At 40.0% G+C, this 259291-nt stretch overlaps 2 protein-coding genes across 2 annotated transcripts; both read right to left on the bottom strand.

The window, feature by feature from the left end:
• Window positions 1-37405: 37405 nt before the first annotated feature.
• On the bottom strand, window positions 37406-204934 carry LOC112441535 (phospholipid-transporting ATPase IG-like). The gene is given in 36 exon segments (XM_059884533.1): window positions 37406-37791; window positions 47176-47231; window positions 47234-47328; window positions 50774-50832; window positions 50834-50878; window positions 53093-53158; window positions 55595-55730; window positions 61255-61382; window positions 70200-70259; window positions 74319-74464; window positions 76236-76338; window positions 80863-81037; window positions 84931-84962; window positions 84964-85029; window positions 85031-85196; window positions 86569-86750; window positions 87218-87301; window positions 87303-87322; window positions 89200-89273; window positions 91373-91444; window positions 92450-92601; window positions 93269-93430; window positions 98178-98375; window positions 98968-99118; window positions 100008-100089; window positions 100438-100502; window positions 101420-101470; window positions 103814-103917; window positions 105712-105840; window positions 118738-118845; window positions 121004-121084; window positions 129676-129700; window positions 203840-204008; window positions 204050-204329; window positions 204424-204587; window positions 204763-204934. Coding segments are annotated over 36 exon segments (3921 nt in total). The 3' UTR covers window positions 37406-37728.
• Window positions 204935-220773: 15839 nt separating this feature from the next.
• LOC286807 (small ubiquitin like modifier 2) lies at window positions 220774-221442 on the bottom strand (the record flags this gene model as incomplete). The annotated part of the gene is given in 1 exon segment (NM_174769.2): window positions 220774-221442. A coding segment is annotated over 1 exon segment (288 nt).
• Window positions 221443-259291: the final 37849 nt, after the last annotated feature.

The following is a 259291-nucleotide window of genomic DNA, read 5'->3' as shown; positions in this document are numbered from 1 at the left end:
TACTTAAACTTATATAGTGCTGCATGGCAATTATATCTCAATAAACTGGAAGAAAAAAAGGATCATCATCATTAAAATAAAAAGATCAATAAACTGACATAAAATTTAAAAACTTCTGTGTAATTAAAACTCATTAAAAAAGTCAAACCACAAATGGGAATCTTTAGTAAAGACATAGTTTCCAAAACAATAAGATTCAAGAGATATAGAATAGCCAAAACAATCTTGAAAAAAATACTGTTGGAGGGACTCCACACTTGCCAGTTTCACAACTTACTACAAAGCTTCAATAATAAAGTGGAAACAATATGAATACCCAACATTAGAAACAGACTTATGAGGTCCAGGTGGAATATAACTGAGAGTCCAGAAACAAACCCTTACACCTAGTGCTAAGTGCTAAGTCGCTTCAGTTGGCTCCAACTCTTTGCGACCCCTTGGGGACTGCAGCCCGAAAGGCTCCTCTGTCCGTGGGATTCTCCAGGAAAGAATACTGGAGTGGGTTGCCATTTCTTCTCCAGGGGATCTTCCAACCCAGAAATCTAACCCAGATCTCCCGCATTGGGGGCAGATTCTTTAGTGGCTGAGCCATGAAGGAAGCCCAAGAATACTGGAGTGGATAGCCTGTACCTTCTCCAGGGGATCTTCCTGACCCAGGAATTGAACTGGGGTCTCCTTGCAGGCAGATTCTTTACCAACTGAGCTACCAGGGAAGCCCAGACCTAGAGTCAATTTGTTTTTGACCATGATGCCAAGACAATTCAATGGAGAAAGAAAAAAATTTTTTTAACAAATGGTACTGGAGACAACTGGATATCTATGAGCAGAAGAATGAATTTGGACCTGTACTTTACATCATATACAAAAAGTATTCAAAGTATATTAATGATCTAAATGTAAAAGCTAAAACTACAAAACTGTTAGAAAATAACAGAGGCATAATCTTTATCACCTTGAATTTGGCAATTGTTTCTTAGATATCACACCAAAAACACAGCAACAAAAAAGCAGAGAAACTAAGTATCATAATTTTTTTTTTTAATCATCATTCAAAAACACTATCAGGGAGACTCCCCTGGGAGTCCAGTTTTTAGAACTCCAGGCTTTCACTGCTGTGGGGTGGGTTCAGACTCTGGTTAGATAACTAAGAATTCTACAAGCCATGTGGTACAGCCAAAAAAAAAAAAAAAAGGAGAGAGAGATACTATCAGGAAAATAAAAAGACAACTCACAGAATGGGAGAAGATATTTGGAAATCATGTATCTGTCAAGAGTCTACTGTCCAGAATATATAAACAATTCCTAGAACTCTAAGATAAAAAGACAAGCCAATTTCAAAGTGGACAAAGGATTTAAATAGACATTTCTCCAAAGAAGATATACAAATAGTCAAGAAAGAGGTGGAAAGATGTTCAACATCATTAGCCATCAGGTAAATCCAAGTCAAAACCCACAATGAGATACCACTTCAAGTCCACTAGAATGATTATATTACAAAAAAGACAGACAATAACAGGCATTGGTAAAACAGTAGAGGAAATGGAACCCTCATTCATTGTTGATGAGAATGTAAAATGGTGCAGCCACTGTGGAAAACAGTCTAGCAGTTCCTCAAAAAAGTTAAATATAGAATTACCATATAACCTCAGCAATCTCACACCCATGAATCTACCCAGGAGGAATGAGAAGTGTTCACACAGAGAGCTGTACATGAATGTTCAGAGCAGCATTATTCATAATAGCCAAAAGGTTGAAACAACTTAAATGTCCATCAATAGATGAATGGATAAACAAAATGTGATATATCCATACACTGGATTATTATTGAGCTTTAAAAAGGAATGAAATTCTTGTACATACTACAATGAGGATGAACCTTGAAAACAAGATGCTTAAGTGAAAGAAGCTAGTCCCAAAAACCACATGTTTTATAATCCCATTTATGTGACATGTCCAGAATAGGCAAATATATAAAGACAGAAATAGAATAATGATTGCCAATGAATGGGAGGATGGAGGGAGTATGGGTAACAACTAAAGGGATTAGAATTCCTTTTTCGGGAGATGAAATATTTCAAAATTCATTGTGCTGTGCAGAAGGATGCTCAAGTATGTGACTATGCTAAAAGCCATTGAACTATTTTTCTTGAGGTATAGTTGATTTACAACATTATATTAGTATTAAGTATACAACATAGTGATTCAAAAATTATATAGATTATATGTCATATATACTTATTATAAATATTGGCTATATTCCCTGTGCTGTGTGTTCCCTATATATACTTGTTGCTTATTTATTTTATACATAATAGCTTGTACCTCTTAATCCCCCACCTATTGTTCCCCTCCCACCTTACCTTTCCCCACACATAACTATAGTTTGTTCTTATATCTGTGAGTTTTATTATATTTTTTGTATATTGTTTTTTTAATTTTTTATATATTGTTTTAGTTTTTTAGGTTTCACATACAGTATTTGTCTTTCTCTGTCTGACATCTCACTAAACATAATACCCTCCAGGTCCGTTCATGTTGTTGCAAATGGCAAAATCTCATTCTTTTTTATGTGAGATGTAGTTCATTGCATATATATATACCACATATTCTTTATCCATTCCTCTGTTGATGGACAGGATTTTAGTTTCCTGATCAGGGAACCACCCTGAAGTGGAAGTGTGAAATCTTAACCACAGGACCACCAGGGAAATCCGAAATGTATAGTTTAAGTGAGCAAAATGTATGGTATTTTAATTTTATTTCAATAAAGGTGTTAAAAATAATATCCTTAACATGTAAAGAGTATTTATAAATTAATAAGAAAAATGCAATGGTCAAAAGATAGGAGATAACTCTAAAAAATTTTTAAACCTAATATATACATAAGCATATATATATATAAATTTTTTATGTTCATATTTGTAAAAATACACCAAAAAAGTCTCAAAATATCATTTTCACTTGCAGAATTGGCAAAGATTTTTACAATACTGAACATCATCAGTTAATGTGGCCTGCCAAGCACTTTCATGTACTACAGGAGTGTAAGTTGACACAAACTTTCTGGAAAGCAGTTTGGCAATCAGTATTGAGACCCTAAAAATGTACATATCCTTTGACTCAGCAAATCTCCCAGGAATTTCCCCTACAGAATTAATCAGAGATTTTGGCAAAGATTTATATACAAAGACATTCTCTATATCATTATTTATTATATTCCCAAATTGGAAGCAACCTACATTTCAAACAATAGCAAGATTAATAAATTATGATACATTCCAAAATCAATTATGCAGTTATCAAAAATGACATTCCCTTGAGATGGAACTGTTCTGTATCTTGATTGTACTAATGTCAATATGCTGGTTGTGATATCATACAATAATGTTACAAGATACTGTCATTAGGGGAAACTGGGTGAAGGGTATATGAGATCTCTCTGCATTATTTCTTATAACTGCTTATAGATCTACAATCATCTTCAAATAAAAATTCTCATTTTTTCAAATTGACATTCTTGAAGAATTTATTTTATTTTTATTTTTGGCTGCACTGGGTTTTTGTTGCTGTGCTCAGGATTTCTCTAGTTGCAGCTTCAATAGCTGTGGTGCATGGGTTTAGTTGCTCCGAGAAATGTGGAATCTTCCTGGACCAGGAAGCGAACCCATGTACCCTGCATGGCTGGCAGATTCTTAAACCCTAGACCACCAGGAAGTGCCTTGAGGAATTTTTCAGACCATGAGAAAACATTCATGATCTGATGGTGATTGGGTTGTCTGTATGCAAAGTGAATATACACTGTAATCTCAACTGCATGCCATCTGTAAGCATTGAGAAAATGTTGGAAGAAACATTGAGGAGGTAGGTAGGTAGGTAGATGGATAGATGATCAGAAGATAAACAGCCAGCCAAGCAAATTGATAAAAGAGAGAGAAGGCTGGGATTACATGAGCTCCTTGTATGTCATCCATACCATGGATTCCACAGTCATTAGAAATGACTACCTCCTTCACATTACCTCCTCTGTAAAGCTTGGCCACAGTTTCTGAGCCACTCCCCTTCTGTCACGATCCTTTGTCCTATCACTGATTCTCATCAGTATGAGGACAGGAAAAAGAGCTTATTAAGCACTGTCTTCCAGGGCCTGGAATATAGGTGACACTTGAAATATCAGTTAATTGAATGGGTGAATAAAGTAATAATGGATGAATAACAGTTTTTTAATTTACTGTAGACCATTACTGGAAAAAACATAATCTCAGGGTTTCTCAAGGCTAAAAGAAGAAAATGTAACAAACTAGTATGTATAAAATAGACAAGCAACAAAAATCTACTGTACAGCACAGAGAATTATGCCCAATATCATATAATAACCTCTAATGGAGTATAATTTGCAAAAATACTGAATCACTATGCTGCACATCTGAAACTAACACAGTATTATAAATCAACTACATTTCAATAAAAAAGAAGAAAATGCATGACTCTATTCTTCAATTTGCAGAACACATTCAGATCCACCTTCGTGCAACTGCTCTTAGGTGCAATTGTTGGGGCCCTTGCTACAGGTCAAACAATAGAATATGATTGGAAATCAGGTCATTTGGTATTTCCTTAATGTCCTTGGATGAAGGCTGAGGATGAACTAGGCTTATAACAAATTCCTCTCTCTAATAACAGTGATGAGATAAGCTTTCATCCCATTTGCCTAAATCCATAAATCTCACCCATTCTAGGTAAAACAGAGGGAATCTGAGTAACACAAATCAGTTCAGTTCAGTCACTCAGTCGTGTCCAACTCTTTGAGACCCCATGGGCTGTAGGACGCCAGGCCTCCCTGTCCATCACCAACTCCTGGAGCTTACTCAAACTCATGTCCATTGAGACAGTGATGCCATCCAACCGTCTCATCCTCTGTTGTCCCCTTCTCCTCCAGCCTTCAATCTTTCCCAGCATCAGGGTCCTTTCAAATGAGTCAGTTCTTCATATCAGGTGGCCAAAGTATTGGAGTTTCAGCTTCAGCATCAGCCCTTCCAATGAATATTCAGGACTGATTTCCTTTAGGATGGACTGGTTGGATCTCCTTGCTGTCCAAGGGACTCTCAAGAGTCTTCTCCAACACCACAGTTCAAAAGCATCAAATCTTTGGCGCTCAGTTTTCTTTACAGTCCAACTCTCACATCCATACATGACTACTGAAAAAAACATAGCTTTGACTACACAGACCTTTGTTAGCAAAATAATGTCTCTGAGTAACAGGAATAGTAAATTAGGCAGAGGCTTTGAGAAACCAGAATCTCTGAAATGCTGAAAGTGGAAGGGGACAAGACATTCAAAGGCGCCCTTAGTTGCTTCTTACTACCTTTGATTTTGAGATGTTCTGTTGACATGTGTGAGGATTACCAAATAAAAACTCATTTGCAGAATAGGAATAATAGCAACCTCACAATCTGTAGAGATTCAGTTCAGTTCAGTGGCTCAGTCATGGCTGATTTTTTTTTTAATTTTTTGGTTGTACCACACAGCCTCTTAGTTACCCAGTTCAGTTCAGTTCAGTCACTCAGTCGTTTCTGACTCTTTGCAACCCCATGAATCGCAGCATGCCAGGCCTCCCTGTCCATCACCAACTCCCAGAGTTTACCCAAACTTATGTCCATTCAGTCAGTGATGCCATCTAGCCATCTCATCCTCTGTCGTCCCCTTCTCCTCCTGCCCCCAATCCCTCCCAGCATCAGGGTCTTTTCCAATGAGTCAACTCTTCACATGAGGTAGCCAAAGTATTGGAGTTTCGGCTTCAGCATCAGTCCTTCCAATGAACACCCAGGACTGGTCTCCTTTAGGATGGACTGGTTGGATCTCCTTGCAGTCCAAGGGACTCTCAAGAGTCTTCTTCCAACACCACAGTTCAAAAGCATCAATTCTTTGGCACTCAGCTTTCTTCATAGTCCAACTCTCACATCCATACATGACTACAGGAAAAACCAAAGCCTTGACTAGAAGGACCTTTGATGGCAAAGTAATGTCTCTGCTTTTTAATATGCTGTCTAGGTTGGTCATAACTTTTGTTCCAAGGAGCAAGCGTCTTTTAATTTCATGGCTGCAGTCACCATCTGCAGTGATTTTGGAGCCCAGAAAAATAAAGGCTGACACTGTTTCCCCATCTATTTGCCACGAAGTTATGGGACCAGATGCCATGATCTTAGTTTTCTGAATGTTGAGCTTTAAGCCAACTTTTTCACTCTCCTCTTTCACTTTCATCAAGAGGCTCTTTAGTTCTTCTTCACTTTCTGCCATAAGGGTGGTGTCATCTGCATATCTGAGGTTATTGATATTTCTCCCAGCAATCTTGATTCCAGCTTGTGCTTCCTTGAGCTCAGCATTTCTCATGATGTACTCTGCATTTAAGTTAAATAAGCAGGGTGACAATATACAGCCTTGACGTACTCCTTTTCCTATTTGGAATCAGTCTGTTGTTCCATGTCCAGTTCTAACTGTTGCTTCCTGACCTGCATACACATTTCTCAAGAGGCAGGTCAGGTGGTCTGCTATTCCCATCTCTTTCAGAATTTTCCACAATTCTTTGTGATCCACACAGTCAAAGGCTTTGGCCTAGTCAATAAAGAAGAAATAGATGTTTTTCTGGAATTCTCTTGCTTTTTTGATGATCCAGTGCATGTTTTCAATTTGATCTCTGGTTCCTCTGCCTTTTCTAAAACCAACTTGAACATCTGGAAGTTCACAGTTCACATATTGTTGAAGCCTGGCTTGGAGAATTTTGAGCATAACTTTACTAACGTGTGAAAGTGAAGTTGCTCAGTTGTGTCCGACTCTTTGCGATCCCTGGTTCCTCCGTCCATGGGATTTTCCAGGCAAGAATACTGGAGTGGGTTGCCATTTCCTTGAGTGCAATTGCGCAGTAGTTTGAGCATTCTTTCACATTGCCTTTCTTTGGGATTGCAATGAAAACTGACCTTTTCCAGTTCCATGGCCACTGCTAAGTTTTCCAAATTTGCTGGCATATTGAGTACAGCACTTTTACAGCATCATCTTTCAGGATTTGAAATAGCTTAACTGGAATTCCATCACCTCCACTAGCTTTGTTCGTAGTGATGCTTTCTAAGGCCCACTTGACTTCACATTCCAGCATGTCTGGCTCTAGGTGAGTGATCACACCATCGTGATTATCTGGGTCATGAAGATCTTTTTTGTACAGTTCTTCTGTGTATTCTTGCCTGTTCTTCTTCATATCTTCTGCTTCTGTTAGGTCTATACCATTTCTGTCCTTTATTGAGCCCATCTTTGCATGAAATGTGCCTTGGTATCGCTAATTTTCTTAATGAGATCTCTAGTCTTTCCAATTCTATTGTTTTCCTCTATTTCTTTGCACTGATCACTGAGGAAGGCTTTCTTATCTCTCCTTGCTATTCTTTGGAACTCTGCATTCAAATGGGTATATCTTTCCTTTTCTCCTTTGCTTTTGGCTTCTCTTCTTTTCACAGCTATTTGTAAGGCCTTCTCAGACAGCCATTTTGCCTTTTTTGCATTTTTCTTGGGGATGGTCTTGATCCCTGTCTCCTGTACAATGTCATGAACCTCTGTCCATAGTGTAGAGATTAGATGTGATTATATTATACAACGGACTGTATCAAGTTGCACACTGTGATAGGTTCTTTTCTTTGTACAATAAGGTGTATCTGCTATTTTTGTCTGCTTAGCACCTGTGTACTTCAGTATTTCTATGCAGAACCATCCCTGTTCCACTCTAAATCTACGTGGTGCACATAAGACTGCCAGTAACCTCATGCCCACCACCCCATTCCAGGGTGGAAAGGTGACCCAGGCCTAGTAGCTCAGTGTATTCTGTTTCCTTGGCCACTTTGATAGGTGTAAACCAGTAAGATAGTATCCCAGGACTTTCTGGAGCCAGTGAAAGGGAGAGTAAATCTTTGCTGGAATTGTCAGTTCTAAGAGTGAGGTAAGTCTGAGAGTCAAAGAGAGCCTGCAGTTGCACAGATAAAGCCATTTTCTTCTGTGCTTAAAACTATTTGCAATTGGATTTCTTTCATTTGCAACCAAACAAACCCAACTAATATGCTAACACATAATCTCATCTAATTCTGGGTTGGCATCAGGGCACCTTCTGTATGTATGCATAAACCCACAAAAGCATGTTGAACATAGAGACATCCCTTTGACACCAGACCTCCAAAATATTATAAACTAACTGATCTGAGCCCAGGCCCTGCTGGACATGACTTAAAATTAATCCCTCCTCAGGAAATTCCACAGAAATCTTTTCATTCATTATCATTTTTAAAGATTTATTTATCTATTTATTTATCTTACTTTTTGGCTATGGTGGGTCTTCATTGTTGACAACAAGGGCTTTCTCTAGTTGCGGCAAGTAGGAGCTATTCTCTACTTGTGGGGCTTGGGCTTCTCACGCAGTGGCTTCTCTTGTTACAGAGCATGGGCTCTAGGGCACGCAGGCTTCAGTGGTTGTGGCACTCAGGCTCATCAGTTTCGGCTCCTGGGCTCTAGAACACAGCCTCAAAAGTTGTGGCTCACAGGCTTAGTTGCTCCGCAGCATGTGGGATCTTCCTATAGCAAGGACTGAACCAGTGTCTCCTGCAATGCTAAGTGGATTCTTTATCACTGAGCCACCAGGGAAGCCCCTCAGAGGGAAATATTTTAATTCCTGTCATTTGTTAAAGGAAGTGAATACTTCAAACTTTGCCCTGGTTAGATGGTCATATGGTTTTGGGTTTTTTTTGGCCATGGTGCCTGTGGGATCTTAGTCTCAAAACCAAGGATCGAATCTGCACCCCCTGCATTGGAAGCAGGGAGTCTTACTCACTGGACCGCCAGGGAAGTCCCATTTTTTTCTTTCTTTTTTTTTCAGCTTTGAGGTATAATTGAATTTAAAAAAAAAACAAACAGTACCTTTAAAATGCTTTCAGAATATTTCCAATGCAGTTATACTTGCAGTGGAGAAAACAACTGCTCCTATAAAGGTTGGCAGTCCTTTTATGAAACGCTTTGGGTACCTACCCAGAGTATGAGAAAATATTGGAAATGTAAATGTTAACTACTTGGGACTAAATTTGCGTCAGAATTAGAAATTTGGAATCATTATTCCCCAACTCGAATTTTTGGCTAGGACCACCTCTTTCCACATTAGCCATGATGAATGAGTTCAGGCTTAAACAATGAAATGGAAATCGATTCTACTGCTGAATTTCTATACTACCCAAACAAGTAGTTATTACGGTGGACTGGAATTCTGAAGAGTGTTCATGTAAATAGCTTAATTTTAAAAAACCACTTTAACCAGAGTGGTTATATAAGTCACAGGAGGATAAAAGAAGTGCAAGTGTTCAATCTAAAAAATAAAAATTAATAAATTTTCAAAAAAAATTAAAACAGAAACAGACTCATAGAGAATAAACTGGTGGTTGCCAGAGGGAGGCAGTGGGGCATAGGTGAAATAGGTGAAGGGAGTTAAGAAGTACAAACTTCCAGTTATAAAATAGTCACTAAAATAAATAAGTCACAGAGGGGTACAATATGGAATATTGTCAATAATATAATCACCTTGAATGACGACAGGTGGTAACCAGACTTATTGTGGTGACCATTTCAAAATGTATATAAATTACTGGGCTTCCCTGGTGGTTCAGATGGTAAAGAAGCTGCCTGTAATGTGGGAGACCCGGATTCAGTCCCTGAGTTGGGAAGATCCCCTGGAGAAGGAAATGGCAACCCACTCCAGTATTCTTGCCTGGAGAATTCCCTGGACAGAGAAGACTGGCGGGCTACAGTCCATGGGGTCGCAAAGAGTCGGACACTACTGAGCAACTAACACTTTCATTTTTCATAAATTATTGAATCTGTGATGTACACTTGAAGATAGTATCATATTCTATGATACAATTATACTTCAATAATAGGTAATAAACCAATGCTAAATCCATAATTATATTTGTCCCCTCATTATTTCTCAAACATATATTCTTTAGTAACAATGAGCAGTGAAATATATAAAACATGCTATTTACTTTATGTAAGGCCAAATTTAAAGATGCAAGTCTTTGTAAGATTAGCAGGTCACAATATAGAGAACAAACTAGTGGTTACCAATGGAGAGAGGAAAGGTGGAGGGGCAAGATAAGGGTAGGGGAGTAAGAGGTACAAACTGTTAGGTATACAGTAAGCTACAATGGGACTTCCCTGGTACTCCAGTGGCTAAGACTTCGGGCTCCCAGTGCAGGGGGCCGGTTCCATCCCTGGGCAGGGAACTGTATCCCATAAGTCACATCTAAGAGCTTGCATGCCGCCATGGTGAAAGGGAGATTCCATGTGCAACAAATCACACTTGGTGCAGCCAAATAAGTACATTAAATAAATAAATATTTTTTAACAAAATAAAATAGATTTTTAAAAAGATCAGCAGGTCACAATCTTCATTTGCTATAAGCCAGGGTTGCTGTTATTACTACTAATAATAAAATTAATGTGTCCCACCCTCATTTTCACAGTTCATTTTCATTCATACTTTAAGTACTTTTTCATCTCTTATCTCCTTTGATCCTCCTAAGAAACCTATAAGGTAGATGCAGTTTATTTATCCCCACTTTCTAGGTGAGGAAACTGAGGTTTTGAGAAACTGAGTTGCCTGAACTCATGCTATTAGTTTGTAGGAAAACTAGAACTAGTCAGTTAACTAATTTTAGCATTTTTGAGGTGAGGAAAATCACACAAATGAATTGTGATTTTCAAATCTGGACCTTGAGTATATTATTCCAAACCAAAATGTTTTTTTAATTTCTCAGACTTCCTCTTTCCTAAAGCAGTCATAGTCCTTACAAAGTGTAGTCTCCCAATCCATGAAGAAATTCACCTATTAACAATTGTAATATCATCGTTTAAGATTCTACTTTTCTAGTACCCATGCTTTTTTTTTTTTGGTAGTAGTTGTATTGAGACAGAATTCATATACCACATTAATTCTTCCATTTAAAGTGTATAATTCAGTGCTCACAGTTGTGCAATGAGCATAATAATTTAATTGTAGAACACTTCATCCCTCCAAAAAGAAATCCATACTCTTTAGCCATCACCTCCCAAGCTCCCCCAGCAACACCAGGCCTAGACAGCTACTAACCTACTTTCTGTCTCTGTGGATTTTCCTATTCTGGACAACTTTATAGAAGTGGAATCATATAACATGTGACCTTCTGTGTCTGATTTCTTTCATGTAGCATACCATTTTCAAGGTTCATCTATGTTGTAGCATGTGTCAGCACTTCATTTCTTTTCACAGTTTAATATTCCACTGTGAGACTCCCCTAGTGCTCCAGTGGCTAAGACTCTGTGCTCTCAAGGCAGGGGGCCTGGTTTTGATCCCGGGTCAGGGAGCTAGATCCCACATGCTGCAACTAAGACCCGACACAGCCAAATAAATAAATAATAAATAAATGTTTTAAATAATATAATATTCCATTGTATAGTTAGACCACATTTTGTTTATCCACTCATCAGTTGGTGAGGGACACTATTGAGACCTTGATACTTTTGAACTAACAAAATATTTTTTCTCCTTAAGCACTGTCATTTAAAAAGTCTAATCTTGAATGTGCACAGTTAAAATTTTAAACCAGAGCTACACTCACTTTCAAAGCTTAGAACCACCCTTTCCTGTGTAAAACCCTTCCAAGGTCACTTACTGTTGGCTAGCTGATTGACTCTGGGTTACTTGTGGGGTTGAGCATCTTTTCCTGTTTCCAAGTCCTTTATCAGTTCTCTTGGAATCTGTACCCTTCGTCTGTTTCCACAGGTCCAGAAGGAGTAAACTTAGAATGAGGTGTGAATGTAAAAAAAAAAAAAAAAAAGATTGGTTGGGGACAGGGAAGCTAAGACAGGGTGATGATGAGAGGGGAAGAATGGGGGCATTAGGCTCAATTCCCAGCTCTCTTCCTTGATCTTGAACACCTCCTTTTCCCTAATTTGGATTTCCTCTTTTCCGCCCCCCTTTTTCATCCCAACCAGATTTCTTTTCTTAGGATCTCATCCTTCTTCCTCTATGATAATTTATTCTACCCAAGATCTTTGTCATCCTATCTGGAGACACTCAAGCCAAGACAGAACAGCCTCATCTGAGCCTCCCCCAGGAGGAACAGTGTGTTACAGAGATAAAGATAAACTTATCTCAGTATTTAATAAAATGCTGATTTTTTTGTGTGACTTGTAACAAATACCCTTGCAGTTGGAGAAGAATTTCACCACCACTACCAGGTCACTGAGCCTGGGCTGTCAATTAAGACCTGGATAGTCTATAGCATTGGACTGGATTTCAGCCACTAGTTGTGCTTCTGTTTCTATTGCAGACCCCTTCTGGGCCACTGTGGTTCTTATGGACATGGATGCAAGGGACACTCCTTTCCCCACCTTCTTCCTGCTACATGGAAAAATGAGCCTGAGTGTTTTGAAGCTGCAGATGAAATTCTATTGATTTATTACTATTGATTTATTCTCTAAGACACCACACTATTTTTGTTTTTAAGTGTATAAATCCACAAAGATGAAGAGAATGGGAAAGGGCCTCTGAAAGAGAAGATTTCACCACAATTTGGAAAGTCAAAACTGGATAAAGGCTGATTAGATATGAGACAGCCAAAGCTGAATAGGGGGAGGCTGGGACTCACAGAAACCGGATGTGGATCAAATGGAGCCAGTTTGCCTGGGAGAACCCTGGAAAGTCTGGGGATTTGGAAATATCAGGTACTCTGAAAGGTGACAGTGAGATGTGAGCCTAAACACAGGAAGATTCATGAAAAGACTTTGTGTGGGCAAAGTCCTTACTGTCCCCCCAGCTTCACCCCTTACACCTTAGACCCCAGCCACACACACCACTCTCACTCCAGTGAAAGAGCAGAGATGTTGCAGCAGAAATGAAAGGCCTTCAAAAAAATCCAAATTCTGCTGCTCAAGGGTCTCCCATCATAGGGCTCTCTTTCTTTCTTTCTTTCTTTTTTAAGATTTCTTTATTTACTTTTGGCTGTGCTGGGCCTTCATTGCTGCACGGGCTTTTCTCTAGTTGCAGAGCACGGTCTACTCTCTAGTTGCAGTGTGCGCGCTTCTGATTGCGATGGCTTCTCTTGTTGCAGAGCACGGGCTCGATAGAATCGTTCAACTTTAGCTTCTTCAGCATTACTGGTTGGGGCATAGACTTGGATTTCTGTGATATTGAATGGTTTGCCTTGGAAACAAACAGAGATCATTCTGTCATTTTTGAGATTGCACCTAACTACTGCATTTTGGACTCTTTTGTTGACTATGAGGGCTACTCCATTTCTTTTAAGGGATTCTTGCCCACAGGAGTAGATTTAATGGTCATCTGAATTAAATTTGCCCATTCCAGTCCATTTTAGTTCACTGATTCCTAAAATGTCGATGTTCACTCTTGCCATCTCCTGCTTGACCACTTCCAATTTTCTTCATTCATGGACCTAACATTCCAGGTTCCTATACAATATTGTTCTTTACAGCATCAGACTTTACTTATATCACCAGTCACATCCACAACTTGGCGTTGTTTTTGCTTTGGCTCCATCTCTTCATTCTTTCTGGAGTAATTTCTCTACTCGTTTCCACACTTCTCCTTGACTGACATAAGGCACCAAATGCAATGACAGACCAAGATAAACAGCAAAAATGATCTGGCCCCGCCTCCTTCCCCACACTCCTAGCACTCTGCTTCCTGGTACACTTTGTTCTGCCCACTTTAGCCTTCTTCCTGTTCCTGCAACAAGCCCATTTTTAGGTCTCTACTCAAATGTTACCTCTGCAGAGACAACTTCCCAGGCGCTCTATTTAAAACAACAGCCCCCCACCAGTCCAGCTATTACATTGTTTCATTCATTTGTAGCAAAGATGATTTCCTTCAATTAGATTATATGTTTTCACATTTCTTAGTGGACTGTACAATTACCTTCATGAGCTTGGAAGCTCCAGGAGAGGTACCTTTTGTGTCTTGTTTATTGTATCATCATCACCTGAAACAGTGCCTAGTCCTTTATTTGACAAGATGATACATGGATGGATGGGTAAGTGAAAAAAATCCATGGCAGTAACAGACATAATTCAGGGAACGGAGACCTTTAAAAACAATGCTAATTGTTTATACACTGGAAGATTTAAGTCACTATTATAAACTATAAACAATAACAGTATACCTTGGAAAAGGAATGGGCTTCCCAGGTGGCATTAGTGGTTAAGAACCTGCCTGCCAATGCAGGAGACATGAGATGCAGGTTCAGTCTCTGGGTAGGGAACACCCCTGGAGGAAGTCATGGCAACCCATCCCAGTATTCCTGCCTGGAGAATTCCATGGACGGACAGAGAAGCCTGGCAGGCTACAGTCCATGGGGTCACAAAGAGTTGAATACAACTAAGTGACTTAGCATGCACGCATGCATGAAAAAGGAATAATCAGAGTCTTAAAAAAAGAGAGAGCTCTTAGAGTGGAAAATGATTGGCAACATTTTTAAAATTCCATTAAAGGGCCAATTTCAGGCTACTATCTCGATGTCACTGAATGTCAAGTTGGGAAAAGAGGCACAGTGTTGGTTGGGACAGGCTGCTCTGAGTCGATTCCTGGGCACCACTGAGGTACAGGGGGGCTGATGCATTAGAAACTGTGATGTGCCATTCAGGTCCCTCTTCTGGAGGTAAGGATTTATTCTTCCATTTGTTGAAAATGCTGCCAGATAAATTGCTTCTGCTGTCAGCACCCCACAGGGATTGTCTAAACTGAAAAGAGCTACCCAAGCCAAGGTCCTGGTCTCTGCCAAGGGCAACCCAATGACTGAAGAGCATGGGGTATCAAGATCTAGCTCCCTTGCTCCAAACAGGAGCCACTCTGACAAATAATCCCATCTCCAGAATTTACTGGAGGGGCTGGATGAGGCTTCTGTTCAGGATGCTTCACCAGTTGACTTCTGCCAAATCCATCTTCCTTCTCTTCCCAACTCCTCCACAGGAATTCATCTCAGTAACACATCTTAACAAGACTCCTGTATCTATTTTCTTTCTGACGTCATGAATTGATGTCAACAGATGATAGTAAGGAGGAAGAGTAGGGGTAGGAATTCCTCTTCCTCCTCCTCACTGTTTTTAGAGTGGAAAACTGGGTTTCTAGGAAAGTATAGTGTGGGTTGCCTGGCAGTGTTGAGTGAGAGAGCAGAGACAGAAAGAATGAATTCAGAAGGCCCAGAATCCCACAGAAGCCCAAGAAAGAAAGAAGAAAGAAAATAGGGAGGAGCATTTCAAAGATATCAGAAAAGAAATAGAACATTTTTTCTAGAACTGAAAAACACAAGTATTTATATTAAAGGGCCCATCAAAAGCAAAATGAGATAATTTTTTAAAAAGAAGTCCACTGAAACACACCCTTATGAATTTTTCAGGATACCAGGGATATGAAAAAGAACTCAAATATTTCCAGAGGGGTAAAAATAAATTGGGATTGAACTTCTCAGTAGCAATACTGGACTCTAGAAACTACTGGAAAAAATACATGACAAATGGAGGGAAAATACTCTTCAACTTAGAATTCTTTATTGAGCCAAAATCCCAAAGAAATATGAAGGTAGACTGAAGATATTTTACAGCCATGCAAAGAATATTATTTAAAAAGTTTGTCACCCATAACCTTTCTTAGGATGTTACTAAAGAATGTATTCCCTCAAAATTAAGAAGTAAATCAATAAAGAGGAAGACAAGGAATCTAGGAGAAAGTGATTCAGTCTACAAGCACAAATAAGGGAAATGCTAGAAAAGTTGATGTGTAGGAATCCTGGAAAACAACCAGCTCAGGAGGGATGAGAACAGAGGGCTCTGAGATGGAGCTGCCTCATCCCTTTGTACCTCCATCTAACCAAGTTCAAGTACGCTTTCACTGGGGCCTTTTCGTCCACCCATGGAAGCTTTAAGAACTCTGCACCTCATGGGGGAATTTCCCTGCTGGTCCAGTGGTTAAGACTCAGGCTTTCACTGCCGAGGAGCAGGTTCAATCCCTAGTCAGGGAACTAAAATCCCACAAGCCGTGTGGTTTTGCCAAAAAAAATTAAAGAAAAAAAAAAAAAAGAACTCTGCAACTCAGAGAAAGAAGAATTGGAGTCTCCAACACTTCACTCTTAGAAGGCCCCCAGGCTCCTTACACAAAGGGGTCCTTCTCCAGAAATTTCCTCCCCTCCAGAAATCAATATTGTAGAGCAAGAATAAGACATCATTTTGCCTCAATAGATACCACTCCACCAAAATGTGAGGAAGAATATCACATTCTTTCACAAAATTGTTCTTCAGACCTTTGATTTCTCTTCGTTCTCCAAGTCTATGCTTCCCAGCCACCTTTTAGGGACCAAAGTGGTTTCCAGGCATTTTGGTCCTGGGAAAATATGTTTAAAATGAACTGGTCACAGGTATGGAAAGGTCTTGTACTGACTGCAAGGGAATAATTTAATGTTCAAATTTATAAGCCAGTCTTCCCTACATTCAGGTAGCATGAGGCACCCTCTCATGTCCTAATCACCATAGGGCTCAGAGTCTGAGACTCTTGGATTCCATAGAGAACCGCCCCACCACCACCACCAACATACAGCTGTCTCATGAAGGTCAAGGACAAAGAGCCAGCAGACCAATCTGGTGCACCAGGAATCCCAGCTTTACACCTGGTGAAATCCCAAACCAGAACTGGCAAATTCATGCCTGTGTTTCCGTGAAGTCCCTAATTATTTTAGGAGACATCTGAAGAGGAGATAAGAACTGGGGGAGAACTCTGAAGTAGGTACCTCAGTCTGCATGTATGAATACACCTCAACAAGAGCTGCAGGGACTTCCCGAGCCGTCCAGTGCTTAAGATTCTGTGTTTCCACTGTAGGGGGCTGGGGTTTGATCCCTGGTCAAGGAGCTAGAGGGCTTCCCTGGTGGCTCAGTCAGTGAAGAATCCGCCTGCAATGCAGGAGACCTGGGTTTGATTCCTGAGTTGGGAAGACCCCCTGGAAGAGGGCATGGCAACCCACCCCAGTATTCATGACTGGAGAATCCCCATGGACAGAGGAGCCTGGTGGGCTACAGTTCATGGGGTTGCAAGGAGTTGGACACGACTGAACGACTAAGCACAGCACACAGGGAGCAAGATCTCACATGGTGCAACTAAGACCCAGCATAGCCATATTAACACAAACAAACAAAAAACAAGAGCTAGCTCTAGAACTGTGGGGTTCTAGGGAAAGGAGTGCAAGGGACTGGCTATGGTGGATGCTCTTTTGATAGTATGATTCCAAGATAGACTTACTCATGCCTAAATTCATTTCTTGTATTAGTCTAAGGCAGAGAAATCCTTACCACAGATATTGGTTCTTAAGACTGTTGATGCTTATTTTCTGTTTCCTCAGCCAAAAGGAACCTTTGCATATCATAGCCTCTCCCTGGCCCTGAGAACAAACTCATGCTTGTTCTTAACTTCAAATTAAACATGAATATTTGGAAGAATGTTTCAAAACCAACCTGTTTTAGCAACTAAAAGTATAGAGAAGCCTTGACTTGGAGTAGAACTCAGAAAACAATTTTATAAGCCATACACTGTATCACAGTGAAGGAGGGGGACCTACAACTATTTTAATTACAAGGACAAGGCTGGGAAAATGGAGCTTCCACTAGAAAGAATTAGCCTGCCAGGTTGTAGGTTATAAGCAAAATAATTGTGTATATGTGTTGATTGGTTGATTTACAATATGTTAGTTTCTGATGTACAGCAAAGTGATTCAGATACAAAACAGATACATATAGATGTATATGCATACATATACATCCTTTCATATTCTTTTGCATTATAGTTTATTACAACATATTGAGTATAGTTCCCTGTGCTATACAGTAAGTCCTTGTTGTTTACCTAATTTGTATATAGTAGTGTATATCTGCCAATCCCAAACTTCTAATTTATCCCCTGCCTCTTTCCACTTTGGTAAACATGTTTGTTTTCTATGTCTATGAGTCTATTTCTGTTTATAAATAAATTCATTTGTATCCTATTTTTTAGATTCCACATATAATATCATATAGTGTTTGCCTTGTCTTACTTCATTTAGCTTGATAATCTCTAGGTCTATCTACATTGCTGCAAATGGCAATATTTCATTATTTTTTATTACTGAGTAGTATTCTGTTGTGTATAGGAGGGTTCCTTTTTGTTCACACTCTCTCCAGCATTTATTATTTGTAGACTTTTTCATGATGGCCATTCTGAGGAAAGTAAGATGATACCTTTGTAGTTTTTATTTGCATTTCTCTGATAATTAGTGACACTGAGCACCTTTCATGTGCTTATTGGCCATCTATATGTCTTCTTGGAGAAGGAAATGGCAACCTACTCCAGTATTCTTGCCTGGAGAATCCCAGGGACAGAGGAGCCTGGTGGGCTGCTGTCTATGGGGTCGCACAGAGTCGGACATGAGTGAAGCGACTTAGCAGCAGTATATGTCTTCTTTGAGGAAATGTTTATTTAGGTTTTCTGCCCAGTTTTTGAATCGGTTGTTTGTTTTTGTTGTTGTTGAGTTGTCTGTATATTTTGGAAATTAATATCATATCAGTTGTATTATTGGCAAATATTTTCTTCCAGTTGTCTACATCATCTCCTCCCTCCCTACACCTCTAATTTCAACTTCTACCACTCTCCCTCCATTTTGGTCCCACCGATCTCTTGGCAGTACCTCCAATATGCCATGTAAATGGATCTGTGCAGTGGGAACAGCCAGGATAACCCTCATATGTTCATCCATATATCCTTTTCTTGCTTATTTCAACTCTCTGCTCAAGTGTCACCATGTCAGACAGAACTTCTTCCACTACTATATCTAAAACAACATTTTCTGAACACTTGCATTGATTGAATGCTCATTAAACTTCCTTTGTAATGTAAAAAATGCCTGACATAAAGGTAATTGGACACAGAGAAAAAAATACTCGCAAAATATGTGACAAAATATACTTTTCCCTAATATACTGATACAAAGGGTTCTTTCAAAAAAGGAAGGAATAAAAATGAGCAACCGAATAGAAAAGTGAGAAAGGAAATGTGAACTGTCAAAAGAAGAAATACATGTTTAAAATATTTGAACTCACAAGAAGCAAAAAAAAAAAAAAAGGCAAATACTACAAAGAATAAAGCACTATTTTTCTTCTAAACTATGGTTGACAAATCTTTTCTGTAAAGATCTTCTAAATAGTAGAAGTTTCCATGTTGTGGGTCACATACAGTCTCTGTCGCATAGTCTTCATCATCTTTTTTTTTTTTTTTTTGGTTGCACTGCACGGCTTGCAGGATCTTAGTTCCTCCACTGGGGATCGAACCTGTGCCCCCTGAAGTAGGGAGCACAGAGTCTTAACCACTGGACCATCAGGGAAGTCCTCACATCAGAATTTTAAATATGCACATTCTTTGCTCCAAGAATTCTCCATCTTTGATTTTATATCAGAAGTTAATCCAGTAAGTGTGCAAATATTTTGGTTGAGAGTGCATTGTCACTCAATTCACAGTAGCAGGCAGGAAGAGGAAAAGGAGAAAGTTACATAGGCATCAAGCAGGCAATAGTAAAATAATCCATGGTTGGCACTAGTGGTAAAGAACCCACCTGCCAATGCAGGAGACATAAGAGATGAAGGTCAATCTTGAGTCGGGAAGATCCGCTGGAGGAGGGTGTGGCAACCCAGTCCAGTATTCTTTGCCTGGAGAATGCAATGGACAGAGGAGCCTGGGGGGCTAGAGCCCATAGGGTCACACAGAGTCAGACATGACTGTGTGACTAAAACACACATGTGTATAGCCATGTTAAGTATATACGCTTGCATATAGTCTGAAGCATATAGTTAACGGGAGTGGAGTAAGATGTTACATGACTTATATTATTAGGTATTGCTTAATTTTGAGAAGGTATCATCATTATAATCAGAAAAAATAAAGCTCTTATTAAATTAGAAACACATCAGGCAAACCAAAATTGATTTTTTCCTGAAATGCAATAATTTTCTTCCAAAATTATTCTTACAATAGGATCATGGTAGATATTTTTCACCATTTGAACAAATAGTTTTACTGGCTTCTTGTGTTTTTTCTTGTACTAAAAGTACAAAGTTACTCGTTAATTTATCATCTTATGAATATTCTTTTAGGAAATCAATCATGCATTTAAATTTTTGCCACTTCTTTTTCTCACTCTGTGTGAACATTCACTGACATTGTAAGATCACCATATTCTCAAACAAGGGCACGGAGAATGGAACTAGAAGAACATCACACACTGACCACTGCTGTACAGAAGCTGGGGTGTGGAAGAGTACAGAGAAGATGGATGGTCAGAGCACTCCAAGTGCATCACTCTGTAATTTGTAGGCAAGTCATCCTCAGTTACTGTATCTTGCAAGTTTGCGTATTTGAAAATGAACATGTTAAAGAACATAAATATCACAGCCTTGTGGTCTACATAGTACTTCACTTATACCATGTTTTACACAAATGAGTAGCTTTTATGGATCAACAATGTATAATTCAGTATTCAAATAGGCCTTACTGACAAAATAGGACTTCAGATGAAAGCTCTTACCTCAGAAATGGGATGCCTTTATTTTTGGAGAATAACTGTTATTTTTTTGTGTTTGCATTTTTTTAATTTGATTGTAAGAGTTGTACATGCTCATTGTGGAAGATTTGCAAACTATGAAGTGTCCGACTCTTTGTGACCCCGTGGACTGTAGCCTACCAGGCTCCTCCGTCCATGGGATTCTCCAGCCAAGAGTGCTGGAGTGGGTTGCCATTTCCTTCCCCAGGAAACTATGCAAACTATGGAAAAGCATTAAAAAAAAAAAAAAAACCTAGCCTTAATTCCATTATCTAGTGGCCACCGTGATTAATATTATGACATTCCCCCCAGTCATTTTGAGATCATACTGTTGATAATTTTGATTTTTTTTCACTAAGAATTAGAGTGTACTCATTTCCCGTAAGTGTGAAAAAACACATCTTGGATTTCAATATCAAACTAGTCACAAAATAAGGGTAATGGGTTACATTTGTACAACGTGTTCTTCCACAGTTATATCATTAAAAATTTCAAATAGACAAAAACGCATTTTAAATACCACAAGGAAAATCAAAATGGAAAAAAACCCACTAAAATTTAAATACTGGAGTAGACAATGTTTTCAATCAAATGGTCAGAAGATTTTTTATAATCCAAAGGAGGGTCAGTGTTACTCACAGCCTTTGATGACACTTTAGTGATGGACAAAAAAGTTAAAATTGCTATTTAAGTTGTATATACAGGCCCACTTTAAGGCATAAAAAGAAAACAAGATAAAAATCTGTCATTCCTTTCTAGTTCCAAAACTATTCAACAGAACAGATAATTTAAATGTCAGAAAAAGGCTTTTCAAAAGCTTCCAGAAATATTGACAAATTATATAAATAATTTTCGCCTAATATTTTTGTCATTTAAGAGGTATTCTTAATAAAAACCACTTTCTGAAGTCTTCACAATTTTACCTGTTAAACAATCGTGCTATTCAATGAAAATTCAAGGCAAATTTATATTTAGATTTCAATAGTACATGTTCATCCTTAAAGGTTATAATTTGTTTTAAATAGCACAACCATCTGTCCTGTGATGGCTCACATGAGTTTAATTATTGGAGAAGTTTGAGTGGAATTTCTCCCATGAATACGCATCCTGCTGAACTGTACTGAAAACAAGAGATTTGACTCTGACATTTTTATCCTACAATAAAATTACAGTCGAGTTCATGATTTTTCAGTGGTGTAGATCACTATTGTCTGCTACCTTATACATTACATTCAGCTCCCGTCTATCATATCATATCATAAAGCAGTTGCTACTCTTAGAATAATTTTCTTTATTCTTATTTCCTTCTTTTCAAGTTTAAGTTGTCATTTCCACTTTTTTTTTCAATTTTACCTTATTTTTATTGTGGTAACAGTGGTTATGTTTCATGTTTACAACTTTATATTTCCACTTCTGTACACTATAGCATGCTCACCTCCAAAAATTTAACCATCCATCCACCATAGAGTTGACTCATTTTACCTGTTTCACTGTCACCCCCCAATCTCCATCCCACTGGTAAACCACTACTCTGCTCTCTAAATCTATATGTTTATTTTTGTTTGGTTTATTTAGTTTCTTGTTGTTGTTTTTTTAATATTCTACATATGAGGGAAATCAAACAGTATTTGCCTTTCTCCCTACAACTTACTTAACATAGTTCCCTCAACGACCATCCATGTTGTTAAAAATGGCAAGATTTCATCTTTTTAATGGAAGAAGAGTATTCCATTATATATACGTATGTATTCCATATATCGGAGAAGGCAATGGCACCCCACTCCAGTACTCTTGCCTGGAAAATTCATGGACGGAGGAGCCTGGAAGGCTGCAGTCCATGGGGTCGCTAAGAGTCGGACACAACTGAGTGACTTCACTTTCACTTTTTACTTTCAAGCATTGGAGAAGGAAAAGGCAATACACTCCATTATTCTTGCCTAGGGGCTGCCGTCTATGGGGTCGCACAGAGTTGGACACGACTGAAGCGACTTAGCAGCAGCAGCAGCATTACATATATATATACGTATATATATATATGTATATATATATGTATATGTATGTATATGTATATATATACATACATATATATGTATATGTATATTCCATTATATATAAATACATATATATGCATATATATATACATATATAATATATATAATATTAAAAAGCAGAGACATTACTTTGCCAACAAAGGTCTGTCTAGTCAAGGCTATGGTTTTTCCTGTAGTCATGTATGGATGTGAGAGTTGGACTAGAAAGAAAGCTGAGTGCTTAAGAATTGATGCTTTTGAATTGTGGTGTTGGAGAAGACTCTTGAGAGTCCCTTGGACTGCAAGGAGATCCAACCAGTCCATCCTAAAGGAAATCAGTCCTGAATGTTGATTGGAAGGACTGATGCTGAAGCTGCAACTCCAATACTTTGGCCTGATGTGAAGAACTGGCTCACTGGAAAAGACCCTGATGCTGGGAAAGATTGAAGGCTGGAGGAGAAGAGGATGACAGAGGATGAGATGGCTGGATGGCATCACTGTCTCGATGGGCATGAGTTTGAGTAAACTCTGGGAGTTGGTGATGGACAGGGAGGCCTGGCATGCTACAGCCCATGGGGTTGCAAAAAGTCAGACACAACTGAGCAACTGAACTGAACTGATAATATACACCACATCTTCTTCATTCATTCATCTGTTGATGGACATTTAGGTTGTTCCATGGCTTGGCTATTGTAAATAGTGCTGCTATGAACATAGAGGTGCATGTATCATTTCAGGTTATAGTTCTTGTCTTTTCTGGATATATGCCCAGGAGTGGGATTGCTGGATCATATGGTAGTTCTATTCTTAATTTTTGCAGGAATCTCTATTCTGTCTTCCACTGTTGCTGTACCAATTTCCATTTCTACCAACAGTGTAGGAGGGTTCCCTTTTCTGTATATCCTATTTAACACTTATTTTTTTATCTTTTAGATAATAGTCATTCTATCTCATTGTGATTTTAAGTGTCCCTGATGATTATTGATGTTGACTATCTTTTTGTGTTTCAATTACTGTTGGCCACCTGAATATATAAGGAAGAATTCTTATAGCATTCTCTGAGTCAATGTGGTCCTGTCAACACCTTGATTTCAGACTTCTAGCCTCCAGAGCTACAACAGAATACAATACTAAGCCATGAAGTCCGTAGTAATTTGTTCTGCCAGTGCCAGGAGAGTAATTCAGGGACACATGGCTTGAAAACAGTATACGTGAAAATATCTGGGCCAAAAGTCAGATGTGACTGATAAAGAATGCAAATGCTGCCCTTGGGCCACAGTAACAGAACCAGGTAATAGAACAAGGAAAGAAATTTTCGACCATATAGCCAGAGTATTGCACTCTGTGCTTAGTACCACATTTCAGGGATGAATGGGAGCCTAGTTAGAGGCAAGTGACCAGGACGGTGATCATTTTGGAAAGCTGTTCATACAAAGGATGATTTGACATCATTAGAGAGGGGTATCCTGTAAAAGGGGTGAATGACATGATAGCAATCCTAAAAGATGTGAAAGGCTTTGTCAAAGACAGAGTCACCTGATTTTGTGTTGCTCCAGGAGGCAAAATTGGGTCCAGCAGGTGGAACATAAAAGCAAGAGAAAAGTTATCTAATGACTGTTGATTGTTGTTCATTGTTTTTGTTCAGTCGCTGAGTCATGTCCAACTCTCTGGATCCCACAGACTGCAGCACGCCAGGCCTCCCTGTCCATCACCAACTCCCAGAGTTGACTCAGACTCATGTCCATTGAGTTGGTTATGCCATCCAACCATCTCATCTTCTGTTGTCCCCTTCTCCTCCTGCCTTCAATCTTTCCCAGCATCAGGGTCTTTTCAAATGAGTCAGCTCTTCACATCAGGCCAAAGTATTGGAGTTGCAGCTTCAGCATCAGTCCTTCCAATCAACATTCAGGACTGATTTCCTTTAGGATGGACTGGTTGGATCTCCTTGCAGTCCAAGGGACTCTCCAGAGTCTTCTCCCAACACCACAGTTCAAAAGTATCAATTCTTCAGTGCTCAGCTTTCTTTATAGTCCACTGTCACATCCATACATGACCACTGGAAAAACCATAGCCTTGACTAGACAGACCTTTGTTGGCAAAGTAATGTCTCTGCTTTTTAATATGCTGTCTAGGTTGGTCATAACGTTCCTTCCAAGGAGTAAGCGTCTTTTAACTTCATGGCTGCAGTCACCATCTGCAGTGATTTTGGAGCCCCCCAAAATAAAGTCTGCCACTGTTTCCCCATCTATTTCCCATGAAGTGATGGGACCAGATGCCATTATCTTAGATTTCTGAATGTTGAGCTTTAAGCCAACTTTTTCACTCTCCTCTTTCACTTTCATCAAGAGGCTCTTTAGTTCTTCTTCACTTTCTGCATAAGGGTGGTGTCATCTGCATATCTGAGGTTATTGATATTTCTCCCGGCAATCTTGATTCCAGCTTGTACTTCATCCAACCAGCGTTTTTCATGATGTACTCTGCATATAAGTTAAATAAGCAGGGTGACAATATACAGCCTTGACATACTCCTTTTCCTATTTGGAACCAGTCTGTTGTTCCACATCCAGTTCTAACTGTGGCTTCCTGACCTGCATACAGATTTCTCAAGGGGGTCAGGTGGTGTGGTATTCCCATCTTTTTCAGAATTTTCCACAGTTTCTTGTGATTCACACAGTCAAAGGCTTTGGCATAGTCAATAAAGCAGAAATAGATGTTTTTCTGGAACTCTCTTGCTTTTTTGATGATCCAGTGGATGTTGGCAATTTGATCTCTGGTTCCTCTGCTTTTTCTAAAACCAGCTTGAACATCTGGAAGTTCACAGTTCACGTACTGTTGAAGCCTGACTTGGAGAATTTTGAGCATTACTTTACTAGCGTGTGAGATGCGTGCAGTTGTGTGGTAGTTTGAGCATTCTTTGGCATTGCCTTTCTTTGGGATTGCAATGAAAACTGACCTTTTCCAGTCCTGTGGCCACTGCTGAGTTTCCAAATTTGCTGGCATGCTGAGTGCAGCACTTTCACAGCATCAACTTCCAGGATTTAAAATAGCTCAACTAGAATTCCATCACCTCCACTAGCTTTGCTCATAGTGATGCTTCCTCAGGCCCACTTGACTTCACATTCCAGGATGTCTGGCTCTAGGTGAGTGATCACACCATCATTATTATCTGGGTCATGAAGATCTTTTTTGTACAGTTCTTCTGTGTATTCTTGCCACCTCCTCTTAATATCTTCTGTTACGTCCATACCATTTCTGTCCTTTATTGAGCCCATCTTTGCATGAAATGTTCCCTTGGTATCTCTAATTTTCTTGAAGAAAAATTCTTACTGGAGAAGGGAATGGCAGACCACTTCAGTATTCTTGCCTTGAGAACCCCATGAACAGTATGAAAAGGCAGGACACTAAAAGAGGAACTCCCCAGGTCGATAGGTGCCCAATATGCTACTGGAGATCAGTGGAGAAATAACTCCAGAAAGAATGACGGGATGGAGCCAAAGCAAAAACAACACCCAGTGTAGAAGTGACTGGTGATGGAAGCAAGGTCCAATGCTGTAAAGAGCAATATTTGCATATTAACCTGGAATGTTATATCCATGAATCAAGGCAAATTGGAAGTGGTCAAACAGGAGATGCAAGAGTGAACATGACATTTTAGGAATCAGTGAACTAAAATGGACTGGAATGGGTGAATTAACTCAGATGATCATTTTATCTACTACTGTGGGCAAGAATCCCTTAGAAGAAATGAAGTAGCCATCATAGTCAACAAGAGTCCAGAATGAAGTACTTGGATGCAGTCTCAAAAACAACATAATGATCTTTGTTCGTTTCCAAGGCAAACCTTTCAATATCACAGTAATCCAAGTCTATGCCCCAACCAGTAATGCTGAAGATGAAGTTGAATGGTTCTATGAAGACCTACAAGACCTTTAAGAATAATACCCCAAAAGATGTCCTTTTCATTAAAGGGGACTGGAATGCAAAAGTAGGAAGCCAAGAAACACCTGGAGTAACAGGCAAATTTGGCCTTGGAGTACAGAATGAAGCAGGGCAAAGGCTAATAGAGTTTTGCAGAGAACGCACTGGTCATAGCAAACACCCTCTTCAACACACAAGAGAAGACTCTACACATGGACATCACCAGATGGTCAACACCGAAATCAGATTGATTATATTCTTTGCAGGCCAAAGATGGAGAAGCTCTATACAAGCAGCAAAAACAAGACCGGGAGCTGACTGTGGCTTCAGATCATGAACTCCTTATTGCCAAATTCAGACTTAAACTGAAGAAAGTTGGGAAAACCACTAGACCCATTCAGGTATGACCTAAATCAAATCCCTTATGATTATACAGTGGAAGTGAGAAATAGATTTAAGGGACTATATCTGATAGACAGAGTGCCTGATGAACTATGGACGAAGGTTCGTGACATTGTAACAGGAGACGGGGATCAAGACCATCCCCATGGAAAATAAATGCAAAAGCAAACTGGCTGTCTGAGGAGGCCTTACAGCAGCTGTGAAAAGAAGAGAAACAAAAGCAAAGGAGAAAAGTAAAGATATACCCATTTGAATCATTTTTCATGCAATATAATTATCTCAAACACACCAAAAATCAGAATGATTCCTGAGACATGCAAATAGTTATGCCAAAGTCTATGCATTTAAAACATCTATAAACATAATTCAGAAAAAAAAAAACAGGGCCTTTTCTCATCATTGCATCTGCAATGCCTGGTCTTCCTCTATGAAGAGAAGGGCCAGCGAGAGGGCTGATTTGTGGCCCCCTGGGAACCTGGGACAGCTGGGGTGGCTGGACTTGGAAGCATGGAAGTGAAAGCAGGAAAGAGTAGCAGCCTCCTGTGGAGGCTTATACAAAAGGGAACACAAATGGGACAGCAAGTTCCAGCTCCTTAGAATTCCACAGAAGAAGGGGCACCACTCAGAAACAGGTTGGAGAAGGCCTGGAGGAGGTCTTGAACCAAGGAGATTTTACATGATTCTGGAGGCCTTGGGATGGTGAGTGGCCCTTGTCTGGAAAGCTCAGTAGAGTTTGAGATCCAGGCATGTCAAGTTCTGACCCACTTATTCATCTGCATTTCTAGTCAGTTACATGTTTGTTGTCACTTAAAAAAGTAATTGGTGGGAGACTTCTCTGTTGGTTCAGTGATTAAGAATCTGCCCGCCAAATAGGAGAAACGGGTTCCAGCCCTGCTCCAGGAAGATCCCACCTGCAGGAGGACAACTAAGCCCATGCGCCACAACTACTGAGCCTGTGCTCTAGAGCCTGGGAGCCACAACTGCTGAAGCCTGCATGCCTAGAGCCTGTGCTCTGCAACAAGAGAAGCCACTGCAAAGGAGAAGCCCACGCACTGCAATGAAGATAGCCCCTGCTCACTGCACCTAGAGAAAAGCCCACGCAGCAATGAAGACCCAGCTCAGCCAAAAATAAATAAGTAAATAAAATCTTAAAAATCGGTGGGGAAAGTTAAGAGGAAGAGAGCAGTTTTAGATCTATACACGTCACAAACTCCAATACTTTGGCCACCTGATGGAAAGAACTGACTCACTGGAAAAGACCCTGATGATGGGAAAGATTTAAGGAAAGAGGAGAAGGGGACAACAGAGGATAAGATGGTTGGATGGCATCACCGACTCAATGGACAGGAGCTTGAGCAAGCTCCAGGAGTTGGTGATGGACAGGGGAGCCTGGAGTGTTGCAGTCATGGGGTACGCAAAGAGTTGGACATGACTGAAGTGACTGAACTGACTGACACATTACAAAAATAGCTGTAGCTGACAGCATGGCACAAATACAGGAACCATCGTGCTTCCAGTACGGCACTGTGCTGGATCTCCATAACGATGACCAGTGCCATCAATGGAAAGTAACGTGGTAGCTGGTGCCTTCTGTATGGATGCAGAGAACAGTGCAGCACACTGGAAAAGACTTCCACTAAAGAAAGTTTGGTGCTTAAATAAGTAAACTGCAGCTATTTAGAAAATCTAACTATGTAGAAATTTGACAGTGCAGGATGAAGGAGAAAATGCTTAAAATAATGTGAAAGGTAGTTGTTAAGGAAATATAGCAAACTCAAGGGGAAGTGCTCAATAAATATATTTTAAAGTCAATTCAATTAAATCTGGTAACCCATGCCTAGTCCCAATCTTACCAGGCTGCATAAATCAATGCTGAGTGAATGAATGAAAACTGTCGCTTCCGTGGGTTCCCGCCTGCCTCAGGGCTGTTCTTAATGTTCTTGGAGCTAATGCTCCAGGTTTTTGGAGACAGACAAGGGTACCTATGGTGGTCCTCACTCATCATCACTTACACTGCAGAGATCCATCATCTGACTCTACATGATGTTCCTACAGCCAGCAACTCACCTGGCTCTTGCCATGTGGAGGCTTGGAATTGGTGCTGCCAAGACATGGCTGGCTGGGATCCTGTCTGCAGAGGCACCTCGGCTGTTGCTGCTTTGCAGGAAAGCATAGTCTTGCCTGCCCTTTGCACTCCAAGACTCCTTTCTCACGTCTCCTCCTCAAGACACTCTATGGCCAAGACTCCCCTTTGCCTCTCTCTGAAACCTCTATATTCTTCTTAAAGATCTGCCTTTGAACACAAGCCAAAACTGTGCAGCTTTTGGTACTATATACTTCTTAAAGTTGTAAACTGGGGTTGGCTATCAGTTTGAATATGGATAAGGCAAAGGGGAAGATGCAAAGAACACTCATCCCCCATCTTGTCATCTCTCTCCCTTGGGAGTTCCAGCCGTTTGAGCAATAGGCTCAGGCATCAGTCAGTCAGGGATAAAACACACTGGTTCATTGTTATGTATTTGTAACCAGGATCCTGGTCCCAGAATTCGCTCTGGGCATTAAGAATACAGAAGTGCCTAAAGCAGACAAAATAGCCATCTATTATTTGCAAAGCTGCATTTAAAACTTGGTTCAGCTTGCGGTGGAAATGACATCCCTGAATTGAATTGATCCATGTAGTCAAGAGACTTCACTGCTGGAAAACTGAAGTCACCCTTCCAATATGGCTTCCTGTCCCCAGTGAGCTTATTGCACAGAAGATCCCAGGAATGGAGAAAGAACAGAGCAACTCAGGCTGGCAGCTATAAAAGAGAAAGGGGCCAGAGCAGACTGAAATACACACACGTGTACACATGTGCACCACAAAATAAACCCCTTCTGCAGGCTCACCAGTTAGCACTTAAGTGGAGTGGAGAGGGGCAGAAACCTTGTTCTACATGCTTCAGAGAGTGAGTTCATATTTTATTTAGGCAGACACATAGAGGGAAAATTATTCCCTTTGTTGATTGCAGCTTTTTATTGAGACCCCTTGTGAATTTTCTTGAATTTGGAATGTGATATAGGTGAATTTATCTAGATATGCTTACTCCTTCATTTAGCTTTAGTATTTATGCTACAGTGTCTTTATTATTACTAATTGAGAAGGCTGTATTATACAAAGGCCTTCTACTCCATTAATTATGTATCCATAAAATCATATGACTCACACAAAATGCTTTACAGAAGTGAGTTCAGATTAGAGGCATTTCTCCAACTTTCTGCTCTGCTGTTCTGTGATAATGGGGAGTGACCCCATCAAGCCGCTTCTCAAGGAACCTATGGCAGGCACCAGCTGGAGGCTGTGGGGCAGGCGGGAGAAGCCAAGGCATTTGTACCTCAGGCTGTGTCTCCAAAGGTGGTTGATGCTTGTGTGGGCCCAGCTGCTCCAGGTAGGTCTACCATCATTCCTGTTTCTGCCAAGTGGACCAGACCCCAGGATCCAGGATCTCCACCTTCTCCTTGTCCCCTCAGCCTGAGTGCTTCTGGCCTCCTGTTGTTGTTCAGTCACCACGTTGTGTCCAACTCTTCACAACCCCATGGACTGTAGCACACCAGGCCTACTCTTTCTAATCTCTGGGCGGCTGCTTTACAAAGAGTCCCAGTTGAGGACTTCCCTGATGGCCTAGTGGTTAAGACTTTGCCTTCCAAGTCAGGGGGTGCAGGTTTGATCCCTGGTCAGGGAGCTAAGATCCCACATGTCTCACGGTCAAAGCCATAAAAAAATCCAAAGAGCCCCAGTTGGATTTGCCCCTCTGCCATCACTTGTGTAATCAATTCCCTTTTTACGTTCCCTCCATTTTAAATACATGGAATGGTCTGATTTCTACTTTGAAGCTTGACTGAGGATTTTGGCTTGAAAACTATCTTCATTTACATCTTTCTCAGATCCTGAAAATGAACTCCGTCAACTGAGTGGGAACGAAAGAGTGTTCCATGGAAAACTGATGTCTGATGATGAATTCCACGTTAGATGGTCTATGCAAAAAGGTTTCCTTGGTCTAGTGTTTGGAGTGGGTTAAGTCAAATGGGTTTAATATTAGAGTTCTTACAGAGTTTTAACTTAGGGCAGTCATACACAGAACTTCCCAAAGTTATTTAACCAGAGAGTGCTCTCTTTTAAGGATTTTCTAATAACATTACCCAGGACTCTAATGCTTCATACAACCCAGTTTGGGAAATAACAATTATTTCAGCCAGACTTTTTGCTAGGAGTGGGGTAGAATCATTTGAGATGGACAGTGCCTTCAATATTCCCACATTCTTTAAGTGATGTACATATTTTAGATACCAGGTGGCTAGCTTGATGTCTCATTATTAAATTGAAAGGGGTTACTTGCATTCTCTAATGGCAGAAAGCGAAGCGGAACTGAAGAGCCTTTTGATGAGGGTGAAAACAGGAAAGTGAAAAAGCTGGCTTAAAACTCAACATCCAAAAAACTAAGATCATGGCATCTGGCCCCTTCACTTCATGGCAAATAGATGAGGAAAAAGCAGAAACAGTGACACTTTATTTTCTTGGGCTCCAAAATCACTGTGGACGGTGACTGCAGCCATGAAATTAAAAAAGACACTTGCTCCTTGGAAGAAAAGCTGTGACAAACCTAGACAGCATATTAAAAAGCAGAGGCATCACTTTGCTGACAAAGGTCCCTATAGTCAAAGCTATGGTTTTTTCAGTAATCATGTACAGATGTGAAAGTTGGACTGTAAGGAAGTTTGAGTGCTGAAGAATTGATGCTTTTGAACTGCAGTGCTGAAGCGAAGGCAATGGCACCCCACTCCAGTACTCTCGCCTGGAAAATCTCATGGACGGAGGAGCCTGGCAGGCTGCAGTCCATGGAGTTGTGAAGAGTCAGACACAGCTGAGCGACTTTACTTTCACTTTTCACTTTCATGCACTGGAGAAGGAAATGGCAACCCACTCCAGTGTTCTTGCCTGAAGAATCCCAGGGACGGCACAGCCTGGTGGGCTGCCGTCTATGGGGTCACAGAGTCAGACACGACTGACGCGACTTAGCAGCAGCAGCTGAAGAAGACTCTTGAGAGTCCCTTGGATTGTAAGGATATCAAACCAGTCAATCCTAAAGGAAATCAGCCCTGAATATTCATTGGAAGGACTGATGTTGAAGCTCTAATACTCTGGCCACCTGAAGTGAAGAGCTGACTCACTGGAAAAGACCCTGATGCTGGGAAAGATTGAGGTCAGAAAGAGAAGGGGGCAACACAGGATGAGATGGTTGGATGGTATCACCGACTCAATGGACCTGAGTTTGAGCACACTCTGGGAGATAGTGAAGGATACAAAGCCTGGCGTGCTGCTGTCCATGGGGTTGCAGAGAGTCAGACATGACTGAGGGACTTAACAACAATTTGTGTTCTCACTCAGATGAGGTGGGGGAAGCTGGGTTAGAAAGATCAAACTTGCCTCAAGAACCACCTGAAAAAGCAGTACTTGAGGGAAACCCAGTACAAAATCAAATTAGATGAAAGAGAAATCCTAGCCTGGGGTATTCTGAGGGCACTTGCCTCAACATTAAGGGCATTGGCATGACTCTTGTTCATGGTCTGATTTGGGTTAGACCATTGCATGCAGATGGGCCCACAGGAAAACTGACTTCAGGAATTTCCTCTTTAATTTTTGTAGACGCCAGCAGATATGCTTGAGAAGTGCTAGACAGACTGCAGGGTAGAGTAGCAGAAAACACATGGATCAGACCTAGGTTCAGTCCTGAGGGCCCAGGGACAAGATAATTAACTTATCTGAGCCTCAGTTTCTTTATCTGTAAGAATACAGAGTCTCATGATTAATCTCTACACAGAGCTGCTGTGAAGATTAAATGAAGTATGTTAAAAACATTCTGTAAAGTGCGATGCAGATATTTGTTAATAAATTATAGTCTTCTAGAGTCAGCTCAATGCCTTCTCCCATTAATATCTGTATGCTTCGTTATGTTCTAGCTTTATTTTTCAAATTATGATTTCGAAATAATCTGCAAAAACAGTGCAAAGAATTCTCATATACATACTCTCCACTCAGATCCCCCCAAATATATACAATCACAGCAAAATTTTAAAAATCAGGAAATTAACATTGATATAACCTATATATCACAAACTTCACCAATTACCCCACCAATGTCCCAATTTCTGGTCCAGGATCTGAGGATCACATGCTGCACTTGTTATCATCTTCCTTTCCTTTATCTGGGCATCCCTGGGTCTTGGTCTTTAATCATGTTAATAATGTTGATGATTACAAGCCAGTTAAAGTGTAGAATAGCCCTCAGTTTGGGTCTGATACTGTCTCATAGCTGATATCAAAAAAGTGTTAATACCTATTTCATAGGGTTGTGGGGATTACTAAAGGAGTGAATATATGTAAAGTCAGTGGAACAGTGCCTGACACATAGTAAATGCTGCTTAAGTGTTAGCTTATATGATGAGCTAGGAATTTAGTGACTTTACTGGTAGGAAATCTGTCTTAACAAATTGATGAAGAGATCAAAGAAGCAGCAGGCATTTTAACTATGAACATCTGTTGCCTTTCCCTACCCAAAGAGCCAAGGCCAAAGACCCATGGCTAGCAGGAATTCTGCTCCACCAAGAGGGGCACTGATCAGCCAGTGGCCTGCCCATAGGATGAGGACTTTTTTGCTCTACACAGCAGTGCTTTTTCACAGTAGGTCCACATACTAGGAACTGAGGTCACATTTCCTTACCCATCCGTTGCTGGAAAAATGTGTCAAATAAAAAATGCTGCGAAATAATTAAGCCCCTCATTTTCCTGACAACTATTCCCAGAACTCAGGCTTTCAAGCTTCGTTAGTATGCACCCAGCACTTCAGTCGCGGACACATTCACTGAATAACCATAGTGATAACCTCAGCCCCTAACCTTTGCATTGCTTCTTACTGAAGGGGCCAAACTACTCAGTCCGTCACAATACTTACTTCACTGGCCAATCCTGGGCAGACTCCACAGTGAGGCAGTGCCTTACCAGGCTGGATGGGGGAAGGGAAGGAAACCTAAACAGACTAACTCCAAGAAGGTAGAAAGAATCTAAGACACATGTATGAAAATTTGGTAAATAACAACTATTGATTACAAGTGTCAAAGCATCAACAAAACCCCTTAATATAAAAATACCAATGCATTTCTCTGGCTAGTAAATGCCATTTTACAAAGCAATTATGATCTTTTACCTCATATGCTGATCTTTTACCTCATTTGCTCTCCCCTCACCCCCAAGACACCACTTTACAGGTGAGAGAAAAGAGGATCGAGGGAAATGGCTCTTAGTGGCAAAGCTGAAACTTGAACTTGTGTCTCACCTCCTCATAGAGCACATTTCCCACTTAACAACAACAAAAGAGGAAATGCATTTTCTCAACGTAGGTCAAAGACTAACAGGATTAAAAGATGATAAAAATACAGAGACGGAAGTGTACAAATGTAATGAAACCAGCTACCCAGGTGACTAGTTTCTTAGGAGTCAAGGAAAGCAGGGTTTTTCAAGGAAAAGGGACACTCACAAGGCAGTAGAGGCAGGCTGAGCAACAACAGAGGGAAGGAAGGGAGGGGGAGGGGTGGGAGGGAGAGAAAGATGTACACACACACACACACACTCTATTGTAAAATCCCTGCATCTTTGGCTACTTAAGAATCAAATGATTTCAGGAACTTCTCTGGTGGTCCAGTGCTAAGACTCCACACTCCCAATGCAGGGGTCTGGGTTCCATCCTGGGTCAGGGAGTCAGATCCTGCATGCCACAACTAAAGATCCAATGTGCTGCAACTAAGACCCAGTGCAGCCAAATAAATAAATCAATATTAAAAAAAAGAAATGATTTCAATGGTATGCAGACGTGGACCATATATCGCACAACGTCCAACAAGTGGATACTGCCTAGCACACAGCAACCTAGCAATACATATTTGCTGATTTAGCTGGACTTTTCTGTATACAGCAACCAGATCCAGCCTTATTCAGAACTCCCAAATATCAGAACGTCCCAAAATTAGTTCTGCCCTCAAATGCCAGTTTGTATGCAGAAATGGTCAATCTTTTGTGAGCTGTACAGGCAAAGCAGAAATTAGAAACTTATTTCCTATCACCAAATTTCTTCCATATTACTTTTATGTTAAACAGACCTTTACAAAAAAGAGACTGAAAATGTCAATTATATCATACCAAAGTTTATTGATTACATCAAACAAAATTTCTTTAATGAAAAAGGCAAGTTGCATTCATAAAAGATGGCATTCACATTCATTATAGAAAGCAATGATGTAAAAAATTGCTGAAGTGAAAAATGTAATATTGCAGTCCAATTTTGTAAGCTGAAAAATGATTTTGTCAACACTTGCATAAAATCTGCATTTATATATACTGCATGTTATTAAAAAATTCTGTCACTAAATTATTATGAATTTTGCAAATTTAGGCTTACATTTTATACTGTTGCTGGTGTAAATGTGGTAGATATGGAATTTATGTTTTCAGTTTAGTACTAACATCCTCAAACAATGGACAACAGTTATGAAAACTATAAGGACAGTTTGTAGTTCAAAATTATTCAAATGATGGGTATATGATCCTATTATTACATTTTATCAGTTTCTCTGGCACAAAATAAGGTGGTTAGATTGTAGTGATAGGAATACTGGATGGCTTACTTCTGCTAACCTCACGCCAACCCTTTTTTTTAGCTCATTAATAAAATATCTATCTTTAAAAAAGTCAAGTCAGGTCCCTTTCAAGAATCTAGGCCATATCACACATCACTGTCATCGTGAATTTGAGCTGCAGTGTAATGTGTACCTTATAAGACAGACTTTACATCCCCCTTACTTATCTTTCTTCCAGGTTGCAAGGAATTTTACATTTCTGCTACCTTAGATATTTTGATTATGTCAAACCTTCAATGGTCTGCATTAAACAAGGCTCTCTAGTTAAGGTGGGCTCTTTGTATTCACAGTCTCTATAATTCTTATGTAAAACAACAATAATAATACAGCAATAATTATAAACACAAGAACAACAACAAAACATCAAAAGCTTTCCTGGCTCTGATTTTTAGCTCTTTGGAATAGGTAGAGAATATACTGACTTGGTTTCCAGCAGACTACTTCAAATACTAGGCTACTAAAACACAGCACACTTAGGAAGGCGTGATGACACCTAACAAATACTCAAAAATAATACTGATAGATGGTAACAAATGAAATAATGAAAAAGGGTCAGTAATGATGGAAGGGCTTCTGATAACTGAAATGTCCTTTCGAGAATTTAAGAAAAATTATACCTAAACATTAACACAAAATGTAAGTGGAAGAATCAAATATGTCATATGGACTTTATAAATACATTGGTATAGACTGAATCTAATACTTTTCCAAATCAGGGTACAATATAAACACTAATAATAGTACAGGCATGCCAGAAAGACAACCAAAAATGGAAACTGGAACAAAAATACCTTTTAAAAGACCATTTCAATCTAGGAGTCAAATGTAGTCATTTATATCCAAAAAAAAGTGTAAGTTTAATTTTAACATTTAATAAAAGACATATCACATTTATTTTTATGTTTTAAGTGAGCTCCTTAGGAGGCTATAACCTCCCCCTAGTCCAGTAAGTGGAGGATTTAACCAAGGTGAATCTTGTGGTTTAGAGTTAGACCATTACCTAGCCGTATTTGCTAAGAGAGACAATATTCATGTTCAGAGTCAATGTTATGGACCCTTCCTCCTTCCCCAAATTGCCAAGTTAAAAAAAAAAAGTGCTGCAATATGTGCACAGATGCAACCACTTTCAAACAGAAACTGTTAAACAGTTTTAAATAAGCTATTCTTCCTTCTTACTCCACAAAAAAAATTATAAGACTGATGTTCAGATGCCATTTTAATGTAACTGTAGTTTTGCCATTTTACCTCTGATCCCAGTAAAGCTAATATTGGAAAAATCTGTTATATCTTTAACTATTTTGAGGGTCACTGAAGTGACTGGAAATGATTTCTTTTCAAATCTAGTATTCTTCCACCCATTAAGTGTAATTCAGAAGAACAAAAATAAATAATTTTTTTTGATTTTTGCAAAAATACCCAGGGTTAACATTCCACCTTTCAATGCACTTTTTGGCAAGGATAATCAGCATGTAGGTAAACAGAAAGGATTACCTACTATCTGATGCATTGATTTAGTTCTTTTATATTTTCAAGTATTCCTTTCATATGTGGAAAAAATTTAAGATCATCATTCAGTAGGAACAAGAAATGTGATCCAAACAGCATATTTCTTTTGCCAGGCAAAAAAGTAAGTTTAGCAAAATCTGTTCATTCCCATTGCATGACTTCTACTTTATTCTATCATATTTAAATCCATTCACAGAGTTCATGGGTTAAAAAAGCACCCATTTGATAGTTATTCTATCTAAAGCCAGAAATTCTATATATTCTTGCTTTCAACTTTCATATAATTCATAACTTAGAGCTTTGGCCATAATGGCTACTTATAATAATTATAAATGCTTAAGAGAGTCATTTGGTATTTTACTGGACATTTATTCTGAACCTCAGACATAAGATAGTGGTTTAGTTAGTTGCATATCAAGTATCCTGAGATGATAACTTTTTGAAGTTGTTTCTTCATGCTTTCTCTTTTATCTGTAACCACTGTCAATATGCTTGTAGGATAATAACATAGGCAGTTCAAGATTCGGATTCTGAAAGATGTAAAATATACGGAGTTAAAACATTAATTTTAATAATAATGTGAAACCATCTGTTTAGCACTTAAAAAAATAAATCATGTAGTAAATTTTGTTATGAGAGTACACCAATTGTCTTTAAAAAGCTGCCAAGTTTTATTCACATGCTTGGGGAAGAAAGTGACACAATAGCCAGTTTTTAATCTTTTCTTCATCTGTCAGCTGAATAGATTCAGACTTGCTTTTTGCTTTTGGATTGCTCCAGGGTTCTCCTAAGAACTGTTACCACTAGGACAGCAGAGGCTTAGCTGACTAGGATCCCTTCTAGCTGTGAGCCCCACCCCCATGAAAACAGGGATGTTTTATTTAACTTTTTGTCTCTAGCACCCAGTCCAGTGTCTGGCACACAGCAAGTGCTCAGGACATGATGAATGAATGAACTGATCACTGGTTTTTGGTTGTTAATTAAGACAAACTCTAATATTCAGTTTTGAAAGATTGTTAAGAAAGCACTTTTACTTAAAGAAACATGTTTCCTCTCTATAATACCTAAGTTAATTTTTTTCGGATAGATCATGTATCTATGAGTCAATTGACTCTTCTGTTTTCCTTATTCATTACCTTTTTAGAAAAGAAACCACAGAAAACACCCTAAGAAATCTAGATTCTTCATCCTCTAAACACTATCACATGCTATCATTAGGATGCAGCATGAGAATTGGTGCCTGTAAATCAGGTATGTGGAGAAGTACAAGTCCTATTGTCAAGGAGGTGAACCTAACCTTGATTCAACACTCAAAAATTCAAATTTTAAAAACTTGAGTAATGGGGGGCCCTTGCCATGTTTGGACTAGAAGTCCTGTAGAATACCTTCCATTTCTTTTGATGTTTCATTTTCTTATACTGGGGGCTTCCCAGGTAGCGCTAGTGGTAAAGAACCTGTTTGCCAATACAGGAGATGTAAGAGACGCAGGTTCGATCCCTGGGCTGGGAAGATCCCCTGGAGAAGCGCATGGCAACCCACTCCAGTATACTTGCTTGGAGAATTCCACGGACAGAGGAGTCTGGTGGGTTATAGTCCATAGGGTCGCAAAGAGTCAGAAATGACTGAAGCAACTTGGCACACACACACATTCTCACATTAGTTCTTCAGGTAGCAGGGGCAAGTTGACGCTAACCAAAATAAGGCTGACATTCACATAAGAACTTATATAGGAGTCAGGCAGTTTCCTTAACAAAACAAGGGACAAACTCGGTGGCTAAACTAATTGCCAGATTTCTTTTCCTTGGAGAATAAATAATGTAATATGAAAAATATATTCTAGAAGAAATAATTACTTTAAAAATAAAACAATCATTTTTGGAAAAAAACAAAACAAAACAAAACCTTACTTAGCTTTAACACTGTAGGAGTTAAGGCCCCTGGAGAGACCCAAAAGCAGTAGCAATGTCTGCTACCCAGCCTAGTCTCCCAAACCACAGACCAAGCTAAGTAAAGCAATCCAGGGGGATAAAAAATTCACTAAAATACACCACACAACTTAGGACACGGCTATCTGGGACAAGATGGTCAAAGACTTGAAGGCTACTGGGAAGCAGATTCATTACTGAGGGAAAATATTTTGGGATGGCATCATCGACTCAATGGACATGAGTGTGAGTAAACTCCGGGAGTTGGTGATGGACAGGAAGGCCTGGCATGGCTGCAGTCCATGGCATTGCAAGAGTCGGACATGACCGAGCGACTGAACTGAGTCACTCCAACTGGGGTAAAAGGAGTAGACTGAGACAAAATGTTGCCTCCCAAAATAACACTGCAGATACAGACTGTGATGAACTGTAGGAGATAGAAGAACCAATGGATTCAATCTTTTAGCTCAATTTTTATCCTTTGCTGAAAGGGTAGGAAGCTGATAGCTGATCAAAAAATGGGCCATGAAGTGGCCTCAACAATTGTTAGCATCAAAGTGAACTGATGTGGCAATGTCATTCATGATGATCATTAATTTTTATGTGTGCATGAAAGATGCCCTGCCCTAAGCTGTGTGGAATTGTTCTAAGCTGACAAATTTGTAAACCTCATTCAAGAAGTACTTTAAACGTCCATGGATGGATAAAACACCTTGAAAGGCCTGGGGTGATAGAGGCCTCTGCAGTGGGAAATAATATACATAGAGGAATCCTCCCATGGCATATCAATTCCTTCCAATTTTTTTTGGGAGGGAGGTAAATGAAAACATGTTATATGATGAATTTACTCACTTTTGGAAAAAATAATTATGATGCATTCTAAATCATTAGGCTAGCATCCCCCTGAATGGCTAGGAAAGCTTTCACCTCCGAAAGTTGAAATACTTAGCTTGAATAAAACTTGACACTACAAAAGTGATTAGAGTGATTGGTTTCATTACCATACACTTGGGGATCAGACATTTACAAAGACATAAATATATACCTGCAAACACAGACATGCATGGAGGTGCAGACACACTGAATTATTTTCCACATAATTCCCAAAGAACATGCAATACTAAAACTGACTTGATATTATACAGATGCAATTTTGGAATATTTATTTTTAATTTTCCAAATGATCTTTTAAAATCCCAATTATATTTCCTGATCAGTGGTAACAAGCATTTCATGTATGCCATGAAAACATGCCCCTTACAAATTAAATTATATTATATTACTCTTCAGCTTGAAAATGCATAAAATTTTTATTTTGGGGGCTTAGCAAATTTAAAATATGTATTTCCCCATATTCCAAGTAATGCATCTTTATATTTTTTCAAAGAATAGTATAAAGTTCACCACACCAACAGCAGAGAAAATTTAGAGAGTGATAATTTTCATTTTTTCTTTATAATGCTGTTAACTGTTTTCTTATAAAGCCAGCCCACTTGTTGTAACACTAGGTACCTGTTAAAAATATATTAGATTCATCTGAGAATGTTCGTAAAAGATAGAGGTCTGACTGAAGGTCTGGTGGATAATGAGTCAGATGCCTTTTACAGCTTAGATTGCTCTGTAATAGTCCAGGTAAGATATTAAAGCATTTAAAGATTGGTAACCTACCTGGTGATAAAAATGTAGGAAGAAAAAAAATCATTTCCTATAAGACTACTCTTCTGGCCCAAAGTACACATGATTATACTATAGCAAATGCATAACATTTAAATGAATACACTTAAAGACCTAAGAAAGTCTCCACCTCACATTGAATTGTTTTCATGGTAGAATACAGACATTAGTAGTACGTGGCAAACTTGAGTTTTTGAAATGACACTGGTAAGTTACGCGGTAGATGAAGGCAATATGGTTTGATTAGTAAACCTTACCATCCTTTTGGTGAACACCTCTGAGAGTTGTTCCGGTACTCTGAGTGTACTGAACAAAGAGAAATTTGTGCAAAACATTCCTATCTTAATGAACAGACTAGCTCTAACACGCTGTGGCTTCTACTGTGTACCAGGAACCAGTGGGACTACAGACCTACAGTCCAGGTTTTTGATTCTCCATTGTGACAATTGAGAAGGTGAACAAATGATTAAAGGAAAATGGCAAAATATTCTTAAGTATCAAATAGAAGATATAAAGATGAGTCATGAGAATTTTTCATAAAGAATCAGAAAATGGTGTCAAGCAAATGAGAATGCAAGCAAGTTGGTACATTAAGAAAGGAAGTCACCTTATTCACTCCAAGAGAAACTGTGATTGCTGGAAGTTTGAGAAAGCATGAAGATAGTAGATGTTCCTGAGGAAGGGAGGCGTTTCGTTACCTTGTTCACAATTGCACAAAAGGTGGAAAATTGCAGTAGAAAAAAGAGAAATGCAGAAACCAAAAAGAAAGAAAAAAGTAAATATTCTCTGAAATGTAAGACATTTAAAAGAAACCTTGAGAATTAGAAGTCGAAATGACGTTAGTTTTAAAGACGTTACTTTCTGAAGTAAAAGCAGAGTTAGAGTTAGGAAGTTTATTGTATGAGCAAACTGCTATTTCTCTGTATATCAATTTAAAAACTTTTGGTTCATGGGAATATTCACTACTTTGAATAAAATAATTTAAAAGTATGTTTCTCACTGAAATAAAGCTCATCTCTTATCATTAATTCACTAATTTACATTGTTTAAAATTCAATGATCAAAGAGCTATGCTCAGGATCCATCACCGACCTATCTTCAAGTAACTATCTCATCTTGTCCAATTGCACACATGTAATACGGACTGACTGTCCTTGGGCATTTCAGGTTAAAAACCTAATCAAAACTAAATAATGGAAAACTGTTGGTGAAACCACACTTTCGTACCATTTACCTCTGAACCAAAGCTTAACTTCCTTTATTCTAACGTAATTTCATTGGTTTCCCCCCTTTTTTTCCTGTAGAGACTCTTTAAAAGCATTGCCTGAAAAGCTATGAATTTTTCCTTTAAAACACTAAGAAAAAGTGAAAATCAATGACTTAAAGTTTAGTTAGAAAACCTAAGAGGTTAGTTTTTCCCCCCTTATTCTGTGCCTGAAGCTGTAGGCTAATTTATAGACTTGGTATGGTATTGCTCTAGCAAAACAGATGAGTGGTAAACTACGGGGATGAGCTTAACAATTCTGCTAATCAAGATTACCCATATTATCTACTTAGCAACTAATAGAAATAGGCTTAACAAAAAGAAACCAGCTAAAGTAACACATATATCTAGCAGAGTCTAATAAACGTTTATACTTCCAAAGGAAAAATTCTGTTTATTCATATATGCTTTAACATAACTACATTTCTCCTGTTCATATTTTACCTTAATAAAGTTGGAGACATGTTGTAACAATGCAAATTACCAATTGATAAAAGCTAGAGAGATTAATATTTAGTTTCAGAGAAAAAATTTTTAATTGTTTGCCTTCTCTTGTAGGCAAAAACCTTTGCAACAAGATTAACATGATACCAATACCTCCCACCCTGTGTTTAAAATACAAGCCCATCTATTTAAGAGTGTAACTTGAAACACATTTCGGTGCGCCTCAGAACCTTGTATCCAACTGTCAGAGATAAAAGTTTTCTATGAAGTAGAAAATTTTAGGGATTATAGGCTACTTTATAAAGGAAAACAGAAATATGAGAGTACAGAAGGCAGTAGAGAACATGAAAAGAGTTAAAGCAATAAAAAATTGATACAGCTAGCAACTGGTGGGGGCGGGTAGCGGGGGTAGAAGCTTGAGAGATAACAAACAACAGTATGAAATTTCCACATTCCTTTGTCAGTCATCTAGGGAGCTTTGACACTGGCTTAATTAGCAGTCTGTCAAAGAGGCCAATGCATAAAGGTCCACCTCCACAGCCACGATGTTAGGATTCAACTTCATTTTTGTCTAATCTAGTTCACAGGGCTGTTACCTTTAGAGCTCATGGTTGTATGAGACACTGTAAGGATTTCAATACTCATCATCAGTCACCATTGTACTAAAGGAGAAACTGTATTCTCTAAAGTGCTTTCTCTGGGAATTTTGCTCAGATACCTGACATTCTTTCCTTCTCCTGGCTGCCGCTCTGAAAGAGCTCCCTATGTAACTGAATGTTTGCTTTTGTTTGTGCAGACGTCACTTGCAAGGTATAGCCATGTTGCTTGCAGTCCTTTCTCATTACATTTATAGTGTTTCCATGTCTACTAGGCAAAATCAAGCCTCCTTTTGATCATGGTGGTTTCCATGGGAAAACTTAACATAAAGATACATGGAAAATTCCTCCGCCTGAAATGGTAACTGGTATTCATTCACTAGTTGGCTAGAGGGTCCAGGTGTATTTCATTGATTAAGAGCCAGCCCAACAAAAGTGCTGAGAAGGGACATGGCTTTTCGAAGTACCTCAAATCGTAAACTTTACATTTCCTTTGAAGTGTTATCTGCTGTACCCACTGTTCAGTGCTCAATGATAATTTCATCATATACTTGTTGGCAGCTTAGAAGCTAAAGAAAAGCCCTATGATCCTTAATGATGGGATTTTAGCTCAAAAATTAACTATACTGCTGAAAATAAGGGTGTGAAAATGTATTTACTTCCTGAGTTAAATGACTGAGGGAATCTACTTTGGAAGATAGCAGAGTTCTTTTATACTGCTAGTATCAAGACAAAACTCAGCTGTGGTGGGGGCTGCCGACTGGCCTTTTTACCGGAGGCTTCTGGAGTTAGTGACTTGGACCCTGAGATGGCTCAGCTGTGTTTACAAGCCATATTATTGACTCTACTATTCTGTTTATACCTGCTTCCAGAAGTGTTCCAAATAAATCCCTTTATAACTCAACTTGAGTGAGAGCTCCCTGTGAGCTGGAATGATCAACCTAGCACAGCAGCTAGCTTATCCTGGACCCTCGGGCAAAGTTGTTCTGAATTGAATGGAATTCAACAGAAGGCTGCTTCTACAACAGGTAAATGTAAATGGCTTAGCTTCCTTCTCAAATGCCATGGAGACATTTTCTCTATCCACTACGGAGTTTGAGTTTTCGGAGTTTCGCTTCTTAAAGCAGCTGCCAAGATTCACAGGCAGATAGCACAGGCAGTCTACTTGCCACAGGCATTTCTGGCTCTCCCTGCAAAGGATCTGACCCTTACTAGTTGAAGTCAGGGGGATCTTCTACTTTTAGCTAGGGACACACACTCTACCCCATTAGGGAGCCTCTCAGGAATGAGGTGGACCCAGTGTAAAAGAATCTTTTGCTGCTCTTTAAATGAGGCCAATGTCTTAGCAAGGGATACTGAATAAGTAGGAAGTCACCCAGAATGCCAGATTGTTGCTCACTTGAAGTGTGAGTTGCTCAGTCGTGTCCAGCTCTTTGCAACCCCATGGACTGTAGCCCACCAGGTTCCTCTGTCCATAGAATTCTCCAGGCAAGAATACTGGCGTGGGTAGCCATTTCCTTCTCCAGGGATCTTACCGATCCAAGGATTGAACCTGGGTCTTCCACAGAGCAGGCAGATTCTTTACCATCTGAGCCACCAGAGAAGCCTTTAAGATACTCTTTCTTTGAAGAAAGATTTTTGAAGTGGCCTCTGCTTCTTTGATGTGGCCAACTAGAGCCTTGTGTAAATAGATATGACTTATCAGAGTAGTCATGGCTGCCATGTTTCAGTTGCCCTTTATGCATTGATATGCACTACTTTGCTCTTGCATTTTCTCACAAGGGGGGAAAAAAGGCAGTGCTGATGAGTGCCCACAATGTTCTGTCTTATCTGCAAGTTTCAAAATCCCATAGGGTCTGAAAAACCATTTAGCCTTTCAGACTTTGGAATGTTAAAGAGAGATGTTCATCAGTAGGTGGTTCAACACATGTTCACTGGTTCAATGATGACAGGAATAAATGAATGAATGAATGAAGGTGATTATGGAAATTCTGGTTGTTCTAGCACATCAGCATGCCAAACTACAGCACAGACACTAGAATTCCTCCTATCATGGACATAATTCATGGCAAACAAAGTTCATGGCTGAACCCTGGAATACTCTATACTGCTAAGTAAAAAGGGCTGCAGGCCCAGAACTCCATGCTTTCTTGCAACAGAAGTCTGGAATCTGTGCATGGAAAGAAAATGTTCTAAGTCTTTATCTGTGACTGCCTTGTATCATCCCTCCATTTAATGGCCATTTATGTAAGTCACATCCAGCCAGTGTCATTTTTTTTAAAGGGCCTATGGAAGAGGATAAAATATTATGTTTGAAGGTTTTGATTTCTGAGATTTTTTGTCTCATCTTTAGAGGATGAAGCTTTGTCAATTTATAAGCTGGCTGTGAGCCATTGTTTAGCATGAGCTCCATTACCCCAAATAGAAAAACATCAAGGAGCTCCTCAGAGTGTATTTCCAAATAAAGAGATCCTATTGTAGACAAATCTCTATTATGGACAAGGCACCAAAATATTTATTACCATGACATTTTTAAAATTTGGTTTCATACAAATTGCCACTTGAGCCATTAGAGAAGTAACCTGTTATACCCCTGTCCAACTGGTATTTACAAATAAATGCACTTTCCCATTCCTAAGACTAAACACCAGGCTGGAGGGAGTCAGTAGCAGGTCTACTGGAAGGATTAGAGAGATTAAGGTGGTTTTAGCTAGGTTAATGTTACTGTGTCCACTTTCAATCCATAAGGCATGCAGAAGCATGGGATTAAGGCCAGTTTCTGACCACCTAACCATATAGTGATTGGCCAGTTTATACCACGAATCAATGTGGCTTGTGCCACTGATAATCTGATTGTTTTTCACTGGGGTTGATACTGACCTTGGCTCATGAAGCTTCTCTTTTACACACCCAATCACTGAAGATTTTTTCCCACTATAGACATTTTAGTTCCCTATTCTATATGATGCCAACCACTGGAATCTTACCAATAGGAAAAAAAATAAAAATCAAGACGAACCAGGTTTTCTGGCTAAACTGGCAAATTTAATCAAATAGATCAGGTAGATATACCTTAGACTACTTCTTGAAAATACTGCCTTGGAGGGGGCTATAAGATCTAATTGGTGTCAGTGTGATTGAAAATAGGGTTTTGTTGGGCAAAATTAGCTAGTGTTGGCAGGAATACGACATATTTACTTAACTTGTAGGTCAAAATTTGCCAGAAGTTTCATTTTTCTAGGCTAATCTAACTTTTTTTCAGTTTAAAGGCTTTTTAAGAAAGGTTCAACAGATATCAAGACAATGCAGGCCCAAGCAATTAGCTGACAGAGGGTAATAACTTCTCATTGCTGCAAAAAATTTACCATATAAGCAGCAAAAAATAAAAACACACTCATAAAACCATCTTAAATTTTCACAAGTGTGTTGAAAGGGAAGGATGTAGAAATCACATCCAGGGAATTCTCTTTGGTTTAAAATATACTCTTGGACAGACAGGGCTAGAAGCAACACAGAGATTAAGCAGCACTATTAATTAAAAGGAAGGGGAAAGGGTTTGAAAGAGGCAAATTGGGATTACCACTGAAAAAAAAGTCTGAAAACAAACCACAGGGAAATTTCTAAGGTTAAAGCCGGGAATGCTTTGTTTAAAAAAAAAAAAAAAAAAAAAAGCTGAAACGTTGGTGTGGAAATTCCCAGCGTGAAAATTCTAGGCTAAATAAAAAAAAAAAATCATTTTTTCTGTTCAAAGTTCCATATGGAGCATATGAGATACTCCATATGGATCACTAAAGGTCACATAGAACACTATTAAGGAATCTAACTTACACCTGCATTGGATAACGAAGTTTTTTATTTACTTTTTATGCAGAGAGGAAATTAAGTGATGAACCTGTAAGGAGGGTTTAACATGCTGTAACTAAGCAATTCTCTAAATAAAGTTTTTAGTTCACGGCAGAGTATTGAAGCCCCTTACAAAAATCAGTTTATAATATAAAAGTTAGTTCTTACCCTGGTACTTCTTCTCTTTACACTCCTTAATACAATCCTGAGCATCTCGGGGAAAGGCTGACAAATATTAGAAGAATTATGGTCAACCATACGGATACAGATGACAGCATTTGAGCAAATACAAAATACATTCTCTGTTGTTTCAAGAATGGCCTAGAGTGGAAAGAGAATACATAATGGAAAAGCAAATCAGTTCCTGTCATATGAAAACAGAAATGTTACTGAAACTAACTGTTGCATTTAAAAGGAATCCTCATTATATTACATTAATAAAAATAATCTTTTATAACGACCAAAAGTAGTAAACAGATTTCATTTACTAAATGTTTGGAAAGAAAAGGGATGATAATCAAAGGGGAAAATGCACTTGACTTGAAAAGTAAATCAGAAGGGATAATAAAATGCACTTGGACTTGGAAAAACAACTAAGTGATCTATTTTAAGGTTGCCAACTGGAAAGTATTTATTTTGCATTAGAAAATGCTGGCACTTCTGACATATTCAGAGAAATGATGATTAACTTTTATGTTAAACATTTTTACTTCCTTGGCTGTTTTATTAATGTAAAGAAAGGATTTGTGCCTCTACATTTGGAAATTTAAAAGACATTTTTTATTACCGCCACCCCACCTCCACAAACCCTATGTAAGCATAATAAGGACTGTAGTTTTTCTCTCTCAAATGTGAAAAATCTACCATTCTCATCTAACAAATATATACGGAGTACCAGAGTGTGCAAAGTAGGTTGCCAAGAAAGACTATTGCTAATCACACATTAAGCCTTGGGGTCCAGAAATCCAGGAGGATGCGACATTCTGCCGGGTTTAGTCATCCACTGAACCATTAGGTGGCTACTCGAGAGGTCCAGCCAGTTGCCCTTCCCTGTCTGAGATGAACACTGAGAGACTCACTACGTTAGCATGAATGTCGTCTGAAAGCTGAGGGGGAGGAAGTGCAAAAGCAGCTGCTTGAGCTCAGGCATGTACCAAAATTATCCTTGGATTAGGAGCCTTAGGTATGTAACTGGCTGGTCCCATTTAGTAGATGACAAATAGTGCTCACTGAAGATAATGGAAAAGCAAATGAGTTCCTATTATATGAAACAGAAGTGTTACTGAAGCTGCCTGTTGCATTTAAAAGGAATCCCTCATTATGCACATTAATAAAAATAATAAGATACACTGGGTTTCTCATTTAAACACTGATGTTTGTGCACTGTCATGCAACATAACATGATCACATCAAGCTCATGGCTCTACACAGATGAGGACTAAGACTGTGGAATACATGTGGACCCACTACCCACTAGATTGTGGGGCTTCCTAGTAGCTCAGTTGGTAAAAGAATTCACCTACGATGCAGGAGACCCCGGTTCGATTCCTGGGTCAGGGAAGATCTGCTGGAGAAGGGATAGGTTACCCACTCCAGTATTCTTGGGCTTCTCTGGTGGCTCCAGTTGGTAAAGAATCCGCCTGCAATGTGGGAGACCTGGGATGGATCCCTGGGTTGGGAAGACCCCCTGGAGAAGGGAACGGCTACCCACTCCAGTATTCTGGCCTGGAGAATTCCATGGACTGTATAGTCCATGGGGTCACAAACAGTTGGACATGACTGAGTGACTTTCACAGGGCACTACATTGCGAGAATAGTAAGGTGGAGAAACTTAAGAGTTTTCTAGGGCTCCTACCATAGAGAAAAGATTTCCACAGCGCTCAAGTCCCACTCTAATGCAGAAGAGCACCCTGACAAACGTTCCAGGCAGCTAAGACACAGTAAGGGTCCAGCAGACAATTCTGACTGCTAGTTACTGGGTATTCCCTTTGCATAGTACTCATAATACTCTGTTTCTAAAAGCCCACAGTTTTCTTTTCTGATTTTGACAGCATCTATGGAGTCTTGCAAGGGAGCAGTAAAAAACAAAAGATATTATTTTTAGAAGGGTTTTGGAGCTCAGAAATCATTCTCACTGCCTATCCTGAAGAGAGGTGAGTCATCATGCCTCAGGGTTGAGCATGTCCGGAGACCTAGCTGTAATCAGCATTCAGCTGAAGTTTTACAATTTCTAGTCACATTTTGCTGGTTGACTTATGATTAATATAATTTTATATTCACGGAGTAGCTCAACTCAGACAGGTCTACTTAAGGACAGCACTAGAGGCAAGAAAGTAAAACAAAGATTTATTCACATTTCATTTTTAGTCAGCATCTCTAATCAATAGAAACAAGTTGACAATATTTTAAAACGTGTCAACGATTTGTTTTTAATCAATAAGGAACAGTCTGGAGAGAGTGAGAAACTGGTTCAGTTTGCTAGAAACATTTCATTCTTGAGGAAATTTTGCACAATTAGTTCAGATGCTGACTACACAGATTCCTAGACAGAATTATGGTCCTGTGGGCAGATCTTACTATTGTATATCACATTTGATTAATCAACTTTGAGGCATTTGTATATTATTAAAAAAAATAGAGACTTCCTTAGTGTCACTGCTTCAAATAATGTGTCAAATAAATGCTGTAAGTATACTTTTCTGGAGTTGCTACTTCTGCAAGTGATTCGGTTTTCCATATTTTTATTACTTGAGGCTTTTATTTTAAAAAGCTTTCCAAAACAGTACGAGTTTCTTCTAATTAAGTCTCAAGGGACATAAACATGGTCCTCTGTGATAATGTGGAATGTTTTGTATGTACGATTTTGCTCAAACTAGTGAAAATATGTATGCCTGGAATTTCAACCAATGGCTTGCTTTAGCCCTGTTCTCTGCTGCTGGTTTCCTTTTCAGGGAAATCACCAATGAATGAAAACAAACTGTGATATTTAAAAATAAAATATAGGCCTTTGGCAGTAAAGGAAAGGAGATGAAACTCTGATTTTAATTTCTAATGACTCTCCCAATCACAGCTTATGTTGCACACCACTGGACTCTCGTCTTTCTTGAGGCAGGGGTATAAGTCTATTCATTGCTGTATCCCATAGAGTGCCTCATGCAAAATGGATTCTGAATAACATCTACTGAACCAAGATGAATGGAATGAACTTTAAATCTAAGCTGCAGAGTCCACCTTTACCTTCCCCAAAACAATGGGATGGTGATTTCAAGATATAACCACCCCTCTGAGTATTCAGTGAATATATATTCCTGTACCTTGAGCACATCTGCAGTAGCAAGAATGAGAGTATATACCATAAAGAGAGAACAGGGTCACATGGATAAGGCTGTATCTACTGCCACTACACTGTGCAGAAAATTTCAGAGGATGAGTATTTCCACTGGAAATCATATGGGAGAGGCCATGCTAGAAATTAGTTTCACTTCACAGAGAGATGGTTTTACATACCTTCAAGCTGAAAGATTTACACAAGGGCTACCAGAAGGAAGGTCAAAAAATCTTTGAGTAATTTGTGCAGTCTATAACTTACATTTAAAATCTCAACTAAAAATTAGCAGCATTACTGGCTAGAAGTAACTTTCAGTCCATTAATATTGAAGACTTGCCATCTTATATAATCAAAACTTTAAAAGTATAATTAATGTTGGCACCATATAATATATTCTTAATATTTACATATCACTCCCACATGTTTTAGGTTGCTTACCATATAATTCCTCCCCAGAAGAATGAGAAAAATACATAAAATGCTAAAGAACCCCAAATCAACAAGGTGGTTGATCCATGTCCAGAAACGAGTATCCAAGGCGAGCTGAAAAGATACAACACAGGAAATTCATGATGTGTACACACTACAACCAGGCAGTTATCTAGTGGCAATTCAATAACTCATACATGATACCTGTGGGAGGATCCCAGCTTGGCCAGGCAACCAAAGCCAAACGGCACTAGAAGAACAGAACCAGACTTCCCAAAGAGCTTCTGCCCGCAAGATATTTAGATGCCAGAGTACAGGCATGGAGGTATGGACAAGGAAAGTACCCACTGTAGATGCCTCACTACTGAAGGAAGGACAAGGAATGAAGTCATGGTAAGATCCTGGACACTGGAGCCCCCATGTCCTTAAGTGGTGGTCGTCAGGAAGCTGATGGCAAAAAGAGAAGCCCTAGCTGGTGGAGGCAGGTATACTGAGGATCAGGAGAAGAGGGAAAGAGTAGCTAGGAAGAAAAGACCAAACTACACAAAGGAGTCATGAGACTCAAACACAACATAAGGGAGGTTACTAAATGAAAAGGCAACTAGCTCTACATATCAGGCATCATGGAACCACAGATTGCGGTCTATGTAACATGCCTTTCAATTGCAAACCCCACAGCTACTCCATTGAATCAATAACCTTTTCAGCTGCCTGAGATTTTAATCCTTTCATGTTTCCTCCAGGACTGATTGTTTCTTCTGACTGTGGCACCTGGGATTTCACATGCAATCTAAAAATTAAAACGTATGGTCCACTCTGCTTTCTTAAAATTTCTGGCCACAATGCCTTACTATACAGGCATTTCATTCTTGAAGAGGAGGTGGTGTCCGTTTTTGTTACTTTGCTGTTCTGACACCCTGCTCCTAGCTCTCTGTTAAATAGTCGCTCATTCATAAAATATGGATATTGATAACATTGTGAATGCCACCAGTCTTGAATCCCCTCCACCCACCCCCCACCAAGCTGCTAGGAAACATGTCACAGTAATACTCATGCAAAGAGGATGGACTGGATGGCTTTTCAGAGACAGATGAAAAATGTTGTAGTAAGGCCAACTTTAACTACAAAGGGTGCTTGAAGGCCCTGGGGCCATATACAAGGCCAGGGGTAAAAAAGGGGTGGAGAGAATCCCCTTTAAGTTCATGATCCTATGAAATATAACAGTAAATAATAATAATTAGTATCTATTGTACCAATCTCGTTCTATGTGCCAGACACTACTTAACTGCTTTATACATATCACTAATTGACTTCTCATAAAAAATCCCAGGGGAGGTAGGTGGTCCTTTTATTTCTATTTCATAGAAGAGGAAATAGAAATGCTGAGAAACAAGTCAACTTGCCCAAGGACACCCAGCTAGTAAGTGGCCTAAACCGAGTTGAATTGTAACATTTTCTAGCAAGCCTAAAATATCACTGAAAAGTACATGAAGAATGCAAACATGTTAGTTCTATTCAGTATGACAGAATGGATCACGTATAAAAATGCAGAGGGGAAATGGTTAGAGGCCCTTTGTCAATTATACTTCTGAATCTAGTTCTGATCAATGGGCAGAATGAAATTCATTTAAAGGTACTCATTCTTGGACTCCATGTGAGGTGTTTATTACTGGAATGATCAAAATAATTCGATTATACCTTCAACTGTAACGGTGGCCCAACTCATGAGTCTTAAGGGCAGTATTCAGCATACAGCATTATTACACGGCTGCATGTTAATGACAACGATTTTGCCAAAACTGCTTTCCTTGAATGTTATCTGCCATATATTCTTATGCATTTCATCACTAATATGGGTAAATTTCAGTGATGAACACATTATATGAAATATCATCACTACCAAGCTCTTTGGCACACATATTTTGCTCACGGACACTTATTTTCAACTTAAGTATCCAAATTCCTTTAAGGACTGGCCTTCTTAAACAGATATATAACTTAAAAAATATTCAAGTATTTAACATGGAAACACACTCACAGTCCATTTATATACCACTTCTCATAACATCTCAAAAACAGCAGGAACAAAGGAAGAGATTTCCAATATAAGTATCGTATATTAAAAAAAAAAGAGGATAGACAATATACTGGAAAAAAATGGATCACAAATAGTATACAAATGTCCAAATCTCTAATACCACACATAATTTTAATAAGCATTCAGACTTGAATAACAGCTCACAGTAAAAATTAAGATATATTAGTATAAGACCAGAAAGTATTAAAAAAAATATGGTGTTAAACATATTTGAATAATAAAAATCTAACCTTCAGAGTTACGGTGAATACCAAGATTGTAAAAATAATGGTTCCAAATGTCCAATTTCCATATACCTGAAAAATATTCAACAATTACATGTACCATGAATACACAAGCCTGCTTAAAACAATAAACAGCCAGTTTAATCTTGTGTGTAACTGACAAGGATTTTTGTATAAATTGTTTAGGGAAATACCTGCTCAAAAGATCAGGCCAATATGTTGGCTTTTACTGTAAGCCTAAATTTTCTTGAAGAGGTACACCACATGTGTGGTTGGTAGGGTTTATTTCATGAATCCATGTAGCATAAAACAAAGAACAGACTAGCATGATACAGACAGGAAAAATTCTGTTCTACCAGTAATGTTCATAAGACAACTCATTTGGATGTCTCCTGTCTCTACAGAGTTTGATATGGGCTTTTCCTGTCATATTGCTCTGAAAGTTAAAAGTCACTAAGTCATGTCTGACTCTGTGACCCCATGGACTATACAGTCCATGGAATTCTCTAGGCCACAATACTGGAGTGGGTAGCCTTTCCCTTCTCCAGGGGATCTTCCCAACCCAGGGATCGAACCCTGGTCTCCAGCATTGCAGGTGGATTCTTTTCCAGCTGAGCCACCAGGGAAGACCAAGAATACTGGAGTCGGTAACCTATTGCTTCTCCAGCAGATCTTCCTGACCCAGGAATCGAACCAGGGTCTCCCGCATTGCAGGCGGATTATTTACCAACTGAGCTATCAGGGAAGCCCAATATAGCTCTAAAGATCTCAAACAAGGACTAATTTGCAGACAAATGAACTTACATTATAAAAATAGAGTATATGGTGATATGGTGACAGGGTAACTAGACTTATTGTGGTGATCAATCAGTACATACAAATATCAAATCATTATACTATACAACTGAGGCATATGTTACATGTCAGTTATATCTTAATAAAAAAACAAAATAATTTTGTGGCTATAAATATTACAGCTGTTAGCATGTGCACATCAAAGAAAAGCAGATACCATGTATAAATCCGAACGATGGCAATGAATGGCACATATGCTTACCAAATGCTGTCAAGATCTGAATGCATAACATTAAAACAGAAAATGAAATGTAAAAGGTTTTTAAAAAATAAAAACAAAAAATTAAGGTTAACAGCAAAAAAAAAAAAGGATTTGATCAAATCATACATGGTGTTATGTTTAACTTCTGATAGTAGTTCTTATCACAATTTTAGCAAACATACAATAACATCTAATTCATTTGGACTTAATGAACTCAAAATGAGAGATGAATTAAACATAGGGTGGGTTGAGGCTCCCCATGCACCACCAGTAGAGTTTGCTGAGCAAATGAACCATATCAACAGAATTGTGGAAGAGTATAGTCAGCTGTCTATAATTTATGTACCAAATAAACATAAAATAAAAAGATAAAGTTACAGAATCAAGTCATAAAGCTGAAGGGATCTGAGAAATCATACAATCTAATTTCTTCTGCTTACCACTGGGCAAAGGTGACTTCGAAAACTGAAGTGATTGGCCTGAGGGTGCACACAGATTCACTAGGGAACTCTCCCTGGCAAATGCTATGTGTACCTACACTAAAGTACTAAATCTGTATTTCATCAACACTTACTCAGTGATTAAACTGATTTCTGTTAGTCCAAATTAGAGAGGTTTTAACTGTAGTACCTAATTTCAGTATATCATTCAAATTCACTGAGCCTATCACTTCTGTAGTAGATGGTGATTGCATGGTTCTAGACATAGTCATTGTACTCAGTAAAGTCTTTTTGAAACTTAGCTTTGCTTCACATGATTATAAACTATGAACGACCAGAAAAGAGGAAGCTGAGAAATAGCAAAGAACCTAGTGGAAGCGGCATGCAAGGTGGGTTCGATTTTCCACTGTGTGGCTGCCAAAGACCTCACCCCATCAGCAATTCTCTCCTAGAGCACAGCCAGGGCAAAGTCACCCCAATGCAGGTGCTGACCTACGGAGTCGCTTGCTGGGAAGACACTGGCAGGATCAGTGTAGCCTTTCTGGAAAACACTATGCACCCATGTGGAAAGGAAGGAGGAAGAGAAGGGAATTCCCTAATTATTGGGCAAATACTACAAACATATGGCAGCTACCTCCTTGCACTCTAAGCACAGACTAAGAACTGAGTGGGGACAGACTTTGCTTTTAAAACAGCAAAACCCTGGCTCACATCAAAGTGTACAGGTTCAAAGCCTGAAGTCCCAAGAATTCTGTTCATCTAGTAAAAATTACAGCCAAGTTAAGCTTCCCGAGGTTTGCACATAAGCTTTCTAGTTAGGTGTGCAAGCAGGAAGTGATTTTTTACTTTGACATTTCAATTGTTCTAAGGATGCTGTGAGAACTAAATACCATACCTTTAAGAAATAATTTGCAAAATGATTACAGCTATAGTATGTGTATGATAGACCCAATGCCTATGGAAAAAAATTAAGCCATGCTTATAACAGCAAAACACGTAATTTTTTTTTACCTTTCCATTTTCATCTAAGGATGTAGTCTGAAAAAGAAAGTAAGTCCCAAAGAAAAACACGGTTCCTTCAAATGCAGCCAGAAATGTCCAGTATAGGAATGGGCCCAACTGTAGCATGGCGTTTCCAGATATTTTCCTATTGAGAAATGGGAAAAAACACAAGTTAATGAATCTCTGTAGGCTGTTTATTTAAAGATACAGTGAAACGCTGAAGGTGCGCATGGGGTTTGACCCTGTTTATAGAATGAAAGTTCCTCATGAGGGATTGGTAGGCTTTCATTAAAAGATCAAACAGAGACACAGATTTGTCTTTGTGTAATCACCTACTGTCTGAGGTGTTGGAGTAAGTTGTTATAGTGCTTCTAAGTTACGATTCTGATCACTGACAATATTAATATCATCAATAATAATAATCAGCTCATTTATTGAGTACTTATTATATGCTTATAAAAATGGGTTAAGAGTTTTATATAGTCCATTTGTGTACACACAAAAACCACGAGATAGGTATTCTTATCACTACCATTTTCAAATAATGAGCCTCAAAAAGGTGTATCATAACGGTTTCCAAACTCTGATCCACACTGGAATCACAAGGGGATCTTTAAAGACATTGATGTTTGGCTCCCACTCTCATTCTGATTTAACTGGCATGAGGTATAACCTGGCTAACCAGGACAATTTTAAAACTTCCCAGGTAGGAGTTCCCTGGTGGTCCAGTGGCTAAAACTCTGTGCTCCCAATGCAGCGGACCCAGGTTCCATTCCTGGGCAGGGAACTAGATCCCACATGCTGCAACTAAACATACTATACACTGCAACTCAAGAGTTCTCTTGCCGCAACATAGATCTTCAATCCCACGTGCCACAACTAAGATTGAGCACAGTCAAATTTTAAAAAAAGTACAAATCCCCAAGTAATTCTAATGTGCAGTAAAGTTTGGGAACCACTACTACAGCTATATGCCAGAGCTGACTTTAAATCACATGCTCTCAACCAAACAAGCTACCATGACTTTGTAACTATAATTATAAAAATACTTCTTTTAATCAAGATTTCTTCCTGGGAATTTAACCTTTCTTAGGTCTTGTGGTGCCCTTTATATTTTTAAAATGAGTCAAATAACATGTCTGAAGCTGTACAGCCAGGCTTTGATAAATGGCGGGTGGACAGATCCAAAGTTTAACATCCATCAAAAATAAGAGTGTTCTGGGTACAAGTCAGGATGTCGAAAAAGGCTACCGATTCTAATGGGACAGAGCTACAGAAAGAAGATAGGTCTGTGCATGGAATTTTTTAGCTTCTATTTCAAATTCCTCTTAATATGTATCAAAAAAATCACTCAAATAGAGTACCTGTTGCCAATATTATGAAGACTGTCATTGAGCTGTAATGAATAAGAAAGACCTTTGTAATGTAAGTGCAACTGATCCCTGTTCTGTTGGTATGGAGTACTATGGGCTTTTCTGAAAAACAGCAATTAAGCAACTTTTACCTACTAAGATGTCCAAGTGCACACAGAAATCAGCAATGGAGCTGCTGCTGCTAACTCACTTCAGTCGTGTCCGACTCTGTGCGACCCTATAGATGGCAGCCTACCAGACTCCTCTGTCCCTGGGATTCTCCAGGCAAGAATACTGGAGTGGGTTGCCATTTCCTTCTCCAATACATGCATGCATGCTAAGTTGCTTCAGTCATGTCTGATTCTGTGCAACCCTATGGACAGCAGCCCACCAGGCTCCTCTGTCCATGGGATTCTCCAGGCAAGAATACTGGAGTGGGTTGCCATTTCCTTCTCCACAGCAATGGCGGTGATGCATAAAGCTATACGCTGCTATTTGCCCTAGAAAGCTGCAGGAGGAAACAGGTAACTGCTTTCCAGAAATGAGCTCTACCCACAGGCAGTAAGTCACGTTCGCAAGGCAACTGGGAGCCACTGGGAAGGCAATTCTCTCAAAGAGCCTTGAAAGGAGCACCCAGCAAATGCCAGCCAATGAGGGTTTTGAGAGTCACTGAGTGAGGTTGAGGCAAGAAGTGGTTCCTCTCTTTCCAGCCAGTCACTGGATTTACATCACGCATTGTGGGAAGAAAGGAAGTAGCATCATGGTGTGTTGGGTTATAGCTGAGGTTTCCCAGCTGAACTCAGGTGAATGACGGACCTGCTGTAACTTAGAATGTGGTAGCTAACGTGAAGAGAACAGGAGGGAATGAAGATGAGGGGTGCTGACCAGCAGCACAGGCCTGAACATTTCCATATAATCGGAGGCAGCAGGTGTACCGAGACCTTTCTTTTGCCTTTTAAAGTGGTAGAAGACTATGCCTCTACCCTCGAAACAAGTACTACAGTTTACTTTTCAAATTTCTCTCAAAAAATATGAAAAGATCCAGTTACATCACATTTCACATCAAAACTTTTGGTAAACGCCTGCATCACTAAGTCCATGAAGGTGACATCTATAATATGTTACATAAGGCTACACGTCACATTAAATGGTATAAATGTGGAGAAAGCCACATATGAAGACTGGAGCTTCCTGTTTACAAAGGAACACTCAGAGCAATGGAGCAATCTCCAACACAGTGACAGGCTGAGAGCAGCGTCTCGTCAGGGCAGGCAGGCAGGAAGCCGCTTTTTGGGCTATGTGATAGGTATGCCCTGGCTTTCATTTCTCCATCAGATGTGGCAACTATACCCTCTATGCAAAATTACTTAAAAATTCATGAGGAGGCTTCCCTGGTGGCTCAGTGGTAAAGAATCCACTGGCCAATGCAGTAGACATGGGTTCGATCCCTGATCCAGGAAGATCCAGGAGCAACTAAGCCCATGAGCCACAACTATTGAGCCTGCGCTCCCTAAGAGAAGCCACCTCAGTGAGAAGCCCATGCATACAACAACTAGAGAGTAGCCCCTGCTTGCCACAACTACTGAAAGTCCCGCATGCATCAACGAACATCTACCACAGCCATAAATAAATAAATAAAAGAATAATTAAAAAATCATGAGCTACACCCATGTGTCGTTACTAAAACTTCATAGAAACCCTTACAAGAATTTGTACTCAATAGGTTGCTTCAAGTTTTCAACATTCTTAATGTGCAAAAGTGCTCAGCATAGCCCTGAAGTTATGTGGAGAAGGGTGTTATTAATAGCACAGTAAGATTATATAGCTCCCATTTACTGAAAATTTTGGCATGGCAACCCATTCCAGTATTCTTGCCTGAAGAATACTCATGGATATAGGAGCCTGGTGGGCTACAGTCCATGGGGTTGCAAAAAGTAGGACAGGACCGAGTGACTAAGCACATCGAAATTTACTATGTGCACTGCTGTGGGCTTCCCCAGTGGCTCAGTGGTAATACATCTGCCTGCAATGCAGTAGACTTGGGTTTGATCCCTGGGCCAGGAAGATCCCCTGGAGTAGGGCATGGCAATCCACTCCAGTATTCTTGCCTGGGAAATCCCATGGACACAGGTGCCTGGTGGATTAGAGTCCATGGGATCACAAAGAGTTGGACATGACTGAGAGACTGAGCATTCATGCGGGCACCCCTGTAAGTTTTTCCATGTAGTCACTCATTTAATCCTCCCCTAAACACTGTGACTAGATCTGTTGTTACTGAAGAGGAAACTAAGGCCCATCTCAGTCAAGTGACTTCAGCAAGGGCAGAGCTGAGATTAGGGCATAGGCAAGGCTACAGCTCTTGGTGGCATTGAACAAGAGGCATTCTGCTCCCTGCCACCCAAATCCCTCTTCCACCAGAGTCACTGCACTACTGGTCTTCACTTTAGTTGTTGTCTGAAGATAGAACACTGCTGCTCAAGATTTGAAAACCACCAGCCTGTGGAAAAGAGCCCAGGTCTGGTCATCAGGAGGAGGGAAATCAGATCTTGCCCTGGCCTCTCATTATAACCTCTATCCTTAGGCAAGTCATTTCTGGGCCTTGAGTCTTCATTTATTTAAACAAGAGGGTATGAGAGCTCATGCTCTGGAAGATTTCTACCAAGGGTGCTATGATTCTTCTGTTGATCAAACTATACCCTTTGCAAGAAATACTAGAGCAGAACACATTAATGCCATGAGGAAGCAATCAGCAAATACCAGATTGGGGGAAACTCTACAAGGTAAATGATTAGGTTTTGTTAACAAATAAATTGTCAAAATAACCTACAGATTAAGAGAGTCTCAGAAGCCTATTAACCAACTGCAGTATATGGGCCTTATATACAGTTTCAAATAAGCATGCTATAAGACATGAGTCAACTGGAAAAATCCTGAGCATTGACTGGATATTTGACGATATAATGGACTTGTTAAATTTTTAGGTATGGTAGTGTACTGAAATAACTATTTTATATAACGATTGATATTTGCTTTAAAATAAGTCCTTGATAGAGAAGACAAGATTATTAATGAAGTAGGATTGGCCATGAATTGATATTCAAGCGGAGTGGTGAGGACAGGGAAGTTCACTATATAAATAATATTGTTGCTACTTCTGTGCATGTTTTAAATTTTTCATAATAAATATCTTTAAAATGAGAACAAATTTTATAACTCTGGTTAAGTCTGCTGCTGCTGCTAAGTCACTTCAGTCGTGTCCGACTCTGTGCGACCCCATGGACGGCAGCCCACCAGGCTCCTCCATCCCTGGGATTCTCCAGGCAAGAATACTGGAGTGGGGTGCCATTGCCTTCTCTGTGGTTAAGTCTAACAATTCCTAATTGTGACTTTTATGAGTCATACACCTTCACTTTGCACAAATTAACCTTACTCAACTCACTCTACTGCAGTTGCTACCCACTATTCAATAATGCTTATAATCTGCAGTAAATTAACATCTTTATCCTTAGCTGTAGGCTTCACTTACAAAAATCCAATTTAATCAAAGGTTAAGCAACTGGGGCTAGTGCCAAATACCCATCCAAGAGAAAAACAACTATTTCCAACTAACACAACATGAATATAAAGGCTTGATGAGTTAATTATTTTCTTCAACAATGCCATTTTAGAATGGGGGCTAACAAGGCAGGGAGGCTATGTTTCAGGGGCAGTTTACAAAAGAAAGCCTAACATAACATCGTCAGTTCAATCTATTATATCTTTGGGTGGCCCTTTTTTGGGTGAGGGGGTTGTTCAGTTGCTAAGTCGTGTCTAACTCTGTGACTGCATGGACTGCAGCATGCTTCCCTGTCCTTCACTATCTCCCAGAGTTTGCCCAAACTTATGTCCATTGAGTCGGTGATGCCATCCAAACATCTCCTCCTCTGTCCTCCCCTTCTCCTCCTGCCCTCAATCTTTCCCAGCATCAGGGTCTTTTCCAATGAGTCAGCTCTTCACATCAGGTGGCAGGTGAGGAGATGGCAGGTAGTTAAAACTAGTCTGTCTTCATCTAAGACTCTAGAACTCTATGACAATGTAGGCAAAGTTTCAGGAACTACTGATTCTGAACTAAATAATTTCACCCATCCAAGTATAAGACATATACCCAGGACAAGTCATTTTCCAGCTGGATGGTTTAGTTTAAGTAGCTAAAAATTCAGAACAGAACCATGTAATCAAACCAGGAGGGAAGTTCTGTGTCTTTCTGACCTGCAGATAAAATGAAACCCACAACTTTGAATGTCTGAGGGGATTTTACCTTACATATGTTCAACTTACATGTACAATCGGGGATCTGAGGTCAATGTGTCAATATTGATGTGCTGTTCCAGTAGACTGTAGGCCAGGATGGGCAAGGATGTGAAGCAGATATTGTACATTGTAAGGTAAGCAGCATCATACAGTGGCTATAATGACAAACCACAAAAGAGAAATAAATGTACTGGAACAATCATCTGCCAGAGGATATTAAACTGTCTAGAAAAATCACAAGCTAAAACAAGACAGTTTCCTTTCATACTTCGTGTGACAGCACAAAAACGTTTTGTAAATAAGGTCACTCTGATGAGTACAGAAAAGAAACTAACATATTGTAATACATCATATTAATATACTCTCCCTTTAAAAATAGGCTCTTATTCAGAATGTTTACATGCTATAAACTCTATTTCTAACAGATACTAAACAAGAACTTTTCAAAAAATTTTCAGTGAATGAAGACCAATTAAGTATAAGAGAGGAACTCCTTAGGAAAACTAAATATAAGCAGTGGACAGCCTGTGTCACAGTTTTTTGGATTAATATTTTACATGCTTTTAAATACCACTATGACCCTCTCCGGACTGTATTTATGATATCGAATGTGGCCATTTACTAAAGATTAAATAAATATATTCACAAAAATCAAAGCTAAATATATTCACATGGTCACGACTCTTTCTTGCCCTGAATTCCGTAGGCTCCAGACCAAACTTCCTGCTGGTTGTCCCATAGGACAACCTGCAATTCACAATGTCTAAAAGCAAACTCATTCCCTTTAAATCCACTTCCACCCATGTTCCCTACTTCAGTAAGTGGCCCCACAATGTTTGCAACCCTAGTATATACCTTGGTGCCTGGTAGTGCTTACTTGCACAAGACATTTTTTTGAATTGAGTGATTCTCTTTCTACCTCATTAGCCATTCCTTCTCAGGCTCCTCTTCTTCCTGAGCCCTCTGTGTTGGCGTGTTCCAGCACTCCATGTGTGGAACTTTATACTCGCTCTCTAGCTGATCTCATACAGTCCTGTGGTTTTAGTACAACCCATTCACTGAAAATTCCTGTATGTAGCCCAGACCTGTTCCATATGACCAACAGCCCACTCAATACCTCCTAAGTGTCTAGTATCTTTCAAACTTATGTCCAGGACTGAATTCCTGACTTGTCTCACCTGAAATCTGCTTCTCTTGAAGTCTTCCTCATCTCTGGAAAGGGCAACTAAATCTTTTTGATCAACCAGAACTGAAATCTTGTATTTATCCTTGACTCTTCTCTTTTTCACAATTCCTATCCAATCTATGAAGAAGTGTTTACTGGCTTCACTTTTAAATACATTCAGAACCACATTACTTCTTAGCCCCTCCACTCTGACCATCATGCAAGCCTTTAGTTGTTCTCCCTGCTTCTTCTCCCTTTGACCCGTAGCCTATTCTCAACAAAACTACCTGAGCAGCTATACTAGAAAATAAGTGAAATCAAATCACTGTTTTGTTCAAACTCTCCAGTGGATTCCTTTATCTCTAAAAGTAAAGAAGTTTCTACAATGGTGGGGCTGTAAAGTCCCCCTTGATCTGGCTTCTCTTTACCTGTCACCTTCTTAGTCAGACCAATCTTGATTTAACTTGCCACGTCCTCTCTCTTGAACACATTTATTCCACCCTGTTTTTCCCCTCTTATAGTACTAATCACCTTTTAATTTACATGATAAATCTATTATGTTTACTGTATCTCTCTTCACACTAGAATTTAAGCTCTGTGTGGGCAGGGATTTTTACTTGTTTTATTGATAGCTGTAGCTTATGAAAAAACAAAGCAGCCCCTGACACCCAAGAGTTGGCCTGGCACTCACAGCTAGGCACTGGTGCTCTGTAGAACACAAATGATTTCACAAAACAGCAACATCAAACAAGGCCACTATGATTGTGATGGATGGAGACAAAAACACTTGACCACTCCATAATCACTTCTGAACACAGACACAAAACATTGTCCAGATCACAATAATGACCAACATCTATGTTCTGGCTAATCCGGGTGACTACTACTTCTTGACCAATGACATGTTAGCTTCTTGGACAAGATTTACTAACATGGCCAGTCATAAAATTAATCCCATTTGCTAACAGCAGCCAGCAAGGCCCTACTATTTCTTAAACCCTTCCCCAAATCACCTAACTCAAGCCCAAATCTTACAAGACTTTTCTAACACTCTCTTTCTAAGAGGCTCCATTGTTCCTCATGGTGTACATTCTTTCTGTTGCATTGACTAATAAACCTACTTTGATGAACTGCAAGTGTTCGCCTGGCTTTGACAATCTTGAATTCCTAGAACAGAACTTGGCTTGCAGGAAGCATTCAACAAAAACTGGATGAATGAATGACTAGACATTGGAAGCTATAATGTATATGTATAGGACTGATCTGACATTATACATATTCCTTTATTGAAAAAATATTAAGGTGTTTATAATGAACCTTGTTTTGATGAAAATATTTACTGAGTTCAGTAATTTCTACACAGTGCTACATGTTGTAATATAACTATTACCTATGACCTGAATAGACAATATCCCATATTCACATGTATCTTTTACACATACAAAATGTTTCTGATTAATAAAATGCATTTAAATTTAAATGTGACACAAATTAACAGAATTATACATTTCTCAATCAACGTCTACTAAAGATACAATATCTATCATAGTGGATGTTGATTCAAAAAGATTGGTAATGACTTGAATAGAGCATCAGTTCATTCATTAGTTGACTTCAAAAACATTTGCTGGGGAAAAAATATTTACGGAGCGTTTACCAAGTGTGAAATACTGAGAACAGAGAAGATTCATGCCCTGTCTGCAAGGAGTTCGAATTCTAGAGGGGGAGGCAATCACTTCTTGGCCTTTCAGCTAAGATCAAGTGTAGAGGGGGAGGCAGCGTGGTGACTGTATAGCAAGCTGGGAGAGCCTAGAGGAGGGGATCACACTTCTTGCCTGCAGCAGACACAAAGCAAGAGATAATGTATGCAACCTTTTCAATGAGCTTAAGAACATGTTCTACATATAAGATGGAGACAAAATGTGGTCCACTGGAGAAGGGAATGGTGAACCACTTCACTATTCTTGCCTTGAGAACCCCATGAACAGTATGAAAAGGCAAAAAGATAGGACACCAAAAGAGGAACTCCCCAGGTCGGTAGGTGCCCAATATGCTACTGGAGATCAGTGGAGAAGTAACTCCAGAAAGAATGGACGGACCGATTCCATGCTTCCTAAGGCCCACTTGACTTCACATTCCAGGATGTCTGGCTGGAGCCAAAGCAAAACCAGTACCCAGTTGTGGATGTGACTGGTGATAGAAGCAAGGTCTGATGCTGTAAAGAACAATATTGCATAGGGACCCGGAATGTTAGGTCCACGAATCAAGGCAGATTGGAAGTGGTCAAACAGGAGGTGGCAAGAGTGAACGTTGACATTTTAGGAATAAGCAAACGAAAACGGACTGGAATGGGTGAATTTAACTCAGATGACCATTATATCTACTACTGTGGGCAGGAATCCCTTAGAAGAAATGGAGTAGCCATTATAGTCAACAAGAGTCCAAAATGCAGTACTTGGATGCAATCTCAAAAATGACAGAGTGATCTCTGTTCGTTTCCAAGGCAAACCATTCAATATCATGGTAATCCAAGTCTATGCCCCAACCAGTAATGCTGAAGAAGCTGAAGTTGAATGGTTCTATGAAGACTTACAAGACCTGTTAGAACTAACACCCCAAAAAGATGTCCTTTTCATTATAGGGGACTGGAATGCAAAAGTAGGGAGTAAGGAAACACCTGGAGTAACAGGTAAATTTGGCCTTGGAGTACAGAATGAAGCAGGGCAAAGACTAATAAAGTTTTGCCAAGAGAAGGCACTGGTCATAGCAAACACCCTCTTCCAACAACACAAGAGAAGACTCTATATATGGACATCACCAGATGGCCAACACCAAAATCAGACTGATTATATTCTTTGCAGCCAAAGATGGAGAAGCTCTATACAGTCAGCGAAAACAAGGCAGGAGCTGACTGTGGCTCAGATCATAAACTCCTTATTGCCAAATTCAGACTTAAACTGAAGAAAGTTGGGAAAACCACTAGACCATTCAGGTATGACCTAAATCAAATCCCTTATGATTATACAGTGGAAGTGAGAAATAGATTTCAGGGATGAGATCTGATAGACAGAATACCTAATGAACTATAGATGGAGGTTCATGACATTGCACAGGAGATAGGGAGGAAGACCATTTTCAAGAAAAAGAAATGCAGAAAAGCAAAATGGCTGTCTGAAGAGGCCTTACAAACAGCTGTGAAAAGAAGAGAAGCCAAAAGCAAAGGAGAAAAGGAAGGATATACCCATTTGAAAGGAGAAGTTCCAAAGACTAGCAAGGAAAGATACGAAAGCCTTCCTCAGTGATCAATGCAAAGAAATAGAGGAAAACAACAGAATGGGAAAGACTAGAGATCTCTTCAAGAAAATTAGAGATACAAGGGAACATTTCATGCAAAGATGGGCTCAATAAAGGACATAAATGATATGGACCTAACAGAAGCAGAAGATATCAAGAAGAGGCAGCAAGAATACACAGAAGAACTGTACAAAGAAGAGCTTCAAGACCCAGATAATCACGATGGTGTGATCACTCACCTAGAGCCAGACATCCTGGAATGTGAAGTCAAGTGGGCCTTAGGAAGCATCACTACAAACAAAGCTAGTGGAGGTGATGGAATTCCAGTTGAGCTTTTTCAAATCCTAAAAGATGATGCTGTGAAAGTACTGTATTCAATATGCCTACAAATTTGGGAAACTCAACAGTAGCCATGGGTCTGGAAAAGGTCAGTTTTCATTGCAATTCCAAAGAAATACAATGTCAAAGAATGCTCAAACTACAGCACAATTGCACTCATCTCACACGCTAGCAAAATAACGCTCAAAATTCTCCAAGCCAGGCTTCAGCAATATGTGAACCATGAAATTCCAGACATTCAAGCTGGTTTTAGAAAAGGCAGAGGAACCAGAGATGAAACTGCCAACATCCGCTGGATCATCGAAAAAGCAAGAAAGTTCCAGAAAAACATCTATTTCTGCTTTATTGACTATGCCAAAGCCTTTGACTATGTGGATCACAATGAACTGTGGAAAATTCTGAAAGAGACAGGAATAGCAGACCACGTGACTTGCCTCTTGAGAAATCTGTATGCAGGTCAGGAAGCAACAGTTAGTACTGGACGTGTCACAACAGACTGGTTCCAAATAGGAAAAGGAGTATGTCAAGGCTGTATATGGTCACCCTGCTTTTTTAACTTATATGCAGAGTACATCATGAGAAATGCTGGGCTGGAGGAAGCACAAGCTGGAATCAAGATTGCCGGGAGAAATATCAATAACCTCAGATATGCAGATGACACCACCCTTATGGCAGAAAGTGAAGAAGAACTAAAGACCCTCTTGAAAGTCAAAGAGGAGAGTGAAAAAGTTGGCTTAAAACTCAACATTCAGAAAACTAAGATCATGGCATCTGGTCCCATCACTTCATGGGAAATAGATGGGGAAACAGTGGCAGACTTTAATTTTTGGGCTTCCAAAATCACTGCAGTTGGTGACTGCAGCCATGAAATTAAAAGACACTTACTCCTTGGAAGGAACGTTATGACCAACCTAGACAGCATACTGAAAAGCAGAGACATTACTTTGGCAACAAAGGTCCATCTAGTCAAGGCTATGGTTTTCCCAGTAGTCATGTATGGATGTGAGAGCTGGACTGTAAAGAAAGCTGAGCGCCAAAGAATTGATGCTTTTGAACTGTGGTGTTGGAGAAGACTCTTGAGAGTCCCTTGGATTGCAAGGAGATCCAACCAGTCCATCCTAAAGGAGATCAGTCCTGGGTGTTCATTGGAAGGACTGATGTTTAAGCTGCAACTCCAATACTTTGGCTACCTGATGCGACAAACTGACTCATTTGAAAAGACCCTGATGCTGGGACAGATTGAGGGCAGGCAGAGAAGGGGACGACAGAGGATGAGATGGTTGGATGGCATTACCAACTCAGTGCATTACCAACTCAATCGACACGAGTTTGGGTAAACTCCAGGAGTTGGTGATGGACAGGGTGGCCTGGCGTGCTGCAGTCCATGGGGTTGCAAAGAGTCAGACACGACTGAGCGACTAAACTGAACTGAACATAGAAGATGGAGATACTTTGCACACACAAAGATTTAAGTTCAGCAAAATATATTACTGAACTAAAAAATACCCCCCAAAGGTGTTAGATTTCTGTTAATTCTCAAGGGAGACGACTAGTCTGTTGGCACACTGCACTACATTCTCATTGAAAACCATCCATTCCATTTTTTGGCTTATGAGAAATTGAAAGAAAAAAAACAAAAAAAAAAAACCCAGATTGACTGTTGTGCAATTTAGTCTTGAATTTTATTCAAACAAAAGAATCATCCATCTATTTTTGTTCCACTATGGTACTTTGAGTGTATATGAGAGATAATTATAATTTTTAGATGCATAATCAGAGGAGACAGAAAAGTCCTCAAAACAAACAACAGGTTTAGTTGACAACACAGTTGTTGTGAAACCTGTAATGAATGGTATCTTTTCATGAAGAAAAAAGACCCGTCTATTCCAGCTTTACTAAACAAAGAGTTGATTTTTGTTTAAATAATCTGCATCCTGGTGCTATTTCTACCTTCTCCATAGCTCATATCTAAGTTCCTGGGTTGCAGAGAACACCTGAAGTAGACCTAAACTGAAAAAGGCTGACTAACCTGTATGTATTCCAGAAGTGAAGTTGCTTAGTCGTGTCTGACTCTTTGCGACCCCATGGGCTGTAGCCTACCAGGCTCCTCCTCCATCCATGGAATTTTCCAGGCAAGAGTACTGGTGTGGGTTGCCATTTCCTTCTCCAGGAAGATATTCCTGACCCAGGGATTGAACCCAGGTCTCCCGCATTGCAGGTACACTTTACCGTCTGAGCCAGGTATTTGCAAATAACGGTCTATGCATTCAGCAGCAGCATAAGGCCACAGTGAAAATGAAAGCTACAAACATCACTACCTCAGATATGTTAGTCACTCGGTCATGTCTGACTCTTTGCGACCCCGTGGACTGTAGCCCACCAGGCTCCTCTGTCCATGGGATTTTCCAGACAAGAATACTGGAATGGGTTGCCATTCCCTTCTCCAGGGGATCTTCCTAACCCAGGGGTTGAACCCGAGTCTCCTGCATTGCAGGTGGATCCTTTACCGTCTGAGCCACCAAGAGACCTTCTTTTTATCTGCTACACTTTTTCTAAGATGTCTGCCTAGGTTCTTCCCTCATTTCCTCCAAATCTCTGCCCAAATGTCACCTCATTAGAGAAAACTTCCCAGATCAGGTTGTCTAAAAAAGCAGCTCTCTTCCACAGTCAATAAATCCCTTATTCACTTATTGTTTTTTTTTTTTTTTCCTTCAGAGGATGTATCAGTACCCAGCGTAATATGTTTGATTGCTGTCTGTCTCTCTGCCTATCACTCACTGTACTGCAAGCCCCATGGGGTAAGAGCTTTGATCACTGTTACATTCCCAATACTTAACAGCACACACAGTAGGCACTCAAGAAGTATTTGTTAAATGAATTCACATACCAGTTGAGCAACTGAGGAAGGCAAACATCAACTCCTATGAGAACCTAAGCAGACCCCTGACAGCCCAGGGTTTCAAAAACCCAGGGTTTCTTTCTTCATACAATTTTTGTTTGGTCAACATGGTTTTAAAAGCAAGCTTCCTTGTATCAGTTTGCTTCAAAATTTCAAAGTGTCTTTAAAACTTGCATTCATCATCCATGAAAGTGAGGAATTAAAAATATTTTGAGCAATACCAATCTGAATGTTCAAGGAAAGTGTAACTATCAGAATTTTAAAAACTGTTACCAATGCTGTTACTTTCTAATACAAGAAGGCTTATGGCACGTCCTACAGCCAGTAGATAACTAATTCATAAAGTGATCAGCTTAGCAGGCATTGTGGGGCTGATGACATGGAACTGATATAAGAGACAGCATACCATATAGCAAAGAGGCAAGTTTAAGAGAAAGACAGCAGTCACTTCCCATTGGAAAGAATACATTCTCTAAAAATACTGCCAAGAAATTAGGAAAAAAATCACTTCCTATCATGAGGAATGTGGCAGGCCTTGAAATATAGAAACTTAGTTTCTAATACCTGTGATGATGTTACCAGAAGCTCAACTTGGTAAAAATCACTGAATTGATCATAGGTAAACTACAAAATTTCTGAGTCATTGAGCATTATAGCTCCCTTAGTTAGCTATACTTCCACTAGAAGCAATGCAAAATGTATTTCAGCTGTTAAAAGAAACCTACAAACGTGCCTGCTCACCCAACCACTTACATATCAAGTCAACATATAGCACATTCTGTATGCAAAAAATGTTCAGAAAACTACAGAGGGCTACAAGTATAGAATTCTTTAACTAATCCAAGGCTTTATCCAGAAATTACTGCTTCTTGGCTAGCTTAAACATCATTTTTTTTTCCTAGAAAATCAACTTGAGAAAATGTAAAGATAAAAAATTTTATTTGATGAAATATAAATATAGTATAACATTTTAAAGTTATTGGAAAACATTATATACACTGACAAAAAGTTTTTTTAAAAGGATCTCAATTCTAATAGGATGTACCAAATAACTTTCAAAAAGAAAATAACAATAAGACCATTACTGAAGCAAAGACATAAAATTTTGCTATTGGTCAAAAACCTGGCCAAGAAGATCAACTGTTGAACCAAGAGGAAAAAAAAATCCTTTTATTTTGGATATACCTCTTTAAGTCTCTACAATCCAGTACACAAAAAGTAATTTATTAACAGCAAGTATAAACTACATTACAACAAATACCTAGGGAAACCAACCTGCTGTGAGAATCCACAGAAGAACTGGTACAAAAACTGTGGCAAAATGAAACAAAGGTTCTGGAAAAAAAAAATGAAGAAAAGGTTTAATATGTTTCACTCCATCAACTTTTTGAAACTAAAACAGGAAACTGTACTCAGTAGTATAGGCAGTCCTAAATGCTTCTAATGTCACAGTGCAATAAACTTCTACTCCTGAGTTGTAAGGAAACAATTCAAAACAATAGATTACATTCATATTGGTATCAACGTCTGCTCTTCCCAGGCAGAAGATAACCTCACTTACTTTATGAGATCCTCTTGGTGTTCTAGAAAAGAAATGAGCTCATATAATATGAACACCTAATGGTACTGCACCTTAAATGCCAAGTGGGTTTGTAAAATCATCACAAAGTAGACTGACATAAAGCTCTAAGTGTATATTTTAAAGTCTGTTAATGCCAATAAATAGTCAGGAAATTATTACAGTATATATTGACACAAACAAGTATCAACTAATGGTTTATTGCCTTTGTTACTGCCTCATTAAACAACCAATTATTATTATCGATCATCTACTACAAGTGAAGATGACACTGTGTGATACAAAAAAACAAAACCTCTCATTTCTAAGCGAGTTATCACTTAACTGGGAGAATATGAAAAACAGATTTAAAAAATACAAGCTGAGAATGCATAAGGCAGTAAAAGCCACCAGGTGAGAGGATAAATACTAAAATTAAATTAACATCTTCAGGCAAAACTACCGGCACTAATGTTTTCAAAAAGTGTGCTGTCCTTCAGTATAGGCTTTGACTGTCTTTGAGCACTGCTGTCACTTGCTCACGTGTCTCTGGATTTCTCTTTGGGCAGCCCCTTCAATAGTCCATTTTTGAGCCACGTCAAAAAACCATCTCTTTCCTTCTGTCACACGTTCTCACTTAGCTAATTTCCCATTCTGGGAGACTTGAGGCTGTTTTTAAAAATCCAGTGGCTCCTCTGCCGCAGCTGAGGATATTTAGGTAAATACATTGCAGGCTGTGGAGGACATTTCTAAAGAAAACTGCTACACGTGTTTTGAATAAGTCCTACAGCACCAGAGTGTCAGAGCTCCCAAGGTCATCCTCTGGAAGGGCAACACTCATTTGCATGGATCAATTCTGGCAGAATGCAAAATACTGTCAGTCTATAGTACTTTATGTATATAAAAGAAGTGCTCTGAAGAAGAGACAGTGCTAGGTGTGGATTATGGGGGTGCTTTGTGGGAAGGGGAGGTCTGACTCTCCCATTAGAGTAACAGTTCCATGAAAATAAGGACTTTGCCTGTCTTATTCCATTATGAATTCTGAAGGGCCTGAAATAACGCTTGGCACATGGTAACACATTCAAGCATATTTGTTGATTGAATGAAAAAAGAAGTTAGACTGTGAACTAGGTGTTAAAGATGAATACGATATGGTGATAGCAGGAACCAAGGCAAGACCATATGTATTTTAAACATATCACGTAGCACAGGGTGGGGTGCCTTAAAAGCCAGACTAATTCTTAGACAAAGGAGAGTGAAGTTTCTGGAGGACAAGTTGAAAAGTGGCATTTTCTAAACATTAACCTGGATGAATTATGTAACTGAGTGGAGAAACAGAAAGGAGGAAGACCCGTCACTGCAGGGCAATAACAACTGGAAGATGCAAAGGCAAGATAAGAGGAAGGAAGGCATCTTAGCTCAGCCAGAGTGGGCAAACATATTAGAGATCATCTTGGGGTGAAAGGCAGCATAATAAAGGAATTATGCTAAGTCAGTAACTAAGGTGACAATGGGCACAGAGATTCTAATGAAGACAGAGGGTTTCTGCATAAATAACCCGCTAAATTGAGAACAGGGATATGTAACTTACTGATCACTGGTAAACATTAGCCATCTTAATACTTGTTTTGTTTTTCTTAACAGAGTGTTCCTTCCATCTGGTGGCAGTTGCTTGAATTGCAGGCCAAACTCTTACAGAGGCAAACAAGCTTCTGGAACAGGGTCAGAATGCCAGGCAGATATGTATGGCCAAAGCTCATGGGCTCCCCTTCAAGGGGGAGGTAAGAGAGAATAACCATCCATCCCCACGTGAGGCTGTTAAGTTACTGAGTCCAAGGCCCCGTAGACTCTATATAAATAACATAACCACACCAAAATGGTGGAAAAGGAGGAAAAAAAAAAGTAACTTTGGAAACAGTACTTTGACTACATACTCTAAGGCTAAAGAGCTAAAGACAGAAGTGCACACACACATATTTCTCAAGTTAGTCAGGCTTGTTTCTCACAGGAATATTTGAGTTAGCAATTCTGGAACTACTTTAAGTATAAACTTGAGGATTTAGCAAATAAATAAATAATGCAAATGAGAACCAGGTTTCTCACTGCTGAAGAAAAGAGTTCAGTTCAGTTGCTCAGTCGTGTCCGACTCTGTGAAGAAAGGAGTTACTAATATGGAAAAGGGAAAGGTTAGATAGAATGAAACTTGTGGTGTTGGCTTTAATCAAAGGTATCCATACAAACTGAGTTCAAGTATTGAGTTTATATGGATACCAATGACAATGAGCACAATGAGCACCAGATCTACATTTCTAAATACCACTTGTTAAAAAAAAGGACCAGAGATCCTTGGAGAAAAGTCTGAATCCAGGACTCAGGAAGGAAAAAATACAAGAGGCGCCTAGAACATCATGTAGTACCAGAAAACAGACAAGACTTAAAAAAAGGTGATGGTCAGGCATGGGTATATCCAATGGGTATAACGTTTTAGTAAGTTCTAGAGATCTGCTATACTTAACAGGACTGTATTCTTCCACCTAATAATCTGTTAAGGAGATAGAGCTCTTATTACATGTCATCACAATAAAATAAAAAGTTAATGATGGGGACATGGTGAAAGGACATGGGCGCCAGGTCTGTGACAATCTGAGTAACAATGAATGATGGTAATGAATTTCAACACAAAATAAAGTATCTGGTTTAATGGGAGAATGCTTTTTTCAAACAAAATTACACAAGCAAAACTGAGGTGTCCTGAGACCCTCAAAACACCATCTGAATCAATGTATCAAAGTTGACATTATCATGAATGGGACATCCTGACAACACATCCTCCTGATATGATGCCCTCAGTAGGTTGCAATAATGCTTCTGTGGTAATTGTGCCCAAACTTGAATCTAATAACAGGCAAATATTAGACAAACCCAAATTGAGGGACATTCAACTAACTCAATGGCCAGCATTCTTCAAACATGTTAAGATCATAAAGACAAAAAAGACAGGAACTATCCCAGGTTAAAGAAGACTAAGGAGATCAGGATCCTTAAATGCAGGCATGAACCTGAAATGGACCACAAAACAAGTATCTGTGGGACCATTAGCAAAATTCCAATACAGTATATAGACTAGTTAATAATGTGCTAATTAATATCAATTTATTGATCTTGGTAACTATGCTCTGTGTTATCTAATGTGCTAACAGTTGGCAAAACTGAGCAGACAGTATACGAGATTTCACTAATTTTGCAACTTTTAAAAAGTATGAAATTATCTCAAAATGAAAACTGAAAAAACTTGAAAAAAAATAAACAGAACAGAATATAGGATAGGAGATCAAGTTCTGGTACACGGTTAAAACAGGTAAACCTAACGTATATGTTGCATAAATTATATCTAAATTTATATATCATTTATATTACTATATATCATATAGTAATGTCAATAGGATAAGTCATTGTTTGGTGCAAGGGTGGAGAAGATTGGAAAAGCACAAGGGAACTTTCTGGGGTGATAGAGATGGTCAATATTTGATTCTGGTGGTAGTTACATGGATGTAAACATTTGTCAAAATCAAGCTATTAACATTTAATGGGTACACTGTACTGTATTTAAACTATACTTTAAGAAAGTTTACTTAAAAATTTTCATCTCAAATCTCTTTCATTAAAAGGAATTTCTGGCTTCTGATTCATTAAATAGACCGCCTCTGTTTTACTGACCACAAATTTCAGGGCTAAGACACTAAAAGAAATATGAAGAAAGAACAAAAAAACCCTATAACCAAGCTAAGTCAATGCTGTGTTAAACTCTCATAAATTACAAATATTTTATCACATACCTTATAGAAGAAATACTGGACAAGGTGTGCAATTCTCACATAATATAGATGTCCATGAGCCAACAGCAGTTTCTTTAAATGTTTAAATTTTGGGACCGCATAATCGCTATTCCTGGATGCTTGGCGACCTTCTTTGCCTTTAATACCTAAAATAAGACAATTTCTATAGGGTATTTTTATAGAGTAAGTAACCACCTCATCTGTTACTTCCATGTTTTTCTTGCTTACAAGTACAGTTCAACTGAATAGTTTAGCACTGTTTTCTTAAGCAAAAAGTGCTTTTATCGGTGAGATTTATCAATAAAAAGTAAAATTGTTTAATTGGCAATTACCTATTTATAACAAAACATAAAACAATTAATGAAATCATTATTTTAATCATGATAAGGCAAAAATTATACTGAGGAAAAAATTTAATCTGAAAAATATCTTGAAAGTACTTGGTAAGTGATTAATTATATATGGCACCAGACTAGGTGCTATACTAAAGCAACTCAGAAACCTGGGGTTTATGGTTTAAGAGTAAATTGAAGAGTTGTAATGAGATGGTTAAGTCCTCATACCAAATGATACTCTGAGCAGTGGTTAGTTAACACTTAGTCCTGTCCAAAATGTCCATAAAGCAGCTGCTGCCGCTGCCGCTGCTGCTGCTAAGTCGTTTCAGTCGTGTCCGACTCTGTGCGACCCCATAGACGGCAGCCCACCAGGCTCCCCCGTCCCTGGGATTCTCCAGGCAAGAACACTGGAATGGGTTGCCATTTCCTTCTCCAAAGCAGCTGGTTCACACCAAAGATCCTTGAAATTTGCTCTTGTCCAAAATGCCCATGAGCATACTTAGTCCACACCAAATAGTTCTGGACAGCACCAAATTTCAAGGGGGCTTCTCAGGTGGCTCTGTGGTAAAGAATCCACCTGCCAATACAGGAGATGCGGGTTCAATCCCTGGAGGGAAGGGGAGTTCGCCTGGAGGAGGGCATGGCAACCCACTCCAGTATTCTTGCCTGGAGAATCTCATGGACAAAGTAGCGGGGCAGGCTACGGTCCATAGTGTCACAAAAGAGTCAGACACGACTTAGCGACTAAACAACAGAATTTCAAGGACCTTTTGGCATGGATAAAATGCACTATGGACATCTTAGACAAGATCAAATGTCCTGCAAGGCTGAGTAGCAGCCCATGCTCAAGCTTGAGCCAATGAGCTCAAGTGGCTTCAGGCCATTTCTAGTCAATAGCCCATGAGTCGAACTAGAGTTCCACAGTAAATAGGGTTACTTCCAAATGGAAAGAATTTGGGAATCCAAACTGCTTTACAATAATCTCCAAAATACTAATAATGCTATTATTTCTCCCCCTCCAAAAAAATTCTGGGGTGTTAGGATTGCTGCCTCCCAGAAACTTAACAGGGGGCAAAATGGTGAAGTCATAGAGAAGCTGCTGTTGCATGCCAACATGTAAATTCACCACTACAGCCCACACAACCACGCACAGATATTGGCATGAGGAAAATCAGCCAGCCAGTTATCATTTCTGAGTTCCAAGCAGTTAAGGACCACAAAAGATACAGTGCAGCAACATAAGCAGGCGATCTGGCCAGTGGTGAAAAATCAATAAAATTTCCTGCATGCTGGCAAAAATGAGAGCTAAATGATCAATCACACAGCCAGGAGGTTTCAGAAATTTGGTTTACTTGGCTAATAAAATAATATCCTCCAGCCTGGTATTGCTACATTCCCACCAGGGGTAGGACTTATGCATGGGCATATTCCATGGTCAGATGAGAACCTTCATTTAATTAACAATGATCATTCCCGAATTCAAATTCAAGATGAACAACCAAAACAATCTCTAGAATAAGACCACTCTACCTAAAAGCAATACTGATACCTTACAGCTGCCATCTCATTAGATGTTTCTTACCTATGCCCACATGGGATTCCAAGATCATGCTAACATCATTGGCACCATCACCTATCGACAGTGTGATTGGGCTGCCTTTTAAATTCTTCACCATTCTTACAATCTAAACGTTAAATACAAGAGAGGTATAGAAAAGGTCAAAGCAGAATGTGAGGTTGTACTCTATGGGGGTATTTGCCTCTTTCACACTTGTAAATGGAAGCTATGCAAACAGAAAGGTGGTCTGTGCATATAATAGTGTCGAATTCTCAGGGAAGAACAACACAGCTTTTCAAAACGTAACACCAAGTGCCCACTTGTTTCTGGTTTTGCTAATGGATGAACTGTCTAATCCATGCCTTCTACCCACATTAGAGAGCAGAATGCATCCCCTCTTGTCACTGCTTCACATATCCTTTCAGATCAGGTAGTGAAGGAGAGAGTGGAGACCAGAGAGCTGATTTAGGGTAATATGCATGGGGCAACCAGGACAAAAGTGGGCAGTGAGAGGATAATGGCTTTGGTCACCCCTGCCTCTCTCCTCCCTGCTGACACTCCAACCACCCCTGGGTACACCCCAACCCTTATTTCCATCTAGCTGCCAACTAAACTTTACCAAATCTTTGAGTGCTCAATATGATTTGATCCCTCATACAGGTAGCTGCATTTTAAAAGGGGGCACCCTAAAGGTGATGGATGACCTTTGCAGAAAGATGCCTGAGATGTGTATAATGCATCATCATTCCCTGAGTGTCTTTTAAAGACACTGTGCCACATGTTGATGGCACAGTGCAGCTCAATGCTGTGTTCACGGTAGGTACTGAATAAAGGAAACCTTCTCCTGGCAGAGTTACTGTGGGAAGAATATTGGGTAAGTGGCTGTCCTCCTACCAATGACTGCTTTATGTGTCAACCCTCAAAACCCCTTGGAATCTAGCAGCTTTTAAACAGCTTATGTAAATCAGTAGTTGAATAATGTCTTGCAAAAATTTTGTACTCTCAAAGGCTTTCACCAGGTAACATAAATAAAATCCATTCCCACATAGATTAAAAATAATTTATATGAGGCAAAACCACCCTGCAGTCTTTTCTTTAAACAAAATTCAGTCAGGTTTTAGTTAAATTGCATACCAAAAAAACCTGACGCCCAATCCATTTGACACAAAAATGATGTTACTAGGAAATGCCAGGTTTTCCCCAATCCTTCACTTCAACTTGGCTCATGTATGGCAAAACCAATACAATATTGCAAAGTAATTAGCCTCCAATTAAAATAAATAAATTTAAATTAAAAAAAATAAAAACTTTATGAGTGCCAGAAATAATCAGTGAGTCAAAGACAAAAGTAAATTTGTTTTTAATAGGCTACATTACTGGTTTAACTAATTGCACTTATTATACTGTATGCAGTAATGACCTAAAAGAAGAAAAATGCAGTCAGAAAAGGTCTAGGGAAGGCAATAAAATTATCAAGGGTGACAGCTTCGGCATGCAAATACAGATTAAAAAGATGAAAGCCAGTCGTTGCAGAAAGATAAAAGGATATATTGCTATGGACCATAAGCCCATGAAAGATCTAGATAGATAAACATCAAATTTTTTTTCACAAGTTCCAGGTCACTGAGATTAAGAAGTCTTCAATCTCTAGATAGCCTCACAAAAAAGAAATCAATTTACCAAAAAGTATTTATTGATCTGCTATAACTATATGCAACACAATGTGCAAAAGTGAAATGCAAATACTCAAAAAGGATATGTGGCTGGGTCACACACCTCAGGAAGCATATAATGGGGAATGGATACAATAATATCAGAGAACCAGATTAACAATAAAAGGTAATAATACTCAATATTTATGCAAGAGAATATATGACAACTTCTAAGTTGTCCACATAAGGCCTATGATGTCAGAGAAGGGAGAGGACACTACAGGCCAGAGTGATGAGAAATGATTTTATAGAAGGAAGGCATGGGTTGATCTAAACCTAAAGGACTGGTAAGATGTGCAGGTGGATGGGGAAAAGGTTGGGGAGTATTCCACGGAAGGGAAGAGCATAATCTAAGGCATACTTGACAGTTAAGTCCAATTTATGCCTCAGAAAATGGGTTCTGATTGACCAGACCAATTGGAGTTTCATAAAGGGGACATGGACAGGTAGATAATATAATATGGGGCCATATATAAAGTGGTACAGGGTGCAGGAGAAAGGAGAAATGAGAAGAAAAGGATAGACGCAGGCTAGAGAGAAGTTAGTCGACCATGGAGTTCAATGGAGCTGTTAAAGTCCTGGACATGGAAGGTAATGGAAAGAGATTGGAAAACCAATGTACTAGGAAATGGGCAGAATTTCATGACTGAGAGCACATGGAAGGGTAAAGCAGAGGAGACCGTTAACATACAGATCTAGAAGTAGAGTGAGCTCAGTAACACTTGTAAAAAAAGACAACGAAAATGACAACTGGACTCTAGAGAAGGTTGAATTGAGGTGATAATGACACACCCAAGAAAACATATTCAGTAAGCAACTGGAGAAATCAAGTGGAACTCCAAAGACTGGGACTGGAGAAGTGATTTGAAAAACACCTATGAGTAGGTGATAGTAGATGGTAGGTGATATTCTGGAAGAGGTGATGATAGTGAGAGAAATAAAAGAGACTAAGGACTGAATGATGGAGGAGGGCGGTGCTCCATGTTCTGGGTGGGAGAAGCAGCATGGTGTTAGGAATTCAGGTAACTGGCCTGGGCAGTGGAGCAGTCAAAAACCCAGGTGACCAATCTGAGCAGCAGACAATGATGTAGGGGAAAATAAATGTAGGGGAAAGAGGTATTGCCTTTGATTAGAGGACAGATTTCTATGGATATTGTTCTGATAGGATCTGCTTCCCCAGCTGGGGCTAACAGAGGCTGTGAAGCTTGAAGAAAAGAAGAGCATAATGGATTGCAGTAGAAACTGAAAGTGAGAAGGTAGGGAGAGAGGATTCCCTCAATTAGGATGGGCTGGGTGCATGCACTGCCTGTGCATGGTAGGGGATGGAGTCTGTAAAGGAGAAGCCAAAGACACAGCACCAGTCCCTGGGTCGTAGAGCAAGCAGTTGAGGGATGGGAAGAAGCAAGACCAACACATAATAAAGAATACAGTGGTACACAGAAGTGAAAAGTTGTGTACCTAACACTCTAAGGTTCCAGAGATGCAGTGAGTACAAGGAGCAAGGTGAAGCAGATCAATGCAGCTGGAGGAGCTGGAAAAGACAGCACATGGTGGTGGCCCTCTGCACTGGGTTTTGTAAGAATACAATTTTTGTTAGGTCAAGAGGAATTCAGAGACAATTCCAGATGAGGAAATGATATGAGGGAAGTCCTGGAAGTTGGCATGAGAATGGCACATGGGAAGGACACAAAAGGGGAACAGCCAATAGGAGTGGAGGATTCACGCTGGATATGGGAGTGATGGTGGACTCAAAGTGTGTACAGACACATGGAAAGGGTCAACAGGGGTGGGCTGCCACACTCGAGTCATCTGCCATTCATCCTAAGGGACTAGGAAACTAATGAAAGGTTCTGAGCGAGAATAATATGATGGGAGACGGACAGTTTTAACAAGATTAATTTGGGAGTATGGGGGAAAGATATGGAAGGGGGAAGGGAGAAAAGCAAGGGGATTAGTAAGATTAAATGAAACACTCTGTGTATAAAGTCCTGAGGGCTTGCTTGCCACTAGGATGAAGATAAAAGGTTTAAGAAGATGGCACCAAAATGAGAGCTATGACAAAAGGTAGGAACAACAGGACATGGTGATTATATGGAGTGAGTGAGAAGCAAAGGTCAAAGGCAGTTTGGAGACTTGGGGAGCAAAAGAATAATGTCACTGGTGACAGGAATAATAAAGAAAAAGGATAACCCAAACTGGCTTGAAGGAGAAAATTATAAATATCTGTCTTGATACTAGAATTTAATGTTACAGAGGGAGTCCACATAGAGCTGTCTAGCAGGCAGCTAGAAATATGTGACTTAACAAAAAGGACAAGTTAGTCAGAGTCATAGAAAAGGATGTGCTTATCCAAAGATAGGATGTAAGTGAAAAGCAAATGAAAGACACAGCCCCAGAAAAACCTGATAATCAGGGAGAAGACCGAGGATGAAACAAAAAACACCATGTTGCCAAGATGCAAAAAAAGAGGACCGTGGACTATCACAGAAACCAAGCTAGGAGAGTTTAAATGGGGACATAATTGCAGTGTCGACTGCAATGGAGAAAGGACGAGAAAATGGAAGACAGTGCAATGGATTCGGCATGGAGTTTGCTGCTCTCGTCCAAGAGATCCTACAGACTAAGATGGGAAGAAAGTATGCACGGAGCAAAATGGAACAGTGGAGCCAGGAGTAGTGGGATGAAGGCAGCAGGCACCAAGCACTCATTAGAGAAGTTTGGAAGGTGAGCAACTGGACAGCCAGCTTGAGGGGACAACAAGGTGAAGCACAGGTTTAATTCAAATTGGTGGGAAGGCTCCTGAGTTGGACCACACAGAGGAAGAGGCCAGGGAAGATATAATAAGGTACTCAGGGCCCTTTGAAGAGAATTAAAAGTGATCATTTGTATGTATGTGTACAGAAGTACCCAGAATGGAACATCAACTAATATCCAGTTACCTGAGCTTTCTGTAACGGGGCCATCCGACAGCAGAGCACTGCTGTGCACTTCATGCAGATCTGTAGGAAAATGCTTTTGTAATTGTTAGAACCAGAGTCTTGACTAGAGTTTAATATAAGAGACAGAGTGGAGCCATCAATGATTAATCCGTATTCCTGATGTTCTGTCCACGCTCTGAAAAAGAAAAATAATGCAAATATATTTGAATCTACTATACATTGCTTTTTAGGAACTTGAAAAAACCACAAAAAGCAGACTTATCATCAATCTGGTTCCTGGACCTGTGAATTCTGAAGAAGCAACCATTTCTATTAATGGCACAATAGAGACTTTCTATCACATCTTTGAGGCTCAAGTTGCCCAGATAGCTGTCACTAAGTTCTAAATATAAAACTAATGAAAATCTAGTAGCCAGTCCCCATATAAGAAACTCAAGATGAATTTTGGAAATTACAGTTCAATCTGTAAAACTTTGATATGAAGACAAATCATTAGTCAATCTGAAAACTGAACGATGCAGGGAAAAGACAAAATGGCTTTGGGGTATACAAATCACAGAAGATATTCTTAACATTTTTGCCTGACTGACAAAACCTATCAATAAATCTGGCTTCTCAAATATGACAGACTACCAAAAAGACAAAGTGTTCATTAAAGAATTCCATACAATGATTTATGTTCTTTAAGTAAGTATCATATTATACTAGATTAGTGATTTTCGACCATAGCTTTCCCATTAGAGTCACTTAGGCAGCTTTTAAAAAAAGCCCATGTTCAAGGTTTATCCACAGACAATTAAATCTGAGTGGTCTTAGACAGAGCTTGGTTAGACTGGGTTGGCCAAAAAGTTCACCTGGGTTTTTCCAGAATAGGTTCATTCATAACATGGAAAAACCCGAATGGACATTTTGGCCAACCCAATATATAGGTGTGTTTTAAAAGGCTCCATAGGTTATTTGCATGCATAGCCAGGACTGAGCAGTATTAGTTGCCAGGAAAGACAAATATAATGGGTGCCAACTATTTAAGAAAACCATAATGGAGGAAAATCTTACAACTGAAAAAATGCTACCAATTAACATTTCATATTTTTGCAATTATGAAAAAACCAGCAATTAATCAATTTCTGCTCAGGCATCTTGGGTGCCATTTGAGAATCGCTGCAGAAGTGTTAAACACAGCAGGGTCTCATCATTACAGATTCATTCGTCTAATGTTATGATTCTCAAAGTTTACTGTTTAAAGAGCTGCTGTTTTACAGACTATAAGTAGTGAGAGCTTAATATGCCTCATCATTCCTTCCTTCCATATTTTGTTTCACACTATTATGAGCATGTTATATTCACTAATTAAAGAGATATCAATCATGCATTCCTTTGCTCCCCTACTCACAGAGCTGACAATGTACAGAAAACAGTGGCTCAATAATCAATCAAGCAATATCTGTAAACATCAACTCTAACTAAGCCATACAGAAAAACAGAAAGAATTATTAACTAAGCTTTTTCTGGAGACTAGAAAATCTCCTTGGGGTGAAAGAGGCAACACATGAAGAGAAGATGCCCCACTAAACATGATAATGGTTAACATCTGAAAAGAATAGATACATACAAAACTGAATCACTTTGCTATACACCTGAAACTAACACAATACTGTTAATCATTGTACTCCAATATAAAATAAAATAATTTTTAAAAAAGTTAATATAAGCCCCAAGCTTGGGGCTGGTGGCACTGGGATGACCCAGAGGGATGGTATGGGGAGGGAGGTGGGAGAGGGGTTCAGGATGGGGAACACGTGTACACCCGTGGCAGATGCATGTTGATGTATGGCAAAACCAATACAATATTCTAAAGTAAAAAAATAAATAAATAAATAAAAGACACATATAATGTGTTATGACTGTAAAAAAAAAAAAAAAAGGTTAATATCCAGTGATTGGGAGAATAAATACACACCAGGAAAGAACAATGGGTTCTTTATGAGGTATGACATCTGAAATGGAACTTGAAAGGACAGAGAGGTGAAGAAAGAGAGAATGTATGTGTGGTGTGTGTGTTAAGTTGCTTTAGTTGTGTCCGACTCTTTGCGACTCCATGGACTGTAGCCCACCAGGCTCCTCTGTCCATGGGATTTCCCAAGGCAAGAATACTGGAGTGGGTTGCCATTTCTCCAGTATGTGTGGTACACTAGGAAAATAAGTTGAAAAGGTCACCTGGGGTCTTTGATATGACCTAATTCTGTGGGTAATGGAGATCCACTAAAGGTTTCTGAGCAGGGTTATGATATGGGCAGTGCTTTACACCTAAGGACCAGTCATTGGGCAGAGGGGCTTAAGTGCTTTGAGGCACAAATTACTAGGAATCTGATAAAGCCCCAGTGGAGAGAACAAGAACATGGGTAGGGCTTGGGGGCGGATTTACAGTGGAAGAGACAGAAGGAGCAGAAGTTGGTGAAAGGGATTCTGTGTCTCATGATTGTGTAACTTGGGGAAAGACTTTACCCAACTGCAGATGAATGAGGAAGAGGAAATGTTTTGAGATGGCAAGTACAATTTTCCATAAGCCCTGGCTTTTACACAAGTGCCCAAGAGCTGCTGAATGGTGCTGTAGATTTAACTGTGTCTCTCATCAAGTCCCATGTTGAACCCTAACCCTCAGGGTGAGGGTATTTGGAAATGAGGCCTTTGTGAGATAGAGAGGTCTAGATGAAGTCATGAGGGTGGGGCCCTCATGATGGGATCAATATCCTTATAAGAAGGGGAAGAGACATCAGAGCTTCCTCTCTCTCAGCTAAGAAAGGATACAGCCCACTTTCTGCAAGCCAGGCAGGGGGAACCTCACCAGAACTCAGCCATGTTGGCACCGTGATCCCAGACTTCTGGCCTTCAGAAATGCAAGAAGTTTCTATTGTTTAAGCCCCCTGCTCTGTGGTATTTTGTTATGATGGCCTGAGCAGATTAAGATAAATGCACAAGTAAAACACATGTAATCTGGACTGCCTTTGTAAGTACCATTTGGCTAAAGGAAGGAACATTTATCACAGACAATTAATAAAAACCTGTTTACTCTCATTCATGTCCAAGTTAACAGAAGAACAACAGCTGTTTTAAAATTGGCCATCGCCTCATGATTGTGGGTTGTTCATTTTTAAAGCCTGTGAAAACCCTAGAGATGAGGACAGAGATACAGCAGAGTTGTTAAAAGCATAGGCTCTGGAATTGGATAGACCTGTTTCTACATCTTATTAGCTGTGTTATCTCGAATAAGTCACTTCATCTCTCTGAGCCTTAGTTTCCCTATTTTTAACATGAAGAAATTAGTTGTTACTGGGTTGTTGTGAAGATTAAATGAGAATAATTTAAAGTGCTTAATGCTGTTCCTGGAACAAAGAGTGTGTTTAAGAAATGTGAAATAGTATTACCTAGGGGGTCTTTGGATTTAGAAGAGGAAATCGATTTGCTTATGGCCAAGGTAAATTCCAGTAATTGGTTTAGAGAAAACCTAAGCCACGGTCAACGTATCTCTGGGTATTGAACTACTGTGGATCAGTGCCTTTCCTTGAGAACCCTAGGTTCTACAAGTTCTTCCTAAGCAGGCTTGTTGAAAGCAGTCAAGTGGCTATGCTATCAAGTGTTTGGTCTCCTTTGAAGCATAAAAATTCACATAGAAAATGGCTCCAGGATCTCAACCTGCACAGAAACTGTTACAGAAACTGACTGTATTACATTCAATTTAAGAGACCATGAAAAGGGATATTTTTTTCTTAACATGGACCAGGCCAGGATATCAATACTAAATACTCAGACCCTAAATATTTAGAAAATGAACCACTTTTCTAAAGCTCAAGAAGTGTAGGTTTTTTTAAAAAACAGAAACAGGTGAAAAGTGTCAAATAATCTCAAATAGGCCATTAGCCAAGTCCTCAGGGAAGGTTCTAACTCACAGGGATAAACCACCTACAACCAACCAATGTTAAATTAGAGAAAACAGAGTCTTCTGCCTAAGTAGCTCTGGTTTACATCTGTACCAAGGTCTAAATATGACAAATTGATGGACTTTCTTACTTTTTAAGGCTTCTAGTACTTTTAGGAAATTCCATGCAGCAGCTTCTTACGATATTCAGTCAACAACTCATGTAATCGATCCTCTTTCCTTTCGCTTTCTTTCAATTGTCTTGGTGGTCAGTTCCAAGAGCTCGGTGTTGGTTTGGAAAAGGCGGCAGGCATAGCAGGTGGATTTTGCAGTCTCCATCTTGTCGCCAGTAAGCACCCAGACTTTCAGACCTGCGGCATGCAGGGCTTCAATGGTCTCAGCGGCTTGATCTTGTAGCCTAGGAACACAAAGGAAACCTTGTTATCTTTGAAAATTCCTGACACAGATTCTGCAAGAAGGCTTGTTAAAGAGAATATTCTTATAATTCATAGCAATTTTGGAATCTTGACATATTTTAATAGTTACTTTTCTTATATATCCTCTACCCTTTCTAAGCGTATTCTTGTTGGCATAATTTTACTTATTAAAGTACATTTCAGACAATGAGGTTTTGAAAGTTCATGACCTCACTTAAGGTTACTGGTATCTAATGACAGAAATAAGAATCATCACTCTTAGCTAAAATGTTCAGAATCTCACCAAATGGTCTTACTCATTGTCACTTTAGCATATTTCATTATGTTGTCTACAAATACTTAATGTGGTTCAAAACTGAAAAGGCCAGACACATCCTAATGAGATACTGAGAGAAGTCAGCAAATTCCCATCCCTGAGGACCTTGAAAGCCAAACATTCTAAAGACAATTTAAGCATAATTTTCAAAGGGAAGGACAGAAGAAGGATACTTTGTATTTCTTCTGGCTAGAGAATAACAATGAAATTGTTGTTTAGTTGGCAAGTTGGTCTGACTCTTTGTGACCCCATGGACTGTAGCCAACCAGGCTCCTCTGTCCATGGGATTTCCCAGGCAAGAATACTTGAGCAGGCTGCCATTTCCTCCTCCAGGGGATCTTCCTGACCCAGGGATTTGAACCTGCATCTCGTGCATTGGCAGGCCGATTCTTTACCACTGAGCCACCAGGGAAGCCCAAATTATACTGTATGAATTCTATTAGAACCTTCCAATATAGCTGAATCTATGTTTATAACTTTGTGTTTGGGTTAAGCCTGATAATTCACATTCATTACTTATAGAAAACTCCAAAATAGAATCTAAAACATATTTTTTCAAGCAGATCAATTTTGGAGCCCTATAATCATGTCTGGTAGAGCCAATTATTTTAAAAAAATGTGCTCTAGTCTGTGTAACCTGTGTAACCAGGTTACAATGAGTTCTCATGTTGCTTGCTCTACTTTGAATTTCCCTTCTGCTCATATGTCTGTCAAAATCATATCCATTCTACCAAACACCACCTAAAATGATACCTCTAGCACAAAACTTCCTACACATAGTAAGACTACTTCATAAATATCTGTACAAATGAAGGGATGGCATAGGAAGTACTCAAAAGACCTTAGAGATGACAGATTCATATTCTTCTAAGTCACAAATACTTAACTCAAAAATTATTTCCACAAACAGTTCAAAATCTGGTGTACAGACAAAGCTAAATCAAAGATTTCAAAGCTTGGAATAAATAACCAATCTGGACAGATACTACTCTAAATGATTGGTCATTAAAATAACAAGAGTATCATTTTCTAGTTACTTGTCTTCCACTGCAGTGGCTCCAATTAAATGCATGTCTGTCTCAATCTCATCGAAAACCTTTTCCATTTTTTCTTCTCTGTCTTGTAAGGCCATTTTTGCCTCTATGAGCTGTCTGTTAACTCTTTCATAATCATCTGGAGCAATTTCTTTGAAGGCTATACAAAGTGTCCGATACCCCTCCTAGAAGCAAAGTAGGAGATCTCTAGTTATCCAAATAACAAAAACAAACAAAATACACTCTTTAAATACTCTTGCTTTATCATACCAAAAAAAAAAAAAAAGAAATTCTGACTAATTTTCTTTTCAGTTAAAAAAGGGAGAAAAAACAGATTGCATTAGGTTAACATTCAATTGGGTTCAGAATAACAAAATAATACCTCTTGGGTTTAAAAAACACAAAAGCAGAACATAAAACAAAGATTCTTGAAAAGTCTTCAAAGGTTGCAAATTCTGAACAGAAACTTGCTCCAGGATGTTTTATATTAAAATAAGGAAAATAATATTACAAAATCCCCCAATACAAAAATAGACCATAAAAATAAAGCTAAAATTCATTTAAATTGTCCTTTATATAGCAATCCACAGGCATAGTCATCTCTAGCATTTCTCTTCTCTCTATTGGAGGGGCGGGGTGCAAGGTCACTCACCATCGCATTATGTTCCACATGGACTTTAATTAAGTCGATTTCATGATTTTGTACCCTGGGGAAAACTGCTGAGTCGGCTCCTTTAACAAAAGAGAAGTATATCTCCTAAAATAAAAGAATCAAGAGTACTTGACTTACTTAGAGTTAGATTGGTATTGGGATTTTCATAACAAGTAACTATTATGGTGGCTTCTCCCTCCCAGCAGCTGTGTATCCTGAGACTGCCTTGGAATGTTCACCCAACTGGAAGCAGACATCTTGACCTTCACTCTGTCAAGACAATATCCATCACCTCTGAGGAACCAATAAGGAGACAACTAATATCCCAGAGTTTACAGTATGCACCTCTGTTTAAAAGATATACCCTGTAAGTGAATCACTTGTGTCAAGGAGCTGCATCTGACTAAATTCACTATGAGGATGCTGTCAACCATGGTCTAAAAAGCCACATGTAGCATTTACAGATGCCAAGGAGCAAACTCAAGCACCAAACAAGAAAAATCATTTTCAAAGCTTATACATGTTAGCTTTTAGCAGTAGCTTGCTGATTTTCACTGGAAACTGGAGAATTGCTCTGTAGAATGCTATTATAAATAGCATTTATACCAGTCTGTGTACCCAGGAACATAGACAGTTGACCTTTAAGAAAGAGATTCCAATCTTATAAGGCAAAGTGCTAAGTTCAAGAAGTTAAAAATGGTAGCTCTGAGGTCAAGGCCCTTGGGAGACACTTCCTCAGACATCTCACCATCTGCAATAGAATGCAGACATGCACAGGTACAGGTAAGAACAGAAGAATTCCACACATTAAGTGTATTTTTTTTTTAATTTCTCTCACAGGGACCTCCCTGGTGATCAAGTGGTTTAGAATCTGTCTTCCAATGCAGGGGATGCAGGTTCAATCCCTGGTCTTGGAAGTAAGAGCCCACATGCTGTGGAGCAACTAAGCCCATACGCCACAATGAAGAGGCCTGCGTGCTGCAACTAAGACCTGATGCAGCCAAATAAATAAATAAATATTAAAAGACACTCCTCTAGCATATCCATGGTGTGTTTAAAAGTCATAGAACAAATTCCACTTCACATATAATGAAACCAACGTTGTAACTTTGCAGTCACACCACAAAGTATGAATAAGGATGGACATATTCCCTCAAGGGTCTGTCTATATCTTCCCATTCTCATATTAAGAAATTTTCAACAGATTTAATCCTAAAAAGTTAATTAATAGGAAATAAATCAAGAATATTTTGAAAAACCACCTAGAGACATACATACAGAGACACACACAGACACACACTTACACAGAGGAATCCGAGCCAACAAATGAAGCAGCAATGCTATCCCATGGGTATTGCTGAATCTGAGCATAAGGCATCACAGCCACCACACCTTCTCCTAAGAACATGGGTGAACCCTGAAAGGATGGCACTGGTTCCCCTGCAAAGGGCAAGCTTCTTTATTGTGTGAAACAAAGAGCCCAGGGTGCTAGAGTAAATCATGTGTCCTTTCCCAGCAGTGGGGCCTTGGTCATCTCTGGCTTACCTGCTCCCAGAAAGTGTAAAGCACTGGGGAGTTAGGATGGTCAGGGAGGGAGAACCAGCAACTCTCTACACTCAAAAACTACTGCTAGTAATCGCAAACCATGCAGTTGTAGTGGGCTGCCACAGGTAGCCACTGGTGGTGATTGGTCAGTACCTGAACTGTAAAAAAAAAAAAGTCACCCTTTCTGTTCCTGTTTGGATATCCAAGACTGAGAAGTGGAGCTCACTTTTCAAGAAAATTCATATATTGTCATACTAGGGGTTCTGCCACTGATAATTTGACAAGCTGAACAGGTGCTTATGTAAATACATTCAGGGATATACAAGAGCTTTAAGTAATCAAACACTACTACATGAAATGTTTTTCTCTCTTGAAGTAGTTGATCAACAAATCTACAAATGGAAAGAAAGAAAAAGTCAAGTCTTAAATATGCATACCTGTTTGAGTCTTCACAATTACACTCATACGACGGCGGACAGCATCAAAGTTTAAGGTGTGAAGAAGTTCATACCTTTAATAGAAAAAAAAAGTGAGAAAAGTGAAATACCAAGACCACACTGGGAAAAAAAGAAAAAAAACACAACAGAAACATTTTACATTAACAGAGATTTCCTCTTGGATTAAGGGTCGCTGCTTGTGTGCACAAGGGTTCTTTCCATTGTGTCTTTGGAATTTCTCTGCACTTGGAACATGCTGTCAGAGGATACCAGCGGTGGTTAAGGGGTTCCTATACCTTCTCATTATATGACTTAAAATAGTAAGGGGAGAGTGACTGCATAGGAATGAGGTACAAAGAGCTGTCCCACCAAGCCATATCTAGAGGCTACCTAGAAATAGTCCCATCCTACCACTTATTTTAATCATCTACGGAATGTCTACTATGTGTTGGGCACAGTGACAGATGCTGGAGAAGACACATGAATCTTCTCTTAAGGGGCTCATCATATGATAAGGATGTGTGTGTGAGTTAGTTGCTCAGTTGTGTTCGACTCTTTGCGACCTTATGGACCGCAGCCCACCAGGCTCCTATGTCTGTGAATTCTCCAGGCACGAATACTGGAGTGAGTTGCCATGCCCTCCGCTAAGGGATATTCCTGACCTAAGGATCAGACCCACGTCTCTTGCATTGCAGGCAGACTCTTTACCATCTGAACTACCAGGAAAGCCCATGATAAGGGAGGCAGAGGTTAATGAAGTGACTACCTCCTAGTCTTCCAAATACTGAAGTAAAGGAACACACAGAGGAGATGTAGGAGCACAGAAGGAAGGCCTCCTGGAGGAGGTTTTGCCTGAGCTGTGTCTTGCAGCAGTGACATGATGGAGAAAGGATATCATGGCACTCTGAGTATAGAGAAGAGCATGTGCAAAGGCAGAGCAACATGAGAGCACATGGCCCATGGCGGGACTGACAGTAGTCCACATAAGGCTGAGATCTAGTTGATAGGGGTGCAGCAAGAGAGGTAGGCAGGGGTTAGGACCTGACAACACTGTGGGCCATTGCAGATACTTGGGATTTCATCCTAAGGGCAATAGTAATCCATTGAAGGGTATAAACAGTGGAATGACATGATCAGCTCTGTGTTGCACTGGCTAAGCTATGCAGTAGATGAAGAAGAAAAATAAGAGTTATTTGAGAAAATGTGTGGAAATAGTTTCTTGAAAATAAATAACTTATATACAACTATCTGATTTAAAAGTATTTACTACCAAGCTTGTCTTTGATGGGAGTGAGCAGGTCACTGGTTTGGGGATATAGGATATGTGTGTAAGACATCTACTTGTAGCATAATGTCTCATTTGCTATTGGCCAGATGGGGGTACTGTTGTGAACCAGCTAGAATCTGTACTTTGACAATAATTCGGCTCCTTCCTGGCAGTCAGGCCAAAGAGTCTTCCTCTGGCTCTTGAACATTCCTTTCCAAAGAGGCATATTCCCTAGCAAATTTACATGCGTTACAGGTTTCTGAGATGGGTCTCAGGAGATGCTAGGAGTCCGAATGAAAGTCAGATAATTATATTTCAAGTTCTTATAAAGGATATAAAATTAATCAGAGGGCCTAATTAAAACCTGTTATTAAGGCAAGGTAGATTTGTTTGTTGGGATCTCTGTAGCAAAAAGAGAAAAAAAGGAAATGTGGAGCTTACTACTGCATCAGAGTACTTGCCCTGGGGCTCACACTCAAGTATCTAGAACAAGAGAAAGTTTCTGACACCAAAGCTATTATGACTGGCAGGGCGTGTAATCCCAGAATGATTCGTCAGGTTCTAGACAGCAGAAGGTTTCATACATGTTCACTGATTTTTCTTGCAGCATGTGCTGGAGACCTGAAATGGCATCTAAAATTCAGAAAAGTCCAGACAGATGCTCATTCAGGCTACTGGATCGATGTGTGAACAAAACTGAAATCATTTACACCTCAAACGCTAATTTCTGCCACTCTACGAAAAATGTCTTCTACTCCAGCTACATTTATATAAAACTCTTACCTGGGAGAGCAGAGTCTTATATTTATAGATGCAATCACTTCCCTTTCCTGCCCTTCCTAAATCCATCTAAAGCTGACTGTGGAGTTAAGAAGTAAGAATCACCAAACATACGGCACTACTTACTCTTCTATTTCTTTTCTTTGGTTCTCTACTCTCATATAGCCATTCTGAACACCTACAAATGTGAATCCATACCTGTGAAACAAAATAAAAAAGACCGCTGTGTATTTTTAAAGAATGATGAATTTCCCTTTGCACTGGGATTATTCATACTTGTTTATTGTTTTCTTCTTTTTCATAAAACCCCAATCTATAGCTGTACTTCCTTTTACTTGCTGAGATATAACACAGACCAAGTCAATGCCCAGTCACAAATCATAACCAAAAAAAGAGGCAATTTGTAATTTCAATTCTGTAGCTAACACATGGGGTGACCTTTTATCCACTTAATCATCTTGGGCCTCACGGATAAAGCAGGACTTTCAATAACCAAATGATATCAAAATTGCTGGGAGTACTTCAGAAATAACATGTATTATATGAAAAGTGACCATTGTTAGAAGATTTCCAAAATATAATGTGAACATTTGGACTTCTGGCTGGAATGCACAAATAGTGATAAAAGTTACAACTATGCATTGCTATTTTCTTTTTGGTCTTAATTGGTTAGGTTTGGGAATTTTTTCCAACTTTCCGATAAAGTAGCTTGGCTTCTTATTAAAGAATAAGGATACCTATAAGACAAGGTTATTGAAACAAATAAGAGAAAAAACAAAATAATACCTGTCCTCCTGTGATTTCACTTTCTTTGGAGAAATAAAAGAAATGTTTGATTTTTTTTTTTACTCTTTGAAAATGCTAATGTATTTTTCTACAACTTATTTTGGGGTTTTAAAATAGCATTACTTACTGAGGTATAACTAATGGAGAACTGCAAATATTTAATATGTGCAACTGGATGACTTTGGAAACATGCGTATGTCTGTGACATCATCATCACAATCAAGGGAAGAGATATTCTGAAATTTCTCAGTTTCTTTGTATCTTTTTGCTTTTTTGTTGATTGGGGTAATAAGAACATTTAACATATGAGATCTACTCTTTTAACAAACTTTGAAGTGACAATACCATATTGTTAACTACAGGGAGAACATTATTATTATCCTGAAATTATTCATCCAGCATAACATATATGCTTACTTTTTAGCTCCTTTGACCAAAGCTATTTCATCTGGTGAAGATGACATATAGGTTAATTCAGATGACTCTGTAACTCCATCAACAGTATCATTTGGTTTAACTTCTACAGTGTGACATAAACACAAGGCACGCAGAAAGAGCTCTTCTCGATTCTGTTGAACAGTGACAGAAAAATGACTATATTATTTTTACTGTGATCACTTGGTAAGTAGTCAATGAACAGAGAAAAGTTATTAATGTGAGAGCATGTTATAACCACCAGCAAATTGAATAGCAGATATTTATGAATTCCTAATACTCAAATGAGCTATATATTCTCCTAATCCCTGCCAACATGCCTGGTCCCCAGCTAACATACCTTAGGGGCTCTATCAACTCATTCTTACTGCAGTGCCACCTAATCCCAAAGCAGTGACATCTCCATGGCCTAAAAGAATGCATTCAGTTCTAATTCACAATCTGGCAATAGCTCAGGTGCATGGAGACTCTGGTTCATTTAATGCCTAGACACTCCTGGGGCTTGAATGATTTCAGTAGACATCATTCTTGGAGTAGCTCATATTTTTAAAGACAAAGCACCAAATACGATCACACAGTGAAAGATTTACCCAAATGCCATTTCTCACAATGTTCTCTTTTTATAAATTCTACTTGTTTACAAATTCCAGAAGTGTCCATAAAATAAGAAAGGTGAAGTTGCAACAGCAAACAAATGGCTATTCAAAAGTCTATGTCACGTGCCCAAATCCTTCATTTCTGTTAACATAGGACTATCTAAATTGATTTCTCAAGGCAAAATGGTAACGCAAATAATGCCACCTTATCAGCTCTGTCCAAATATGGTAAGGGTCCATCAGTTTGAGAGAGTCCATCAGTCTCCTGAGCTACACCTTTATACTTATGCCCATCTATGCAGCATTCAATGAATTCCATGGTGTTTTCAGTAAGTGTTCCAGTCTTATCAGTAAATACATAATCCACCTAAAAACAAGAATACAAACATATGCATTCTTACTTTCTTCAATGTGATTAACTTTTAGTTAGCATGGCTATTTTCATATGCACAGAAATCACCTTTTCCAAAGACTTGTCAAATGTCAGACAATGACAGAAGCAGTATTATCAAATGAATGAGAAATGAATATGTATCTTTTAAGATTCTGAAATAGTATCACATGTCTAAGGTTCTTGTTGTTCATTCACTAAGTCGTGCCTGACTCTTTGGTAGACCTACTCAAATACAGGAGATTAGTAGGAAGGAAAACTGTGGCTATTTTGTCCAAACTAAGACTCCTTCAATTTAACACCTACATGTTTTGATATAAAGAAGTTAACATAACAAAAGTCAATAAAGAAGTTAACATAACAAAAGTCAATTTTCCAAGCAGGAAACATTTTATGGACCACTTATTTCTCTATCTCTCTGACACACACAGAAAATATATTTGATAGGAACTAAATTAATTCGGCCCTGGAGAAGGAAATGGCAACCCACTCCAGTATTCTTGTCTGGGAAATCCCAAAGACAGAGGAGCCTGGTGGGCTATATATAGTCCATGGAGTCGCAAAGAGTGGGACACGACTTAGCAACTGAGCATGCACGCAAGCAAATGGGATGTAACAAAAGTTTTCCTTGAAAAGTAAAATTTTCTATAAATATACTGGATTGAAGTGAAATGCATTGTGTCTTATATGTATGTAACAGTTACAGAATATAGACAGACAGGGGAAATAATAATAACAGTTACTTAATTAGGAGACACAATAAGTCAATAAATGATCAAAAACATAAATGAAATTTCTTCCCCAATACTATGTATATTTTAAGATACTCCTCAAAAAAGTCTCCAAATTAAAAAAAAAAAAAGGAGCAGAGTTTATAATGATAGGTTAAAGTATAAGCATACTTTCATAAATAATGGAAAAAATAGGCTATGAAATAAATTTTCCATGTAAAATAAGCCTTTTTGAGCTTTTCCATTTTATCTCAGTTTTTATCTCTTCTATTTATAACATCTGGCTTTTGGAAACCCACAATTTTATCCTCCTTTTTGGCAATTTATGCTTAAATAGTTAAAATTACGGGCTGACAGGAACAAGCATAAGTACAAGATTAAGGTTTTTATTATGTAAGGGAGAAAGAGATGAACTGCGGCAGTAGCTGCTTTCTAATTATTTTTCAAAGCTTTTCACGGTAGCAGCACTGGCACAAATATAGCATTCCAATCTTCTCTTTTTTCTGTTAGCCAGCCAAGTTTGAATTCTCCCTTTAAATTAATCCAAGTGCTATTATTCCTGTATCATCTAGATTTTTCTAGTTAAAGTGAAATTCTTTGGGGCTTTTTGTGTGATCAAAATTATTAACCTTCATTTTCTTCCAAAAGGTTCTCCTGGGTTGGTGCAGCTCCTACAACTGAGTGAGCATTAACCCATTTTGAAATCTTTTATAGATTACAAAGGTAATAACTTTAACTTTAAAAACATAAAGTGCAATTGTTTGCCTATATATAACAGTTTGTACAGTATGGATCTGTCTACAATGAATCTCAAGGGTATAGGCCAACAAAGTATACCATGATAGAGGGATTATCAAACTGTAGTCTGCAGCACACTCAGTTGGAGGGTGCTTGTTAACTCAGATCACTGGGCTCTATCCCCAGAGTTCCTGACTCAGTAGCTCTTGGGGTGGGACAAGATAATGTGCACTTCTAATCAGTTCCCAGGTGATGCTGATGCTGCTGTTCCTGAGCTCATGCTCTGAGAACCAATGATCTAATATATGCACTATACTAAGGACAAGAGGAGGAGAAGATTGGCTATTATTAAAGAGTATCCTCATAGGAGAGACAGGGCTGATGAGTGAGAGGCTACTGCCTGCCTCTGATTCTCATCAGCCTCTTCCTCTTTAGTGGTAGGTTTGAGCCGGTTGCAGACCTACTCTATCAGCAAGCAAGCTCAAAGTCATCAATTTATGGACAGAAAGCCTAAAGTGAGATAGCTGTTTAAGAATAGAGAGAGCCCTAAGATAAAGGCTGAACACATGAAATCATCTAGTTTACAGGCCAAAATATTTTTTATGGTTTAAACTTAGTGAAGACCTTCTACTGGAGTCATGGTTCCACCACCCAGTAACTTTGTGACCTTGGAAAAACTCCCATCTCTCTGAACATTAAACATTAGCCTTAAATAATCAAAGCTGCTGCACAAAGCTGTAAAGATTACTAAATATGCTTGCAAGCTCTAAGTTGTTACATAGATGTTGACTGTCATTGCTGCTGACCTGATCAAAATCACAGTACTGGACTCTTTCCATCATTTCATAGTTCCTATAATTTTTCTGATTATCATCACATTGCTACAGTTAGGGTACAATAAGTGAATTTCTTCAACTATATGGTGAACAACTCGAGGTTTTCTTGTTTACTTTGTAACAGTAGCTCCCAGTACCAAGAACATATCTTAGATAACACAGAACTTTAGTGCACAACCACTAGATTGAATTACTGGAATCAGAGTATATACTCTGGCATACTGCTGGGCATAGCTGAGAGACTGAGAGGGGATATGAAAGCACAGGCTATCCCCACAATTTTTTAAAGGTTAAAACCATTTGGTTGTCTAAAGGACAGATGTCTAATCATAAAAGACCCCATTCTATTCCAATTGAACTGAGCAGTCTACTTCTTTTTGCTTTTCAAGTCAAAGACAAACAGTGTTCTAAACATATCTTCCTATTTTCTTTTAATACCAATGTGGGTCACTTTGAAAGAGGTTAAGCAAGTGTTTGCAATGGTACTGATGGAAATTGACACTGCTCTTAAGTAAAATAAAAGTCCTATAGATTTTAAACCATGACTCATCAAGGAGGAAACCGGTTACACTTGATTTTGTGTGTACTGGTCCACTAAATGCAAAACGAAATCATTTGAAGACTTCCTTGCATTTTCATTTAGGTTGTTTCTACACATACAAGCTGATGTAAGTTGGTATGATGGTAAGTTGTTTTTATACTGTACAAATATAAGTGGTGGTCTGGTTATTACCTTAGTTGGTTAAATGATGATCATAACCAAAAAAGCAGGTTTTAGTGGGGGAAAGAAGTGGTGGCTAAAATGAAAACTGGTTTGTTTTCACTGATCATATTTATTATTAATAGATCATTATCCAAAGCTCTATTTTACTTTCTGAAGTATGAATAAGTCTAGATGATAGGAACAAAACCACATCCTTGTAGATAAGATGGAATCTGATGAGGTGGAGGTCTGGCCTGGATATCCTGCCTATCTCTCATGAGAATTAGGTGCCACATGTGGAAAGATGGCTGTTCTATTTGCAGCAGCTGGGGACTAGCCATGTTCACCCTTGGGTAGGTTAATCCATGCAGTCAGGCACTGAATCTAGAAGAGGCAGATCAGCTGTCAGGGAAAAGTTCACCAGAGGTGGCTTATAACTCATTTTTTTTTCCCATGCAAAAGAGTTGCAGAGTGATGCCTTTTGCTGGGACTAGAGCAGTTCTACCAGGCTCAGTCCCTGGATGAAAAGTTCTGGTTTACAAAGGCTAAGCTCAGCTGTGGTCACTGAAGTGACCTATAAAAGAAACTTCTGGGAACAATATATAAGGGAAAGGCATTTGCCTGTTCACGGCTTATTCTATCCTCTGTGACTCAGTGTCTCTGTGGGAGGCAGATGCCACCCTCTGGGATCCTGGAGTCCTAGAGTCAGATCTCAACACAACGGTATCTGGAGAATCCTTTCAGCCTTGTGACTAGTTGTCAAGAGGATACTCTAGTTTAGGCAAAGGTTGTGTAAAGAACAGAAATACAGAGTGGGGGTAGTGGGAGACTGAACTCAGGAGCAGAGTTTTGAGGTATACGTGCAAATCAGCACCATTTAAAACAACTGTGAGGCCCTGTTTCAGCCACACAGTTCCATTAACTGATTCTGCATCTCCTAGTCCCAGAAATGACATTTCCACAGCCTTGACATTCTAAATATAAAGAGAAGAAAATGCAAGCCAAAACACTCCCCTCGGCTTGTGAAAATCATTACGTGACATAGTAAATTCAGAACGCAAAAACTAGTCAGAAAAGAACCCAAGAAGTCACCACTTGAAGAATTACAGCTAGGCTTCAGCCTAGCATTTGAAAACAACCTGGGTTAGCAAGAAGTTCAAAGCTTGAACTATACTGGTACATGAAGCAAAAAGCATTTAGTGGAGTACATGCCCTCACATCTTCCCTTCATTTAAATTCTTGCACAGAATAAACAACTCTGCTTTCTAGGTCTATATTCCATCTGATCAGAAATGTCCAAGAAAATGTCCATAGGACAACTCTGGTCAATTTGGTTTATGGAACAAAATGTATTTATAAAATAGCTTTATTTACACTATCCCACATTCTATCCCTAAATGATTATAGATGGTGATGAAGACTACTTGTTTCCTGTTTCAAAGCAATAACCCATAATCAACACCACCAACAGGTTGAGCTTTAAAGAGAATTTCTGTAACATTCAAATTTAATACATAAATCGGGTCTTTCTCAAAAATGCCAGCAAAAACTGACACTATAGTTAAGATAACATCACTTGCCTTCATTACATGCCTGCATAAAGAAATTTTTATTGAGTTACATTTCCAAATGTGAAATGGTCGCAAACACTGGTGATCCAGACTACAATAAAAGCAATTTTCACTATGTTACCTTAAGTAAAAATGACTTCTTACCTGACCAAGTTCTTCATTAAGGTCTGATGTGTTTACCAGGGCTCCTTCATTAATTTCTTCATCATAGAAGTCGTTATCCCATGAAATGAAGAAGGAGCCCAAGAATTTTTGCATTTCTACTGTGACATACATGGAGACAGGAATGATAAAGTTGAACAGAACCATAAATGACAGGAAGTCAGTGAACATTTTTAAAACCTAAAAAAAAAGGGAATAGTTCATGATAATTAAATACACAGTTCCATCAAGCAAGTGTAATATACACTTTCTATCTTTTAATTTCAATGCTGAAAGCACTGCTCTTGCTATAAAAAAGAAACTTCCCAATGACACTATATCATTGGTCAACATTATCATCATAGCATGTGAAAACATGTAAAACATCCTGAATTTTGTCACTTTTGTTTAGTGAATGTACCTTGACTTAATACTTCTTAAACTTCCTTAAGGTCTCTGTTTCTCCCACCCTCAGATATGAATGTAGGATCAAAGTTTTCATGTAGGCATCCATTATGTTTCTATCATGATATATCACAAGCTCGTAACATATTAACATGCCAGACCTTTTGGCCCAGTTGCCTAAAACTCTTAACCTAAGAGTTAAAAACAAGGATATACGCCTAGGGTTAAGAAAAAAATACTAGAATGTCTTAAAGTTAATGGCTTGGGGCTACCATACAACCAAGAGAAATCCCTAATACCAAGGTATCATTATCTAAGCAGTATTTCAATTAAGGGTGCCCCTGTCACAATGTACTAGGGTTACAATTTTCAGCATAAAACAAATTACCTTCCAAGTTTCCCGTTCTTTCTGGGTCTTTTGGTTATACCAAGGTTCATCATTATGTGGGGTACTTTGCCAAACATACTTTAGAGTAGTGCATATTGCAGCTTTGGTCAGTAAGATAAATAAATACACAATCAGGAAAGCATTAATGGATCTGAAAAATAAGATATTATGAATTTAAAAACCATTGAAATACTGAAGATATCAACTAGGTATAGACTAAATTGTTCAGTTTTCTAAAGCTTCTCCTATGTACAACGTGTAACCATAGTGCAGGCCTGTATGGGTGAACCTCGGTCATCACTGCTAAAGCATTACTCTTGACTGGTAAAATGGAAAAGCCAGTCCTAACCATAATCCAAAGGGAAATGGCTGATTAGCTCAACACACCTTTAGTAAGGATCCTATAAAGTGACAGAACACACACACCATTACCTACTCAACCCTTATAAAAGGAGTAGATTGTTTCCAAACCTGAATCCTAAAGGTTTGGAATAGAGGGTAGAGAAGCAAATGTGAAATAGTCAAGCTTAGTGTGGATTCTTTTAATGCAAAAGTAGAGCTATGAAGAAGGTGTTGCTGATATGCTGCATGTCCATGGCAACAGGAGAGTAAGGTTGTGCAAATGGCTTTGAAGGTGTGTCAAGTACCACACAATTATTTGCAAGGAGACCATTATCTGTGTTGTGCCATATAGCAACTAGAGGACCCCAAACCATTAACTGTCAGCAAAAGAGAATAAATTTTACCTAAACTCTGCCCGTGAATAGCTAAGTGAGCTTAGGTAAATCACTTATCATCTCTAAGACTATTTCTCTATCTGTAAAGTGTTCAGACTAACAGGAATTACTCCAAGTTGCTTAAAGGATTAAACCAAATCAGCCATACAAAACAATGAGCACAGTTTCTGGAACAAAAGAAGTGCTTAAAATGGTAATGCTATCACAATTTATGTTGTTTTTTCATACTGTTGATACTTGGAAATATTGAGAAGTAACAATTTCAGTTCAATAACAAGTAAAGAAATTGTGAGGCACACTAACTTTTCAACAGCAGAACGTTTCTGAGATTTCCCTTGGTAGTTCAATGCCATTTTGGTTTCCATTCCAGTGTAAACAGCAACTCCTAAGGAATAACAATACGATGAAAATGAGGTTACAAATGAGACTGTCAACCCAACTCCCCACCCAGCTGGATCTACCAACTTTTTCAATCTATAAAAATAGTAATTCTAAACTCTCTTCTATTTACCAGTTAATAATCATTTACAGTATATTTTTATAATATAATTTTAATCAACATAGTTTGTCATATTTCAAGTTAGTTTACCATCTTATAAATTCCCAACACCTAAAAAGAGACTTAGACTAAATGGAATTAAATGCCATGTTCAATTTTTTTACTGCACTATTTATGAACATTTAGGTATTAAAAGGCCTATTTCTAGTAAGTATATCTTAAAAAAACGTTCACCATATATCTTCTTGGTATTTTTTAGTGTAGCTCCTTTCAACAAGAGATTTTCAGGTCCCAAAGACCTAAACAAAAAATGAACACAACTTATTCAAAGAGTCCAACTAATAGCACCATCAACTTTGGGGACATAGTTTGCTCTTGCACACATCTATTTTCAAAAGATTCAGGATGCATCTGTCTACTTATATGCTTACTAACACAAGATGAGTTGAAAAATCCTCCCCTCTGAAGTTACTTAGGGTATAGCAGATAGAAGCACACAGTACAGGAGATGCCAGCAACACAAAAAGGTAAAGACATGCACAGAGGTAAAAGGACTATGAGTCATGAAAAGCCAAGATAACAGCAGACAGCAAGAAACAGAAAGAAAAAGTGACTGTAAAAGACTGGAAAAGCAAAAGTAAAGGAAGGAGACATGGTGCTGTATTTATAGAGCGCAAACCCGCCTTTGAGGGGGGATCACTGAGCTCCTGGTGTTTAACTTCCTTCTGAGCACTGGCTATAAAGGCCAAGTGGAAAAGTTAAAATAACTGACTGGGTGATCGAAGAGGGGAAAAAACATCCCTTTTTATATGAATTGTTTCATTATCAACTATTAAGCCTTTCATTTTACATAAGTCCAGCTAATTCTTCCAGCATTTTGTCTACCATCTAGTCCCTAAATTATTCTCCCTTAAAACACTGCTTTCCAGATATACTTCCAATATGGTCAGGCACTTCACAACCAAGGACAATTAACAGAGTACATAAAACATATTTGGGAATAATGGTCAAAGAAGTCTGGAGTTCTACAATTTTAGAAACCCTCATCATCACTTCCAACACCACCCTCTCCCAGGACATCAGTGGCTAGTTACTCCAGATTTATTCACTTTCCCCCCATCCCTTTCTATAAAAGAAAGTATTTAGCTATTTTAATGGGCTTAAAAGAGAAACATCCCTCCCCTAAAAGGACAGATTAAAGGAATTATAAACTAACCTGGCAACAGCTTCAATACTATTACTATAGATATTGATTCGGCCAACAAACCTGCAAAAAGAATATAATAGCACATATGTCTTCTATATCTAGATAAAATCTATTTACCCCAAATATGGGAATGAATCAAAATACAAATAATGCAAAAAAAGATAAGACAATAAACTACAAAAGCCTATTGTCTGAATTTTAAAAGAAAAAGCTAAGTTGAACCAATATGGTATATAACATTTTCATCTCATTTTTAAAATATTACAGATTATAAGAATGTAAACAAAGATTCTAAGTTGATTTTCAAGATCTACTTGGCACCACGCATGCACACAATACCCCTCTCATCTATACTTCATATAAATAATTGGCTTCTATTTTACATTTATGTGAAGAAAGGGTTCTGGTGCTAAACCATCTTTCAAAACCATAAGTTCAGTAATTCTTTCACTTGAGCATGCATCAGAATTACTGAAGGGCTTCTTAAACCATAGATTTCTAGGCCCCATCCCCAGGCTTTTGGTTTAGGTAAGAATTTGAATCTGCATTTCCCACAAGTTTCTGGTGATGTGGATGCTGTTGGCCTGAGATCATCCTTTGAGAAACAGCCATTAGGGAACACTTGATTGATTACCATCTTGGAAATTTCCAAGCTGTGTCCTGCAGCTGATCTGAATACTGAGCTTGATCTGATCAAGTGATCAGATATATGGCTATGCACATGGTAATCTACATTTCTGAAAAATATGGTAAAAAGTTATAAATCCTTAGTAAGAATGTTATGAGTATTTTACTATGTACATTATGATTTTTTTTCAGAAAAACTGAATTATTATGAAATATACAAAATATGAACATCTGCATTCATTCAACATGTATTAACTGCACCATACTATGCCTCCTAATAAGCAAGAAAAATGTGTTCCTTGCACCAAATAACATAATCAGGCAATTACAATGTAGGTGATGATTACTAGGGTGGTGGAGGTATTAGGCTGGCCAAAAAATTTGTTTGGGTTTTTCTGTACGATGTTGCAGAAAAACTCCCAATGAACTTTTTGGCCAATCCAATAGAAGGTATTCTGAAGTCACATACCAAGGGTACTCAATCTATTAGAGACATTAGGAATAACCTTCCCTCACTAAAAATCTCCTTCATATTTAAGGTAACTGAAAAATTTAGGAGTTACCCTATAAATATGTAAGGATCTATATTACTCTCTAACTCACAAAATCAGTCACTCCCCTTTCTGTGATTCCATGCTTCCTGAAGGCAGCAAACAGCTATTCTGCTCTGTGATCCTAAGTTCCTACTATCAAGATGGATACAGAAGAAGGGAAAAAATAAGGAATGATACGAAGGAGGGAGGGTATAATTCTTATAGAAGTATGAGAACTTTCTTTTTCCACTACTGGGCATTGTTGTAAGCCACATCCCACTATTTGGTCCCCTTTTACGATCAACAGCATTCATTAACAAGATGAGTACCATGGGAGATGGATGCCATCTGTAATGGCAGAAGAGAATATAATTAATTGGCTCATTTGGCCATAAACCCATTATTCTACCCTCATTAATACCATGCTCTAATCAACCAAACTAATCAGCAGTCTTAAAAATCAAATGCCTTCCTTGGTGATCCAGTGACTAAAACTCTATGCTCCCAATGCAGGGGACCTGGGTTCAATCCTGGGTTGGAGAACTAGATCCCACATGCCGCAACTGAGACTTGGCACAGCCAAATGTGTTGTGCTGTGCTACGCTAGTCACTCGGTCATGTCCGACTCTTTAGCCAAATAAATAAACAGTACAAAAAAAAAATCAAATACCAAATTTTTGACAACCCACAATGACTGTTAATCAGCAACTCTACTCCAGAAAGCCTAGGCGTAGCAAAACAGAGGAAATCACACCATTTCACTGCTCCCTCAACTTAGCCGTTCAATTGGACAAGAAACAGCCTATATACAATACTTAGTTCATCATGATCCTCATAAAAAAGGATAGAGTGCCTACTAATTGCACGGTCCCACATTTCCTTCTCTCTTTACTGTTGGATGACACGTAAAGTGTTTTATTTTTGTTTTAATTAACTCTGTCTAGTGCACAAGTTTGACAGCTCAGGCTTATGGGATTATATAATCTTAAAATGTGATGGACGGCCATGTCTACAAATAAAAATAATAAAAGAAAAACCACAAGTGAGATGCCTGAGCCCACAATAATTTATCTTAGGCTGGTAGTGAACAAGGCTGATTTGATTCATTTGTCTGCCAGAAGGAAGGAACAGCTCATAAAAACACAAATGAAAGGAGGCTGGTAAGTGGTGGGTATTTCAATACTGATGGCAAAGAGAAGCAAAGCCATCAGACAGCAGTAAAATGAAACCAGGTAATTCTTACTTGTAGAGGTCAGGTTGAGGCTGTTCACATTCAATTGCTGCTCTGAGGTTATCAATGGATTCGACTGTACGCAGTTCAATGGTATCACGTACCGCATAATGTGTCTAGATGAAAGCAGAAGAAAAAACAAAAACAGCCCCCCCCAAAAAGAAAAAAATTATAATCATACACCCACCTGATTTCAGGAACACTATGTTTTTAGTAAGAGGCTTTGGCAGAATAATACGAATACATCTCCAACTAGATAAACTTTATGGTATTATTCTTAAAATATATTACAATAATTAAAAAGTGAACTCTGCTGTGAAGGGATTTCAAAGATAATGAGAAAACTAAAAGCTTTTCTTGATACTGACAGCAGAGAAAATTCCATTTGCACCATGCATATAATTAACTGAAAACCCCATGAAAAATTTAAAACACTTTTTTTCCCCTCCTATTTATAGAACTGAGACCTATTATTTTGCTCACCATAGTATATGGTGAAGTTAACATACAAATAAGAATTGAATCACTCTTTTGGTCATAAGAATACTAACATTTTGCTAACAGAAAGAAAAAAAATCATCAATAGTTCCCATTACACAAACAGCAAAATTAATGATCTTGAAAATGCTTCAAGTAGCTACAGTTCATGTGAGGAGCAGAGACATGATGTATCTTGCTTTAGTCAGACAGTTAGAATATTCTACTAGGGTATATTATGTACTTACTTGATTGACCCAGAACTCAGGGCAGGCTCCAATGAATCCTTTTATAAATCATCAAAGAAGGGCTGACACAGACTCAAAGACTACACTACTTACGCTGAAGGAAAGCTGTTGCATGATCTTTGGAGAATATTATGGAATTGCCTGAGCTATATTTTAAACTATCTCCTGACGTTGAAAACCTATGTACTTTTAGCTAATTTGATCAGATTAACTTAAGTGGAAAATGAAACCACTTGAAAGTTAAGTTTTCTTCTTCTACACAACTTTGTCCCTTATTAGGAAATCTTGAGGTAGATTTCTCAATTTTCACCTTGACATTCCCTTAAATATAACTTTGTTTTCGAATAGTTGAAATGGGACTAGTTCATCACCATGCCCCTGAAGCGGTAACAAAATTAGTTATCTAACAGGCATTTAAGTTCCTTTACCACACACTGAATCCTGGTCCTTGAGTTCAGATAGCATAAACAAGTGGAGGAAAGCCCTCAAGAAGATACACGGAGGTGAGCACATGAGTGCTCTTCCTTAAAGGCAGCAGCACATAGAGGATAAATCTTCATGCCCTGTGGAACTCTGGATGATAGACAAGAACTGATTGTGCCAGAAAGTACCAGGGAAGTCAGTTATCCTCCAGTTTGAACAAATTTACTCTCACATATTTTTAATTCTTCCTAGTTGCAATAAAGCAACTAGTTTGCCAAACTATACCCTAAGGTATTTTTTAAAAGTAATCAAGCCAATAGCTTAGATTTTCAAAATGCCAGGAATAAACATTTTAAAAAAGAGGATATTCATCACTTTAAAAAAAAAAAACAGATCAAACTTAGAGTACCTTAGATGAAGGTGAGAGTACCTTCAGATGTAGTTATTTTCATAGCTATGTAGTTTCAGCCTAAAGAGCACTTTCATTTTAAAAGCCTAAATACAATGTGGAATGGGTTAATGTCAATATGAAATGTAAAAAGTGCTATAAAAATGTGGTGGCTTTTATCTAGGGTGTGGACTTCTCACCCAACACCACCCTTTCCCCCAAAGCTGAGTATTTGCTTAGAAGTTTCAAAGACAGTTATATAAACACTGTCTTCAAATACAGAATTTCCACAAATAGGAAAAAATAAGGTAAAAGATTAGGGGCAGTGGGACGGAATATTGCATGATTACCCATCCTTAGCTGAGAATGTTTACCTTGCAATTCGATTCCCCATCAAGACTGGCTGTGGTAACATAACAGGTTCCATCAACTGTGCAGGATGACAGAAGAATAAGATCACAGGGAAAGGTTTCATCTGCCTGTACTTCTACTATATCACCGACCTAGTACAGAGAGAAAAATAAGTATCAATGTTCTTAATTCCAAACAAAGCATTTATTATACCTCCAACTAAAGTCAAAACAGTAGCAAAAGACCTCTCCCCATCTAAGGCTTAGAATGTCTCAGCATCCTATACCACGTGAAAGGTGACGAAACAATAGTACTCAACATTCAGAGTCCTCTTTAAGGTCACAAGGACTTACGATGCTTTCAGATTATCTGAGTATTGAACTTTAATCTCTGATACGTGATTTCATTACCCAGAGACTCTTTTGCTCTCTGATATGTTTGGCATTGGTGTTTGATAAGAGAATGACCATTATCATTTCATGACTGAATCAAGAAAATCTATACATTTTCATTTGAGTACTTCAAGAACACTGGGCAGCTGCACTCCCACTCTGCATCAAGATAAATATTTCTAAATGCTTTGCCTTCCATGTGGTAATAGCTATTAGTGTCGGGTGACAGTTCTCTCTTTAGTGCTCAGAAAATCTCACTTAATTAGAGAGGCATTAGGTCATTTTCCAACAATTCATCTGCTATCAGTTAGTGCCCAAAGCTCAAGTAGAAAAAAAACCTGAGAGAAGAAACCATGAATGATTTCTAGTGCATAATTTAATAATGTATGAAATCAATCATAATGATTAAAACACAGATCTTTACAACTTGATTTTATATCCCAGCTCTGCCACTTAACTATATGACCTTGGGTTAAGTGTCTTTGATGATTACAACTACCTCATAGGATTGGTTTTGAGTATGAAATGAGGATACAAGTAAAGTGGTTCGCAAAGTACCCGGCACAAAGTTACCAACTGATAGTTGTTTATTAAATTATTACTAATATTCTGCAACTACTTTACTTCGAACTTATGAATAGTCATAAAATTTTTTAGAAGGATGTAAGAAATTATCCAGCCCAGTCCATTCCAACATTTTCCATGCCATGGCACACATAGAAAATGATAAATTAACACTTTTTTTAACAGCACTCCCAGATAAAGGGAGGAGGCTGCTAGTGAAAGACGACAACCCACTTTAGGGAGTCAATATCTAGCTTACCAGTTTGGACACACTGGTTATAAAACATGGAACTAATAAATGACACACCTGCCTTCCAATTGCTACATAATTTGGCAGATAAAGATGAGGGTTTCAAGATCTATTCAGAAACGATTTTATTTTCCTTGCCAATTTTAATCAGTAGCCACGAACAACAGCATCAATAATGAAACTAATTTGTAAATAATATTTTATTCTCTTGGATCTTTCCTTCACATCCGTAAATACTTATGTTGCTTAAGCACAATCTATGCTTAAATACACAGAAGCAAAAAAACAAACAAAATCCTAAAGCATCTCAGAAGAAGGAAACACTCATCTAAAGGATGGAAGATGATTCCCAGGCACTGATAAATATAAACCACAATTTCTTCTATAACACTGACAATCACCTCAGATAGGAAAAGGTCTCTGCACCTGGAGTGCAAGTTAAGGCTGGTAAGATGGACTGGGGCCAGACCACCAAAGGTCTGACAGGTCAGGTTCAGGTGTTGAGGCCTCACCCTGAAGCCAAGGGGGGACCGAGAAAGGACTTTTAAAGAAAGGGAACAACATGGTTCAGTTAGACAATCAACTCTAGGGTTGTTTCCACTTAACTTGTACAAAGTCAACAAGAGAACCTCACCATCCATTATGACAAACATTAGAAAAAGTCAGATAATCAAGAGAATTGTAAGTTTTTTGGGTTCATCAAAGAGTTGAGGTTGCAGGGCAACCAAGTTAACTGAATTTCAAAGGGCAAAAAGTCCCTCTGAGGAGAGGCGGGAGAAACTGACTCTTTCACAATTAACAAAGCACAGGAGGAAGAGATGGCTGTCATAAAAGTGCACAGGAAGAAAATAACTAGATTTTCAACCAATTGTAAAAGGCTTGGGAGGGGCCAATGTGACAGTTTCAAATCTCTGCAAGCCTCAGAGAAAAGAGGAGACCATAAGCACACATCAGTTCTTCTCTCTGGGCATCCACTGGGTGCTCACGAGAAAGGTACAGGCATACAGGTTTGACTGAGTGCTGTGGAGAAACAGGCAAAATATGCTCTAACTGTGGACCCTTTCCTCATAGGGTGCAAAAGCCATCTGTGCCTAAGAGCAAGGCAAGAAACCCTCCCTGGCAGGGTCTCAGGGACATGTAACTCCTGCTAGTGGAGAGGTAGAACAAAGCCAACTGCTGCTGGGGATAGACAGGAAACACCCTCATATTGAGGACCTGGTACTAATAAAAGGCAAAGTTCAGCTGCCAAGGGACATTGGGATGGAGATCAGGAAAGAGTGCTGAAAGTTCTACCCTGAGGCAAAGGTGCATAAAGGCTGCCTAATAATGAGAGAGTAGGAGAATCAAGAAACCACTTGGATCCCATCAGGAACCCTGCAAAGAATAACAAGATAGATTAATTTACCATTGGGGGAGGAGAAAGGGCACACAGAGAGGCATCCACTGTGTCTCAGGAATGCAGGACCTGCTGAAAGCAGATAGTGGAACAGGAACACTGAGAAAACCCCTGTGGCAGCCCAGCCGTGCAGGAATTTAGAGTCCACGGAGGTACTGAAAGCATCAACATCTACAGCAAACTCCAAAGCCAGCCAACTCCTGACCAGACTGACTCAATCCCCAACACTGATGGACTGGCTGACAGAAGAGGTATGACCACTGCAGACCAGAAATACAGGTTACCTGCCTCGATCTCTAGCATTCTTTTCCATGCACTGTCCATTAAAAACATGAAATGCACAAAACCCAGAGAAAAATGACCTATCATCAGATTTTAGAATTAAGAAACAGGGATAGAAAATTAGCTATGAGTAAAATACTGATATATTTATTGGAGGGAGTTTCTGGTTGTCCAGTGGTTAAGACTGCATTCCCAGTGCAAGGGGGCATGGGTTCAACCACTGGTTGAGGTACTGAGATCCCTCATGCCTTGACCCCTCCCCAGCAAAAAAGTAAGTATTTACTGGAAAACACAGATAACATATATGTGCAGATGAAGAATTTGGGCCAGCAAGATGGGAACTTAAAAAAAAAAAAAGCAAATAGAAAAGTGAGAAATGACAAGCATGGCATGAGAGATAAATATGTCCTTCAATGGGCTTATCAGCAGACTGGATATGACAAAAGAAATCATCAGTAAAACTGAAGAAACTCTTCCAATATTTCTAATGCCAAAACCCATACCCTTTCCCTTACAAATGACTATGCTTTTCCACTGGAATTCCTCAAGGCCTGCTGCTCTTCTCTATGTTTTACATCAGTTCAGTTCAGTTGCTCAGTCGTGTCTCACTCTTTGTGACCCCATGGACTGCAGCATGCCAGGCTTCCTTGTCCATCACCAACTCCTGGAGTTTACTCAAACTCATGTCCATTGAGTCAGTGATGCCATTCAACCATTTCATCCTCTGTCGTCCCCTTCTCCTCCTGCCTTCAATCTTTCCCAGCATCAGGGTCTTTTCAAATGAGTCAGTTCTTCGCATCAGGTGGCCAAAATATTGGAGTTTCAGCTTCAACATCAGTCCTTCCAATGAACACCCAGGACTGATTTCCTTTAGGATGGACTGGTTGGATTTCCTTGCAGTCCAAGGGACTCTCAAGAGTCTTCTCCAACACCACAGTTCAAAAGCATCAATTCTTTGGTGTTCAGCTTTCTTTATAGTCCAACTCTCACATCCATACATGACTACTGGAAAAACCATAGCTTTGACTAAATGGACCTTTGTTGGCAAAGTAATGTCTCTGCTTTTTAATATGCTATCTAGGTTGGTCATAACTTTCCTTTCAAGGGGCAAGCGTCTTTTAATTTCATGGCTGCAGTCACCATCTGCAGTGATTTTGGAGCCCAGAAACATAAAGTCTGACACTGTTTCCACTGTTTCCCCATCTATTTGCCATGAAGTGATGGGACCAGATGTCATGATCTTAGTTTTCTGAATGTTGAGTTTTAAGCCAACTTTCTCACTCTCCTTTCTTTTATCAAGGGGCTCTTTAGTTCTTGTTTGCTTTCTGCCGTAAGGGTGGTGCCATCTGCCTATCTGAGGTTATTGATATTTCTCCTGGCAATCTTGATTCCAACTTGTGCTTCATCATGTTTTACATGATTCCACCCAAATTTCTATTTCCACCTAAAACATCTCCTCTGAGCTCCAGGCTTGACAATTCCATCTGGCTATCTAATAAGAATCTCAAAATGAACATGGCCCAAACCTATTCTTCTCCCAGTCCTTTCCAACTTATTTAATAGCACCAGCATTTTGTTTAATAGCACTACCTAATACAAGTAGTTGCTCAGGGCAAAATCAAGGAGGCTATCTTTATTCTTTTTTGCTCTTTTTCTCACTCTCTCCATGGAATACATCAGTAAGTCCAGATTTTATCTACAATAAATATCCTGAATAGATCCATTTATCTTGATCACGCAATAGGAGGGACAAAGTTGTGCTTATGAGCATGGACGCCACATCCAGACTTCCTTCAATTCAAATCCCAGCTTTCCCACTTATAAGTTATGGACAAGTTTCTTAACCTCCCTATGCCTCAGTTTCATCATCAGTAAAGAGGGGATAACAAAAGTACCTATTTCATAGGACTGTTGTAAAGTAAGGATTAATGAATTAACAGAATGTAGAAGGGAGTGCCTGGCATATTTATGTTACATACAAATGTTAACAAATATTTCTATTTTTATTGTTATTGTCTTTTCTACTATCACCCTATATAACCTTACATTTTGCTTATACTACAGCAGTAACCACCTAACAGGTTTCCCTCATTCTACTTTTGCTCATGCCTCTACTTTGCTTGGGCTTTCCAGGTGGCACTATGGTAAAGAATCAGCTTACCAATGTAAGAGACATGGGTTTGATCCCTGGGTCAGGAAGATCCCCTGGAAGAGGACATGGCAACCCACTCTAGTATTCATGCCTGGAGAATTCCGTGGATAGAGGAACATGGATGGCTACAGTCCTTAGTGTTGCAAAAGAGTCGGACACGACTTAGCAACTGGGCACACTAACTACTTTTCTTAATCTTCAAAGTTGCCTTTTTTAAGAGTAAGATCAAGTCACTCTCTAGCTTTGAAACCCTTTAAAAAATACCCAGTGCACTGAGGATACAGAACAAGTCACTCTCCTGTTCAACATGAGTATCCACACTCCCCAGCCAAGCAATCACTCGAACACTTTTAGTTTATAGGCATCTCTTTATAACACAAATACTCCAGAAAGGGCTCAATCAAGCAGCATTTCACACAACAGCATCAACTAATGTAACTGAGATTATACCCGGCTGAGGTCAGCCAAAGATAAGTAGCCTAGTGAGAAAAGGTGGAAGATGGGGGTCCTTCTAAGGCAGTGGGGGTGACAGCAAAAACAGAAAGAGGAAATGAGAGAAAAGGAGAGAAAAGTGGGAGACTTTATTTACTTTGCAATTTTATTTCATAACCTGGAAGCAACAGATTTAATAATATGAATCATTTATGCTGCCTTTGGTTCTTATGTGAACAAAAAGCTGAGTTTCTACTAATGGTTTGGAAACTTCAGATCCTAACCACTCCAGTTCATCACAAGGCCCTCCCTTCTGGGATGCGGAAAATAGAAAAAAGAGTGGGAGAAATACAGTCTATGTCAAACTTGGGTAACTCTCCCAGTCTGTGGCCTTCCTCCCATCATTACTATAAGAAGGTGTAAGATGGTTTACTTATTGCTGGGGATATGGAGAACTTAAGCTTGAAATTCTGGGTATTAAGTAAATAATTCAGCGGTGATAATAATTGATAAAACAATAGAGAGGACAGTATCATTTTGTATGAACTCATACCACAGCCCTGAACAATTCTGTTTCACACATCTTCTTCCCTTGCTCTGAAGAATTTGATTTCCATTAACTTTCATATTGTAATTCATATTCATATAGAAACATTCTTTTAACAATAACACAACACTGACAAACAATTTTGGAAGATTAACACAATTGGAAGATTAACATAATTGACAAACCCTTAGCTACAATCAAAAAAAAAAAGACTCAAACATCTGAAAAAAGAGGAAACCACAACTGATGCCAGAGAAATAAAAATTTTACGATTATACAAGACTACTACAACTACATGCCAATTGATAAGTACCTAGAAACATACAACCTACCAAAGCTGGATCACTGAGAAATAAAGAAATCTGAGCAGATCCAAAACCAGTGAGAAGACTGAAGTAGGAATCAAAAATCTCACCCAAAAGATAAGCCCAGGATTAGATGACTTCACTGAAGAATGCTACCCAGCATTTGAAGAAGAAATAACAATCCTTCCTAATCCTTCTAAAGAATCAAAGAGGTAGGAACACCTTCAAACTTATTCTGAGCCCAGCATTATCCTGATATTATCACCAGAAAAAGACACTGCAAGAAAATGACGTACCAATTTTCTCAACAAATAATGATACATTAAAATACTAACAAATTAAAAATCAGTAACATTAAAATGATCATGCTCCATGACCAAATGAAATTTATTATTGGGATCCAAGAATATATATGAAAATCAATCAATATAATGCAGCATATAAACAATGTGTTGCATGATCATCTCAGTTAATGCAAAAAAGACATTTAGCAAAATTCAACACTCTTTCATGATAAAAATATTTAATAAAATAGGAAGAGAAGTAAATGATCACAATCTAATGAAAGTCTAAAGCTACTATCACACTAAATAGGCAAAGACTAAAACCTTTATCTCTAAGATCAGAAACAAAGCAAGGATGTCCACTCCAGAACTATTATCAATCATTGTACTAGAAGTTCTGGATAGAACAGTTAGACAAGAAACAAAAAAGGTATACAAATTGGGAAAGAAGTAACATTATCCTAATTTGCAGATGACATGATTTTATACGCAAAAAAGCCTCTAAAAATTCCACCAAAAATGTTAGAACAAATTAATTCAGCAAAGTTGCAGGAACTAAAATCAACACTCAAAAATCAGATGCATGCCTATACATTAACAATGACCAGTCCAAAAAGGAAATCAAGAAAACACTATCCTTTACAATAGCATCCAAAATGATAAAACACTTAGGAACAAACTTAAAGAAGTTAAAGAGTTGTACACTGACAGTTACAAAAGCACTGCTAAAAGAAATCAAAGAATACAAAGCAAATGGAAACATATTTCAAGTTCACAGATTGAAACACTTAATACTGTTAAAATGTGTATACCATCCAAAGTGATCTACACACTCAGTGGACTTCCTATCAAAATACCAATGGCATTTGTTTCAGAAATAGGAGAAAAAAAAAAAAAAAAACAAACTCTGACATTCATATGAAATCTCAAGGGACCATGAGATCTTGGAAAGATCTCCAAAAATGATCTTGAAAAGGAGAAACGAACTTGGAGGTCTTGCATTCCCAAATTTCTCCAAACACACTAGAAAGCAACAGTAATTAAGACTGGCATAAAGGCAGATACCTAAGACAATGAATTGAAAGCTAGAAATAAACTCTTGCACATAAGGTCAAATGACTTTCTACAAGTGTACCAAGACTATTCAATAGGGAATGAGAGTTTCTTCAACAAACAGCTTTGGGAAAACTGGGCATCTACTTATAAAAGTATTGATAAGAGTTGGATTCTCACCTTAGATCATATACAAAAATTAACAAGAAAAGAATGAAAGATCTAAATGTCAGACTTGATCCTACCAGACTCCTAGAAGAACATGGAGAAAAAGCTTCAGGACATCAGACTTGGCAATGATTTCTTGGATATGACACCAAAAGCACAGGATAAAAACCAAAATTAGAAAATGAGAATACATGATCAAAGAAAACAATCAATAGTGAAAAGGCAACCTACAGAATAAGAGAAAATATTTGCCAATCATATAGCTGACGAGGAGTTAATATCCAGAAAATAATCAATAGTGAAAAGGCAACCTACAGAATAGGAGAAAATATGTGCCAATCATATAGCTGATGAGGAGTTAATATCCAGAATATATAAGGAACTATCATGACTCAATAACAAATACCCCAATTAAAAATTGGGTCAATGACTTGCTTCCCTGGTGGCTCAGACGGTAAAGGATCTGCCCACAATGCAGGAGACCTGGGTTCAATCCCTGGGTAAGGAAGATTCCCTGGAGAAGCAAATGACAAACCACTCCAGTATTCTTGCCTAGAAAATCCCATGGACAGAGGAGTCTGGTGGGCTATAGTCCAGGGGGACACAAAGAGTCAGACACGACTGAGCGATTAACACTTAACACAAGGACTTGAACAGACATTTCTCCAAAGAAAATACACAACAGTCAATAGGCACATGAAATGATGCTCAACATCACCAATCATTAGGAAAATGCAAATGCAAACCACAATGAGATATCACTTTGTATCAGTCAGGATGCCCACTATCAAAAGAACAGAAAGTCCTCAAGAGGACCGGGAGAAGTTGAAAGCCTTGTGTATTCGGCACTAAAGTAAAATGGTACATCCATTATGGAAAACAGTATGGAAGTTTCTCCACAAATTAAAAACAGAATTACAATACAATCTAGAAATTCTACTTCTGGGTATATACCTAACATAATTCAAAGCAATAACTTGAGCTATTTGTACACCTGTGTTCACTGCAGCATTATTCACATAGCCAAAAGGTGGAAGCAAGCCAAACGTCCATCAACTGATGAATTAATCAAGTGTGGTATATACATACAATGGAGTATTATGTAGCTTTAAAAAATGGGAAATCCTGTCATGTGAAGATATTATACTAAGTGAAATAAGCCAGTCACAAAAGGACAGATACTATACATTTCCTATCACAGGAAGTATCTCTCTAAGGTAGTCCAAGTAACAGCAACAGAAAATACAAAAGTGTTTACCAAGGGCTACAGGCAGGGTGAATAATTGTTTAGTGGATATAGAGTTTCAGTGTTATAAAATGAAAAGGCTCTAGAGATCTGTTGTACAACAATGTGAATACTTAATACCACTGAACTGTATACTTAAAAAATAGTTAAGATGGTAAATTTAGTGTTAAAGTTCCACCATTCTATAGATAAGCAGATTGCACTCATTTCACATGCTATCAAGGTAATGCTCAAAAACTTTCATATGCTAGGCTTTAATATTACATGAACTGAGAACTTCCAGACGTACAAGCTAGATTTAGAAAAGGCAGGGGAACCAGAGATCACATTGCCAACATCTGTTGGATCACAGAAAAAGCAAGGGAATTCCAGAAAAGTATCTACTTTTGCTTCATTGACTATGCTGAAGGCTTTGATTGTGTGGATCACAACAACCCATGGAAAATTCTTCAAGAGATGGGAATACCAGACCACCTTACCTGTCTCCTGAGAAATCTGTATGCAGGTCAAGAAGGAACAGTTAGAACCAGACATGATGGAACAATGGACTGGTTCAAAATTGGAAAAGGAGTACATCAAGGCTGTATATTGTCACCCTGCTTAGTTAACTTATATGCAGAGTACATCATGTGAAATGCTGAGCTGGATGAAGCACAAGCTGGAATCAACACTGCCTGGAGAAATATCAACAACCTCAGATATGCAGATGATACCACTCTGATGGCAGAAAGTGAAGATAACTGAAGAGCCGCTTGATGAAGGTGAAAGAGGAGAGTGAAAAAGCTGGTCTAAAACTCAACATTCAAAACATGAATATCATGACATCCAGTCCCATCACTTCATGGCAAACAGATGGGAAAACAATGGAAAAAGAGGAACAATGGAAATATTTTCTTGGGCTCCAAAATCACTGCGGACGGTGATTGCAGCCACAAAATTAAAAGATGCTTGCTCCTTGGAAGAAAAGCTATAACAAACCTAAACAGCATATTAAAAAGCAGAGACGTAACTTTGCTGACAAAAGTCTGTAGAGTCAAAGCTAAGGTTTTTCCAGTAGTCATGTATGGATGTGAGAGCAGGACCATCAAGAAGGCTGAGTGCCAAAGAACTGATGCTTTCAAACTGTGGTGCTGGAGAAGACTGTTTAGAGTCCCTTGGACAGCAATAAGATCAAACCAGTCCATCCTAAAGGAAATCAGTGCTGAATATTCATTGGAGGGACTAATGCTAAAGCTGAAGTTCCAATACTTTGGCCACCTGATGTGAAGAGCTGACTCACTAGAAAAGACCCAGATGCTGGGACAGATTGAGGGCAGGAGGAGAAGGGGACGACAGAGGATGAGATGGTTGGATGGCATCACCAACTCAATGGACATGAGTCTGAGCAAACTCGAGGAGACAGTGAAAGACAGGGAAGCCTAGTGTGCTGCAGTTCATGAGGTCACAAAGAGTTGGGCACAACTTAGTGAATGAACAACAACATAGATAAGTATTAATAAAAACACAGGCATTAGAGCCTTAATATTCTTTAATTGTGAAGGACTATCATTTATTTTTCTAATTGTGTTCTTATTTTTTATCCCAATATCACAATAAAGTAAAAATAAGTAATACCTTAAGACTAGGATACAATATTTGTAAAAGACATATCTGATAAAGGACTGTTACCAATTTTCACAATATGAAAATGAGCAATCTGATTAAAAAACTGGGGAAAAGACCTAATAGACACCCCACCAAAGAAGATATTCAAATGCAAGTAAGCATATGGAATTATGCTCATTAGGGAATTGCAAATTAAGACCAAAATGAGATATCACTGTACAGTCTTTAGAATGGGCAAAATCTAGAATACTGACACAAATGCTGGCCAGGATATGGAGCAACAGAACTCTCATTTACTGCTTATGGGAAATGCAAAATGGGTAGCCATGTTGGAGATAGTCTGGAAGTTTCTTATAAAACTAAACACGTTCTTACCATTGATCCAGATAACACTCTGGTTTTTACCAAAATGAACTGAAATCTTATATTCACACATAGAGCTGCATATAGATGTTTATAATAGTTTTATTTCTAATGGCCAAAACATGGAAGCAAGCATGATGTCCTTCAGTGAGTGAGTGACTATTAAATAAACTGGTACATCTAGACAATGAAATATTATTTAGTGCTAAAAAGAAATGAGCTATCAAACCATGAAAAGATGGAGAAAACTCAAATGCATGTTACTAAGTGGAAAAAGCGAACTTGAAAAAGCTATACACGGTATGATTTTAACCACATGACACTAAGAAAAATGCAAAACTATGGAGACAGTAAAAGGAAGAGTGGTGACCAGGGGTTGGAGGGAGGGATGAACAGGCTAAGCACAGAGGATATTTAGGGCAGTGAAATGATTCTGTATAATACTGTAATGGTGGAGACATGTCCTTATACATTTGTTCAGACTCACTGAACATACATGATCAAGAGTGAAAACTAACTAACCTAAACTGTGGACTATCACTGTGATAGTGATATGATATGTCATTGGAGGTTCACTGATTGTAACAAATATGCCACTCTGGTGGGGGGTACTGATTGTGAGGAAGGTTGTACCTGTGTAGGGAAAAGGACTGTATGTGAACTCCATAATTTCTGTTCAGTTTTGCTGCTCTAAAGTTTACATTAATTAAAATAAAATTTGCTAGGTATAAAAACTATGATTTGGACAAGTCAAAAATTTTATCAACAGGAATCTTATTGTATAGTAACAGTCAATAGCTAATTTGAATAAAAAATGAAACTGTTTGAGATATTAAAAAAAAACAATACCTTAGAACTATCATATATGGTGGTGGAATATAAAATGGCATATGGCTGCTGTGGAAAACAGTTTGCTGCTGCTGCTGCTGCTAAGTCGCTTCAGTCGTGTCCGACTCTGTGCGACCCCAGAGATGGCAGCCCACCAGGCTCCCCCGTCCCTGGGATTCTCCAGGCAAGAACACTGGAGTGGGTTGCCATTTCCTTCTCCAGTACATAAAAGTGAAAAGTGAAAGTGAAGTTGCTGAGTCGTGTCCGACTCCTAGCGACCCCATGGACTGCAGCCTACCAGGCTCCTCCGTCCATGGGATTTTCCAGGTAAGAGTACTGGAGTGGGTTGCCACTGCCTTCTCCAACAGTTTGGTGATTCATAAAAACTAGAATCACCACATGACCTAGCAATTCCCCTCCTAGGTATGTACCCAAAAGAATGGGAAAGAGGTGTCTGAAACAAAAACTTGTACATGAATATTCATATCACCAACAATCCTAATAGCTCAAGCGAAGTCGCCCAGTCATGTCCAATTCTTCGCGATCCCATGGACTGTAGCCCGCCAGGCTCCTCTGTTCATGGAATTTTCCAGGCAAGAGTCCTGGAGTGGGTTGTCATTTCCTTCTCCAGGGGATCTTCCCTACCTAGGAATCGAAGCTGGGTCTCTTGCATTGCAGGCAGACACATTACCATCTGAGCCACCTGGGAAGCCCCCTAATAGCTCAAAGGTAGAAAGAAAACAAATGTCCATCAACTGATGATTGGATAAACAAAATGTGGTGGCTATATTATGCAGTATTATTTAATCAAAAGGAATGAAGTAATGATACATGCCACAACATGAATGAACCTCAAGAAGATAGCAACAAGCAAGAGAATGCAGACATAAAGGCCACATAGTATGTGATTCCATTTATGTGAAATACTTACAATAGGTAAACCCACTGAGACAGAAAGAAGATGAGTGGTTGCCAGGGCCTGGGTGAGGGAAGAATGGAGGATGACTACTTCATGGCTATGGGGGTTTACCTTTTGGGGCAGTGAGAATGTTCTGGAACTAGACAGTGGTGATGGTTGCACAGCACTGAGAATGTATGAAATGCCACTGAAGTGTACATTTTAAAATGATGTGTTCTCACTATAATTAAAAAAAAAAAAGAATGTACTACAAAACTTAATACCTTGATTTTTTCACTCTCTTTTTTCACTCGCTTTGCATTTTCAATAATGTAAACAGTGCTTTTATTGACTTCATTGTCGGCCCTGTGCCTCAGCCAATCCTCATATCCCTAGAAGAATAAAAATAAGGACATAGTCAAACTCACATAATGAAGTAAAGTTGATAATAAATTTCTACAACCCCTTCTCTGAGTCACAGCAGATACTTATAATATTACTTTCAATGCAGAATAAAGAGACAACACTGTAAATTTTTGCAGCAAAAATGAAAATATGCTTTCAAAATATTCCTTAGGTAAAAAGCTTTATTGCATTAAAAGGTTCCTCCATTCTAGAGATAAGTATTAATAAAAATACAGGTAATAGAGACTTAATATTCTTCAGTGGTGAAGGACTATGATTTATTTTTCTAGACTATGATTTATTTTTCTAATTCTGCTCTTAGTCAAGTTAATGTTAATGTTCTCTACTTTTTAATTTGAGAGACATTTTTCCAGGTTTTATTCTCTTATAGACCAAATTACTTAAACACATTCTTCCATATTAGACTGTTGGGAGTGATCATCTCTGAGGAAATGTAATTCCTTCCCAGAGACACAGAATAGAAAGACCAAGTAGGATTATTTTGGAACAGTATCTATGATAAGTTTTAAAGATCAACAGTTAAATTTCTCCACTGACTTGGTGACAAAAGAAAATATAAATTGGTGTTCACTTTTTAGAATTAAAAGTAATGAGTTCATTTTCCTTTGGGCTTTCTTTGGTCTAGAGTAATTTAAGCCAAAAGAAGTAAGAATGGAGGAACTCCATTTGTTTGAGCACCATCTCCTTTTTTTACATCATTTTGCTTTTTTTTCCTTTAATAGGGTCTGTGGAGAAGGCAATGGCAACCCACTCCAGTACTCTTGCCTGGAAAATCCCATGGACGGAGGAGCCTGGTAGGCTGCAGTCCATGGGTTAGCTAGGAGTTGGACACGACTCAGCGACTTCACTTTCACTTTTCACTTTTATGCACTGGAGAAGGAAATGGCAACCCACTCCAGTGTTCTTGCCTGGAGAATCACAGGGACGGGGGAGCCTGGTGGGCTGCCATCTCTGGGGTCGCACAGAGTCGGACACGACTGAAGCGACTTAGCAGCAGCAGCAGCAGCAGGGTCTGTACCTTTTCAAATATAACTGTTTGAAAAGTCTCTTGATCACCTTCCCCTTTTTCTCTCAGGTGCTATATTGATTCCTATCCTGTCCTTCTTTAGGGCAATGCTTAGACTATCACTTCATATGGGAACTTTCAGTGATGTCAGTGAGGAAACAAAGGCCCCAGCATGAACTAGTATTGGGAGTAAAATGAATCAGTAAGAGCTTTTTGAAAACCAAACAGGCTATTCTTAGAACCAGCAATTCTATGATGTTAAAGAAAGTAATCTTAACATCCTCAGGGAAATAACATCCCCAAAGTCTTTATTTAGCAACCAAACACTTGATACAATATCCTTTCAGTTCTGGGTAGACAAGATAGAAGACCAGATAACCCCAAGAAGAAAGGGAACCATGTTCTCAATACTGTTAAGCAAACCTTTATTTTGGACATTCTTTGGGACACTTTCTAAAGGACTTTGATAAGTACTGTCTAAAAGTCTCCTTGTAACCTGTCAGCTTCTGGTACAGGAAAAACATTGTTAACTACTCCTTAACCACATTTCCTGTTTCCGTTTTTCAATTTCATTGGGATTTGTCAAAACACCTCTTCAGCAGCATCAGGAAAGACAACAGAATTAAAGTATTTATACTCTTGAGTTCAGAGAAGGAAATGGCAACCCATTCCAGTACTCTTGCCTGGAGAATCCCAGGGACAGAGGAGCCTGGCTGGCTACAGTCCATGGGGTCAAAAGAGTTGGACGTGACTGAAGTGACTTAGCGCACGTGCACACACACACGCACGCACACACACACACACACACACTCTTGAGTTCTCTGCTATAGGTGGCAATTTAAAAAGTCCACAAGAATGGGAATTTTTCAGACAGATACAACACATTAAAAAATGCAATGCACATTACAAATTTACCTCCCACTCCCTGAGTGAGGTGTACCTTCTACCTACTCTCCTTTTAGGGTTACATTCCTCCCTCCAAAAAATAGTAATAAAGGAGCAAAGAAATTAAAGATGTGTCTTATAACCATTTTAATGGGTTTTCAATAAGAACAAAATATAAACTCTCATGTCAGACAGGACTGAAATGCAAGCATAATTGTAAATTAGAAATTTACCTGCTTGATGGCTGTAACAGTTATAACGAAGAAAAGTGGAAGTCCACTGGTAATTGGGCTAGTTGGTGTGTCTACTGTTACCTAAGTAAAGAAAGTAAATTGAGAGTAAAATGAAAAACCACCATTAATATGCAGTACTTACATGCTACAAACATTTCAGACAAAAATGTAAACAAAACATATCCCAGTAGCAGCATGAATGCTAACTTTCCTTAAAACAAAAGCAATCCACCTAGCCGTTAGTTTAAGAAAATAGTTCTAAATTTAGGCTTAGTTTTCATGCCAGCTTGGACTAACCCCTAGACTGAAATATATCCATTCAATGGTACTCTGTTGAGTACCATTCTGTCAGCCTTTGTGCTATTATCAGCCAGGGTCTAGAGATGCTGCTTTATTTTAAACAAGATGGAGAAAAGTTCCTGCCCTCATAAGAGCTGGCAACTTACAGTGAAAACCAGACATTAAAACAAGTTAGATTTGAAGAGTATATAGAAGTTAACTAGATGGAAGGGAGGGCATCCTAGGCGCAGTGAGGCACATATTGAAAGTCTCTATGGGAGGAGGGCATGTGAGAAAATAAAGGAAGCCAGCAGCAAAAGAGCACGTGGTGTGAGAAGAGGCTGGAGGGGAAACGGGGCCAGACCTAGCAGGGCTCTCCAGATAAAGTTCATTCTTTATCTCACAAACAGTGGGAAATAATTGAAGCTTTTAGGCAAGGAGAGGTCACGTGAACAGAACCACATTCCAAAAGGTCATTCTCATTGCTTTGTGGAAAATGGAATGGAAGGGAACAAAAGTGGAGGGAGGGAGTCCATTTAGGAGGCTAGTACACTTATCCAGGTAAGAGATGATGGCTTGGACAAAGGTGGTAGCAGCAAATAAAAAAAGAAGTTCCAGAGACATTTAGGAAGCAACACTGGTAAGGAATTTCTTGTAAGTGGTGGTTAAAAATGTCTCCCAAGTATCTGATTAACATGGCTAGGTGGATGTTGTCATTCATTGAAATAGGAAATCCTGAAAGAGAACTAAATTTGAGGCAAAGAGGATCATGGGGTCACTCTCCTTTTACATAGCTCTGTGCCTTCTTGCACACACTGAGATATCAGTCTGGATTCCTCACCACATAAGCTCTCTAATCTTTCAAGTCTTAAAGTCACCTATTCTTTGAAGTCTTCTCAAGCTTCTCTTGGGTAGGAAGAAAAATCATAACTTCCACTGTGTCCGCACAGAATTTAATTTTGCTCATACTAGTTTTATGACATTTACCACATTAAATTGAGTGAATACATGATTGTCTTTTTTGGCTATAACGTAAAATTCCTTTTGGGTAGAAAAGGCAATCTTGATCTTTACTGTACCTGCTAAAATCTTTGTTATCTGGACCACTGCCTGGCACACAGGTGCTTGCTGAACTGAACTGAAGTGTGCTGCATGCCAAGTGGAATGATTGTGTGCATAATCTTCTACACAGTTTATTTATTCTATGCTGTTCTATAAGACATCTCACCATTGATCTAGAGGAGCTCCGCCTCAAATGTCCCATCATTCATGACTGAAATTGGTTCTTCCCCATATCACAACCCAGACTGGTTTTAACTTGCAGGGCTAAATTGAATTATAGTACTATTTACTCAAAGTGGATAAACAGAAGCACTTAAGATCAGCAAGGCATTTGAGCAATTTTATTGGGATGTTTTTGCTTTGCTTTAAAACAATGAAATGAGAAAAAAAATACCTTTAATGTAGTAAAATTTTCAAAGGGTAATTCTGGCAAGGGAAAGATTTTAATAGCTTATAGACTGAAAGATGGAAAATGAAATTTAAAAATGTCTAAATTTTAAAACACAAAACATTAGTAGGAACACTGAGAAGCAAACCAATGTACAAGGATTTCATCCTTAAAGTAAATAAATGAGGAAAATCAAAACTGGTAATCAAGAAGATAAGTGATAAATTTTCAATTAAACTGAAACAGGTGCTTAACAAAGTGAAACTTATTAACTTGAACTATTTTCAATTTTCATACATACCACTATATATAAAAAGTACACAATGCATGTTTGTCTAAGATGAACAAAGATATGAAATCCATGAAAGTTTAAAAAAAGTAACAAAGTCTCAAATATAAAATTGAGTACAGCTTAAAATATATTAGTACTTTAAAAAGTGTTATTATAATAAGCCATGAACAACTTTTTAATCACAGGGCATTTCAAGGTTAGAAATGGACTGAAAATCTGCTTGAAGAAATGAAGTTTCTAATGGAGCTCTTACCTGTATAAGAAAATTATAAGAAAATAAAAATTTGCAATTCTTCTAAACTGTTCAAACAGATTCTTTGGGAGGAAATTCCAAAGTGTATACTATATGGGAGGGAAAAAAAAGATTATTAGAAAGGAAACTTGAAAAAGATTCCAGATTATCACAATATCTTTGAAAGCATGTTAAAACCCAAACCTCACAGACAATAAGTGTTGTGCTTAGACGTTATAGCATAAAACACTCTGCAAGAGTCAGGTTTTCACTTGGAGCATTCTAACTGGGCCATCTGTCCTTCAGCTTTGCTTTCCCTGGCCCAATCTAAATTAGGTTCCCTGTTATCTGCTCTCATATCACCCTATACTTCCCTGGGATCACGCGTTTCAGTGAATAATTATATGTGTGCATATTTTAATTAAAGTCTCTCCCTCAAGAGGCACTGAGATCTAAAAGGGAAGGACTATTCATCTAGTCTTTTTATTATTTTTCTCCAACTCCTAGCACAGTGCCTAACATAAAGTAGACACTCAATAAATTAGTTGGATGAATGAATGAACTAATTAAATTAATTTTTCTGGCTGTGCTAAGCTTTGGAAAGTTTATCATCATCACAGAATAAAATTCTGTCCCTATCACTGTTTCCCACCTCCATGACAGCCTTGGTATACATATAACCTTAGATCATAGACAGCTTACATTTTAATCAACAACATACCAACCTTGTACTTTGATAACAGGTAGTGGGTAAAGGTTTCAATGCTAAATTGTACACGGGCAGGAGGAGAAAACTCTTGGGCCAGCTGTCAAATCACAAAGACTTTCTCACTGGTACGTTAAGCTCAAGGACCAGGGCATTTTTAAAATCATCCAAAGTTGGATTTTCTAGATGTCTTAATAAAGACCAGAAACCAGAAAGAAAAAATGTTTCTTAACCTAAAGATCTAAGTTTATACTTGCACGGTCTCCGTTTGTGAGAAAATATTTATTAGGTAAGGTGACCGAAAAAGCCAAAGTTGCAGAGCATGATACAATAGATGGGGCTTTACTACTAACCTCCCTTTAAAAGGTGTATAGGCCCAAGGTTCAGGGAAACCCAAAGAATAGAAAGATGAATGGAGGGCAAATATATTCAGTGAAGCAACTGCATTACAAACCAACAGCCCACCTAGAAGGTTCTTCTCCCAGGGTTCATAGAAGTGCCTCAGGGAAGCCCATTCAACTTGTGTGTGGATGTGTATCACTTAGGAGAAGAGAGTCCACAGTTTTCAGATTCCCAAGGCAGCTTGTGACCAAAAAGAAAAGGATCAAAACCACAGGTCCAGTCACTCTGAAGCTGCCCTAGTTCAGATGAGCACTTAACTCCCGATGACTGAAGGTCAGTTTTCTAAAACAACAAACTAAACTCCAACAGGCTAACAGCTGAGCTTCTGGCTTGTTGACCTTCTGTTCCTTAAGTAAAGGGTTTTAAATTAAACAAACAAACATTGGGACTGTGAGAGTCCTCTGTGGGGTGTGAACATGTCGAAGGGAACATTTTTGTTGTTGTTTCTAGGCCCCCACTGTGTCCCTCTGTTTTAACTTCCTAAATGAACTGCTTCCTTGAGGAACTCTGGTCAGTCTCTTGATAGGCAACTATTACTACATGCCCTCTTCTTTCCTATATCAGATCATGAACTACTAAGAGGTCAGAGACATATAAAACATAAGCTCCCTTCCCTTCCATGCTAGAACAGTGTTCAGGCATGTAGAAGGTATACAAGAAATGTTGACCTAAACTTGTGTTTGGCCATTTCCTCCACTGCTCTAACTAAAAAGTAAATTAAGCTTCTTGTCTCTGTTATAATACAAATGCAATATAGCATACATTATTTCAATGCAGACTAAGAGAAGCCTACTTTTAAATAGTGTTCTAATTAAAACTGAAATGAAATGAAAGCTGCATATACCAAGTTATTCAAATTGACTTGTTTACCTAAAATGTGAACTCTCAGACTTAGTTGCCACAAACCAAAAATAATGTTAACTCGCAGGAAGAAAATGTTTAGAGCATTTGTTTCATACATGATGTTGAAAATGGACATTTTTTGGGTCAAAAGTCAGTTCTTGCTCAGAGAAGTCAGTAAGTGGATCTTCTATACTATCTTAACATGCAAGCCTAAACTAAAAAAGCAACCCTGACATCTAGAACACGTTTTAAAAGTTTCTTGGTGGCTCAGACAGTTAAAGCGTCTGCACGCAATGAGGGAGGGCCTGGGTTTAATCCCTGGGTCAGGAAGATCCCCTGGAGAAGGAAATGGCAACCCACTCCAGTGCCCTCGCCTGGAAAATCCCACAGGCAGAGGAGCCTGGTAGGCTACAGTCCATGGGGTCTCAAAGAGTCGGACCAAGACTGAGAGACTTCACTTTCATTTTCTTCAAAGTTTCTTCAGAAAAATGCCAACTTCCCAAGTATGTGCAATGCATTTTCATTTTCCCTAGAGTGAATTAAACAACTGGTACACAACTGTGGCCTTTGACTGAAACAACTGTGGGTCCCCACCCTCACACACCTATCATCTAATTTAATTTGAAATCAAACCTTGTAACTTTGATAAATAACTTCCTAATTTAAAGTAGAGAGTATGAAGGGAATCTCAGTTTTGAGAGTCTATTAAACTGAAAATTTTAAACAAAAGGAAACTTTAGAACACTACTTGTTTTTACCCAAAGTCCAAAATTTTCCAATTTAGCCTTTAAAATGCTGATGGGAAAGCTAAAGCTCCAAATAACTTGTTCTAATATTTCTGTGTATCATGAGAAAAGGGATACCAGCTAAAATGAAGTAGTTAATTATGTAAAGTGGCAAAATCAACAACCAGTTGTGAAGGAGCACTGACTTTTCTTACTACCGGCATTTGAATGCGATTTGTAACAAAAATAACTGTACTTGAAGATTAGTTGTAAATAAGCAAAGCTCTAGGTTGAATAACTGTTCACTTTGCTAAATGACTGTACCATGTGATTATCAACTCTCCTTGATGTAGGCAGTAAATCCAATTTTGAGCATCACAGCAGCCTTCTTTCATTTCATTACCAATGTTAAGCAGAACTTTCTGCTTTTTCAAAGTATCACTCTTTCTACCATAAATTCAGAATGGCAAAAGGAGTTACCAAGACAGTACTACATTAGGATTTAGTAACTTAGCTTAAAAGGCACCTTCAGGAGTTTGATAAAATGCAAAGACATGTCTAAGAAATTCTACTGATGCTTTTGATTTTTAAAATGAGAGAAAATGCTAGTGTAATTTTAGTCTTGAAACTTTAATACATTCTTTCACATAGGAGAAGTTAAGTTTAAGCTTGGGCATAGCTTCAAAGAGTTAGGAGGAGCTCCCTGATTCTTATCCACTGAAGGGCCTTCAAGATGAGGCTCAGAAGTTTTAAAATGAAAAAAAAAAAAAAAAGTAGAATAGAGAAAAATGATGGAACCTAAGATCTTAAAGATCTAGTTTCTTTTGCTGCAGAAGGGATTTCCAAGTTTTGTACCAGTTACAAAATTCTAGTGATTCCCAAAGGTCCCTTGCTCAGTGCACTAAAATAGGAAGGCCAAAGAGAACAAGTTTTTCTAAACAAAGCATTTGTGCATCCCAAAAGAAGAAAAGATGCTAATTTTATGTTAATAAAACTTAAATTTTATCAAAGTGTTATTTTCAGTGTTCCTGTATTAACAGGACTTATTCCCAGTGATATTACATTACTGATGGCATCTGTAAACAAACAAAAGGCAGCCAACTGAGAAAGTTATTTTTATTATCAAATGGTTTAGAAAGGAAATCAACACTTGCTACAAATGTGTACATTTCTTCAATTAAAAGTGTTGTACATTTCTTCAAATTAAAAGATTCTGGTGCAAATACCATCATCAGCCAAAGGGCAATGTGAGGAAGAGAAAGTCAAATTATGGAACATTTTTCTCTCCAAACTGGACCTGAAGGCTTCTTTTAGCATATTTGAAACACAGGAGACTGAGGAAATCAGTACTACTGCTCAGGACTGCCAGTAATAATAATAATCCACAAAAATATAAATAACAATAGCAGTTACCATCTACTGAATTGTATTGCATGCCAAGCACAGTGCTTCAATGGTTTCTGTGAATTACTTTATCCGCATCACAATCCTGTGAGATAAGTAGTTAATAGCCCCATTTTACTGATAAGAAAATGGGGACATAGGAAGGTTATATAACTTTAACTTCAAACACAGATCTCCCTGTTTATAAGGGTGAAGCTCTTTACCAATACACTATATGCTGTTCCCTTATAACTATTTATTGTACTAAAATTTCATTCTTTTTGTGAAGTCAGTATACTGTCCATTCCTTTTTTTCTGCTCTATAGCTATTACGAAAAACAGATCAGTTAATAAGCAGTTAACTAGACAAACTGTAAAAATAAAATATCTACAAAGAAAAAGATGTGTTAGTCTATCAATGTAGACGCATTCACTACTGTGGTTTCTTAAAACACATACATACATACTGTATATGCAAATATGTTTAGAACCAGTTTGTATTTGCCCATGAATTCCTTATTATTTAAAAAACATCCTATTGCATTGTTTTGACTACTGGCAAAACTAAAGTTAAAATATGAAAAATATTCTATGAAACACAAAAACAGTTGAGAATTAACTGAGTTTTATATGTCCCTTTAATATGCAAAAATACATGGTATATTACAACAAGTAGATTTTCACTAGCTCAGTGAAAAGTCGCTTTGACTATCAGTGTGTCACTTTATCATTTTCCACATTAAGCAGTATGGGAAAAAATAATTCCCTAAAGTAAAGGAGAGAAAACTGAGGGAGGAGCCCGAATAGCACACTGATATGAAAACAGCTCTTTATTCAGAGCCACTATATCTTATAAAGCAGTTCTGTTCCTGGCTTATCACTAACTTTGCTTCATGACCATGACTAACTAAGTTCTCTGGTTTGCTTTCTCCATCTGTAAAGTCGGAGTTGAACAAGAGGATCTCTTAGGATGTTTCAGTTCTATATTAAGTCCATGATTCTGAGCCAAAGGACTACTACTGACTGTTTTCTTGAATACTAAGGGTGAGTCACAATTTTCGGTGAAAGAACTATTCACTATCTTGGGCACAGGTACAGAAACTTCTAGCTGACAATAAATTTCTGCCACAAGGTTAAAGATTAACAGGAAACAGACATTTAAACTCAGAGTGTTCTATAGTCCAATGGATCTGCTCATTAGGTAACACAGTTTTCAATCATTCTGTCCATATTTTACATGCTACTCTCCCAGCTAAGTACAATCTATCTGCATTATATCACTACCCAAACAGAAATCACATGTTTGAAAATTAAAATGTTACATTTGCAAAGGAAGGGTATAACTTTGTGTTTCAGATCCTCAGTGTCTGTCAACATGCAATGAACCAATATTCACCAACATTTGAGGTCTACCTTAATCATGCTGCATGAAGAAGCGAGGAAAATTATCAAGATCTGTGCCATACTAGAAGACACAGCAGTCTCTAGATGGTGCCAGCAATCTAGCACCTAGCACCTAACCTCCTCAGTCAAGGGGAAAGATTAGCAAACTAATACTTGTAGATTGATGACTACTGGGTACTGAGTTATAAATAATGCTTTCTTGTATGGAACATAAGCTCCATTTCACTAATGAGGACATTCAGACTGAGAGATTAATTTGCCCAAAGTCACACAGCTAGTAAATGATCAGACCAGGATTTAAACAGGTCTTCAGGCCACTTCTTTTAGCATTACACAATGCTAAATAAAGTAAGATGATTATTCAAATGGTAACACAGTCATGGTGATTGAACCCTTAACTGTTCAAGCAGTGCACAGAACAGAATGTACCCTTTAGGACCAGGAGTGTACTTGAGAAGCTCTGCAATGGAACAGAAAGAGATACAAATGTCACTCTAAGATAACACCCTCTGGAAGAATGTAAATTATTTACAACCCAGTCCATCCACACAAGGGCAATTCAGGAAGCTTTGGGCAAGTAAATAATTCCACTTTTAGCACACTTTAAGGCTTAAAGTCATACATATAATCAACAGGCATGGTGAATCATAATGGAGAGCAAGGAAACACTCTTTCAGCTATAATGAGACAAAGTGATGCTTTTAAAGAAACTTTTGGTGGGAGTAACTACTACAGTTGGTCTATGATTGGTACAAACGCACATTCAGGAATGCATATATAAATGTCTCAGCTTACAGCATAAATAAAAATAAGTATTATTTGGCTTACTATATGAACATCTATTGAGTTAAACAACTTACCTTAGATGAGATTATTCTATTATCACAAAATTTTTTGTGCAATGTATGCTTCAGTTTCTGAAACTGGATGATTGCCAACAAATACTGTGCGCGTACCAACTCGCTTCTCTTCTCCAGCACACTGACCAAGAGAAAGAGGAAAACAGATCAGTTTTTCATCACATTTCTCCATGCTTCTACCGAACACAGAATTCTTATCTAAGTGTCTAAGCATCTTTGGCTATTGTCTAGAGAGAGAATAGTAGGGAGAGTAGAAACCTTGTTAGGAAATTCAAACTCCACTGTTAGTAAAAGTTTTGTTTAGGCCAACTGCTCTGAGGCCAGCATTGCAATTCTAAATGTTTAAATTGAAGTATCCTACAGAAAGAGTATTTTTCCTGCCAAGCATTTTCTTTCATCTACAGGATCTAACCATCACTGTCACAGCAAACACTAATTTAGAAAAGGTCAGATTGGGAATATTTAATTTATTACACAAGAAGCGTTTAAAGACAACCTTGTAAATTTCATTATCAGACAGCAGAAAGCAGAATGCAAAATTCTTATAAACTGAAAATAATTGCTTCACAGGAATATAGAATGGCTACCTCTATTAATGGAGTGATCAACTATTTCTAGAAAGAAAAGTTGCAATTCTTCGGCTTTTCAAGGAAAGATATTCTTTTGTGATCTCTCAGAACTTATTGCCAAAAAGTCCCATTTCACACAATATAATCTAATGCCCATTCTGTATTTTTAAAAAGTAGATTCACTGAATCTAGAAGCTACAAGATTCAGGTCCATTTTTACCTCACAGTTTTATTTCATTGAGGCTTCACTCTGTTTTCTCATCTTAAATCAGGATAATATACTTCCTTATATAAATCTAGAATAGTTCTCTTTTTGAAGTTTTTTAATTAATCTATTTAATTGGAGGATAACTACTTTACAATATCGTGATGGGTTTTGCCATACATCAACCAACATGAATCAGCCACAGGTGCACATATGTCCCCCCATCCTGAACCCTCCTCCTACCTCCCTCCCCACCCTATCCCTCTGGGTTGTCCCAGAGTACTGGGTTTGGGTGCCCTGCTCATGTATTGAATTTGTACCGGTCATCTATTTTACATATAGTAACGTACGTGTTTCAACGCTATTCTCTCAAATCATCCCACCCCGCCTTCTCCCAGAGTCTGCAGGTCTGTACTTTATATCTGTGTCTGTTTTGCTGCCCTGCATATAGGATCGTCATTACCATGTTTCTAAATGGAATAGTCTCTTGTTTTAACATGTTTGAGACAACCATTTATTTAAGTCAAAGGAAGTATGATAGAAACCAATATCCACTTCTTTATTTCCTTATTTTTTTAAAAAAGAAGCATTAATTCCACAACCTAAAATGTTTTAAAGTATATAGCCACAAAGATTTATGTTCAGTAATCTATTTAAAGGTCAAAGATATAACTCTCTACCCCTGAAATAATCATTTTAAGCAAGACTACTTAGAGGTTGCAAAGTTCTCCAAATGTCTATGTTTTGGTGTATTCCAGTCTGAATTTCTGTACCTCAAACAGATAGAGGGAAAATAATTTTTCTGATTGAAAAAAAAATTACCCTAAAATATGGTAAGACCTCTTGCTTCACCATTTTCATTTGAAGTTTATTAAGTAATTATCTAGTGGGGTCTGGCCTCCAAAATCGATAGGGAATCACTGGAAAAGTAACTGAGATAAATTGAAGTAGGAGAGATTTAGGCTGTATATAAATGATAACTACTGGAAGTACACCCTGGTATGGGCAGTATTCTTGCCTGGAGAATCCCAGGGACGGGGGAGCCTGGTGGGCTGCCGACTATGGCGTCACACAGAGTCGGACACGACTGAAGCGACTTAGCAGCTTAGCAGCAGCATGGGCTAAAAGGGAGCTTGTGGGAATTCAATCTACGGCAATCTGGAAAAAGTCACAAAGTCATCAATGCTCTACAATTGCTATTCACCCGCCTGCCCCAAGACAGGGCATTAGAACAACTGACTGTACAAGGTCCTTCGCATGCTAAGGGTCAGTGATTAACATGTAAATTTTCAAACAGCTCCTGGAAACCAGTAAACAATATCTTTACCTGAATGGTAACTATATACATTTTGATTTAGGGACTGACTTTATTTGCAACTGTAATATACAGGGTCTGAACACAGAAGAGCACTACATTTCCCATAATATCCATTTTGCAAAAAGTAAATTCACCTTTTTAAAGGTATAGTTTACTCTGTTCCCCTCCCCTAGCTTTCTGTTGCAAGTTACAGTCCCACTGTAGTCTCTACAACAGACCAGAAATTGTCAAGTCCATACACACAATACAATTTAAATTCTTTCATTTAATAGTCACATGGCTATCTAGTTTTTCACACAAGAAGTGGCTATAGAGCCAGAACCACCTTTCATGCCAGTTCTCAGATCATTCAACAAATGAAAAGGGGGAAGAGGAAAGAGGTAGACCAGTGAAGCGGGATGTTTCCTGCACTGCCACTACGGATTGTTTTCCTCAGTTAACAGTAGCCACAGATTAACCTAAAACCAAACTGAAGTAGCACTATCCCAATTCTGAATTGTCTTCGACTTTCTTCTGTGGCAGATAACTTTCCAAAGTACAACAGGAAGGTACAAGCATAAAGCAATTTTTCAGGCATGTGATATTTTTATGAATTTTATGAATGCTATGCAAATAGCATTTATAGTTTTACTAAGAGCTTTCCTCATACTTCACCTCTGATTTCTTTCAAGTGACCTCTATCTCCATTAAATAGGAGAAAATGGATTGAAATTGCTGTGCAGGTTTGGGGAGGGAGAGAGGGGGTGGGAGATCCAGACAATGACCATTGTTAGATGAGGAAATAGGAGCCTGAGAAAAGTTGTAGAATGTATGCTCCTGAGGATTTTTCAAAAAAGGGCAAAGTCTCCTCAGGTCTGGCAGGTTGGAGTTTGGAGCTGCCTGAGGACTGGGTCTGGGGTGGGGTGAAATAGATGACTTTTCCATGTTTGTCAACCTAAAAATCTGATGAACCCGCAATTTCTGGTAGAATTTGTTTCAACTCTGTAATGTTGCTTGGTTCACATAAAAATGGCAAAACTGACTATATGTGTAAATTCATTGTAATTTTCCACTTCTGCCAATGTAGTGTTAAAGCAGTGGTTTTAGCTCCTGTAATTTTGAATAATGTAGGTGCCTTAGCCAAGGGAGAGAAACTCTAAATAGGAATTATAAAAAAAAATCCTGTTTGGATGGCACACAATGTAGTCTAGAGTGGGAGTGTATGATTCCTGCCACTTCGTAATGAATTTTAATTCATTAGGAGTCCATCCTGTGTTGAAGTGCTTCCCATGCAAATGTCCTTAGGAATGGCATTTATTAAAATTGAAATGAGTTGGCACCAATTCTATTTTAATGACATATCATATACACTACAATTAAAAGAGTGGAAAATATTTAAAAGTATATTTATAGTATATGAATTAACACAGAAGTTAATTTAATTTTCTTATTCATGCTAAAAATCACCCTTTTGTACTCCTGAATTATAAACTAAATCCTGTTTTTAAAAAAAACAAAAAACAAAAAAACTCCAATAATTTATTCAAGACATAGTCTCTCAATAAACATCAGAGTAGGGCTTTCCTGATGGTCCAGTGGTTGAGAAACTGCCTGCCAATGCAGGGCACACAGGTTTGATTCCTGGTCCATGAAGATCCCACATTCTGCAGAGCAACTAGGCCCATGAACCATAACTACTGAGCCCACACATCTCAACTACTTAACTCTAACCCTAGAGCCTGTGCTCTGCAACAAGAGAAGCCACTGCAATGAGAAGCCCACGCACTGCAACTAGAGAGGAGCCTCCCCTCACCACAACTAGAGAAAAGTCCATGCAGAGCAAAAAATAAAATAGATAAATAAATCTTAAAAAACAACAACAACAAAAACCGAGAGTAAAAAGGTACTGTTATTCAACTAGTACAATCTTAAAATCCTATGCCTTTGCTAGTCATAAACAAAAAAAAGCTGCTGGAAGTATAATTTGTTTCTTGATTGTCTCTAGACCAGTGACTCAATAAGAACTGAGGGAAAACAGAGAACTCAAGACTGTCATCATGAAAGCTAGCACAGTTTCTAAAACACAGCTCACCTCTCCATCCATTCCACATATTGGCAGACTTGAATTTATCCCTTAATCATAGATCAGTGGTTCTTAAGTCTGGCCACACATTGGCTTTAAACATAATACCAATGGCTGGGTTTTTTTATTTAATTTTTCTAGAAGCTCCCCAAGTGACAGTTCTAATTTGCAGTCAGGACTGAGAATTACTGTTACAGAACCTCACTCTTTGAATTAATGACTGACCTTCATGAACACCCTACAAGTTTTTAGTACACCAGGCATAATGCTATACTTCTAAAGCAATCAAAATAATTTAAATAATTAGCTTTTCAAAAGACAAAAAATGCAAATAACCATCAAGTAGTAACCCTTCCAAACATTTTAAGCTGCTCACAAAATGAGATTCTTCGTCAATACTCATCTACTACCCATCGATCATTCAGATCACTGATAATGAAAATTACAGGCCCTGAAAACATGCAAAGCTACTCGGGTTATCAGCAAATAATCAATAATGTAATCTCCAACAATCACAGCACTACTTTTATTGATCATCAAACTGCTCTCTGTGAGTTACTAAAGCAAGAGGACAGCTTTCCTTATCGGTGGGTTCCACATCTGTGGATTCCAGCAACATCAGACTGAAAATATTTCACGAGTGGGGGAAGATCCAGAAATTCCAAAAAGCAAAACTTGAATTTGTCACGCACCTAAAAACTATTTACATAGCATTTACATTGTACTAGGTATTGTAAATAATCTAGAGATGATTTAAATTATATGGGAGACATATGTAGCTTACATGCAAATACTATGCCATTTTACAGGACTCAAGCATCTGAGGGTCCTGAAATCAATCCCCTGCAGACATTGAAGGACTACTATATTTACTCTAAACTGAACAAAAAATCCTTATTAATAATCTGAACACTTGGCAATAATTTTAAACTATTCTCCACATTCCACCCCCAAAGCTATTTTTTTCCTCTGAAGCTCTAGTGTTTTTGAACAGTATAATCAGTCTTTAAAAGGCCAAATTCATGAAAGACAGAGCATTTCATAAAAATTTCAGCATTTCTATACTAAAGTTGGAAAAGTGAAAGTGAAAGTCGCTCAGTAGTGTCTGACTCTTTGTGACCCCATGGACTGAATAGTTCATGGAATTCTCCAGGACAGAATACTGGATGTGGGTGGCCTTTCCCTTCTCCAAGGGATCTTCCCAACCCAGGAGTCAAACCCAAGTCTCCCAGACTGCAGACCGATTCTTTACCAGCTGAGCCACAAGGGAAGTCAAGAATACTGGAGTGGGTAGCCTATCCCTTCTCCAGGGGATCTTCCCAACCCGGGAATTGAACAGGGGTCTCCTGCATTGCAGGCGGATTTTTTTTTTTACCAGCTGAGCTATGAGGGAAGCCCACTAAGGGCAGAAGTTCTGCATAAGGTTAGAAGCACTCCAGTGCCAGGCAACATTTCCGGCGTATTAAGCTTCCTGGTTAAGATTTCTACAGTGGTCATATTGCTAAGGCTTCTAAGCCCATCCCATTATAACAAGCCAAGAATAGCCTTCATGCCTAATTTACAGTCATAACTCTAAAACGAGTCTTAAAAATTGCACTTTTCTGATTTTGCTTTTCCTGCATCTTCTTAAGTGATGAAGCTGTCTCTCCTTTGTTAGAGGAAGTGAAGCAAGATTGAGCCAGAGCATTTTGTCTTCTTGCCTTTAAAGCTTAATTATGGTTATATTAATCAATACTCTCAAACACCTGAGCAAAACACAAGTGAATATCCAAAGTACATCCCTAGGTGTGCAGGTAATCTCTAGGCAGGCATTACCCAATGGCAGCACATTTAATTGAATAGAAACTCCTATAGGAAAATGATATTAAGCGCCACAAAAACACTTCAATCAGCAAGTACAAAGCTTAGGAAAAAGCAGTGACCGTGAGGACTTGGGTTTGGAAGCTCAGGGTAAAGCTTTCATTATCTAAATGTGATCCACTGAGCAGTTTAATTTCACCGGGAACAATTAATTCTAAGTGTTCCCTCTGTGATCCTCTTCCCCACCATGCCTCACCCCAAGGACCTCAGTGCTACAGAAATGGGGCTCTGAAGAAGAAATGCAGCAAGTTTCTCACAGGGTAGCTATTAGAGTCGACAGACTGAAAGTGCTATAAGCCTTTAGTGATTCACGAGTCTAACAGGAATTTTTTTAAAAATAATTCAGAGATTCTTCCATTTATAGAAGGTAACCTGAGACAAAATTCAAGCTGGGGCTTAGGAACTCCACTTTTTTTGGTAACAGCATCTCTCCTAAGGCAAACTTAACTCGAGATGAACTGGACACATCTACAAGGCCTCAGAAGTGACTTTTCATTTTCACTACACATATCTACACACCACCATGCATTCCCAATACTTAACCAGATGTTACTAATCAACAGGGAGGTACACAACTTCTAAGGATTGGAGAAACAGTAAGGCTGACAGACATGCCAGCCACACATTTACCATCACCCTCAGGAAATGGGTAAAAATACACAGGCAAATAGAAAGCAAGTCTAAAGAAGGCCCCAGGACCTCAAAGCCCAACCAGGCTGAAAGGGAACAGAATAAAATATAGATCACAAACCTCAGAGGCAGGAGAGGAAGGTGGGACCCTCTGCATACCGACACCCAGAAATTTGCTAACACAATAGCAGGTAAGTCACAGAGAGAACACTGCAAATTATCACACTACTTGTACCAACCCCTGTGATTTTTGTAAAGTTTCCCAGAATTTGGGAAGATGGCCAATTGGGGCTGGCAAGTTTGTGTACATCTGAAGGAGGTACTAGAAGACTTGGTTTGTTCCTTTAAGACTTTGAAGGGGTGCTCTGGTGGCCTGGCCTCTATTATCAGGTCATTTGACATCTTTTTTGTTACTTTTATCTGAAGTCTTGATTTGCCTTTGTAACTTTTGATTTTAAAGCATCATTACTTTAAAATATTAGTATTTTACACTACACAGCATTTTCTCCTCATCTTGTAAGTTCTTTTCTAACCCATGCCTGGTTAGACCAATGTAACCAATGGACCAATGTAAGAAGTGAGGCTAAAAATCAAACTTCTAAGGAAAATTCAACTGAACTTTTAGTTCTAAGCAGGTATATAGTATAAAAGGAAGAGATATAACCTAGGTATTCACGGTGATACAAGAAGTCCCCCAACTGTAAGAGAGTATTGGTCATAGTGTACACTGAAGTGTCAAAAAATGCATACCAAAATAAATATAATACTCAAGCAGATGGTTTTTGTAGCAAAATCCCTTAGAGCTGGAAGATTTTCTACTTTGCATTTAATTTTTTTCCCTTTGGCCCTGCAGCATACAGGATCTTAGTTCCCCACCCAGGGATGAAACCTGTGTCCCCTGCAGTGGAAGCGTGGAGTCTTAACCACTGGGCCACCAGGGAATTCCTTTCCCCACTTTTTAAACATCTCGTAGGAAAATTTTATCTCAGAAGCAAACAGTAATATGTAACAACGGCAAGGGAAAGACCCACTGGCTATTAGGGTGAAAAATACAAGAGACAAATTCTCAGCCAAAAGTCTTTCTAGGTCACCAGAGAAGAATTCTTATCACAGCATAAGAAGAGATAAACTTTGGCTAGAACAAAAAACATATTGCAAAAGAGGTGTCTGATGTCCTGAACAGAGTTTTATCTCCCATTTTAGTAACAGATTGTTATTATAAAAGTGATAATAAGTTTCCTAGAAAGGTCTAGCAGTTCAAATATATGCTGGAGCATGTCCACTGAAACCAACGAGTACATTCCTCTCCCCAACCCTGGGGCATTGTTAAATATCACACACAAAGCAAACTAGCTAGAAAAAAATGTCCAAGTTATAATTAGTTTAAATATCACATCCAGGCTATAGCTTTAAAAAAAAAAAAATCTCCAACAAAAGAGGTAGGTAAAAAACAAGTTTCCATTGTGGAGCATCACCGAGTTGAATAACCAAAGAAAACAAAGTGGGAGGGGCCTTATACAAGGTCACCACTTCTTCAGTGACCATTTTCTACCCTTCCATTCAAGGACATTGTGGCCCACTTCTTGGCTCAAAATTACAATATCCTAAAGAAAAATCTGTTCTTGAAAAAAGGCATCCTCCCTAGAGGTGAAGGCTTTTACAGGAGAAGCAAGTAAAGTGTGATACCTGGAAAAACCGAGCTTTAATTTAACAGTTAAAAAAAAAAGGTAATGAAACTTAAATGACTGCCTATAGTAGCATTACAAAACACCCCAGAGATCACTTTAAAGGACTTGAAAGGCTATCCAGGTGAAAAAAAGGATGGTGCTTGCTGATATTATCCAATTATGTGAATATTAAAGCTCTAGGAACTGCTTAGCACAGAACCAGGCAATGGTCTCACACAATTCAAAGTATATGTATTTGATTTAAAAGCAAGGAAGTTTTCTGGCTCTACAGAAGAGGCATACCCATTCTGATGCTACTCTTATTCAGAAGCAGGTTGAGTTACGGTCTATTGACCGAGAGCAAGCTCCTGGTGTTGAAAACACCATTCATGAAGAGGACCAGAGTGGCCAGGGAGGCTGACAAATGTTGTATCTAGAAGCATGGGAGGGCCACTCCAAAAAGACCCCTGAGGCTGCTGTCCACAACACAGACCATTAGTCCTTTGAAACAGATCATCTGACACCATGGGAGTACAATTAAGAATTATTTTTCTGTTTGTTGGCAAAGCACATGGTCATTTGGGAACTGTACTAGAATTATTTGGCTCCCTAGGTGGCTCAGTGGTAAAGAATCCACTTGCCAATGCAGGAGATGTAGTTTCGACCCTTGGGTTGGGAAGATGCCCCTGAAGGAAATGGCAAAGCCGCTCGAGTACTCTTGCCCGGAAAATTCCATGGACAGAGGAGCCTGGAGGGCTACAGTTCATGGGGCCACCAAGAGTCTGATGGCAACTGAGCACGCACCCCACCCATGTACACACATACCCAGACACTGGAACACACACACTGGAATTATTTACATTGTCTCTAAATTTCACTTCTCTTCCAAGTTTTGGATTAGTAAACTGGTGTACAGTATAAACACTGGGTGCTGCTCATAAACATAACAGGTGATCTATTTGTAATTATTCTTAAAACATGCTGAAAAGAGACATTAAAAATCAGCAAATATGTTTGAAGTATAATGTATAACCTTCAGAGTACTGAAGCACAGAAAGAAGAACATATACAATATCTATTAGTTTATTGTGTGTAGTAACATTGATTTGGTTTTGCCAAAATTTTAATATTTGGCCTTTTGGGTACTGCAAGTAGGAATGCCACACAAGGATGGATTACCAAGAACATTAGAAAACTCCATTCAATGTTTCACAACTGCATTACATGGAATAAGTTAAGAATGAGGTTCCTTCCAGAAGGTGGAAAGTTACTCCTGTAACCCACTCCTCCTGGCTGTTCACAACAAATATTTACACAATAAACGCTTTAAAAAGTCTTATAGTAAAGAAGCCTCTACTTTGTGTCAGTCAGCACTTCCCATAGGGGCAGAGTTCCCATCCCCAAGGAAGATCCAATGACACTGGATTCTGTAAAAACATGGTTTGGGCAATGCTACTCTAGTGTATTTGTTACCTCATCACGATCAGCTAATACTGGCAAAAGTATCCAAAGGTATAAGGCGAGATAATTGCTGAATTTGTGACAACTTCACCCGTGATCCCAGGTGTGTGCTTTTGCTTCTAAGGCTTAATTATGAGAAGCAAGAAACCAGGAGAATCTTAGTTTTAATTGCCTTCTACCACAGACTGATGTGTTTTGTGTCTCAGGGAAAGTCCTAGAATAGGTTTCTTTAGTTGGTAACTTGGGGAGAGCTTGACTAAATAATCTGATCTGAAAGGCTGCAGGGGAATTGGAAGTCAAACCTTTCTTAGCAATAAAATTTGAAATGTGGTTTTGGTTGCTGTATTATTCACCCACTTGTTTCAGCCTGGACCAAAAATCCAAAAACAAACAAACAAAAAAACCAACTGTTGAAGGGAGTGGGAGAGATGACCTGTTAGAGGATAAAGAATAATATATAAGCCAATATACATGAGAAGATAATGTATATAAGCCAATATACATGAGAAGATAATGTATATAAGCCAATATACATGAGAAGATAATGTATTCAGGATGAAATTTATTTGTAGGCTTCAAAGTAGACAAGAAAGGAGAAATAAAAGAAACATTATGAAAAATTACAAACATCAGGGCAAAGCTTCAGGGTGCTAATTTCAGTACACTAGAAGGTACATTGGCTCTTTGGGGCTCTAAGGATACTCATTTAAAGCACCACAGTGCCAATTTATTTAATGGTAACATTTAGATGTGAAAAAATGAATGCCTTCTCAAATGTACCTGTTACCCAAGAGAATCACTTTCCTCTGATAAAATGGAATGAAATTTATGTCCTGGCACCCAAGGTACAAACCACTTCACGTTAAAACAGGTTAGGATTAACTGCGGTAAGTGCAATCTAAAAAAATAATGAACCACTTAGAATTACAAGTTTTACTTGTACAAAAGGATTTTGCTATAAAATGAAACACATGCACACAGATTTAAAACCACTTGAAAGAATTTTTATTAAACCAGACACATTCTAAATGTATGACTTCCTAAAAACAAACACTACTCACACCAAAGGGCACACACACCTCTAAACCAGTTTTTTTTTCCTTGATTTTTTACCAGATAGGACAAATAATAGTTTGAAATTCTATTCAAATGTATGATTGAAAATAGCAATGGATATTTCCAAAACACACATAGGGGGTATCTAGAACAATTATAAGAATTTACAGCCAACATTAAAAGTACCTGGCAAGCTTTGAACAGGAAAAATGCTTTGAGCTAAATCATGAAACAGCACAGCAGTCACAGAATTAAGCGACTGAGTGAGTGGAACACAAGCAGATTAGTCATGACCAGTACTGGATAATTAAATGTTCGCAAAGACTCCATTCTCCTGATTGTGATGAATTTCACTCTAATTCACGTTTTCCATTAAAAGCATGTGTGTATGGCAAATATGTTAATATATTTGAGCTCATTCTTACTCTGTGAACTCAGATATGATATAAAACTTTCTAAATGTTGACAATCAGAAAATAATTACAGCATTAGTTTAAGGGCAGAAAAATGGCAGAACCTGAAAGAATGGAGGCGGCCCTCAAAGGCTGGCAATTAAAGTGTATTTGCAAAAAAATGCAAATATTAACTAAGCATTATTAATGAGAGCCAATTTTATGGTGGACTGATGACTATGAATGGGTAGGAATAATCTGAGTATTCCAACATATTATGCTTACAGCCCTATTCTGTTTTGAGCCATGAGCTACAGTTCTGTCCCAGACTAAAAGCAAGCAGGTACATCTACTCTCTGGGAAGAAGAGCTAAGCTAAAATAAATGAGCAACAAAGGAAAATGAAAAGTAAAAGGGGACAAGTACAAATGTGTCAGGCCAAAAGAAAATTAGCTGTGATGAGAGCATTCTGCTATAAGACAGCATGCGGCTTCCTCATCATTCTCAGTATGGCAAAGTCGCTTCAGTTATGTCTGACCTTTGAGACCCCATGGACTGTAACCCACCAGGCTCCTCTGTCCATGGGATTCTCCAGGCAAGAATACTGGAGTGGGTTGTCATATCCTTCTCCAGGGGATCTCCGGACCCAGGGATCAATCTGCATTCCATGCGTTTCCTGCATTGACAGGCAGATTCTTTACCACTGTGCCACCTGGGAAGCTCCCATACTGCTCTTGATCTTAAGACATCTCCAAAGAAGAGCTTTAAGCAACGCGTGTATTTAAAAGGAAGACATTTGTTTAAATGTCAGATTAGTCCTTTAGACTTCATCTTCTATCTTAAAAACAGAGGTAAGAGGAAAAGATGGGATTCTCCTAATACTTGCAAACCTTTCTTAGAAGGCAATGTACCAGAGTAACACTGGACATAGATTTTATGGATTTAGAATCCAATTCAGTCCAGTGTACCTTTGAGCCTCACTACAATTTTTCATAATGTTGAGTAACAAAATGATGAAGTATCAAAGAATGAGATATTCACTGCAAATAGGGGCAGTTCATTCATGCATTTAAAAGATAAAGTGCTTCTTGAATGGCTAGAGTTTAAAACAGATATGGAAAATAAAGAGTGTTGAGAATGTAAAGAAAATGGAATCTCCATAGTGGTAGGAATGTAAAATACCTCAGCATTGGTGGAAAACATTTTGATGGTTTATCAGAAAACTAAGCAAGTAATTACCATATGAGTCAGCAATTTTATTCCTACTTATACATCCAAAAGAACTGGAAGCTGGGGTTCAAACAAAAACTTGTGTATTAATATTCAGAGCAGCATTATTAACATAGCCAAAAGGAGGAAACAACCCAAATGTCCACAAAATGGAATACTGTGGAACATTATTCAGCCATAAAAAGTGAAGTACTAATACATGCTACAACATGGGAAAACCTATAACAAAACATTCTGTTAAATGAGAAGCTAGATACAAAAGGTCACATATTATAGAATTTCATTTATATTAAATATTCAGAATAGGTAAATCTATTAAACAGAAAGGGGATGATGGTTCCCAGGAGCTGGTGAGGAAGTGGAGACAGGGAGTAACTACTTAATGGGTATAGAGCTTCCTTGGAGTGATGAAAGTGTCATGGACCACGACAGAGTTGATAGTTTCACAACATGTGAATGTACTGAATTCCACTGATTGATTCACTTTAACATGGTTAATTTTATGCAATGTAAAGTTCATCTCAAAAAAAAGTTAACACACTTGCTTAAAACAGGTCACAAGGCTTGATATGGTTGATGCATGCATTCAACTAGTATTTATTAAGTCCTTACTGTGGTGCAAGACACTGGAGATAGGGTGATAAGTAAACAGAAACAGTCCTTGCCTTCGTGGAGCTGAGAGTGTAGTAGGAGACAAGACACTGATCAAATATGTATCAAATCAGCTAAGTGCCAAGAATGACAACTGCAGACTATTCGGAGAGCTGACCCAGCCATGACCACACAACAACCACATACAACACAAACCTGATCATATTGTTTCTTCTAATCCTTGCTTTAATAAGTCTCCCACTGACATTAAAACTGAAACTAAAATCCTTCTTCTGACCTGCAAGGTCTTGCACAGAATCAGGTCTCTCCTCCCTGTTCACTCTGGTCTTCTTTCCAACCCTTGTGAGCTCCACGCACCTTCTTGCCCCAGGGCTTCTACTCTATAGCTTCCCTCCACTAGAATACTCCTCCCTCTCCAGTTTATCTTCTGGTAACCATCTTTTCAGATCTCTCAACTGTCACTTCCTCACTAAAGCCTTCCCTGATAGCAACTCAAATAAAGAGAGACCAATGACCTGTTCTCCAAAATCCGTGTCTGCTACATGCTAGGTAGCTTCAGTCATATCTGACTCTGTGTGACCCCACAGACGGCAGCCCACCAGGGTCCTCCAGCCACAGGATTCTCCAGGCAAGAATACTGGAGTGGGTTGCCATTTCCTTCGGGAATTTACAATAAGCAAAGCAAAAAGAAAATCTCAATTCAACTTTTCAAAAAGTTATTAACTCCAAGATTCCCCCAAACTCTACTCAAACATTCTTGTCAACAGTTACCCAAAGAAATCTTTTATGAATTGCTTGACTTTGCATAAAGCGCATTTTTGAACCTTCTGCTTAGTTTCAGTAAAAACAAGACAGTTACTGTGACAATAAGAACTTTGTATAGTCCACTGACACTAACTCGTTAAACATAATTTAATGCAACTGGCTATTGTGATGCCTTAACTGATTTACATATACTTCAGACCATTTTATCCTGAGCAGCATTCAGATTAATCATTTCCAGTTGATTAAATAGTTGATTATAAATGGTGGTTATGGTCATTTCTATTAAATAAAAAGTCAAGCATCAGTCCAGGAATATAATCCTCAATATACTATTTTGTTTCTGTGAAGAAAATCAAATTAGATTTACATTACTTTGACTTCCATGAACACAACCTGCCACAGTGTACAAGGACAAGTTGACAAGGTTTTCAGGAAAAGCTATCACCCAGCTGGTGTGCAATATGGAAAGAGGCTAGGACCAGGGCAAACACAATTCAAATCATCCAGTCACACACTGTTATCTTTTAAGTCTATCTCATTTAATAATCATAAGCTGGGACAAGGTATTTTTGTAGCATGGATTTCTCTGCAAGCAGAGAGGAGCAATTTCAATGACCTATAGAAAGTTCCACACAAAAAAGACTGTGCTAGGGAATTCCCTGGGGGTCCAGTGGTTAGGACTCAGTGCTTTCACTGCTGTGGCTGGGGTTTCAATCCCTGGTTGGGGAACTAAGATCCTGCAAGCCATGCAGTGCAACCAAAAAACACTCTGCTAAAGCTGTCAAAGGACATTTAAACAATATAACATTATCCCTGTGCTTTTTGGAAGTGAAAATAAGTTGCATTTTTGAAATAACATCTTAATGATTAACAGACATTATTTGTATACACATTTAACATAACAATTAGTAATGATGCTTGCACACAAATGAGTAAAACAACAGCATGCAATCAGCACTACTATTTCTTGGATCATAACTTCCAGTCTTAAAGAGCACTATTGGGAAATCAACACAAAATGGAAATACCCAACTCCATGCAGTTTTCACCCATATTCCTAAATGTTTAAAAGTCCAAAATGCCAGTTCAAGACTTATGACTAATCCCTACTAAGATCATGTAGTTGCTTGGGCACAGTTATTCTAGATAGAGTTTCCAGACTAGTGCACGTCCAAGCCTTGGGTGATTCTGGCTCCTTCTAATCCAGAATATGATCCAAATCATTTAAAAATCTACTGGGTATGTCACATGTGGCATGCTCCAAAGCTAGAATCTGGATATAATGACAAGAAAACTTACTTTCTTTTCAGTTTTATGCTGTGCTTGATTTCAAGGCTTCTCTATCGTAACCTGACCTAGTCTACCCATTCTAACTGCATTTTCCACTAGCAGTCCCCTGCCAGAAGGCTCTGCTCTCAGCAAACTGGTCTCCCTCCTCATTTTCTAAGTATCCCAGTTTATTTCTAACTGCTGTTCTCCTGGACTGGAATTACCTACATAAATCTCCTTGAAAAGTTAACTGAAGGTTCAACTAGTGATCTACAAGATCCTATAACATAAGAAGAGCTGTAGATACATAAAATTTACAGACCTTTACAAATTAATTTACTTTCCCCTCAAGGCGATTCGGAGAAGGCAATGGCACCCCACTCCAGTACTCTTGCCTGGAAAATCCCATGGATGGAGGAGCCTGGTAGGCTGTAGTCCGTGGGGTCGCTAAGAGTCAGACACGACTGAGAGACTTCACTTTCACTTTTCACTTTTATGCACTGGAGAAGGAAATGGCAATCCACTCCAGTGTTCTTGCCTGGAGAATCCCAGGGACGGCAGAGCCTGGCGGGCTGCTGTCTATGGGGTCGCACAGAGTAGGACATGACTGAAGCGACTTAGCAGCAGCAGCAGAGCATGTACACACTCAAGCAAGTGTATGTCATAAGAAGATGAAGAATTCTCTAGATGGATGGATGGAGTGGCAGAACGTATATGGACAAACAGATATGGCACACTCACTTGATTAAACCAGCATGGCTCCAAAATCAGAGTATTGTCTACAGCCATTTGAGATCACCAAGGATCATTAAGTGATGACCTGAGATGAGAATAATTTGATCAAGGCTAGTAGCTCACAGTTTAACTGTCCTGTAAATATCTTCTAATGGGTATATTTTTAATACTCAATCAAGAGGCATTCTGCCATTTGCTATTCTAATGGCCTTCTTTCAGAGAGCCTGGCAATTACCAGGTTGTTTCAAAGGGATCACACAAGATATAGTGAGGAAGAGAAGTGTACCAGCTCAGTACGTCGGTTCTGGAGCCAGATGTCTGGGTTTAAATCCTGGTTCTGCCACTTACTACACCTAAGAGATCTTGGCCGATTTCCTTAATGGTACTGTGTCTGTTTCCCTATGTGTATAAATGAGGATGATATCAATGACTTAGAAGGCAGTTGTGAGACATTGCCTTGATACAGTAAGTGCTGAAAAAATGTCAGTTGCTTTTATACAGCACAGTGAAATAGCTAATTTCTTTGCTGCCATTATCTAGTTGCTTCCAACCCAGATTTTTAAAAAATGTGTAAAAAAACGCAACCTTAATGCAAATAATTGAAAATACATCTGTAGGGTTATTACCCTGAAACACAGTGCCACAAATAAAGTCTATGTGAACATTTTCTTGACTAGAATAAAAACAGAAAGATACAATCTCGTGAAACTGAAAGGAGAGAAAGGAAGCACGCCTGCAAACCCTAATGATCATGAGCATTTCTTTAAATGAACTACTGTTCAGATTTCCTACTAACTACTGATCAGGGCTTCCCTGGTGGCTCAGTTGGTAAAGAATCTACCTGCAATACGGGAGACCTGGGTTTGATCCCTGGTTGGGAAGATCCCTTGGAGGAGGGCATGGCAACCCACTCCAGTTTCTTTCCTGGAGAATCCCCATGGACAGAGGAGCCTGGAGGGCTGCAGTCCATGGGGTCGCAAACAGTCAGACATGACTGAGTGACTATGCACACAGCACTGACTAGATACTATCTAATCAGTACATGAGCATAAGACAGAATAGTTCACTGTGACTTTACTCAGGAACTTCAACATATTTCATTCAAAAATAACTTGCAAAAAGAATCTAAGTCAACTTCAGATGGGTTCTCAAAGGTTACAGCACCCTAACTTGATTAAACGAGCCTGACTCAACTTCAGGGTTGGAATTTGGGAGTCTCAGCAAGTGGAGGCTCTGGGTTAGGCACTAGGTGGGAGGCAGAAATAGCTACCACGTGAAACCCACATGGATGCAACTATGAGAAGGGCACTGGCTCAGCTCTGCCACATGTGCAATGCTGAAGAGGCCAGAACCCAGAGGGAGGGGTAAGCATACACAAAGGCAGGCAGAACCCTAACTAAAGGGGACAAGCGGCTCTGGACAGAGAGAACGTAGCAGGTTTAGATCTGGAGATAGAGGGTCTCTACCTTATCAATCATGCTTATGCTTGCCAAATATTGTCCATTTGTTTTTCATATGATCGAAATGATTTGTTTTAGGAATAATTGAAGTTTAAGAAAGAAACTCCCTCAGCAAAAGTTGACCACTATAGAGTTTGCTAAGACTGTTCTCTGACAATTCTCCTCATGTAAATTTCATTATGAATCTTTCGATTTTAATGTGATTCTCCAGAAGAAAGTTTGCCTACACATTTATACTTAAAGGTTTATAGGAAAGGGCCACACATTTGATTGACCTTAAGAAATAGTAACTCTTGCAAAAACACAGATAACCTCTAGCTATTAACTGGTATATAACAAACTGGAGTAAGATTTGCTAAGGGTTTCCATTTTACTAATGTCCATTCATGGCCTCCCAGGTGGCTTAGTGTTACAGAATCTGCCTGCCAGTGCAGGAGGCATGGATCAATCCCTGGGTCGGGAAGATTCCCTGAAGGAGGGCATGGCTACCCACTCCAGTATTCTTGCCTGGGGAACCCCCATGGACAAGGAGCCTGGCGGCCTACAGTCCATGGGGTCACAAAGAGTCAGACATGACTGAGCAACTGAACAACAACAAATTTGCTTCCAATATACTAACACTTGATTTCCTTCTTAAATAATCCACTCACCCAACTCCAGACCCCTACAAAAAAAAAAAAAAAAAATCCTTACAGCTAAATTGTAAGATTTGTAGTGTCAGTGGCTATAATCTCAGTAATAATCACCTCTGGACTGGGCTTAGTAGACTGGAGTCTGATTATCAAGATTAAAGAGCTAACCAAACTGGCTTTGTAAATGTTAAGTAAGGTTGGGTTGAGCAACTGTCTGTGGTATAATGCAATCCACCATATCACTTCTAAGATTTACTTTTTGCCACCTTTTTTTCATTATAAATAAATAGATATATTTATTTAGGTGAATAAACACCTAACCACCCAGTTACTATTGTGAAAGTAGAATTGGGTTCTGATGGTGACCATAAAATACAATGAAGAAATTCCTTCATTCACGCCTGGGAATAAACATTTAAAAATTTTTAAAGAGTACTATGTGAGCTGACTCACATGTTAAGAAACTTTAATGTGATAATCATTTCTCAATGTATGCATGCATGCATGTGTGTGTACTCAGTCGTGTCTGACTCTTTGCGACCCCATGGACTGTAGCCTGCCAGGCTCTTCTATGCATGGAATTTCCCAGGGAGAATACTGGAACTGGTTGCCATCTCCTTCTCCATTCTCAATGCATACATATATCAAATCATTATGCTGTACACTTTAAACTTACACAATGTTGTATGTTAATTATACCTTGATATTGTTGAAAAAGCCCAAAATAGAAAAAAAAAAAAAAAACAGTTAAGTATATTGTAACTAAGGATTTAGGCTGCACTTCTAAAACAACATGCTCATTGTTATAGCTTCTATTTGCACAATGTTGAGTCACATTAGTTAAAATAAACTTTGTAGTTGGCGTGGGAAGCACATAACCTACAACTCTAGTCAGGTTCAGACCAGACAGCATTTGAAGAGGGAAAGAATTGGTGGGAGCAATTTCCAGGTATATCTGTGACACCCTGAACTACTCTTTTCAGCAGATTTAAAAAAAGGGGGGGGGAAGGGGGCCCCAAATCTAATCACTTCCACCCATGACTCTCATCCAACTTCCTTACTTTATCCTGATCCTCATACTGCTCTATGCTTCTTTCACCACCCCACATTCACGATACCAGTTCCCCTTCCCTCTCTTGCTCCTAACTCAATGGGTTAAACTCTGCCCTGCAAAATCTGCCATCCTCATTAACCAAACTCTCTACATCCCTTAACATCAAAAATGTTCCCTACAAATACTTGCCTTCCCTAAGCCTTGAAAGTGAAAGTCGCTCAGTCATGTCCGACTCTTTGCGACCCCATGGACTATACAGTACATGGAATTCTCCAGGCCAGAATACTGGACTGGGTAGCTGTTCCCTTCTCCAGGGGATCTTCCCAACCCAGGGATTGAACCCAGGTCTCCCTCAATGGCAGGCGGATTCTTTACCAGCTGAACCACAAGGGAAGCCCTAAGCCTTAGCTCTTTTCTGATGATTCTTCCCAGAGAGGTGAGGGGTCGGTCTCCTCTTGCCTCTCCACTGCTTGTGCAGTCCATGAATCCAATCTCCCGAAAAGCGTGTCCTCCTTTTGGGGTCAAACGATCTACAGATACAAGCTTTTACCCCCTCCTCCTCATGGACAGCATGTCTCCTGGACATTTCCCCTTACTCATTTGTGTCACTGGAGGCCTTTCCATCCCATCTCCTACCATCATTCTGTGAAATTTAATGTCTGTGTGACAACTAACTCCATAGTCCTGTTCATAATTTTTGGACATCATTATCTCAAGTGACCATTACTAACCTTCATCATTTCTACCAAATAGCTCTCTGGTCACTATTGACATCAACAGCAGACTTTGAAATTTAGCTTTAAGTCCCATGCCCTATGTTTCCTCTTACCATTGCACTTAGAAATACATCATCCATACAGACAACTCATCCAGAAACCTACCCTACACTGTCAAGTCTCAGAACTCTTTTGCTCTAAGGATCTTCACCTTTGCTCTACTTTAGGCCAACTGCTCTAGGCTGACAGACTGGGATTTATTAATATCACCTACTGCTTCATCTCTGACATCTCGAAGGAAAAAGCACGCTCTTAGTCTTTTAGCTCTTTCACTTCCACCATAGCTCTTTAAAACCTCTGGTCTCTTGATCCCACCTTCAGTTTCTCAAATTCCTTACCTTCACTTTTCTATAAAGTGTTCACTCGTAGAACCTATTTCTCACCAGCTCCGTCAACTTCTTCCCAACTAGGCTTTCCACAATAGACCTACATTAAGTCCTAATTCCGGGACCAGTCTCAGAGATCACTGTCTTTATTCCTGCATGAACAAAGCTAAGAACAGTTTTGTTAAAAATCACACTAATGTGAAGTTCATGGCATTACAAAATCTTCAGTGCCACTCCATGAACGTCCTACTTGTTCTCATTGATTGTACTCTCCACTTACCCTAAGTGCCTATTTGAAAGCTTCATGACTCTCAGTCCCATACCACACTCCTCTATGTGGGTGACCTTGCTCCTACATCTGCTGGGCACTTCTTCATACTTCCCTGTTGTGTGTGAGCATCAGGTCTTACCCTCCAGTTTTAGAAGAGGGGTTTCTTTTCTTGTTCTTGACTGATAAAGAGCTTTCACCTATGCTCCTGATCTCTATCTGCCCATCTTTTTGCACCAATAATTACTCCATCTCCCTTATACTATGAACCATTTTATTTCCACTCTCTATCTCCCCTTGGTTTTTTAGCTTTAATGTTTAAGTCCTTATTTTCTTAAACACACATACTTTTCTTGACAGTGGATCCTCTTCCAGCCTTATCTCTCTCCTTCCCAGTATAAAATAAAGCCCAGTATAAAGTAAAGTTCTTTTAGGGCAAGGACTTGGGTTTTTGTTGTTGTTGTTGTTTTGTTCCCTGGTACACCACTAACCTAGAGCAGGGAATGGCACATAGTAAAAGCTCAATAATTAGTTGCTGAAAAATGAGTCACCACCTCAGAAGAATACAGTCAGTATGTCTCCTTCCTCACCTCCTCTTTACCCTTCCAGCCCTTTCTTTGTAGGCTGGTTCCTGCCCCTACTCCCACAGGTCTAACCTGCCAGATCAAATGGACAGTTTCTAACTTAACCTCTTTCTAGCACTAACACTAAGAACCATCTTCTTTGCTTCCATGACATCACACCTCCTCTTATGTCTCTGGATACTCCTTTTGAGCTTCCTTTGCCAAATCTGCTCATCCTATTTCCCTGTATTCAGCCCTCAGCTCTCTGTCCTTCACCACTACTCATGGCATGCTCTCCCTGGGTAACCTAATCCATAGACATGGCTTTAATTACATCTATATGATGACACCCGAAAAGTATACATCTCTAGCCCCAGACTTCTCTTCTGAGCTCTACACATGTTAACACTGAGGGCTCGGGTTCCAAAGAACAATATTAAGTTCTTTACATGTATTTATCCATTTTCTGCTCACACCAGCTCATTAGAAAGGTGCTGTTATTACCGCCTTGCACAGATGAGGAGGCCGAGGCAACAGAAAGGAGAGCAACTTACTCAAGGCCACACAGCCAGCTAGTAAGCAGTAGAGCTTCTTAACGGTGATACAAGCACCTTTCTTTTTCTTAAATAACAACTTTATTTCTATATAATCTACATGCCATGGATTTCACTCATTTAACAACAGTTTTTATTATGTTCATGGTGCTGTGCAAACACCACCACAATCTAGTTTTAGAACATTTTTATCACCCAAAAAAGAAATGTGGTACCCACTAGTAGTTATTGATATGAGCAGTTTTAAACTTTAATTTTAGGAACTGAAACCTTCTGAGAAGTAAATTTTTAAAAGAAGCAATTATAATGTGTGAAGTCAGTTAAGACAAACTGGTTTCTTTAAGTGTACATATATTATTTTTTACAACACAAAAGATTCTTTTTTGTGTGTTTAAAAAAGGAGTTTTCTACCAGGACTGGATTTACCCATATGGTACAAGAAATTCAAACAAGAAAGAGCTAAATATTCCTACAACCAGACAAATATTACAGCCTTACTGTGTTATCAGAAGGAAGACACAGTAAATTCTCACAGGAAGAACAGTAAAAAGGAGAATATCTTTAGGAGACTGTATAAGGAATGACCTCTTTTTACCTACACAACTTACATTTAATAACCATGTGTCTAATTACATGAAAAATGAAACCAATTGAATGAAGCCAGAAGAATACATAAATGGAAATTATCAACAGCATCTATGGTACAAATGAAAAGAAATTGCTTAACAGAAAATTTAAAAGGCTTTTTAAAACAGAAAAGTTCATTAGACTTTTAATGACTATAATTAGAGAAGGTATTTCCATGCTGCTCCAGGTGGAGTGACACAGCCAGAGTTAAACTGCACCACTGAAGCCAGCTTTCCTTGTGCAATAACTGCAAAGCACTACTGAGTTATTTTCGATCTAATTTGCCATTTGAAGACTTGGGATAGACCAGGAAAGAAAATTCCATCAATTTATATGCTATACGTGATACGAGGGAAGAATCACCAGTGAAGAAAAGCATCAGTAGCCAATTTTAAGAAACAGAAGTCTTTCAAATGGCTTGCTACAAGCTCTTCCCTCTCATACATACTGTACCTAAATTGAGGTTTGAAATGTGTTTACTTCAAAACATGTCAGAGGCAGATCTCATAGCTCCTAATAACCCTGAAACCATCACTGGTGTGAAAGCTCTTTATTTCCATCTGGGATAAAGGTATGAACTCATTTCTTGGGCTGCGAAGACTCTCTGTTCAATTCATACATCATCAATCAAGCGCCTACTATGCCCCCAGACTCTATCTTCAGTGCTGGCAAGCAGATGTAATCCTTTGCTTCACAGTTAAGTGTAGGTTGGGGGGGGTGTGGGGGAGGCAAAATATGAGACTATGATAGTAGAACAGCCTGGAATTAATCAGATTGTTCTGTTTTTAGACCAAGTATTCCAAACTTTTATTCTAAACAACATGGTGAGTTCAGCTGCAAAAACCATGTGGGTCATGGCAGGGAGAAAGAGAACAGTTTCAAAGGAAGTTGAAGGGGGCAAGGGTAGGTCTGAGAAGCATAAAAGTATTCTTTCACTTACTAACTAATTCATTCCACAAATATTTTGCAAGGACTGATGATGAAGCTGAAGTTCCAGTACTTTGGCCACCTGATATGAGGAGCCGCCTCACTGGAAAAGACTGATGTTGGGAAAGATTGAGGGCAGGGGAAGGAGGCGACAGAGGATCAGATGGTTGGATGGCATCATCGACTCAATGGACATGAGTCTGTACAAACTCCAAGAGATAGTGAAGGACAGGGAAGCCTGGTATGCTGCAGTCCACGGGGTTGCAGAGTTGGACACAACTGAGCGACTGAACAACAACAACCTACTATGTCAGGCTCAGAAGCTAAAAAGAATCTGCCCAATCTCCAAAAGAGGTTTTGGTTTAGTGAGCACAGTAAATGAACACTGACATTGCATGCTGACAACTGAGATGAGAATCAATATCATTGTTGCTGTTGTTAATGGTTAATAACTATTTAGAATTTACCACATGCCAGGTACCTTTCACGGAGAAGGCAATGGCACCCCACTCCAGTACTCTTGCCTGGAAAATCCCATGGACGGAGGAGCCTGGTAGGCTGCAGTCCATGGGGTCGGAGTCGGACACGACTGAGTGACTTCACTTTCACTTTTCACTTTCATGCACTGGAGAAGGAATGGCAACCCACTCCAGTGTTCTTGCCTGGAGAATCCCAGGGACGGGGGAGCCTGGTAGGCTGCTGTCTATGGGGTCGCACAGAGTTAGGACACGACTGAAGTAACTTAGCAGCAGCAGGTATCTTTCAAAGCATTTCATATGTATTAAGTCATTTACTTCTGAAAACAACCTGATAAAGTAAGCAGTTATTAGTTTTCCCATTTTACAGAAGAGGAAATTGAAGCACAAGATTATATGACTTAGTTTAGGTCAGGTGGACTTCCCTGGGGGCTCAGACGGTAAAGCGTCTGCCTATAATGTGGGAGACCTGGGTCCAATCCCTGGGTCAGGAAGATCTCCTGGAGAAGGAAATGGCAACCCACTCCACTATTCTAGCCTGGAAAATCCCACAGATGGAGGAGCCTGGTAGGCTACAGTCCATGGGGGTCGCAAAGAGTCACACGTGATTGAGCGACTTCACTTTCACTCAGGCTTCCCTTGTAGCTCAGTCGGTAAAGAGTCTGCCTGCAATGCAGGAGACTTGGGTTCGATCCCTGGATCAGGAAGATCCTCTGGAGAAGGAAATGGCGACCCACTCCAGTATTATGCCTGAGAATCCCATGGTCAGAGGAGCAGGCTACAGTCCATGGGGTCGCAAAGAGTTGGACACAACTGAGCAACTAAGAGCACAAACAGATGAGTGACTTTCACTTCACTTCACCACTTCAGGTGGCTAAAAAGGAACAGAGCCAAGATCTGCATACTGACTGACCTTCAAGCTTGAATCCTTAATCCCAATACCATACTATCTTAAATAAAGGTAAAGATCAAGATTATGTAATCCTGGATAATAATCCTCACAACAGAGCTATGAAGTAGGTTTCATCATCCCCACTTTAGAGAGGAGGAAACTGAAGGACAGAGAGGAGAACTAAATCACTTGAAGTCCTCCAGCTAAGCAGCAGAGCCAGAATACAAATACACATCAGCCATAAATCTTTTTATAGATCAGAAACGTGAGCTCTAATCTAACTTTACACTGGGAAAGTAAACCACTATGTATACACTTCTTCCAGAGTAGCAGTATCATACTGAAATATACTCCAGTTCTTAAAATGCCTTAGGCACAGAGTACCTTGGGGAGCAACTTCGGCAGCATCCATGTCTGAATTAAACAGTTACCACAGAAAATAATAATTCTTGAGGACTAGCAATTCGTACTGCACTTTGATTTGTTTTGATAAGAGCAGAACCGCCCAGGAAGAGAAGACAAATAGGACATAGGACTGACATTACAGTTTTGTTGGTAGTAGAGTTGGGTCTGATACAATTACACACTGTGCCACACAGAGAATTGTTCAGGGAGAAATTCTGTTACTTGTGAACTTTAATTCCAAACTGATTTATCTATTAAGTCTACCACATAGGAAAATGCATTTGTTTGCATCATTCCTGAGAAGCATATAAAATAGCACTCATCAGAGCCACACAGCAGCCTGAGTCACATGCAAATACTAAGATGCTCTATTTAAATGTAAACAACTTACATTACATACAAATACTGCTTCTGAGTTAGAAGAGAAACTAGAAAAATTTTATTAATGGAAAATGCAACATTTCCAAAAAGTCTGAAGCCTTAAGAAAAAAACATTCCTCAAAGTGTTTTTTAAGAAAAAATATTAGCAAAAAAAGTATTTTAGAATAACTGAAGCATATGTAATTGTGTTAAGGATTCTTTACCTATCTAAAATAATTTCCAATTTATAATACATAAAAATGAATCACAGTGTATGTCTAATATAAATATTAAACTATAGTTTTACAACTATTAAATTTACTCTGCTCTTCGAATACAGGACTTCTTACCTACGAATCATACTACAAGTTTATTAACTTTAAGAAATCCAAGGTTGTTTTAACACTATGCCAATTTGTGAAAAGTAGTCAAAACTTCCCTAAAGAACAAATTATCAACATTTGAGATGAACAATAATGGTACGATTTCTTATCCAAGTGTGTGACTGACACAGATAGTGGGGGCGGGGGTCAAGAAGACCTTGGATCAAAACCCCAGCCCTGCTGTTTACTAGCAAGGTATGTCGTATTTGGCAATTAAACTACTATGTGCCTCAGTGGAGACATACTATATTCCTATAAAGATTAAACAAAATAACATATATATAGTGCCTAACATAGTTGGAACTCAGTAAGTGTTAATTTCCATCACCACCACCCACGCCTCTATTTTCTGAAAAGAGTAAGGAACAAATATTAAATACTACTTTTGCCAGATGGAGCTTAGTACACATAGTTTCACTTTCCAAGATACAAAAATGAGTGGTTTTCTGCCTTTCTGCATCAGATTTTGGGAAAGTGACTAAGATGCCAACCCTATGTAGATGTCAGTCTTCATAAGCCTAGACCAATTTCCTTCCTGGCTGCAAAAGATGGAGGGCTCTGAAACTCATAAAAATGAAACAAGGAGGTAAAAAGGATGTCAATAGAGACAGATCTACTAGATCAAGCCCAGCCTTAAATTATATGATAGTAACAATATTCCTCAAAAAGTGAAATCTGCATGGGCTTACTGCTCTAATAAAGGTTGAAGTCCCAAAGTTCCCATTTTTGTCTAAAATGTTTATGGTTTTCCTTTAGATATTCACATATCTAATTTAAACAAGCTGTTGTAATATTTATTAAAAATCGAAAACACTAATATAAAGATAGAATAATACTGTTGAAAAATCTGTTTTAATTCCATTTACACGTTTATTTCACAAAGATTTGATTCTTTCAAGCAATAACACACTAAGTTATGGAAATGCAGACACTGAGCACCTTTTCATGTGCTTATTGGCCAGATGTATATATTCTTTGGAGAAATGCCTATTAATATCCTTTGCCCAAAATATTGAAAAGATACTCAATATTGCTAATTACTGGAGAATGCAAATCAAACTACAATGAGGTATTACCTCCACACCCACCAGGGTTCACTGGTGGCTCAGTGGTAAAGAACCTGCCTGCCAATGCAGGAGACACTGGTTCGATCCCTGGTCCAGGAGGATCTTACATGCCTCAGGGCAACTAAGCCCATGCTCCACAACTATTGGGCCTGTGTTCTACAGCCCAGGAGCCACAACTACTAAAGCCTGTGCACCCAAGAGCCTGTGCTCCACAACAAGAGAAACCACTGCAATGAGAAGCCCTCACACCACAACTAGAAAGTAGCCCCAGCTTACCGCAACTAGAGAAAAAAGGCTGTGCAACCAAAAATAAAATAAATAAATAAAATTATTAAAAAGAAATACTTGTGTGATCTGAGACAGGCTGGGACCTGGGACCTTTTAGTGCACTGCTGCAATGCTTGCACCTGTACATACTGCTCCTCGAGCAAAACACACAGAAACTATATGGGACTAAAAGTAACTGCATGCATGCACACCTGGGGCAAATTCTGCACCTCAAAGATACACAGAGACAAAAAAAAAAAAAAAACAACCCACAACCGACTGTCACTTTTGAAGAGCCTGGAGCAAAAACAGGGTACTGAGCGTGCTCCCTGTACACAACACCACCTAAGTCACCCCTCTGGTCTGACCCCTGGACACACCCCTACCCTCACCCCATATAAGGGCACAAGCTAGCCCTCTTTCAGGGACAGGGCAAGCAACAGGGAACCTGTTGTTTGTTGTGGCTCCCCGCTGCTGCAGCAGGGCCCCAATAAAGTTTTGCCTGAATTTCTTGTCTGGCCTCTGATCAATTTCTATTGATTAGGGAAGGCCAAGAACTCTGGTCTGTAACAATTTTACAAACAAGAGTAAATAAAATATAGACAGATGTTTATTAACAGCATTGTTTAAAAGAGTAAAAAAAATTTAAAATTAAATAATCCAAATATCCATCAGGAAGGGACTGTTTAAACTAACTGTGAAATATCCAAACAATGGACTATTGTGCAACAGTCAAAATATAGGAGTAGCTCAGTATATACCAATATGAAATTATTTCTAACATACATCAAGTAAAAAAACAAATTAAAGAATATGATATATTGTATGATTCCAATTGTATATATAAAGATATATGTGCATGAGCATAAATGTATGAGCATATGTGTGTGTGCACAAGTATACATATGCTTCAATAGACATAAAAACAATTTGAACACCCAGAGAAAAATTTAACAGTGGTTACCTCTGGGGAATAGGGTTGTAAATGAAGCAGGGATATAAACTTTTTTATATGTTCTGTAGCTTAAAAAAAGTTTTAACCAAATATAAAACTTCTCAATTAAAAAAATCTTGATAACTGTCAAATTTTTTTCAGTCATACCTATCCTAGTTACATATAAAATGTAATTGAGAGAATCTGAATTAAAATAAATCACTCCTATTGATATTAGGACTAGACAGATATGGATTTGAATTTTAAGTTTTTATAAAGCTCACTTCAGTCCCTGTTTGGCTGACACAAATTGAGTATTTTAAGACAACTCAAACAATCAAAATACAGGAGTGTTATCTTAATACAGCAAAAAAAAAAAAAAAAACTTACTTCAATCACAGTTAATGTTCACAGCATCTGAAAGATTCCACATCAAGCTTGATCATATGATCAAATATATGATTTGTGTCAATTCTGAAGAAAATGTGACACCCTGAAAAAACTTTAAAGATTGACTGTATAGATTCACACTTTCAACAACCATTTATTGAGCACCTACTATGTATTAAGCAATCTGTTAGGAACCAGATACTATGATAAATACTACTAATGGAAACATGTATAAAATACTCCAGGGAATTCCCTGGCAGTCCAGTGGTTAGGACTCCATACTTTCACTGCCCAGGGCATGGGTTTGATCCCTGGTCAGGGAACTAAGATCTCACAAGCCCCCCAAGTCCCCCTACCAAAAAAAATCTCTAATGGGCACAGAGCTGGGAGAGATTCATTCTGTCCAGGTTGTCAGGGAAGAGAGCTCTAGGACAGCTTCACTGAAGAAGCCACACTTGAGCAGGTCTATATCAGCAGGACTTCATCAGAGAACGGGAACAGAGGCAACTCCAGAGAGAGCGGAAAGCAGGAGCAAATGCCTGGAAGTATCTAGCAAACCCTAGAGGCGTCCGAGCCTGTGAATAACCCAGTATGGCCAGAAACCGGGTACTGCGGCGAGGAGGAGTGGTTAGCGAAAGGAGACTAGAAAGGAAGGCCTGAGGACACCTGTGAAGGAATCTCAGCGCCCTTACCTAGGCTGCAGCATAGAGGTAACTGGATAGGCAAGAGTAACAATTTTAAAAAGCACGCTTTTGATTAAGAACTGTAAGAAAATAATTACTTGAAAAGTCATGATAACGGTTATTTTGGAAGGAGGGAAGGCTTATGATCTACCTGGATGGAGATTTTAAACATGCTTGCCCTGTAGTATTGTGTGTGTGCTCAGCTGTGTCTGACTCTCTGCAACCCCATGGACTGTAACCCACCACATTCCTCTGTCCATGGGATTCTCCAGGTAAGAAATACTGAGAGTGGGTTGCCATTTCCCTCTCCAGGGCATCTTCCTGACCCAGGGATCAAACCCATGTCTCTTGTGTCTCTTGCACCGGCAGGCAGTTTCTTTACCTCTAGTGCCACCTGGGAGGCCCAGCTTTCTATTTGTTCTATTAATTTTTGAGGATGATACTGAAACTCCAACTAAAAATCTTAATTTAACTACTTAAAAAAATACCTGTAATATATAGTGGAACTATATGTAACTTTGCTCTGTATTTTCCAAGTTTCCTGTAAATGTGTTATCACATTTTCATAATTCAAAAAAAAAAAAAGAGATGTGTATAAACATACATAAAGGAGAAGCTCTTTAGTGAAATCAATAACTCAGCAGTCAAAGACAGAAGTAAATGGCTAATATACCAAGTGAACTATTCCACTAAAAGGGAAGAAAAGATCTGTAAGGCAATGGCTGTTGGGTCAAAGAGCTTCCCAACCTGATGAACAAAAGTCAAAGGAGGGGACTGTACCATGCAGCCCCGTTACATTCATGTGTCTGGGGCATATTAGGTATACGTAACCTACAGAAGAATTATAATAGAAATTTGAAGGTGAGAGAGATGGGCCAATGAGAAAGAGAAGAAAGGTATTCCCTATTAGGTCAGAGCACAGTGGAGGAGTAAGCGATTTTACTTATGTAAAAGCCAAAATGAACTGTTCTTACTTGAGAAGAGTTGGATACCAGCAACTGTGTGAGAGAGATTAATTACAGAATGGGCCAGAAAAGCCCATGACCCTAGAGAATAGGCCCTCACCAACTTTTAAAGTATGCACCTAGAAATATTAAGATTTTTACCCTTACACCCTAGCTTCTTTAACTATGAAAAAGTGAAAGTGAGTCACTCAGTCATGTCCGACTCTTTGTGACCCCATGGACTGTAGCCCACCAGGCTCCTCTGTCCATTGGGATTCTCCAGGCAAGAATACTGAAGTGGGTTGCCATTTCCTTCTCCAGGGGATCTTCTGAACCCAGGGATCGAACCCAGGTCTCCCACATTGCAGGCAGACTCTTTACCGACTAAGCCACCAGGGAAATTACTCTTCAACTATATAATAATAATAAAACCTAGCTACCATTTATTGAACAAATACTCTATGCCAGGCACAGTCCAAGCCCTCAGCATATCTACTTGGTGGAACCCTCACAGTGAGCTCAGGATGTAGGTGCCAACATTATCCTTTTCTTACAAATAAAGAAACGTGCATCCTTTCAAGTGGCACCTATGGAGAAACAAGACATGAGGGAGAATACAGAGGACAGAACTGGGCCTGGGCAAAAAGGAGTGCCTGCCTCATACGTAGTCCAACCCAAGTCACCAGGGCAAAACATTACATACGGATTAGGAGCTAAACCTCCCGTTGCTAATAAAGAGTGATTTTTGAAACCTTATCCTTGGCATGTCTACCTCCTCTGGCAACATGTAGCAGAGGCAGGCGGTTGGTAGTGACACTGAGATTTGGGATCCTGGCCAGCTCCCTGTTTCCTTTCATCAGAAATATGGCCAACATCTGGCAGCTTCAGCAAATGTCAAAATGAATGAGTCTCCACTAATTCATATGTTACAAACTGGATTGTCAAAATTGGTCCAATTCCATTATGGAATTACAGTTCAGCTGCACTAAACACTAAATACCTATGAGCCATTAGGTGGGCCTTTTAAATCTCTTTGCTCTATGGAAATTTCTATTCTGGTAGCCGTTGTAAGAGATTTGATCTTTATCATACTCTTCCTGGCAGCAGTAAAATTCCATTTCCATCAACACCGTTTCCTCTCAGGAAAGAAATCTCTCAGGAAATACTCAAAACATTGTTTTTAACAAAGTTCTCAAATATGAATCATTTTCAACTGCCAGGAAAAAAAACCTGCCCCCACTGTTTTGCATCATAATATACTTTCCCTAAAATGACAGTTTTGGGGCAAGACATACTTATTTGACTTGGCTCAAACAGTTCACTCTGCCTTAACTATCTTCTCCCTTATTTCTGCTTGTCCAAGTCCTACCAACTCATTCATTGCTTCAAAAGATTATTCCCTGAACACCTACTAGTTTTTCAGATGGCAGGGGTTCAAGTAAGTGTATCAAAAATTAACAAGGCAGAGATTTGGGAATGATCACTGTAGACAGTGGGCCCATCATCTGACATGCTGAGAATTTCTTTCAAGGAAAAGTTTCCTAGAAGAGAAAACATTTAAAGTTGGTCCTTTAAATACAGGCAGGAGGAATTCAACGCAAGAGGAAAGGCACTTACAGAGGCTAAGAGGAATGCCTCCAATGACAGGGTGCACAATTGAGCTGCTACCTCAGAAATTCATCCTAATGTTTGTGCCAAAGGCCCACTTCCAATGGGTTGCACCTGACCAATGACTGAGCACAGCAGGGGCAGGACTGTACTGACCTTTGGACTTTGGGACTCCCCAAAGGCTTTTCTGAACCTCCCTTCAACTGTACAGCAGTCTAGACAGCTTTCACCCAAGCTACTCGGTCTCCTCTTCACTAGGGGTCAGACTTGCATCATGGACTGGCATCATGGGCACGCCCACCTTTCCCATCCCCTCATCCTGTCACATCTCTCACACAGGCGGTTGGTTATAAAATCCTTGTCTGTTTCATCCTAAATTTCTCCTTCTAAGAGGACTCAGACTAACACAGCATTCTAGACAGAGGGCTCAGCATGAGTAACCAAGAGGCATGAAAAATCAAGGTGTGCTCCGAGCACCTAAAAATATTAAGATTTTACCCTCACACCCTTGCTTCTTCTATTGTATAATAATAATAAAATACGCTATGCCAGGCACAGTCTAAGCCCTCAGAATGCATTCTAGTTGAATCCTCACAGCAAGCCCAGGATGGAGGTGCTGATATTGATCCCCCTATTACAAATGAAGAAACCTGTGTCCCTTCAAGTGACACCTGTGGAGAAACAAGACACGAGTGAGAATGCAGAGGACAGAACTGGGCCTGGGCACAAAGTTCGCCTGCCTCATTCATAGTCCAACCAAGGTCACCAGGGTATTGAGATTTGCAATCCTGGCCAGAGGAGTGGGTATGGAGGAAGAAGCTGGAAAAATAAGAGAAGGCCTTTTCTGTCCTGCTTGGACTTGGGCCTCTGAGAAACAGGGAACCATCAGAAAATTTTATGGGAAGGACATGTGCTTTCAAAAGACTCTCTTGCTGGCAGAACGAAGAATGGACTGGAGGAAACAAAATGGAATCACGTCTATGTTCCCATCTTGTTTTGTTGGCTTGTCAGGTCTAAAGAGTAGAATACTATTCTTTGGTTTGTTTCGCCTTAATCTTTATGTCCCTATAATGATTAGAAAAGTATTTAACACAAAGTCAAACTCAAGAGGCTGCACCAAATCTACCAGCCTGGCCACACCTCACTGTGCTGTGCTTAGTCACTCAGTTGTGTCCAACTCTCTGCGACCCTATGAACTGTACCCCACCAGGCTGCTCTGTCCATGGGATTCTCCAGGCAAGAATACTGAAGTGGGTTGCCATGCCCTCTTCCAGGGGATCTTCCCAACCTAGGGATTGAACCCAGGTTTCCCACATTGCAGGCAAATTCTTTATGGTCTGAGCCACCAGGAAGGCCTCTTACCTCACTACCCAACATTTTAATTAAAACCGTCCCAAAAGTTTAATGACCAGCCTTTGAACATTCCTCCTTGGACGCTGGAAGTCTCTAACCAGTCTAGAAAGGTAAAGTTACACATATGAAATGCAGAAGGTCTTCTCCAAACTATCTCCATGAAGCTACTTGTTTCATGAACTCTCTCTGAAGCTGTCATCAGTCACATTTGTTGATACTAATTGTGGGGGCAAAGGTAGTCATTAAACATTTAGTTTTCAAACAGTTTACTAGGTCAATAAAGTTTAGAGAGCCAGATCAGGCTTAAGGGCCAGAGGTCTTATGCAAAGAACACTGGAAAAAATTCAAAATTGGGTTCTGGGTACTGGCGCAATATCCAAAGGTGATCTTTGGGAAAACATATCCCTTAGGTCAATTTTTTCATCATAAAGTAAAAATAAGACCTACTGTACTTAAGGTGTAAATTAAATTAGAAGTTGTGGTTAAGATGCAGGTGCTTTGACAATATGTAATATGTAAAATACTATGTATCATATAAATATGTAATATGACAATACAGTAATATGTAAAACACTTCATTTTCACTTAAAATGTGTTAAGAGGATAGATCTCAAGAGTTCTTAACACATGCATACAAATAAACATAAGGCAGGAGGAGACTTTCTTGGAGATGATGGATATGTATATTATCCTGATTGCGGTGATAATTTCAAGGGTATATGGATATGTTTAAATCCATCAAATTGTATAAATTAAAAATGGGCAGTAGCACTCTGTATAACAATCACACCTCAATAAAGTTGTTTTTTTAAAAAAGAGGACTACTGACTGCCAATCCTGATTTGCAATAACACCAAGGGATGGTATGATATTATCCCCCAAATTCTCAAAATACAATTGATTTTCCTTTCCTTTTGTCTGTCAAACAGCATTTTCAGTTGGAAGTGTACGGCTAGGAAATCAAAGAATAATGAGAATCAATTCCCAAAAGGCTATGGATTGGTGATACTAGAGCCAAAAACCCTCCTTAGGTGTGGGCAGTAGAAAGCTCACTGGATGACAGCCTGATGTCCTTTCTCAAGTGTCGGCCTTTTTCTCACTGCTACCTCCTGACCTGACTGACGAAATACAGAAGAAGCTGTTGGGCTCTACTTATGATAACCAAAATAACTTTACCAAAAAAAGGAATCATTACCTCCAAACAGCCTGAAGTGGTTTTTGTCAGAGAAGAGAGTTTTGATGACTCAGAAACTTGTCAGATCTGCATGAGCGAAGGGACTCAAGCTGGCTAACATTGGTTGGCTGCTCATGTAAAATCAAAGTGGTCTCTCCAGTACTCGGGGCCGAGACAACCACTTCCAGATCACATGTACAGACACACATGCACGCAATCATTTCCAAAGCCCAAAGCATTCAGCAGGAGGTTTTAATCAAACTTGCAAACTGATTTAGTAAAGTGAGTATTGTTTTGACTTGGGATGTGGGTAAAAAGTAGAGGAAACCAAGTCCATTCTTTAAAAAAAAAAAAAAAAAAAGACTTGTTCTAGGCTATTTTGGCAAAAGAATTAAACTACATAAATCACTTTCCAAAACCAAATTATTTCCAGTTATAAGGTGCGTTTAATGGTAGGAAATCAGTAATGAGGATAGTAATGGACACCATCATATTGAGCACATTCTATGTGCATGGCACTTTATTCTTCTTAACAACCCAAGTTAACAGTCTACAATTCAAATAATAATAATTTTAAAAAAGAGTCTCAGAGATATAAATGTGCCACAAATCAAATAAATGACAGAGATATGATGCAAACCAAGATATCTAAAAATGTCCAGGTTTTTAGATGGCAATGAAAGGTGGTGGAACATTTCTCCCTTTCCTAATCTCAATCAGTCTCTCCTCCACCACCCTCCCTGCAGTCTTCCACCCAGTACCTGGTTCCCTGCCCTGACTGTCCGCTGCCACATGCAGGCACTCATTTCCAGGGAGAGGTATTAAAATGTGTTGGGCTTATCATGGGTTTTTACAAAACAAACCTGTTCTGAGTGTGCCATCGACCAGCTCCAAGACTTTAGTGGTACGAACTGCTTGTTGGACCTCAATCTCCAATTAAGATTAAATTAACATACACATTGCCTAGTATTAATACATAGACACTCATTATATTTGTTGCCTTTTCCCTCACTCCCTTTTGATAGCAGAAAGATCAAATAAAGATGAAGAACAGCACTCTACATGCATTGTATCATAGGTAAAGTTAGCAAGGATGGAAGTGGTCCTAGTAACCTATGTAACACTCATATGTTCAGGAATTGCCAACAACTATGCAGCATCTAGCCATGATTTTTATCCATGAAGTATAAGAGAATAATATACTATAGTCATTTGGGATTTGGTCTACACATGTGAGGTTCATAATTCTTAACTTAATGCCATTCACAATATCAACAGTTCAAGGAAGAAAATCCATGTTTATTTATATAGATGCAGAAAAAACTGTGATATCTGACAGCCATTCACAATTTAAAGAAAAACACACTTAAGTAGAAATAGAAGGGAACTTTCTCAGTCTGAAAAAGAACATCTATGAAAAAACCTACAGCTTATACTTTATGGTGAAAGACTGAATGATTTCCCCCTAAGATCAGGAACAAGGCAAGGAACCCATTCTTACTATTTCCATTCAACATCCTACTAGATAGAAGTCCTAGTGCAGTAAGGTACAGAAAATAAAGATACACAAAATTGGAGAGGAGAAATAAAACTGTCTTTATTCACAGAAAACACAATTATCTAAGTAGAAAATCCAAAATAATCCATAAAAAAATTAGATCTAAAAAAAAAAAATTAGATCTAGTAAGTGACTTTACCAAGGATGGAAAACATTAAGACCACTACACAAACATGAACTGTATTTTTAGATACATTAATGAACAAATGGGAGGCTAAAATTTGGATAAGCACCATTTGCAACAGAACCAATAAATACACAATACTCAGGAACCAATCTAACAAAGTATTATAAGATTTATATGTTGAAAATTACAAAAAACAATGATGAGAGAAATCAAAGACATAAATAACTGGAGAGACAGTGTGTTCATGGATTAGAGGACTCAACATCATCAATACTGCAATTCTCTTCCAAATCAATTTATAGATTCCATTCATCCCTAATTCAGCATTGAAGTAAATGCTCAATAAAATCTAAGCCAACTTCTTCTTGAGAAATTTACAAGATAATTCTAAAATTTATATGGGAAAACAATCTAGGATAACCAAGACAAGTCTGAAAAAGAAACAGCTGAAGGATTCAAAACAACTGATTTTGAGACTTACTATAAAGGTACACTATTCAAGACAGTGTGATATTGGTAAAAAGATAAACACATAGATCAATGGAATAGAAACTGATCCATGTATATATATAGGCATACCCTGGAGAATACTGTGGGTTTGGTTCCAGACCAGTGCAAAAAACAAAATATTGTAATTAAGTGAGTCACACAAATTTCTTGGTTTCCCAGTTCATATATAAGAGTTAAATTTACATTATATTGTAGTCTATTAAGTGTACAATAGCATTATGTCTAAAAAAATTAAAATGTACATTCCTTGAAAAATAAAAAATAAAAATAAAAGATACTTTATTTTTATTGCAAAAATACTAACCATCAACTTGGTCTTCAGCAAATTGTAATCTTTTGCTGGTGGAGGGTTTAAAATATGATGAAAATTAACAAAATGTGGTACAGAGACATGAAGGGAGCAAATGCTGCTGGAAAAAAATGGAGCTGACAGATTTGCCTGATACAGGATTGCCACAAAACTTCAACTTGTAAAAAATGCAGTATCTGCAAAGTGCAATAAAGCAACGTACAAAAAAACGAGGTATCTTATATATGGTCAACTGATTTTTGATGAAGATGTCAATTTAATTCAACAGACAAATGACAGTCTTTTTGTCTTTCAACTAATGATGGTGGAACAATGGGACATATCAAGATTTTTAAAAAAGAACCTCAACCCAAACTTCACGGTATACATACAACTTGAAATGGATCATAGACTGAAACATAAAACCGAACGCTACAAAACGTTTAGAATAAAATAGAAGTAAATCTTCATGATCCTAGGTCTGGTAACTATTTCTTATATAGGACAGAAGTAGCATGAACCATAAAAGAAAAGACTGATCAACTGAAGTTCATAAAAACTTAAATATTTTGCTCTTTAAATAGTAAGAAAATTTAAAAGAAATAAAAATAAAAAGATAAGCCACAGACTGAAATTTTTTAAAAATGGCACAGTCACTTTGAAAAAGAGAGTTTTGAAAAACACAGCATAAGATCCAGCCATCCCACTCTTTGGTATTTACCTAAAAGAAATAAAAATATATATCTACACAAAAGCTAAACTACAAATGTTTACAGCCACTTTATTCATAATCACTGCAAATTTCAAACTATCCAAATGGCCATCAACTGGTGAAAGGATAAACAGATTGTTGTACATTCATAAAGAATGTAATAGAAGGCAGAAAACTACTGATAAATTCAATGACATGGATGACTCTCAAAAGCATTATACTAAGCAAAATAAGCCAGACTCGAAAGGCTACATATTTTAATTTCACTTAAATGAGGTTCTGGAAATGACAAAACAACAGTGACAGAAATCAGAGCAGTGGTTGCCAAGGTTGGCAATATAGATAGGAGACTGACTACAAAGAAACATGAGGGAACACTTTGGGTAACAGAAAAGTCTATTATCTTGATTTCAGTGGTGGCCATGAGCTACATAATTTTGTCAAACTTCATAGACTTGTATATGCCTGAAAGTGAAAGTCGCTCAGTTGTGTCCAGCTCTTTGCGACCCCATGGACTATAGCCTGGCAGGCTCTTCTGTCCATGGAATTTTCCAGGCCAGAATATTGGAGTGGGTAGCCGTTCCCTTCTCCAGGGGAGCTTCCCAACCCAGGGATCGAACCCAGTTCTCCTGCATTGCAGGCAGATTTTTTGCCATCTGAGCCACCAGGGAAGCCCTGTACATGCCTAAAAAGGGTGAATCTTACTTTATGTAAGTTATATCACAATAAACCTAAAATAAAAAGGTATACTATCTCAGAAATGGCTGACTATTTCAGGCAGAGATCTACATCTAATAGAACTAAAAGTGCTGGGTTTTGACTAAAAGTTTAAGATCCACAATTAAAGAAGAGGAAGATAAGGAGGACAAAGTTCATGACAGTTTTGTGTGTCTTTCACTGCTCACTGATATAATTATGTACAAAGGGGGTTCTAGTAGGAAGGTGCTAAATGTGTAATTTAGGAACAAAATACTCCATTTGCTACTTATTTGAAACACATCAACTTAAAATGATAAATGGCCATTAACTGTCCTCACCAATTGCTTGAGTTTATAGATGACTCTTTAAAGGATTGCTTAACAAGACAGGAACTTGTTCAAGTACTAATTCTCCTCAGTTTACAAATGTTCTGATTTATCAAACAGGAATGAAGCCAATTTCATTTTGTACAATTTCTTTCTCTTGATTAGAGTTGTGAAGAGACACAGCTTATCTTGGCAGCAGAGGCTGCCAGGTGGGAGAAGGTGAAGAGTTGTCCATCATTCCCCCCACCCCTGAAGGGTCTTTCTCCCTGTTGGGTAGGCTGTTTGGTGATAGGTCCCTGGGCTGGGAAGACCCCATGGAGGAGGACACAGCAAGCCACTCTGGTATTCGTGACTGCAGAATTCCATGGACAGAGAAGCCTGGCAGGTTACAGTCCATGGGGTTGCAAAGAGTCAGACACAACTGAGTGACTAAGCACTTGGTGATAGCTGCAGGCAGGTGTTTGGTTGTGGCTAAGCCAGTGAGCGTGGTCATAGGTTGGCAGGGAGCTACAGTCAAAACTGTGGTAGGAGTCTTTTTAAGTAGCACCTGCAGTGCTCCAAGGGAGACCTAAAGTAGAATACAGACACCACAGAAAACTTGTACTCATTTCTTTACTTATCCATTCACCAAACAAGTATTTATTGACTGCCCATTCTGGGCCAGTCTTTGCTAAGGCTAAAGACAGAGATAACTGCCTGGTCTAGTTTACAATCTTTGGGCGGCAGGGGTGGAGTACATATGGTGTAATAGCAGCCAAAAGGTCAAAGTACAACTTAATGGAAAAGGGTAGAGTTGAGATTTATTCCTCCCTGTGTACCATTTTCCATCAGGCTTTTACAGTGCCCTGGAGTTTATGGTGAAGATAGACTGGCAGTCATTCTAAGTAGCAGGAACAACATATATGAGAGAAGTACAAGCATGATGTAGCCAGGAAACTGCTCGAAATTTGGGAGCACTAAGCGCCTGATGAAAAATGGTGCGTATGAGACTGGAGAGGTAGGCATGAACCAGAAGGCTTTACAAGTTGTGCCCAAGAATCAGATGTCTGTTCCTGGGTGAAGACAATGAGGGTGGGGGCCTATTAACAAGGAAGTAACAAACCAAGGTGTGCATTTAGAAAGATGGTCTCAAGGGCAAGTCAAAGATAGACACAGGCAGAAAGGAGATTCCTCTCTTCACTGAGCAACTGAAAAAGTGGTGGACCAGAAAGCTGATGTTAACTGGAGCAACAGAAAGAACCTCTCCAGAACCAACCTTCAGTCTTGCAGAAGAAATGACCCCTCCCCCACACCCACTACAGGTCTCTAGTTAGCAATCATGATTGTTTATTTCTCTATTCCCTCTAGAGTAGCAGCTCCCTGAGGACAGGAATAGTGACAAACAAGACACACACACACCTGCAACGCCTGGCTAAAAGTAAACCTTCAGTAACTGTGTTGACTGAATAAATAAATGAATGAGTTGATAGTTTTGGGCCCAAGAAACCAGTTGAGAGCCGTCAAAAAAATAACTGATGAGTTATTTTACCATCACACGGAAAGCTGAACTAGATGTCTCTGAAAGTCTCTTCCAACAGAAAGATTTTATGATTTGAGGCCTCTTCCTGCGAAGGTAACAAGTGGCTGAAATGGGGATACATGAGATTTGTTCTAAAGAAAGACAAAAGAAGTGATCCAATAAAAATGGCAAAGAGTGGGTTTATGATATCAGGGGAAAAAACAACTGAGGCAGCTAAAAGCTGATCAATTTTTCAAAGAGAATGGAAAAAGCTGTTGTCACAATTAAGCTTCTAAAGGCAGGCAGTATGGTAGACCAGGCTCCATTGTCCTTCCATACTGGAGGGAAGGTGCTTGGAGATGGACTCAGAAGCAAGCTCTAGGAGGAAATGCAAGCAGGCAAGAGAGTGTGATTGGAAAAGGAGAGTGGGCAGCATCAAGCAGAGGTCCAGATAGGTAGGTGATCAGTTAGTGAGCATCAGGATACTCAGCAAGGAGAAAGCAGACAATATGATAACAGGTAAATCTGGTAAAAAGCAATTGGGACAGTGAGCATCTTCATCAACAATGGGCAGCAGAGCCCCAAACATCAGCATGGACCTAGGCAGAGTTCAAGTCCCTGAGAGGCGTGGCTAAAAGAAAGCATGTTTCTACCCTTAGAGCAACTAAGGTACCAACCACTGTACCCAGACAAGGACTTCACCAAGGGGCCCAGGTTCTGCACGAAAGTACTGAATACAAGGCCAATCTTAATCACAAGGAACTAGGCAAGAGCAGCCTTACAAAAACATAAGCACACACAGTCAGAATGGCACGAGCAGACATGCTGATCTGCTGAGGTTTCCAAATTTTCTCCAACTCAGGACAGCCTGGGGCCCAAAGCCTCATTCGGGGCTGACCTGCCCCAACTCTGTCCTCTGGAGAGAAGTGAAGACGGGGAAGTCAACAGGCCCTCATAGCCCTCCTGACAACAGACAGCCTAAGGCAAGGCCATGAGCAGAGGAGACTGGCATTGAAAGAGAAATAGCAAGTCTGTAACAGAGGAAGGACCAAGGACGAGGACTATGGAATTCAGTGTACAGTGGTCTCTGTTCACCCATCACCATCTTCTCTACCTACCACCACTTCCCTAGTCCAGAATATAGATCTTAAAAAGCTCTACGGCTCATATGTATTACCTAGAAATCTATTTTTCCTAATGCACTGCCTCATATCATACCATGGAATTGGACGGACAGCCCATATTGCTACTCTTGTTTCCCATTCTGAACAACAAACTTATAAGGGGGTATAAGCAATGCTCTGGCCTATCCACTCCCACTATATGGATGAAAATCTGAGGGCCACCAAGGGGAGACACAGAAAAAAATTACCCCAAAAACTACACAGGTAGTGGCAGAGCCAGCGATAACACCCAGATGTGTCTGCTCCTTTCGTGTTTGCAGTGTCATCAATTCTGGTAGAGATGTCTGTTATTAGGAAGCAAAGTTGAGTTAAATGCATTCATTCCTAATTTTTAACCCTTCCCACTGAGCTCACACACAGCCCAACAGAAAATCTCTTTCCATTTGCACAGATACACATTGGTTGATACATGACAGAATGGAAATCCACTAGAGGTCATACAATTTAGATTATCCAACTCCAAAGCAACACAAAGCCTCAAGCAACACCATCTGATTCTGAGGTCTTGCTGCTGTGGAGAATTAATCAAATTCATCCTAGAGGCTCATCGGCTGCATGCTCATTCCTTGATATCAAAACTCCCTAAAAAAATTCAACACAAGATTCTCTGGTGACTTCTCTTCCTAGTACTTTCTGATCAGAATCCATTACCGTGACTAGCATTTGAGGAATGTAAATAAGTAGGAGGGTGCTTGATCCCTAATATCTATATAATCCTATGTACTTAAACAAAAGCTGGGAAGATAGATAGAAAGGGTCTCATTTCCACTGTTACTTCTGAATATGAAATGAGTGAAAAGAGAAGGTAACAAAGTCTAATTTAAACTGGTAAATCATGAATAATTAAGATGTCAAAATATTTGAAGAGTGTGGTTTAAATTATTTAACAATATTCATCAGTGGTCAAACAGAATTTTGTTGAAAAACTCAGTATATTTAGAAAAGCTAAACAAATATACACCATACACCAACAACTTGACCTTAATCAACTTTTGTTACCTACAAAGTACTGGCTATGCCTTAAATAAGGTTCATTTCTCCAATCCATAGAGTGGGACTTGGGGGGAAAAAACCCTAAAATTTACCTAAAACCATGTTTTCTTTAACTCAAAGTAACATCTGTTATGGAGAAGGCAATGGCACCCCACTCCAGTACTCTTGCCTGGAAAATCCCATGGATGGAGGAGCCTGGTGGGCTGCAGTCCATGGGGTCGCTAAGAGTCGGACACGACTAAGCGACTTCACTTTCACTTTTCATTTTCATGCATTGGAGAAGGAAATGGCAACCCACTCTAGTGTTCTTGCCTAGAGAATCCCAGGGACGGGGAACCTAGTGGGCTGCTGTCTATGGGGTTGCAGAGTTGGACACAACTGAAGCAACTTAGCAGCAGCAGCAGCATCTGTTGAATGAATAAATGAAACAAAACATATTCCCCTCCAGAATCACAGAGGTAGAAAAACCAGTAAAAATCTCTTTTAAAAAAAACTTCACAGCAAAGAAACCTGACAAATGCTACCCCAGCCAAGTGATCAATTAACATCATCAGTGAAAAGTCATGTTGACACTACGCATGGCAGATAAGATGTGATGAGGACAGCCCTTCACTTTTCCAGTCTTCTTCCACAAAAGCCATAATCTGCACCTCATCTTGAGAAAAACATCAGACCAATCTTATTTGAGGGATCTTCTACAAAATCCCTGGGTGGTATTCCTCAAGACAGTCAATGTCATCAAAACCAAAAAAGGGGTGAGAAACTGTCACAGCCAAGAGGAGTCCAAGGAGACAGGATGACTAATTATGGTATGGTATCCTAGGTGGGGTCCTAGAACAGAAAAAAGAACATTAGGGAAAAAGCAAAGACACGTGAATATATGAAGACACGTGAATAAAGTATGGAGTTCAGTTAGTAATAATGTAACAGTATTGGTTCATTAATTGTGACAAATGTATCATTACTAATATAAGATAATAAGGGTGAACTCTCTGTACCATCTTTGCAAATTTCCTATAAATCTGAAACTATGCTAAAATGAAAAGTTTACTTAAAAAAAGTTTAAAACAAATTCTAAAAATAAGTGGGATTCTTCCATACTTATTTGTACAGATACAAATATACATATGAGATATTAGTAACATTAACAAATTAAGAGTCTAAACCTAAATATTCTTTAACTCTCTTGGGGCATGTCTCTCAAGTGGACGGAGTCCCCTTAGACCTTATTAGTCAAAACTTGGGTTAATAAATGTACGCAGGTAAAAATTCCCCAATTTTTCCCATCTGCCTTGCAACAGATGTTTTATCTTCAGTTATTTGAAATATACCTAATTATAATGAGGCATGTGGCTTGCTATTTTGTCTATTGAAGAGTCAATCTAGAAGCCAAAACCACTAATAATATACTCAAGGCTAATTTCAGCAAAAAGTTTATTGTTTAGTTTCTATGTGCCTTTCACTCTGGAACAATCTTTCTGAGAAGTGTTTTAAGTGTATTTTAGGAGCCAAGGACATGAATTAGGGATGTGGTGAGGAAAAGAATAAGTGGGGCTGCTGGAGACAATGTTCCTATGGAGCTAACCCTGGTCATCAGTCTCTGAGCAAGACTGTCATTTGCTTTAATTCCTTCTCCCTCATCCTTCACTCCCTTCAAATCTGGTGATTTCTAGGAATGAACCTTCTTTATGATATATGCTGTATATTATTTGGTTTGAAGAAGCCTTGAGTTTGTGAAGTAAAGCAGTGCTCTTTTTCAAAGCTCTCAGTTCTTAAAATATCAGAACTTGCAAAAAGCACATGCAGGATTGTCATTGTCCCTTCAGATCAAAAGCTCAGTCACTGCGATGAGATATTAAAAAAGGAGTTAGGAAGATAAGCAAATCTTTTGGGCTGCATCTATTCTGGCAGAAGCACAGTGGAGAGGTACCAACATATTAAAAACCATTTTAGCAAGTGAGTTCTTGCCAAGCAAAAGAAAATCCTGGGCCACTCTATCTATCCAAATGTTTTCATAGAGGTTTTAGCTAGCAGGCAATTAAATTCTAAGAACAGCTACAGGCAAACAGATGCTTGGAGGCTAAGAAATAAGAGTACATGTGGGCAACAGCTGGACACAGGAGTATTTGCAAAACCACCTAACTTCCCCTAACTTCCGCAGAACGAATATTCACTGAAATAGCCACTTTACTTTCAAATCCCTTCATCAGCTGAAACACATTTCACAATTATAAGCATTTGAAACATGTAAATCACATATACCTGTCTACTGATTAAAGTAAAACTTAAGACACCAAAAAAACAATGGTGAAGGCACCACTCAGTGACAAAGATGTTACTTGTTTCAGAAAAACAAGCTCTTGAGACTTCCCTAGTAGTCCAGTGATTAAGACTCTGTGCTCCCAATGCACGGGGCAGAGGTTCGATCCCTGGTCAGAGAAATAAAATCCCACATTCCTTGTGTGGTACGGCCACAATAAATAAAAGTAAAGCACTCCAACACTAGAATCATGAGCATTATCAGTTCTACAATCATTTCCTGGAATTGCAAGGCGAACTCTTTGTGACCCCATGGACTGTAGCCTATCAGGCTCCTCCATCCATGGGATTTTCCAGACAAGAGTGCTGGAGTGGATTGCCATTTCCTTCTCCAGGGGATTTTCCCAACCCAGGAATCGAACCCGGGTCTCCCGGATTGCAGGCAGACGCTTTACCGTCTGAGCCACCAGGGAAGCCCAGATAAAAGTTAGATTCAGGCTGGTGAAGGCTGAAAAATACTATGTAATTTTTAAAGTCCAGGTTTGGGCTGATTGATCAGGCAGACCTTGTTTACATTTCAGTTGATGTCTTGAGACAACAGTTGATAAAATGGGGGCTGGCGTAGGATGACAGCTGAAAAGTGGTTTATTAACACCTGCTATTGATTAGAAACAATGTACCTAATTTCAAAAGTAGGTTTAAGTTGCACTTTATATTTTACATAGCCACAATCAACCTTCAGTCAGTATCTTTATAGAACCCTGGTTCTCAAACATTATTCAGCATCAGCATCACCCGGAGGGCCTGTTAAACCAGACCGTCAGGCCCCACCCTCAGAGTATCTGATACAGTAGGTCTGAATCAGAACCTGAGCCTCGTATTTCTAACAGCTTCCAGGTGCATTGATGCTTATCTTTTGTAAACATTTCAACAACTTTAAAAAGCCTAGGATTCAGACCTTCCTGGTGGTCTGGTGGTTACGAATCTGCCTTGCAATGTAGGGGAAAAAGGTTCCACCCCTGGTCGGGGAACTAAAGATCCCACATGCCATGGGGCAACTAACCCGGCAAAGTCTGGAGCCCATGTGCTACAACTAAAGAGTCCTTTCATCACAACAAAAGATCCTGCATAACCCAAAGAAGATCCTGTGTGTCACAACTAAGACCCAAAGCTTACAAAGAAATATTAACAACAAAACCCAAAAAACACCTAGGATCAATGTAAACACCAAAATAAAACCTAAAACAAAATTTACATGATTTGGGAATATTTTGCCATTTTTCTTCAGCAATAAATAATTCTTAAGCATTTATTCCTATGCCCAGGACTATACCAGACACTGGCTCTGGGTTCCATTCACTTCACTCGCTCAGTCATGTCCGACTCTTTGCGACCCCATGAATCGCAGCACACCAGGCCTCCCTGTCCATCACCAACTCCCGGACTTCACTCAAACTCATGTCCACCGAGTCGGTGATGCCATCCATCCATCTCATCCTCTGTCGTCCCCTTCTCCTCCTGCCCCCAATCCCTCCCAGCATCAGAGTCTTTTCCAAGGAGTCAACTCTTCGCATGAGGTGGTCAAAGTATTGGAGTTTCAGCTTCAGCATCAGTCCTTCCAATGAACACCCAGGACTGATCTCCTTTAGAATGGACTGACTGCATCTCCTTGCAGTCCAAGGGACTCTCAAGAGTCTTCTCCAACACCACAGTTCAAAAGCATCAATTCTTCGGCACTCAGCTTCCTTCAAAGTCCAACTCTCACATCCATACATGCTGCTGCTGCTGCTGCTGCTAAGTCGCTTCAGTCATGTCCAACTCTGTGCAATCCCATAGACGGCAGCCCACCAGGCTCCCCCGTCCCTGGGATTCTCCAGGCAAGAACACTGGAGGGGGTTGCCATTTCCTTTTCCAATGCATGAAAGTGAAACTGAAGTCCCTCAGTCGTGTCCGACTCCTAGCGATCCCATGGACTGCAGCGGACCAGGCTCCTCCATCCATGGGATTTTCCAGGCAAGAGTACTGGAGTGGGGTGCCATTGCCTTCTCTGCACCCATATATGACCAGTGGAAAAACCATAGCCTTGACCAGACGGACCTTTGCTGGCAAAGTAATATCTCTGCTTTTCAAAATGCTATCTAGGTTAGTCATAACTTTCCTTGCAAGGAGTAAGAATCTTTTAATTTCATGGCTGCAATCACCATCTGCAGTGACTTTGGAGTCCCCAAAAATAAAGTCTGACACTGTTTCCTCATCTATTTGCCACGAAGTGATGGGACCAGATGCCATGATCGTCATTTTCTGAATGTTGAGCTTTAAGCCAACTTTTTCACTCTCCTATTTCACATTCATCAAGAGGCTTTTTAGTTCCTCTTCATTTTCTGCCATTAGGGTGGTGTCATCTGCATATGTGAGGTTATTGATATTTCTCCTGGCAATCTTGATTCCAGCTTGTGCTTCTTCCAGCCCAGCGTATCTCATGATGTACTCTGCATATAAGTTAAATAAGCAGGGTGACCATATACAGCCTTGACGTACTCCTTTTCCTATTTGGAACCAGTCTGTGGTTCCATGTGCAGTTCAAACTGTTGCTTCCTGACCTGCATATAGGCTTATCAAGAGGCAGGTCAGGTGGTCTGGTATTCCCATCTCTTTCAGAATTTTTCATAGTTTATTGTGATCCACACAGTCAGAGGTTTTGGCATAGTCAATAAAGCAGAAATAGATGTTTTTCTGGAACTTTCTTGCTTTTTTGATGATCCAGCAGATGTTGGCAATGTGATCTCTGGTTCCTCTGCCTTTTCTAAAACCAGCTTGAACATCTGGAAGTTCATGGTTCATGCATTGCTAGAGCCTGGCTTGGAGAATTTTGAGCACTACTTTACTAGTGTGTGAGATGAATGCAATTGTGTGGTAGTTTGAGCATTCTTTGGCATTGCCTTTCTTTGGAATTGGAATGAAAACTGACCTTTTCCAGTCCTGTGGGCACTGCTGAGTTTTCCAAATTTGCTGGCATATTGAGTGCAGCACTTTCACAGCATCATCTTTCAGGATTTGAAATAGCTCAACTAGAATTCCATCACCTCCACTAGCTTTGTTCGTAGTGATGCTTTCTAAGGCCCACTTGACTTCACATTCCAGGATGTCTGGCTCTAGGTGAGTGATCACACCATTGTGATTATCTTGGTCATGAAGCTCTTTTTTGTACAGTTCTTCTGTGTATTCTTGCCACTAGTTCTTAATATCTTCTGCTTCTGTTGGGTCCATAACATTTCTGTCCTTTATCGAGCCCATCCTTGCATGAAATGTTCCCTTGGTATCTCTAATTTTCTTGAGATCTCTAGTCTTTCCCATTCTGTTGTTTTTCTCTGTTTCTTTGCATTGATCGCTGAGGAACGCTTTGTTATCTCTTCTTGCTATTCTTTGGAACTCTGCATTCAGATGCTTATATTTTTCCTTTTCTCCTTTGCTTTTCACTTCTCTTCTTTTCACAGCTATTTGTAAGGCCTCCTCAGACAGCCATTTTGCTTTTTTGCATTTCTTTTCCATGGGGGTGGTCTTGATCCCTGTCTCCTGTACAGTGTCATGAACCTCCATCCACAGTTCATCAGGTACTCTATCAGATTGAGTCCCTTAAATCTATTCCTCACTTCCACTGTATAATCATAAGGGATTTGATTTAAGTCATACCTGAATGGTCTAGTGGTTTTCCCACTTTCTTCAATTTAAGTCTGAATTTGGCAATAAGGAGTTCATGATCTGAGCCACAGTTAGCTCCTAGTCTTGTTTTTGCTGACTGTATAGAGCTTCTCCATCTCTGGCTGCAAAGAATATAATCAATCTGATTTCCGTGTTGACCATCTGGTGACGTGCATGTGTAGAGTCTTCTCTTGTGTGGTTGGAAGAGGGTGTTTGCTATGACCAGTGCGTTCTCTTGGCAAAACTCTATTAGCCTCTGCCCTGCTTCATTCCGTATTCCAAGGCCAAATTTGCCTGTTATTCCAGATGTTTCTTGACTTCCTACTTTTGCATTCCAGTCCCCTATAATGCAAAGGACATCTTTTTTGGGTGTTAGTTCTAAAAGGTCTTGTAGGTCTTCACAGAACCGTTTAACTTCAGCTTCTTCAGCATTACTGGTTGGGACACAGGCTTGGATTACCGTGATATTGAATGGTTTGCCTTGGAAACGAACAGAGATCATTCTGTCATTTTTAAGACTGCATCCAAGTACTGCATTTCGGACCCTTTGTTGACCGTGATGGCTATTCCATTTCTTCTAAGGGATTCCTGCCCACAGTAGTAGATATAATGGTCATCTGAGTTAAATTCACCCATTCCAGTCCATTTTAGTTCACTGATTCCTAGACTGTCGACATTCACTTTTGCCATCTCCTGTTTGACCACTTCCAATTTGCCTTGATTCATGGACCTGACATTCCAGGTTCCTATGCAATATTGCTCTTTACAGCATTGGACCCTGCTTCTATCACCGGTCGCATCCACAACTGGGTGTTGCTTTTGCTTTGGCTCCATCCCTTCATTCTTTCTGGAGTTATTTCTCCATCAATCTCCAGTAGCATATTGGGCACCTACCAACCCAGGAGTTCCCCTTTCAGTATCCTATCATTTTGCCTTTTCATACTGTTCATGAGGTTCTCAAAGCAAGAATACTGAAGTGGTTTGCCATTCCCTTCTCCAGTGGACCACATTCTGTCAGACCTCTCCACCAGGACCTGTCCATCTTGGGTGGCCCCACACGGCATGGCTTAGTTTCATTGAGTTAGACAAGGCTGTGGTCCGTGTGATCAGATTGGCTAGTTTTCTGTGATTATGGTCAGTGTGTCTGCCGTCTGATGCCCTCTCACAACACCTACCATCTTACTTGGGTTTCTCTTACCTTGGACGTGGGGGTACCTCTTCACAGCTGCTCCAGCAAAGCACAGCCGCTGCTCCTTACCTTGGACGAGGGGTATCTCCTCACAGCCACCCCTCCTGACCTTGAACATGGAGTAGCTCCTCTCGGCCCTCCTGAGCCTACAGGATTTACCTATATCAGAGGGAATTATGGGACTTCCCAGGTGGCTCAGTGGTAAAGAATCTGTCTGCCCAGCAAGTGACACAGGTTCAATTCCTGGGTCAGGAAGATCTCCTAGTGAAGGAAATTGCAACCCACACCAGTATTCTTCTTGCCTGGAGAATCCCATGAACAGAGGAGCCTGGCAGTCTACAGTCCATGTGGTTGCAAAGAGGCTCTGGGTACAGAGCAATAAATAAGGAAAACCATACATGCCCTTTTAAATCTTGTTCTACGAAGGAACAGGATTCAAAATTCTGTGGAAAATTTTTAAAGAGATGGGAATCCCAGACCACCGTACCTGACTCCTGAGAAACCTGTCAAGAGGCAACAGTTAGAACTAGACATGGAACAATGGACTGGTTCAAAATTGGGAAAGGAGTATGTCAAGGCTGTATATTGTCACCCTGTTTATTTAACTTCTACGTAGAGTACATCATGCAAAATCCCAGGCTGGATTAAGCACAAGCTGGATTGTGCTTGTGCACAATCAAGATTGCTGGGAGAAATATCAATAATCTCAGATATGCAGATGACACCACTCTTACAGCAGAAAGTGAAAAGGAACTAAAGAGTCTCATGATGAAAGTGAAAGTGGACAGTGAAAAGCTGGCTTAAAAATCAACATTCAGAAAAATAAGATCATGGCATCTGGTCCCATCACTTCATGGCAAATAGACGGGGAAACAATGGAAACAGTGACAGACTTTATTTTCTTGGGCTCCAAAATCACTGTAGATGGTGACTGCAGCCATGAAATTTAAAGATGCTTGCTCCTTGGAAGAAAAGCTATGACCAACCTAGACAGCATATTAAAAAGCAGAGACATTACTTTGCCAGCAAAGGTCCATCTAGTCAGTTTTTCCAGGAGTCATGTATGGATGTGAGAGTTGTTCTATAAAGAAAGCTGAGCGCCAAAGAATTGATGCTTTTGAACTGTGGTGTTGGAGAAGACTCTTGAGAGTACCTTGGACTCCAAGGAGATCACACCAGTCCATCCTAAAGGAGATCAGTCCTGAATATTCACTGGAAGGACTGATGTTGAAACTCCAATACTTTGGCCACCTGATGTGAAGAGCCGACTCATTAGAAAAGACCCTGATGCTGGGAAGCATTGAGGGCAGGAGGAGAAGGGGACGATAGAGGATGAGATGGTTGGATGGCATCACCAACTCAGTGGACATGAGTTTGAGCAAGTTGCAGGAGATGGTGATGGACAGGGAAGCCTGGCGTGCCATAGTCCTAGGGGTCGCAAACAGTTGAACACAACTAAGTGACTAAACAACAACCACAAAGCCAGGAGGCAGCTAACAACTAGATCCAAGATTCATAATGAATTACAATTTCAGGAAGACCTAAGTAAGAGAAGTACAAGGTGCTATGAGACCCTGTTGAGATGGGTAGTCTGATTCTGCAGGGGTCAGTGAAGGCTTCCTTAAGGATGCCTTGAGTTTAGTAATGAAGAAACAGAAATGGGGCCGTTAGGGGAGGATTCCACAGTGTGGGAGCAGTGTGCAGGAGGAGGGCAGGGCCCCAAGGGAAGGCCAGTGTGACTGCAATGTACAAGGCGAGGGGCAAAGGTCAGGGATGTTATCAAACAGGTAGGCAGAGCCTGGTGCGCACAAGCAGCAGCTGAAATCTTGCTCTGTGAGGGGAGCCACTAGGGATTCAGGGCATGAAACTGACTTAAACTAACGTTATGTTTTTAAAAAGTCAGCTGAGCTGCTCTGCAGAGATGGATTAAGCATGGCAAGAGGGGATCCTCGAAATATTCAGGGGGCATAATCTTGGGGATTTGGTGAGGAACTAGGTAAGCTGAAGTGAGGGAGAGGAGGAAAGATTCAAGAGTAACTTCCAACACTATAAAAAGCTGTGATTAGTAGTGCTTTTCCAGTCTAACTGGAGTTTTTCTCTGTCGTGTAAGATGACAGGCAAAAAAAATGTATTTTATCTGTGCCTAGAAAAGGACTGGACTCACAAAAACACTTAAAACAGTAGGAGAATACATCAAATGCTTCCCTTTTCCAAGAAGAGAAAATTCCTTTTGAGAGCATTACATATTTAGCTCAAAGTTAACCTTACTTTGGAGACCTTTCATGACCGTGGAAGCAAAGACTGTCAGGGTCACCATCTCATTCTGTGGTCTGTGAACTACAAAGGCATTTTATTTTTACCTTTCTTGTGGCATTTATCACTTTCTGCCTTGTATGCTCATTATGCATCTGTTTATCTTATCTCCTTTCCTAAACTGTAAATTCTCTAATGAAAGATAATGATTATTAACACGGAAATAAGCCCAGGACAACCTATGGGAGTATTGGAGATGGAAAGGGCATTAGAGAAACAAACAGGCAGAAAATTCTTTTGTCTCATTAACCCAATGAGTTGTCATTAAAAAAAAAAAATGATGTAGAAGGAGGAAAAGGTGCCTATTATGTATTTTACATTGACATATAACCTAAAGCAGCACTCAAATATAATTAAAGAAAATAACCAAGTATTGGCAACTATCGATTTCTGTAATTGGAAAGGCAACTAAGGAAGATTTTGGATGAGTAAGTGTGAACACGAAAATACTTCCATTCTTTCTAACCACATCCTTAAAACTGCATTGAGAGGGGTTGACTGAAATTAGCCAGAGTTCTACAGCAGACTCAAATCATCAAAACTTCCTACACTTAGGGGGAAAAAAACAATCACCCTCCCCAACCAATCCCACTCTGAACTGAGCACTACAGAGGGTTTCTTGGTCCCTTCTTTTTCAGGGAGCTAAGCCTACCATCAAAGATCTAAGAAAAAAAATTATCTCAGACAGATGCCTCAGTCCAGGTCCTAGCGTGATAATTCATCAACTCATTGTTTAAGGCTTTCTTCTATTGCTTGTTCTCAGTGAAAGTTTAGTATTTATAATGATGCCTTTTCCACTAACCTAAATACTTTCAGATAAGGTCCAAGATTCAGGCGTGTAAAAGTCTACCCTGCATATGGCAACCTCAGAACAATTCAGAATATTTCTTGCTCACAGACTTCAGAGCTTTAAGCAAATGACACCTTTCCAATGAGGGCTTCCTTTGTTGCTCTATTAAAAAATTGCAACCTCTACCACCTGATTTTTGCCAACTAAGGTTCGTCTAGTCAAGGCTATGGTTTTTCCTTTGGTCATGTATGGATGTGAGAGTTGGACTATGAAGAAGGCTGAGCGCCGAAGAATTGATGCTTTTGAACTGTGGTGTTGGAGAAGACTCTTGAGAGTCCCTTGGACTGCAAGGAGATCCAACCAGTCCATTCTGAAGATCAGCCCTGGTATTTCTTTGGAAGGAATGATGCTAAAGCTGAAACTCCAGTACTTTGGCCACCTCATGCAAAGAGTTGACTCATTGGAAAAGACTCTGATGCTGGGAGGGATTGGGGGCAAGAAGAGAAGGGGACGACAGAAGATGAGATGGCTGGATGGCATCACTGACTCGATGGACGTGAGTCTCAGTGGACTCCGGGAGTTGGTGATGGACAAGGAGGCCTGGCGTGCTGCGATTCATGGATTCTCGAAGAGTCGGACACGACTGAGCAAATGATCTGACCTGACCACCTGATACTTCCTACCTTTTACCACTCATCTCTAGCATACAAGATATTACACTTATCTTGTATATTATGTCTCCCTGTTTACTGGTTTTCCCCCTAAATCTGCTCTTCCTTTCTTCCTGAGCACCTGGCTTTCCAGCTGTAAACTACATTTTCCTATCTCCCAAAGGCATGTGTTTAACAGTGATGTGTGTAATTTCCTAGTCATTTTCCTAAAGAAGCTTGCCCTGGATCCCTCTTTCCCTCTGGCTGGCTAGAACTCAAAAACCAAATGCTGAGGAAGGCAGAACTGCCCCACTACCCTGGGACCCTAGATGTGCATACATGCTCAGTTGTGTCTGACTCTTTTGTGACCCCATGGACTGTAGCCCAACAGGTTCCTCTGTCCATGGGATTCTCCAGGCAAGAATACTGGAGTGGGTAGACATTTCCTTCTCTCATGCAATAGAAGCTGCCTCTGTCCTGGGTTATTATTAATGCATGCCAGAGACACGAAGGGGCTTCCCTGATGGCTCAGATGGTAAGGAATCTGCCTGCAATGCAGGAGACCCAGTTTCAATCCCTGGGTCCCAGAAGATCCCCTGGAGAAGAAATGGCTACCCACTCCAGTATTCTTGCCTGGAGAATTCCGTGGACAGAGAAGCCTGATGGGCCAGAGTCCATGGGATCACAAAAGAATCAGATGTGACTGAGCAACTAACTTAACTTTCACACTTTTCAGAGAGACGAAGATCTAGCTTTTTCTGGCCATTGTATTTTGGAACTCTCAGCTTCCTCTTTACCCTAACAATACCATCCCCCATTAAAATCAAAGATCCACGAGTGCCGAAATTTTTGTCTGTTTGCTCACCACTGCATCCTTAGCAAGTAGAATAGTTCCTGACACATGGTAGGGTATTTAGTATTTGTGAACTGATTAAATAGACAACTTCATTACCATCACTTCCACATCTTCAAACCACCTTCATGGCTTCAAGAAGTTCAGATTACAAGATCCAAACTGCTCCTAAGAAGTTCCTATAGCCCATTAATTGCCTCCGTCCCCCTCCTCCACTGAGTATGCCCTTCAGCCCCATTTAGCCTCCTCTGCAGTTTCCCAATGTGCCTGGCTCTTGCCCAACTCAGGGCCTTTAAACAACTGGTTTCAGTAACTACTCACAATCTCCACTGCAGAAGTAGACCCTCATTCCTTCAGTTATCTGCTTACATGCCATTTCCTCAGACAGAACTTGCCAGCTACCCTATCAAAAACAGATCCTATTTCTGCTATCTCTGTTTCTAATTCATTTCACTCATAACTCATGAAGTGAATAATTAGAATATTTGCTGCCTTATTTTTTAAATTGAAAATTAGATTCTAAGTTCCATAAGGACACAAAGCACTTTTTATTTACTACTCAATCCTGTTTGCTTAGCATAGTGCCTGGCTGGTCATAACAAGGCAATAAAGGGGTGAATAAATGAACTCCACTAAAGATGCTGAGTGTTCATTTTTTAAATATTTTGAAGTAGACAGGAGTTTAAACCATACACAGCTCTCCCATAAATATAGTCTTCAAATGCCCTTAACTACCAGCATGACAATAATGTAAGTTTCAACTTGTGGGGATATAACTAATGTATATTCTGGTGCTTTTAATTGTTTTTCTGTTTTTATGTAATTTTGTTTTTAATGCTTTTACTTGTTTTCCTAGAAGGATTAGCATTACTCCTTTACACTACTACTTTGTAGTTGGTAACGACCACATGGAATTTGAATGCTCCTATTGGTATGATGGACCAAAAGCAGCTTTTACTAGGATGTCTCAAATGCAGGTTCATACGGGCATATACAATTCAAAATAAAGGATGATTATGTTTTGAGGGCATGCCAACTGGCCTCCCAGGACCTCAGACCCAAAGATCAAAGATTCTTTCATCTCTCAGGTCAAGGTTTCAGTTCATCAACTTGCTTCTGGATTATGTAACCTGGAGGTGGCCCTCTAGAACCGTGTGGGCACCAGCCAAATTGGGTACGGCAGAACACTCTAGAGGTATTCAGTAATTCAGACTTTAAAAAGTGTTGTTTCCTCTCATGTCTTTCTGTGGTGGTGGATATACAAACATACACATGGGATAAAACTGCATAGAACTAATACACAATACACACAAATGAGTACAAGTATAACTGGAGAAATCTGAATGAGATCAGTGGATGCTATCAACATCAATATCCTGGTTGTGACATTATACTACGGTTTTGCAAGACGTTACCATTAAGATAAACTGGGTCAAGAGTACATGGGATCTCTATTATTTTTTACAATTGCATTATCTCAAATTTCAATTAAAAAGTGGTGCTTCGACACAGAAACTTTAGGATTCTGCAGGATTCAACTGGTTATTTTCTGAAGAAACCAGGAAGGAAGAGGCTGGGGAAATGAGAAAAAGAGAAGTAGGAGTGAATATGAAACCTCATAATGGAAGAGATTACTTGAAAGAACACGGCAATCTCTGAAAATATACACACATATCCTTTCTACTTCAGCTCACAATGTTAAAGAATAAAAGACTGTTACAAAACAGCTTAGATCAACTCCTGCATTTTAAAGTTCTGAAAAATGAGGCTCAAAAAATAATTTTCCAAATTTCAAAACTTTAAAAGGAATAAAAAGGAGACTAGTTTTCCAACTTTGGAATAGGGAAGGAATGCTTAAACAAGACACAAAGCAGTAACCACAAAGTAGCAAAATCCTGACTACATTAAAGCTTAAGAATTTCTTTATCAAAAGACATATATATATATATATATATATATATATATATATATATATGGCTACAAACTAAGATATCTGCAAAAAATGTAATCAACAAAGGATTAATCTGATTATGAAAAGGACTCATAATTATAAATCAGTATATGATCAATAACCTAAAAGAAAACAGTTAAAAGACATGAACAAGTATTTCAGAGGGGAAACATAAAGGGCCCAGAAACATATGCAAAGATGCTTAACCTCATTAGTAATCAGAGAACTGACAAATGTAAGACATCAACCAATATCAAAGGCAAAAATATGAAGCAATGGGAACTCATACATTGCTAGTGGTAATTCATATGGTAAAACTACTTCGGAGAACAATTTCACCTCCTCTTGTAAAGTTGCATGTTTCTAGAGTTATTACATGTATTTGTCTTCCTATAGATGTGGCTGAGCATGTGTTTATATATGTGTATCCTACATACATTGGGAGGAACCTCTTTCATAAATATACACTAAAAGACATATTTTTCTGGTCATACAGAAAAAAAAACTGCAAAATAACCTATAAGTTCATCAACAGAAGAATGGATCAATTCTAGTAGATTCCCAAAGTAAAATATTATTATATTATTGAGCAGTGACAATGAACCAACTACAGCTACATGAAAACTTATGAAGAATCTTAGCAATTTAATATTGAGTATAAAAAAAAAAAACAATAACAGTATACTATCTCTATAAGCTCAAGAAATACTGATGATCCAAGAGCCCTCACAGTTCACAGAGGAGGAAACTGAGGACACAGGTTACAAAGCTGAGGCTGGAATTTCTTTTTGTGAACTCCCAGTCACTGAATAATCCTGGACAAGCCATCTGCCCTCTATTTCTTCACCTGTAAAATGAAGAGGCTGGACAATTAAAAGGTCTCTAAGATCCTTTACCAGTTCTAGGACTTCAGTGAACCTTATAGACCATGTAGCAATCCAAGTCCTTCACTTTACAGATGAGATGGTAAGGCTAGAAGACTATGGGCAGTTACAGTAAAGTCTTCTACTCCTGGGCTGTACACACTTTAGATTTGTTCATTCATCTTTCACATGATCCTAGGACGTAACTGTGATGGTTAATTTTATGTGTCAACTTGACTGCACCACATACTGCCAAATATTTGGTCAAACATTATAGGGGTTTGTCTGTGAAGGTATTCCTGGATGAGATTAATATCTGAATTGGCAAAGAGAGTAAAGCAGATTGTCCTCCATAACATGAGTGGACCTCATTCAACCAGTTGAAGGCCTAAATAAACAGAAGGACCAACCAACCCTCCTCTGAGTAAGAGGCAGCTCCTCCTGCCTAACGGCCTTTAAGCTGGGACACTGGTTTAACTGGCCTTGGGACCTGAAGTGAAGCACTGATTCTCCAGAGTATCAAGCCTGCTAGCCTTTGGACTGAAACTTATGCCATCAGCTCTCCAGGTTTTCAGGCCTTTGGACTTGGACTAGAACTACACCACTGGCTCTCCTGGGTCCCCAGCTTGCTGACTCCAGCTCTTAAGACTTGTCAGCCTCCAAAATCACGGAAGCCAATTCTTTGTAAGTTTCTTTTTATGTGTACATATGTCTGTATAAATATATACATGAAGAAACTTACATAGTTACACAGAAATAATACTAAAGTAGTAAATATATAAGTATTTACACACACACACCCCTTATTAGTCATTTTTCTGGAGAATCCTTACTAATACAATAAACAAATGTGTATAATGAACTAAAGTTTGCAAAGCACTTAAAACAGTGTCAGGAATTTACTACTCTGGTTTTAGCTGTTATAATGGTAAGAAGGCAAAGACAAAAAAAAAAAGAAGGCAAAGACAATTCAGAACTAAAACAACTCCATAAACCTGCGGAGTTATCAGTGGGATCAGAGATCAGTAATTCAAGGCACTGAATTTGAAATAGTTATTTTTGTACATAGCCTAACAGAACACAAATGCTTACGTTGAAGGCAAAAAGATAAAAAACTCATTTCAAATTCTGATCCATATAAAATAAAAAGATTATTTCCATTCTCATGTATTAACGGCTTAAATGAGACTCTTAACATTATCATTTCTAACTGTCTGGTACTCACAAAACTGCAATAAATTCACTAAAGATAGTAACATTAAAAGTATTTACTCTTCAATATAACTATTTTTGAAATTTAAAAAACAAATATTTGTGAAACAGCTAGATTAAAAAATTATCAAAAAGACTTACAAATGAAAGAAATACTTTAATCAATAAATACGATATTTCTTATTTATAGTGAAGTGGGTACTTTTTTGTATTTATTATTATTATGACTGTAGCATGGGACTTGTTGGATCTCAGTTCCCTGACCAGGGATCAAATCCAGGCCCTGGCAGTGAAAGTGCTGAGTCCTAACCACTGGACCAGAAGGGGATTCTCGAAGTCAGTATGTTTGAAGTATAGTAGCAAACTTCAACTTTTGTGAACTTTAAGTTGGCTTAAAATTCAACATTCAGAAAACTAAGATCATGGCATCTGGTCCCATCACTTCATGGCAAACAGATGGGGAAACAAGGGAAACAGTAGGAGACTTTATTTTGGGGGGCTCCAAAATCACTGCAGATGGTAACTGCAAGCCATGAAATTAAAAGACACTTGTTCCTTGGAAGAAAGCTATGACCAACCTAGACAGCATATTAAACAGCAGAGACATTACTTTGCCAACAAGGTCCGTCTAGTCAAAGCTATGGTTTTTCCAGTAGTCATGTATGGATGTGAGAGTTGGACTATAAAGAAAGCTGAGGACCAAAGAATTGATGCTTTTGAACTGTGGTGTTAGACAAAACCCTTGAGAGTCCCTTGGATTGCAAGGAGATCACACCAGTCCATCCTAAAGGAGATCAGTCCTGAATCTTTATTGGAAAGACTGATGCTGAAGCTGAAACTCCAATAGTTCGGCCACCTGATGCAAAGAACTGACTCCTTGGAAAAGACCCTGATGCTGGAAAAGACTGAAGGCAGGAGAAGAAGGGGACGACAGAGGATGAGATGGTTGGATGGCATCACCAACTCTATGGACATGAGTTTGAGCAAGCTCCAGGAGTTTAGGTAAAGGACAGGGAAGCCTGGCATGCTGTAGTCCATGGAGTCACAAAGAGTAGGATGCAAGTGAGATGAACTGAGCAAACTTCAACAAAGTGAATGTTGAAAATGTGTATACAACAGTGATGCTCATAAAGTTTTTCATTAAGTACATCAGAGAACATTAAATACATTATAGTGAAAAACAGATACTCTTGTATATGTTTAAAACACAGCATTCTAGAGGAAATGAAGTCATTTCTAAAATATGAGTAATGCTTCTTTTTTAACTGAACACAACACTGATGTCTAAAGACTGGACAATTTTACCTCTCAGACAAGCTTTCAAATTCTATGATTATAAATGGGAAATAAGGTTAAAAATACAGACAGTAATCAAATTTCATTTATTCATTCAATTTTTATTGAGCATATTACTACATGTCAGGCACTGAAACATTAGCGATATAGCAATAAGCAAAAATGGTCACTGGAGATGGAAATGGCAACCCACTCCAGTATTCTTGCCTGGAGAATCCCATGGATGGATGAACTGGGTAGGCTACGATTTAGCAACTAAACCACCACCACCACCAAAAATGGTCACAATTCTTACTTTCATGAAACTTACTAGACAGAGGGAAGCTTGATACTATATAGGTTAGCAAACAAATATAATATGCAAATGTAAAGTCAACTGTGATAAAGAGTATAGAAGAAATGTTCATAGTACTATGAGAACCTGGGAACGTGCCATAGCCTGTGGGAAGAATTAGGTACAGCGTCCCTGGGGATGTGAGATTAAGACAAGCCCTGAGACATGAGTAAAAGTTCAGGAACTGACTAAAAGAGAGAGGTTTATCAGACGAGGGAAATAGTATATACTAACGTACTTTGACAGACAGAAGGTAAAAAGTGAGGATGACTTTTTGCAATAATAGAAAAATTTATCCTAAAATCCACATAGCCTTTTCAACAAATGGCACTGGGAAAACTGGATATCCACATGCATAAGAATGAAGTTGGACCTTTAGCTTACACCAAATACAAAAGTCAATTCAAAATGGATTAAAGATCTAAATGTAAGCCCTAAAACAAACAAACAAACAAAAAATCCTAGAAGAAAACATAGGGGAGAAGCTTCATGACTTTGGATTTGGCAATGATTTCTTGGAGATGACACTAAAAAAGCATAGGCAACAAATGCAAAAACAGACAAACAGGACTTCATCAAATTAAAAAACTTCTATGCATCAAAGGAAACAATCAAAAATATAAAAAGGGAAACAAACTATTGAGTGGAAGAAAATATACAGAAAGCATATATCTGGTAAAGGGTTAAGATCTAAGATATAAAGAACTCCTACAACTGGACAACAAAAAAGTACCTGATAAAAAATATGCAAACCACATGAATAGACATTTCTCCAAAGATGATATACAAATGGCCAAAAGTATGAAAAGATGCTCAATGTCACTAATCATCAGAGAAATGCAAACCTAAACCATATAAACACCCATCGGGATGGCTTCTTCCAAACATCACCCTCTACAAAGGGGTGGGGGGAGTGTTGGTGAGGATGTGGAGAAACTGGCAGCCTTCTGCAATGGTGATGGGTATGTAAAATGGTGGCAGCTACTATGGAAAACAGTACAGATGTACCTCAAAAATTAAACACAAAACCACCATATGATTCAACAATCCTACTTATGCATATATACCCAAAAGAATGAGATCTTGAAATCAGGATCTCAAAGTGATTATCTGCACACTTTTGTTAATAGCAGCAATATTCACAATTGTCAAGAAATGGAAGCAACCCAAATGTCCATCAATAGATGGTTGGATAAACAAAATGCAATACATAAACAGAGTATCATTCAGCCTTAAAAAGGAAGAAAATCATGTCACATGCTACCGCATGGATGAATCTTGAGGCTATTATGCTAAGTGAAATAAAGAAGAAAACTATGTAGGACTCCATTTATATGAGGTCACAATAAGAAAAATATGGCAAAAAAAAAGAAAAGAAAAATATGGTAGGACTTCATTTATATGAGATATCTAAAATAGTCAAATTCCTAAAAACAGAAAGTACAGTGGTAGTTACTAGGGGCTGGGGGGAGTAAGGAATGGGAAATGAGGTGTTGCTGTTTAATGGGTAGAGAGTTTCAGCTGTATAAGATGAAAAAGTTCTGGAGATCTGTTGAACAACAATGTGAATATACTCAACACTACTGAACTATGAAAAAATAAAGTGAAAGTGAAAGTCACTCAGTCGTGTCAGACTCTTTGTGGCCCCATGGAGTCCATGGAATTTTCCAGGCCAAAATACTGGAGTGGGTAGCCTTTCCCTTCTCCAGGAGATCTTCCCAACCCAGGGATTGAACCCAGGTCTCCCACACTGCAGGCAGATTCTTTACCAGCTGAGCCACAAGGGAAGCCCAACTGAACTATATACTTTAAAAAGTTTAGGATAAATTTTATCTATGTCTTTTAACAGAATTTTTTAAAGTAATAAATACAGAAGAGCTGTGGAAACGTTTGGCAGTTCCTCAAAATGTTAAACATAGAATTAAATATTTAATCCAGCAATTCCAAATCTAGGTACACAGCCAACAGAAATGAAAATATGTCCACACAAAAACATATACAAAAATGTCCAAGGCAGAATTATTATTCATAATAGCAAAAAAATATAAACAATCCAAATGCCCATTAGCTGACAAATGGATAAACAAAATGTGGTATATCTATTTAGTGGAATATTATTCAGTCATAAAAAGGAATAAACTACTGATACATGCTACAATACAAATAAACCTTGAGAACATGCTAAGTGAAATAGGTCAGTCACCTGATACTGGTCAGGTCTTTATCTAGAGAGTACTGGAAAGTCACTGAAGGCTTTCAAATACACATCTGTGAAAGATCCCTTTGATGCTGTGTGGAAGGTGGATTGGAAGAGTGCAGTAGTAGATGAGATCATCTACTGCAATGGTCCAGATAAGTGATAGTGGTAGCTTGGACTTGGATGGTGGTAGGGATGGCAAGTAGAGAAGTGGATGGATTTGAGAACTCTTTCTGAATTAGAACCTATTGGATTTGCTGAGAACAGATGTAGGAAATAAAGGGAAAGGCGTTATTAAGGATGACTGCTAGGGTTCTCGGAGAAGGCAATGGCACCCCACTCCAGTACTCTTGCCTGGAAAATCCCATGGATGGAGGAGCCTGGTAGGCTGCAGTCCATGGGGTCGCTAAGAGTCAGACACGACTGAGCAACTTCAATTTCACTTTTCACTTTCATGCATTGGAGAAGGAAATGGCAACCTACTCCAGTGTTCTTGCCTGAAGAATCCCAGGGACGGGGGAGCCTAGTGGGCTTCTGTCTGTGGGGTCGCACAGAGTCAGACATGACTGAAGCGACGTGGCAGCAGCAGCAGCAGCAGCTAGGGTTCTAGCTTGAGCTACAAACGGGTGTTCAAAGGAAGCTTTTGATTCATATGGATGTTTTCAGAAAAGAAGCCAAAAGTAAATTGTGCACTACATTATAGATCCCTTAATCTATATTACTGCAAGCTACATTAATTATGAAGCTTCAAGAACATCCCAACTGCTTACACAACAGGTGTAACTTACATAATCTGCTCTACCCAGCTGTTATTTATTTGTGACAGCTCCCTCCTGGCTTCTGCTCCCCGTTGAGCTGCAGGATTACTGCATCTTCCCGTATGATTTCCTAATTTATTCATTGCCCCAAATCATAACAGAATTATTAATTTTCTTTTTTGATAACAGATTAAAAAAAAAAGATTGAAACTAAGAATAACCAGAGATATCACTGAGGTTTTCCATGATCACAGAACTCAAAAATCCTGAAGTAAAGTACTACTTATAAACATTTCCATAAAATTCATTCATTAGCCCAAGAATTTAGACTTCCTTTTGGCAGCCTTTCCTATATAATTATCCTTGACCAAACACTCTTCACTATGCCTGCTCTTTGGACCTGTGTTACCCAAAAGGATTTTTAAAATTGGCTGCCTATAAGCTAACAGCTAAGCATCACAGAATGGGATGAAGTAATGATGCTAATGAATGTTGGCTGGGACTATGGGTAAATGGATGGAACATGGAGGAGTTGGGGCAGTGACAAAAGTCAGAAAAACTGAAAATCCACGAATTCAGTGACGCTCCAGAGAGGAAACCAGCAAGTGTTGACGCTAAACTGGTAGAAACATCAATACTTCCTGGCTCCCCCACTGGGTGCATCAATTTATCACCCGCAGGCTGCTCTTCTGCTGCAAGCGACAGTGAATACATTCAGTGATCTGCAAAGCAATGACCTATCGTCCAGAAGCACGATGTGTACAGCAATGAGAACAAGGTGATGATTGCTGGGAGTTTCAGACAGACTCAGTTCTGCTGCTTGATTAGCTTAATGACCAAGGGTCAGTCATTTCCCTTCTCTGAAAAATACCAGTATTTCCTAATAGTGAAAAAGTTAACCGAGCAGGTCTGACTGCTATTCTTAAAAGTGTCTGCTTACAAGGTTGGTATAGACACAGCTGGTGTCTGGGGATTTGGACGTGGGGAAGGTTCCCACCATCCTAAGTGGTAAGAATAGCTCGCTGTGCCTCAACTGTTGGCACAACGTTATGGTTTATGCTAAATACCTGTTTTCCTTCTGGGAGTCTGAAATTCTGCATGTACCAGGCAGAGGAGGTGTGTCTATGTGACCAGCTCCCAATAAACACCCTGGGCACTGAGTCTCTGAGAAGCTCCCTTTGGAGAAAACACATTGCTGGGAGGAATTAAGCACAACCTGTGTGACTCCACTGGGAGAGGACTGTTGGGAGCTATGCCTGGGTTCCTGCAGACATGGCCTCTTGAGCCTTTTCCCTTTGCTGACTTTGCTTTGGAGCCTTTCTCTATAATAAATCAGAGCTGTGAGGACAACTATATGCTGAGTCTTCTGAGTTTGGCCAGTAAGCCATTGAACCCGGGCATGGTTCTGGGGACCTCTGGCACAATTGGTATGTGCTGAATAGCCTACCAAACTTCAACAATCATGCCAAGTAGGTGTGATGTTCATCCTATAGGTGAAGAAAGGAGACTTCAGAAACAGGAACAGAGTGTACACAGAAAATAAACACTTCAGTGTTTATTGAGTATGTGTGTGAAAGTCACTCAGTCGTGTCTGACTCTTTGCAACCCCATGGACTATACAGTCCATGGAATTCTCCAGGCCAGAATACTGGAGTGGGTAGCCGTTCCCTTCTCCAGGTTATTGAATATGGATGTTCTCCAATTTTTTGTGAACTGAGGAACTACCTGGAGTGCCTGCTAAAAATGCAGTTTCCTGGCACCTATCACCTGAGACTTGGATTCAGTAGGTTTGAGGCTCAAGAATGTCTATTTCTAATAAGCTTCCCAGATGATTCTTCTGCAGGTAGTCTAAAGACCACACTTTGGGGAACAGTTTGATGTACAGGACCTACAGTGCCCAATTCCCAAGCTAGGATGTAAATGGCAAAACCAGGACTTGCACTAACCTTTTTAAACAAGGTTAAGGCTCTTTTCTCAACAAAACTGCTTCCCTCAAACTCCACAATTCCTCTGGTTGCTCTGCCTTCTCACTGCAGGTATCCACCCAGCACCAAATACCAAGTGAAATCCGGAATCCAAATAACGCTCTTGAGAGAGTGAATTCTGCAGCTTTGGTTTTCAAAAAGATTTGATGTGCTGGTGGCAACAGAAAATATAAGCTTATGCATGGGATTTAACAAAAAGAACATGAATTTGTTTATAATTTTAGAAGTTGAGAACAGGATATGGGTTATAGTTTTCTGTGACTGGCCAACAAAGGGGAAGGCACTAAACATAATCTTTTTCGCTGATCGAGAAACTAGGATCAAGTAAATGCTAAAGCTTTTCCTTTTCAAGTGGGTAGGAAAGTATAATTTTTTTTCTCATTTAGAATAAATATAGTGTAGTATTTTGTAACTGAAAGGATGTTATTTTTAGTGCCATGCACTCATTGGTAGCCCAGTCTGAAACACATAAGCTTCTCAGTAGCTGGTCATTTTTCAACGTCTATTACTGACTCAGACTATGCTATCAATTCAGAAAGTATTTATTGAGCATCTACTGTTTACTTGATGCTGTGCTAAAGGCATAATCATTATCAAGAAAACTGCTGATTTTTTCAATATCTACATGAAAAAGAGACTAGAAAAATATAGCCACACTACTTTATGACAACATATAATGGAGGAGTCTAAAAAAAAATACACGGTATCTGCTTGAACAAGGTAATCTTCACCAATCCTCCCATATTTTATTAAATAAATACAGGGCAAAAAATTGATGACAATCTGTACTTCACAAATACATATTAACCTCCCAAATCTGGATATCCACAGTCCAATATTATCTATAAACCTCAAATAATCAGTAAGTCAGCCAAACCAGCAATCCCTCCACACGCTGCAGTAAGTGTGGGGCTGCCTGCCAATGTACTGGCACAGGGCACCCCACGCCCATATCTGCAGTGCTGAGTACTCATTCATCACTAAACTGCAGTAGTGTTAACATATGCTGCAGTTGTGCTAATGTTTGTTTTACAGTCACCACTGACCTACCCTTATCCCAGGCCAGGAAAGTTAGCGTTGCTGCTGTTGCTGCTGCTAAGTCGCTTCAGTCGTGTCCGACTCTGTGCGACCCCATAGACGGCAGCCCACCAGGCTCCCCCATCCCTGGGATTCTCCAGGCAAGAACACTGGAGTGGGTTGCCATTTCCTTCTCCAATGCATGAAAGTGAAAAGTGAAAGTGAAGTCGTTCAGTTGTGTCCGACTCTTAGCGACCCCATGAACTGCGGCCTACCAGGCTCCTCCGTCCATGGAATTTTCCAGGCGAGAGTACTGGAGTGGGTTGCCATTGCCTTCTCTGAGGTTAGTGTTAAGTGAATGTAAACAAACTTGAAAATAGCACCTACTTCACTTATGGAAGCCTAGAACCTCACTCTGCCCAACCAGAAAATTCCTTCCAATCTGAAGAATTCCAGAAGCAAAAGATTATTCCATATAAAGCACTACAGATGTACAGGGAACTCCACCACCTTGAGGGGGGAAGAAAAGTGTTTTTCATTTGTGTCCCATGCTTCCACCTCTTTGGGAGAACTTATACCAGGTTAAACAAGCAGTCAACCTTAATGATTTTTTCCCATCACTCAACAAACCAGTATTTGAATTCACTCATGAGCTAGTTCTCTGCACATCATCCAGAGGCGGGGATGTTAGTTATGGTTCTCTAGGGGCCACTAGTAGCTCAGATGGTAAAGAATCCGCCTGCAATGCAGGAGACCCTGGCTGGATTCCTGGGTTGGGAAGATCCCCTGGAGGAGGGCATGGCAACCCACTCCAGTATTCTTGCCTGGAGAATCCCCATGGAAAGAAGAGCCTGGGCTACAGTCTATGGGGTCACAAAGAGTTGGACATGACTGAGTGACTAAGCACAGCACAGGGGCCACTGGCTACACTTTACCTTTCAGAACCCACTGCACAGTCACTGGTCAACCGGCAGCCTACATGAGGAAACAAGCTCACCTGGATAGTTGTATCAATATGAAATTGGCCAGCTTTACCTGCTCAAATCTCACTTCTGCTAAAAGCTCGGTAAGAGCACTGGAAACTACCTGATTTATAGGCACTCAGTATCACCCACTAAAGGGTTGAATTATGCACAATAATCATAAACAGAAGGAGCAAACAGTAAACCCTTATAGGTGTTCAGAAGACATTCTGAGTTTTATGTTGCTGAATCAGTAAAACCCAGATCAGGATTTTAAAAAAAGACAAAACTTGTTTTCAGGTTATTTAATATTTACTTCAAGTAGTAGTGATTCATTTCTAAATAGGTGTCCCACTTTACAGAGAATCAGACTAACATCTATTTGCAAAAGAGCCCTTTGTGATGTCTAGGTCATATTGAAGGTGTCAAATGCGACAAATTCCTTTTTATCTGAAATCCAAACAACCAGAAAATAATCGAAATTGTTCACTCTATTTCTGGTAGAAAGACAAACAAGTAAGTATAAAATAGTAACTTATTCACAAAAAAGCAAGTTGCATGGTTTGTCACAAATGTGTTACAGAGCAGTCACCATGTCCTCTAAATCCACAGCCGTGTACGTAATGACCGTCAACGCTCATGAAGACAGGGAGTTTGTCTTGCTCACCAATGTGTCCCAGGGCCTACTATAGTGCCCAGTACATAACAGATGTTCAGTGAATATTTGTTGAATGAAATAATGCTCTGCAAGATCATAAAATGGTGTAATCATCTAAGAGATTATACTATGGTCAGTATAGATGTATTTATTCTAATAGTTTAAAAATTGGTAATCAGTGCACACCAATGTTTAGGTTCTGATCATAGTTCCAATATGGAGGGGTGTCCCCACACCAACAAGCAATTCTCAGACATCACCTGAGTGTCCCATAATTCAACTTATAGGCAAGAGTACTGGAGTGGGTTGCCATTGCCTTCTCCAATTTCTGACTAGAGGTAGCATCAGATACCCCAGGTTAGGCACTCAGTCCCACAGGACTCCCCCAACCAGCCACTTCATACACCAGCAGCAGGTCCAGGTTATCAGCTGTGTTTCTGACCAACTGACTACAAACTGGGCTTCCCAACAACCTCCACCTTGGGTTTCAGACACCAGCCTCCATCCAGGTTGTTAGCAGTACTTTTGACTGACTGACTATAAATCAGAAGTTCCACTAGAGTGGCTTACAGAACTCAGAGAATCACTTTACTTCCTAGATCACTGGTTTATTATACAAGGATCAGCCAAATGGAGGAGATGCATAGGGCAAGGAATGGGGAAAGGGCACAGAGCTTCTGTGCTCTCTCTAGGAGCACAGCGTGCTCTTCGCAAATCTCCAACCTGGAAGCTCTCCAAACCCTGTTTTTTTGGGGGGTTTATATAGGCTTCATTAATAGGCATGACTGACTAACCCATTGGTCACTGGTGACTCAATCACCAGGCCCTCTCCAATCCCCAGAAATCAGGGGAGTGGAACTGAACCCTCTAATCAAAGGGTTGGTTTCCCTGGTGACCAGCCGCCAACCAGAGATGCTTTCCCAATTCACGTTATTAACATTATAAAACATACCTTTATTGTTCTCAAAGTCGGAAATGCCAAGGGTCTTAGGAGCTCTGGGCCAGAAACAGGCAAAGACCAAATACACATATATATTTGTTATTATAAATCACAGTATCACACCCAATTAACTGGAACTCCTCATTTTTAACCATTTTTCATAAGAATTTCATAAATACCACTATGAGCAGAAGCTATTATTTATGTGAAACATAAAAATTTTTCATTCAAATATTTATCAAACACCTACTATGCACCAGGCACTGTGCCAACTGTCCCTGACCCCAGCAGCCTTCAACGTCTAGGGCAGCCTTTTTCAACTGGAATCCCTCATCTACAGATGCATGCACAGGAGATAAGTATAACATAAAACAGATTCTCTAGGGCATTAGGAATGGATTCTCTCCCAGTGGAGAAAGACTAATGTAAAGTGCCACAGAAATTAAAAGGAAATGACAGGGGCTTACCTGGTGTCCAGTGGTTAAGACTGCGGTTCTACCGTAGGAGATGCGGATTTGATCCCTGGTGGGGGAAGTTCTTTATGCCGGGAAAAGGGACCCCCGCCCTCAAAGAAATTACAATACGATAATAAAAGTTTGCTTTTAATAGGGGCAAATTCACCTGTTAAACCCAGCCATGGGGACTTCCTGGGTAGTCCTCTGGCTGGGACTTTAAGCTCCCAAAGCAGGGAGCCCGGGTTTGATCCCTAGTCTGGGAACTGGATCCCAGGTGCCACAACTGATGCCCAGTGCAGCCAAAATAAATAATTAATTTTTAAAAAAATCCAGCCATGTATGAACTACCTGGTAGGGGCAAAGATGAACAGGCTATTTGTAATGTTGGAGTAAATGCAAAAATACTGCACTACATACATTCAGATAACTTGCTAAACATAATAAAACTGTTAAATATTTTCCATGCACAGCAATGTCAGGCTGAGGATTTTAGTAAAGTGAAACAAGAAAAAAAAGTATAATTACTCTGATAATATTAATTCAAAGAGAAAACAAAAAACCTTGCTCCAAAAAGACCCCCAAATTACCTGAATTTTATTCACTGTCTCCATATACTGCTTCACTAAATTGGTCTTGCCTTGGACTTGAGGCAGCAGATAGATGGGCCCCAAGCTGAGCAGCTGGAGTTTGTCCCCTGTGGACAGATACTCCAAGACAAAGATAACAGCCAGAGCAGAGAGCTGCCCAGATAAGAGATAGACCACACATTCCTCATTCTCGAGGTCAAGGAGGCCTTCCCGACTACACAGGCACAGAAAGCCTCCTCGGATGTCAAAAGGGAGGGGATGCACCCCACAGTAGGCAATGTCAACCTACCCAGAGGCCTCTTCACTAGACTCCATCTTGGCTAAGAGAAGTGGGTGCACACATGGGAAGATACTGAGAAAAACCAAACTGCAGACTCAGAGCCAGGCAGAGCAAGATTATGAGGCAAAGGAAACCTGGAAGAAATACCCCATGTAAGTGATTCAAACTAACACAAGGGCACAGCTCTCTCTCTGAGCCCACCTATGTATGTCTATCCACAAGTACACTTTTTCCTCCTAATAAACACTTTACTTATTTCACTACTTTCCGTCTCTTTGTGGCAATTCATTTCTACAAAGCCAAAGGGCCAGGGTCTTGTCACAGGCCACTGGCCCTGGTGGTCTAGTGGCCAGGATTCAGTGCTCTCATTGCTGCCACCTGCCTTCCAATCTCTGGCCCCAAACGGAAATCCTTCTTCAAGCCACTGCAGGCAAAGGCCACCAGAGATCAGACTCAAAGAAATACATTAGCTACCTATTTCATTATTTTGAATATTTTTTTATCTTATTTTGAATTTTCCTTAAAATACCTTATGCAGTCAACTTCTTTCCAGTCCTGGGTGTCTTCGACAGATACAACATTTTCTATATGATGATATTACTATATGCTGCATTCTTTATGGAGCCAAAACAGTTTGAGAGCTACTAGAATCAAAGAGATAAGTTTTTTCCCAGTATTTCAACTCGAAACTTAAGCTTTTATATGTCAATGATCTAGAAATTCACACCTAGTTAATATCATTCTCTGACAGGCTAGTTAAATAGCATCCACCTGGCCAAGTCCCCTGAACTACTTTATCAAGTAATGTCTTGTTTGTTAGCATGAAATAAGTGAATAAGCCAAATGGGGGAATTCTTGTTGTTTAGATTCTCATTAAACCTTTCAACTCATGTGAAAATGCTAGTGTAATCACTATGAAACTCACGAAGAGTAAAAGATAGAATAAAAGTCCCTGATGCTTAAGTCTCAATTAGTCCAAACTTCCAATTAAACATTCTTTTAAAGGAAAGTAAATTGTACAGAAAAAACTACCATTGTTTATTTTATTTATGGAGACTGGAGATGTTGACTGGGAATAGGCTATATCGTTTTTATTATACTCTCAGACATCCCAACTCTTAAATCTTTTAAGACATCCCCTACATACCTAAATCCGAAAATCCTACACCAAATCCACCAATTTCTTTCTACCACAAAATTGTCAGAAGAAAAGTCATAATTCATCAAAAAGGAAATACAACTTTTTAATGGCAAAGACATCAAGGCTGTGTCTTTAGAAAATGCAATGAATCACTATTTCTTTTAGCTCAAGCTAAAGAACTTTCCCTTATGGCAGAAAGTGAAGAGAACTAAAAAGCCTCTTGATGAAAGTGAAAGAGGAGAGTGAAAAAGTTGGCTTAAAGCTCAACATTCAGAAAACGAAGATCATGGCATCTTGGTCCCATCACTTCATGGGAAATAGATGGGGAAACAGTGGAAACAGTGTCAGACTTTATTTTGGGGGGGGCTCCAAAATCACTGCAGATGGTGACTGCACCCATGAAATTAAAAGACACTTACACCTTGGAAGGAAAGTTATGACCAACCTAGATAGCATTTAAAAAGCAGAGACATTACTTTGTCAACAAACGTCCATCTAGTCAAGTGGTCATGTATGGATGTGAGAGTTGGACTGTGAAGAAAGCTGAGCGCCGGAGAATTGATGCTTTTGAATTGTGGTGTTGGAGAAGACTCTTGAGAGTCCCATGGGGCTGCAAGGAGATCCAACCAGTCCATTCTAAAGGAGATCAGTCCTGGGTGTTCTTTGGAAGGAATGATGCTAAAGCTGAAAACTCCAGTACTTTGGCCACCTCATGTGAAGAGTTGACTCATTGGAAAAGACTCTGATGCTGGGAGGGATTGGGGGCAGGAGGAAAAGGGGACGACAAAGGATGAGATGGCTGGATGGCATCATGGTCTCAATGGACGTGAGTCTGAGTTGGGTGATGGACAGGGAGGCCTGGCGTGCTGAAATTCATGGGGTCACAAAGAGTCAGACACAAACTGAGCGACTGACCTGAACTGAAAGAACTTTCTCTTTCAAAACTGGAGAACCTGGGCCCTGGAGAAATAAATGGCATTTTTAAAATGATTCGGCATATACTGCTGCTGCTGCTGCTGCTAAGTCAGTTCAGTCGTGTCCGACTCTGTGCAACCCCATAGACGGCAGCCCACCAGGCTCCCCTGTCCCTGGGATTCTCCAGGCAAGAATACTGGAGTGGGTTGCCATTTCCTTCTTCCAATGCATGAAAAGTGAAAAGTGAAAGGGAAGTCGCTCAGTCGTGTCTGACTCTTAGCGACCCCATGGACTACAGCCTACCAGGCTCCTCCATCCATGGGATTTTCCAGGCAAAGAGTACCTGGAGTGGGTTGCCACTGCCTTTCTCTACTGAGCTGTAAAAGATGATAGTACTTCCCATGTTAGGTTTAAAATCTAAGTGAAAGTCGCTCAGTCGTGTCTGACTCTTTGCAACCCCACGGACTATACAGTCCATGGAATTCTCCAGGCCAGAATACTGGGTAGACTTTCCCTTCTCCAGGGAATCTTCCCAACCCAGGGATCGAACCCAGGTCTCCTGCACTGCAGGCCAATTTCTTTACCAGCTGACCCACAAGGGAAGCCCCTAAAATGTAAAGCCCTGTCCCTAACATGTAGTAGCTAGTTTTCAGTGACCAGAACTACAATCAACAATCACTGGAATTTATATCACATTCAAAGTCAAATTCAGATGTACACAGGTACACAAGAAAAAACACTTAATTTTGAAAGGAATTCATAGCCCCATCTCCAAAATATAAAAGCACACAACTTAGACTACATCTATATTGCTGTGCAAGACAAAAGACGAACCTAAATCTTTAGTTGTATCCTTCTAGTGATGTAAATGGGATGCCACTCAGTCTCCCACCAAGAAAAAGATGAGGACAGCATTTGCTTACTGACTAGGGGGAGCTAAAAACCGCCCCCCACATTATTTTCTGAAGTCATCTTTAGCATATTTGATAGTATATTTTCACATTTCCGTCCAAGGGTTTGCAAATTAATTCCTTGCCCTAGGCCTAGGGGCTCAGATACAACTCCTGAGAAGCTTTCAGTTCACTGCACTGGTAGAAATTCTGGAGAGTTAACCAGAGTCATGGTTGCTCAGGAAAATGTGAGCAGTCGAGTATTCCAGCCGAAACAATGAGGTCAAAGCTCCTTTCAGTGTAAGTATATTCTCTGCAGAGATCTTGGACGGGGATGCAAAGTACTAGCCTCAAAACCTGCAGGCTGGCACCTCAACAACTGCTGCAAATTCTACTGCATGCCCTGCCTTCCCCAGCCAGCACTGCTTCCTTACTAGACTCAAACAACACAGACCACTCTGAGCAAAAGAAAGATGAAGGGGGCTTTTAGATTGATATTTTTAGACTGGTTGTTTGGTTGCAAATGTTCAAATCCTTAAAAAAGGGGGGGGGTGTCATCATCTCAATGTTGAGCTACCGAATATATTACAAACCACAGTCCAGTTGTTTTCCAGTATAAGAATGCCATGTGAAAAGATTATCCTCTTTCCAAATATTACAATTAGTCCTCTTTGTCACCTTTCCTTTTCTAACACCCCCAAACAACACTCAGGATCACAAGAATCTACATGAAATAGAACTATGAAGCACAATGCTTTTTTACCTTCTCAGGCTAAATGTGAGAAACCAATTTTAGTCACTTGCTTTAGCAAAGCATACAGTACAGAAGCGCCAATTCTACGGATTTCAAAATCCTGATAGGCACAACCTCTATTGCTGTGCCACAGGTAACCTGCTCCAATTTCTAAGACATGCCTCTGGTGAGGTAAACTTTAGAAAAACATTAACAGCAACTCTTGTGATAATAATAGCCTAGAAGGGGACATAACAATTACTTTCGTTTAGCCAGGGTACATTTGTGAAAGTTTCAATGCAGAAAAATAAACGAGAGCAAATTCATACGATGCGTGAAAAGGCTAGCAATGCTTTCGATTACGAATAATTGCAGGAAAACAGCCAAACCGACAAGTTCTTTAACAGACCTTGTAAGGGGGGTGGTAGGGCGCGCACAAGCACTACAACCATTTCTCCTAAGGCCAGAAAAAACATTTATTGACGAATCCTTCCTTTCACATTACTGGCAGAAATAAAATCCTATTCCCGCCACACTCATCTTGCAATTAAGGAAGTTGCTACTAATAGCAGCATAGAATAGATGGTCCCGGTTTCACTCCATTCTTCACGTACCATCTAGGAGTGAACAGGTTACTCAAGAAAGTCAGTAATCGGTTTTCCGGTGCCAAACTCCCTCCGGCAATAAAATTCCCTTTTCTGGGGATCGGGGAGGCGGGGGTCGACGTGGACTGAGGAGTCCAGCCGCAGCTCGCCTCCTCCCCCCGGGTCAGGGGTCTGGGGCCGTTCGGGGCTCGGCGAGGCTTCAGCCCCGGCGCTTCGCCTGGCAGCGACGGTGCAGCCTCCTCGCGTCTCCACCTCGACTCAGCCCACCCCGACGACCGCCCTCGCTTTTATTAAACCCTCAAGTGAGAGGTTCAGGCTGGGTCTCCAAAGTTTTGCCCGGCCTCGGGTGAGCAGCCGGCCAAGCCCCGGGCCAGGCTGAGGCCGGCCCCAGCCGCCCCACCCCTCAGCCCCCAGGGGCTTTTTTGGACCACGGTGACAGGTCTAGGTTTACCTCCATGTGCTCCTGGATAGGAAACAAAAGAAAGCAACCTCCCTGATAATAAAACGCCATCTTCGAGTAAACTGGCAACACCAAGGGACTCCTGGGTCGGAAACCCCCGGGGGTCCCCCACCATCCAGCTCGGAGGGCGCCCCCCCACCCCAGTCCGAGGCAGTTTTGTAAGGAACAGCCCCAGGGAAGCTCCGATAAATGGGCCGGGGTCGGGGTGGGGTGGCGGGGTGGCTCCGAGAGCCTTATCTGACTCCCCACCCCCGACCGCCCCAGGCAGCGTCATTGTCAGTGAAAATGTAAGAGCGGGCGCCGCTGGTGTCTCCCAGAGACGCACTCTTCCCTCAGGAAACTGTTCTGAAGGACCGGGGCCGAGGGGCTGGGCGAGCAAGCGAACCGACACGCGGGGAGCCCGCAGCGAGTGTACTTACAAAACGATTAAAGCTCCGGCGGAACATCGCGTCGAAGGGCTGCGGTCGCCGTGCTGGACTCTACTGGGGCTGTCTGAGAAGGCGCCGTCCACACACGACACTGCGGCGTGGGCCGGCGGCGCGAAACGGTCGGCGAGGCTCGCGGCCCACGCCAACCGCCGCTGCCGAACTCCCCCCGCCCCCCTCGGCCCCCGCCCCCACCTCACTCACCCCCCCCCGCCCCGCCCGCGCCGGGGCGGTGGCCCCGCCTTTCCCGCAGCAGCCCGTGGAGATAGCGAGCCGAACGCGCGGGGGAGGGATGGCGGAGGAGCGCTAGGCTCCTCCCGCGGGAGGGGGACGCCCAGAGCTCTCCACCAGCGGCCGGGCTCGGAACCCCGCCGTCTGCACTCTTCCCTGCCGCGGAGCCACCGCCCGCTTTTCCGCGGTCAGCCCGCGTGCGCCCGCCCCGCTCGCGGCCACGGGGGACCCTCCCGAGGCGCCCGCGCCTCACCTCGCCTCAGCCCGACACTACTCCCCTGGCTCGTGCGGAAGCCGCAGCCTACCCTGCCCCGGCCCTAATTCGTCCGCCGCTCCGCTTCGCTCACAGCCCCTCCTCGGTCCGCGGCAGCCGCGCCGGCCGTCCCGCACTCGGGCCGGGTAGCCACGGTGCAGCCTGCCGGCCCGCCCCGAACCCGCCAGGCAACCGGGCTTCCCCGCTCCCGGCGGGGCGGAGCCGGGCTTTGCGTGAGGAGCCGGGACCGGCGGGGCGCTGTGGAGACCCCAGCGCGGGCGGGGCGCGGGCTGGGGGACTAATTTATAAGAGCCCCCTCCTCTCGTGTGCCGAGGCGCGGATCTCCCCACTACCCTCGCTTCACTCAGCTACCTAACGCGCCTTTCCCTCCTCAGGTTTTTCTTGTCCTGTCTCCCTACCTAAACCATCTCACTTCCACTTTCTCTCTGAGGTTGTAAAGTCAGGCTTGTGTGGCCCGCTGCGCAGCGGGGCGGGATTTCCCTGCCACCCCAAGCCCCCCCCTTCCCGCCTATACCCAAGCCCCTCCCTCTGCCCCGCCCATATCGCTTCTCGCAGAGCATCCTGGGAGTTGTAAGTCCCGCCATGCCTCCGATCCGCCTAGTACCGTAGGCTGGGAGCTCCCCCATTCGCCCGCTCTGGGTTTGCCCAAGGGGTTGAAGAGGAAGTGGGCTGAGACCTCAGGGCTGAACCCGGTTCTCGGCTTCGGGTTGGAAGTGAGGCCACTAGCGCTCTTTAGATTCCCCGCGGTGGGAAATGTGAAAAAGGATCGGTGAGGCAAAGCCACGAATGCCTGAACCTTCCCTGGGACGCGAAAAATTGTGCACCAGGAAACGCTCTACCCCCTCGGCTCCTAGTTTAGAATTGGGAGTTTGCGAAACTTTAAACATTACGTAGGAAAGCCGAAGCTAAAATTGCCTTGAGACTGGCCATCCCAACGCCCCACGTCGCTCGGTTTGCACCGCCCTTTAACGGCGTTGCCCAGAGGCTGCTGGAGCAGAATGTAGATTCCTCTGCAAAAGTAAAGAAGAAATTAGTCGAAGGAGATCAGAGGCATTATAGGAGCCTCCGCCGCGGCACCGTCTCCTGCCAGCGAAGCGCTGGGGACAGGGCCAGCTGCACCGCGGGCCTCCCCTGGGGGTCGTGAAGGGCCTTTAATGCTGGGCACGGGCCACTTCTCCTTTCCCTCTGGGGTTTAGATCCATTTCAACAGATCTTTCCTGGGCATTTTGTTTGTACTCGGCTGTGTTAGGGGCTGGATACAGCGAATTCTGAAAAAGACCTCCCCAGCGTGGGGCGGGGGCGGGGTGCCCCAACTGTGGTAAGGGGCTACTCACCTGCAAAAACAGCAGGTTAGAAAGTCCCTGACTGCTAGATGAGAGGCTTCAAGTGCTGAGAGCACCGGTGCAACCTCAAAAGGGGGTCCTGGGAAGCTTTCTTCGAAAGCACTGGAGGTTAAACTGGACCTGCTATGTGAGAAGGCTTTGGAAGGAGCGCCGTGGGCAAAGTCCAGGGTGGAGGGAGGGGTCAGCGGGGACGTGCCAGATGATCTAAGAAAAACAACACACACTCTGGGTAGATGCCCAGGATTGTGCGCAGGCATGCCCCGAGAGAACTCGAAAACCCATTCAGTTCAGTTCAGTCACTCAGTCGTGTCTGACTCTTTGGGACCCCATGAATCACAGCTCACCAGGCCTCCCTGTCCATCACCAACTCCCGGAATTCACTCAAACTCACGTCCATAGAGTTGGTGATGCCATCCAGCCATCTCATCCTCTGTTGTCCCCTTCTCCTCCTGCCCCAATCCCTCCCAGCATCAGGGTCTTTTCCAATGAGTCAACTCTTCACATGAGGTGGCCAAAGTATCAGAGTTTCAGCTTTAGCATCAGTCCTTCCAATGAACACCAGACTGATCTTCTTGAGAATGGACTGGTTGGATCTCCTTGCAGTCCAAGGGACTCTCCAGAGTCTTCTCCAGCACCACAGTTCAAAAGAATGAATTCTCCAGCACTCAGCTTTCTTCACAGTCCAACTTTCACAATTCATACATGACCACTGGAAAACCCATAGCCTTGACTAGATGGACGTTTGTTGGCAAAGTAATGTCTCTGCTTTTTAATATGCTATCTAGGTTGGTCATAACCTTCCTTCCAAGGAGTAACCCTCTTTTAATTTCATGGGTGCAAGTCACCACCTGCAGTGATTTTTGGAGCCCAGAAACATAAAGTCTGACACTGTTTCCACTGTTTTCCCCATCTATTTCCCATGAAGTGATGGGAACCAGATGCCATGATCTTCGTTTTCTGAATGTTGAGCTTTAAGCCAACTTTTTCCACCTCCTCTTTCACTTTCATCAAGAGGCTTTTAGTTCGTCTTCACTTTCTGCCCTAAGGGTGGTGTCATCTGCATATCTGAGGTTATTGATATTTCTCCCGGCAATCTTGATTCCAGCTTGTGCTTCTTCCAGCTCAGAGTTTCTCATGATGTACTCTGAATATAAGTTAAGTAAGCAGGGTGACAATATACAGCCTTGACGTACTCCTTTTCCTATTTGGAACCAGTCTGTTGTTCATGTCCAATTCTAACTGTTGCTTTCTGACCTGCATACAGGTTTCTCAAGAGGCAGGTCAGGTGGTCTGGTATTCCCATCTCTTTCAGAATATTCCACAGTTTATTGTGATCCACACAGTCAATAAAGCAGAAATAGATGTTTTTTTGCAACTCTCTTGCTTTTTCCATGATCCAGTGGATGTTGGCAATTTGATCTCTGCTTCCTCTGCCTTTTCTAAAACCAGCTTGAACATCAGGAAGTTCATGGTTCATATATTGCTGAAGCCTGGCTTGGAGAATTTTGAGCATTACTTTACTAGCGTGTGAGATGAGTGCAATTGTGTGGTAGTTTGGGCATTCTTTGGCATTGCCTTTCTTTGGGATTGGAATGAAAACTGACTTTTTCCAGTCCTGTGGCCACTGCTGAGTTTTCCAAGTTTGCTGGCATACTGAGTGCAGCACTTTCACAGCATCATCTTTCAGGATATGAAATAGCTCAACTGGAATTCCATCACCTCCACTAGCTTTGTTCATAGTGATGCTTTCTAAGGCCCACTTGACTTTACATTCCAGGATGTCTGGCTGTAGGTCAGTGATCGCTTTCTAAGGCCCACTTGACTTTACATTCCAGGATGTCTGGCTGTAGGTCAGTGATCACACCATCGTGATTATCTTGGTCATGAAGCTCTTTTTTGTACAGTTCTTCTGTGTATTCTTGGCACCTCTTCTTAATATCTTCTGCTTCTGTTAGGTCCATACCATTTCTGTCCTTTATCGAGCCCATATTTGCATGAAATGTTCCCTTGGTATCTCTAATTTTCTTGAAGAGATCTCTAGTCTTTCCCATTCTGTTGTTTTCCTCTATTTCTTTGCATTGATCACTAAGGAAGGCTTTCTTATCTCTCCTTGCTATTCTTTGGAACTCTGCACTCAGATGCTTATATCTTTCCTTTTCTCCTTTGCTTTTCGCTTCTCTTCTTTTCACAGCTATTTGTAAAGCCTCCCCAGACAGCCATTTTGCTTTTTGCATTTCTTTTCCATGGGGCTGGTCTTGATCCCTGTCTCCTGTACAATGTCATCAACCTCTATACATAGTTCATCAGGCACTCTATCAGATCTAGTCCCTTAAATCTATTTCTCACTTCCACTGTATAATCATAAGGGATTTGGTTTAGGTCATACCTGAATGGTCTACTGGTTTTGCCTACTTTCTTCAATTTAAGTCTGAATTTGGCACTCAGGAGTTCATGATCTGAGCCACAGTCAGCTCCCGGTCTTGTTTTTGTTGACTGTATAGAGCTTCTCCATCTTTGGCTGCAAAGAATATAATCAATCTGATTTTGATGTTGACCATCTGGTGATGTCCATGTGTAGAATCTTCTCTTGTGTGGTTGGAAGAGAGTGTTTGTTATGACCAGTGCATTCTCTTGGTAAAACTCTGTTAGCCTTTGTCCTGCTTCATTCCGTACTCCAAGGCCAAATTTGCCTGTTACTCCAGGTGTTTCTTGACTTCCTACTTTTGCATTCCCCATTAGGATCTTCAGAAACACCTGGGAAGTCTGCACTTGATAGTGTGAGCCACTAGTAGCCCGTCCTCATTGCCTTAAGTGCAGGGCACATAAGGTAGGTTCCCAAACTGTCCTGGTTGCCTAGAAGTAAAACCGTCCATTTCCACTTCTTTCTCTATTGTGGTTCCTTGCATTTACTTACCCTTGAGGTCATGTCTAATGATTTTTAAGATTTATGTTAGATGTCTATTAATCTGCTGTTGTTTAGTCCCTCAGTCCCCGCCAGGCTCCTCTGTCCATGGGATTTTCTGGACAAGAATACCGGAGTAGGTTGTCATTTCCTTCTCCAGGAGATCTTCCCAACCCAGGGATCTAACCTGTGTCTCCTGCATTGGCAGGGTTATTCTTTAACACTAAACCACCTGGGAAGCCCAATCAGATATTAGGATATTTTGTTATATTGGCAAAATGGATCTTAGATTTTGGTCTCTAATATTTCAAAGGTGTATTTTCAAATAGAAAAGGTTTTGCTGACTACTTTTGTTGAGGAGAATGACTAACGTAATTTAATACACTTATTGTTTGTTGAATACCTACTATGTGGCAGGCACTGTTCTAGATATTGACTGGAATTTGTGGGTTGAAGAGGTTGTTGTCAATTGTTCTAGGCAAAGTGTAGAATCCTTATCAATAAGAGACATTGTTATCAGTGAAATAGGTAATAGAAAATGAATTTAGACATTTGGATATGCAAGTGCTTACTAGTAAATAATAAGTAATATCTTTCCATATGCAATTTGTGAAATAAATTTTAAAAATGTACTTAGCTTATAGATTCAAACAGACCAACTTAAAAAACTTTAGAGAACTGGATATTGGTTTTCGGTGTTCTCTCACACATCATTGTGTGAGTATTTTCTCATATACCATTGCCATTTTGTCCAGCTTAAAAACAAACCTTTTAGGATCTCCCAAGATATAGAAATATTGTTGGTCAAATTTTCATTTGTTACTGTAATTCCACCGTCTCTCCCTCATCTTCCTAGTTTGTTGCATCACAACACCTATATTCATGGGTCCAGACTAATTTGCTTGACTATAAAAATGCAATCCCACAAAAATCAAATATGCTCAGCAAAACCTGCAGTTTATGCAAGGTAGTTTCTTTCCGTATCCAAGTGCAACCTGAATAAGAGTTACTCTCACACACATTCAGATTACTTTGTGAGTTTTGGGGGTTTTTTTAGACAAGAAGAAATTATTTTTGTTCTTTTCAGTGCCTCTTCACAGCTTCCAAAGAAGACCCAGGTGTTGTAGGAAGCTGTTGTCAATGGCTATGAAAAGCAGACCATCAGCCAGCATTTTCATTCGGCCAGTTCCATAAACAGAACTGCAAAAACTAACTTCCGGCTGTCTGAACTGTCAGACCCCATGGTATATAACACCAACTCTCATGGTGCCTCAGCTGACTGCAGCTGAAGCCCCAGGCTCCTTGTAGGCAGGAGTTCAGAGGAAGCAGTCTCCTGTCCTTTTTACCATCTCAACTTGACTAGAGCTAGTGCATGCCGTCCCAGAAACGGAAGGGAAACTGTTCTTCCTTGACCGTTTCAATTCTGCTGCCCTATTTCTGTGCAAGCCCCTCGGTCGCTTCAACCCCTCAGAAATCTCACCATGGCAAGTGGGTAGACCATCCAGTGGGGACCGGAGGCTGTCCAGGCTTGGGAAGGAGGGAGGCAAACTGCTTCTGGGATCAATTGGTTGGTCAGCAATTCGGGGATTCAGCAGGAGGGTGAGGAGGAGCGGGAGGAGGAGTCCCCTCCTCCATCTAATACTAAAAAAAAAAAAAAAAAAGGAAAAAAAATTGAAGCTGTTATATGAGCATGCCTATCACTGCCATCAGCAAGTTAAAGAAATTCCAAGGTTTCTGCTGAGCTTTTTAAAGTACCTCACAAGACTACCTTTTGCCCATCTGAAATTTTGTTCTCCCTTACAAAGCTGCCCTTAACGTTTCCTTGAAACCAGTTTTACCCGTATCTTTCTAACTCTTGGCCCTCCCCAGTCCATTCCCCACCCTGCAATCATAGAAATCTTTAGAAGGCAAATCAGATAAAATCATTCCCCTGCTTATGACTTTTCAGTAGCTTCTCATTGGTTTCAGGATAAGGCTCAGATCTTGCCTGGACCTCAGCTTCAAGGCTCTGAATTCTCTAACCCCTGTTTTCCTTTCTAGCTCCTGGTGAGCCTTCTTTCCCCATGATGCACCAAGCTCCATCCTCTCCACTGGCTGCCTTTTATTCCTTGAGTTCCCAAAGTTCCTTTTCCCCTGAGAGCCTTTGCACTTGCAACCATCTCCGCAGGAATGCTTTCATAGCCTTTGCAATTTGTCTTTCAGATTTCAGCTTAAATGTCACTTTGTCAGATGAGATCAGGGTTCCCTGTTATAGTGCTCCAAATAGCCCATATTAATTACATTGAGGATACTGTACTGACAAATGAGGTTAGTAATCATGGAGAACAGAAGTCCAAGGGGATTGTGGATGATCTAATATTGTGTTGCTTTTAAGAAAGGGGAAGTAGATGTATTCTAGTAATCATGATATCAAAGGCACACACAGTTCTAGAACCGACTGTTAAAAGGATAGGGTATTTTATTTTAGTGGAGGGGAAAAGGCAATCACAAGTAGCTACAGTGAATTCACTGGGATATAGTTTGGCCTTCAAGATTCTGAGAAAACTCTTTTGTAGGATGAAGGGAAAGTAAATTGGAAAGGATGGTGTTGTAAGAGGTCTAAATATTTATCTTCCATAATAAGATGGCAATAAGTATTTATCTAAAAATGGAAAGATCAAGAACCATCAGTATAAGGATATTATTTAGAAATATGAAAGTAAATGTTAGAGAAAACAGTTAAGATTATTGAAAGTGGTTGCTTTCCTAGTACAGATCAGAAGTTAGGCAAGATGGAGTAGGGGTCTGCTCTTTTGCTTAAGAAGTCTTATTAATCTATTCAAGTTTTTAACTATGAATATGTATTACTTTAAAAAATAAAATTAACAAGAAGAGTAAATAGCATTTTGAATGGGCAGAAAGAAAGGAGAGCATTCAAGCCAAGAGAAACAGCAAAGATATGAAGCAGTAAGTAAACCTCTCTAGGGGAGCAGTGAAAGATAATTCAATAACTATCATTTATTGAACCCTTGCTGTGTGCCAGGCGCTGTGCAAAACACGTTGTACACATTACCTCATTTATTCTCATTAACCCCATAATGTACCCTTACTATCCTCATTTTATAGATAAAAAAATTGAGAGGTTAGGGAACATGCCCAAAGTCAGAGCTTGACAATTGCAGAGCAAAGAGTCAAACAGGTCTCCTCATGTGACTCCTCATCCATACCCTCAATCACGACATTTTGAAAGCATAATTGACAAGGTTTCATCACTGATGTAATTTATGGAACAAAGGAGGGAGGTGAATCCAAAATGACTCTAAAGAATTCAGGCTCAGTGAGTGGAAGAATGATGTTTATTCATTTGTTCATTTCAATAAATATTTACTGACTGTTGATTACATCCAAGCAGTGTGAAGGACCTATAGTAATGTACCTGAAAAGTGTGATCCCTGCTCTTACAGTGCTCATCATCAGGCTCATCATCAGTCACACATTGGAAAATCATTCAGAGGGAACATCAGTAGAGAAAATTATGAGTCATTTTAACTGTGTTGAAGTAACAATAGAATGCTCTAATACAAATGTCTAGTATGCATTTAAAATGTGGTTTTAGAGGTTGGAATAAGATGCTTTAAACCTCAAAAGTTTACCCCTGGTCAAGGGAAATCAGAACTGAGGAGAGCTATTTCATTTAATGCTTCAGAAATCCTGCATGAGCTTTAAGAATGCAGTTTCAGTCGTGGTTGGGCTGGAAGCCAGATGGCAGGAGTTTATAGATGTAAGCCATTCATTTACAAAGCTCAATGGTAGAAGAAGAAAAAAAATATTATATTGAATACAATTGTTAGGAGGACCATCAGGATTAAGCACTACCCCCGCCCCAAACTAAAGGAGACATAAACATGTTTAAAAACAGAGAGGGGAACAGACTTTGTGGACACAAGGTGGAAAGGAGAGGGTGGGACGAATTAAGAGAGTATCGTTGAAACATACACATTACTATATTTAAAATTAGATAGCTGTACGATGCAAAGAGCTCAAATCTGGTGCTCTGTGACAACCTAGAGAGGTAGGATGGGGTGGGTGGTGGGAGGGAGGCTCCAGAGAAAGGGGACTACATACACCTATAGCTGATTCATGTTGATGTATGGCAGAAACCAAAACAATATTGTAAAGCAATTTAGTTCAGTTGCTCAGTTGTGTCGGACTCTTTGTGACCCCATGGACTACAGCATGCCAGGCATCCCTGTCCATCACCAACTCCTGGAGTTTGCTCAAACTCATGTCCATTGAGTCAGTGATGCCATCCAACCATCTTTGTTGTTCCCTTCTCTTCCCACCTTCAATCTTTCCCAGCATCAGGGTCTTTTCCAGTGAGTCAGCTCTTCACATCAGGCGGCCAAAGTATTGGAGTTTCAGCTTAAGCATCAGTCCTTCCAATGAATATTCAGGACTGATTTCCTTTAGGATGGACTGGTTGGATCTCCTTGCACTCCAAGGGACTCTCAAGAGTCTTCTCCAACACCACAATTCAAAAGCATCAATTCTTTGGTGCTCAGCTTTCTTCACAGTCCAATTCTCACATCCAAACATGACTGGAAAAACCATAGCCTTGACTAAATGGACCTTTGTTGGCAAAGTAATGTCTCTGCTTTTGAATATGCTGTCTAGGTTGGTCATAACTTTTCTCCCGAGGAGCAAGTGTCTTTTAATTTCATGGGTGCAGTCACCATCTGCAGTGATTTTGGAGCCACCCAAAATAAAGTCTGTCAATGTTTCCATTTCTTCCGCATCTATTTGCCATGAAGTGATGGGACCAGATGCCATGATTTTAGTTTTCTGAATGTTGAGTTTTAAGTCAACTTTTTCACCCTCTTCTTTCACTTTTATCAAGAGGCTCTTTAGTTCTTGTTTGCTCTCTGCCATAGGGGTGGTATCATCTGCATATCTGAGGTTATTGATATTTCTCACAGCAATCTTGATTCCAGCTTGTGCTTCATCCAGCCCAGGGTTTGTCATGATGTACTCTTCATATAAGTTAAATAAGCAGTGACAATATACAGCCTTGACGTACTCCTTTCCCAATTTGGAACCAGTCTGTTATTCTATGTCCAGTTCTAACTGTTACTTCTTGATCTGCATACAGATTTCTCAGAAGGCAGTCAGGTGGTCTGGTAGTCCCATCTCTTTGAGAATTTTCAATTTGTTGTGATTCACACAGTCAAGGGCTTTGGCATAGTCAATAAAGCAGAAATATATGTTTTTCTGAAACTCTCTAGCTTTTTCAATGATCCAAAGGATGTTGGCAATTTGATCTCTGCTTCTTCTGCCTTTCCTAAATCCAGCTTGAACATCTGGAAGTTCTTAGTTGAAACCTCACTTGGAGAATTTTGATCATTACTTTGCTAGCATGTGAGATGAGTGCAATTGTGCAGTAATTTGAACATTCTTTGGCATTGCCTTTCTTTGGGATTGCAATGAAAACTGACCTTTTCCAGTCCTGCAGCCACTGCTGAGTGTCAGGAGCCATGTTAGGCATTACTGAGAAAATGGAGGCATGGCCCCAACCCCCTCTCCTCATCTCACAGGCACGGCCCTGGGATGAAGAAGTTAGGCCTTGTGACTCTGACTTCTTCTTTCCTTTCTTCAGTTGAGTTGACTGGAAAGAATGTTAAGGTGCTTATTCTTCTTGAGAGAAACATGAGAAAGCACAAAGCCTTTTGCAGTTGTGCCCAGCAAATAATCTGTTCAAGGATCTTTACAAAGAATGTTCCAGGATGAGCAGCTTGAGGCCATGGGAAGGATTATTATCTGAGACCTGTTTGTGAGGGGAATGTTTATGGCAAAAGAAGTTTGCTGAGTTTAGGGTTTAGGATTAATTAAGAATAGCTAGAAGCCTTTTTAGGAGATAATGATCTTAAGATGCTAAGGGCAAACAGGATTTAGAAAGATAAGAAATAAACTGAGGAATGTAGCATGAGTTACAATGTAATCACAAGTTAAGTACAGTAAATCTGAGTGGGGGAAACTAAAAACATCAAACCTGTGACCTAATGCTTTTGTCAAAGTATAAAACACAACCTGAAGCTTGAAATAAACTTATAGCCCCATACTTTGAGTCAAAGGCTACATCAAGATGTAGTCCCGTACTATGAGTCAGAGGCTACATCATCGTCCGCCGACAAACTTGAAATAAAGAGGCAGTCCAAGAAAACTGAGAGGCTGTCATCATCGCCGACACCATCCATCTCTTCAGGTTGAATACCTGGCTGCTGGAGCTGGACTCCGGAAGCTGAGTTTTCCAAATTTGCTGGCATATTGAGTCCAGCACTTTCACAGCATCATATTTTAGGATTTGAAAAACCTCAACTGGAATTGCATCACCTCCACTAGCTTTGTTCATAATGATGTTCCCTTAGGCCCACTTGACTTCACACTTCAGGATGTCTGGCTCTAGATGAGTAATCATACCATCATGATTATCTGGGTCGTGAAGATATTTTCTGTATAGTTCTTCTGTGTATTCTTGCCACCTCTTCTTAATGTCTTCTGCTTCTGTTAGGTCCATACCATTTCTGTCCTTTATTGAGACCATCTTTGCATGAAATGTTCCCCTGGTATCTCTAATTTTCTTGAAGAGATCTCTAGTCTTTTCCATTCTATTGTTTTCTTCGTTCAGGTATGACCTAAATCAAATTCCTTATGATTATACAGTGAAAGTGAGGAATAAATTTAAGGGACTAGATCTGATAGATAGAGTGCCTGATGAACTATGGACGGAGGTTCGTGACATTGTACAGAAGACAGGGATCAAGACCAGCCCCATGGAAAAGAAATGCAAAAAAGCAAAATGGCTGTCTGGGGAGGCCTCACAAATAGATGTGAAAAGAAGAGAAGCAAAAAGCAAAGGAGAAAAGAAAAGATATAAGCATCTGAATGCAGAGTTCCAAAGAATAGCAAGGAGAGATAAGAAAGCGTTCCTCAGCGATCAATGCAAAGAAATAGAGGAAAACAACAGAATGGGAAAGACTAGAGATCTCTTCAAGAAAATTAGAGATACCAAGGGAACATTTCATGCAAATATGGGCTCGATAAAGGACAGAAATGGTATGGACCTAACAGAAGCAGAAGATATTAAGAAGAGGTGCCAAGAATACACAGAAGAACTGTACAAAAAAGAGCTTCATGACCAAGATAATCACGATGGTGTGATCACTGACCTACAGCCAGACATCCTGGAATGTAAAGTCAAGTGGGCCTTAGAAAGCATCACTACGAACAAAGCTAGTGGAGGTGATGGAATTCCAGTTGAGCTATTTCATATCCTGAAAGATGATGCTGTGAAAGTGCTGGACTCAATATGCCAGCAAACTTGGAAAACTCAGCAGCAGCCACAGGACTGGAAAAGGTCAGTTTTCATTCCAATCCCAAAGAAAGGCAATGCCAAAGAATGCTCAAACTACCGCACAATTGCACTCATCTCACACACTAGTAAAGTAATGCTGAAAATTCTCCAAGCCAGGCTTCAGCAATATATGAACCATGAACTTCTAGATGTTCAAGCTGGTTTTAGAAAAGGCAGAGGAACCAGAGATCAAATTGTCAACATCTGCTAGATCATTGAAAAAGCAAGAGAGTTCCAGAAAAACATCTATTTCTGCTTTATTGACTATGCCAAAGCCTTTGACTGTGTGGATCACAATAAACTGGAAAATTCTGAAAGAGATGGGACTACCAGACCACCTGACCTGCCTCTTGAGAAACCTATATGCAGGTCAGGAAGCAACAGTTAGAACTGGGCATGAACACCAGACTGGTTCCAAATAGGAAAAGGAGTTCGTCAAGGCTGTATATTATCACCCTGTTTATTTAACTTATATGCAGAGTACCTCATGAGAAACGCTGGGCTGGAAGAAGCACAAGCTGGAATCAAGATTGCCAGGAGAAATACCAATAACCTCAGATATGCAGATGACACCACCCTTATAGCAGAAAGTGAAGAGAAACTAAAAGGCCTCTTGATGAAAGTGAAAGAGGAGAGTGGAAAAATTGGCTTAAAGCTCAACATTCAGAAAACGAAGATCATGGCATCTGGTCCCATCACTTCATGGGAAATAGATGGGGAAACAGTGGAAACAGTGTCAGACTTTATTTTTTGGGGCTCCAAAATCACTGTAGATGGTGATTGCAGCCATGAAATTAAAAGAGGGTTACTCCTTGGAAGGAAGGTTATGACCAACCTAGATAGCATATTGAAAAGCAGAGACATTACTTTGCTAACAAAGATCCGTCTAGTCAAGGCTATGGTTTTTCCAGTGTTCATGTATGGATTGTGAAAGTTGGACTGTGAAGAAAGCTGAGTGCTGAAGAATTGATGCTTTTGAACTGTGGTGTTGGAGAAGACTCTTGACAGTCCCTTGGACTACAAGGAGATCCAACCAGTCCATTCTAAAGGAGATCAGTCCTAGGGGTTCTTTGGAAAGACTGATGCTAAAGCTGAAACCCCAATATTTTGGCTACCTGATGCGAAGAGTTGAGTCATTGGAAAAGACTCTGATGCTAGGAGGGATTGGGGGCAGGAGGAGAAGAGGATGACAGAAGATGAGATGGCTTGATGGCATCACCAACTTGATGGACATGAATCAGATCTAATCCTTTCAGCCTATTTCTCACTTCCACTGTATAATCAAAAGGGATTTAATTTAGGTCATACCTGAATGGCTTAGTGGTTTTCCCTACTTTCTTCAATTTAAGTCTGAATTTGGGAATAAGGAGTTCATGACCTGAGCCACAGTCAACTCCTGGTCTTGTTTGTGCTCGCTCTAAAGAGCTTCTCCATCTTTGCCATGAAGAATATAATCAATCTGATTTCAGTATTGACCATCTCGTGATGTCCATGTGTAGAGTCTTCTTTTGTGTTGTTGGAAGAGGGTGTTTGCTATGACCAGTGCATTCTCTTGGCAAAACTCTATTAGCCTTTGCCCTACTTCATTCTATACTCCAACGCCAAATTTGCCTGTTACTCCAGGTATTTCTTGACTTCCTACTTTTGCATTCTCTTCCCCTATAATGACATCTTTTTTGGGTGTTAGTTCTAGAAGGTCTTGTAGGTCTTCATAGAACCATTCAACTTCAGCTTCTTCAGCACTACTAGTCAGTGCCTAGACTTGGATCACCATGATATTGAATGATTTGCCTTGGAAACGAAGAGAAGTCATTCTGTCGTTTTTGAAATTGCATCCAAATACTGCATTTCAGAATGAAGCGACTTAGCAGCAGCAGCAACAGAACGCTCATATATCTCTTTGATCTTAAATCATTTGGTCATAGGTAACTTACCATGAGAAGATGATGGTGGCCTACCACAAGGCTGGCCATGCGGTGGTGGGCTGGTTCCTGGAACATGCAGACCCCCTGCTCAAGGTGTCCATCGTCCCCTGGGGCAAGGGGCTCGGCTATGCCCAGTGCCTGCCCAGGGAGCAGTACCTGTACACACAGGAGCAGCTCTTTGACCGCATGTGTGCCATGCTGGGCGGCCGTGTGGCTGAGCAGCTGTTCTTCGGACGGGTCACCACGGGGGCCCAGGACGACCTGAGGAAGGTCACCCAGAGCGCCTATGCCCAGATTGTGCAGTTCAGGATGAGCGAGAAGCTGGGCCAGGTGTCCTTCAATCTCCCGCGGCCAGGCGAGGCGCTGGTGGAGAAACCGTTCAGCGAGGCCACAGCCCAGCTCCTAGACGAGGAGGTGCGGCGGTTCATCGGATCCACGCATGCGCGCACCCTGGACCTGCTCATGCGCTGCCGCGAGCAGGTGGACAAGGTGGGCAGGAGGCTGCTGGAGAAGGAGGTGCTGGAGGGGCCCGACATGGTGGAGTTGCTCGGGCCGCGGCCATTTGCCGAGAAGATCACCTACGAGGAGCTCGTGGAGGGCACGGGCGGCCTGGAGGAGGACACGGTCCTTCCCGAAGGTTTGCAGGGCTGGCATGGGGAGCCCGCTGCAGGAGAGCCCAGCCTGGCACCTCTGCCTGGAGAGCAGCCTCTGGGACCCCCAGGAAGCAAATTAAAGCACATGTAACCCAAAGCAATGGCACCCCACTCCAGTACTCTTGCCTGGAAAATTCCACGGACAGAGGAGCCTGGTGGGCTGCAGTCCATGGGGTTGCTAAGAGTTGGACACGACTGAGCCACTTCACTTTTACTTTTCACTTTCATGCATTGGAGAAGGAAATGGCAAGCCACTCCAGTGTTCTTGCCTGGAGAATCCCAGGGACGAGGGAGCCTGGTGGGCTGCCGTCTATGGAGTCGCATAGAGTCAGACAAGACTAAAGTGACTTAGCAGCTTAGCAGCAGCAACTTACCATAAGGCCACAGGTATGGATTGAGGAGGGGCCACAGTGTGGCAGGAAGAGGTGACAAGGGAGTCTAGGCCACCTGCTCGTGAAACTAGCATGTCTTCAGAGCCTGCTCAGGCTCCATCCCACACGGACACCTTCCAGAAGATGAGGGAATACTTCTGGGCACCCCAGACTTTATTGCCAGGGGGATGAGATAACAGTGTTTGTGATGGGCAGCCTGTGTCTTTATTTTCACTTGGCCAGCCATTCTGCTGCTGCTGCTGCTGCTGCTAAGTCACGTCAGTCATGTCGGAATCTGTACGACCCCATAGACAGCAGCCCACCAGGCTCCCCCGTCCCTGGGATTCCCCAGACAAGAACACTGGAGTGGGTTGCCAGTTCCTTTTCCAATGCATGAAAGTGAAAAGTGAAAGTGAAGTCACTCAGTCGTGTCTGACTCTATGAGACCCCATGGACTGCAGCCTACCAGGCTCCTCTGTCCATGGAATTTTCCAGGCAAGAGTACTGGAGTGGGGTGCCATTACCTTCTCTCGGCCAGCCATTCAGTCTCCACTAGAACTATCAGCAAGCCAGGAGATTCTTGAAAGCCCTCCCAGCAAAACAGGAGATTAGTTGAGTGAGCAAAGCAGACATCCCACCAGGTGTCTACTAGACACCCCCCCTCCCTCTTTTCAGCACTGCCTTACTGCCTTTTCCTAGCCTCTGTTTCAAGAGCCCAGTGTTCTTCCAAAGTCCCCCTTTATGAGTAGAGGAATGAGATCTGATAAATCTCTTTAATTTGAGAATTTGGGGACTTAAAATATGTTGAGATAGTCCAAAAGAACCGCAGGCAATGAGCAACGCTGAGCCAAAGTAATGAGTCTCTGATGGTGGGATTGAAGTGTGAATAAGGAAGCTACCTGGGTGTGTAGGGAAGGTTCACTCACCTTTTGCCCTTCAAATCACACCTTGTGACCACCAACTTCTTTGTTGTGGTACATGGCCTTCCCATTGCCATGGCTCCTCTTGTTGCACAGCACGGGCTCTAGAGCATGGACTCAGTAGTTGGGGCTTGTGGGCTTAGTTTCCCCACAGCACTTGGGACCTTCCTGGACCAGGGATTGAAACCATGTCCCCTGCATTGGCAGGCGAATTCTTTACCACTGAGTCACCAGGGAAGTCCCATACCTTCTCTTTTACAGTTGTGGGGAAGGCCAAGTTTCCTTTCTGCCCTAATCTTCCTACCTTTCAATATCTAACACCTCCTCCTTCCTCCACCCTCCCTTCCTCCACCCTCCATTCCTCCACCCTCCCTGAGGCTCTTACCACACCTCTGATTTATGAGACTCTTCCTAATCAATCCTGGGTAACAGAGAACACCCAACAGTGAAGAGAAAACCAAACCCATCACATAAATACTGTACTTACTTGTTTTGTTAGCACTCAGAGTGAAGCTTGCTTCCTTCTCTGTGCTATCTCTGTATCTCTGTGTACAGAATGCCCAGAATCACCCAGGCAACCAGATAGAATGGAACTTTAAAGAAACAATCATCTTTTTTTTTTTTTTTTTTTCATTTTAAACAAGAAGTTTATTTAAACAACAAGACGCTTGACTTGAAGGGAAAACTATCTAGGATTCATTTCTTTTAGAGTAATTTATCCCTACTTAAAGACAGATTGCCCTACATGTAACAGCTACGTACAAAAAAGTTATAAAATTGTCCTTGGTTTTACAATGATAAATGAAAAACATTAAAATTCTCCAATCGAACAAGGTATGCAAGAATTTTTATGTTGTTCTTTTTTTTGTTAAACAGTGAGAGCAAAATAACTTACTGGAATATAAAGATAGAGAGCTGATGAGCATGCCACTAATGGAGAAAAGGGGGTATTTTCACAGAATCAGTATTTTTCCCCATCCCATCTCCATTTGATGTCGATCAAAACATACCATTGGCCATTTAGTTAAAAAAAATGCAATATGCTTGTGCACATACACCAGTTACTTTATGTACAATAAAGGAATGGGGAAGGGGAAAATGAAAGAATAGAGAAACTATACTGTAGTAGTCAGGATGCGGTGGAACCAAATTGCGGTTTTCTAATTGAGAATGTCTTCTTGGTCTGGAGCAACAGAATTCTGGAGTAAAGTAGCAGGTTCCCTTTTTAGTAGACACCTCCTGTCTGCTGCTGGAATACATCAATTGTATCTTCATCTTCCATCTCCAACTGTGCAGGTGTGTCTGTTTCATTGATTGGCTGCCCGTCAAATCGGAATCTGATGTGCCTCATTGACAAACCCTGTCGTTCACAATAGGCTTTCATTAGTTTACTAAGTGGTGTATGCCTCTTAATCTTAAACTGCACCACAGAACCATCCTGCCCCGCCACCTTCAAATTAATATGATCGTTGTTCTCAGTCTTGACTCCTTCCTTGGGCTTTTCGTCCGCCATGGCGAGCGCCGGAGTCTCCTCAGCTGCCGCTTCACAAAAGAGGTACCAGGTCCGCAGGGAACGAGCCAGAAACAATCATCTTTTCATACCTCACTAGAAATTAATTAGCTTGTCTCCTGCAGACCAGTACTAATATTATCAGAGGTGATGTCTCAACTCCTGCTCAGTTCTAGGCTGTAATTAATAATCAGGCTATTTCTCTGTCATTCCATGACTGCTGGGCAATCTCCTTTCACTAATGGCTTCTTTATGTTACCACAGGGCAGACAAGCTTCCAGTGACCCTCAGGCTTCCACAGGAAGTTTTAGCCAGATCTAATCACTATGGGTCTCCAGCAGACACACTCTCCTCCCCATCCCAACATTGTTATCACCCAAATGAAACTGTTAAAGGAATAGAAACGTCACAAAAGTGTACAGTTTATGAACCAATTGTGTACACTTCAGCAGGGAACAGTTTTTCTTATTGAATACTTACAAGATTGTTACCTGCCTTATCTCCTTTGGGCTGCGTCCCCCAGTTATGTGTCAGTTTACCAGAAAGCTGGTGTTCCCTGAAGCAAAGAACTCTCAACCATTGCCTCAATTCACTTCACTTTAGCAATGGTGCTTCCTGGATGGTGTACATATTTGTAATACATATAAAGTTCCTGATATCATCAATTTTGTATTTAATAAAGGGATGTGAGACCACTGCACTTTTTGACAATCGGTATAATATTAGTTGTTAATATTATTTCATGGGAAAAGTCAGTATCTTCTTTGGATTAAATCACAGCTGCCTCAGGAATATATGGGAATATTCCTAATCAGTTTTTGTTCTTGGCCCAGATCATAAACAATATTCACGATCTCAAGTGTACAGAGAACTTATTTATAGCCTTGACATATTTTTCCATGAACTGTTTAAATACCAACAGAGTCTCAATGTACCTGGCCAGGAAAATAATTGATTTATGTTCATGTCTATTGGTGACCTTCCATAGAAAGAAATTAAGAATCATTTGAGTATAAAGAGGGCTCAAAAAAAAACCTTGTGTGCACCAGGACCCAGAGACCCCACAAGAGACTGAGCCAGACCTGCCTTTGAGTGTTTGAATATCTTCTGCAAAGGCACGGGTCAGCAGTGGCCTGCCATGGGGACAGGAGCTCTGGCTGCAGCAGACCTGGGAGGCAGGGTGTGTGGCATAAAACCTCTTGGAGGTCACCATTAGCCCCAGCATAGAGCCACCGAGCAGACGACCTACACACTGGAGAATAATTTTATCAAAGAAGTTCTCACACTGTTGCAAAAGTTCTAGGGCCACAAAACAGATTCCCCACCCTGGGGATCTGGCAAAGGGACTGAGAACCCCAAAGAACTTGACTTTGAAGGCCAGTTGGATTTGATTACAGAACTTCCACAGGACGGAAGAAATAGACTCTTGGAGGGCACAAACAAAACCTTATGTTCACCAGGACCCAGGAGAAAGGAGCAGTGACCCCACAAGAGACTGAGCCATACTTGCCTGTGAGTGTCCAGGAATCTCCATCGGGGCCTGCTGTGGGGTCATGGGCACTGAATAAAACAGTCCTGGGAGCTGTGTGAAGGAGGTTGCCATTACTGTTATTACCCTTACCATAGTTTAGCCTCAGGCCAAACCACAGGGAGGGAACACGGCCCCACCCATCAACAGAAAATTGGGTTAAAGATTTACTGAGCATGTCCTCACCCATCAGAACAAGACCCAGATTCCCCATAGCCAGTTCCTCCCACCAAGAAGCTTTCACAAGCCTCTTGTCTTTAACCATCAGAGGGCAGCAGACTGAAAACCATAATCAAAGAAAACTAACCAAATTGATGACATGAACCACAGCCTTGTCTAACTCAATGAAATTATGAGACATGCCATGTAGGGCCACCCAAGGAAGATGGGTCACGGTGGAGAGTTCTGACAAAATGTGGTCTACTGGAGAAGGGAATAGCAAACCATTTCAGTATTCTTACCTTGAGAATCCCATGACAGCATGAAAAGGGAAAATATATGACACTGAAAGATGAACTCCCCAGGTCAGTAAGTGTCCAATATGCTACTGGAGAAGAGCAGAGAAATTGCTCCAGAAGGAATGAAGAGATGGGGCCAAAGCGGAAACAATGCCCAGTTGTGGATGTGTCTGGTGGTGAAAGTAAAGTCTGATGCTGTAAAGAACAATATTGCATAGGAACTTGAAATGTTAGGTCCATGAATCAAGGTAAATTGGAAGTGGTCAAACAGGAGATGGCAGAGTGAACATTGACATTTTAGGAATCAGTGAACGAAAATGGACCAGAATCAGTTCAGTTCAGTTCAGTTCAGTCACTCAGCCGTGTCTGACTCTTTGCAACCCCATGAATTATGGAGGCAGCACGCCAGGCCTCCCTGTCCATCACCAACTCCTGGAGTGCACTCAGACTCACATCCATCGAGTCAGTGATGCCATCCACCCATCTCATCCTCTTTCATCCTCTTCTCCTCCTGCCCCCAATCCCTCCCAGTATCAGGGTCTTTTCCAATGAGTCAACTCTTCGCATGAGGTGGCCAAAGGATTGAAGTTTCAGCTTTAGCATCATTCCTTCCAAAGAAATCCCAGGGCTGATCTCCTTCAGAATGGACTGGTTGGATCTCCTTGCAGTCCAAGGGACTCTCAAGAGTCTTCTCCAACACCACAGTTCAAAAGCATCAATTCTTTGGCGCTCAGCCTTCTTCACAGTCCAAGTCTCACATCCATACATGACCACTGGAAAAACCATAGCCTTGACTAGATCAACCTTTGTTGGCAAAGTAATGTCTCTGATTTTCAATATGCTATCTAGGTTGGCCATAACTTCTCTTCCAAGGAGTAAGCGTCTTTTAATTTCATGGCTGCAGTCACCATCTGCAGTGATGTTGGAGCCCAAAAAACCAAAGTCTGACACTGTTTCCACTGTTTCCCCATCTATTTCCCATGAAGTGATGGGACCAGATGCCATGATCTTCGTTTTCTGAATGTTGAGCTTTAAGTCAACTTTTTCACTCTCCACTTTCACTTTCATCAAGAGGCTTTTTAGTTTCTCTTCACTTTCTGCCATAAGGGTGGGGGTCATCTGCATATCTGAGGTTACTGATATTTCCCCTGGCAATCATGATTCCAGCTTGTGTTTCTTCCAGTCCAGCGTTTCTCATGATGTACTCTGCATATAAGTTAAAATAAGCAGAGTGACAATATACAGCCTTGACGTATTCCTTTTCTTATTTGGAACCAGTCTGTTGTTCCATGTCCAGTTCTAACTGTTGCTTCCTGACCTGCATACAGATTTCTCAAGAGGCAGGTCAGGTGGTCTGGTATTCCCATCTCTTTCAGAATTTCCCACAGTTTTATTGTGATCCACACAGTCAAAAGCTTTGGCATAGTCAATAAAACAGAAATAGATGTTTTTTTCTGGAACTCTCTTGCTTTTTCCATGGTCCATCAGATGTTGGCTGGTTCCTCTGCCTTTTCTAAAACCAGCTTGAACATCAGGAAGTTCACGGTTAACGTATTGCTGAAGCCTGGCTTGGAGAATTTTGAGCATTAGATAGCCATTATATCTACTACTGTGGGCAAGAATCCCTTTGAAGAAATGGGTCCCTTTTGAACAAAATCCCTTTGAACAAAAGAGTCTGAAATGCAGTACTTGGGTGTGATCTCAAAAACGACAGAATGATCTCTGTTTCCAAGGCAAACCATTCAATACCACAGTAATCCAAGTCTATGTCCCAACCAGTAATGCCAAAGAAGCTTAAGTTGAACAGTTCTATGAAGACCTACAACACCTTCTAGAAATAACACCCAAAAAGATATCCTTTTCATCATAGGGGACTGGAATGCAAAAGTAAGTAAGTCAAGAGATACCTGGAGTAACAGACAAATTTGGCCTTGGAGTACAGAATGAGGCAGGGCAAAGGCTAATAGAGTTTTGCCAAGAGAACACACTGGTCATAGCAAACACACTCTTCCACATCACAAGAGATGTCCATGTCTTTGCATGGACATCCCAGATGGTCAATACCGAAATCAGATTGATTATATTCTTTGTAGCCAAAGATGGAGAAGCTCTATACAGTCAGGACAAACAAGACTGGGAACTGACTGTGGCTCAGATAATGAACTTTTTATTGCCAAATTCAGACTTAAACTGAAGAAAGTGGGGAAAACCACTAGACCATCTTTGCATGAAATGTTCCCTTGGTATCTCTCATTTTCTTGAAGAGATCTCTAGTCTTTCCCATTCTGTTGTTTTCCTCTATTTCTTTGCACTGATCGCTGAGGAAGGCTTTCTTATCTCTTCTTGCTATTCTTTGGAACTCTGCACTCAGATGCTTGTATCTTTCCTTTTCTCCTTTTCTTTTTGCTTCTCTTCTTTCACAGCTATTTGTAAGGCCTCCTCAGACAGCCATTTTGCTTTTTTACATTTCTTTTCCATGGGGATGGTCTTGATTCCTGTCTCCTGTACAATGTCAAGAACCTCAGTCCATAGTTCATCAGACACTCTATCTATCAGATCTAGTCCCTTAAGTCTATTCCTCACTTTCACTGTATAATCATAAGGGATTTGATTTAGGTCATACCTGAATGGTCTAGTGGTTTTCCCTAGTTTCTTCAATTTAAGTCTGAATTTGGCATTCAGGAGTTCATGATATGAGCCACAGTCAGCTCCTGGTCTTGTTTTTGTTGACTGTATAGAGCTTCCATCTTTCAGGTATGACTTAAATCAAATCCCTTATGATTATACAGTGAAAGTGAGAAATAGATTCAAGGGATTAGATCTGATAGACAGAGTACCTGAAGAACTATGGACGGAGGTTCATAATATTGTACAGGAGGCTGTGATCAAAACCAATCACAAGAAAAGAAATGCAAAAAGGCAAAATGGTTGTCTGAGGAGGCCTTAGAAATAGCTGTGAAAAGAAGAGAAGCAAACAGCAAAGGAGAAAAGGAAAGATATACCTATTTGAATGCAGATTTCCAAAGAATAGCAAGGAGAGATAAGAAAGCCTTCCTCAGTGGTCAATGCAAAGAAAGAGGAAATAATAGAATGGGAAAGACTAGAGATCTCTTCAAGAAAATTAGAGATACCAAGGGAACTTTTTATGCAAGGATGGTCAAAATAAAGGACATAAATGGTATGGACCATACAGAAGCAGAGGACATTAAGAGGTGGCAAGAATACACAGAAGAACTGTAGAAAAAAGATCTTCACGGCCCAGATAACCATGATGGTGCGATCACTCACCTAGACCCAGACATCCTGAAGTGCGAAGTCAAGTGGGCCTTAGGAAGCATCACTATGAACAAAGCTAGTGGAGGTGGTGCAATTCCAGTTGAGCTTTTTCAAATCCTGATACTGTGAAAGTGCTGCACTCAATATGCCAGCAAATTTGGAAATCTCAGCAGTGGCCACGGGACTGGAAAAGGTCAGTTTTGATTCTGATTCCAAAGAAAGGCCATGCCAAACAATGTTCACACTACTGCACAATTGCACTCATCTCACATGCTAGCAAAGTAATGATCAACATTCTCCAAAGAGGTTTCAACAGTACGTGAACTGAGAACTTCCAGATGTTCAAGCTGGATTTGTGAAAGGCAGAGGAACCAGGGACCAAATTGCCAACATCCATTGGATCATTGAAAAAGCAAGAGAGTTCCAGAAAAACATCTACTTCTGCTTCATTGACTATGCCAAAGCCTTGACTGTGTGGATCACAACAATCTATGGAAATTCTTCAAGAGCTGGGAATACCAGAGCACCTTACCTGCCTCCTGAGAATCTGTATGCAGGTCAAGAAGTAAACAGTTAGAACCAGACATGGAATAATGGACTGGTATGTCAAGGCTGTATATTGTCACCATGCTTATTTAACTGCTATGAAGAGTACATCATGTGAAATGCTGGCCTGGATAAAGCACAAGCCGGAATTAAAATTGCTGGGAGAAATACCAGTAATCTCTGATATGCAAATGACACCACCCTTATGGCAGAAAGCAAGAACTAAAGAGCCTCTTGATGAAAGTGAAAGAGGAGAGTGTAAAAGCTAGCTTAAGACTCAACATTCAGAAAACTAAAGATCATGGAATCAGGTCCATCACTTCATGGCAAATAGATGGGAAACAGTAAAAACATTGACAGACTCTATTTTCTTGGACTCAAAACCACTGCAGATGGGGACTGCAACCATAAAGTTAAAAGATGCTTGCTCATTGGGAAAGAAAACCTATGACCAACCTAGACAGCATATTGAAAAGCAGAGACATTACTTTACAGTCAAGGTCTGTCTAGTCAAAGCTATGAGTTTTCCAATCATCATGTATGGATGTCAGAGTTGGACCATAAAGAAGGCTGAGCAATGAAGAATTGATGCTTTTGAACTGTGGTGTTGGAGAAGACTCGAGAGTCCCTTGGAGTGCAAGCAGATCAAGCCAGTCTATCACAAAGGAAATCAACCCTGAATATTCAGTGGAAGGACTGATGCTGAAACTGAAGCTCCAATACTTTGGCCATGTGATGTGAAGAACTGACTCATTGGAAAAGACCCTGATGATGGGAAAGATTGAAGGTGGGAGGAGAAGGGGCCAACTGAGGATGAGAATGGTTGGATGGCATCACTGACTCGATGGATTGAGTTTGAAGAGACTCCAGGAAGGTTGGTGATGGACAAGGGAGGCCTGGTGTGCTGTAGCCCATGGGTTTGCAAAGAGTTGGACAGGACTGAGCAACTGTACTGACTGAAATATAAAAGAAGAGATAGGAAAAGCCAAAAGTTTAGCAGACTGCTCTGATGAGAGGTGATCAAAATGTATATATTTTGTGTACCTCATATTTCCATAATGTAGTTCCACAATGATCCTTTGCTATCTTTAGAAGAAGACCTATGCTTATCTCAATTCTTCCTCAACTATTGGGATGGCAAACATATGACATATATATTGCCACTCCCCACTCCCACTTCACAGCAAGGCAGTGGTAGTCCATCTTGGCATTTTTGTCACTGAATTTGGAGTAATTGCATAACCTTTTGCAGTCCAGCTCTACACACAGCTGTGGTAAATAGATGACATGGGTCACCTGAGATGAAAGCCATTTGTCTTTCTTTTTTTCTCCTTGAGGGGTGATATTGTTTCTTAGTCAAGGATCAGTGGTGTTAATGAGTAGAAACTCTTTCATGCTATCTTTAGAAGGGGAAATTTATTATAGACTATGACAACCAATATTACAGCTATCTGGTCTATGAAATACAGTGATTGAATTTGGAATCGGCAAGCAGAAACTGAGGTTGCTTTTCTTTTTCTCGGTGATCACATAGTGTCTCTCTTCTATGCTTCTCTCTATTTCCTTTGACTCTCATTTCAACTTTCTACCTAACTGCCTTCCAGTCCTGACTCTTCCTGTTATATTTTTTTAACTTTTGAAAAAACTTATTTATTTGGCTGTGCCAGGTCTTAGTTGCAGCATGTAGGATCTAGCTCCCTGAATCAGGGATCGAACCTGGGCCGCCTGCATCACCACTGCAAAAGTCTTAGCCACTGACCACCAGGAAAGTCCTTCTTCCTGTTATTTAATTCAAGCATCTACATAGTTCTCTCACTAGAGTCTCTGGGTCTTCTACTAAAAATTTTCAAAGAGACAAACTCTGACAGCCAATTAATTTGTGTTTCTAGGATGTCAGTTGTCTACTTTTGGTTCAATCAGGTTTAAGAGAGAGGACTCTTATTGTGTGAAGTACTGTCCTTCCCAGAGCCATGAACATGCCAAGTGAAAGCTGAAAAAGTTGGGCTTTGGTGGGCAAACTGACTATCTAATAATCTGTTTACTATATTCTCCTTTTTGTCTTCCTTGAGTGCAGTTGCCAGATGAAATACAGGAGTGGCGTGTACTCAGTTGCTCAGTCATGTCCAACTCTTACCACCTTATGGACTGTAGCCGGCTAGGCTCCTCTGTCCATGGAATTTCCATGCAAGAATACTGGAGTGAGTTGCCACTTCCTTATCCAGGGAATCTTCCTGACCCAGAGATTGAACCTGTCTTGGCAGGTGGATTCTTTACCCCCCTGAGTCATCGGCGAAGCAAAATACAGGAGGCTCAATTATAGTTGAATTTCAGATCAACTGTGAATATTCTTTGACATATGTATGCCCCCAAGTTATTCATTGTTAATGAGAAATTCAAACCCGAATGGACATCCTGTGTTTAGTTGGCTAAATTTAGCAACCTTGTCCCTGAGTCCTCTCTTGGACTCACCTCTTGGGCTGATGCAGCAAAATGTTTTCTAATAAATCATTGGGGTGTTATCCATAGAGGGTGAGTAAAATCCAAAACTGAAATATACTCTTGACTAGCAGAGATTCAGTATGGCCATAGCAATAGTCCACATTTAGAATATTGCATGGTTTACTATTATGGCTCTATTTTTGAAGACTTGGTTTTCCTTCTAGATTGATTTTAGGACAGATTTTTTGGTGGAGTGGGTGGATTGTCTCTTCCAAAGAATAGAAGCTGTTGAGGGGCAGAGTCTGACTCGTGGTAATTTGATGTCACTCAGTGGAATGTTGGAGCACTATGAGTATATCACGAATGCCCCAATTTCAAAAAATATATTGCCTGGAAGATTTCTTTTAAAGAAGTTGAAGAGACTATCATCTCTACTTTCTTGAGTTGGATTTGTTTAGGGTTTGGGGAACTACCCATTCCTCTTCAATAATCAAATCAAAACCAAAGTACTAATTACAAGGGACTGATTTATTCATGAATTGTTGGCCAATACCCATAACGCCAACATACAGTGCTCTTAAGAGGTAGATTGTGGATGCAGCTTAGACTTGTGACTTAAGAAGGAGACTTCTGACTTTCCACTCAAATTATAATCCTGAGACCAACCTACATACTTCCATGTGCAGAAGGAAAGACAAGAGAGGGAAGAAGGGCAAAGAAAGAGAGATGACTAGAGTTTTAAATCAGGATTCAGTCCACTTACCCAATCAGAAAAAATGGATGTGAAACCCCAGGACTGCATCACATGCCAAGGTGGTAAAAGAGCATTGTTTTGTTCAATTGCTCAGTCGTTTCCAGCTCTTTGCAAACCCTTGGACTGCAGCATGCCAGGCTTCCCTATCCTTCACCATCTCTTAGTGCTTGCTCAAACTCATGTCCATTAAGTCAGTGATGCCATCCAACATCTCATCTCTGTCATCCCCTTCTCCTCTTGCCTTCAATCTTTCCCAGCATTAGGGTCTTTTCAAATGAGTCCGTTCTTTGCATCAAGGTGGCCAAAGTATTGGAGCTTCAGCTCCAGCATCAGCCCTTCCAGTGAATACTCACTGTTGATTTCCTTTAGGATTGACTGGTTTGATCTCCTTTCAGTCCAAGGGATTCTCAAGAGTCTTCTCCAACACCAACAGTTCAAAAACATCAGTTCTTTCACGCTCAGCTTTCTTTATGGTCCAACTCTCACATCCATACATGACTACTGGATAAACCATAGCTTTGACTAGACAGACCTTTGCTGGCATAGCATAAACAAAGAGAGAATAGCAAACACAATCACCTTTCAAAATAATGACCTTACACACTCTGATGTGTGGCCTGTTTAACTCTGTACAATCAGATTAGTCACTCCTTTTCCTGTGGGGATGGGGTATGAAAGGACACTTCCTCCCTACACTCCCCTATTATTTTTTCCATTATTTGATCTTAGTTATTTTTAATGCTACAGCAGACTTCACCAAGTATATTAGTTCTGAGGGCTGCCATGATAAAGTACTGCAAGCTGGTTGGCTGGAACATCAGTTGTTTACTTTTTTAATTCTTGGTGGCATCACGTGGGATCTTAGGTCCCAGCCAGGGATCTAACCTGCATCTGAACCACTAGTCCAGCAGGGAATCACTGAGACATCACAGATCTTATTCTCTCACAGTTCCAGAGGCTAGATGTCTGAGATGGGGGTGTCAGTAGGGCCATGCCCTCCTCTGAAGGCACTAAGGATGGATACTTCCCAGCCCTCTCTCCTCAATTCTGATAGCTCCCTAGCCCGGGGTGGCACAGCTCTCACCTTCACAAGGCATTCTCTCTGTTTTCTTGTCTGGGTCCAACTTTACACTTTTTATAACAAGCAACCAGTAATATTGGATCAGGGGCCCACTCTAGTATGATGGGTCCTCATCTGACGCCTGCAGTGACCCTGTTTCCAAGTGTTACATTCTGGGGATTAGGAATTTGGGGGAGGGGCATAGTTCAACACCTAATGCCAAGGTTTTCCAGTGCTTGTAATCCACGCATCCCTTACAGTGTCTCCAGAATTTGTTTCTTCTCTTATTATGAGTATTCTTACAAAAGTGTTTCGGTGTGGATGTTTGTGTGGCAGACCTTCTGAGGCCTTATATGCCTGAATAAAACTTAATCTATATTATTGTGCTACAGCAGAAGTGTACAACAAAATATGAGCTTTAGAGAGAGAAACTAAACCACAAAATCTGGCATATATAGAGGACCCATGGGATGTTATGGTCACAAAAAATATTTTTTTCCCTCCAGTCCAACATCTAGTACCTAGTTAATGAACAGGGGAGGGGTTTTTTGGGAAGCTGCCTACAACATAAAAGTGGTTGAAAGCTCTAGAACACCATAAATCTGTATCAGACTTGCATGATTTCTTGCATATAACAGTAATTTAAAAAGAAAAGTAGCTTGAATTAGTGTTTAGTAGCCAAGACTGGTTTTCTGACAATCCATGAGTCTAGCAATTAGTATACAGCTCTTGAAATAGCTTACCCCCACACCATTTTAATTTTTTTAAGTGACTTGCAGTATGTTCTTTTTTCCTGTAAGTAACCTCAAGAGATCAGCATAGAAAACTTAATTTTCTGCTGGGGCTCTCACTGCCCAGAGAAAGACGGGACTGGGAGCCTGGGTGGCTTGGGACCTCTGGTAGCGGCAGCTACAGAAATCTGATGATGCAGATCACCATAGCAGTTGTGAGACAATTCAATAACTGGCTGATACCCTAAAAATGCACTTTACTTTGGAAGCTTCACTGGAGGCCATGTCACGTTATCGTGCTACTTACAAGATGAGGTACAAGACTGAAAGAAGAAGTTACGTCAACTCACAAGTCAGACTGATGATCTTACAGCAGAGCTGGAAATCTTCAAAATGTCTGCACCTGAATGCAAAAAATTAAGTTCTTCGACAGGAATTATTATCTATGAAATACAAGCAGCATCTCAAGGAAACTTAGAGCAGTTATGAGAGAAGAATAATACTTCAATAAGAAGTCAGATGGAACTCAGAGTTAAAGACTTGGAATCTGAACTCTCCAAGGTGAAAATATTTCAAGAAGATTCTAATACAGGAGAGTTGGAAAAATATAAGCCACTCTACCTAGTAAGAGCTAGAATTTAGAAAGTCATTGGCAAACAAACTAGACAAGACTAATGAGAGGCTAGCAGAGATCAGCAGCAAACTTGTGGTGGAGAAACAGCAGAACAGACCTTGAATCAGCACTCCTTACACGAGGCCAGTCCTGGAGCCCATTTGTGTTCGAAATATCAATAGTAGTTTAGTGTTCAATAGAAATATTACTCCAAGAGCAAATGTAGTGTTTTCTATCTCAATTCTATGCCCTTCAAATAACAGCATGGAGACTTACTTGACCAAGATGCAGTGGGAGTTGCAAAAGAATATTACTAGAGAACTAGAAAAACCTGCTGCTGAATTTGAATCTGGTTCCTAAAGACTGTCTCCTCTAGGACCTACAGATGAGTCAAATCTATATCAGGACCTACTTTTGAAAATATCAGAAGAATATGTGCAGATTTTGAAGAAAAAAATATATGATCTGAAAGATAAATAGTAAACGTCTCCCTACTGCACTGTTTTCATGACATTTTAGTTGTTTCCCATTAAACATGATGAGAAAATCTTAAAAAAAAAAGAAGCCTTTATTTTGACAATTTCACTTTGTCTTCACTGTTTGTTCAGTGAAACCAAAGTTTATAAAAAAGACTTGTTTACACAACAGTGATATAGTCCTTTTTTGAACAAATATCAAGAGTTGACTACCTTCATACCTTCATTGTTACTAATTTACAATATCTTCCATTAGTCCTTTGGTACTTAAGAATTTTATTTCATTTTGCTGTGGATACTTTTTGTTTATACAAACATGTGGAAATTTAAGGTAAGTACTTCAGTCACATTCTTTTTTTTTAATTGAAGTATACTTGATTTACAACTTTGTATTAGTTTCAGGTGTTCAGCAAAGTCACTTATATATTTAATATATATATTTTCAGATTGTTTTCCATTGTTGGCTCTTATAAGATATTGGATATAATTCCTTGTGCTCTACTGTAACCCTTATAATATCTATTTTATGTATAGTAGTTTATTAATCCCAAACTCCTAATTCCTCCCCCTTTCCTTTCCCCTTGGTAACCATAAATTTTTTGAATATCTGTGAGTCTGTGTCTGTTTGTAAATAAGTTCATCTGTATCAGTTTTTAGATTCCCCATATAGGTGACATCATACAATATTGTCTTCTTCTTTCTTAGTTCACTTAGTATGATAACCTGTAGGTCCGTCCATGTTGTTCAGATAGCATTATTTCATTCTTTCCTATGCCAGAGTAATATTCCATTTAATATATATATAGCACTTCTTCTTAAGCCAGTCATCTGTTGATAGGCACTTGGATTGTTTCCATATCTTAGCTATTGTAAATAGTGCCGTTATGAACACGGGTGTCAGTCACGTTCTATTGATCTGATGCACAGCCACACAATTGGACATTTTTACTTATTTATTTGACTATGCCTGGTCTCAGTTGTGGCATGTGGGATCTTCGTTGCATGTGCAGGATCTTCAGTTGTGGCATGTGAACTCTTAGTTGCCATGTGTGGGGTCTAGTTCCCCAACCAGGGATCAAATCCAAGGTCCCTGCATTGTGAGTGCAGAGTCTTAGCCACTGGACTACCCGGGGAGTCCCACAATTGGGACATTGATTTTCTTATTTTGCAAACTGGCAGAGAAGGTATAGATATGATAGATAGAGTCCATTCAGTCTTTTCAGGACTAATTATTCTAGCCATTCATTAGCATAAGGAGAAGGCAATGGCACCCCACTCCAGTGTTCTTGCCTGGAGAATCCCAGGGACAGAGGAGCCTAATGGGCTGCCGTCTATGGGGTTGCACAGAGTTGGACACGACTGAAGTGACTTTGCAGCAGCAGCAGCACCATTAGCATAAGCCTTTCTTTGTTTTTTTTGCTCTTTGTGATTACCTGCCTTTTCGTAAAAAAAAAAATTAAATTGTAGTATAGTTGTTTTGCAATGTGTTAATTACTGTTGTATGAAAGTGATTCAGTTTTACATATATATATATGTATATATATATATGCATTCTTTTTAATACATTCTTTTCCTTTATGGTTTACCATAGGTTGGAAAGATAAACCCATTTGAATGCAGAGTTCCAAAGAATAGCAAGGAGAGATAAGAAATTTTTCCTCAGTGATCAATGCAAAGAAATAGAGGAAAACAATAGAATGGGAAAGACTAGAGATCTCTTCAAGAAAATTAGAGATACCAAGGGAACATTTCATGCAAAGATGGGCTCAATAAACGACAGAAATGGTAGAGACCTAACAGAAGCAGAAGATATTAAGAAGAGGTGGCAAGAATACACAGAAGAACTGTACAAAAAAGATCTTCATGACCAAGATAATCACGATGGTGTGATCACTCACCTAGAGCCAGACATCCTGGAATGTGAAGTTAAGGGGGCTTAGAAAGCATCACTATGAACAAAGCTGGTGGAGGTGATGGAATTCCAGTTGAGCTATTTCAAATCCTGAAAGATGATGCTGTGAAAGTGCTGGACTCAATATGCCAGCAAATTTGGAAAACTCAGCAGTGGCCACATGACTGGAAAAGGTCAGTTTTCATTCCAATCCCAAAGAAAGGCAATGCCAAAGAATGCTCAAACTACCACATAATTAAACTCATCTCATACGCTAGTAACTAATGCTCAAAATTCTCCAAGCCAGGCTTCAGCAATACGTGAACCGTGAACTTCCAGATGTTCAAGCTGGTTTTAGGAAAGGCAGAGGAACCAGAGATCAAATTGCCAACATCCGCTGGATCATCGAAAAAGCAAGAGAGTTCCAGAAAAAACATCTCTTTCTGCTTTATTGACTATGCCAAAGCCTTTGACTGTGTGGATCACAATAAACTGTGGAAAATTCTGAAAGAGATGGGAATACCAGACCACTTGACCTGCCTCTTGAGAAATTTGTATGCAGGTCAGGAAGCAACAGTTAGAACTGGACATGGAACAACAGACTGGCTCCAAATAGGAAAGCAGTACGTCAAGACTGTATATTGTCACCCTGCTTATTGAACTTATATGCAGAGTTCAGTTCAGTTCAGTTCAGTCGCTCAGTCATGTCCAACTCTTTGCGACCCCATGAATCACAGCACGCCAGGCCTCCCTGTCCATCACCAACTCCTGGAGTTCACTCATACTCATTTCCATCGAGTTAGTGATGCCATCCAGCCATCTCATCCTCTGTCATCCCCTTCTCCTCCTGCCCCAATCCCTCCCAGCATCAGAGTCTTTTCCAATGAGTCAACTCTTCGCATGAGGTGGCCAAAGTACAGGAGTTTCAGCTTTAGCATCATATGCAGAGTACATCATGAGAAACGCTAGGCTGGAGGAAGCACAAGCTGGAATCAAGATTGCCAGGAGAAATATCAATAACCTCAGATATGCAGATGACATCACCCTTATGGCAGAAAGTGAAGAAGAACTAAAAAGCCTCTTGATGAAAGTGAAAGAGCAGAGTGGAAAAGTTGGCTTAAATCTCAACATTCAGAAAACTAAGATTATGGCATCTGGTCCCGACACCTCATGGCAAATAGATGGGGAAACAGTGGAAACAGTGTCAGACTTCATGTTTCTGGGCTCCAAAAATCACTGCAGATGGTGATTGCAGCCATGAAATTAAAAGACGCTTGCTCCTTGGAAGGAAAGTTATGACCAACCTAGACAGCATATTAAAAAGCAGAGACATTACTTTGCCAACAAAGGTCCGTCTAGTCAAGGCTATGGTTTTTCCAGTGGTCATGTGTGGATGTGAGAGTTGGACTATAAAGAAAGCTGAGCGCCAAAGAATTGATGCTTTTGAACTGTAGTGTTGGAGAAGACTCTTAAGAATTCCTTGGACTGCAAGGAGATCCAACCAGTACATCCTAAAGGAGATCAGTCCTGGGTGTTCATTGGTAGGGCTCATGCTGAAGCTGAAACTCAAGTACTTGGGCCACCTGATGTGAAGAGCTGACTCATTTGAAAAGACCCCGATGCTGGGAAAGATTGAGGGCAGGAGGAGAAGGAGATGACAGAGGATGAGATGGTTGGATGGCATCACCGACTCAATGGACATGAGTTTGGGTTGACTCTGGGAGTTGGTGATGGACAGGGAGGCCTGGTGCTGCAGTTCATGGGGTTGCAAAGAGTCAGACAAGCCTGAGTGACTGAAGTGAACTGAATTGGATATAGTTTTCTGTGCTATATATTTGAGACCTTGTTATTTATCCATTCTATATATGAAAGCTTGCATCTGCTAACCCCCACCCCTCAATCCCTTCTTGCTTGGCTACCACCAATCTGTTCTCCATATCCATCAGTCTGTTTCATAGATAGGCTTGTTTGTTTCATATTTTAGACTCTACATATAAGTGATATCATATGGTATTTGACTTCCTCTTTCTTATTATTTTCACTTAGTGTGATAATCTCTAGTTGCATCCATGTTGCTGAAAATGACATTATTTCCTTCTTTTTATGACTGAGTAGTATTCCATCATTATTCCATCTTTATCCATTCCTCTGTTGATGGACATTTAGATTTATTTCCATATCTCAGATATTGTGAATAATGCTGCTTTGACATAGGGATAGATGTATCTTTTGGAATTTTAATTTTGTCCAGATATATGCCCAAGAGTGAGATTGCTGGATCATATGGTAATTCTATTTTTAGTTTTCTGAGTTTCCTTACTCTTTTCCGCAGTGGCTGTGCCAGCTTACATTCCCAGCCTTTTGGTAATTTTAATATGGATTAAAAAGTAGTTCATTTTGCTAGGAAAATTGGTGACTAAGGGAATAGTTTGATGATAGAAGGTATCTACATTTTTTTTTATTATCAGCAAATTTCTTCTGTTTAGAGAAAAGTGACTATATGGTTCGTATATCTTATTTTTTAATGTAAAATATTTATATATGACAGATTTATGGCAATTTATTTCTTCATCTCCTTCAGCTGTCTTTTCAATGTGTTATTTTGATTCAGGCACATCAGGGAATAATTCTAAGTAGAACTATTCTCATGTAACACTACCTCAAAGTTGTTAAAGAGTACTGGAGTGGGGTGCCATTGCCTTCTCCGAAGCTATTGTTAGCCCTTGCTTATTTCAAAGATGGCCCTTACTATATATTATATAAATAATTGCAAAACTAATTAATCATGATTAACCCTTGTTTTGTAAGGTTGCAACAGCAGAGGAATAATTGAGGGTTGTAAATAGGTTGCCTTTAAGGAGATATTTGACTGAAGCTCTCAGAAAGCTTTCTTCCTACTTCTAGTTCCCTTCCTTTGTTGCTTCTAATTCTTAGGAATTTCACGATGTGGCAGGGACTGGAGGATTTTGAGAGTCGATAAAACTGGAGACTTTTAAATATCCCTCATCTGGTGTATCACTTCTCTGTGGCCACTTAAAGATCTGCCAACCAGGCACATGCCACCGCAAGCTAACATCCTCAACCCTGTTAGCCCAGTAAAACGTGGTCTTTTAGCTGAATGAGCATTCCTCCAGCTCTTCACAGCCCCCTCTCCCCACAGGAGGTAGAAGAGAGGATCTCAAAGTATCCTTTCAGCTACATGTTTATATAATTTCTTTTTGAAAAATGTATGTATTTATTTTAATTGGAGAATAATTACTTTACAATATTGTGATGGTTTTTGTCATATATCAACATGAATCGGCCATAGGTATACTTGTATCCCTTCCCTCCTGAACCCCCACTCCCAGCCCCGACCCCACCCTATCCCTCCAGGTTGTCACAGAGCACCTGCTTTGGGTGCCCTGGCCCCGCCTTATACCTCAACCTCACACTGGCTATCTATTTTACATATGGTAATATATAAGTTTCAATGCTGTTCTCTCAAATTATCCCACCGTCTCCTTCTCCCGCTAAGCCCAAAAGTCTGTTCTTTGCATCTGTGTCTCCTTTGCTGCCCTGCACATAGGATTGTAGGTAATATCTTTATAGATTCCACATATATGTGTTCAGTTCAGTTCAGGTGCTCAGTCGTGTTCAACTCTTTACGACCCCATGAATTGCAGCAGGCCAGGCCTCCCTGTTCATCACCAACTCCTGGAGTCTACCCAAACCCACATCCATCAAGTCAGTGATGCCATCCAGCCATCTCATCCTCTGTCGTCCCCTTCTCCTCCTGCCCCCAATCCCTCCCAGCATCAGAGTCTTTTCCAATGAGTCAACTTTTTGCATGAGATGGCCAAAGTATTGGAGTTTCAGCTTTAGCATCAGTCCTTCCAATGAACACCTAGGACTGATCTCCTTTAGGATGGACTGGTTGGATCTTCTTGCAGTCCAAGGGACTCTCAAGAGTCTTCTCCAACACCACAGTTCAAAAGCATCAATTCTTCAGTGCTCAGCTTTCTTTATAGTCCAACTCTCACATCCATACATGACCGCTGGAAAAACCATAGCCTTGACCAGACAGACCTTTGTTGGCAATGTAATGTCTCTGCTTTTAAATATGCTATCTAGGTTGGTCATAACTTTCCTTCCAAGGAGTAAGCGTCTTAATTTCATTGCTGCAATCACCATTTGCAGTGAATTTGGAACCCCCCAAAATAGTCTGACACTGTTTCCACTGTTTCCCCATCTATTTCCCATGAAGTGATGGGACCAGATGCCATAATCCTAGTTTTCTGAATGTTGAACTTTAAGCCAACTTTTTCACTCTCCACTTTCACTTTCATCAAGAGACTTTTGAGTTCCTCTTCACTTACTATACAGTCTTTGTCTTTTTCTTTCTGACTTACTTCACTCTGTATAATAAGCTCTAGGTTCATCCACCTCATTAGAACTGACTCAAATGTATTCCTTTTGTAGCTGAGTTATATTCCACTGTTTATATAATTTCTTAATTTTTTTAAATTTTAAAATTGTTTAATTTTCAAAAATTTTATGGAAGTAAAGTTGATTTACAATGTGCTAACTTCCATGTTTATCGAATTTCATGTAGAAATATATGTGAGAAGTGTTTGAAATCTGATCTTTTAACACTTTTTTTCAAGTGATAGATTTTTAGAAAGCACTTTACTGAATAAAAGGAGCAAAATATAATTAATTTCAGTTCCATTGTTACTGTTGTGTTAGTCACTCAGACACGTCCGACTTTCTGTGACCCCAGGGCTTCCGTGGTGGCTCAGATGGTACAGAATCTGCCTGCAATGCTGGAGACCTGAGTTGGATCCCTGGGTCTGGAAGATCCCCTAGAGAAAAGAATGACTACCCACTTCAGTATTCTTGCCTGGAGAATTCCGTGGATAGAGAAGCATGGTGGGCTACAGTCCACAGGGTCACAAAGAGTTGGACACGACTGAACAATTAGCAATTTTAGTTCCACAGCCAGGAAAAATGTATGAGTTTTGGAGATGAAGGTAAGGAATTCGGATTAAAGGGAAACACAGTGCGGAAGGTCTTAGAGGGAAGAACCACGATTGAAACTGGCTTCACAGCGACCCCTGGTGGACGGAAATGTAAGGAAGCCAAGGACTGACTGAGATACAGCCCTGACACTTGCTGAACCGGGAAATAATAAAAAGGGAGCCAGACGGAAGAAAGGTATCATGACGCATAAGACAACGCTGCAAGAAGGCTAGGAAATAGAGATTCAGAGCCCTCTTACTTAAACCAGGACATTTCCAAGAAGACCTATAGACTATCCTTTGAAGTCATAGGAGTTATTTTAGGTATTAACTTGTATAAGCTTTCACTGCTAAATTTTTTTTTTTTTTTTTTTGCAAAAATTCTTCTCTAACTCAGGGTACATTTTTTTTTACATATTTTATATTGGTTTTATATGTATGCACCTAGAATTTTGCACGTTGAATGAGCTTCAAATATTCTGTAGACTCTGCTCTGTAATTAAGTGTGATTTAAAAAGGAACATACATACTCATGCTGATAACTTGTTCTTAAGGTGTCATTATCATTGGTTGTCACTGGCAGCTAGTCATTTTTATTAGATATTATTATTCCCACCTTTAAAGTATTACAACTCTTTAGCTTAAGAATGGTAAAGAGAGCTTAGATTATTTGGCTTTGCCTACCAAGACTTTGGTTGAATTTAAACTGAAAAATTATACAATTTTGACGTTGGCTATTTTCCAGGCTACAGATAGCTCAGATAAACTCCAAAATCATCTTGCAATATGAAGCCAGATTACCCAATCAAATTTTAATTTTGATTTTAAAAAGTTTAGACTCAGGCGCTGTCAAATGTTGGTCACCATCATCTGAACAAAGAAATCGCATACTGATTCGATAATTTATGTTAAGATAGCATTAATTTTTATGTGAGATAATAGTATTGTGTTATATATATATATAATTTATTATCTTTTAGAGATATAAATGGGAGGGCAATGGATAGAAGTATAAATGAAACAAAATTGGCCACGTGGTGATAACTGTTGAATCTGAGCAATGTTTATATGGGCATTCATTCATACTCCTTCTTCTACATTTTTGTTTGAACTTTTTTCATACTAAACCATAAAAATTTGATCAGAACTTTTGCTTCTATTTGTGAATTTTAAAAAGACCAGGGTAGCCCAGAACAGTTCTAACCCTTTACAGTGTATCTTTTCAAAAGTGTAATAGCAGTAGGAAATCAAGTCTGTAGCTCCCATGATGCTTTTTAATTGCATTTTCTACTCTTAAAACTTTTATGCATCAGCAGCTACTTCATGACATCTGTGAATTTCATGATAACCTTACAGACCCCACCAGGGTACTACCTGGTGGGGTCAGAGAGTACCAGGGGTCAGAGTACCAGGGTACTACCTGGTAGAGGCAGAGGCTATGGGGAAGTCAGATCTGAATGAACACAAGACATCTTCATATGCTCTTGATAGGTTAAGAGAATGTCCAGATTGATTAAAAGTCAAGTAGGGATTTTGCTGACACCAGTGCACTGGGTGATCTGTGAATAAACAGATACCCTAAAACCGAGAGTGAGAAGGCAGTACAGCATAATGAAAATTTGAAACTAAGCCAATCATTTCTGTCCTTTATTGTGCCCATCTTTGCATGAAATGTTCCCTTGATATATCTGATTTTCTTGAAGAGCTCTCTAGTCTTTCCCATTCTATTGTTTTCCTCTATTTATTTGCACTGATCACTGAGGGAGGCTTTCTTATATCTCCTTGCTATTCTTTGGAACTCTGCATTCAAATGGGTATATCTTTTCTTTTCTTCTTTGCCTTTGGCTTCTCTTCTTTTCTTAGCTATTTGTAAGACCTCAGACAACCATCTTGCCTTTTTGCATTTCTTATCCTTGGGGATGGTTTTGATCACAGCCTCCTGTACAGTGTTACGAACCTCCATCCATAGTTCTTCAGGCACTTTGTCTATCAGATCTAATCCCTCGAATCTGTCATTTCTACTGTATAATCATAGAGGATTTGATTTAGGGCATACCTGAATGGTCTTGTGGGTTTCTCTCTGTTCAGTTCAGTTCAGTAACTCAGTTGTGTCTGACTCTTTGTGACCCCATGGACTGCAGCACACCAGGCCTCCCTGTCCATCACCAACTCCCAGAGTTTACTCAAACTCATGTCCATTGAGTCGGTGATGCCATCCAACCATCTCATCCTCTGTCGTCCCCTTCTCCTCCTGCCTTCAATCTTTCCCAGCATCAGGGTCTTTTCAAATGAGTCAGTTCTCTGAATCAAGTGGCCAAAATATTGGAGTTTCAGCTTCAGCATGAGCCCTTCCAATGAATATTCAGGACTGATCTCCTTTAGGATGGACTGGTTGGATCTTCTTGCTGTCCAAGGGACTCTCAAGAGTCTTCTCCAAAACCACAGTTCAAAAACATCAATTCTTTGGTGCTCAGCTTTCTTTAAAGTCCAACTCTCATATCCATACATGAATAGTGGAAAACCATAGTCTTGACCATATGGATGTTTATTGGCAAAGTAATGTCTCTGCTTTTTAATATGCTGTCTAGGTTGGTCATAACTTTTCTTTCAAGGAGCAAGCATCTTTTAATTTCATGGCTGCAAACACCATCTGCAGTGATTTTGGAATCCCCCCAAAATAAAGTCTGTCAATGTTTCCATTGCTTCCTCATCTATTTGCCATGAAGTGATGGAACCAGATGCCATAATCTTAGTTTTCTGAATGTTGAGTTTTAAGTCAACATTTTCACTCTCCTCTTTCACTTTCATCAAGAGGTTCTTTAGTTCTTGTTTGCTTTCTGCCATAAGGGGGGTGTCATCTGCGTATCTGAGGTTATTGATATTTCTCACAGCAATTTTGATTCCAGCTTGTGCTTCATCCAGCCCAGCATTTCTCATGGTGTACACTGAATTTAAGTTAAATAAGCAGGGTGACACTATACAGCTTTGACGTACTCCATTCCCGATTTGGAACCAACCAACATGCTGCTCCATGTCCAGTTCTTACTCTTCCTTCCTGACCTGCATACAGATTTCACATGAGGCAGGTCAGGTGGTCTGGTATTCCCATCACTTGAAGTATTTTCCACATTTTGTTGTGATCCACACAGTCAAAGGTTTGGCCTAGTCAGTAAAACAGAAGTAGATGTTATTCTGGAACTCTCTTGCTTTTTCAATGATTCAACGGATGTTGACAATTTAACCTCTGGTTCCTATGCCTTTTCTAAATCCAACATCAACATCTGGAAGTTCATGGTTCATGTACTGTTGAAGCCTGGCACAGAGAATTTTGAACATTACTGTACTAGCATGTGAGATGAGTTCATTTGTGTGGTAGTTTGAGCATTATTTGGCATTGCCTTTCTTTGGGATTGCAATGAAAACTGACCTTTTCCAGTCCTCTGGCCACTGCTGAGTTCTCAAAATTTGCTGGCATATTGAGTACAGCATTTTCACAGCATCATCTTTTAGGATTATAGCTCAACTGGAATTCCATCACCTCCACTAGCTTTGTTTGTAGTGATGTTTCCTAAGGCCCATTTAACTTCACATTCCAGGATGTCTGGCTCTAGATGAGTGATCACACCATCGTGATTATCTGGGTCCTGAAAATCTTTTTGTATAGTTCTCTGTGTATTCTTGCCCCCTCTTCTTAATGTCTTCTGCTTTCTGTTAGGTCCATACTATTTAGTCCTTTATTGAGCCCAGCTTTGCATGAAATGTTCCCTTGGTGTCTAAGTTTCTTGAAGAGATCTCTAGTCTTTCCCATTCTATTGTTTTCCTCACTTTCTTTTGCATTGATCCCAGAGGAAGCCTTTCTTATCTTTCCTTGCTAATCTTTGGAAATTTCTGCATTCAAATGGGTATATCTTTCCTTTTCTCCTTTGCCTTTGGCTTCTCTTCTTTTTACAGGTATTTGTAAGGCCTCCTCAGACAACCACTTTTCCTTTTTGCATTTATTTTTCTTGGGGATGGTCTTGATCCCTGTCTCCTGTACAATGTCATGAACCTCTGTGCATAGTTCTTCAGAAAATCTGTCTATCAGATCTAATCCCTTGAATCTATTTCTCACTTCCACTGTCTAATCCTAAGGGATTTGATTTAGGTCATATCTGAAAGGTCTAGTGGTTTTCTGAACTTTCTTCAGTTTCAGTCTGAATTTGGCAATAAGGAGTTCATGATCTGGAGAAAGCAATGACAAGCCACTCCAGTGTTGTTGCCTGGAGAATCTCAGGGATGGGGGAGCCTGGTGGGCTGCTGTCTATGGGGTTTCACAGAGTCGGACACGACTGAATTGACTTAGCAGCAGCAGCAGCAGCAGTTCATGATCGGAGCCACAGTCAGCTTCCAGTCTTGTTTTTGCTGACTGTATAGAGCTTCTGCATCTTTGGCTGCAAAGAATATAATTAATCTGATTTGGGTATTGACCCTCTGGTGACATGCATGTGTAGAGTCTTCTCTTGTGTTGTTGGAAGAGGGTGTTTGCTATGACCAGTGCATTCTCTTGGCAAAACTCTATTAGCCTTTGCCTTGCTTCATTCTGTACTCCAAGGCCAAATTTGCCTGTTACTCCAGGTATTTTCTTAATTTCCTGATTTTTGCATTCCAGTCCCCTGTAATGAAAAATACATCTTTTGGGGGTTTGTTTTTTGGTGGTTTTCTCTACTTTTTTGGGTGTTTTTCTCTACTTTCTACAATTTAAGTGTGAATTTTGCAATAAGGAGTTCATGATCTGAGCCACAGTCAGCTCCTGGTGTTGTTTTTGCTGACTATATAGAGCTTCTACATCTTTGGCTGCAAATAATATGATCAATTAGATTTCACTATTGACCGTCTGGTGATGTCCACATGTAGAGTCATCTCTTGTGATGTGGCAGAGGGTTTTTGTTATAACCAGTGCGTTCTCTTGGCAAGGCTCTATTAGCCTTTGCCCTGCTTCATTTTGTACTCCAAGGCCAAACTTGCCTGTTACTCCAGATATCTCTTGACTTCCTACTTTTGCATTCCAGTCCCTATAATGAAAAGATATCTTTTTTGAGTGTTAGTTCTAGACAGTCTTGTAGGTCTTCATGGAACCATTGAACTTAAACTTCTTTAGCATTACTGGTTGAGGCATAGACTTGGATTACTGTGATATTGAATGGTTTGCCTTGGAAACAAAGAGAGATCATTCTGTCATTTTTGAGATTGCACCCAAGTACTGCATTTTGGACTCTTCCATTGACTATGTTACTCCATGTCTTCTTTTTTTTTTTTTTTTCCCAGTGTTATTTATTTATTTATTTTTTACTTTACAATATTTTATTGGTTTTGCCATACATTGACACAAATCCACCATGGGTGTACATGTGTTCCCCCATCCTGAAAACCCCTCCCACCTCCCTCCCCATCCCATCCCTTTGGGTCATCCCAGTGCACCAGCCCCAAGCACCCTGTATCATGCATTGAACCTGGACTGGTGATTCGTTTCACATGTGATAATATATGTGTTTCAATGCCATTCTCCCATATCATCCTGCCCTAGCCCTCTCCCACAGAGTCCAAAAGACTTCTTATACATCTGTGTCTCTTTTGCTGTCTTGCATATAGGGTTATTGTTACCATCTTTCTAAATTCGATATATATGCATTTGTATACTGTATAGTGTTTTTCTTTCTGGCTTACTTCACTCTGTATAATAGGTTCCAGTTTCATCCACCTCATTATAACTGGTTCAAATGCCTTATTTTTAATGGCTGAATAATATTCCATTGTGTATATGTACCACTGCTTTCTTATCCATTCATCTGCTGATGGACATCTATGTTGCTTCCATGTCCTGGCTATTATAAACAGTGCTGCGATGAGCATTGGGGTACATGTATCTCTTTCAATTCTGGTTTCCTCGGTGTGTATGCCCAGCAGTGGGATTGCTGGGTCATATGGCAGTTCTATTTTCCAGGTTTTTAAGGAATCTCCACACTGTTCTCTATAGTTACTATTACTAGTTTGCATTCCCACCAAAAGTGTAAGAGGTTCCCTTTTCTTCACACCCTCTCCAGCATTTACTGCTTGTAGATTTTTGGATCGCAGCCATTCTGACTGGCAATGAAATGGTACCTCATTGTGGTTTTGATTTGGCATTTCTCTGATAATGAGTGATGGTTGAGCATCTTTTCATGTGTTTGTTAGCCATCTGTATGTCTTCTTTGGAGAAATGTCTGTTTAGTTCTTTGGCCCACTTTTGATTGGGTCGTTTATTTTTCTGGAATTGAGCTGCAGGGAGTTGCTTGTTATATTTTTGAGATTAATTCTTTGTCAGTTGCTTCATTTGCTATTATTTTCTCCCATTCTGAAGGCTGTCTTTTCACCTTGCTTATAGTTCCCTTTGTTGTGTGGAAGCTTTTAATATTAATTAGGTCCCATTTGTTTATTTTTGCTTTTATTTCCAATATTCTGGGAGGTGGATCCTAGAGGATCCTGCTGTGATTTATGTCGGAGAGTGTTTGGCCTATGTTTTCATCTAGGAGTTTTATAGTTTCTGGTCTTCTTTAGATCTTTAATCTATTTGAGTTTATTTTGTGTATGGTGTTTAGAAAGTGTTCTAGGTTTTATTCTTTTACAAGTGGTTGACCGGTTTCCCAGCACCACTTGTTAAAGATTGCCTTTTCTCCAAATGTATAATTCTTGCCTCCTTTGTCAAAGATAAAGTGTCCCATAGGTGCATGAGTTTATCTCTGGGCTTTCTATTTTGTTTCATTGATCTATATTTCTGTCTTTGTGCCATTACCATACTGTCTTGATGACTGTGGCTTTGTAGTAGAGACTGAAGTCAGGCAGGTTGATTCCTCCAGTTCCATTCTTCTTCTCAAGATGGCTTTGGCTATTCGAGGTTTTTTGCATTTCCATACAAATTGTGAAATTATTGGTTCTAGTTCTCTGAAAAATACCGTTGGTAGCTTGATAAGGATTGCATTGAATCTGTAGATTGCTTTGGGTAGTTGACTCATTTTCACAATATTGATTCTTCCAATCCATGAACAATGGTATATTTCTCCATCTATTAGTGTCCTCTTTGATTTCTTTCACCAGTGTTTTATAGTTTTATATATATAGTATATAGTTTATAATATATAGTATATTTTTTTTGTTGTTTCTTTAGGTAGATATATTCCTAAGTATTTCATTCTTTTTGTTGCAACGGTGAATGGAATTGTTTCCTTAATTTCTCTTTCTGTTTGTCATTGTTAGTGTATAGGAATGCAAGGGATTTCTGTGTGTTGATTTTATATCCTGCAACTTTACTGTATTCATTGATTAGCTCTAGCAATTTTCTTGGTGGAGTCTTTAGGGTTTTCTATGTAGAGGATTCATTATATCTGCAAACAGTGAGAGTTTTACTTCTTCTTTGTCCAATTTGGATTCCTTTTATTTCTTTTTCTGCTCTGATTGCTTGTGGCCAAAACTTCCAAAATTCTGTTGAATAGTAGTGGTGAGAGTGGGCACCCTTGTCTTCTTCCTGGACTTAGGGGAAATGCTATTCAGTTTTTCACCATTAGGATAATGGTTTGCTGTAGGTTTGTCACATATATAGCTTTAATATGTGAGGGTATGTTCGCTTCTATTCTGCGTTTCTGGAGGTTTTTTTTTTTATCATTAAAAGTATGTTGGAAGTTTTGTCAAAGGCTTTCTCTGCTGCATCTATTGCAGATATCATATGGCTTTTATTTTTTAATTGTTACTGTGTGGTGTATTACCATTGATTGATTTTGCCTGGATATATGAAGAATCCTTGTATCCCTGGGATAAAGCCCACCTTGGTCATGACCGTTATGGTCTTTTAAATATGTTGTTGGATTTCTGTTTGCCTAGGATTCTTGTATAAGGATTTTTGCATCCTTATTGTTCACCCAGTGTATTGCGCCTTATTATTTTTCTTTTTGTGAGGCATCTTGTCAGGTTTTGGGTATGATAGGTGATGGTGGCCTCATAGAATGAGTTTGGAAGTTTACGCTTCTCTGCAATTTTTCTGGAAGAGTTTGAATAGGATAGGAGTTGGCTCTTCTCTAAATTTTTGGGTAAGAATTCAGCTGTGGAAGCTGTCTGGTCCTGGGCTTTTGTTTGCTGGAAAGATTTCTGATTACAGTTTCACTTTCCGTGCTTGTGATGGGTCTGTTAAGATTTTCTATTCTTCCTGGTTCAGTTTTGGAAAGTTGTACTTTTCTCTAAGAATTTGTCCATTTTTCCAAGTTGTTCATTTTATTTGCATATAGTATAGTACTGATAATAGTCTTTTATGGGTCCTTTGCATTTCTGTGTTGTCTGTGTGTGATCTCTCCATTTTCATTTCTAATATGTTAATTTTTCTCCCTTTGTTTCTTAATGAGTCTGGCTAATGGTTTGTCAATTTTATTTATCTTCTCAAAGAACCAGCTTTTGGTTTTGTTGATTTTTGCTATGGTCTCTTTTGTTTCTTTTGCATTTATTTCTGTCTAATTTTAAAGATTTCTTTCCTTCTACTAACCCTCGGGTTCCTTCATTCTTCCAATTTTCTAGTTGCTTTAGGTGTAGAGTTAGGTTATTTATTTGACTTTTTCCTTGTTTCTTGAGGTAAGCCTATATTGCTATGAACTTCTTCCCCTTAGCACTGCTTTTACAGTGTCCCACAGGTTTTGGGTTGTGTTTTGGCATTTTCATTCGTTTCTATGCGTATTTGATTTTTTTGATTTCTTCTGGTGATTTGTTGCGTTATTCAGGCAGCATGTTGTCTCAGCCCTCCATCATGTTGGAATTTTTATAGTTTTCTTCTTGTAATTGGATATCTAATCTTATGCCAATTGTGGTCAGAAAATATGGCTTGAGAGTGATTCAGTTTTTATTAATTTGCCAAGGCGTAGATTTTATGCCCAGATGCTATGTATCCTGGAGAAGAGTTCCGTGTGTGCTTGAAGAAAAAGGTGAAATTCATTGTTTTGGGGTGAAAAAGTCTTATAAGATATTCAATTAGATCTAACTGGTCTATCTGTATCATTTAAAGTTTGTGTTTCCTTGTTAATTTTCTGTTTAGTTGATCTATCCATAGATGTGAGTGGAGTATTAAAGTATCCCACTATTTTTGTGTTATTGTTAATTTCCCCTTTCATACTTGTTAGCATTTGTCTTATATATTGTGGTGCTCCTATTTTGGGTGCATTTATATTTATAATTGTAATATCTTCTTCTTGGATTGATCCTTTGATCATTATGTAGTCTCTTTCTTTGTCTCTTTTCACAGCCTTTGTTTTAAAGTCTATTTCATCTGATAAGAGTATTGCTACTCCTGCTTTCTTTTGGTCTCTGTTTGCATGGAATATCTTTTTCCAGCCCTTCACTTTCAGTCTGTATGGGTCCCTTGTTTCGAGGTGAGTCTCTTGTAGACAACATATATAGGGGTCTTGCTTTTGTATCCATTCACCCAGTGTTTGTCTTTTGGTTGGGGCATTCAACCCATTTACATTGAAGGTAATTATTGATAAGTATGATCCCATTGCCATTTACTTTATTGTTTTGGGTTCGAGTTTATACACCATTTCTGTGTTTCCTGTCTAGAGAAGATCCTTTAGCATTTGTTGGAGAGCTGGTTTGGTGGTGCTGAATTCTTTCAGCTTTTGCTTGTCTGTAAAGCTTTTGATTTCTCCTTCATATTTGAATGAGATCCTTGCTGGGTACAGTAATCTGGGCTGTAGGTTATTTTTTTTCATCACTTTAAGTATGTCCTGCCATTGCCTTCTGGCCTGAAGTGTTTCTATTGAAAGATCAGCTGTTATCCTTACGGGAATCCACTTGTGTGTTATTTATTGTTTTTCCCTTGCTGCTTTTAATATTTGTTCTTTGTGTTTGATCTTTGTTAATTTGATTAATATGTGTCTTGGAGTGTCTTGCCTTGCATTTATCCTGTTTGGAACTCTCTGGGTTTCTTGGACTTGGGCGATTATTTTCTTCCCCATTTTAGGGAAGTTTTCAACTATTATCTCTTCAAGTATTTTCTCATGGTCTTTCTTTTTGTCTTCTTCTTCTGGGACTCCTATGATTCGAATGTTGGGGCGTTTAACATTGTCCTGGAGGTCTCTGAGGTTGTCCTCATTTATTTAATTTATTTTTTCTTTTTTATCTCTGCTTACATTTATTTCTACATTCTATCTTCTACTCACTTATCCTATCTTCTGCCTCTGTTATTCTACTGTTGGTTCCCTCCAGAGTGTTTTTGTATCTCATTTATTAGCATTATTCATACATATATTGACTGTTTTTTATTTCTTCTAGGTCCTTGTTAAACCTTTCTTGCATTCTCTGATCCTTGTCTCCAGGCTATTTATCTGTAACTCAATTTGTTTTCAAGGTTTTGCATCATTTTCACTATCAATATTCGGAATTCTTTATCAGGTAGATTCCCTGTCTCTTCCTTTCTGTTTGGTTTGGTGGGCATTTATCCTGTTCCTTTGCCTGCTGTGTATTTCTCTGCCTTTTCATCTTGCTTATATTGCTGTGTTTGGGGTGGCCTTTCTGTATTCTGGGAGTTTGTGGTTCCTCTTTATTGTGGACGTTCCTCACTGGGTGGGGTTGAACTGGTGGCTTGTCAAGGTTTCCTGATTAGGGAAGCTTGTGTCGGTGTTCTGGTGGGTGGAGCTGGATTTCTTCTCTCTGGAGTGCAATGAAGTGTCCAACAATGAATTTCGAGATGTCAATGAGCTTGGTGTGACTTTGGGCAGCCTGTATATTGAAGCTCAGGGCTATGTTCCTGTGTTGCTGGAGAATTTGCATGGTGTGTCTTGCTCTGGGAACTTGTTACCCCTTGGGGTGGTGCTGGGTTTCAGCATAGGTATGGAAGCATTTGATGAGCTCCTATCCATTAATGTTCCCTAGATTCAGGAGTTCTTTGGTAGTCTCAGGATTTGGACTTTAAACCTCCTGCCTCTGGTTTCAGTCTTATTCTTACAGTAGCCTCAAAACTTCTGCATCTATACAGAACCAATGGTAAGACATCTAGGTTAATGATGAAAAGTTTCTCCACAATGAGGGACACCCGGAGAGGTACACAGAGTTACATGGAGAAGAGAAGAGGGAGGAGGGATATAGAGGTGACTAAGAGGAGAAGAGGGGGAATCAAAAGGGGAGAGAGCAAGCTAGCCAGTACTATGTGCTCTCCACAGTCTGGATCCCTCAGAGATGTTCACAGAGTTACACAGAGAAGAGAAGAGGGAGGAAGGAGACAGAGGTGGCTAGGAGGATAAAAGGGGGAATCAAAAGGAGAGAGAAAGATCCAGCCAGTAATCAGTTTCCTAAGTGTTCTCCACAGCCTGGAACACACAAACAGATTCACAGAGTTGAGTAGAGAAGGAAAGGGGGAGAGGGGAGATAGAGGTGACCTGGTGGAGAGAAAGTAGTGTTAAAAGGGAGAGAGAGCAATCAGGCCAGTGATCTCACTCTCAAGTAAAAATGGGTACTGAAGATTGGGATCTTAAGGGTACAAAGTTGATAACAAATACCAAAAAGCAAAAATTAAAAATCTAGAGTAGTGGTTAGATTCTCAAAAATACAATATTGAAAAAAAAAGTCACAAAAATTATAAAATATATATATATATGATGTTTGCTTTAAAAATAGGGGCTTTTTTTGGCAAGGTAATAGTGGGTTATAAAAATGAAAATTAAAGGAGTAATAGGGATCTTAAAAATATTTTTTTTTAAAATTTAAAAAGTGGTAACAGTAAAAATATATTTAGGACTTTCTCTGGAGCTGTTGCGGACAGTGTGGGGTCAGTTCATTTTCAGATAGTTCCTTGGTCCAGCTTGTACTTCTCAAGGTCTATAGGCCCCTTCCTGTGTAGTTGGTGGCTAACTGCAGGGTTTTAATCTATTGCACCTGTCACTCCCAAAGTGGTTCCCTCTGTTTATTTTAGCTTCTTCTGTTTGCTGATCTCTTCAGTGTCTAATTTCTGCCATGATACAAGGGGAGCGGTGGTGGTCACTTTTTTTAGGCTCACTTGTTCAGTCGTGCTGTGGGATGGAGGAACATAGCAAACAAATATCACTGGCATGTGCTCACAGTGATTCAGCCACCCTGGGCTTGGCCCCGCTCATGGCATGTGTGCTTTCCCAGTCTACACTGCTCAGGCTCTAGGTTGCTCCGCCGGGGACTGTCTGATGCTGGCCCTGGGTTGTATGCACTCCCCAGGTCTAAGCTGCTCAAGTTCAGGTTCTCAGGTACTCCACAAAGGTGCAGACTTAGTTGGACATGCGTTTTTTTGCCCGTCCCAGGTCTGAGCAGCTCAGATGATAAGGTGCTTGGCAAACACAGTTGCCCCCAGTTGAAGGCTGTGACTTATCGCCCTACCTGTCCCAGCTACTCGGTTTCTGGATGTACAATGGGTGTGTCTTCTCAGGTGTTCCGTGTGTCTCTTCTGGGGAGCTGATCTCTGGCTATGACCCTCCTGGCAGATGTCAACTGTCCAGAATCCCAAGAAGTCTTTGTTAGCAACAAAGCCTGCTTGCAGTTTGGTATAGGATGCCTCTCTGGGGCCACGATTGCCCCCTTTCAGCTCTGGCTGCCCTCGCCTGCCTGTCTCTGGCGGGGTATGGGCCGGTCTGCAGCTGGCTAGCTCTGTTCAGTCCTTTGTTCTGTGAGCAGGCCTGGCAGTGTCTTAGGTTAGGGCTTTTCGCAGGATAGCTATCCCACAGTGTGGGTTGCTATCTCAAGCTAGTTCCCTCAGATTGCCATTGGGGCATTCAGGCCCAGTCCTTACCCTAAGCAATGCAGCCTGCGCCTCCCTGTCCAGCCCCGCTTGCTAGTGGGGGATGCCAGCGTCTGGGCTGCTGCTCCACTGGAAGTTGCTGTTAGGCACGTAATCTGTGGGGTTTAATTATTTATTTATTTTTCCTCCCGGTTATTTTACCCTCTGAGATTCCAAGGCTTGCCACAGACCTGCTGGAGAGAGTATTTCCTGATATTTGGAAACTTCTCTCTTTTTTAAGACTCCCTTCCCCCAGACGGATTCCGTCCCTCCCTCTTTTGTCTCTCTTTTTATCTTTTATATTTTGTCCTACCTCCCTTCGAAGACAATGGACTGCCTTTCTGGGTGCCTGATGTCCTCTGGCAGCATTCAGAAGTTGTTTTGTGGAATTTGCTCAGCGTTCAAATGTTCTTTCAATGAATTTGTGGGGGAGAAAGTGGTCTCCCTGTCCTATTCCTCTGCCATTTTAGGACTGCCCCTACTCCATTTCTTTTAAGGGATTCTTGCCCACAGTAGTAGATATTATGGTCATCTGAATTAAATTTGCCTATTCCATTCCATTTAAGTTCACTGATTCTTAAAATGTCAATGTTCACCCTGCCATCTCCTGTTTGACCACTTCAAATTTACCTTGATTCATGGACCTAACATTCCAGGTTCCTGTGCAATATTCTTTACAGCATTGTACTTTACTTCCATCCCCAGTTATATCCAAAAACTGGGTGTTGTTTTTGCTTTGGCTCTGTCTCTTCATTCTTTCTGGAGTTATTTCTCCACTGTTCTCCAGTAGCAATATTGGACACCTACTTACCGGGGGAATTCATCTTTCAGTGTCATATCTTTTTGCCTTTCCATACTGTTCATGGGGTTCTCAAGGCAAGAATACTGGGCAGAAGAAAGGACAGAAATTGTATGCACCTAAAAAGAGCAGAACATATTAAGAAGATGTGGCAGGAATACACAGAAGAACTATACAAAAAGGATCTTCATAATCCAGATAGTGTGTGGTGTGATCACTTGCCTAGAGCCAGACATCTTCGAATGCGAAGTCGAGTGGGCTTTAGGAAGTATCACTACGAACAAAGCTAGTGGATGTGACAGATTCCAGTTTGAGCTATTTCAAATCCTATGAGATGATGCTGTTAAAGTGATTCACTCAACAAGCCAGAAAATTTGGGAAAACTCAGCAGTGGCCACAGGACGGGGAAAAAGTCAGTTTTCATTCCAATCCCACAGAAGGGCAATGCCAAAGAATGTTCAAACTACCACACAATTGAACTCATCTCATACGCTAGTAAGTAAATGCTCAAAATTCTCCAAGCCAGGCTTCAATAGTATGTGAACTGTGAACTTCCAGAAATTGATGCTGGATTTAGAAAAGGCATAGGAACCAGAGATCAAATTTCCAACATCTGTTGGATCACTGAAAAAGCAAGAGTGTTCCAGAAAAACATCTAATTCTGCCTTATTGACTATGCCAAAGCCTTTGACTGTATGGATCACAACAAACTGTGGAAAATTCTTCAAGAGCTGGGAATACCAGACCACCTTACCTGACTCCTGAGAAATCTGTATGCAGGTCAAGAAGCAACATTTAGAACCAGAGAGGGAACAATGTACTGGTTCCAAATTGGGAAAGAATTAAGTCAAGGCTGTATATTGTCACCCTGCTTATTTAACTTATATGCAGAGTACATCATGAGAAACACTGGGCTGGAAGAAGCACAAGCTGGAATCAAGATTTCTGGGAGAAATATCAATAACCTCAGATATGTAGATGCCAGAAAGTGAAGAAGAACTAAAGAGCCTCTTGATGAAAGTGAAAGAGGAGAGTGGAAAAGTTGGCTTAAAGCTCAACATTCAGAAACGAAGATCATGGCATTGGGTCTATCACTTCATGGCAAATAGATGGGGAAACAATGGAAACAGTGACAAACTTTATTTTTTGGGCTCCAAAATCACTGCAGATGGTGACTGCAGCCAAGAAATTAAAAGACATTTGCTCCTTGGAAGAAAACTTATGATGCACTTAGACAACATATTAAAAAGCAGAGACATTACTTTGCAGATAAAGATCCATCTAGTCAAAGGTATTGTTTTTCCAGTAGTCATGTATGGATGTCAGAGTTGGACTATAAAGAAAGCTGAGCACCAAAGAGTTGATGCTTTTGAACTGTGGTATTGGAGAAGACTCTTGAGAGTTCCTTGGACTGCAAGGATATCCATCCAGTCTATCTTAAAGGAAATCAGACCTGAATATTCATTGGTAGAATTGATGCTGAAGTGAAACGCCAATACATTGGCCACCTGATGCGAAGAACTGACCCATTTGAAAAGACCCTGATGCTGGGAAAGATGGAAGGCAGGAGGAGAAGTGGACAACAGAAGATGAGATCTTGGATGGCATAACCAACTCAATGGACATGAGTTTGAATAAGGTCTGGGAGTTGGTGATGGACGTGGAAGCCTGGCATGCTGCAGTCCATGGTGTTGCAAAGAGTTGGACATGAATGAGTGATTGATCTAAAGCCATCATAGATTCATTTCTTGATTCAATCAATTACTAGATATGATCTTACTATATGTTACAGAGCATCAGTTAACTCATATAATACTCCATATAATAGGGGACTGTTGGGGATTAAATAAAATATGTGAAATGTGAGGAAAGTGTTAACACAGCAGGTCTGGTTGTTTGGTCCTTGTATGTCAAGGGAACTGGAAACTGTGATTTGACTATTGACCAACCCTGGGGAATGTTCTAATGTTAACTGGTTCATGATAATGTTTTGTTCACCTGATTGCTTTGTACAAACATCAACATCGATGTGCGTCTGGTGTCATTGTTGGGATCCTGAGTTTCACTTGCCATGGCTGGTCATGGAGCATGACATTACTATGGGATCCATTCTCAAAAAGCCTCAGATGCTGAGGCTTCCCTGGGCAGAGCCATGTTGTACACATGCCTCTAGTTTATTATTAGAGGAGAAAGAATGTCCTAGATGGCCCCAGAGGGGCAAGTACTCAAAAGCGCATGTCCAACCTCTCTGATTCACCCGAAAAGACGTCTTTTTCCTGTTGCTCTAGGTTTGTATATTTTTGCTCTAATAAACCTCAGCCATGACTATAATCTGCTTTTGAGTCTTGTGAGTCCTTTTGCTAAATCACCCAAATTGAGGGGAGGACATAAAGGTCTAGTATAGGACATAAAAATATCCAGGACATAAAGGGACTAGTACAATGTCTGGCAAGTAGTACACATTCAATATATGCTAGCTATGGAATTTAACTGATCCTGCTGGATGTGACAGGGGACTGACCTCACTGTACTAGAGTATAGGCTGGGACTCCAGGATTTTGTCTGTTTTTCTGAACCATGCTCTTGGAAGTGGGCAGGGATAACCTCTCATCAGTGGGGAAGTTAGAAAACCTAAATCCAAGGTTTTCCCCTGGCCTCCCAGCCCTGCTGATTCCAAGTGGGAAGGTACCATGTGAAGAAAATGGGTAGATATCCGACCTCTATCTGGGCCATTCTGAGAATGCACAACAGGGCAAACTCTTTTTTATCATTTTTAAGGGTAACAAAAAGAATCAAAAACCTTGAGAGTGGGGCTGGAGCCTGGACCCTTACTTTGGTAGCAGTCATCAGAGGCAGTGGTATTAGAAATGAGTATTGGGACTTCCCTGGTGGTTCAGTGGCTAAAACTCCACACTCCCAAGGCAGGGGATCTGGGTTCTATCCCTGGTCAGAGAATCACATGCTGCAGCCAAGGGTTTGCATGCCACAGCTAAGAACTGGCATGGTCAAATAAATATTTTTTTAAAAAGAAAATGATTATCAGGAATTTCCCCAACGCAGCCAGAACCAAGCACACAGAGCTATTTCCGGCATGCACTAGGCACCACAGAAAAACAGTCTTAAACTGTGAGGACACTATGTCAAAGTTAAAAAAAATAGTTGGATTGAGACTTCAGTTCAGTTCAGTTCAGCTCAGTCACTCAGTTGTGTCCGACTCTTTGTGACACTATGGACTGCAGCACGCCAGGCCTCCCTGTTCATCACCAACTCCCAGAGTTTACTCAAACTCATCTCCATCTAGTCAGTGATGCCATTCAACCATCTCATCCCCTGTTGTCCCCTTCTCCTCCCGCCTTCAATCTTTCCCAACATCAGGGGTCTTTTCAAATGAGTCAGTTCTTTGCATCAGTGGTGAAAGTATTGAAGATTCAGCTTCAGCATTAGTCCTTCCAATGAATATTCAGGACTGATTTCCTTTAGGATGGACTAGTTGGGTCTCCTTGCAGTCCAAGGGACTCTCAAGAGTCTTCTCTAACACCACAGTTCAAAGGCATCAGTTCTCCCAGTGGATGGATCACCCTGGGTTTGCCACATCCTAAGGTGGTGTGTACTTCCTGGTTCCACACTGCTCAGGCTTCATGGTGCTCTGAAAGTGTACTGTCCCAAGTGGGCCCTGCATTTTGTCCAAACCCAGTTCTAAGACACTCAGGTTTTAGGGTACTCCACAAGGGCACAGACTCAGATGGGCTGTGTGTTTTGTGCCCTTCCCAGGTGCAAGCCGCTCAGCCGACCAGGTGCTTGGCAACCTCACTGTCCCAGGTGGGCCATGCATCTTATGCACCTCCTTGGTCCTGGCTGCTCGGTTTCCTGGGTGTGCCGTGAGGGCGCAGTCCCAGGTGTGCTGTGTGTCTCCTCTGGGGAGCTGATCAGAGGGTGTGACACTCCTGGTAGATGTGAACATTCCAGGATCTCAGGGAGGCATGGTTAACAATTGGCAGCTTGCTCACAGTTTGGTGGATGATGCGGTCTCTGGAGCCAAGATTGCAGCAACCCCTTTCCTTCTGGCTCTGGCTATCTCACAGCTGCCTCTCTACTTCCCAGGAGGAAGGACCCTAACCGGCAGCCAGCTTGCTCTCCTTTGGTATTTGCTAGGTCACAATCTAGAGAAGGCAATGGTGCCTCACTCCAGTACTCTTGCCTGGAGAATCCCATAGGCAGAGGAGCCTGGTGGGCTGCAGTCCATGGAGTTGCTAAGAGTCGGACATGACTGAGCGACTTCACTTTCACTTTTCACTTTCATGCATTGGAGAAGGAAATGGCAACCCACTCCAGTGTTCTTGCCTGGAGAATCCCAGGGACGGGGGAGCCTGGTGGGCTGCTGTCTGTGGGGTCGCACAGAGTCGGACAGTACTGAAGCGACTTAGCAGCAGCAGAAGCAGCAGGGCACAATCCATTGTTGTGTGTTCACTCCAGGGGTCACCATGCAATGTTAAAGTTTATGGGGGGAAGGCCCTTTTCTTCCTTTTTTGTCTCTCTGGCAATCCTAGGGTTTGGGTTGCTCTGTCACATTAGCTCCATCAGATTGTTCTCAGGGCATGCAAGCCTGGTCCTTACCCTAAGGACCAACTGACAAAGCACCCCGTGCCTTCCTGCCCAACCCACACTCACTGGTCAAGGATGCGAGTGTCTGTGCCACTTTGCCACTGGTAGTTGCGGTTAGGCACGTGTCCTATGGGTTTTTTTTTTTTTCCCTTCCGGTTTGTTGCCCTCTAAGCTACCATCTGGGCTTCCCTGGTAGCTCAGGTGGTAAAGCATCTGCCTGCAATGCAGGAGACTCGGGTTTGATCCCTGGGTCGGGAAGATCCCCTGGAGAAGGAAATGGCAACCCACTCCAGTATTCTTGCCTAGAGATTCTCATGGATGGGGGAGCCTGGTGGGCTACAGTCCATGGGGTTGCAAAGAGTCCATGAAGTCGCTACGACTGAGCGACTTCACTTTAAGCTTCCAAAGTTCCCCACAGACACATCTGTGAGAGGGTTTCCTATTGTGTGGGAAGTTCTCCTCCTTCACGACTCCTCCCCAGGATGGGACTCTGTTCCTATATCTTTGTCTCTGTTTCCCTCTTTTATATTTTGTCCTACCTCGTTTGGAAGAGATTGGGCTGTTAAATATTTTCAAGTATTATTTTAAAAATCAAAATGAATGCAAAAAAAAAAATCCATGTTGTACAAAATATGAAATATTTTAAATAAAGACAGGATCTGACCCTGTGCCAGCCCCTGCCAATCCCAACTCTGTGTCTTAAATCTGCAGGGCCATCCTTATCTTGTCCATTTTCAAAAGCAGAGGGGCAGGTTCCAAAGACTCAGCCACTGCTTCTAAACAGGCCTGTGAACCCAAGAGCTCTAGAAATGTCTCTAGCCTTCTGCCCCAGGACTCTGCTCCTGGGCTTGTGTTTGATGATCCTCTGTGAGGAATGCCTTTTCCTGCTTTCTCTCCCCTTAGATCTCTCTAAACTTTTCTGATTTCCCCCCTTTTATCCAATTGTCTTCCTCCCAGAGTCTGGCCAGCA

The sequence above is a fragment of the Bos taurus genome, unplaced genomic scaffold, assembly GCF_002263795.3.
Source record: "Bos taurus isolate L1 Dominette 01449 registration number 42190680 breed Hereford unplaced genomic scaffold, ARS-UCD2.0 Super-Scaffold_1723_ScbfJmS_2085, whole genome shotgun sequence".
Taxonomy (NCBI): Eukaryota; Metazoa; Chordata; class Mammalia; order Artiodactyla; family Bovidae; genus Bos; species Bos taurus.
This window is presented reverse-complemented; position numbering and strand designations above follow the sequence as displayed.